Below are 265,270 nucleotides of genomic sequence, written 5' to 3' on the forward strand. Positions count from 1 at the left end.
GCCGTTCGAGGAGCGGATCAACCGGTGGGAACGCACGCTTAGCACAGTGTCTGACGTGTTGGACGAGTGGATCCAGGTGCAGCGTAGTTGGCTCTACCTCCAGCCCATCTTCGACTCGCCCGACATCAACAAGCAGCTCCCCACTGAAGGCAAGCGGTTTGCTACTGTGGACAAGAACTGGCGCCAGACGCTCGCTGCGGCCAAGCAGAAGCCCAGCGCCATCACGTTCTGCAATAATGACAAGCTACTGGACCGCTTCCAGGAGAGCAACCGGTTCCTGGAGCAGGTGCAGAAGGGATTGAGCGACTTCCTCGAGACGAAGCGCTCGGCCTTCAGTCGGTTTTACTTCCTGTCAAACGAGGAGCTGCTGTCGATCCTTTCCGAGAGTAAGGACGTCAAGTTAGTGCAGCCTCATCTGAAGAAGTGCTTTGAAGGCATCGTGTCGGTGGAGTTCCAGGAGGACCTGACGATCACGGCCATGATCTCGGCTGAAGGCGAGAAGGTGGCCATGTCGAAGCCCGTGAACCCCGTGGGCAAGAACGTCGAGCACTGGATGACGGAGGTGGAGGACATGATGCGAGTGTCGATCCGCGACGTCATGTACCAGGCCATCCAGGATTACACCAAAATCTCGCGGACCAAGTGGATCCAGAAGTGGCCCGGCATGTGCGTATTGAACGGCAGTCAGTTCCACTGGACGCGTGAGATGGAGGAGGAGATGGCCGCGTCGGGCAGTGACGGCGTGAAGCGGATGATGGAGCGACAGCTAGCGCAGCTCGCGGATATGGTGCAGATGGTGCGCGGCCATCTTGATAAACTGGCGCGCGTGAGTGTAGGAGCCTTGGCCGTGATTGACGTCCACGCTCGAGACGTGACGATGCGGCTCGTGAACAACAAAGTGAGCTCCAAGGACGACTTCATGTGGTCCAGCCAGCTACGGTACTACTGGGAAGACGATCTGTTTGCCGACATGGTGTCTGCCCGTCGGCCATACGGCTACGAGTATCTCGGCAACTCGTTCCGGTTGGTGATCACGCCGTTGACGGACAAGTGTTACATGACATTGATGGCAGCACTGCAGATGACGCTCGGTGGAGCTCCTGCCGGGCCGGCCGGAACAGGTAAGACCGAGACGACGAAGGATCTGGCCAAAGCTCTGGCTAAACAGTGCGTGGTGTTCAACTGCTCCGACGGACTGGACTACATCGCCATGGGCAAGTTCTTTAAGGGCCTAGCTGCGTGTGGTGCCTGGGCATGCTTCGACGAGTTCAACCGCATCAATATCGAGGTGTTGTCCGTGATCGGTCAGCAAGTTACGACGTTGCAGCTGGCCATCCGCGCAGGAGACAAACGCATCGTGTTTGAGGGCTCGGATATCGCAGTGAATCCTCAGTTTGGCGTGTTCATCACAATGAATCCAGGTTACGCGGGCCGCTCCGATCTGCCCGACTCGCTGGCCGCGCTGTTCCGGCCCGTGGCCATGATGGTGCCGGACTACGCCATGATCGGAGAGATCATGTTTTTCGCGTATGGCTACGAGAAGGCCAAACAGTGCGGCGCGAAGATGGTCACGACATTCAAACTGTGCTCGGAGATGCTGTCGTCCCAGTCTCACTACGACTACGGCATGCGCGCTGTCAAGACGGTCATCACTGCAGCTGGTAACTACAAGAGATCAGACCCAGATATGGACGAAGAGGTGTTGCTGCTACGTGCGCTGCAGGACGTGAATCTGCCCAAGTTCCTGGCCCACGACATTCCGTTGTTCGGCGGTATTATCAGTGACCTGTTCCCGGGGAAAAGCCGGCCACAGCTCAACCTTGGAGCGCTCATCCGCGTGATCAAGCTGACCATCGAGAAGCAGCACTTGCAGGTGCATCCGTTCTTCCTCATGAAGGTCGTGCAGCTATACGAGACGCTCTGTGTGCGTCACGGGCTTATGGTTGTCGGGTCTACAGGAGGCGGCAAATCCGCGAACTTGAACGTTCTAGCCGACGCTCTCACGGAGCTAAAGCAGCTTGGTGAGATCGGCCACGCGTATGAGCGGGTCATACGCTACCAGCTCAACCCAAAGTCGATCACCATGGGTCAGCTTTACGGCGAATTCGACGCTAACACACACGAGTGGCAGGACGGCGTCTTGTCCACTTTGTATCGTGAAGCGGCCAGCGACACCAAGTCGGACCGCAAGTGGGTGATCTTCGATGGCCCCGTGGACGCAATCTGGATCGAGAACATGAACACGGTGCTGGACGACAACAAGAAGCTGTGCCTGGCCAGCGGAGAGATCATCCAGATGTCCAACGAGATGACCATGATGTTCGAGGTGGAGGATCTGTCCGTGGCGTCTCCGGCCACCGTCAGTCGGACAGGTATGGTGTACATGGAGCCGAGCTCCTTGGGCTTCGACCCCCTCGTCATGAGCTGGCTCGAGAAACTTGTTCGAGAGATCGGCATAGGCAGTGCCCCACCCGTAGTTGAGCTGTGCTTACAACTGCATCATTTGCTCGACGTGTACTTGCGGCCAGCTCTGCAGTTCGTCACCAGCTACGTCAAGGAGTGGCTGCCTCAGATCCCGTCCAATCTGGTGCAGAGCTTGCTACGATTGCTCGACTGTTTCTTCTTCCCGATGCAAGGAGACGAAAAGAAGGAGGTGAAGCTGGAGAAAGTGACGTTCTACCTGAGGAACGTCGAGAGTCTCTTCCTCTTCTCGCTCATTTGGTCCGTTGGTGCAACGGGCAACGACGCAGGCCGCGACCGCTTCGACGTCTACCTCCGCGAAGAAATCATCGGCAACAACGTCAAGAAGCCCTTCCCAGCTGCGGGCCAAGTGTACGACTACTCGTTCGACCTGGCCAAAGAGACATGGGTGCCATGGCTGCAGACTATCCCCACGTTCACTATCGACGCCTCGGCTTCGTTCTCGGAGTTAGTGGTGCCTACCAGCGACTCCGTTCGCTCGACCTTCTTGATGAACTTGACGCTACCTCTGGGCGTGCACATGCTGATTGTGGGACCAACGGGGACGGGCAAGACCATCAACGTGAACCAGTTCCTGGTGAAGTCCAACCCGGACAAGTTCATCCCGTTGAACATGGCCTTCTCAGCTCAGAGCAGTGCCAACCAGACACAGGACTTCATTGATTCCAAGATGGAGAAGCGGAGGAAGGGCGTCTTTGGCCCCACCGCCGGCAAGAAGTTCATCATCTACGTGGACGACCTCAACATGCCCAAGCAGGAGGAGTACTTCGCCCAGCCGCCGATTGAGATCTTGCGCCAGTGGTTCGACCAAGGAGGCTGGTACGATCGCAAGCTGCTCACGTTCCGCACGATCATCGACGTCGTGTTCGTGTGCTCCATGGGCCCGCCCGGAGGTGGCCGCAACCCGATCACGCAGCGCTTCGTCCGCCACTTCAACATCGTCGGGTACACGGAGATGTCCAACGAGAGCAAGGCCATCGTGTTCGAGACGATCGTGGGCAACTTCTTCAGCCGTTTCTCAGAGGAGATCCGGCCCCCGCAGATAGCGAAGAAGCTGGTACAAGCGTCCATTGTCATCTACAACACCGTCATTGCGGAGCTGCTGCCTACGCCGGCCAAGTCTCACTACACGTTCAACTTGCGAGACCTGGCCAAGGTTTTCCAGGGGGTTCTCATGGGCGATTCGAAGCGTATCGCCAAGCTCGAGCAAATGCTGCGGCTCTGGGTCCACGAGAACATGCGCGTGTTCAAGGATCGCTTCACTACGCCGAGCGACCACCAGTGGTTCATCGATCTGCTCCAGACTCAGGTCGCTACAGTCTTCGGTGAGTCGCTGGGGATTCAGGGGGCGTCGACAGGCTCCGATGCTGCGAAGAAAGCGGCGTGGGACCTCGTGCACCCGACACCCACGCTGTTCTACGGCGACTACATGGTGCCAGGAGCAGACCCGAAGATCTACGAGGAGATCGCGGACGTTGAGAAGCTCCAAGCTCAGGTGGAAGAGTATCTGAACGACTACAACGCTGAGAGCAGCGCTCCGATGAACCTCGTGCTGTTCATGAACGCCATTGAGCACGTGTCACGCATCGCTCGAGTGATCCGACAGCCGCAGGGCAACGCCTTGCTACTGGGTGTGGGCGGCAGCGGTCGACAGTCACTGACTCGACTAGCTGCGTACATGGCGGAGTACGCGTGCACTCAGATCGAGATCTCGAAGGGCTACGGAGTGGCGGAATGGCGAGACGACCTCAAGAAATGTTTGATGAAGGCTGGTATCGATGAGAAGCCCCTCGTCTTCCTCTTCTCCGACGTGCAGATCGTACACGAAGCCATGCTGGAAGATATCAACAACGTACTGAACTCGGGTGATGTTCCGAACCTGTACGCGGCAGAAGATCTGGACCAGATCAGCCAGCACTGCCGCCCCTACTGCGTGAAGAAGAGGATCCCTCCAACCAAGCTGAACACGTTCGCTCAGTATATCCTTTTGGTGCGTCAGAACCTGCACCTCGTGCTCTGTATGAGTCCGCTGGGAAGCTTGTTCCGAGACCGCATTCGTATGTTCCCCTCGCTGGTGAACTGCTGCACCATTGACTGGTTCAGCGAGTGGCCGGCCGAGGCGCTGCAGTCCGTGGCTGCTAGCGCCCTATCCTCTGGGGACTTCCAACTATCAGGAGAGCCGACGACACCTGCGGCCGAGGAAGAATCAACGGAGGCCAAGGCGGCCAAAGCTGCAGCGGCGAAGTCTGTGGTCAGCATCTTCCAGACCATCCACCAGAGTGTTGAACGCGAGTCTGTGGAGTTCTTTGAGAAGCTGCGAAGGTATAACTATGTGACTCCCACGAGTTATCTGGAGTTGCTGCATACGTTCAAGACCGTGTTGCTGTTGAAACGGGAGGAGGTGCAGTCCAAGCGCTCACGCCTGCAGAATGGTGTGGACAAGATCATTGCCACGAAGGAGCAGGTGGCCGGCATGCAGGAGCAGCTCGTGGCCCTCAAGCCCCAGCTGGAGAAGACGCAGATCGAGGTGGAGGAGATGATGAAGCAGATCACGCTCGACAAGAAAGACGCCGACGAGACGAAGGCCGTCGTCGAGAAGGAAGAGCAGATCGCCAACAAAAAGGCCGCCGAGACCAAGGAGATCGCCGATGATGCACAACGCGATCTGGATGAGGCGTTGCCGGCTCTTGAAGCGGCTGTGCAGTGTCTGAACAAGCTCAAGAAGTCTGATATCGATGAGGTCAAGGCGCTGAAGAACCCGCCGCACGGTGTTAAGCTGACCATGGAGGCTGCGTGTATCATCTTCGGCATCAAACCTACCATGAAGGCCGACCCTGACAAGGCAGGCCAAAAGGTAAAGGACTACTGGGAGAGCGCGCAGAAGACCATTCTGGGTAACGCCAAGAAGCTGATGGAGGACATGGTCAAGTTCGACAAGGATAATATCGGCGACAAGATCATCCAGGAGCTGGACCGGTACATCGAGATGGAGGAGTTCTCCCCCGCAGCAGTGAGGAAGGCCAGTGTGGCCTGCGAGGCCATCTGCATGTGGGTGCGGGCCATGCACACGTACCACAACGTGGCCAAGATGGTGGAGCCCAAGAAGATCGTCCTCGCTGCGGCCCAAGCAGAACTGGACGTCACAATGCGGGTGCTGGCCGATGCCAAGGCGCGACTCCAAGCCGTTGTCGAGCGACTGGCGGAGCTCGAACGCAACTACAACAACGCAGTGGACAAGAAAGATCAGCTAGTACGGGACGTACGGCAGTGTGAGATCCGTCTCGAGTCCGCGCTGAAGCTCATTGGCCTGCTTGGTGGCGAGGAGAGTCGATGGGCGGCCACAATCCGCCAGTTGAATCTGGACTACACCAACTTGGTGGGCGATGTGGTGATCTCTGCGGCCACGATCAGCTATCTAGGCACCTTCACCAGTGAGTTCCGTGAATCTTGCGTGGCCACTTGGTACTCGGCATTGGAGAAGCTCCAGCTCCCACACACCCGAGGCTGCAACATCATCACAACGCTGGCCGACCCGGTGAAGGTGCGTGGGTGGCAGATCGCGGGCCTACCGTCGGACAACCTGTCAGTACAGAATGGCCTCATCATGGCCCGTGCAAGACGATGGTCGCTGCTGATTGATCCGCAAGGCCAGGCCAACAGATTCATCAAGAACTTGGGCAAGGACTCATCAGAAAACGGCCTGGACGTGGTCAAGTTGACGGATAAGGGGTTCTTAAAGACGCTGGAGAACGGCATTCGCTTTGGCAAATGGATTCTACTGGAGAATGTCGGAGAAAGTCTAGACGCGACGCTGGAGCCGGTGTTGCTCCAGAACAAGTTCCGTCAAGGCGGCCAAGTTGTCATGAAGCTAGGCGACTCGACCGTGCCCTACAATCCGGCTTTCCGCTTCTACATGACCACAAAGCTGCCCAACCCGCACTACCCACCGGAGACGTCAGTCAAAGTGACTCTACTCAACTTCACCATTACGCCTAAGGGACTAGAAGATCAAGCCTTGGGTGTTGTAGTGCAGGAAGAGATGCCGGAGCTGGCCGAGAAGAAAAACTCGCTCGTGGTGGCCAATGCGCGCATGAAGGCTGAACTGGTGGAGATTGAGAACAAGATTCTGTACATGCTGGCCAACTCAAAGGGGAACATTCTAGATGATACCGAGCTGATCGACACACTTGGGAAGGCCAAGGTGACGTCTGAGGATATCAACGAGAAGATGGCCGAGGCGGAGATCACCGAAAAAGCGATTGATGAGTCGCGCGAACGCTACCGAGGCGTGGCTTTCCGTGCGTCCTTGCTCTTCTTCTGCATTGCAGACCTGTCCCTGGTTGACCCCATGTACCAGTATTCGCTCCCGTGGTTCGTATCGCTGTTTATCAAGAGCATCCACAGCGCCACAGAGAGCGATCAGCTTGAGATGAGACTGGCCCACCTGAATGATTCGGCCACGTACTCACTCTACAGGAACATTTGTCGGTCACTCTTTGAAGAGCACAAGCTGCTGTTCTCCTTCTTGCTCACTATCAAGCTGCTGATGGGCTCTCGACGGATAGATCTACTCGAGTGGCGCTTCTTGATCTCTGGTTCGACCTCTAGCTCCATCGAGGCGCCCAACCCGGATACAAATTGGATTGAAGACCGAATGTGGCGAGAAGTGTGTGCACTGTCGTCGTTGCCAGCCTTCGAGACGCTGGCCACGTCGATGGCCAACAACACTCCGCAGTGGAGGAAGATCTTCGATTCTGCGGATCCGCAGGTTGAGCGGATACCGTTGGCGTTAGACCTGACGCTCAATTCGTTCCAGAAGCTCTGCGTTTTACGCTGCATACGACCCGACCGCATGACGGAGGCCATGCAGAACTTCGTGGCGGAGCATATCGGCCGTCGGTTTATCGAGCCACCGCCGTTCGACCTCGCAGGCTCGTTCGCTGACTCAACGGTGATCACGCCGATCATCTTCGTGCTGTCCACGGGTTCCGACCCGGCCAAGGAGCTACTCGTGTTCGCCGAGACGATGAAGATGAATCGGAAGCTCAACTCGATCTCGTTGGGCCAAGGCCAAGGTCCGCTGGCCTCCAAGATGATCGAGGAGGCCGTGACCAGCGGCAAGTGGGTGCTGCTACAGAACTGCCACTTGGCCATCAGTTGGATGCCGCAGCTCGAGCGCATCTGTGACGAGTTGAACCCTGACGCAACGCACCGCGACTTCCGCTTGTGGCTAACTAGCAAGCCCAGCACAGCGTTCCCCACCTCAGTGCTGCAGAACGGGGTGAAGATGACTAAGGAACCGCCCAAAGGCATCCGCGCCAACTTAAGGAACTCGTATATCAAGCTCACAAACGATACGCTGGACGCTACGTCCAAGCCCGATCAGTTCCGGAAGTTGCTGTTCGGGCTCAGCTTCTTCCACGCGGTTGTAATTGAGCGCAAGCGCTTCGGGCCGCTGGGCTGGAATATCCCGTACGCCTTCAACGACACAGACTACGACATCAGCCGAGCTCAGCTTGAGATGTTCCTGGACTTCTACGACGAAGTCCCGTACAAGGTTTTGTGCGTCATGACGTCGGTGGTCAACTACGGCGGGCGCGTGACGGACGACAAGGATATGCGGACGATCGACGTGATCCTCGAGGGCTTTTTCAACCCGCAGATCCTGGAAGACGGCTACAAGTTCTCGTCCAGTGGCTCGTACTTCTCGCTCACAGCGGACCCGGACGACCCGCTCTCAAGTTACCTCAGCTATATTGACGAGTTGCCGCTGAACCCGGAGCCTGAGGTCTTCGGGATGCACGACAACGCCAACATCACGTGCGCGCTGGCTGAAACATTCCATACGTTTGACATCATCTTGGCCCTGCAACCCCGCGCAGCCGCAGGTGCCGGCGGCCAGTCACGCGAAAGTCTCATCGAGCAGCAGGCCCAATCCATCATCGATCGACTGCCCCCGCTGTTCGAGGTCGAGCACATCAGCCTGCGATACCCTGTCATGTACGAGGAATCGATGAACACAGTGCTAGTGCAAGAGGTGCAGCGCTACAACGCACTGCTCCGGGTACTCCAGGTCTCTCTACCAAGTCTGCAACGTGCTTTACGAGGTCTCATCGTCATGTCACCGGAGCTCGAAGCGATGGCCACCTGCTTGTTCAACCAAAAGGTGCCGCCACAATGGGAGAAGAAGGCATACCCGTCGTTGAAGGCTCTGGGTGGCTGGGTGGACGATCTACTGGAGCGTCTGCGCTTCCTCACGACGTGGGTGGCCGACGGCATTCCTCCGGTCTTCTGGCTGTCGGGGTTCTTCTTCCCACAGGGTTTCCTGACGGGTATTCTCCAGAACCACGCGCGGCAGTTTGGCCTGGCCATCGACTCGTTGTCGTTCGACTTCCTCATGCACGACCAAGCGGCCGAGAGCATCAAACACAAGCCGTCCAAGGGAGGCTGCTACATGACGGGGCTCTTCCTGGAAGGAGCGCGCTGGGATAAGGCAGCGCACTCGCTCGTGGACCCACTACCGAAGGAGCTGTTCGCTCGAATGCCGGTAGTGCATTTGCTGCCGACCCAGGACCGACAAGCACCGCAGAGCGGCATCTATCGCTGCCCAGTCTACAAGATCCTTACGCGGACAGGAACGCTGTCAACAACGGGCCACTCGACCAACTTCGTCTTCTGGATCGAGATTCCGTCCGACAAACGGACAATCTTCCGGAACTCGCTGGTTTCGGAGACGAATCTGCAGCTACAGTTCGCTGACCAGGACTACTGGATCAAGGCCGGCGTGGCCTGCTTCCTCTCACTCATGTACTAGATACGGATAATGGATGAAATCAAAAGAAGTATATTTTCTCCTTAGTGGTTAGCCAAGTTTCATGACGTCTAGTTGCAGTAAATCCGACCATGCGAGGGTCTGGGGGTACACGAGCTGCGCAGTTTGGTTCACGCCTCCGTCGGCCAGAATCGTGTACACGTAGAGGTTTGTGAAGCGAGCCTTCGTGATCTTCATGACCAGGAGCGACATTATATCTTCCGTCGCGATGAGGAACTTGCGGTTCGCGATGAGGTACCCGTTGCCGTAGACCGCGTCGATGGAGGCGTAGCGCTTGTTGTCTCGATACACGTAGTTGTCGTAGCCCGAGATGACTCCGTAGCGCTTGCTCAACGCGGAGCCCGTGGCTGTCTCGAAGGAGGTCAATTGCTCTTCATCCTCTTCGACTTTAGCGGCCGCGTTGTAGCAGCTGGAGCGACGGTGTTTGGCTGCGCTTTTGCGTTGATAGCAGCGGAATACTTTCCTTGCGATCATGTACGCGACTAGGTATATCATCGTGCTGAAGATACAGACCACGGTGGCGATCACGACGGGTTTGCGGTCGACGGTGATCGGATGAATCGTCCAGAACTTCATCGGGGACAGCCTCGCCAGGAACGGACTCACGTTGATAAGGCCCAGCCAGTAGTCTTTCTCGGCGAAGTCCACCACAATATTTCGGAGTGCAGGTAGACCATCGACCAGCTCGACGCGATAGGTGAATCCAAACTCGAAGGCTGCAAACGCCAGCACCGGGTCGATCCGCTCGCGGAAGAGGTAGCTGAGGACGCTGGTCACGTTCATGAAGAACGTTAGGAGATCGGCGTGCGCCATCTCCGGTCGGTAGTGAACGTATTGGCGATTGCCGAGTTCGTTACCGATCGCTAGACACATCTCGGTGAGCGTCCAGTAGCCGTTGAAATGGTTGGACACGAAGATCACCACGCCGCGATACAGCAGCGAGTTGGAGATGGTGGCGAACGCGTCGCCAACCCAGAAGTGGCCGCTTCGGACACGTCGGTAGATAACGAACGTGAGCACCACTAGGTCGAACTGCACAACAAATACGAAGATTGCGTGAATAGTGTGCGTCCAGGCCCAGGAATCGTGCAACGAAGCGAAGGAATGCCACTCCCAGTTCCTCAGCTCGGTGGCTGGATCACTGGGTAAGTTCCAGATGACTATCTCAATGTTGGACTGCGCGATGGGGTCGTCCACGTAGCCGCCCGTCCGAAACGCTGTACGAACCTCCTTGGCCGGGTGAACGCTGTCGACTTGCGGCAAACTCTTGAAGATCCAGAAATTATCGGACGAGACGCCGAGTAACTCAGCGCTGGTGAAGTGCGGCTCGGACTCGTACGGGTAGTTGAAGGCCATGGCGAACGTGTGGGTCACTTCGGTCGCTCGCATGTCGGTGATAGGCGCGATGGTGGCCAACAGCGCGGCGCCGCTTTGGTACTGTTGGTCCACTTGGAAATCCTGCGTGGAGATTAAAGCCGAGAGCAGCATCGTCTCGCTCGTATTGGCCTTCTGACGCGCCAGGAAGTACATGCGCAGTTGAGTCACGGCCTCGTCGCTTGAGACCAACAGGTCGAAGGTGCAGTCAACCACTGGAGCGATCAACTCGAGCTCCTCGAGGTACGCGAGGTCATTCACCGCGTGCTTCTGCAGCGAATTGAAGAGGAACCGCGTGAAGTCGTTGCCGTACACGGAGCTGTCGTAGAATTCTACCGCCGTGCACTCCGTGAACGAGTGTGTCGAGTCGGTCACGAGATAAATGGTGTCGTTCCGAAGGTCGGTGGACCCTTTCAAGACCGTCTGCACCAGCGGACTCTCGCTGATGGTGGCCGTCCCCGCGTAGTCTGCAATGAGCGCGCACTCGTGGACGGTGGTCCCCAGATCCTTGGACTCGAAGCCGCGTAGTACCGTGACGGAGGCCACGGACGCCTTGGCCGAGATACTCACGTACCAAAGCGCGATGGCGAATACGATGACGCGGTGCAGCAGCTTGAAGAACTCGAGCTTCCCGGCAGCTTCCATGGCCTCGATGGAGCCGATCGAGTAGCGCGGGTCCTGGCGCGGCGGCATGGTGTCCGGCGTCTTCAAAAGTGCCTGAAACCGTTCTCCAGCCCTGGAATCGACCGGCCGCTTGAGACTTGTGCCATTCAAAGAGACGCCACGTTAGTGTTAGTCGTTGTGGAGTACTTTGTCGTTGAATATGATGAGCGGCAAGCGGGAGCCCGAGAGCCCCAAGAAAGGGCCGGACGTATCGAGGATCGCCAGCATGCCGCAGTCCCCGTTCATGGCCCGGCAGGCCGAGCGGGCCCACATGACGGGCCTCTCCCCCATCGAGGAGATGCGGCTGGCGCAGAACGAGCTGCGCGCAAAGGTGGCCGCTCGCCTCCCGCCACTGCCGCTGCCCCCGATGCTGCAGCCCAAACCAACGCCCAAGACGCCGCGTCGAATGAGTCTCCACGACCAGTTGACGCAGTCGAGCTTGATGCAGCTCGTGACGATGCGGAACATGATCCGCAAGGTCAAGAACCGAGCCAAAGTGGCGGCGGTGAAGCCTGCGGACGGCAAGATCAGCGAGTTCCAGGACCAAAGGCTCGAGCGAGATATGGACGAGCTCACGCCAGGTGCGTTGAAAGCCTACGATAGGGTGAACGTTGTTGCCGATCTAACGAGGCTTTCGTGTAGCCGAGGCGCTGGACTTTGTGGAGACCGTGTCCAAGAATGAGCTCATCATCAACAAGAAGAAGCAGAAAATCAACGAACTGGCAATGCCGAAGTACATCATTTCGCCAAACGGAAAGTTTCGCGTGCGGTGGGACCTCCTCTCGGTCACGCTCATTTGCTGTAAGGTGTTCGGGTCTCACTGCATATCCTCCACTTACGCGCTACTGACTATCTCATGTATGTGCGAATTCATGCTCAAGACAACTCTGTCAGCATTCCCGTAAGTTGATATTGAAATGGTACGACAAGGTGGAGTGCAAGTACAAACTAATGGCTTGATGCAGTTCCAGTTGTCGTTCGGAGCTTCTGTGGCAGAACCGATCTCGGCGATCGAATACATTCAACGAGTTATTGACTGCTTCTTCATCGCAGACATCGTGAGAGTTGTGAAGTGATTTTGTTGCCGACGTGAGAGGAAACTAATACCTTTTTCTATTGACAGTTCGTTAATTTCGTCTCTGCGTATGAAGAGCACGGCCAAATTGAAGTGAAGCTCCACAAAATCGCCAAAAAGTACTTCAATTCGTGGTTTCTGCTGGACTTCATCTCAGCCTTCCCGCTTTACTACATCCAGGGCTCGTACTTCCGCATTCCACAGCTTGCGCGATTGTTTCGACTCTTTCGTCTCTTTCGACTAGTTCGAATGCTGACCATCACGCGCATTCTCAACAGGTGGGCAGGGGCTTCATCTTGGTGTCGGCTTTGTATGGGTTCATTAACACTTTCAACGTTCAGGCTGGACTACGCGTTGCTCCTACGGTCCACTGTGAGCAGCATCTTTAAATTCGGCATGCTAGTATGCTTTACGTCACATTGGCTTAGGTAAAGCTTACGACTGCCTTGGTCACATCAGGTTTGTCTGGTGCTGGCTGACTGTGTTACAATTCCTTGCGTCTTTGAAGCTGCTTCTTCTTCCTGATCAGTTATGATCAAGAAGATGGTTGGGTCGCCACGATGGACCTCGAGGATAAAGGCATGTACGACAAGTACGTGACGTCGTTCTACTGGGCGATCATGACCATGTGCGTGGAAATTGATGCGGATAGTTGGGGATGGCACAAGCTTCTTCACACTCATGATAACTTGATCCATGATGCAGGACGACAGTAGGCTACGGAGATGTCCATCCGACCACGACACATGAACGTATCTTTGCCATTTTCGCGATGATCATCGGCGCGTGGATATTCGCGTACGGTATCACCAACGTCGTAGCCATGGTGACCAACTTGAACGGCCCGGACAGTCGCTTTCAGCTGCGGATGGATGAGCTGAACGACTACATGGAGGCCCGCGAGCTGCCAATGCAGCTACGGTACGAGATCCGCGAGTTCTACTTCAACGCGCGCATTTCGGCCGAGTCCAAGCTGGTCAACGAAGGCAAAATCCTCGCCGAGCTGTCAGCTCTGCTGCGGTCCAAGATTGCGTTTGCAATCAACGACAGTGTGCTGAACAAAATGCCCTTCTTCGCCGGAGCAGACCACAATTTCCTCATGGAGTTGGCGCTGAGCATGCGCATGGTGTGCTTCCCGCCGCTCGAAGAGGTCATCTTGGAGGGCGAGATCGGCGAGGAGATGTTCTTCATCTTCCGCGGCGTCGTGGAGATCGTCAAGGCCGGCGTGCAGCTCGGCCTGCTCGGCCAGAAGCAGTACTTCGGCGAAATGGCCATCCTGAACCAGAACTGCCTGCGAACAGCAACCGTGCGTACCTTGTGCTTCTGCGAGCTGCGCATGCTCACGCGCGAGAAGTTCCTCATCGCACTCACGCACTACCCGGCCATGAAGGAGCGCATCGCGCGCATCGTGGAGAAACGTTCCAAGACGACCCCGAAGAAACTGAGCACGACGGCGAGCTCCTCATCGGTGGAGACGTCGCTGACCGCCCTCGAGAAAATGGCGGCGTCCGCTTCGATCGATGACAAGACCGCCAAGCAACTGGCCACCCCCACGCCGGCCACGACTCTAAATCGTATCTCGCAGCTCAACTCGGACTTCTCCGGGTTCTTTCGCTCGCAAACTGCCGAGAGCGAGCTGGAGAAGATCCAGGCCAAGATCAGCGCCATGATCCAGCAACAGGACCGACTGGCCAAGCTTGTAGTGGACCTGGAAGAGCAGATGAATGAAGCCCGCCAAGCGTAGTCAAAAAGCCATTGAACAGCATGAGAATAAGGCAAAAAAAAGTCGCAGGCTTCGTTGAGATTGGACGCGGGCCGCGCTGTGTCTGGTACAGTCTAAGGCAGCAACTAGGTAGCTCCCGTTCCCCTTCTCTGTGTCCGTCTATGTTTCTATATGGGCCGCTGCTCTACATGAGGTTGTCGGCCTCGTCCGGGATGCGCACCGTCATGCCCTCCATCTCCTTGGTCACCGTGATCTGGCAGCCCAGCCGCGATGTGTCCGTGAGGCCCCAGGCCAGGTCCAGCATGTCCTCCTCCTCCTCGCTGATCTCCGGCAGGTCGTCGAAGATGCGCTTCTCGAACACCAAGTGGCATGTGGAGCAGGCCAGCTCTCCGCCGCACGCGCCCTCCAGCTCCACGTCGTTCTCGTGGGCCACGTCCAGCAGCGTCTGGCCCTCCTCGGCCGTCACGCTCGTGCTCTCGCCCTCACCGTCCACGAACGTGAACGTCACCTGCGCGAAGCCGCGGCTGGTCAGTGCGCCGGGTGCGCCGCGGCGAGGCGCGTGCACGGCCGAAAGCGCGGCCGCTGGCCGGCGAGTTGCCACGCGGGCCGCGCGGCGTAGCGCAGTCGACACTCGGGACGCGAACATGACCGTCGGTAGAGTGAGACCGTTGTGCTGAATGAGCGGCTGCCTTTGATGGATGGGACCTTTTAGTAAGTAAAACCCAATTTGGGTTTTAATCGACTTAACGTACCAAGTATTCGGTACATGTATTATTGTGCCTTTCACATATTTTGGCGGGTGAGCTGTTAAATCAGGCGGAATTAGATCCATAAAAGGACGAGCAACGCTTATTTAGTGTTAATTCCGCCTATGATTGTGAGTGCTTCCCCTAACCCACGCGATCAGCATTTGCGAGCCAATCGACGGAGATACGAGCAGAATGGCATGGATTGGCGGGTAGGAAACCGCCAATCGCTCTGTTTCCGACTAACTCAGGCTGGATTAGCTTATTCCGCCTTAACTCGGCCTCACCATCGCCGCTCTTAACCCTTCTAACCCCAACTCTTATTCTGTATCCTACAGAATAAGCATTAAACTTGATTAAAGTATACTTCAAAACCTGTCAAAGATTTGCTGTTGGAAGCCCTTTCGCATCCTGAGGTCAAGACCGGTCCGCATTGGTGGACAAATGTGAGATCGGGAAATGACTGCGGCCGGGCGAGTTCCGGCCGAGGTCTAACTGCCTTGAGCTTGCGAGAGATGGCTGACCGAGGGCTCTGATTGGTCGGTCACATTCCCCGCGCGTTAGTGCCCAGAAGATTGATAGAGACTACGGAGTGACAGAAGGGTCTCGGCGGGTCAAAATAAACCGCCTGCCGAGGCCTCCGAAGTTTCATAGTGGGTACACTTTATGCCCAGTAGGAGTTCGGATTTAGGACGAAGCTTCGTCCGATTGTAGGATCAGCTCGAAAGCTCGGTCCACACTTGATATTTGTATAGACCTTAGGGATTAGCTATAGGAGAGGCCTGACAGCCTCTAAATCATTAAACAGAGCAGAATTTCCCCCCCCAAGCCACACAAGGGTCAAGTCCGTCTACGGTAAGTCGCTAAGCTTAGCGTAGGGTCTGGATACACTCGGCTGCACGGGGTATGTCTGCCGGTGAGCATAAGGTGCATTGACCGAGTGTTCATCCTGGTAAGGCCAAGAGTGGGTAGGTGACCGAGTGTTGGGAGGTATTAGAGACCTCTGTGTACAGTTGTACGTTTGACTGGGTGTGAGGCAAGGACCCCCCAGTGTATTTGACTTCTAGCCGAGGCTTCGCCCCGGCGCCCCTGTAAGAGGCTTCGATTGGCCTGGTACCCTTCCTTTCTGAGGGACCACAGAGGTTTAGTGCGAAAGCACGTATTACACATTGCACCCTAGCCGTGGCTCATGGCTAAGGGTGCTCTTATATTTTAACGAAGGGTAAACCTACCTGACCCGCAACACACAGGGAGGCACATTCCAGCCCGTATAAGGGATCGGACCTGGTCTTCAGGTTTATTATCCCGACAATCTATCGCCGACTCTTCGGAGACGGCGTGTGTTGTTGGTAGGGCTCGTCCTAGAGACTTCGGTTGATAGGGCGAGGACTCGTAAACTCGTGTTTTCCTACACGACAACTGGTGCCGCGACCCGGGACTGGTGTGACCGATTGTGTGTTGTGGTCTGTGTAGGTTTTGCCCAACGAGCATTGAGGAGAGAAGAGAAGAAGAAACAAAAACAAGAACAAGAACAAGATGGCGAAAGGATCCAAGTCAGCGGTACCAGCTACGCCGGTGAAGTCGGGATGAGGATCGGCCGAAGGTTCGTCAACGATCGCGAGTGACTTAACGCCTCGGTTGTCGACGTTCTTCGAAAGGTCGGTCAGTTTCGAAGAGTCGGTCGACGAAGATTCGGACGCCAAGGATGACATGATGATGGACTATGATGACCTGGAGGAGAAGGCTCCAGCGACGACGCAGGAGTTCGGAGATGAAGAAGATGCGATGCTGCCCGCGGGACGTAGCGGAGGCTCGCGCTCCTTGTCCCGGAACCTCGTCGCGGAATTTGATGAAGTGGCGAAACCCGACCATGCGGATGACGACTTTGAGGATGGCACTGAGACCTCGGCTTCGAGGGCTCTGGTGCAGGTTACTAAGGGTCCTCAAGAATCCCGCGGAAGTCGGCCCGCTATGAACAGCAGCACTCCAGCTGCGAACAAGGTGCTCGGCAGAATGTTCGAGCAGATGGTGGAGTCGAGCGAGTGGATATGGCAGTTCAATCCCGAGATGACGCGTCAACCGACTTGGGCTGAGCTGAAGGAGGAGTTGCAACACCCTGTTGAGTCGACCTCAGTTACTCAGGTAGCCGAGGACACGGTGTCTCTCCTACGAGCGATGGGCTGCGAGCCAAGAACTCGTCCGTCCGAAGTCTCGATCAAGAGTTGGACGCCGGGTCTCACCGGCAAGGAGCTGCATAAGTGGAAGAGGAAGCTTCGCCTGAGCTTCGGGGAGTCGGACCTGACTCTGGGACGCCCCCCGAGTGCTCGCCCCGCGAGGGAGCAAGCTGATCCTTCGAAGATCCCACTGCCGCAGACACCCAAGAAGTCCGCCGAGCGGTCAAACCAAAGCCAAGCGACGGACGGAGTGTTCTCCGCCAAGACCGAAGGTTCGTCGTACTTCCAAGACTCGCACATGGTGACTCCTAGGTCGGCGAGTCGAGCCGACCGTATTGCGCGTGAGTCCGAAGGTTCGCGACGCGAGCGGAGCACGCAACGAAGCTCCACGCGACGCTCAAGCCGCCGGTTTACACCGCGCGATGACTCCTCGTCCAACGAGGACGACAATGACAACGTCAACTATGAAGATGGGTTTGACAACCCGAGCGATGAGTTGGCCCGTCAAGTGCGCGAAGTGAGTGAGATGGAGCGACTGAGTTCGACTCCTCGGCTCGAGATCGCCACACACCGGCCGCTTGCGCAGATCAAGAATTTCTCAGGAGCCCGCAATCGGAGTGAAAACTCTATGCAGTGGCTCCGAGCTTTCGTCTACGAGATGAAGGGAACGCACACTCCGCCTAACGAGTGGTGTATGGCTTTCGAGCTGAGCCTTCGGGACGGTGCTCTTCACTGGTACCGTCAACTCCCGAAGAGGACTAAGCGTCAGTGGAAGCGACTGAGCGATGCGTTTATCAAGTATTACTGCTCGCAGTTTAGCCAGTCTGCGAAGGCTCGCTACTACTCTGCGAAGCGCGAGTCCTCGGAACACCTTTGTGACTACCTCAACCGACTGAATGGTTACGCCCGTAATGCTGGCCTACAGTTCGAGAGTGGTGGTCGCGATGCGAAGGACCATGTACAGCGGTTCCTCGAGACGTGCGGTGGCCGAAGCCTCGAACGCCGGCTTTGCCACGTTCGGGTGAAGGACATTCACGAACTCGAGGACATGATCAACGACATCTTGAAGTCTGAAGAGCGTGGGCAGTCGCGCGAGACCTCGTCACACCACTCGCGCAGTCGAGACCAACCGCGTCGTCGTGATGACCGTCGCCACGAAGCTTCGCGTGACAGTACCGTCGCGACCGCGACCGTGGTTACGAACGTCGCCGCGAAGACTCTCGCCGCCGCGATGACTCGCCCCATGTTCCGCGCATTTCGCTAGCTGAAGCTTCGCTGTCAGACTTGGTCGCTGAACTGCAAGTCCGCGGTACCAAGGGTGGTAGAGCCGAGCGCTCGTCGCCACGCCGTACCCCGTACAGCGACAGCGAGAGTGACGCCAGTGATTATCATTACTCCGAGAGCGATCCGAGTGATGGTGGCTACAGTTAGCAGCTCTGGTGAGGAAGGAGCACACATCGCTGCTGCCAATGAGCGCGAGCGACGCCAAGCAGCTGAAGGAACGTACGCGCGCCCTGACCAACGTCAACGCAAGGGTGGTTAACCCGGCCGAGGACTCGACCGGAGTAACCGCCACTCCGGCCGAGACAACCGTGATGGTCGTCCGCGTCAGTACGGACCGTGCGCAGCTTGTGGTGGAGCCGGGCATTCGGCTCACTACTGCTACCGCCGCTGCCGACTGTGCCAGCAGGTGCATGACATCGGCAAATGCGAAGCACTTCAAGCCCTCACTTCGTTCATCAAAACGAAGGCTGAGAAGAAGGACCTCTCGCCAGAGCTCCAAAGCCTAGTCTTCGGTGGCAATTTAAACTAGGCAACCCGCCAACTGAAACTGGGTTGGTCCCAATCGGGCTGCCACAGTTAGCTGAGCCCGCGATTGATGCAGACTGTGTCTACGCATTCGTGGGCGAAAGTAAACGGCCGAACGACAAGGACAAGGAATGTGTGAAAACGACGGAAAATGAAAAGGAGAGAGGGGCAACCCTCGGTGGAGGTGTAACAAGTGAAATGAATGATGATGAAGATGATGAAGATGACACCGAGGCTTGGGTCTCAAGTGCGGTGCAAGAAGGACACCCTGGCCGAACGCCCAGTGGGGTGACGAAGTTACTCCAGGCGAGAGGCTGGGATGGTGGTCCGCGCAGAAGTTCGACAAGAGAGCTCGGATGAGAGCTCTGGTCAAGGGCGCGGTAAATGACACGCGAACGAGGATTCTATTGGACACTGGCGCGAATGTTAGTGTGATCTCCGAACGGTTCGCGAAGCAGTTGCGGTTGCGTGATATCCAAGGTCACAGCCGCTGTATGGAGGTTAAGGGTTTTACGAAAGGAACCATGACAACCGAGAGACGAACTCTCGTGAAAGTAACCCTCGGCTGGAGCAGAGTGTACGAATTCGAATTGTGGATTATGGATCATGGTGCTGGCGTGGATGTAGTCCTCGGCACCGACTTCATGATTCCTGCAGGAGTGCGCTTGGACTTGTTCCACGCGACCGCGAGGTTGCCGGACGAGGTGAGTATTCCACTCATTAAGACGCTGAACATGCTGAATGACCAAGGTGAAGGCCCGCACGTCAACGGTGGTCCGTCCGAGGACCTAACCATTGAGAGCCGAGAGTTCGCAGAGTACAGAGTACCGAGGCGTCAACCACCTCTGGATACACACGAGGTGTGGGTACGTCGCACGAAGTCTCTGTTGCCTACGGTAACGAAGTTTCGGCGAGGCAAGGTCGAGAGAGTGCGGTTGACGAACGTGTCGAAACGTTTTACGGTTTGCCGTGCTCACTCACCTATGCTAATGTGGGTACCGATCGGAGATCTCCCGAAGTCTGAAGGTTATGTTCGACTCAGTTCGGAACGATACGAGGACTGACAGAAGTTGGCGTATGACGGAAGTCGGGATGAAACGGTGTTCAAGCGTGAGTGTGATGCATATGCGGATTGGCTGGCCTCTCAGCCTTCGGATGTGGAGCGACCAGAGTATGCAGTGCCGGCCGGAGTGTTACCCCGGCCATCCGAAGCCTCCCAGACGCACGGCCGCCAGCTGAGTTGTGCCGAGCAGTGGGAACGTGAAATCGCTAAGCGTGAGGAGCAGGAGCAACTCGCCACCGACGGCTCACCAGTGCGTGATGATCCGGTGGCGCTCCCTCCCGTGCACGTGGAAGCCGATGACACTAGTACCGAAGGTTCAATCGAGTCTGAGAGTGAAGGAGCTTCGGATGCCAGCACCGATGACGACGCCTCGGACCTAGGGGTGATAGCGAGCCAAGTGCCAGCCGAACCCTCTGACGTAACGGAAGACCGTTCAGACTGGGGTGATAGAGAACAGTCCCCGGGGTCCGAAGACTCAGTCCAAGATGAGGACTCGGTAGCAGTGCTGACACGCAATTATCTGTCGGCCGCCGCCGTTGTCGACGTTGAGGATGGAGAAGCTGACGTCGAAGCTGGCAATGCCCGAGCCGAACACTTGCCGAATGAGATCAACTTGGAAGATTACGCTCATGAACTAGCTTTCCTGCCCGACCTTACAGAAGCCTCTGTCACGGAACTGGACTACTCGGCTGAGAATGTCCGGCACCCGGAACTGAGTAGAGGACGGCAGGATTGCTTAGTGAAGGTTCTGAAGAAACATGAGAAGGTCATGATCTCTAGTGGGAATGCTCTACCACCGCCTGCGTATGGTGTAGTGTGCGACATCGATGTACAGGGCCATGCGCCTATCAAGCAACGAGCACGGAGGATTCCCCTCCGACACCTCAAGAAGCTCTACGAGCTTTTGCGAGGTTTGCTCAAGGCCGGTCTGATCGCGTTCTCCAACAGCCCATGGTCGTCACCGATCGTGATTGTGCTGAGGAAGAATGGCGTAGATATCAGACTATGCATTGATTACAAGATGGTGAACGCAGTCACCGCTATCATGGAGTATGCAATGCCCCTTGTGGATGATCTGCTCACAGACCTGGAGAAATACCTGTGGTACTGCTCGCTTGATGCGGCGAGTGGGTTCTGGGCAATCATGATGACACAGAGGGCTCGTCAGATCTCTGCTTTTGTGTGTGCACTGGGTCATTTCGAGTGGCTCAGAATGCCCTTTGGGCTTAAAAATGTATCTATGATCTACCAACGAATGCTCGACAACGCTCTGTGGGGCTTTGTTCAACCGAAGGGTGGCTGGAAGCATTACGCGCGTCTGATGGCAGAAGCTGAAGCACGCGACCGTGAACTTGCCAACGCCTCGACCGAACAGTCACATGAAGAGTCGACCGACCCGGACCAGTCGCCTACGAAGTTTGAAGCGGGACGTGGACTCGGATCGCGCGAAAGATCGGTCTCGGAATTAATCAACAGTCCTATTGCGGACATGTTTGCGAATGGAGAGCCCGACGAGTCTTCGTTGGTGCCGGTTTTCGAACGGCGTTCGTTCGTTGACGATATTTGCTTTGGCGGCGAGTCTTTCGATGCATGTCTAGCGACGCTCGACCGACTCCTCGCCCGGTTCGAGGAATGTCGGATCAGCGTGAGTTTCACCAAGAGCATTTTCGTGCAGCCCAAGGTGGACTTCCTGTCTCACGAAGTGTCCCGGAGTGGTATTAGAGCGGACCCAAAGAAGTTGAAGGCTATCACCGAGCTGTCCTTCCCAAGGTCCAAGAAGGGAGTGCAAGCTTTCCTTGGCGCTCTGAACTACTACAGCCGCTTCATACAGGACTTTGCTGTCTACGGTGCCGCGCTATACCAGCTGCGAGACGAAGACTTCGCACCAGGGGGTGACCTCTCTGCAGCCAAGCGAAGCTTCGCGGCATTGCAACGAAAGGTCGGTGAGGCACCTGTCCTCCGACACTTCGACCGTGACCGAGAGGTCCATGTGACGCTGTTTGCAAATGAATGGGCAGTGAGCACCACGCACATGCAGGAGCACGATGGCCTGATGCACCCGGTGCGTTTCTGCGGCCGACTGCTAAAGGAGGCCGAGATGAACTACCACCCGGCGGAAAAGGAGGTACTGGCTTTGCTACAGCTGTTGAAGGTGTGTTACACCCAGCTGGCCGGTCGGACCATACATGTCTACACGCGGTTCTCGACGCTCGACTGGGTCCACAAGTCGAAGACGCTCTTCGGACGCGCAACGCAATTTGCCGTCTTACTGTCTCCGTGGAGTATAGTGGTGCAACGAGTCAAGGAAAAGGATTGCGCCTTCGCGCAGCTTTTACAGTCGATGATCGCAAGTTTCGTTGACCTCGAAGACTCGTTGGCACCTGTGACCCCTCGAGCCAAAGGCTCGCCGAGTGCTCGGATAGATCCGCATTTGCTTTATGCACGGTTGCCACGTACCTACAGTGGCTACGTACTTTCGTTTGATGGCTCGGCGAAGACCGAGAAGCATGGTGGATACGGCATTGCGCCTGGATACTATGGCGACTTCCGGAATGGAGTGTAGTGATCGCTGCGAGTGCGTATCTCGAGACCACGACTGTAAACCTCGCTGAGTACACCGGAATGAACAACGGGGTCTCTGCCGCCCTGGAACATGGGGCCGAGGACTTAGTCATCGTCGGGGACTCGAGACTCGCAATCCAGCAATCCCTAGGGGTGATCGCTTGCCGTAAGGAGTCGCTGATGGCACAACTGAATAAGCACAAGGAACTGACCGCGAGACTTCGGTCCGTGAAGTACCTACATGCTATCCGAGAGTTCAATGCAGCCGCAGACTCATTGGCGAGCGAAACCTTGGAGAAGAAGGTGTCGATGACGGTGAACGGCGAAGACCCAAAACGAGAGTTGATGGAATTGAATCGGATCCGAGAAGTGCTCTATGAACCGTCAGCCGAAGCCTCTGAAGCTTCTGGAGAAGTCGTAACGCGTCACGTGAACTCGATACGTGTGATGGATACGCGTGACAGGGACCGTAGTAAGATTTTTTTCGATTTTGTACGGGATACTGGACATGTAGCCGCGGTAACGAGGCAACAAGCCCGCACGCGTGCGAAACAAGTACGCTTTGCCGATGAAACTTCGGGTGATGAACCAGAAGAGAGAACAGAAGGAGACGAAGCTAACGACGCCAGCAACGAAGAGTCTAACGAACTTCCGGACCAACCGAGACCTGACGCAACGGTGGTCCATAAACCGAGTGCTGACGACATCGACCCGCTAGTTGTGCAGGAAGAACGGCGCAGGCGCATTGGCACAGCCCAGGATGAGGAGTTCCGGTGGTCAAACCTCAAGACGGTGCTAAAGGGAGACGAAGCGAAGCTTGCCTACAAAGCTGCACGCAAAGCCTGGAAGATGGCTGACAAGTTCGTGTTAAGCGAAGATGGCTTGCTGTATTTCCTTGGTGCGAACCGTCGGTGGGGTCGCGACCGGGCCGAGGAGACGACACTACGCCTAGTGGTGCCAACAACGATGGTTTAGGAGATCCTACAGAACTGTCATGACTCGTTGGAAGGCGGTCACCAAGGTATCGTCCGAACCTACCACCGAGTCAAGGCTGACTACCATTGGATTGGCTTGTTCGCCGATGTGGAGAAACACGTACGCTCGTGTCCAGACTGTAGCTCAAGCAAGAGTCGCCCGCAGCTACGTGGGTACTCCCCAGGCAACATTCTGGCCGAGCGTCCGCTACAAATTGTCTCGATGGATTTTGTGATACCCCTACCGAAGACTCGGCGGGGCAATTCCGCACTGCTACTGTTTCAGTGTGCGTTCACTGGATTCGTCATGGGCAAGGCGATGGCGGACACATCTGCACTCTGTGTAGCACAAGCATTCGAAGAGTGCGTGTACCGAAGGTTCGGAGCGCCGTCTCTGATCAGGCATGACCGAGACCCGCGCTTCATGAGCGAGGTCTTCCAAACCTTCGCCGAGATGATGCAGTCGAGATCTAGGGCTACGTTGAGCTATCGGCCGCAGGCTAACGGCCAGCAGAAACGCTCGGTCGAGACCGTAATGCAATCGGTGCGAGTGTACGCGGAGGACCCGCTGCAACAAGACTGGGATGAGATTGTGGAGAAGTTGATCTTTGCGCTTAACAACTCGCAGGACGCCACGAGGAAGGACACACCCTTTTACTTGGTGCACGGATGGGACGCAAGGTCCACCCTCCGAGCAATGTCCTCATCACTGAAGCGAGGTGTCGGGCGACAGTCCGATGCATTGGTGTGGCGCCGAGAGGTCAACAGGCAACAGGAGGTTGCGTTGGAAATGGCTAAAGAGTACCAAGCAGTCGAGAAAGCTCGGCGTGCCCAAAAGCATAACGAGGCTTTGAGCCGAGCGGAACGTGCTGCGCTTCCACCTTCCGCGACTGGTGAAACCTCGGAAGGTGATCCGACAGGTGCAGAGGGTGAGGGTGACTCACCAGACCCCGCACCGAAGTCTCTCTTCCAGCCTGGTGATCGTGCGTGGCTTTACATGGAACGCGTCAAGCCCGGGTTGACCAAGAAGTTGGCCCATCGATGGCATGGTCCCTTCCGCATCAAACAGAAGGTTGACGAGTATGCGTACGAATTGGATTTGCCTGCCAAGAGTGGTTATCGGTTCTACCCGGTATTGCATGTGTCTCGGTTGAAGGCGGTGAACGAGTTTGGCGATCGACGGAAGACTCGACTCGCCGCTGAGGTTACCGAAGAGATGCGACTAGACTTCGACGAGGAGTTACTCCCGGAGGATAGTTGGGAACCCGACCACCTGGCGGGCGAGTATGAGGTTGAAGCCATCTTGGATGACCGAATTCCCCTCTCGACGAGCACTGAGCGAGCCGTCCGAGAGTTCAAGGTGAAGTGGGTTGGCTACGACGAACCCTCGTGGGAGCCCGCGTCGAATCTGTCTTGTGGCGGACTGCTGTATGACTATCTACGCGAGAAACGACGTGATCGAAGGTTGCAAATGGTCCAAGTCGCTGACGAGGACTAGTTGCACCCCTCTCACAATGATGAACTGCCGGCAGGGCTACACAGCCTGCCCCAGCAGACGAAACATGTTACTGCGGAAAGAAGATTGTATATTTGTTTGTTGAAGTGGACAAGACTTTACGAAGTCGAGATCACGACTGGAGAAACTATGGAGAACAGCTGAAGAAGGACAAACGACTACTGAATTGCATGGGCGAGCTAGTTATACTACGAACGAACTGTCTGAATACCCTGATCTAGCTCGACCTAAACATGAAGGAACGATGGAGAACTGGAACGAGGCTTAGGCGTCCGAAGACGAGGCAACCTTGGCCAAAATCGCGGAGACGCGCAGCCGGAGAAACTTCGGCTTGCGCGGCAGATTGATCAGCAGCACTTGGAGGCGAACGTGGCGCGTCAGCCGGAGTCTCGCTGGCTGGGGCCTCCTCAACAGGGGCCTCCGAAGCCGCGACGCGATCTTGAACCGAGTCCTGCGTTGCTGTTGCTGCATTATGAGCTCCTAGCGCTTGTGTAGCTTCGCCCGAAATTTCTTGAGCATCCACGGCGCGGCGAGATTCGTCCTGAACCTCTTCCGAAGACTCTTCAGCAACCGGAGACTCGATCTCTTCGATCAGCTCCTCGACCTCCTCCGCTTCCGAGATTTCGTCTTCACCCGGCTGCCCGTCCTCCTGCAGACCGAAAGGAGACCCGTGAAAGTTCGTGAATTCACGCACCCACGGAGCCGTAGCACGGCGAGGGTCCAGCACTGGGTTGACCGTAATAGCTGTCGCGACTTCACGAACAGTCATGCCACGCGGGACGAGGGACCCTGGGGTTACACGGAGCGAAGGTTGTGTTGTACGGGTGCTCGGACGGCACATCGGTGACGCACCAAGCCGACCATCAGCTGAGCGAAGTTTGCGAAGCGTCATTCCGAATGTTCGCGGAGCTCTTCGACCTCAGCCTGCACCTCGTGGTGGACGATGTCTTCGACAGCGCACCACTGCGCAGAAGAACGCGGAGGAAGTCCCAAAGCCTCGTGCGCAGTTGCAGGCAGCGGGTCACCCGTGCGGCAGAAGTGTGCAGCATTTGACGAAGGCTCGTGCAGAGGACTGGAGTCGGGCGAGGACCTGAGGACCAGCTGAGTACACGCAGGGTCCGACGAAGCCCCGCTAGCGGACGGCAAAGCGGGAGTTGGCACCACCGAGGCCTCCGAGGCCGGCGCCAACGAGTCGATGACCTGCCCCGTGGGGCCACGCAATTGAGCGTCCTGCAGCAAGATGCAGCAAGTTGAAGACGGTTAGACGCGATGAAGAGATCAAGCACAGTACTCAGGCACCTCGCACGAAGACTCACCTGGACGACTGGACCGAGGTCCGGGAAGGTGAAGGGCGGCGCGCTGCCAGGACCGCCGGAGGACTGCATGGCGTCGGAGCGCAGAGAGGCACGAAGGTAACACGGCACTCACCACTTGGGACGGCTCGGGCCGAGTTGGGGGCCGCTGTGAGATCGGGAAATGACTGCGGCCGGGCGAGTTCCGGCCGAGGTCTAACTGCCTTGAGCTTGCGAGAGATGGCTGACCGAGGGCTCTGATTGGTCGGTCACATTCCCCGCGCGTTAGTGCCCAGAAGATTGATAGAGACTACGGAGTGACAGAAGGGTCTCGGCGGGTCAAAATAAACCGCCTGCCGAGGCCTCCGAAGTTTCATAGTGGGTACACTTTATGCCCAGTAGGAGTTCGGATTTAGGACGAAGCTTCGTCCGATTGTAGGATCAGCTCGAAAGCTCGGTCCACACTTGATATTTGTATAGACCTTAGGGATTAGCTATAGGAGAGGCCTGACAGCCTCTAAATCATTAAACAGAGCAGAATTTCCCCCCAAGCCACACAAGGGTCAAGTCCGTCTACGGTAAGTCGCTAAGCTTAGCGTAGGGTCTGGATACACTCGGCTGCACGGGGTATGTCTGCCGGTGAGCATAAGGTGCATTGACCGAGTGTTCATCCTGGTAAGGCCAAGAGTGGGTAGGTGGCCGAGTGTTGGGAGGTATTAGAGACCTCTGTGTACAGTTGTACGTTTGACTGGGTGTGAGGCAAGGACCCCCCAGTGTATTTGACTTCTAGCCGAGGCTTCGCCCCGGCGCCCCTGTAAGAGGCTTCGATTGGCCTGGTACCCTTCCTTTCTGAGGGACCACAGAGGTTTAGTGCGAAAGCACGTATTACACATTGCACCCTAGCCGTGGCTCATGGCTAAGGGTGCTCTTATATTTTAACGAAGGGTAAACCTACCTGACCCGCAACACACAGGGAGGCACATTCCAGCCCGTATAAGGGATCGGACCTGGTCTTCAGGTTTATTATCCCGACAATCTATCGCCGACTCTTCGGAGACGGCGTGTGTTGTTGGTAGGGCTCGTCCTAGAGACTTCGGTTGATAGGGCGAGGACTCGTAAACTCGTGTTTTCCTACACGACACATCGAAGCCTCTTACAGGGGCGCCGGGGCGAAGCCTCGGCTAGAAGTCAAATACACTGGGGGGGTCCTTGCCTCACACCCAGTCAAACGTACAACTGTACACAGAGGTCTCTAATACCTCCCAACACTCGGCCACCTACCCACTCTTGGCCTTACCAGGATGAACACTCGGTCAATGCACCTTATGCTCACCGGCAGACATACCCCGTGCAGCCGAGTGTATCCAGACCCTACGCTAAGCTTAGCGACTTACCGTAGACGGACTTGACCCTTGTGTGGCTTGGGGGGAAATTCTGCTCTGTTTAATGATTTAGAGGCTGTCAGGCCTCTCCTATAGCTAATCCCTAAGGTCTATACAAATATCAAGTGTGGACCGAGCTTTCGAGCTGATCCTACAATCGGACGAAGCTTCGTCCTAAATCCGAACTCCTACTGGGCATAAAGTGTACCCACTATGAAACTTCGGAGGCCTCGGCAGGCGGTTTATTTTGACCCGCCGAGACCCTCCTGTCACTCCGTAGTCTCTATCAATCTTCTGGGCACTAACGCGCGGGGAATGTGACCGACCAATCAGAGCCCTCGGTCAGCCATCTCTCGCAAGCTCAAGGCAGTTAGACCTCGGCCGGAACTCGCCCGGCCGCAGTCATTTCCCGATCTCACAATTTGTACTGCTTCGCGGTGGAGTAGAAGGTGTCCGTGTTTGCTAACGTGTGGTCTTGACGTGGGATTGGTACAGACACTCGTCCGCAGCGCCTAAAGCTGCGTGTGCAAGCGGCGCAAGTACTCAGCATGGGTAGGTGGCTTTTCTCCTCTTTCCTTGAGCACCCAGCAATGCACGATGTATCCATTGACGACAGCCATGTCGAGGAGGCACAGAAATAACTGCTTGTAGTACTTGCGCAGGGATATACACCGCTGGATGCTGTAACGCTGAAGTCGTAGCTGGTCGTGGACATCGACACCTCCCATGCCAAGGCCGTAGTCCACGACCAGCTGCGGACAAGGCACCGTGCTACGCGTTCCATCTTTCTCCGTCCTCAGCACGCTAGTCACGTGGGTGCTGCACCCCGTGGAGAGCATGTTCACCGGCTTAGAGCCCATCCAGCTCAGTGCAACCAGTTCAGGATAGTCGTGAGCTTGTGCAATACGGTAGGTACCTCTTGGCATCCGCTGCGGGCGTTTGCTTTGCGTGAAATGGATCGGGCACCAGCCCAAGCGATCGATTCTCGTGGTGCCAACGTGATACAAGCCCATGCGGAGCAGCTTCAAGCTCAGCAACACTGTGGAGTAGAAACTATCCGTCACAATCAAGCGCTTCATTGGCTGGTTGATCAGCGCTTTCGAGATGTTCCTCACGACAGCCTTTGGTCCCAGCCCCAATGTTTCTGTGGGCGCCTTCTTCTTTTTCTTCTTTGTCTTGTCTGCACCACAGTAAATCTCAACTCTGTATGCATACAGAATACCATAGATACAGATTAGTTTATTCTGTAGGATCCGGATTAGGGAATATAGAACAGGAAAACTCACCTAGAACAGTATGCAGTTTCAGGACAGCACGTCATGTAGAACTTCGTGCCGTACTTGCTGGGCCTGTCCGGCATAAAAATGCGCATGGGGTTGAACTTGCTGCGATTCGGCATCATTCCGTCGTCGAACGAGATGACCTTCCCCAGCCGATATCCACGACGAAACGTTTTCTCGACTGCTTGCAGCACCGGTCGAATTTTCCATGCCTTGTCAGCGTGGGCCCCGGCGTCCTCATTGTTGTTGAAGTGCAGGAACTTCATAATGTCTTCGAAGCGGCGGCGTTTCATGAAGCCTGAGAAGGTTCCGCGCGGAATAGCCCCATCCTCGTCAGTACACCAGTGGTGAGCTAGGCCATCCCGAATTGGCGCCACAACCCTAGCAAAGAGCAGCGCTAGGACGAGCACGATCTCATGCGCTTGAATGGGCTTGAACTTGTTCAAGTCTGCTTCAATATCCTCCACATTAGGCACACTCACGCGCGGATCCTTGGTTTGTCGGGCTAGCAACTTCTCTCGGCGAGAGATTGCCATTGCTGGGATATTCTGCAGTCGGTAGAGCTCTGTCTCTTCAGCGATATGAATCCAGAGTTCCTTGGTCAGAAAGTAGAAGAACATGCCCAACGGGAAATCCGCGTAGGCGATAGCAGAACGGGTGGGGCCATATTTCCCGTCGTAATAGTCCGTTGCGGTGTCGACTTGGAGATTTCCTGAATCATCATAAAGATGGATAATACAGAATTAACACAACTGTACATCCACATATTCTGTACCATCCGGCTTACCGCTGTGCTCCTCCTCGTAGGTTACCCAACCACTTTCCGCAATGGTCCGAAGATCGTCATCAGTCAAATCAAACGTCACAGTGTCGAGATCACCTTCATTCATTTCCACGTCGTCTACGTCTTCTACACCTTCTGGAGCTATGGCGTTGTCGGTCATAACATCCTCATCATCCGCATCGGACTCGCAGTCACTCAAATCAGCCGTCGCTACAACGTTCACGTCATCTTCAGCAGTCGGTCCAAACAGTCGTTCCTTGCGCAGCCCTTCCATGAAGTTGTCGCTGTCAAACACGTCCAGATCGATGAATGCTTTGCACTGGTTGGGGGGATTGTCGGTCTCACTCCTGGCTTCTTCATCGTCGAACGGCCTCGATCTGTCTTCGGTAGGATCCGGAATATCGCACCACCTTGCTCTGTAGGATCCGGAATGTGGTATAGCAGTACACACAAAATCGTCAGTTGTGCTAACTTGGCTACGAACACAACAACACACACACAACAATAGCCGAGCTGGTCGGCTTTGTTGGCCTGCGCCGGGTTGCCCCCGAGCGGTTCGGCCCAACCGGGACAGCGGGTGTCTCGCCTCTCGCCGAGACCTGCCAACCAAGATCACTCCTCCGGAGAACCGCCGAGTTCGACGGCCTCCGTTCACTCAACCCTGTGCCCTCCACCAAAGGATGGACGACGGCGCACGGAGCGCTTTTACAGGTCGCCGAGAGCAAAGGCTTCTCGACTCAGCAATCAGTGCCCGGGACGTACGGGAACACCGGCTCGCAGCGGTGGCGAGACTTTTCCTTCGCGCTTGGCGAAACACGCGCCCAACCCGGGCCGACCTTAATCTCTTGGCGCTACCAGTCAACACCCTACAAGCTATGCCTCTCGGGTGCTGACAGCAGACATAATCCGGCCCGTGCAGGGACTTACTGGAAGCGCGTGCACGTGTTGTGGACCTAGAAAATTCTGCTCTGTTGTTTGTTATCTCTGTCGGGCGCCCTGAAGGGGCACCTCCACTATTCCTAAGCTCCTATACAAATACCAAATGAAAGTGGGCGGTTTTGGATCTCGGCCGACTCTTCGCTGAGCTCGGCGACGCTTGAGCTCGGCTGGTCCGGATGAGCTACCCGGACAATTCTTCGAACTCGGCTGAGCCGGATAAGGTGTCCGGATAAGGTGGTGAACTCGGCTGAGCTCGGCTACCGGTACAGTGTACCACTCCAGCCGAGTTGGTCGCGCGAAATCTGGTGTTTCCTACACCACAACTGCCCCGGTCATGTTTCGAGCCGAGTTGGTGAGGGACCTGACCATCACTACTTGAGTCGAGTCCAATCTCGGACAAAACTCCAACGGCAGCGAACAAGTCTCCGCGCCATGTCGTCGTCCGGCGCTCCTGCCGCTCCTCCGGTACGTTCCTCGCCTCCGACGGCTCTATCCATTCTGCTGCTGACCCTTCTTCTACTGATCTTCACAGACTTCAGTTGCGTCGTCTTTGCAGTCTTCACATCTTCCCGCGCGAGATGAGGGGAAGTTCGCTGAGTTGGTCGTGTCGGCGTCCCGGGCTCGCGGGGTCAGCGATGGGCAGGAGCACCCTGTCATCGATCTGACAACTTCCCGTGGGTTCGACCGGGAGTCTGAGCCGGCATCTCGCACTTCTCCTCGCAGCTTGCCGAGTCCGCGTGGCGACACCACTTCAGACGCCGCCGACCTTGGTCGGTCGGACTCGGCTGGGCCGGTGAGTCTCGACTCTCTCGCTGCGCTGATCCATGCGCAGTCCGAGCAACGCCGCATCGAGAACACGGACTTGGCTCGGCTGTTGTCATTCGTGAGCACTCGTCCCGCGCCGGCGGCTGATAGAGAGGTCCGCCGAGCTGCCCTCGAGGCGACGTCCGTCAGCGAACTCGTGAGCCTCCTTCGCGGTCAGCACCAACCTTCAACTCAAGCTAGTGACGTCGCTGCACCGAGGGTCGAGCTGGAGTCTGCTCGGACTATTAACACTGACTTGACTCGGCGGCTGTATTCACAGGCGGCTGTGAAGGCCGACCTCGAGGAACGGTTGAAGACTGTCGAGGAGGAGCGTGACCGATGGAAAGCCGAGTCGAAGAAGTCGTCCCCTCTCCTGACCAGCTTCCGGAAGGCGATGGCCGAGTCTGAAGCTTCCTTGAAGTCGACCCGCAAGTCTCAGGATGATAAAGTGAAGTCGGCTCTCGCTCACGCTAAGGATCTCGGCAGGCAGCTCAGGGAACGCGACTCGGAGATTGAGCGTTTGACTCGGCTTCTTTCGGCTCGTGACACCGAGTACGCTGTGCTCAAGGAGATCTCGACCAAGCACTTCGAGCAACTGCAGGAGTCGGCTCGGCTACTCATTTCTGGAGACGCCCAGCCTCTCCGTGATGCCAAGGCTACCATCAAACACCAGCGTGAGGTCATCCTCCGACAGAAGCGTGTCATTTCTCGCATGGGTCTTTTACCCATGCATGATCCTCACATGGCTGCTGCAGCTGCAGCCGGGTTGGACGCGCCTGGGTTGAGCTCTGCTGACTTGCAGCTCAATGCTCGGTTATGCCGGATCTTGGCTCAACGTTTCCCGGAGGTGATGGACATCCTGGCTGGACAGACTCGTCGAGTCGAGTTGGCCATCCACCCGCGCACGGACGGCGCTGCTACTACTCTGCCAGCGCCCGTGAGCTCGGCTGGTTCTTTCCTTGGACAATCAACCCGGCTGACTGGGTCTGAGGCTCCGGCCCCTCCAAGCGAGTCTCCCGCATCATCTGCCGCCAATCCTGTGTCGGCTGGTGCAGTTTCGGCGCCTGTGTCCACTTCTGCTTCGCGCCGTCGCCACGGCAAGTCGGTCGACCAGGTTCACCGAGCTCGGCTGGATACTCTGACACCTGCTGAAAAATTACGTCGCTACTCAAACCCGAAGTCGGCGACGGCGGCTGGTTCTCAGCGCAAGCCTAAGAAGCCACTCGAGCAGCCGTACGCGTGTCCACTTCCTGGTGAGGTCGGCCACGAGGACGCGTTGGTCCGGCTTGAAAAGGCTGCCCAAGAGACTGACGCCGCATGCGACCTATCGCTCCGGTCGAGCTTGAACTTAACCGGGTTGACTGTCGACGATGTGAATGTGGAGGCCGGCGACGAGGTTCACTCGCTGGAAGAGGACCTCTCGTTCGAGTTCACCGAAGTGCCTGGTTCCGCCGAGCATCCGAGGGGGCCCGCCGGCCCGACCGTGAGTGTGCCGCCCGTGCAACTCGTGCCTTACTCTTCCTCCCCGGTGCAGACGCCTTCAAGCGGAGTGGCTGTTGTATCGTTGCCTGGATCTGCTGACCTTGCTGCAACTCCGTCCGCTTTTTCGCTTCCTGCCTCGGTTCCGTTCCCGACTCGTGTCCGGTGGGTTCCTCCCTCGACCAGCGTGCCGAGCGCGGCTGTGGTGACATCGACTGTCGGCGCCGGAGGACAACCGGGTTCCTCTGCTCCCGATCCGGCGCTTGCTACAACCCATGCTGTGATTGCGCCGAGCTCGACGGCTGGAGTCTCGGCTGCGGGTACAATTAACAGCTCCGCTGCGATTCCGCCTCGGGTTTCGCAGTCTTCTCCGGGTTCGGCCGCTCACCGGCTCTTGGCATGTACGCGTTCCCGGTTTGCCAATCAAGCCCAGAGTAGTCGTGGCCCGTCAGGGGTGGCGTCGACTGTAGTCACCCCAATGCCGAGCACTCCGTCGGTGGCCTCGACCCGGCCAGCGGTTCCTCCTAGCTCAGCTGGGATGACTTCTCCATCGGGTCGCCCTTTACGCTCCACTGCGGCTACTGCCCAGTGTTGAACGCTCACTGCTTGGATCTGTTAGAGACTCCTGACTATCTCGTCCTCCGGTCCGCTCGGCGTAGCTCTTCCTCTGGTTCGTCGGGCTCGGCTCTTGGATTGAATGCTCCTGGAACCTCAGCACATCCGTTGTCTGTGTCCGAGAGCTCTGAATCTGAGGCTGACGACCCTGGATCTGCTGACGAGCTCAGTTCGGCCGACCCTGACGCATCTCGCCGGGCTTCGTTAGCTTCTGCGCTCCCACCTCCGCACGGGAAGATCCAGAGCTACATGGCTGCTCGTCAATCGCCTCTCGTTCCGTCCAGCGAGTCAGGTGACTCAGACTCACAGCCGAGTTCCAAGATGTAGAGCGGTAAGGGCAAGCACAAGCTCAAGCACAAACACAAGCACAAACACAAGTCGAAGTCGAAGTCGGCAGGGTCAAAGAAGTCGAAGAGGTCTGCGTCTCCGGACTCGGCTAAGGACCCCCGCCCGTCCAAGCGTCAGCGAGGTTCGGCTGGGGACTCGGCTGTCGGTCCGGCTGAGGTTTCTGCCGCTTCCAGCTCGACTAACAACTCGGCTGGGAGCTCTGGCATCCCGTCGAGCTCGGCTGTTTCGCCGTCGCCTATTTCTGCTGGTCCAGCTTCAACCGTGTCGGTGCCTATCGTGACCGCTCATGACGCTGGCGCCCACGTTCTCCCTCAGTTGCCTGCAGCTTTACGCTATTCGCTCGCTCAGCTGCGCACTCGAGCTCGCCAGGCGGTCGGCCGAGATGCCCGGATCACTCCCCAGCTAGCTCAGCTGCGTGACATCCGCTTCGTTCATTACGGGTCTCGGCGGTGCTGGGAGGCTATCCTCAGCCATCAAACGGCCAAGGTCACTGTGGATGACGCGTCGGGGAAGGGTAGTGTGCCGGTTACGCTCTGTTCCTTCGCTGGGATTAAAGCGTTCGCGGACGTCTACCATCCGGATCACCCGGCTCAGCGGCTCCTTCGTCTGCTCCTATCTTCTTCTCCCCTCAAGTCCTCGACGATGCCAAGCGCCGGTTGACGAACTCGGTGAAGTCGGTGACCTTGATGGAGCGTCTCGCAGAAGTGTTCGTGAAGATCCGCGGAGAGGCTCCGAACTCGGTTTGTGACAAAGAGGGTCCTAAGAAGTTCTTCGTAGCACTGTTCGAGCGGTGGCACTGGATGGTCGAGTCGAGTGTGCTGATGGGGCTACATCCGGCTTTTCACACGGGGCTCCCGTATCACGTGATAGCCGAGATGTATAACACGTGGGTGTTGTACAAGTTGGCTCGCAAGCGTCGAGGCGATGCCCTCCGAAGTCTCATGACTATCCTGCCGGACGACCTGTTCACTGCAGTGATGAAGCTTCTCGGCGGGCTTGCTGCCCCGGAAATCGACGCGAAGCTCTTCTTCGAGCCGTCGGTCCCGTTGTACCCGCTGGTCAATCTTGCTTGGATTCCTGCGGGCAGAGACTGGTGTGCTGAAGCCGAGTCTATAGACGACTCCGAGCCTTGGCGAGCTTGGTGGTTGACCGACCCAGCGACGCACCCGTACAACACCTGCTTCCGGACGCGTAACTTGGAATTCATGGTTTTCGCTCCCGCTGATGTGGATCCGCGCCTAGTCGAGGATGCTGTCGATGAAGATGTGGACCTCGACGAGCCTGCGCCTCCCCAGATTTCGTCAAGTGCTCCGACTCCGGTCAACCGTGCAGGAATCCACATCTTCCAAGGTTGTGAAGCTGGTGAGCTGGGCTGGGCCGCTGGCGATGCGGATCCGGCGTCTCCTATGATCGGGTCGCCTAACGTGTGCGGCCCTTCTCCCACGGCTTCCCTCTTTGGTCCGGCGTCACCTGGGTCTCCAGCTGAGTCGAGCGCAGGATCGAGTGTCCCTCTGGCTAACAACTCGGCTATTCCGGTTTCAAGCTCAGCGGACTCGGCTGTGCAGACTGCGGGAGCAGCGGATAGCTCGGCCGGCTCAGCTACGAACACTGGAGGTTCGATTGGTCTCCTCGCTGCGGCTGCTGCTACCGTCGTGTCCTCTGTCGCGCATTCACAGGGTCCTTCGTCTCCGTAACGTGCGGCTCAGCCGCCGAGCTCTTCTTCCTTTCCCATCCTTCTTCGGTGTAATTCATGTAATGTATGCAATTTGACGCAGTAGCTTCCTTCGCCTCAACTCAGCCTGCTGTCTTCACTGAGTTGGCGGGTTCATCATTTTGGTGCAATAGCTTTAATCCTCGTCTGCAATTTGTACCATTTGCAGACGGTTTTCACGCTTCTTCTGCCGTAAGTAGTCCCCCACACGACAAATTCGACAGCGGCTCCCAGGTTGGCTCATCATAGCCGACCCACTTGACCTTGAACTTCCGCTGAGTTCTGGAGGTGCTCGTAGAGAGCGGCAACTCGTCGTCCAGGATGACTTCGACTTTGTATTCATCCATTGCTTCGTCGGGCTCCCAGCTATCTTCAGGAAGGAGTTCCTCGTCAAAGTCGAGACGATCCGACTCGGCTAAGTCGGCTACTAGCCTAGTTGTCGGCCGCTCGCCGAGTCCCGTGACCGCTTTCAGACGTGACACATGTATCACAGGGTAGAAACGGTATCCGCTCTTGTCCGGGAATACGAGCTCGTAGGCAAACTCCTCCACCTTCTCCTTCACTCGGAATGGCCCATGCCATCGATGTGCTAACTTCTTGGTCAAGCCAGGTCTGACTCGTTCCATGAACAACCAAACTTGGTCACCTTCCTTGAATAGTGACTTCCTCGACTCGGCTAACTCGTCACCTTCCTCAGTCGACTCGGCTGCTCCCTCGGGTGAGTTCGCTGGGGTATCCGTCCCTTCCTCCCCGGCTGGGACAGCTCTCTGCTCGACTCGGCTGAGTCCGTCATTATGTTCCTTCGCTCTCCGTTTCTTCTCCTTCAACTGGAACTCGGTCGCAAGCTTCAAAGCCACCTCTCTCTGTCGGTTTGCTTCCCTGTGCCATTCGGCTGCCCGCGTTGAGTTAGCTGAGTTGCCCCTGCCGAGCCTGACTGACTCGGTCATCGCCTTGAGTGTAGACCGAGCGTCCCATCCGTGTACCAGGTAGAACGGGGTCTCCCGCCGAGTCGAGTCTCTCGAATTGTTGATGGAGCTTCTCGGCTACATCATCCCAGTCGGCTTGGAGAGGGTCTTCCACGTACACACGCACAGTCTGGATCATGGTCTTCACTGAGCGTTCTTGCTGACCGTTGGCTTGTGGTCGGTAACTCAGCGTCACTCTTGACTTGGACTGCATCATCTCCGAGAACTTCTGGAACACTTCACTCATGAACCGGGGATCTCTGTCGTGGCGTACCAGTGATGGAGCTCCAAACCTCCGGAACACGTTCTCTTCGAAGGCCTTCGCTGCCTCAAGTGCCCCAGTCTCACTCATTGCCTTAGCAATCACGAACCCGGTGAAGTGGTCTTGAAACAACAGGAGTGCAGTGTTGCCCCGCCGAGTCTTCGGCAGTGGTATGACAAAGTCCATCGATACCTCGTGGAACGGTCGCTCAGACACTACGTTGCCAGGTGAATAGCCCTTCAGGTGTGGTTTGCTCTTACTGGTACTGCAGTCTTCGTACGCTTGGACATGTTTGACCACGTCTGCGTACAACCCAATCCAGTAGTAGTCGGCTCTGACCCTGTGGTATGTCCGCACAATCCCTTGGTGGCCTCCCTCGATGGAGTTGTGGCAGTTCTGCAGGACCTCGTCTATCATGGTCGTCGGAACCACCAGTCGAAGGGATAAGCCTAGTTCGCCGAGTTCGCCAGGTGGTCTGGCCTTGCCTTGTCGGTACAATAGCCCGTCTTCGCTGAGCACACACTCGTCGGCAACTTTCCCAGCGTTGTGAGCTCGGCGATGTGTGAGCTGCGCATAATCCCCTCTCAGGTAGGTCTTCAAGTCGGCCCATCGTTGTTCCTCGTCTTGAGCTCTTGCTATTCGCAGGCGGCGCTCAGCTTGGACCACTACCGGATCGATGTCCATGGCGTTGGGCTCCCGGGCTTCTCCGAGCTCGGCTACCAGCTCAGCTGCGTTAGCTGGTGGTGGTGCGCTACCGAACTCGGCTTCTCCCGTCACCCGCTGTCTAGCAGGCGGAGGTCGGCTATCTCGTTCAAAGTCATTACGTTCGGCTTCCTCATCCGTAGCTGGGTCCGGGACTGGGTGTTCTGCCGCTTCGTCTTCGAAACGGACTCGACGGACTTGACTCCTTGTCACGGCAGCCATCTCAACACCATCGGCCGGGGCTGCAGCCGAGTCCGTGTCCACGTACAGGACCTCAGAGATCCTGTTTAGGGTCTTCAACTCGGCTTTCCGTCCGGCGCTTAGCACGACCTTTCCTGCTTTGGTTTCCAGTGCTTCGGTCGCTAAAGACTCAGCAGCCGAGTTGTAGAGACGCACTACGTGGAGGTAGCGAACTGAATTCAGCTTGCTGACCAATTTCTTGTGGCGTGCTAACTCGACTTGCAATGCCTCCTTCTTACACGCGATCACCCCCATGGATTGCTGGATCGCAAGCCGGGAGTCGCCCACGATGATCAAATCCGTCACCCCGCGCTCAATGGCCGAGGTCACCCCATTGTTCATGCCGGTGTACTCGGCTATATTCACCGTGGTCGATGGGAGGTGCGCGCTCGCAGCGATCTCAATGTTCCAGTCTGGCAAACGCCACAGGATCCAAGAACAACTCCCGAACCCGCTGTGTTTAGCAGTCTGCGCCGATCCGTCAAACGACAGGACGTGTCCCTTGAAGTCTCGGGGCACATGCGCATACAGCAATTCTGGGTCCATGCGGACCACAGCCGAGTTCTTGGACGGTGGAGTGACATGCGTTAGTAGCTCGTCCAATCCCACTGCCGGCGTGATGGACGCTTGGAGCAACTGGGCGAAATCCGTGTCCCGTTCGCGGACCCGCTTGACCTTTAGGTGGAACGGTGATAGCAGTACCGCAAGCTGACTGCTCTGCCGTAGAGAGACTTCGACTGGAACACCCATTCGAAAGTCGAGTAGCAGGTGTAAACATGGATGGTCTTCCCGGCGAGCAACGTGTGGCACACCTTGATGAGCTGTAGCAAGGCGAGAACTTCTTTCTCGGCGGGATGGTAGCCGAGTTCATTATCCTTCAGGACTCGGCCGCAGAACCGCACTGGATGGAGCTTCCCGTCGTGGAGCTGCATCAGCGTGCTACTCAGAGCCCACTCATCGGCGAATAGCATAACGTGGATGTCCTCAGCCGAGTTGAAGTGGCGGAGTATGGGTGCGTCGACCACCTGCTGTTTTAACTCGGCGAACGCCGCTTTTGCGGCCGTCAGATCACCGCCGGGTCCGAAATCTTCGTCCTTCAGCTGATAGAGAACCGCCCCATATACAGCCAGGTTCTGGACGAACCGGCCGTAGTAGTTCAGCGCTCCTAAGAATGCTTGCATCCCCTTCTTCGTCGTCGGGAACGGTAGCCCGGCTATCGCCAGCATCTTTTTCTGGTCGGCTTGGATTCCAGCCGAGGTCACCCCATGTGACAGGAAGTCGACTTTAGGTTGGACGAAGATGCTTTTCGGGAAGCTGACGCTGATGCGGCATTCAGTGAAGCGTCGCAGCAATCGGTCAAGCGTCCCCAAGCAATCGTCGAACGTCCTCCCACCGAAGCAGATATCGTCCAAAAACGATCGCCGGTCGAAAACCGGGTGCAAGGCACGATTCATCAGGTTCATCCGTCCGGAACATGTCGGCTTCTGGACTGTTAATGAATTCTTCCAATGGGTCAAACTCAGCTTGAGCTCGGCGGTCGGCCTCAAACTTGGTCTGGCCACTGGCTTCAAAGTCGATGTCGGCTGCGAGCCGTTTCCGCTGAGCTTCTGAGGCGGCTTCCGCTTGGCGAACACCTTCCAGCCGCTCTTGGGTTGTACGTAACCCGACAAAGCGTTATCGATAAGGCGCTGGTAGATCATTGGGGCATTCTTTAATCCGAAGGGCATCCGCAGCCACTCGAAGTGGCCAAGCGCGCAAACAAAAGCCGAGATCCAACGCGCCCGTCGAGTCATCATAACCGCCCAGAAACCGCTAGCAGCATCCAAAGAGCAGAACCATAGGTACGCTTCCAACTCCGTGAGGAGATCGTCCACTAGCGGCATGGCATACTCCATGAGCAACGTAATCGCGTTTACCAGCTTGTAGTCGATACACAACCGAATGTCGACCCCATTCTTCTTTAGGACAATCACGATGGGTGATGCCCATGGGCTGTTCGAGAAGGCAATTAGCCGAGCCCGTAACAGCGCCTTGAGCAGCTCGTACAACTTGCCGAGATGCTTCAGCGGAACTCGGCGGGCTCGTTGGCGGATTGGCGGATGCCCCTGTACGTCGATGTCACACACTACGCCGTATGCTGGTGGAGGTAGGGCATTACCACTGGAGATCATGATCTTTTCATGGCTCTTCAATACTTCCACCAGCCGAGTAGACTGTGGCCGAGTGTGCGCCGAGCTCCGAACGTTTGGCGCTTCATAGTCGAGTGGCGTCGACACCGCTTCAGTCAGATCGGGCAGGAACGCCAACTCGCGAGCATAGTCTTCGAGCTCCAAGTTCGTTGCTTGGTGCTCGAACTCGGCTGAGTCTCCCGCCGAGTCGCCTCGGCCATCTGTCTCTTCCTCGTACTTGGCTGCCAGAAGGTAACGTAAGCGCAGGTCTTCCTCCGGGTCTGACGACATGGGCTCGTCGCTCACATCGACCTCATCTTCGAGCCTTGGACTCGGCGGCTTGGGCCCGGGGTCGTCGATGATCGTCCAGTCAGACAAATCGCTGGATTGCTCACTTTCACACTCATCTGCTGCACAGGCGTTTTGGCTGGGCGCTTCTTGACCAGCCGTCACTGTGATCTCTGCTCGACTAGGCGGGCCATTGACCCAGTAGCAGTAGGCTCCGCGCTCAATGCTAATTCCTCAGGCGCTAAGGTAGCGGTAGCCGATTTCGCTGGCTCTGTCAGAGTCAAGGGTGGACTATCGACTGCTTCTGCCTCGGCTCGCTCCTCCGACTCGGCTAACTTCTCCCATTGCTGGGCGCAAGTCAGTGCCGAATCCCGCTGCTTGGTAGACGGCTACGTAGTCACCCCTTTCGGTTCAAGGTAGTTTCTACGGTCCACAGCTGACGGCTGTCGAGCCAGCCACTCGGCGTACAGGTGTTGTTCTTTTTACAGCAGATCCTTATCCATAGCCGCTTCGTGGCCATGACTTGCCAATCTTTGTACTTCGCCGAGTGCAGCCTGACGTAACCATCGGGCGGTAACACCCCATGCGACGCCCAGGCAACCACTGGGAAATGTGCTGGGCACCACGTCCAAGTCGGCTTAAGGTTGGTCAGGCGAACTCGAGCCACTCGGTTACGCCGGTCGAATTCCACGGTCGGTACCCAGTCCTTAGTCCGGCGTACCCAGAAGTCATGTGTTTCACCACTCGGTTGATTCCTCATCAGCCTGAACTCGGCGGGAACTCGGCTCTCGAGATTCACCGGTTCGGTCGGGCCGTCTGTGATGTAGAGGCCGCCCTTCGGTTCATCCGCAAAGTTCTGGGACCTCACGAGAGGTAGGACAACTTCATCTGGCAACTTCGCCACCGAGTTGTACAGATTCAGGCGGATCCCAGCCGGAATCATGAAGTCCGTACCGAGAATCAACTCGACTCCCGCGTGGTGATCAAGGGTCCATACTTCAAATTCATACGTGACCTCCCAGCCGAGCGTCACCTTCACCATCGCTCGTGACATCGTCGCCACTTTGCCTTTCCGAATACCTTGAACGCCAATCTGTTGGTCCTGGCGTGTGAACCGCTTCAACCGCAGCCTCTTCGCGAACCCTTCGCTTATTGCCGACACATTCGCACCGGTGTCGAGCAATATCTTTGTACGCTGGTCGTTCACTGCTCCCAGAACGAGAGCTCTCATCCGAACTCGGCGGTCAAACTTTTGTGACGACCACCAGCCGAGTCGCTCCCCAAGGAGCAGCTTCATAACTCTGGTGGCTGTGGTTACATCCGTTGATCGTTGAGTCGCAACTGCATTGCACAATCTTGCTCGTCTTTCTTTTCCACTCTCGCCGAGCTCACCATCAAGTCCATCGCTTTCACAATCCAACACGTCGTCTTCTGCTCGGTTCTCGGGCCTTCCTGCCTCACCCACAAAGGCAAACACAAAGTTCGCCTCTACTGCTGGCTCAGCTGACTGTGGCAGCCCGGTATCATCCAACCCAGTCAGTGTTGGCGGGCCGCCGAGTTTAAATCACTCGGCGTGTAGAGGTCCTGGAGGTCTTCAGGTAACTTGGACTTGTCGACATTGGACTTGACAAATGCGGCGAGCTTCTCATAGCGCTGGAACAGCTCGCATTGACCGACATCATGCAATTGCTTGCAGAACTTGCAGCGACGGCGGCAGTAGTGAACGGAGTGGTTCGCACCACCGCAGGCAGCACAAGGTCCATACGAAGGGCGTTCACGGGAGTCACTGCGCCGCCGAGTCTGGTCACGCCGATCGTATCCTCGACTGGCGCGGTCAGCCGAGCTCGGCTGACCCTTTCGGTGATCACTCCTTGGTGTCCCAGCTGAGTTCCCTCGGTCCCCCGGTCTACGGTCGCGGTCGCTGGTGAACCCGGTGTCGATGTAATCGTCTTCCGAGTCTACAGCCGAGTCGGAGTAGCTCGGCTGGCTGCCGTCGCTCTGATCGCTGTCCGAGTCGTAGAGATTGGATCGCCGATTGGATTGGCGTCTCTCAGCCAGCTCATACGGGTCGTCCTCCAGCAGCGCTATCGCTAGTCGGCGGTCTCGACCATCGTCGCGTCGGCTTCGCCGGTCATCCCGGCGGGCATCTCTGCGTCGTTCCCGGCGGTCATCTCGGCGCGGCTCACTCCGCCGAGCTTCCGAGTGCCTTGGCGAATCGGTGCGCTTGGCATCTCGGCTGCGGCTTCCGATGAGACGGTCGCGCTGTTTCTTCCGGCGCTCCCCCAGGATCTTCTGGTTCATGATCTTCTTGACCTTCTTGATGTCGGTGAGCTGTTGCGGATAGAGCAGATCCATGATGTCATCATCTCCGCAGTGCAACAGGAAGTGTTCCACATGGTCAGCAGCATCCGCTCCACCGGCTTCGTACTGGATTTTCGCCGACTTCGCATATCCGTTGAGACGAACGAGGAAGTCACACACCAGCTCGTTGTCTTTGCGCTGAGCCGAGTAATAGCGAGCTCGTGCCGACTGGTCAAACTGCGAACAGTAGTAGTCGGCGAATGCCTTACTCAGCAGACTCCACTTCCATTGCGTTTTCTTCGGGAGCTGGCGATACCAGCTCTTCGCGCCTCGCTCCAGCTTCATCGAGAATGGCTCGTATCAGAGGTCTTGTGCCAGCCGAGTTCCTTTCATCTCGTAGATGAACCGCTTAAGCCACTGGAGAGAGTCATCCGGTCGGTAACGTTTGCCTTCGAACATAAGGATCTTGTCGAGGGACGCATGGGTGCGAACCTCCAAGTATTGCGTCCGATCACTTTCAGCGTCATCGAAACTAAGGTGCTTGATGACGTCCTTCACCGACTCTTCAGCCGAGTTCAGGTACTCGCGCCCATCGTCGCTGTCGCTGAGCTCGGCTGCGTCTGCAGCGTCAAACAACTCAGCGTAGCGTCCACTTGGCTGCTTGCCACGCGTTGGCGTCTTCATATGCGAATCTTCGAAATACGGCGTACCCTCAGTAGAGCGGAACACCTCGGCTCTCTTGCGTTCGGAAGTCTTCGGCAGGGGAATCCTGCTGGGGTCTTCGACGGTCTTCGGAGTATCAACCACTCGTTTCGCAACAGTCTGCCGAGTTCCGACGGTCCCCCGCTCGAGACCAAACGAGACTCTCAACCGACGCTTCCACTTGAGGATTTCGCGTGAAGCTCGGCTGGGGTCCCAATCGCCGAGTAGCAGGCTGTTGGGTCGGCTCGTGCACCGGAACCCCATCGCCTTGAGTAGCAGCACCGTGTCTTCGACCAGTTGGTTGATGTCGGTGCTGTTCACCGGCTGAGTCAGCTCGGGCCCTAGCACCGGCCATCTCGCCTGAGCCATCGCCACTGGGGCAAACATCATCATCCACTCACTCTGAGCTCGCATCTCCTCTCCGAGCCTGCCCAAACCCTGAAGGGGCACCTCCACTATTCCTAAGCTCCTATACAAATACCAAATGAAAGTGGGCGGTTTTGGATCTCGGCCGACTCTTCGCTGAGCTCGGCGACGCTTGAGCTCGGCTGGTCCGGATGAGCTATCCGGACAATTCTTCGAATTCGGCTGAGCCGGATAAGGTGTCCGGATAAGCTGGTGAACTCGGCTGAGCTCGGCTGAGCTCGGCTACCGGTACAGTGTACCACTCCAGCCGAGTTGGTCGCGCGAAATCTGGTTTTTCCTACACCACAGGAATAGCGTCGTGGGACGCACCACCTTGCTCTGTAGCATCCGGAGTAATGCCTTGTGCTGACGCCGTGTGATCGGTCATATCCAGAGTAGTAGCTTCCGCCCTACCAGCTTAGTAACACCATCAACTTGCTCAGTATCCGCAGGTGAAGCTGAACGACGCGCTGCATCCGGTTGGTTGGCATTAGCGGCCAAACGATGCCCCATGTCGGCTTGATCAGTAGCATCCGGAATAGCATCACCCACTCCATCACCCTGTTCTGTAGCATCCGTATTGGGGCCATCCACAGTCGATGGAGTCGCCATTGGTGTACATGCCGGGGCCAGCGAGACATGCGCAGTTGGAACAGCAGGGGTGGCTCGTGGAGTCGCAGCAGCAATCGACGCTGCATCCGTGTCCGTGCTCGTACTTCCAGCGGCTGGTTTAGGCGTCCGGGCAGCTGGCGATGGTGCTGGCTGACTAATAGCGGCGTACGACGCTTGCTTCCCAGCCGGGGCCCGGGTCGACTTTCGAGCGCTGGGCACAGCGGTAGCGGGGAGATCAAGCCGACCAGATCGTCGTGCAAACGCCATGAGAGCCTCCTCACCTGGGGAAATACATCTATCGTTAGCATACACGTAATTATATACAAAACGTATGGTTATCCACCCTCAAAGAAGTTGATTCCACGTTTTGCTCCGTCGAGACGACCCTTGATCCCTGGCTTCACATAGCGGTGATCCTTCGCCACGCCGGTGCGTGCCTTCCAATCTTCCTTGCATAACTCACGCCACAGCTGCTTGAACGTCTTTTCTCCAGGGCCGTTCATCGTTTCCGAAATGAGGGGATGGCGGACACTCGGCAGATATTGGCTTTCGTACGAATTGTCAAACCTTTAAGGGATTTATATTGGTCTTTCTATTCCCATCGCATAATCCCCATCTATCTACCCATCACCAATCTGAATGGAAGATGTGTAAAGTGTTGGCCATACAAAAAGATATATGCGACTTTTGAACTTGAAGCCAAGTTTGCAAGATATTTTGTCCTGTAATAATGCTTATTCTATAGGTTACAGAATACGGGGTTAGAGGGGTTAATTCGACCGCGGTGGAACGACCCGGAATTAACAAGGGAATTAGCTAACTCAGGGCATAATTAGAGCCGAGAAGGGATTAGAATTATGCCAGAATTATCACGGCAGAATAAGTGAAAGGCACAATAATACATCAACTTCAACTATCCTAACGGAAACGGTGGTACGGCCCACTTGGGAGCGAGCTCCTTCGCGTCTGCAGCGTGCCGTCGTCTTCGTCGTCGTCGTCGGTGGACGCGAACGTGATCATTTCACTGGACGAGCCCATGATCTTGGCGCTCTTCATGTCGGCCACGACGTAGGTCATGCGCGTGGAGGACACCTTGGCCTTCTCGGCGTCCTCCACGAGCTTCCGGCGTCGGCGAATGCTCATCGCAATGAACACGACGGTCGTGAGCAACACCACGATGTCCAGCACAATGAACGCCGCGTAGAGGGGCGGGCCATACGTGAACTCCGACGCGTCTTCGCCGTTGGCCGTCGTAGCGCCCAGCTGAAAGGTGCACCGCGGCCCACCCCAGAACTCGTTGATGCACTCGCATCGGTTCGTATCAGTGTTGCAAACGCCCGTGTGGAAAGTATATTGGACGCTGAACGAAATGGTGCAGTCCGTGTAGTCCCTGCAGGGGGCGCCGCCATGAATCTCGACGAGTTTGTTGTCTCCATCCACGTAGTCGGAGCGGTGGTCGAGAATCCATTGCCTGGTCGGATGTGAAGCAGGGTCGCACTCGTGCGCCATGGTAGAGCTCTCGCTCGTGTCTTGGTACAGTCGCACGTAGTCGATTTTCATGTACAGCGGGAACGAGTCGCAGATGTAGTTGGCCTTCTCGTCCTTGCCGTCGCCGCGGCACGGTTTGCCAGGGTTGGGTGGGTACGTCCCCCATGCTGCCGACAGCGCCACGTTGAGAATAATGTACGACGGTTCCTCGGGGAATGAGGGTCAGTCCGTGAGGATGACTAGTTTTCCGATAGGCGGTAAGAACCTAAGGCTGATGTAGCTATTAGTGGGGAGCCGGCGAATGCCGCAGTCTAGATCTCACTTTGAATTCTTTCTTGAGGTGCTGAAATAGCTTCTCAGCGGTTTTGGACGTGTCCCTTCAGTCGACTTCTCTTCGAGCAGCCCGTGCCTTTAGTCTCCAGCCATTGCATCTACGCCAGCGACCATGTCCCCGTATGCCGTTTCCGCCAACTCGCTCGCCTTCATTGGCCCCGCTCACGCTCCTACGCTCACCGAGTTCTGCTACGTTCGGGTGCTCCACCTTGAAGGAGATAGCGCGACGGTGTGCGTTGTGGGCCCTGATGCCGGGGAGGATGGCCACGAACTCCAGCTTCCAGTCGCTGCGATAGACCTCCGCGTCGTCGATGCCGCCGAGGCTGAACTCTGGCCCGGAGATTACGTGGGACAACCCGTCGCGTTCGTTCAACCCAGCGGTCCTTCAACAGGCCAGTGGGCATATGGAGTCGTGATCCGCTACGAGATGTTGGCGGCCGGCCCATCGCTCAGCGTGCTAGTCGGGCAGGAAGATACTACGGTACGACTGTGTGAACCCCTTCGCATCATCAAGGCCGACCCGATAACGTACGCCCTTCAAGTTGGGGCGACAGTGACAGACATGGTTCTCAACGCCAAGGAGCTTCTCGTGCAACGGAATGCAGTGATTATGGCCTGTCGCAGGCGTCGAGGAGAGCTACCAGCGTCGGTGCAGTCCATGCTGACAGTTCCCTTCATACCCGAGGAAATCGTGCCTCTCATCCGCCCCCACGATCTGGCAACGGTGCAAGTACGACGGCAGCATGTTCTCGATTGCCTCATGGGTCAGCGCAAAAAGAACGCTCTAGCCATTTACAACGACCCGCAACTGCCACGTGCCGATCGATCAGGCCCCGGAGCTGCACCACAGCGACCCATGTCATCTCACATGCCTGATGACCTACTGAGTATCACAAGCAAGGCAACGGATGATGATATCCAGGCGTTGCGCAATCAGAATCGTATGCTTGGTAAGAGATCAAGAGCCCCGGAACGGGATGGTGCATCGGCACACGACGATGTTCTTGACTATGGAGTTGGTTATGGTACCGAGGACGACGAGCCTAGCTCAAACGACGATGACAATGAGCCCAGTCGGGGTGCGTTTCGACCATCAGCGACCCAGCAGCGCGTAAGCCGGACAATTTTACACCCGTGATTTCGAGGTAAGTCGTGCAACTACATTTTCGAACGTATGCAGCAACGAGTCCACGCACCCTTCCTCGCCGTGCCACCCGTGTGCCGTGGCCTTCTCGACTTTGGATTTGGCGTCCATGGACTCTCACTGATGCACTGCCAACCGGCAGACTTGATGACTCGCGTAAATGCCCATGATTCGACTGTCAGCTTACGGACTTCTCGGAACGCAACACGCTGCGCCCAGCTCAAACGGCAAGGTCGCGCACCGATGTCAGCAGATCATTGCGGTCCCTTCGCAAATTTGCTGAGCATTTTTACACTCAGACGGTTGTGAACCGTGTTGACGATGCGATCAGCTTTATCGACTCTTACCAAGGCCTGTCCGACTCCGACAGTGTCGGCTGGAAGCTTATGGCGTTCTGGATCACGAGCAAGTTTAGCAAGTTTCGGAGTATGATTGTCTCGCGCGACGTTGACGCGGCCCGGAGTATCGGTAAGCAAGAGTTTACTCGAAAGGACGAGGATCTATTGGAACTGGAAGAGCTCCGACGAGCTCAGCGCGAGCTCAAGCATGCCCATCCGCGGGCCCGCCACGGTCAGGATGACACCCGCCGTGTCTACAGACAGCCCCGCACGTCATCGATCCCAGCTGCCGTGCTATCTGCACTACCGCGTCAAGGTGACAAGCGCCTGTGTATGAAGGCAATCTCGGTCGTCGGCTGCCCCGGCGATGGGAATGGGAACTGCTTTGACAGCAAGCGCGCGCACTTTCAACCCAAGCTCCTTCCTGAAATCGTGAAAGCCTACATCACCGAAAAGTACAAAGGAGTAGCAGAACAGTCGCAACAATGACTATCATCTGCTGTTCCAGTGATTGACGTCCGTGGTGCCCCGTGTTTGCGTGCTGTGCCCGCTTGTGCAGATCAAGCTGCATCAAGTATTGATGTTCGTGAAAAACCGCGCTCGTGTACAAGGACTCGAGATGTTCGAGATCTATCAAGTACTTTGCATCTACTACAACGCCTCGCTGATATTTCGGAGCGGGACAGACTCTCCAACCTGGCCGAATATGCATCCGCACTGGGGTTGACACCCCCTCCTACCAGTCATGTGGACGACAAGATTGATACAGACTCCGTCGAGTTCCTCACCATGTTGGCGTATCGGTCAAATCTGTCGCTGCCCATGTTCGTGCGTCTGATACGCGGGCAGACCAAGGAGGATGGTAGGCCCAACAAAGCCTTGTATGAGTTGTCCAACAAGTCAGCAGCAAACCCAGACCTATTTTGCCAGTGGGATGGCGTTGTCAGGGAAGGAGTATGTCCACGTTGGACGATGACGAAGCCGGATCGGCAAGTAATTCGGCCCTCCAATCACAAGAGCGCCACTGCTCATTCTGCCGAAGTCCTCAAACACATCAGGAAGGGTCAGCGAGATGGCCGCTATCTCGTACTCAACGCGAGTGTGGTCTGAGATACTCCTCAGCCCGGTTGGAGTGGTTGACAAGGCCGGCAACGAGACACGGATGATTAACGACTACTCATATCCTGATGGGGCATCGGTGAACGACTTTACGGATCGCTCCAACTTCCCGCCAGTCTCCTACAACCCTCCCCGCGATATTGCGCGCCGGATCCACGATTTACGCACGGCCCAGCCTGATGCTGACGTGTTATTGATGCTCGGAGACGTCTCCGGTGCCTTTCGTCACGTGCCTGTCCACGAGGATGCCGTGCACATGTTTGCTTTTGCCATCGACGACTACGTAGTCATCGATTTGGCCTGTGGCTTTGGCTGGTGTGGGTCGCCAGCCTTTTACTCTCTAGCGGGGTCTGCCATCAATTATATTTATGAGGGTTCGCACTCGTCGGACTCCTCGACCCACAATGCGTCCCCCTTTCGTGGGAATGTATGGTGTGATGATCACACGTGTGTTGAGATTGATGAGGGTCGAAGATGCCACGATGCCAATGTTGCGCTACGAGAAGCAATGGCCACTGTCTTAGGGCCGACAGCAATCAATGACCGGAAGTTTACCCCGTGGCGCTCCAAGAATGTTGCGCTTGGCTTAATGTGGGACGCCGCCGACGTCACCGTATCCATCCCAGCGGAAAAACTACAGAGGGCTACCACCAAAGTCGACCAAGTTCTCAATGCCGGACGTGCCTCCAAATCCGACCTCCAGAAGCTTCTCGGTGTGTTTCGCCACGTGGCCTCGTGCTTTCCATCCGCTAGGGCCTTTTACCAGAGGGTTCACACGGCAACCGTGGCAATGCTGCCTTACGGAGCCCGCGCCCTTGACACCGATACCATCGAAGATTTGCGGTGGTTAAGAGCGGTCATGCTCAACCAAGACCGGTTTAATGGGATTCCAGTATCACAGTTTGCTGCAACTACGCCCCCGTCCATAATCGTGGAGATGGATGCTTCCAACACAGGTCTGTGTGCTTTGGACACCAACCGGCGTGAGTATATCCGACTGCAATACAGTGACGAAGAATGCGCAGAGCTCCAGAGTGGGTCGTACCAGAATTCGATCAACGTACGCGAACTTCAGAGTGCTGTGCTCGCCGCACTCTTGTGGGGACCGCACTGGCAGAATGCATCTCCGACACAGCCCACCCACGTCCAGTTTCACATCGACAATATGAGCGCTGTTTCGTGGGCGAGTCGTCGGTACAGCCGCCACCCTACGGCGCAGCTCTACAATCGACTGATCTCTATGGTTGAGCTCAAGTATGGCCTATTCTTCACTGCCATCCACATTCCTAGCAAGCTTAACACAATGGCGGATGCGGGATCACGGGCGTGGACTGAATCTCATCCATTATGGGCAACGTGGTCTGATCTTTCTTGTGCGTGGACGCAGGTGAACGTCGTACCTCCCTTCGACAATCTCTCAAGCGTGTGGGAGCGATTCTGTGCAGCCACGCCCTGGCAAGATCGTCAAACATGAAATACAACGCAAACTGGAAGCAATGGCGCCGCTTTTGTAAACTGATGGGCTGGCACACCTGGCTACCAGACTCCGGTCGGGCAAGTTCCAACAAGCTGATTTATATCGCAATTTACCTCTGGAAATATGGTGGAAACAATGCACGCCGCGGCAACCAGCACAACACGATCCAGTCGGAGTTGTCCAGCGTCATCTGGTATCACTGTCGCTATTGTGGCCTTGCAGCTTCGTCGGTCGCCCCAAATGACCATCCTGCTCCAAGGCATCAAGAGGATGTCCGACCCAGTCCGCAAGAAACAACCCGTTACGCCCGCATTCCTCCGTCTGCTGCGGCGCTCTCTCAACTTCACGCAGCCGAGGGATCGCCTTTTGTGGGGCAGCGTCCTTATCGGGTATTTCTTTCTGTTGAGGAGATCTGAATATCTCGCCATCGGCAAGCGGCGATCATTCTATTGTCTCCAGACCAAAGATGTTTTATTCGCTGACTCGAATGGTAACCAAGTCACCGCGTCAAGCGCAAGCCCAATCACAATCGGCCTACGAGGAGCCAAGAACGACCAGTACGGGCGGGGATCATGGCGCACCATGCACCAATCTGGCGATCGATCACTATGCCCGGTCCGAGCCTTAAAACACATTCTCCGAGCGCGTCGTGACCTGAATGCTGTCCAACACAAGTATCTATGCGCGGAACTCGACACGAAAACAGTAGCAACAGCGATCAAGCGAACGGCACGAAAGGCTGGAGTACCCGAGTCCAACTACTCGACACACTCCTTGAGAAGTGGAGGAGCCAGCGCTCTGCTCGCTGGAAAAGCGGATGGCCTCGCGATCAAACTACTGGGCCGGTGGATGTCGCGGTGTTTCGAAGAGTATCCAGTGCAATCGGCCAAATCAACGAGGGACCTCGCCAAGCGAATGATCTAGCCTCGCCACCATTCCAGCGCGGACTCGCAAATCAAGGCATTGGGGCCGCTCGCCACGCCCTCGAATTCAAGTCAAGGCAAAATATATTCATTTGCCCCCCTTACGCCGGTGAGATGGACGCATGAGGAAAAGTCAGTCGCGGGTTGGGCTTACTTCCGCCTTGCGGCGTGTTGACGACGGCCTCGGCTGGGATCTCAAAGATAGGGTGGCCACCGAGCATCCAGCGAAGATAGCCATTGTCACCGGTGACCCACTCGAGCTGGTACGCCACGTAGTCGTAGTACGCGCCCATGTGAATGCCCCAGTTCGCTGAGAGAGCATCCATTTGGTAGTTGTACGGCTCCATCGTGTTGGTCTTCGGCGTTGAGTCATTGCGCGGCTCCGAGCAGCGGGTGTCCTAGTTGTCCGGGTCACACAAGAAGACACCTTGGTAGCCGTTCATCTCGGGGAAGCACGTGCCGTTGTAGTTGATGTTCCAGTGGCCCAGAGACTTGTCACCGTCGATGTAGCCCATGTCACCGTGAACGTGTGACGTGGACGTCCGTCTGCCAATGAGATGGCAGAGGACTCCCACGTCAAGTGCTGCTGCACAGCACTTCAGTTTACGCTGGACAGCGTAATACGGGGATGCATGGTTTATATTCATTATATGCTATCCTATTGGCTGGTGTCAAAAGTAAACTTGATTATGGGACGCGTAAACATGGACATTCGCGCGACCTCATTGGCTGTAAATCCTTGAGATGTGCAACAATCAAGTTTTCCAGCCGGACTTTTGATTATGGGACGCAAGTCACAAATTTTGGCCAAGCTACGAATAGGATTAGTAGTTTTTCATTGGTAGATAAGGATTAATCTAGGATTTGGTATTGATAGACTTTAGGATGGGACCTGGATATGTCCTGGCCGCCGAGAACTACTGGTTGCGCGGCGGCGGCGCACCGACGCTAAACTAACGGATCAATCAATCACTTTTCAACTTTCCAACTTCCTCTCAAGTGTTCTTCGAGCGCTCGCCACGGCGCTCATCAAGCTTCGGGTCTTCGCATCGGCTTGTGTGACATAGTAGCACTTGTCGTGTCAAGCTTCGGTTCAAGTTCAAGACTAGGTTGCTCGTGGGGATACCTTCCGAAGCGAGTTTACCTGTGACTATTGGAGCTAGCCACATAGTGGGGACGCTCTAGGTTGCGAACGTGCAGTTTTCTGTGGGAGCACACTTCGAAGAAGTGGGTACATCACGCCGTGGGCAGGTGGAAATACCACATTGCGCCTAGACCGTATAGTACCTAACCTTCGGGGTTGTGTTGGACTCTTACTAGAAGTCGGTTCAGTAACAGGGCGCCTGCTTTGTGTCTGCTAACGCGGAACATTGTAGAAGTATAACGGTCCCTGGTTACCCGGTAGTAGTCCCTTGCCTTTTTCGATCTTTGGAGTCGGTCCATGGCCCGGTACAAAAAGGGTCACAACCACAGCAGTAAGAGGAAGCACCAAAAAGCGCGTGACGTTAAAGTATCATCAACGTCTACGCCGGCTCCTCCTCCTGTTACGGCTATTGACACCGATCTCTTCTTCTCGCCGGTCAAGGCGGAGAAAATTGCGAAAGTGCAATCGGATCTTCTCAAGCAGGTCAAAACCGCTAAGAGGGTCCTGGTTAAGTCCGCAAAGAGATCTGGGGTATCAAGGACGACAGCGTTGAGGGTACGGTTGATCGGCAACTCAACTTAGCTCTTCTCGACCTTAAGAGCTGCGAGGACAACATTGCTGCGAAGATTAACCGGCTTATCCGCCTAAAACCTCAGAAACACTAAGCTTTAAACACACTTTTAGCTTCACTTCGTCTCCGTTTTATTGTACCGTTTTACGAATCACTCATCGAAAAGTCCATCTGCTCGAGACCTAATGCCTGTGACAAGGAGTAGGGCGGGTGAGGGTGAATCGCCTAACCCGCGGCAGCGTCAAGTGCCGCGGACGGCTCAAACGGAGGCGGCAACGCCACAAGAAGCGCAAAGTGAAGCCCCATCAGCGGGGACGACAACCCCTGCGCCTGAGTCAATGTCGATGCAGCAGTTGATGTTGTGGATTGCATAGCAGCAGCAAATGTATCAGAATCAGATGCAGACCCAGTTGCAGATGCAAATGCAACAGGCCAACAGTCGTTTTGAGCAACTACTGGTCTCGCAAGGTGAACGACGGAAGAAGGATCCTCCCACGTATGAAGGGAAATTTGGCGAAGACCTGGAACTTTGGATCTTTGCTACGGAGGAGTACTACGCTAACAAACGAGGAATAATGGAGGCCGATACGTCCGATTTTGTGACCATGATATCAAGCAGTTTAGGCAAGTCTGTGCTGAACTGGTATCGTGCCTTTTCGTCGGATTGTGATGCGGCGGGGATGCCGAAATCATGGCAACTGTTTAAGGCAAAGTTGCGCGAGCGCTTTCGCCCGAAAGACTTTGAATACAACCTGCGTGAGCGGTTGTTTCAACTGAAACAACACGGACCTATCCATGAATACGTGTCGTCGTCTCAGGATTTGATGTCTGGACATTTCGGAAATGGAGAAGCGTTTCTACTTCCAGAATGGGCTTCGTGCGGAGACGGCTAAGAAGGTGAAGGAACTCAGTCCAAGGTTCTTACATGAGGTCATTGAGATTGCAACGAACTTTGAGTTTGCTCACTATGGAGGGCTATCGGTAAAACCTGCAGTGAGTCATCAGCCTTCGTCGAAAGCAGTTTCGTCTGTGAAACCTGCGGCTAACAGTACGGCCAAGCCACAGGAACGAAAGCCACCTTCGAAGCGTGGGCCGAAAGAGGATTGGCGAAAGTCAGCCACTTGTAACAACTGTGGACAATCCGGCCACATCAAGCCACAATGTACGTCCACCAAGGAGATGAACCACTATGTTGGCGGATCATTCTATGCTATTTTGGAAGTAAGCGCTTTAGCCTTCAAGCAGGATGAGACCCCCGCAGAAGTTTCGATCTTCGTCGACAATGGCAGCAGCCTCAACGGTGTCACGGAAGCGTTCGCCGAGCGACTACAATTGGAAATCACGGAGCATCCCGACGACATGATGACAGTTCGTCTGGGATACAACCAAACCGTGCAAAGACCAAGACGTACCGCCGAAATGATGCTACAGATTCCGAATTTCCCCGTGACGTGCGAGACTTTTACGGTCATGCCTGTTCCAGAAGACAAGGACGTGCTCCTCGGAATGAAGTGGCTTCGGGAGAATAACCCTGACATCGACTGGGAACGCTTACTACTGCGTCCGCGTAATAGGACCGAGGGACCCCCGGCCCATCAGTTGGTGGTACCTAACCGACCTCCCGCACGTATGATTGGAGGCCGTCGTTTCAAGAATGTCAAGAATGCAAACCAGAACCGTGAAATATTCCATTACTACCGGCAGCATGGCCACACCGGTGCGTTCGGAGAAACGAAGCTGATCTCAACGAAGCAATTTATGATGGAACTTCGCAAAGGGAAGGGTATTGAAGCTGTTTTTGTTGTGAACCCGCACGACTCAGAAAAGGCTGAGCGTTTTAAGCAACAAAGATGGGAGGCGCTAGTGGACAATCCGGCATATGATGTTTTGCTCAAGTACCGCGATACTGTGTTTCGCACTGAGCTGCCGAGTACCACACCTCCTGTCCGCGAAGGGATTGAGCACGAAATTCAGCTTCAGCCGGGAACGCAACCGATTTCGGTGAAACAGTGGCGCCAAGTCCAGAGCAGCGCAAGGTCACCCAAGATTGGACGAAGGAGATGGTACAGGCTGGAATCATTCGCCCTAGCACCTCGGCATTCAGTGCCCCAACTTTTTGTGTCAAGAAACCCGTGGGTTGGCGTATTGTGCACGACTATCGCCAGCTCAACAGCTCTACCATTTTGCCAGCCATACCCATGCCGAGGAAGGAAGACACATTCGACGCAATGGGGGGTAGTTACTGGTTCTCCTGCATGGACCTCTTGTGGGGATATTACCAGGTTAAACTTCGTGAATCTGACATTCCATTTACTGCTTTTTCGACGCCCGATGGGCTGTTTGAGTATCTTGTCACCCCTATGGGTTTGAGCGGTAGTCCTGGCACTTTTAACCGGTTGTAACAGCGGGTGTTTAGCGACCTACGCGATGTCATGCGCATCTACTTTGATGACATCTATGTTTTCACTCAAGACACAGATGTTCGGACGCATGTCGAAGCGTTGGACAGAGTACTCCAACGCTGTCAAGAGCAGCAGCTGTATGTCAAGTTGTCAAAGTGCCAGTTTTGTGTCGAAGAGATCCCTTGTCTTGGTGATTTTGTGGGCCGCAATGGTGTTCGAATGGACCCTGACAAAGTGCGTGTGATTCGCGAGTGGCCGATTCCACGGGCAAAGAAGCAAATGTAAAGCTTCTTGGGTACTACGGTCTATGTCTCGCGCTTTTGCGCCGACTTCGCGCAATTTGCAGGACCATTGCATGAAAGTACTAAGGGTTTGCACCCAAAGGAAACGCTGCATTTGTCTGAGCACCAGTTGGAATGTTTTCATGAACTCAAGCGCCGTCTCTCCACCCCTCCCGTGTTGCAACTTCCTGATTTCGGAAAACCGTTCGGTATTCGTATGGATGCCTCGAACTTTGCCATAGGGGGAGTCTTGTTTCAAAACGAGGGAGGGCTCGAGCATTCGATCGCATTCACTGGTCGTAAAATGAAACCAGCGGAGCTAAACTACCCAGTGCGCGAACAGGAATTGCTGGCTATTATGCATGCGCTTCGGGTGTGGAGAGTCTACCTGCTCGATCGGCCATTTACGGTGGAGACAGACCACAAGAGGATTGAGACTATATTGACGCAGAAGACAACAAACCGTCGTGTGGCTCGCTGGTTTAATGAACTAGCCGAGTTCCAACCACAGTTCAAATGGATTCCAGGCGACAGTAACCAAGTGTCGGATGCAGTGTCTCGAACCCCACTCTTTGAGCACAAAGCCGCTCAGGTGAGCTCATTGAAGCGGCTCGAAACCGTGAAATTGTAGCTAGCGCCCAAACGACCAGTGCAACTGTGACGCACTCGGCCAAACAACTGTACTCTACAGACCGAAGAGTTCAGGAGCTGTTGCAGAGTATCGCTAGTGGTAAAGAGGTACCGCGCTACTCTGTGAAGAATGGACTGCTGTATTACCAAACGAGAGATGATGAAAATGCTCGACTGGTAATTCCGGACAATGAAGATCTGAAGAACCGTGTTATTTGTGAAAACCACGATGTGGTCACGGCAGGTCACCCCGGATACTTCAAGACATACTTAGGCGTCCAGAAGAAATATTACTGGCCCAAGATGTCGAAGTACATTCAGCGTTATGTGAACACGTGCGAGCTTTGTCAGCGAAACAAGGCACGCCAAACAAAGCCGCCGGGACTACTTCAACCGTTGGAGATTCCAGGAGGCAGATGGATTGATGTGACGATGGACTTCATGGTTGCACTACCGAAGACGGCAGCCGGAAAAGACGCCATTATGGTTATTGTGGACCGGTTGACGAAACGTGCTAAGTTCATTGCCACGAACACGGCTGCGACAGCAGAAGAGACTGCTGCGCTATTCATGGCCAATTATGTGAAAGACCATGGAGTGCCGAAGTCGATCGTCTCAGACCGTGACTCGAAATTCACATCAAAGTTCTGGCAGGAGGTGATTAAGACATTAGCGACGACTCATAACTTGTCGTCCGCCTTCCGCCCGCAAACGGATGGTCAGACCGAGCGTACTAATCGGTTTATTGAAGACTATCTACGAGGTGTCGTGAACCCATTCCAGAATGATTGGGATGAATACCTACATCTCGCCGAATTCGCGTACAACAGACGTGTCCATTCCTCGATCGGTATGTCACCGTTTGAGGCTGATCTGGGTTATGTGCCCTATATGCCAGATGAGGTGGCTGGGGACCCAGAGTTTGAGCAGTTGCAGAAGTCAGCACAAGATTTCCTGCTCAAGCAAGACGCAATTTTGAAAATGGCACAAGACGCGATGAGTGAGGCGCAAACTCGAATGAAGTCGTATTATGACAAGAACAGACTTGCTCAAGACTTCAAACCCGGGAATATGGTACTTTTGGATGGACGGAACTTGGACATTCGTCACAAGGGGTTTGCACAGGCGAAGAAACTTGCGCCAAGGTTTATTGGTCCTTACCCGGTCGTGAAGCAAGTCCATCATGACCCCTACGAGCTGAAGTTGTCGAAGGGGCTCAAGTTGCATCCCGTTTTCCACACTTCGTTGCTCAAGCCGTATCGCAGCGACGAATCACGCAGCCAAAATGTTAACAAGGTGATCTTGAATGATGGCTCAGAGGGACAACTTGTACGTGAAGTCATCGGCCACCGTCGCAGGAAGAAGAAGCTCCAATATCGGATTTGGTGGCTTGGTGAACCCCGAGAAGACGCTACATGGGAACCCGTAGAGAACCTGAATCAGATTCCAGGGCTCATTGACAAGTACTGGGACTCCAAGAAGAAGTAAAGTGCAGCGTCGAAGTAGTGGGGCCTCCTTGGAAGGGAGGTCATGTGACGTGGACGTCCGTCTGCCAATGAGATGGCAGAGGACTCCCACGTCAAGTGCTGCTGCACAGCACTTCAGTTTACGCTGGACAGCGTAATACGGGGATGCATGGTTCATATTCATTATATGCTATCCTATTGGCTGGTGTCAAAAGTAAACTTGATTATGGGTCGCGTAAACATGGACATTCGCGCGACCTCATTGGCTGTAAATCCTTGAGATGTACAACAATCAAGTTTTCCAGCCGGACTTTTGATTATGGGACGCAAGTCACAAATTTTGGCCAAGCTACGAATAGGATTAGTAGTTTTTCATTGGTAGATAAGGATTAATCTAGGATTTGGTATTGATAGACTTTAGGATGGGACCTGGATACTTGTTTGCGTGTCCTGGCCGCCAAGAACTACTGGTTGCGCGGCGGCGGCGCGCCGACGCTAAACTAACGGATCGATCAATCACTTTTCAACTTTCCAACTTCCTCTCAAGTGTTCTTCGAGCGCTCGCCACGGCGCTCATCAAGCTTCGGGTCTTCGCATCGGCTTGTGTGACAGAACGTCGTTCGAGGCCGGACAATACAGCAGCCCGCACTTATTCGCCGTGATATTCTTCATTCCAGCAGTGACAAGCGAATACGACTGCGTATCATTGCCGTCGACGACGCAGTAGTTGTTCGAGCCATATCGTAGACCTTGGTACCAACTCTGGTGATCACGCTCCTTGTAGTACTCTGTCTGGACGCCCGGCAAGTTGGCACCGATGGTAGCGCACTCCTGGCTGTACGTGCAGTAGCTCCAGTCGCCGAGGGTCTCGTTAATCGCCGCCCGACGGTAGTCTGCGGGCATTCCTGGTGCAATCAGGATCGAAGACGAAATAGCGACGCCGCCACCTTCCATTAGATCGATCTCGACAGCACCGCGGCCCTGGTATTGGTTCAATCCGTGACCGGGGTCGGGGTCACACGCACTGATACGCTGGTTGCTCGAGTTGAAGACGGTGTCGTTGCACTCATTGTACGAGAATGGCCACATGCGGGCTGTCGACGAAGAGAAGAGCGCGCGACCGAGGCTCCCCATTAACCAGATTCCAGGCCACGTCGGATAGAACTGCGTGTTATCCGCGCGCGCGTTGCTCCCCTTGCCAATGTCTAGGGTTACCGCTGTCATTGCCCAGAACGGCCGGCAGCTTCGCCCCACCTCCAGCATGCCACCTTGGAAGCAGAACTTATTCCACGTCTGGAGCATACCCGATCGATAGTACTGCTCGATAACAAGAATCACCGTAAGCAACCCAAAGTAGTCCTTTCAGAGCAATACAAAACTTACGAAGGTGGAATTCTGGCACGCCGGTGGGCGCAAGTAGCTGTTCCAGACTGTGATGTCGTCGACCTCGTCGATGGACTTGATCTGCAGGTAGTCGTCGCACTCAACCGACGTCATGTTATGTGAGTAAAGTTGCAGTGCGTCGTTGGTGCCGTCGGGCATCTCCATCGACGTCCACATGTGATCTCCCCCGGCCGAGAAGTTGCGGGTCACGTCCCCGAACTCGTCGCTCATAATGAGCTCCCAGGTGTCTCCGCGCGAAGACACGTACGTCCGCACGTCATCGGGCGTGTCCGGGTCCACCCACGGCCGGATGCCTGAGCGGGTCTCCAACTTGACCAAGCTGCGATCCGTGGCGGTGCTGCTGCCGCTTCCACTGGAGCTGCTGCCGCTGTCGCTCGAGCTGCTGCTGGCGTCGACTACTGCAATCGCTGTGATGCCCATCAAGAGTGAGCTGCGCCCCAGCCACGACGCCATCATATCGTTGACGCTGAGTGTATTGGCAGATCGAATGTGTATCCAGACTCTGGAACAGCGCTCCGTCGCCGATGTGCGTCAATCGAGTGAAATCCGCGAGTGGGTAGCGCGGCTCATGAGCGCGGCCCGAGGCTTTGTGTGTCAAGAGCGGAGCCGGTCCCACCACCCCCATCATGAAAGCGCGTGCTGTGGTGTCGTCGCGCGGGCGCCGAAGGGATAACTACTGTCGAAAAGTATGGAGATTGAACTGCGTCTCAGTGTTAGAAAACGATCGTGAAGGATCGAGTGGCGAGCTCCTCTATGCAGCCAGCCCCACCGGCTTCAGATCTCTACACTCCGGAGCGGCCAACACATATCACCGGCGGTGAAGATTCAGGCAATTCAGCGCACTCGAGTCTATTCTAGACGGCCTGCTATCCATAGTTCATGTACGAAGGGAGCCGAAGCACTTTTTGCTGGATGCCAGCGAGGTCTACTGCAAGAGGCCCTCGCTGCAAGAGACCCGCAGCTCTCGCTGACTCTTTGGAGAGCCCATGACGGGCACATTGCACAGCTCGGCGGCTCCGACCCAAGAAGCGTTTTGCAAGCGTCGATACTCGCTTTTCAAGCACGAGCAAACACCAATATTCAGCATCACTATGTTGTAGCGATCCCACAGCACGCCAGCATTCGACAAGGGCGGACGATTGAGAAGTAATCACGTGGTCGTGTTCCATGCAGCCCCTGACGATGCAGGAGATACCTGGAGTGGAGAGCAACCATGGCAGTTTGTGGAGTTGCTTCGGTGTTCTCAAATGGTCGGTGAGCACCGAACCGGAGTTCTGATCGGGCTTCAATGGCGGTGGCCCGCACGGCACCTGACCGTGAAGTTATGCGAGGTACAAGAAGTGTGCAACACGCTACGTGAGTCACAGACTCAGGGGGGGGGGGGGGGGTAGACTCAAAGGAGACGATCGGAAAATGTTTCTTCATGGATAAAATGCGGCGGGCTAGAGCTCTGCGAGGCTGTGGGGAGCCAAGCGCCGAAGACTCGAGAAAGGCTTCCCCTGAGGAGAGCTCGCAGTATTCACTCTCGAGTGCTTCCTTGCTTTCAATCCGCAGTTACCGGATACCGACTTCGAGAAAGGCAGCGGCATCAGCAGCGCCGAGGAGCGCTCATTCTTCGATTCGCCGACTGAGCAAGACAACGAGACCAGACACTTGCTTACCAGGACGACGCCATCATGTTCCTTGCTGAGCTGCGTGCCCAGGAAGCCGAGCGACAGTCGTACCGAGACAGCATCCGCAGAATGATCGGGGTACGATGTTATCCCTTGCTCGCAGCCTAACTGGCGCTCAATGGTGCTGACCTTGCTTGAACGAGACAGGATGGCGGCTCCAGTGATTCGAGTGAAGACGAGGAAGAGGGGGAAGTGGCAGGAAAGACCAAGAGCGAGGAGAATGCGAAGCAGGGGGTACGGCCTGCTAACGCAAGTAAAACTATGCGGGAGTGTCTTATGATTGTGTTCGGCTTGCCAGGACGACACACCGCAGGCAAAGCCCACCGGTTCGGCACCAGCGCTGGAGGATCAAGCGGTTGCGAAGGAAGACCCGTTTGAGCGCTTCAAGAAGATGCTCAAGTTCGGCATCCCTCGCGTGGCGGTGGAAGACAAAATGCGGATGGATGGCATCAACCCGGCTGGGCTGGACAGCCCCGTTCCTGAAGGACAAGTCTACGTCAAACCGCCGCCTGAGCCGGCCTCATCTGCTCCCCGGCCGTCGATATCGCGCAAGAGATGGCATTGGGCCCAAGTGCCAAACGAGAAACGCACTTCGCCACTAGAGGGAGGGTCTACTTGGACTCAACGCAGCGAGAAAGGAGCTGCGGAGCGCATCTCCGATGCCATGAAGACAGATATCCTGAGGCATTATACCAGTGTGATCGACCCCGTTGCGACCAACGCCGCCTGTGTCTCCCTGCCGTCGGCCAGTGGAGATGTGAGTCTCGCTTTGGGGACTCAGGCGCGCTCCCGAATCGTGAAAAGAGGGGGTGTGCGGATGATGAAGGGCCAGAAGAGCCTCAACTTCGAGCTGGCAGTTAGGAGAATCACAGTGCCGTTCGAGAAAGTCGCCGAAGACCTCGAAGACCTGACTGCAGTTTATATCAAGGTCGCCGACATCAAGACTATCCTGGCGATGTGGCCAAGCATGGCCGAGCAGCTCGTGCTGAACCAGTTGATAGCAGACAACGCAACGCTGGGACTAGTAAGTGATTTGAGTGGGAGGTTGTAGTTTCACGATATTGATGATCTTCTTTGTGCGTTTGAATGTCCTTCAGAGTGAGCGGTTCTTCGTGGCTGTCCGTGCAGTCCCAAGGGTGAAGGAGAAGCTCGAGTGCCTCCAGTTCAAGCTGGAGTTTTCGTCGCGGGTGTACGAACTGGAGTACGTACAGTATATATATTTTTCACGAACATGTTGAAAGCTGCAGCATCAATCTCACTTGCATGATTGATATTCGACTGTAGGCAACTGGCGCAACGTGTGACGAGGTCTCTGAACCAGCTTCACTCGAGCGACAAATTCCAGAGACTGATGTGGGCTCTGCGGGACTTCGGAAACTTCGTCAACGGACACGAGACGGAGGCTCAAAGCTTTTCGCTCGAGTCGCTGCTCTCGTTGATGACTACGAAGTCGTTCGTCGACCCAACTATATCGTTGCTTGATACGTTTGTGGAGTTCATTCAGGTACGAGTCGCCGGTGGCCATGCTATCAGTGAAAGTGTGCAGGTCTAACCAGTGCTCTCGTTGCTTGCAGCGGGATTATGGAGACAAGAATGACAAGGACAACTACCTCCCGGAGTTCTACGAGGAAATCAACCAGGTGCCTCTGTGCTGCAACGTGTCTGTCAGCGCAATGCAAGCCGAAATGAAGCAGCTCCGCGAGGGCCACCGACTCGCGGTATCGCTAGCTGAAGCGGCTTCAACGACGAGTACTGCCCCAGAGGCAGTCGAGGAAGCAGCTCGGTCGCAGACAGCCTTTGCAAGATTTGCTAGCGAAGTTGACAGTGATCTGGGCGCCGTCCAGAAGCTCCTCGACGAGCTGGAACACAGCGTAAGTTCGTACCATTGCTTCCAGCATAAGGTGTCCGATGCTAACGTGAAGTATGTTGTTGCTCTCTATCAGAAACAGCGCTTCAGTTGCAAGTACGAGGAGAACCAAGATTGTCCTCTCGAGCAGAACTTCAACACGATCGCTCGCTTCGTGTCCGAGTTCAAGGCCAGAGCCACCGCGCATGTAGCCACGTGCACGGTCATCGAAGATAAGCACTGAAACGAACTTCATACTGCATTGATACACTGCGGTGGGTGTCGACACCCGCATAAATCAACTGATAAGTTAACAGAACTAGCATGGTTGCACTTGCTCATTTAATGGAAGTCCTCAATCTGTCGATTACTAGCTTACAGCACCTGTTTGCATCGCATTCCTACCGCGAACACGTCAGGAAGCTACCGACGATGACTAAACTCCGTGTTTCTGCAAGATATCGCTCGTTCCGCGCTTATGCCTGCAGCTTGTCGGCGCGCCGGAACAGGTTGTCTACGATGTGTCCGACGTTCTCGATGACACCGAGGCCAGAGGTATATGTTTTCTAACGAAGCACAACACGAGCATGCAAGTGTCAGTCAGCCTCCAAACAATCGGACAGGAACAAGCTCGGCGAGAGTTGCACATACATCCTCAGTAGGGCTGTCGTAGACAATCAACTGGCCCTTGCCCTGGTCCAGAATGCCGTGGAACTTGTGGTCCAAGATCATTTGCGACAACCTACGAAAAAGCAAATGCACACAACCACGTCAATACGACTGCAGCCAAGCCAACTAACAGGTGCCAGGCGCTCTTACTTCAACTCAATCTGCGGGAGCGGCAGCTTGATCAGCTTGGCAACGTGTGCGATCTCGACGCACGAGAAGGGCTGGATAATCTTGATCAAGTTACTCTCCAGGAGCTGCTCGTACAGCTTGCCCAGGTGGTTCTTGATCAGCGCGTCCTCCACGAGCTCTGTGAAACAATAACGAATCCACAAGTCAGAATCATATTTAACTCACCACCGACCACCATTCACACGTACGAGGGGCGTATTTCTTCGTTGCCGCTTCAAACTGCTCGAGCGAGCGCTGCTCGTGGGCCTTGGCCACAGCCTGCATGGCCTCCAGATCGATGCCGATGAACTTCATGGCCTGCTTGCTGTTGATAATGAGGTTCACCTCGCTGGCACCGCCGCTGGCGATCTTGGCCAGCAGCATGTACTTGAGGCACTTGAGTCCCTCGGTCTCGTCCAGCGTCGCGAGCGCCTCGAACGCCTCGAAGAAGTACGAGTACGCCGTCTTGTAGTCGCGCTCCTCCGCGTGCAGGATGCCCGACATCTGGTCGATCTGCGCCTGCGTGCGCGGCACCACGTAGATCGTGTTCGAGATGCTGCGCGCCGCCGTGAGCGCGGCCTTGGCCTTGGGCACGTTGCGCAGCGCGTGGTGCAGCTTGCTCTCCACGAGATGGATCTCCACCAGCAGCTGCTTGTCGTCCAGCTTCTTGATCTCGTACAGCAGCTCGGTGATGAGGTCCAGCGCCGGCTGGAACTTTTGCTGCTGGAAGTAGATGGAGGCCAGGCGCGCCTCCACGCGCTGGCGCAGGAACGTGTGCTTCTCCTGCTTGCACCACTCGATCGAGTCCAGGCACAGGTCGGCCTGCAGCTGCAGCGCCTTGTCGGCGTCCAGCGTCTTCACCTTGGCCACCATGTCGATCACCGTGCGCACTGCCAGGCAGCAACAACAAATTAACAATAACAAAATAATCCGTCAGCACTTTGGTGGCCTTAGCCCTCTAAGCAGCAACCACAGCAGGCGGGCCGCACCGATCTTGCCGGTCTTGGCGCGGGCCAGCGTGGCGAAGAACGGCCGCAGCGACTGCAGCAGCGTGGCCAGCTCCTTCTCGCGGCCGAACTGGATGTACAGCTGCGCCAGCTTGTAGATCGAGTGCTCCTTCACGCGCTGCACCTGCTCCAGCGCCGCGTCCTCCCCGGCTGCCAGCCACAGCAGCAATAGCAAGTTAACAAATAGCTGCGCAGTGCCGTTTACTCTTCGCGGCCCGCTGTACCGTAGGAGATGATGCGCTGGAAGGCCTGGATGGCCGCGTCGGGCGCCGCGTTCGCCGTGAGCGCGGCCGCGACGTCCTCCGCGTCCTCGAACTGCGTCTGCAGCGGGTGCACCTGCTCGGGCTCGGCCATCTCCACGTCCTGCGTTGCCATGGCTGCTACAAGGTGGTTAGATCTCTCCCCCTCGGCGTAAAAGTGAAGAGAGGATCCTTGTGTGGAAAACGCCAGTCGGTGGCCCAGTCGGTACTCTGTGTACGCAGTTTAGTGATACAATCGTGTAGCGGTACCGAAATTTAGCATCGAATTTAGAACCGAATTTAACACGACAGACCCATGTGACAGTCTCACTTCAGTATCTTCCCCGCCTGTGGCCGAGATGCTGTCTTCCGTTCTGCGCGTGCGCGCCCAACGCGTGGCAACGTCGAGCCGCCTACTGGCCGCTGCCCGCCTGCCACCCGCGTGCGCGGCTCGCCACCTGAGCTCGGCGCCCAAGGAGCTGTCCCCGTACCAGAAGCTGCAGAAGTGGCTGCAGCCGTTCGTGGCCGGGTCCAAGGGCCTGTACCACGAGAACAAGGAGGCCTGGGCGCTGCGCCGCCGCGTCAAGGAGTCCGGCGGCCAGGCCAACCTCTCGCGCCGCGAGATGCTGCTGCTGCGTCAGGCGCACCGCGACCTGCTCAAGTCGCTGCCCATCCTGGCCTTCTTCTGCGTGCCCCTGCTGGGCTACGCGGCGCCGCTGCTCGGCTACCAGTTCCCGAAGCAGCTGCTGCCCTGGCAGTTCTGGAGGCCCGACCAGAAGACCCAGTTCTTCCGCGAGGACGTGCTGGCCCGGGCCAAGACGTACCCGGAGCTGGCCCAACTGCTGCAGCAGATCGACCACAAGGACGGCGCGCTCAAGGAGATGCTGGCGCTGGCCAAGGCGGCCGGCAGCGGTGGCCTGCGGCCCACGCAGGTGGCCGAGCTGGCGCCCTTCTTCGAGGGCCCGGCTGCACTCCCCGCGCTCTCGAGCAAGCACATCCACGTGCTGGCCGAAGGCTCGGCCCTGTTCCCGAGCTTCGCGGTGCTGAACAAGTTTCTGATGCAGTCGCAGCTGGAGAAGAGGCTCCAGCGGAGAATGGAGGAGCTGAGGGTGGACGACCAGCTACTGTTGAAGGAAGGCGTGGATGATCTTTCGCTCAGTGAACTGGAGTTCGCGTGTCAGGAGCGCGGAATTGTGACTCAGTACGGAGAGATCGAGGAGCTGCGCGTAGCGCTGAAGGAGTGGCTGAGCATGTATGACACAGACCACTTCGACCCGGACACGAATCCGCAGCAACTACCCCTATCGCTGCTGCTTCATGCACCGGCACTGTCTGATTTCGCCAAGCCGGAGGACGATGAAGAAGTGGACACGACGGTCTAAAGTGCAAGCAGATAATCGCAGGTTACAAAGGCCAAGTGGTAAAAGGCAGAAGCCCAGTGGTGTCATGGCCAGCATCGCATCTGCCCTGCCGTCTGAAACAATGATATCATACATGATGACGATGAATCGACTGGGTGTGTGTTGGACGTTTGTATTCAAAGGAGTTTGGCTGGAAATGTATGCTCAAGCGATATTGTGGCTGCCCTATCGATTCTGGTAGTTGAGGTATCGGAGTGCGAGCAGCGAAATCACGCGGATGGCGGCGATGTACAGGAAGACGTAGCCGAAGTTGCTCCAGATGTCGTCGTACTTGATCTTGAAGACGTCAGCGATGCAGTTCTTCACCGTCGTGTGGCCGATCGATAACGGGGCATTCTGCAGTGGTTGGCAACCAAGCTGGGAACCAACATTGATATACGTCTGCGTGGCTTCATCGTACGTCGGGTCTTCTGGACAATCACCGAATAGCAACGAAATTAAGATGGCAAACGTGTATCGCTGCGGGGTCAAGTAGTACACCCAGGTGTACCCGGTTGGAATGGAGTCGGCAGGCGGGTTGAAGCCGGCGAACAACAGGAAAGTCGCGTTGACGAACACGCCCACGATAGCGGCCACCTCCACTGTTGGTAGCGCGTAGATGGACATTTGGCCCAGATAAGTCTCGAGTAGCACGAACAACGAGCCGTTGATCCAGTAGAGCACGGCTTTGCCGAATGATCCAACCCCCATGAGCGGGAAGAAGATGACTGTGAAGATCAGACCACTCGTGAACACGAAATGAATCTCTGCTACGGTGGCCCCGACGAAATAGCAGAAGGCTGAATAAGTCTGGCTATCACGCTCCCGGTAGTACGATACACGCTCTCGAGCGGTGAATGGAAGACAGCCGACGTACGAGATGTAGCTCTGGTACAACGCTGTCATAAAGATGATGCCAATCGCCGAGTTCAGACCTAGGTACGTCGTGTAGTGGCCATCGATCAGGACCAGTCCAAACACCACAGCGAGTCCAAAAGAGATCATGAAGCGGGTCAAGTTGTACGACGGCGTACGCCAGTAGATGGTCATGAACCGGCTCATCAGCATCCGAAGCTGGGTCAGCGGACTCGCAGCACGCTTGCGCGTGAAGATCAGCTCTGGCAGGCGATCAGGAGCCAGCGTCGACACGCCCGGTTGGTTCAGACCTTCAACCAAAGCCTGTTGCTCGGTGCTCTGACGGAAGTGCTGCACGAAGTCAACATTTGCAGCGGTGTCCGTCATGGGTTTCTCGCCCGCCCCAGCCACTCCAGCACCAATGCACTCCAACATCCACGTGGCTGGGTTCTGACCCTCGGGCAAACGCGCCACCTCCGGGATCGCCTCGAAGTAGTCGATCAGGTGGCCGCACTCGCGGTCGTCGGGCTGCGCGTTGTCCAGCTCACCGAAGAACACCATCTCACCACCGCGTTTCAGCAGCAACAGACTGTCGAACAAGAAGAAGACGTCGGACGAGGGCTGGTGGATCGTGCACACCACGGTGCGGCCGCTGTCCGCCACATTTCGCACGCCGTCCATGATCACCTTGGCCGAGTGAGCGTCCATGCCGCTGGTGGGTTCGTCCAGGAACAGCACACTCGGTTGCGCCGCGAGTTCGACACCGATAGTGAGGCGCTTCATTTGCTCCTGCGATCGACCGCGGATGATCTGGTCGGCAATGGGGCGCAGATCCAGCAAGTCCAGACACTCCTCCACGGTCGTCAACTTGGCACGCTCCGATACACTACTGTCCTGGCGCAAGAAGGCGCTGAACGTGAGCGCCTCTCGGATGGTGGCCCCCTCCGAGTGGATGTCCTGCTGCTCGCAGTATCCTGTGCATCGTCGAATGGCCAGCTCAGTCGCGGGGTATCCGTTGAGAAGAATTTCGCCCTGGATGGTGCCTCCAGTCTTGCGGCCAGCGATCACGTCCATCAAGGTTGTTTTACCAGCACCCGACGACCCCATGAGGGCCGTCATGGTACCAGGTAGAGCGTATCCGCTGATGCCCTTGAGTAGGTCGATAGACTCGTGGGCAAAGGAACGGAGTACCAGAGGTCTTTGAACGCCAAAGCGACTGGTACAAACCTTGCCTGTTCCTCGTGCAGGTCTACCACGACCATGTCTGACGGCGCTTCTTCTTGTGCTGGTGGGCTTGAGGCAGCTCGTGGAGTGGCGACCATGACGTAGCTGGCTGTTCCGTCCGGACGGCTTGGCTGCTCTTGCTCTTCCGGAATGTCGTCCAGCTCGCTCTTTTCCTTGTCATCGACGAAGCTGGCGACAACTGCCACCGTGGCAGCAGGAACGTCGTACCGCTTGTGCTCGAGAATGTAGCTGCCGGCCACCACGAAGAACGCGATCGAGAACAGCAGGAACAACACGCCACCCCACACCCACGCCTTGTTTGACGGTACGTCGTACAGCGACAACGAATACTCGCCCATGGTCATGTTGTACTGAGAGCAGTAGTCTTCACCCGCGTACACGCAAACGTCAAACTTGGGCGAGCGATACTGGTTCACGGCAACTGCACGCAGACACCACGCGAGCGGGTTGAGCCAGTAGATCCACAGGAAGAAGGCCGGAAGCTGCGTCTTGGGCACCACGAACCCAGCAAAGACGACATAAAACGTAATGGAGAACGTCGAGCAGGGCTTGGCGATGTTGAAATTCGGGGCCATGGCCGTCAGCGTGAAGAACCACGCGCACAGCACCAGGTTGGTCAGGATCATGCAGAGCAGGAAGAGCAGGTAAGGGCCGGCTTCCGGGATGAAGCCACACATCAGTAAACAACCGTGCCGAAGACGACCGACTCCGCTGCAGCTGCAGGGAACAGCGCAGCGAGACTGGCAATTCCGAACGACAGCGAGCGGTAGAAGTTCGCACGTCGATGCTTGTAGTAGATATCGCGCGACGCGACGAAGACTGGCATTTGAGACGCCTGCCCCAGTGCGAGGAACATGGTGGTCTGGTACTGAACCCCCAGCGCCACCTGCGCGTTCGTTGGGTCAAAGTTGTAGAACGTGCTGCCGTACACAAGACTCATGACGAGGACCATGAAGGTGCGCACGCGGATAAATGCTGTGTTGCGAATTGCGACTGTCAAATGTCGGCGCGTCAATGTCAGCGCACTAGCCCACAAGGACTGGCGAAATTGCGGCATCTTGTCGCAGCTGTGCGTCACGCAACCGCTCGCTGCTCCATGGTGACTCCAGCGCCTGTACGACTTGCTGGTGAATAGCTGACCGTCGGAAGAGGTCTGCGAACTCACTGACCAATCGAGTGTCGGAGTTGCCATGGACGAATGACTGCCCACCTTCATCAACTCGTACTGGTACTGCTGGTCCGTGTCCAAGTCCATCAAGAAGTCGGCCGCATCACGGTCAGGCGGACAGACAAAGCCCAAGCTCTCGAAATACGACAGCGCATGTTCACGAGGCCCGTGGTACATCACTTCTCCGTCGTCCAGAAGCACAATGTTGTCGAAGAGCTCGAACACCTCCGGCGCAGGCTGCAGCAACGCCATCACCACCGTTATGTGCAGCTTCTTGGCGATGTCACGTTGAGTGCAGACAATGTCGAAGGTCGCGGCACTGTCGAGTCCGTTGGTGACTTCGTCCATGAAGGTTGCGTATTTCATACCGAACTCCGTCTCAGCCATGGTCACTCGACGGCGTTCACTACCTGACACGCCGCGCTTCAACGCGTTGCCAATCACCGTATCACGACAAGTCTGCGACCGAGTTGCTCAATGATCACATCAGGGTAGTTCTTGTAGAGCGATTCGGCAGCTCGCAGCGCCGTCTCGTTCTGCTCAGGCGTGCCACACGATAGCATCTCCTTTCCACGTCGAGACGTCACTTCCTCGGGGCAACATGCATGGGCGAACTCGAGCGTCTCCTGCACAGACAAGGTCGGAAAGTGCTTGTCGGTCTGCGGGACGTACGCGGCCAGTTGGGGCAGCTTTGGCAGCAATTCCTTCCATGGTCTCCCATTGTACGAGATGTCTCCGTCCACCGTGACGCTCTTCTGCATCGGGAACTGGCCGCTCAATATCTTCATGAGCCGGAACCTGGTTGTCCGAGAACCAGCGTAATGGTGCCCGGTTCGAACACAGCGTCCACGCAGTTGAGCACGTGTCGCTCCGTTAAGGTTCTGGTGGCAGTGAGTTTCCGGGCGCTGTGCTTGAGACTGTTGTAGACGGAGGGCAACTCCGGTGTGGTGGAGCTGGAAGACTGCTTGACTACCGGAACCTTGGCGATTATCGACAGGTTGTTGCAGCCCACCTCCATCTGAGGCAGCTCTCGACCCAGTGCCGGTTCAAGTTGCCGCGCGACGAAGTTGTGGAAAGCAGCTTCGCCTTGGGCCATTAGCGCATGGCCCGAGTCTAGCCCTAGTTGGGCTTTTGACTCGGGCTGGTCGGTTGTCGGTGGAGGACCATTTTCATGAACTGGTACGGTCATACCTCAAATTTGCGGTTGAGAGGCCAAGGTGCGGTGCGCTTGAAGGTCCGAGGTCCACGGCGCAAAACGAAGAATGCGGGGATTGCATCGAAGCTGCACCCAAGGTGAAGATGGTACATGGCGGCGACTACGTTGGATTGGTACGGTACACTCATCAGCATATCTCGAGGACGATTCAACGGGTTGGTGCTTGCGTACATGTATCGACGAAAACCGCTAGGTGGTCGGCGTGTGCCATACAAGTCGCTGCTTCCTTCCACCAACTCCACCGTCATTTTTATCAAGTTCCTTGAGAGTTGTGGTTGATGGTGGCCTTGCAATATACGGATAAATATGATATTTATCCGGCACCGTCACGATATTTAAAATATCGTGACGGTGCCGACACATATGATTTTATACTTAGCCAGTGTATGACTGTCATGATCCAATCAAATGTCGATGACCGATTATTATCGAATGAGAAGGGTGATAGACGGTATTTTATCCAATGATCAACGTGAGGGGTAGGTGTATGAGCTGCCGACACTCCTGCCGACGTATACAGACAACGATTTACAAAGCCGGCATGCTTAATGCCATCCTCCCATATAAAAACAACGATAAATTCCCTCCCGTCAAATCTGTAAAACTGTCATAAAACACACGGTGTGCTGCATAAAGTACACAAGAAAGCATATAAAGTACACAAAACCAGATGGTATACAACTATGAAGTCATTTGATTGAATCTGATTGGCTGGTTTGCTCATGTTAAGCTTTGCTTGACTTCGTCTGCCGGCTTTTTGTGTCTGCCGGCTTTGTAAGTCGTTGTCTGTAATGTAGGCAGGGCTGCCGAGATATGTTATCCACCTATAGTGAAGTTAAGTAATTAGGTGATTAAACACATATTTTGCACGGTGCCGACACTTCACTTGACTTTGTATTGCTTCTGTTTGCCTGTTCGAAGCGTTTTGTGTGGCGCTTTCACTTGCTCTACAAATTCAACCGAGTTTCTCGGCAACGCTATTTCCGAAGCAGCATTGTGTCATTTAGAAAGCTGCTTTGGGTGAGGCATTGTTGGTGACACTATGGCCACTGCCGCTAAGGTACCACCGTCAATACATGTAAGTGACTCCGCAGCAATTGAGAGTGGTACAAGAATTAGAAATATTCACTTATATACATTCTATTCGTGCAATACACTACAGCACTAAGCAACACCGCGCCTGAAGAAAGCGCCATCCCACCATGCAGCGGCGGCGGCACCAGCCGCGCCGCCAGTAGCAGCAGTACCCCCTCCGGAAGGAGCCCCCCCCCCAAGCTCGACATCAGCGAGCGTGCCCTCCGCCGCACCCGGCGATCGACAACTCGCAGCCGCCGCGCTGCTGCTTCGGGTGCTGCTGGTTATAATAGCGGTACTGGGACGAGGGCGGCTACTGCTGCGGGGGCGTGGTCCTGGGTTGGCTCTGCAGCTCCGCGTGCTGCTGCTGCTGTTGCTGCCTGCAGCGTGGCCGCCAGGCGCAGGCTTCTTATCGGGCGTCCCCCCTCCTCGTCTTCCTTCTCCTCCTCCTCCCACTCCTCGCTGTTGCCCTCCGCCGACCTCCACGCACTTGGTGCCTCTATCTTCCGCCGTGCCCTTGGTGGTCGCAGGCTTCGGGGCCTTCGGCTTGGAGGCAAGCGCCATGACGCGCGCCATCCGCGCGGGTGCGAGCACTGGCCCGACGCGTCCGTGGCCGGGTACGAGCACCGCGCGTCCGTGTGTGAGATGGCGGTGCACGTGCCAGCGGGGGAGGACTGTTGTCCTTCGTGCCCTTGGTCATCTCGCCGTCCTTCGTGCGAACTCGATCAGGGGCGCCGCCACCATGCCAGAGAAATGAAAATGCAAGAAGTGTTTAGATGGCCATTTAGACCAATCGTAGAAATTCAGTATTTTAACCAATGCTCGATAGTGTCGGCAGGTGTCGGACGCTATCGGCACCTCATGGTATGGAAGTAGAGTATAAATAGCGAATACGTCTTCGTGGTTGGGAGCGATGATTTCATGCAAATCATTAAGGCGATGCAAGATCCATGTATTCGATGCGGGTAATTCCCAAAATACGGAGTGCTGGGGAAACTTTTGACATTTTCAACCTTTTGCGACCAAACACGGAGTTGTGGGAAAACTTATTCCCAAGACCAGCCTATAGAATCGTAGAGGTAGCCTTCACTGCAGAAAACACCAGAGACTCAAGAGCCCACGTGCTGGTGCACGCCGCTCCGGACGCGCCGCTGGAGAAGACGCTGGACGGATTTCACCGCCTACGTTCTCTGTCCTCCACAGTCCCAAACAGATCGTCAAGAATCAACTGCTTGCCACGGTAGGCCTCCTTCAAAGGTATGTCCGCGCCCGATAGGGCCTTCACCTGATCCACAATCGTGCGCCCCGACACATTAGGGTCCGATGCCACCTATGTGCTTCAAACTCGATTCCTTCCAGGTGCTACATGGATCTAACGCGCAAGGCCCCATCGAACTTGTGCTGGACGAAGAACTAACCGTTAACAAGGACGATCTGCCCCCGAAACTGAATCAGAATCCTGGTCGCAACAAGCAGCGACGGTATCCTAGCAGTGGAGATACGACGCAGAGCGTTGGCAGGGCGAAGCGAAAAATGACCTGCACGAAGTGTAACCGGCAAGGACACAATAAGCGCACATGCGGTAAGTAGGCGTAGGCCGTCCGAGGAATGCAAACAAATCGAGTTCTCGGATAATACATTGCATATCAATTAGCCGTCATAATGCATCTCGTATTACACCCAACTACTCATGTGCAGTGGCGACTCGTCCGTGCCATCGATGTACCACAGCTCGGCCACGGGCGTCCCGCACTTCACGCGCTTGATGTACAGCAGCTTGACCGTGCCCTTGGTCTTCGGTAGCTCGTCCACGGGGGCCATGGTCTTCGGGTCCAGCAGCTCGGCCACGGTCGTCGGGTCCTGCACGCCCTTGGTCTTCGGCAGCTCGTCCACGGGGGCCATGGTCTTCGGGTCCAGCACGTCCTTGGTCTCCAGCAGCTCGCCTTCGGTGTCCAGCGTGCCTACAATGGCCACGGAAGTCGTCTTCACCACGCCCTTTGTCTCCTGCAGCCACCAGCGTCTTGGTGGCCAGCAGCTCGCCCAGGGAGGCCAGTCCAGCGAGATCAGCAGCTCGTCGGGCGCTGGTGGCCAGCAGCGAGCCATTGGTGGCCAGCAGCGAGCCATTGGTGGCCAGCAGCTCGCTCACAGTCGTCGGGCGCAGCGAGCCATTGGTGGCCAGTAGCTCGCCCAGGGAGGCCACGGTTGGCGAGTCCAGCGAGTCCCTGGTGTCAGTGTCAGGACCGAGGTTCGAGCGCACCACGCCCTCCTACTGCAGCAGCACGGTCGTGGACAGCAAGGCACCGGAGGGTGTGCCGTCCATGATGGCGGCGACTGCCAGCGTCTTCTCCAGCGGCGCGTCTTCTCCAGCGGCGCGTCCGGAGCGGCGTGCACCAGCACGTGGGCTCTTGAGTCTCTGGTGTTTTCTGCAGTGAAGGCTACCTCTACGATTCTATAGGCTGGTCTTGGGAATAAGTTTTCCCACAACTCCGTGTTTGGTCGCAAAAGGTTGAAAATGTCAAAAGTTTCCCCAGCACTCCGTATTTTGGGAATTACCCATTCGATGCGCTGCTGGTCGTCCGTCTCAAAGGGAAACTTCAGGTTGCGCAGGAGCGCATGAGCATGACGTCGAGTCAGGGCATTTGCAAGTACATTTACCAAGACGCGGGGATCTTGTGACAAATAACAATTATCACTCCCGCTGGCGTTGTCGCCGATATGGATAGCACTCCACCGTAAATTGCCTTGGAACTTCCAAAGCCCCCATCCACAGAGCGTTGAAGATCGCGCTTTGCCGGTTAAATCTGCGATCGGCGAGATGCACATCGTCCGGAAAGGGCGATGACTGATCGGTCGGTGTTCATCCCCGCAAAAGATTGGATGAACCTGCTGTGCATCAAGCGATGAACAGGGCCGTTACCGCCGCGACGGCACCGCAACGGCAACGCAAATTCTCCGTCGTGGGCCGCGGTCTTGCAGCCTGAAAACCTCTGCAAGAGATACATATACACCTGCAGCCGGAGAGGAGGCCTCTGCGACCAAGGCTTTCCTGCTTATCGCGCTGGTCGCAGCAGCAGCAAGTTCGCATAGTCGACCGACTTTGCGTCGCCCCGTCACAGGATCCCGCAAAATGCGACATGCTACAAACTTTAATAATCTATACTATGCATTACCGACGTATCATGTGTAAAAGGTTGACAAATAGCATTACTCCATACAATAGTCCTTATTCGGTAAAAGTGTCTTGATGCCACAAAACTATTATAAGGAGACTATTCTACATCCATATCGGCTCTCACAATGTAAAAAAATGGCTCGCAATCGCCATTTCGATATTGCGCGTTAGATGAGTGTGCACAGCTTTTGCCAAGTGCGTGGCCTTCGAGGGGCGATCTCCGTTCCCTCGCGCCATCAAAGCTCATTAGCGAATTCGCTTCGTGGTTCACACGCGCGCCCAATACCCTCGACAAAACCCCGTTCGATGGACTGCGGAACATCACGACCATGATCGCACCAAGCACCACAATCGACGTGCCGCCGACCACCGCAGGTCCCAAGCTGCAGCCAGGTCTCGAGTCCGGCCATGCGCTCATGGAGCACGGCGAGGCCGCCTTCTACGACTTCGTCGCTCAACAGCTCGAGCCCGCTCTGGGACGAACGCTGCCACAGATGGAGGTGCGGTGTAAGAACCTGTCCGTGGTGGCCGAAGTCTCCGTTGTCGAGCAGAAGCAGAGCGGGGCCACGTCCGAGCAGCCCTCCGTCTACAACAGCCTCAAGCACATCGTCCGCAAGCTCACTGCCACCCGACATGTTACGGAACGACACGTGCTCAACCGCGTGGACGCTGTGTTCGAACCGGGCACCATCACATTGGTCCTCGGACAGCCCGGGTCCGGTAAGTCGTCGCTCATGAAGATATTGAGCGGTCAGTTCCCGATGCAGAAGAATGTCACGGTGGACGGAGACATCTCGTACAATGGAAGCCCCTGGAAGGAGCTGCTGCCGAAGCTGCCACAATTGGCCGCGTACGTTCCGCAGACCGACAAGCACTTTCCGACCTTGTCTGTGCAGGAGACGCTCGAGTTCGCCCATGCATGTTGCCCCGAGGAAGTGACGTCTCGACGTGGAAAGGAGATGCTATCGTGTGGCACGCCTGAGCAGAACGAGACGGCGCTGCGAGCTGCCGAATCGCTCTACAAGAACTATCCGGACGTGATCGTGGAGCAGCTCGGTCTGCAGACTTGTCGTGATACAGTAATCGGCAACGCGTTGAAGCGCGGCGTGTCCGGCGGCGAGCGTCGGCGCGTGACAACCGGCGAGATGGAGTTCGGCATGAAGTACGCGACGTTCATGGACGAGATCAGCACGGGCCTGGACAGCGCGGCCACGTTCGACATCGTCTGCACGCAGCGTGATATCGCCAAGAAGCTGCACAAGACGGTGGCGATGGCGTTGCTGCAGCCTGCGCCGGAAGTGTTCGAGCTCTTCGACAACATTTTGCTGCTGAACGATGGCGAAGTTATGTACCACGGGCCTCGAGAGCACGTGGTGCCGTACTTCGAGAGCTTGGGCTTTGTCTGTCCGCCGGACCACGACGTGGCCGACTACCTGTTGGATCTGGGCACGGACCAGCAGTACCAGTACGAGGTGGCGAAGGCGAGCACCCACGCATCCTTCTCCGTTCAGTCTCCTCGACTGGCGAGTGAGTTTGCGGATCTGTTTCGCCAGTCGGAAATTCACCAGCAAATCATGCAAACTCTGGACGCGCCTTGGAGTGACGAGCGTGTGCGTGATGGCAAGGAGCATCTGATGAAGATGCCTGAGTTCCGACAGTCGTTTTGGGCCGGCACCCTGACTGTAATGCGCCGGCAGATGCTTCTGGCGCTTCGCAACACGGATTTCATGCGGGTTCGGGCGCTAATGGTGGTTGTCATGGGTCTCATCTACGGCAGCACGTTCTTCGGGTTTGACCCGACAAATGCTCAGGTGGCGTTGGGCGTACTGTACCAGACCACCATGTTCCTGGCCATGGGCCAGGCATCTCAAACCCCTGTGTTTATCGCAGCCCGCGAGATCTACTACAAGCACCGGCGGGCCAACTTCTACCGCACTTCGTCGTTCGCGATCGCGTGTCTGACGGCGCTGGTGCCATCGGCTTTTGCCGAGTGTCTGGTGTTCAGCTGCTTCGTGTACTGGATGTGCGGCTTCGTCGGTGGCGTGGGCTACTTCCTGTTCTTCCTGCTCTGCATGGTTCTCACCAACCTCGCACTGTGCGCGTGGTTCTTCACGCTGACGGCCATGGCCCCGAATTTCAACATCGCCAAGCCCTGCTCGACGTTCTCCATTACGTTTTATGTCGTCTTTGCTGGGTTCGTGGTGCCCAAGACGCAGCTTCCGGCCTTCTTCCTGTGGATCTACTGGCTCAACCCGCTCGCGTGGTGTCTGCGTGCAGTTGCCGTGAACCAGTATCGCTCGCCCAAGTTTGACGTTTGCGTGTACGCGGGTGAAGACTACTGCTCTCAGTACAACATGACCATGGGCGAGTATTCGTTGTCGCTGTACGACGTACCGTCAAACAAGGCGTGGGTGTGGGGTGGCGTGTTGTTCCTGCTGTTCTCGATCGCGTTCTTCGTGGTGGCCGGCAGCTACATTCTCGAGCACAAGCGGTACGACGTTCCTGCTGCCACGGTGGCAGTTGTCGCCAGCTTCGTCGATGACAAGGAAAAGAGCGAGCTGGACGACATTCCGGAAGAGCAAGAGCAGCCAAGCCGTCCGGACGGAACAGCCAGCTACGTCATGGTCGCCACTCCACGAGCTGCCTCAAGCTCACCAGCACAAGAAGAAGCGCCGTCAGACATGGTCGTGGTAGACCTGCACGAGGAACAGGCAAGGTTTGTACCAGTCGCTTTGGCGTTCAAAGACCTCTGGTACTCCGTTCCTTTGCCCCACCACAGACACGAGTCTATCGACCTACTCAAGGGCATCAGCGGATACGCTCTACCTGGTACCATGACGGCCCTCATGGGGTCGTCGGGTGCTGGTAAAACAACCTTGATGGACGTGATCGCTGGCCGCAAGACTGGAGGCACCATCCAGGGCGAAATTCTTCTCAACGGATACCCCGCGACTGAGCTGGCCATTCGACGATGCACAGGATACTGCGAGCAGCAGGACATCCACTCGGAGGGGGCCACCATCCGAGAGGCGCTCACGTTCAGCGCCTTCTTGCGCCAGGACAGTAGTGTATCGGAGCGTGCCAAGTTGACGACCGTGGAGGAGTGTCTGGACTTGCTGGATCTGCGCCCCATTACCGACCAGATCATCCGCGGTCGATCGCAGGAGCAAATGAAGCGCCTCACTATCGGTGTCGAACTCGCGGCGCAACCGAGTGTGCTGTTCCTGGACGAACCCATCAGCGGCATGGACGCTCACTCGGCCAAGGTGATCATGGACGGCGTGCGAAATGTGGCGGACAGCGGCCGCACCGTGGTGTGCACGATCCACCAGCCCTCGTCCGACGTCTTCTTCTTGTTCGACAGTCTGTTGCTGCTGAAGCGCGGCGGCGAGACGGTGTTCTTCGGTGAGCTAGACAACGCGCAGCCGGACGACCGCACCTGATCGACTACTTCGAGGCGATCCCGGAGGTGGCGCGTTTGCCCGAGGGTCAGAACCCAGCCACGTGGATGTTGGAGTGCATTGGTGCTGGAGTGGCTGGGGCGGGCGAGAAACCCATGACGGACACCGCTGCAAATGTTGACTTCGTGCAGCACTTCCGTCAGAGCACCGAGCAACAGGCTTTGGTTGAAGGTCTGAACCAACCGGGCGTGTCGATGCCGGCTCCTGATCGCCTGCCAGAGCTGATCTTCACGCGCAAGCGTGCTGCGAGTCCGCTGACCCAGCTTCGGATGCTGATGAGCCGGTTCATGACCATCTACTGGCGTACGCCGTCGTACAACTTGACTCGCTTCCTGATCGCGTTTGCTCTCGCGGTGGTGTTTGGATTGGTCCTGATCGATGGCCACTACACGACGTACCAAGGCCTGAACTCGGCGATTGGCATCATCTTCATGACGGCGCTGTACCAGGGCTACATCACGTACGTCGGCTGCCTGCCGTTCACGCTGCGCGAGCGCGCCTCGTACTATCGTGAGCGTGATAGCCAAACGTATAATGCGCTCTGGTACTTCGTCGGCGCCACGGTCGCCGAGATCCCGTACGTGTTCGGCAGCGGCCTCCTGTTCACGATCATCTTCTTCCCACTGATGGGCGTCGGATCGTTCGGAACGGCTGTGCTGTACTGGGTCAACGTGTCGCTGTTCGTGCTGATGCAGACGTATCTGGGCCAGCTCTTCATCTACGCCATGCCGAGCGTCGAGGTGGCGGCTATCGTGGGCGTGCTGATCAACGCCATCTTCCTGCTGTTCGCCGGCTTCAACCCGCCCTCCGGATCCATCCCGGACGGCTACATGTGGCTCTACCACATCACGCCCCAACGGTACTCGCTCTCCATCCTCGTGTCGATCCTGTTCGGCAACTGCCCCGAAGACCCGACGTTCGACGAAGCCACGCAGACGTACATCAACGTGCGGTCGGAGCTGGCGTGCCAGCCGCTGCAGAGCACGCCGCTGTCCGTCGGCCACACGACCGTGAAGGGCTACATCGCGGACGTGTACAACATGAAATACGACGAGGTGTGGAGCAACTTCGGGTGCGTCTTCATCTTCCTCTTTGTGTTCCGCTTCTTGTCGCTGTTGGCGCTCCGGTACATCAACCACCAGAAGCGGTAGATCGGTAGGAAGTAGGTATAGCAAAAATATAGTTTAGTTGAATTTTCACTCGAAGTTGAAGTGGTTAGAAGGACACCTCGATATACGGACATGGGCTCACTTATCAACACGACGACTGTGTTGAGTCGAATAGTGACGGACCACCTTCAGTGACGCTGCTGACAAGTCGAACTGAACTTGGGTCCGACTACTCGATGGGGACCGACATCACCAACAGCTCGTCCCCACACTGAGCATGGATGGACGGCGCATTCTCTCTCAGGAGCAGCAAGAGCTGGTCGCAATGTAAGGTTAAGTAAGAACTCGCCGCGTGGGCTGCTGAACCAAGTCACACGTGGCCGACGCCAAGTCGCACGTGGCCTTGCCTCCGCCACCTTGAAATCGTCAATGAGCCGGCATGTGTAGAACTTGCACTGCAAGCTATGGATAGCGACGACAAGGCACGCGGGCAGACGCGAATAAACGTTCTCAGAGCGATGGCTTCTATTGCTGAAACGCTCCTTCCCATGCACAAAATGTCTCGAGCGCCCAAGCTGCTGGTGCAAAATCGAGTCCATCAAACGGCACCGCCGCCCATGTGGGGCCATTCCACATTCCTCCCACCTTGTGTCAAATGCGGCGGCCGAATGCCTCGGGCCACGACGCGTCCTCCTCGTTCATCGGCGCGGACGGACGCATCGTCCTGACGCCCACGCGGCCCCAGGACGTGGGCGCGGCCTACGGCCAGGTGGCCACGCCGTCCTTCGGCCCGCACGGCTCGTTCCGCCGAGACCAGTCGCTGCGCCTGAACGCGTCCGGCCTGCACTCGCATCCCACGGCCGGCAGCCACCAAGTGCCGAGCGAGCGGCGGCCCGACCACAAACTGTCGCTGCGGGCGCTGGCCGTGCTGCGGACGGCGGCCGAGGTGCTGTTCGCGCTGTGCCTGATCGTGGCCGTGGGCGCGCGGGCCAACCTCGTGTCGCTGTATTATTTATTGGTGTTCTGCTACGGCACGGTGCAGTCGTTCCAGTCGCGGGCCGTGACCCTGCTGACACTGGCCGTAGCGCTCGTGGCCTGCGCCTGCCACGCGGCCATCAGGGGAATTTACGGAGACGACGACAGCTATGCGGGCGCGGACGTGGCCAAGCTCTTCGGCTTCCGGCCCATGCACAACTCGAAGGAGTATCTCCAGGGCGTCGGCGTGGACGTGCTGGTGCTAGTTTGCAGCGCGTTCCACTACTGGTACGTGCTGCGGAGACTCAACACGCGGTCCAAGGAGCAGCGCGAGCAGGAGCTGGCCCAGCAGCACTTCGACCTGTTCGAGATGGGCGAGCAGCTCATCAACCGCAGTGAGCCCAAGCGCGACCGGCGGCGGTCCATGCTGCGCGCAGTGGAGCTGTTCAGCGCCGTGCTGCTGTTCCTCACGTCCGTGTCCGTGCCGGCCTTCGCCACGGGCGTACTGTACGTGCTGCTGCTGCAGCGCTTGATCGGCTACACGGTGTTCGTGCGCAGGATGACGGTGCAGGAACTGCTCTCTCGCAAGTCGGGCGTCAAGTTCTCGAGCTACTTCCTCGGGCCAAAGACCACGAACGTCGTGCTGGGCTTGAGTCTCATCATCATCGTGGCATGGTACGTCTTCCAAGTGGACCAGCTGACCGACAACGACACAGTGCAGGAGGTCGGCAAGTACGCGGGCTTTGCAAACTTTCGGGACGGCGGAGTTCGGTGGCAGTACTACTTCTTCGCGGGCTTCCTCTTCCTGCTCTTTGTTAGCTGCGCCAAGCTGCACAACCTGCACGCGGAAGCGAAGGAGAGTGGCACGAGGAGCAGGTCGAGCATTGCATCTGGGTTCTCCAATGAAGAAGCCGCAACGGTCGACTTAGGTTCTGTGGATGCCGACGTGGCGCGGTCGCTGCTTGACCCGCTTGATGAAAGGCATCGGGCCCAGACTGCAGACATCAAAGACCTGCTGAGTCAACAGTCCATCGTAGTTCGAGCTTTCGCCCGCGACGGAGGTCTCCTGCTGGGCAGCGCGGCGGCCATTGTGTGGTGCGTATCGTACCCCTCCTACCTGTCGGCCGCGTTCTTAGGACTGGCGTTCGTGACCATCGCATCGTTCGGAGTCCTGTCGTCGTCGATCTTCATGTGGCTGCTGATCGCGTACGGCACGCTCATGGCGGTCGCAGAGTACACGAGCAACCTGACGATCAACTTCGTGCCGGATGGCTACACGACGTACGGCCTGCGCGTGTTCGACTACCCATTTCTCGATATTGGAGCGCACACGCTGTGCCTCGTGTTCATGTTTCTGGCCATCCGAACGCAGTGGCGGTATCAAGACGTCCTACGCGAGTCCAGAAAACGCCGAAACACGGCCAAGGTCTCTCGCGCCGCTGAGGACGGGGACCCCGTGGTCAATGGTGAAAGAGCAAGCTTTGCCAACTTCGTGCGCCTGGCGAAGATGCGCAGTGTAAGTGTGTTCTACGATGAGCAAGGAGTTGTACAGGGGCTTATGGTGGGTTATGGTTGTTGTGCATCATTGCAGGAAGTCCAATCAGGCTGGCAAGCAGCAGCGCGATTGTGGATTATCGACGCAAAGCGGGTTATCTTCACCCATTTGGACGCGCTGGTTCTTGCCACGATTTTAAGTAAGGCGTTTGCGGTGATCAGAGCTGGTGTTCATACGTGGTTTGTGCTGACACTGACTTGATGTTGCTTGTCTTTAGTTGTCGCGCTGAGCACCCACGTTTCATTCTTGCAGATCGGATACTTGGTTCTTGCTGCGATGCTCATGCTGTTTTTCGAGAAGCGACGGCGGTTTTGGCGCGTGCTACTGCTTTATGCCCTTGGGGCCTGCTTTGCCGTGTTTCTCCGCAATGTCGACTGCACGGAGAGCTCCGAGATGGAGCTTATCGGGCTGCAGTGCTATCACCCAGGGCTCTACACGTGGGGGTCGTTGTGGCCAACACTCTTTAGCGCACAGCTTCTGATCATCTTCCAGTTGGTCTTTCAGCTTGTGATCTATGTGGCCAACAGTGAAGCAATCGAGGAACGCATGAAAACGCGGGAACATGTCCGACAGAACCCCGTCTTCTTCGTCTCCAGACTTGCAGTAGAGATCGACAATTGGTTCCGCATCTGTGGAGTGCTACTTTGCTACACTGCGTTCATCGTCGTGGTGCTGCAGTTCGAGAGTGGGCCAAACAGCTTGAGCACGAATATGGTCGGGGGCGTGCAGTTGGCGTTGTTCCTGATCATCTTCGGTAATCATTTGGGCGGCTTCCAGTCGGCTCCGAGAACGTCGTTGCGCCTCCAGGTGCTGTGGTCGTTGGCGCTGCTGGTTGAAGTTGTGATCTTGGTGGCGAGATACATCTACCAGTTCGAGGAAGTGTCGACATACTTGGAGGAGCATTTCTTCACGTCCGCCTTCATTTCAGCGCAAGACTTCGGCCTCGAATACCACGCGTCCAACAGTGGAATCTCTGACGTCTTCCTGTACTTGCTCCCCACCGCGGTTATGATGGGGCTGTGCTTCTGGCAGCTCTCGTCCATGATGAAGGACGTCACGCCGTACGACTTTTTCACTGCTGGCCGAAGCCGCGCAGCCGATTGCATCCGCTTCGTGATGGAAACTGTGCAGCACCTGTTGATCTCGTTCAGCGCGACGACGCTGGTGATTGTGACCATGTGGGTTGCGCTAGACCAGATCAGCTTCGTGGGATGGCTCTACATTGTGCTTCTGATCGGAGGCCGAGCCTTGAGCGACTCGTGGAAGCAGCTGTGGTTTCCGCTTTTCTGGCTAGCGGCGCTGTCGATGTTGTTGAAATACCTGATCCAGTTGAGCACCTTCAACACGGAACAAAGTGGCAGTGACGTGCTGTTCAAGCCTGGCGACGACAGTGACTGGGTCGGCATGATTCGCCTGGACGAGCGCTACAAGGACAGTGTTGGCAAGCCGCAGCTGTGGGATTTGTTGTCCGGGGAGTTCTGGATCATCCTGATGTGCGCGCTTCAGCGTGTGGCGCAGTACTTCGACTCATCGTCGTCAGCTCGACGCCAAGCAGAGCTCGAGGAACTGACGGCTCGGTTCGAAGAGCAGTACGCGCTGTATGCAGCAAATAACCTGGACTCGTATCACCCCACCTCCTCTTGCGAAGTGGACGACGACGAAGATGATCTCAAAGACCGCGCTCGTGCTTTCACGTACGATGACGACGACATTGCGCTTGTGCGCTCGAAGAAGGCAAAGCCGACGTCGGAGAGTGAGCAGGACAGTAAACGGGGCCACACAACGTTGTCAGCCGTCTCCGCGGATGACAAGGATTTCTTTTCGTGCCTGCGCAGCTTCTGCACCACGTACGCCAGCAAGGCGTCCGTGAACGTGGTGATGCTCTTGCTCACAGTGTCGTGCTTTGTCCACCAAGACATCATCGCGATGATTTATCTGCTCATCGTGTACAGCATGATGTACGCATATCCTGCGACGGTGTGCAGACGATGGTGGGCGTTAGCGTGGATGTTGTCCTTGGTGATCGTGCTGGAGTACTCGGTGATCTTGTGGTTCCCTCCTTTCCTGGACATCAACATGGAGGAAACCTTCCCGTGGCGGTCCATCTCGGACACTTACGAGAAGTGGCTGGTGCTGAGCAACCAGCACAAGTGGGCGCTGATGGCGGACTTTGTGGCCCTGCTGAGTGTGTATCTCCTGCCGGATTCCAAGAGATTCGTTGAAGACGAGGAGGTGATCACGGTGGTCGATGAATCAGCAGCAACCCTGAAGCTAACCCACGACAGCGTACTGGTTGACGACAGCACTGGAGGCACGAGCAAAGTTCCTTTCGCAGTGTCCTCCGGGGAGGTCACGTACGTCTTGCTGATGCGCAAGTACGTCTGGCACTACCTGGAGTTTGTGTTCCTTGCGAACTGGTTGCCGCTGCTGCTGCTCTTAGTGTTCGTGTTCGGTGCGAAGCAAGGCGGTGCAGTCTCGATCGCGTATCTGCTGGGGGCGTTGGTGATGCTGTATCGACTGGACGAAGCGCGCGAGCCTTCCAACCCGTGGATCCAATACTTGCGCAAGTGGAACTGGGGCCACTTGTTCGTTATCACCCTCATCAATGCGCCCTACGTGTACTCTGCGCTGAGCAACTGCCTCATCGGAACAAGGTCGGGGGATGACGATAGCTGCATGTCCGTCGCCAACTTCCTCGGTGTGGAAGCCAACAAGGTCCCGTACGGCCTCATCGCTCTGTTTGTGCTGATCTCCATCCAGTGCGAGATTCTCATCGCGCCAACGTACCAGACCGTGCTCTCGATTCTCATCAGCGAGCAGAGCCGCGCGTCAATTCGTCGGGAGGAGATCGTGCGTGACTTCTATCGTCGGCGAACGGAGCAATGGTACGCTATGAAGAAGGACAAGAACGCAGCGATCCAGCGGCTCAAGATCATCGTCTCCAAGCTCGTGCATAAGGTCGAGGAGCTCATGGACATCGCCTTGGGTCTGCACCATAATCTGCCCCCGATGGCCCCGACCAAACCTGTTGCGGTTGAGCGCACGCAGAATTCGGCCACGATCTCGTGGGAAAAGCCCACGGGGAGCTACCACAAGATCCGCTACTACCGCATCTCGCGGCAACAGTTTCCGTCCATGACACTCCTCGGAGACTTTGGAGACATTGTCGAGATCTCTGGCGACCGCTGTGAGGCTCGAATCGAAGGCCTTCGCCCCGGAACCAGCTACCAGTTCAAAGTGTGCGCTGTCTCGCGAATGGGAGAAGGCCCGTTCAGTGCCGCCAGCGACCCCATCGCAACTTACCCTTTGAACCTGGATGGATCGACCACCGCTGGCTGGATGAAGTATCGCCGCGAGAAGCTGCCAGCGCCTCGCTTCGGCTTCCTGGTCGCGTGGATGAAGGCCAAGTATCTGCACCGCTACGTGGTCATCGACTCGAGTCACTTGGTGTTCTACCAAGACGAAGACAAGGCGCTCAGACACCGCAGTCGCAAACACAGGAAGCGCCTGAAAACGTCGTTCAAATGGCGCGACGTGATCTCGCTCAAGCTCAGTGACACCAAGGTGCAGTTCGACGACATGTCACCGTCATTGTACTGCTTCGAGATTGTCGTGCGCCACGCCGGCAGCCGCGGCGACGTCAAGTACGTGTTCCAGTCGGAGCTCACGAAGGAGTTCAACATGTTCCTCTCGGCGCTGGCGTTTGCTGTTCCGCGTGAAGCATTGGACGAAAGCATTATGGAGTGCCTCAAGGAGCGGAGCTTGCCGAACCCTCTCGACGTCGCTCCACCGTCTCGCAGTGGCGATGATGACCCGAACTACGACGAGAACAAGAGCGAATGGAGCAGTGTGACCGGTGACGAAAGTATGTTGGGCGACCCAGAGGACGAGGAGTTCGATGACAAGAGCGGCTTTGCCTGGCGTATCCCGCTGTACAGACTCCTGTACAACCTCCAGAACGCCGGGTTCAAGCTGGAGACCACGCAGTATGAAGAAGACGATCTGAATGAGCCTTCGGTTGCTGAGATCGGCCAGCTTGTCATCAACGGGGTGCGCAGCAAGAGCGCGAGTATCTGCTGCCTGGCCATGGTCATCTGCTTTACTGTACAGGTACGGTATTGCAGCCGATATGCACATATCTCGCAAACGCTGAGTACTTATGCGTTGTTGCTGCTGACCTTTGACAGGCGGACTTGCTGAACATGGTCTACGTAATGGCCGTCTTCGGCTTTTTGGTCGTCGAGAACCCTCGTCCGGCCCCGATGGTGTGGACGCACCTCCTGGCTTACGTAAGTATCGTTTGCACTTGAGTGGATCGTTCTCTTGACAACTAACTGACCTCTGTGTTGCTGCCTAACCAGACGTGCTGCATCACTGCGTTGCGGTATTTGTTCCAGCTCTCGATCTTCTGCACTGGAATGACCGACGTCGGCTACTTCTACCCGAGCTTTGAGCCGTACTGCACGGCAGCGAGCGACGCAGCGACCAACGCGAAATCCATCCAGCCGATGGTGCTGTTCGGGCTCTACAAGTTCGACGGGATCGCTATCAGCGACATCACGTCAGTGTACGACGGCTTGCAATGGGACTTTTACGTCATGCTGTTCCTGTTGTGGCACCAGCGAGAGCTTCGCCTTCAGGGCTTCTGGGCGGAAGCTCACAGTGGGGACTTGGTGGACGACCAGGCTTCGTCACGTTACAAGTCCGAGGTCATGCGCGGACTGCGAGCATCGTTCTCTTCGTCGCACGACTCCATTGACGACGCGTTCCTGTACGATGGTCCTGTTACCACCAAGAAGCTCGAGCGTACCAAGAGCGCGCGCTCGGTCTTCAGAGCGCAAGGGGCTCCGTCCTTCACCTCTCAGCGCAGCAGCAGGAACCTTCTGATAGTGGAGAGGGCAGCGACTAACGCGAGTGTTGTGAGCTTGGACAACGCAGACATCTGCAACGAGGTCGCAGCGCAGGTTCTACAAGAGATGCGTGAGCAGGAGAAGCAGGAAGCTGAGCAGAAGAAGGCGGAGGCAGCGATGGCTGCAGCTCAGAATGCGGCTGACAATGTGGCGCACTCTCCTTCGTCGCGCCGGTCTGCAGGCAACATGTCGCCCCGTTCTCCCCGTTCTCCAAGGGCAGGCGCAGACAACGTCGTCTCGAAGCAGGTTGACATGGACGCGGACGAGTCGGAGGTCGGGTTCCACGCGCGCGCCAAGGAATCATGGCTTCAGAAGAAGTACCCCAAGGCCTACGAGTACTTCCAGACGGTCATCTGCAAGCCGCCAGCTCAATGGGATAAGGACATCCAGGTGGCCATTACGGGGGAGAAACCCGGCCGTGACTTCTATACTGCGTCGCTGTCGGTGCTCCTCTTCTCGTCTATCTACGCCGTCATCTTCTATGAGGAGTTGGGCGAGGCAGACTCGAGCAGCACCTCAGTGGCGGACGCAAACAGCCGCGTGTCGTCGTCGTCGCTGCTGTCTGGGTACCTCGTGCTGCTGGTGTTGATCGAGCTGATCTTCATCATCTGGGACCGCGTGGCCTACGTCTGCTCGTCGCTGCAGTCCAAGGTCGTACTGCAGTACGCGTACACGTTCGCGCTGCACATGACTGTGTGGTACTTCCTTCCTAGCAACACCAACATCTACTTCCAGCAACGACCAGCGCTTGTGGCGTTCTACCTCTTCCAGTGCGTGTACCTCTGGCTCGGCGCGCTGCAGATCCGATACGGCTACCCGGCGTACCTCGGCAGCCGCTACAACTACACAGAGGAGACCAGGGTGACTGCGGTGAGCGAGATGCTCTTCGGGCTGATGATGCAGGCGCCGTTCTTGTTCGAGATGCGCGCCCTGCTGGACTACATCTGCACCAAGACGTCGCTGAGCTGGCAGCACTGGGTGCTGCTGGAAGACACTGCGGCCCACCTCTTCGGCGTCAAAGGCGAGATGAAAGGCCGAGTGGAGGAGGCCGAAATCCTCCAGGGCAAGAAGCGGCAGCCCATGAGGAAGAAGATGGCGTCGGCCGGCGTCATGCTGCTGTTCCTGCTCATCTGTCTCGTGGGTCCGCTGGCCATGTTCAGCTCCATCAACCCCAGCACGACGGCGAACGAGGTGACGCTGACTACGGTCGTGTTTGGCATCGTGGACGAGCAGGAGACCATGAACCAGCTATACTCCAACAGCGACAGCAACAGCCCATCCTGCAAGGTCGACCTCAACACGGACAGCGCGTCCGTGCAGTGCGTCGAGTTCGACGTCTTCTCGTACGACGTGTGGGCCTTATCCCCGCCTCGCATGGACCTCCTCGTGACGCAGCTGCAGTCCACGCAGGCGCTCAACTGGACCATCGAGTTCACGTTCACGCGGCCTGGCCCCACGGACGACGAGGTGATCTCGTCCAAGTATTCCGTCCGAATGACCGATGAGCACCGCAACGCGCTTATCCCGATGATCAAACAGACCGTGACGGAAGACGATGGCAGCTCGACGGTGGCTTCCATCCAGATAGACAACCTCTTCCCCGCCGTCTTGCAGCTGACGGCCAACAGCGGCGTCCTCCAGCGGTCGACCGAGATGCGCTCAGTGGCCGTCACCAAGCACGCGTCGGACGGCTCGACGTGGTGGACGATCACGCCGGTGATAGGGGAGTCGGGCACGAACTACTGCTCCGCGGCCTACCCGTTCTGCATCGTGGCCGTGTCGGACCGCATCGTGCAGGGTCTCACGACGCTCGGTATCAGCTCGTACGGACTCACCGCCGTGTACGTGTTCGTGGTGGTCACTGTGGGTAGCGCCGTCAAGGGGTTCTTCCGCGGCAAGCTGTTCCAGATCCAATACGAGGAGCTACCTGACCCGGAAGACGTGCTGGAGCTGGTGGAGGGCATCTACATCGCCCGACACGAGCATTACGTGGGGCACCTGAAGGACGAGGTGCGCATCTTCGAGACACTGGTGCGCGTGCTCCGCTCTCCTGAGACCCTCATCAAGGTCACGGGCACCAACGTCATCCACATCCCAACCGCCAAGGAGAAGCTCGACTAACGGGGCGGAGGCCCACAACAACTTAGACGCAAAACAGTTTTTGAGTGTTTATGAAATCTAACTTTTTGAGATGTAGCCCCAAACTCCATTTGGTCTCAGCGGACGTGAGGTAGGCAAAGAGGCTGCTGCATATCTGACTTTGTGCATTGTAGCTATCGTGTGTACATGTACTTAGGTGGAGTGATGCGACGTGGTGCAACTCGTCTCAGGCGTTCACCTCATCACGACGACCGACGGACGGATTTCGTCCACCTCATCATTGACGTGACGACCGTCGAAAGATGCGCCGGTTATGAACGCGCAAACGGAGACAAAGAGATTGCGAGCGTCCAGCGCTGGACGCTGTCAATGGCACTTGAGTCGAATGTGAGCGCTGCAGTTAGGCGAGCGAAGATCTGCGAGAACGGGATCATCGGTTGTTTGGGACGTTGTCAACGTGACCGAATGGGGCGTTTTGTGCTGCTACGGACCGTAGCCTACGGTACATTGCCTTTCGTTTGCTTTATTCAATCCGAGATCAACATGTGACATTCTTCAACCACGCTATGGCAAGTTACCACGGATTCGGAATGATCCCGACCAGATGAGTGTGCAAACCATTCGAAGCGGCTGAAGTGAGAACTGCAACTGGAAGCTCATTCTTCGTTTTACCTTGTCCAAGACCCATCACACCAGATGAACACTGGCAATCAAAACACGACCATGGTCGCTCCAACTGCACCGCAAGCTACAGCTACACCCAAGCTCCAGCCAAGCCTCGTGTCCGGCCAAGCACTCATGGCCAAGGGTGAGGCCGTCTTCTACGACTTCGTCGCACAACAACTCGAACCTGCGTTGGGACGCGCACTGCCGCAGATGGAGGTGCGCTGCAAAGACCTCTCGCTCGTCGTGGAGGTGCCCGTTGTTCGCCAAGAATCAAGCACCACTGCGTCCGAGCTGCCCTCCGTCTACAACAGCGTCAAGCGCGTCGTCCGCAAACTTGCCGCAACCAAGCACGTGACCCAGAGACACATACTCAATCGCGTGGACGCCGTGTTCGAACCGGGCACCATCACGCTCGTGCTTGGACAACCCGGATCCGGCACGTCGTCGCTCATGAAGGTGTTGAGCGGCCAGCTCCCCATGGAGAAAAACGTCGCCCTGCAAGGAGACCTCTCGTACAACGGGTGCACGTGGAAGGAGCTGCTGCCGAAGCTGCCCCAACTGGCCGCGTACGTCCCGCAGAGCGACAAACACTTTCCGACCTTGTCTGTGCAGGAGACGCTCGAGTTCGCCCATGCATGTTGCCCCCAGGAAGTGACGTCTCGACTTGGAAAGGAGATGCTATCGTGTGGCACGCCTGAGCAGAACGAGACGGCGCTGCGAGCTGCCGAATCGCTCTACAAGAACTATCCGGACGTGATCGTGGAGCAGCTCGGTCTGCAGACTTGTCGTGATACAGTAATCGGCAACGCGTTGAAGCGCGGCGTGTCCGGCGGCGAGCGTCGGCGCGTGACAACCGGCGAGATGGAGTTCGGCATGAAGTACGCGACGTTCATGGACGAGATCAGCACGGGCCTGGACAGCGCGGCCACGTTCGACATCGTCTGCACGCAGCGTGATATCGCCAAGAAGCTGCACAAGACGGTGGTGATGGCGTTGCTGCAGCCTGCGCCGGAAGTGTTCGAGCTCTTCGACAACATTTTGCTGCTGAACGATGGCGAAGTTATGTACCACGGGCCTCGAGAGCACGTGGTGCCGTACTTCGAGAGCTTGGGCTTTGTCTGTCCGCCGGACCACGACGTGGCCGACTACCTGTTGGATCTGGGCACGGACCAGCAGTACCAGTACGAGGTGGCGAAGGCGAGCACCCACGCATCCTTCTCCGTTCAGTCTCCTCGACTGGCGAGTGAGTTTGCGGATCTGTTTCGCCAGTCGGAAATTCACCAGCAAATCATGCAAACTCTGGACGCGCCTTGGAGTGACGAGCGTGTGCGTGATGGCAAGGAGCATCTGATGAAGATGCCTGAGTTCCGGCAGTCGTTTTGGGCCGGCACCCTGACTGTAATGCGCCGGCAGATGCTTCTGGAGCTTCGCAACACGGATTTCATGCGGGTTCGGGCGCTAATGGTGGTTGTCATGGGTCTCATCTACGGCAGCACGTTCTTCGGGTTTGACCCGACAAATGCTCAGGTGGCGTTGGGCGTACTGTACCAGACCACCATGTTCCTGGCCATGGGCCAGGCATCTCAAACCCCAGTGTTTATCGCAGCCCGCGAGATCTACTACAAGCACCGGCGGGCCAACTTCTACCGCACTTCGTCGTTCGCGATCGCGTGTCTGACGGCGCTGGTGCCATCGGCTTTTGCCGAGTGTCTGGTGTTCAGCTGCTTCGTGTACTGGATGTGCGGCTTCGTCGGTGGCGTGGGCTACTTCCTGTTCTTCCTGCTCTGCATGGTTCTCACCAACCTCGCACTGTGCGCGTGGTTCTTCACGCTGACGGCCATGGCCCCGAATTTCAACATCGCCAAGCCCTGCTCGACGTTCTCCATTACGTTTTATGTCGTCTTTGCTGGGTTCGTGGTGCCCAAGACGCAGCTTCCGGCCTTCTTCCTGTGGATCTACTGGCTCAACCCGCTCGCGTGGTGTCTGCGTGCAGTTGCCGTGAACCAGTATCGCTCGCCCAAGTTTGACGTTTGCGTGTACGCGGGTGAAGACTACTGCTCTCAGTACAACATGACCATGGGCGAGTATTCGTTGTCGCTGTACGACGTACCGTCAAACAAGGCGTGGGTGTGGGGTGGCGTGTTGTTCCTGCTGTTCTCGATCGCGTTCTTCGTGGTGGCCGGCAGCTACATTCTCCAGCACAAGCGGTACGACGTTCCTGCTGCCACGGTGGCAGTTGTCGCCAGCTTCGTCGATGACAAGGAAAAGAGCGAGCTGGACGACATTCCGGAAGAGCAAGAGCAGCCAAGCCGTCCGGACGGAACAGCCAGCTACGTCATGGTCGCCACTCCACGAGCTGCCTCAAGCTCACCAGCACAAGAAGAAGCGCCGTCAGACATGGTCGTGGTAGACCTGCACGAGGAACAGGCAAGGTTTGTACCAGTCGCTTTGGCGTTCAAAGACCTCTGGTACTCCGTTCCTTTGCCCCACCACAGACACGAGTCTATCGACCTACTCAAGGGCATCAGCGGATACGCTCTACCTGGTACCATGACGGCGCTCATGGGGTCGTCGGGTGCTGGTAAAACAACCTTGATGGACGTGATCGCTGGCCGCAAGACTGGAGGCACCATCCAGGGCGAAATTCTTCTCAACGGATACCCCGCGACTGAGCTGGCCATTCGACGATGCACAGGATACTGCGAGCAGCAGGACATCCACTCGGAGGGGGCCACCATCCGAGAGGCGCTCACGTTCAGCGCCTTCTTGCGCCAGGACAGTAGTGTATCGGAGCGTGCCAAGTTGACGACCGTGGAGGAGTGTCTGGACTCGCTGGATCTGCGCCCCATTGCCGACCAGATCATCCGCGGTCGATCGCAGGAGCAAATGAAGCGCCTCACTATCGGTGTCGAACTCGCGGCGCAACCGAGTGTGCTGTTCCTGGACGAACCCACCAGCGGCATGGACGCTCACTCGGCCAAGGTGATCATGGACGGCGTGCGAAATGTGGCGGACAGCGGCCGCACCGTGGTGTGCACGATCCACCAGCCCTCGTCCGACGTCTTCTTCTTGTTCGACAGTCTGTTGCTGCTGAAGCGCGGCGGCGAGATGGTGTTCTTCGGTGAGCTGGACAACGCGCAGCCCGACGACCGCGAGTGCGGCCACCTGATCGACTACTTCGAGGCGATCCCGGAGGTGGCGCGTTTGCCCGAGGGTCAGAACCCTGCGACATGGATGTTGGAGTGCATTGGTGCTGGAGTGGCTGGAGCAGGCGAGAAGTCAACAGCGGACGCTGCCACAAACGTGGACTTCGTGCAGCACTTCCGCGAGAGCGCCGAGCAGCAGGCTTTGCTCAGTGGACTGGATCGACCAGGGGTCACCTCGCCCTTATCAGATGTACCGGAGATGATTTTCAAGAGCAAGCGCGCCGCGAGCTCAGTTACGCAGCTGCGGATGCTCGTCGCTCGCTTTCTGACGATTTATTGGCGCACTCCATCGTACAACCTGACGCGTTTGATGATCTCGCTTTGCCTCGGCATTGTCTTCGGCTTGGTGCTGGTGAACGGGGAGTACAGAACATACCAGGGCCTCAATGCCGCGGTGGGTGTCATCTTCATGACGACGCAGTACAACGGTATCGCTGCCTATGTTGGAACGCTACCGTTCACGGGCCATGAACGTGAATCGTATTACAGGGAGCGCGCGTCGCAGACGTACGCAGCGCTCTGGTACTTCGTTGGCGCAACGCAGGCCGATCCCGTACATTTTCTTCAGTGGTTTCCTGTTCACCGCCCCCTTCTACCCGTTGATGAGCTTCACAACCTTCACGACGTGGCTGCTGTACTGGGTCAACCTGTCGCTCTTCGTGCTCATGCAGACGTACCTCGGCCAGCTCTTCATCTACGCGTTGCCGAGCGTCGAGGTGGCGGCTATCGTGGGCGTGCTGATCAACGCCATCTTCCTGCTGTTCGCCGGCTTCAACCCGCCCGCCGGATCCATCCCGAGCGGCTACATGTGGCTCTACCACATCACGCCCCAACGGTACTCGCTCTCCATCCTCGTGGCGCTGCTGTTTGGCAACTGCCCCGAAGACCCGACGTTCGACGAAGCCACGCAGACGTACATCAACGTGCGGTCGGAGCTGGCGTGCCAGCCGCTGCAGAGCACGCCGCTGTCCGTCGGCCACACGACCGTGAAGGGCTACATCGCGGACGTGTACAACATGAAATACGACGAGGTGTGGAGCAACTTCGGGTGCGTCTTCATCTTCCTCTTTGTGTTCCGCTTCTTGTCGCTGTTGGCGCTCCAGTACATCAACCACCAGAAGAGATAATTCACAATAAATTCCATGCTCGCCTTTCAACGTCAATTTCCTTTAGCTGGTCGAGTGCTCACACGATTGGACGGGTTCAGTTGACCGGCGCATCAAAGTAGATGCAGCCTGGCCGAGTTTGCCAGATTCTGCTTCCCGTGACATGTAGTAGGACGTACTACAGTAGAGCCAACATGTGAATCAGAGTCTCAAGTACATGTGCAACCCGGAGTTCGTTGCGAGCGGGACTGATTATCTCGTTTACAGAAAGACGTCAATCGCGATCCAAGTGACGTGATCGCACGATCCAACGCCCGTCTCAAATCGGATCTGGCCGAACTCTTTATGTGCCTTACTCAAAATGACACACCACCACTGACCGTGCACGTATCATCCCTGTCGGCTCGTTGGCAAGCCTATTCACGACGCCGCCTTCCGTTTCCAATGTGCAGGAAGAATCGCAGCCTTCAGATGCCCTTGCGAGATCAACCATCAGGGACTTTCTGTGCATTTCATCCAGGTTGACTTGCAGTCTGCCGGCCAAAACGAGTCGCGAGTGTGGCATGGTCTCGGTCTTCAACCACTTAACACGCTTGCCACAGATTATTATGATTGGCGTGATGAGTGTGGATCCTAACAGCTCGGCCAGGTTCATGCACCAAGGACGCACTCTTCTTTTTCCACCAACTCTGCAGCCCAAACAAAACCAGTTTCGCCCAGGGCGGTTGATTCCACAACCATCGTCCTCTCGACCTCCAACGAAACCACAGTCGGCTCCCACCCAGCGTCCAAGCTCCAGCCAAGCCTCGAGTCCGGCCAAGCACTCATGGCCAAGGGTGAGGCCGTCTTCTACGACTTCGTCGCACAACAACTCGAACCTGCGTTGGGACGCGCACTGCCGCAGATGGAGGTGCGCTGCAAAGACCTCTCGCTCGTCGTGGAGGTGCCCGTTGTTCGCCAAGAATCAAGCACCACTGCGTCCGAGCTGCTTAATTGGCGCACATCATCATATACGCTGACGCGTATCATGATCTCGCTCATTCTGGGCGTGTTTGGTGTTGTGCTGCTGAGGCGAGAGTACGCTTCATACCAGGGTCTCAATGCCGTTGTCGGAGTCGTGTTCATGACGACGCAGTACAATGGCGTTGTCGCGTTCGTCGGTACATTACCGTTCACGGGCCATGAGCGCGAGTCGTACTACCGCGAGCGCGCACCGGAATGGGCTTCACAACCTTCACGACGTGGGTGCTGTACTGGATCAACCTCTCGCTCTTCATTCTGGTGCAAACATACCTCGGCCAGTTCTGCATTTACGCGCTACCAAGCGTGGAAGTGGCCGCCATCGTGGGTGTGCTCATTAGCTCCGTATCCATGCTGTTCACCAGCTTTAACCCTCCCGCTGGATCCATCCCTGAAGGCTACAAGTGGCTCTACTACATCACGCCCCAACGGTATTCGCTCTCCATCCTCGTGTCGCTCCTGTTCGGCCACTGCTCTCACGACCCCACGTACGATGAAGAGACCCAGGCGTATATCAACGTTGGTTCTGAGCTTGGTTGCCAACCAGTGGAAAACGTGCCCCTGTCTGTTGGCCACACAACGGTGAAAGGATACATGGAGCAAGTCTACAACATCAGGTATGCAGACATCTGGAGCCACTTCGGATGCGTCTTCATCTTCATCCTTGTCTTCCGAGTCCTCTCCCTGCTGGCACTCCGGTACATCAACCACCAGAAGAGGTAAACGTAACACATTCCAAAGAAATACAAGTGCACAGTACCCACGCGTGTCGATCTAACAGCATCGCACTCTGCCCATTTATAGATATTTGGACATGTACGGCCCATCAATCTCGTAACCAAGCTTGCGGTAGTAATTGCGAGTGCCAACGCCAGCGATAACCACAAGTTTGTGCGAGCCGTGCTCTTCCAGTGCAATGCGCTCTGCCTCTTCCATCAGCAACGTTCCAAAGCCCTGGTGCTGGAACTTGGTCGGGTCTCGCGCGTGCAGCGGAACCGATGACCCGTACACGTGTAGCTCACGCACGATCGAACAACCCGGGGTAATCTCGTCACGGAATGAAGCGAGACTGGCCTGGCGTAGACGCAGCAGGCCGATCAAGATGTTCTGCTGCGGGTCCTCGTACGAAAGGAACGTCTCCCAGCCACCGTTGGCTACGTAGTCGCGGCGAACGAGCTCTACTTGGTCGGGAACACTCTGGTCATGAATGCCCTTGATTCCCACTTCACGCGTCCGTACATCGTTGCACACGAGTCCGAGATCGCGCATTCGCGCCAGCGCCAATTCACGTAAATTACCGTGCTCGACACCCGATGTCACGAGCGGCATGGGGATGTCTCGCTGAACTCGGTACACCCGGGTCCATGGCGGCACCAAAGCAAGCAGCCGCGCCATTAAATCCACCAAATCTTCGGGTGAGTAGTTCTTGTACGCGCCCGTCTTCCAGAGCTCGTACAGACCTGTGCCGCGGATCACAAGGGTCGGGTAAAGCTTGATGCCGTCACTTCGGAAGCGCGGGTTCTCAAAGTACTCGCGGAAGCCGGCGAGATCGCGTTCCATGCCCATGTTCGGCAAGTCGGGCATCAGATGAGCAACGATCTTGAATCCACAGTCCTTCGCCAGCTGGAAGCAGTGCGAGACAGCAGCCACCGTGTGTCCGCGGTTCGTGTCGCGGGCCACATCCTCATACACGCTCTGCACTCCGATCTCGATGCGCGTGCAGCCGTAGCGCAGCATATCGTGCAGGTGCGGCTTCAAGCAGTAGTCCGGTCTCGTCTCGATGGTAATGGCCGTGCACTTGGTCGAACTCTGCTCCGAGTACCTCACCGCCTCCTCCACGCTCGTGGACGAGTGGCCCGACAGCGCGTCGTGCAGACTGCGAATGAAATAGTCCCGGTAGCGCGCGTCCAGCGACAAGAAGGTGCCGCCCATGACGATGAACTCCACTTTGTCCACGGAGTGGCCGAGACGCTTCAACTGGGCAACGCGGTGCCGCGTCTGCAGCGCCGGATCGTAGCGAGCGCGGATGGCCCGCATGCTGGTGGGCTCGTAGCCCGTGTACGCCTGCGTCGAGTACTCAAAGTCCGAGTCGGGGCCTCCGGGGCAGTAGACGCAGATGTTGCCGGTCATGGCAATGTGCGGGCAGCGGTGGGGCTTGCACATAACGGCCTGCATCGTACATGTATAAGATGACAGCAAGAATGCGTCAGATATCTCTCCCATTGGCTCCAGAGCTCCGTTTTGAGCGGGAGAAGACGCAAACTGCGTGTCGAATTGCCGCGTACAACGACAGCGATACCCGACGCTGTGCGCACAGGTTTGGCCTTGAGGAAGGGCAGCAGCTTGTCCTTGTAGTCCTCGGGCACGGCCGAGATGATGTCAACGAGCTTGGGCATCGACGGCAGGCGGAACTGCTTGGCCACGTCGTTCTTCAGCCGCGTCATGTTCACGGGCTCTTGCTCCTCGTAGGCCGCGATCAGCGCGTTTACGATGCCGGCGATGGCCAGCACGTAGCCGCTCGCATTGGCGTCCGTCATGGCTCGGATCAGCAGTGGAGACCACCCAAACGTCTCCTGAGCGACATCAATATGTGTGCACCACATCATTGTTACTTCAGATGGTAAAGTTACCGAGTGCTCCACTTCAACAACGCCGCACCGCGCTACTCGCTGTCTGTGCTGGTGTCGATCCTGTACGGCGACTGCCCAGTGGAGCCCACGTACGACGAGGCCACGCAGTCGTTCATTAATGTCGGCCCGCAGCTCGGATGCCAGCCGCTGGAGGGAACGCCTATGTCCATCGGCCACACCACCGTCAAGGGCTACGTGGAGGAGGTCTTCAACATGAAGCACGACGAGATCTGGGCGAACTTCGGCTGCGTCTTCGTGTTCCTGGCCGTCTTCCGCGTGCTGTCGCTGCTGGCGATCCGATACGTCAACCACCAGAAGAGGTGAGGTGGCACCCACCGCATGAATCCAATATATATAAATACATTTTGGCAGTCTTTCAATACTACGAACGAAAGGGAAGTGTTGAAGTGTTGAAGTTTTTACGAAAGCACAGCAACAACCACAGGGCCCACGCAATGAAAGAAACAAAGTCAATTGATACGTAGTGAGCAGTGCCCAAGTCGTCTAGACCGAGGTAAGCCTTGTGCCAAACGATGAGGAAGACGCTTAGCTTAGTACCGGTACTCCGGGTACGGTCCGAACGAGCGGCCGGGGTGGTGGTAGCCGACCATGCCCAGGTAGGCGATGCCGCCGACGGCGCCGCCCAGGATCGGGGCCACGAGCGGGACCCAGAAGTAGTAGTGGCTGAGCGAGAACACGCGTGAACCGAAGCCGACCGTGAGCATCAAGAGGCGAGGGCCGAGGTCGCGGGCGGCGTTGATGGCCAGGCCCGTGTTCATGCCGAAGCCCATGGCGATGGCGCTGACGAGCACGCCGATGGCGGCGGGAACGGCGGCGCGGCCGATGGGGCGGTTGTGCTCGTCGAGCAGCGCCAGGAAGCCCACGACCAGCAGCGCCGCGGCGAAGAACTCGGTCAGGAAGCACGTGAAGTTGCCCACGTTCTCGTGTGGGTACGTGGCAAAGATGGCGTTGGTCGACGTGCGCTCGGGGTCCACGATGTTGAGCATGGGGCGGTACAGGATGTAGACGACCATCGCGGCCACGTAGGACGCGACAGTCTGCGCGAGGATGTAGAAGGGCACCTTCTTCCACGGCAGCATGCCGAGCAGCGCGAGCGCGACGGTCACGGTCGGGTTCAGGTTGGCGCCGGACACGCCTCCGCCGACTGTGATGCCGAGGAAGTAGGCGAAGCCCCACGCGAGCGCGACGGTCACGAAGCTGCCTGCAGTGCCCGAGCTCAGCGTGACCTGCGCTGTGCAGGCCAGCCCGACGACGACGCAGATGAAGGTGGCGAAGAACTCGGCCATCATCTGCCTGGCGAAGGCGCTCTTGACTTGGTACGGAACGTGGGTCACGCCGTTGAGCGAGCCCACGTCGGTGGAGAGTCCGTCGTGAGCCTCCAGGTTGATGTACTCGTCGCCGTGTTTGTCGTTGTAGGCGTCCGCTGACATGGTGCAGTCGAGGAAGGCGAAGAGGGCGGCGCGGAACCGATGAAGCTGTCGGGGGCTCTGCGAGGGAAGTTGAACAGTGAGCTGTCCTGGAGGTCCATTGCGGCGCCTACTGGCACCACTGCTGCCGCACTGGTCGGGAGCAACAGCGGCGCCGTTGTTGCTGACGCCTCCGGGTGTAGGTTGCCTCCCGGTTGCATTGGCACGCGGCACGGCGCGGCGAGCACAGCTTGCCGAGCAAGTCTGGATCACTGGAACGCAAGGCAGGGCTACAGGCCTATCCATACACAGATCCACACCGAAGTTGAAGTTGCCTTTCATGGTGACAAGCATATCGCTATGCTAAGCTTACAGTACCATGACCGCTAGAGGTGGGCGATTGGGGACCTGGGTGAACCAGAAAGTTTAGATGGCGGGGCACCCTCACACCTGCAGGGCTGGTATTACATGGGCGAGGAGGTGGTATTGACGGCAACGCCAATCGCCTCCCGCGGAGCATTTGCGTTTGGTCGCTGCAAATCGAATGGGGAGCTGAAGATGCTTACGCCATTGCAGTAGATCGTGGATCGGCGCGCTTGCGATGGCGACATTTGCGCTGCGTGTCTTGCCGCGCCGGGTTCGTCCGTGTTGGCGTTCCTCTTCATCGACACCAGCGACGCGCTGGGAGCGACATAACAAAAGAGACGAGACGCAAGATCGAAGATGAAATTTCGTGTGGTGCGGGGGAGGGAGGGGGGTACCTCGAATTTCCCTCAGAGTCTTATTCATGTCAACACGCATAACGCCATTTTAAAGAATGCTTGGGCTGGGAAAGTGTTCGTTGTCACATTCAATCAGACTTGCATCCAACTCGTTGTCAAATTCAAAGCCAAAACCATGGCAGTGGCCCGCATCAACCGCGAGCTCGCTGCGGTCGACTTGACCTGTGAGCGAGAGTCGCGTATCATAGCTGTCTGTGCGGCGTCAAAGGATGAGTGGCTGGCATATCTGGAAAGCGTCGACTTCACGCGCTGTGAATGGATTAACGGCACGGTGTACTACGCGAGGCCACCAAGGAAAGAAGACGAGCGCCTCGCCCATGAGTTTATGTATTTTTTGTGGAGCCAACCCGGATTTCGGGCGTATATGAAGAGCTTCACTTTCGAGACCACCACAAACCTGCCTGAGCTACCAGACTACGAACCCGACGGTCACTTTGGTCCTCGGGTGGCTACAGGAGCGATCTGCCCACTTGGAATTAAGTCCTATGCGTCGTGGTTCACGCTTATAGTGGAAGTCGGGAAATCTCGAGGGTGGGGAGACGAGAAAGGATTGCTCGACTGGAAGGCTCGGCAGTGGGCCACGATCCCCGGAGTGCGCTTCGTTCTGTGTATAGCGGTCACAGAGAGCTTGACGGTCGTGGAGTACAAGTTGCACAGGGTGGAGAGAGTCCCTACGACAAACCGAGCGCGCTCATTGCCCAATCTTGACCCCGTGCCTGTGGTTGGGCCTCACACAATGGTGTCGTTTGACTCGCGCGAGCTGCTGCTGGGGCAAGAATACCTCCAATCGAAGGTGAGCAGTTCCCGGATCGGACCATTGACATTGACCTTTATGAGGTTGTTGAAAGCGTGCGTAGGTAAACTTTACGTGAGACTGCAGCTAAGTACTGCATGGAACACGGATAAATGTTTACAGGAACGTAACAGCATGATACAAAAAATGAAAGCAAACCACACGTACTGCAATTCTCATTAACTAGGTATCTTTGTTCATCTTCGATCTTGCGTCTCGTCTCTTTTGTTATGTCGCTCCCAGCGCGTCGCTGGTGTCGATGAAGAGGAACGCCAACACGGACGAACCCGGCGCGGCAAGACACGCAGCGCAAATGTCGCCATCGCAAGCGCGCCGATCCACGATCTACTGCAATGGCGTAAGCATCTTCAGCTCCCCATTCGATTTGCAGCGACCAAACGCAAATGCTCCGCGGGAGGCGATTGGCGTTGCCGTCAATACCACCTCCTCGCCCATGTAATACCAGCCCTGCAGGTGTGAGGGTGCCCCGCCATCTAAACTTTCTGGTTCACCCAGGTCCCCAATCGCCCACCTCTAGCGGTCATGGTACTGTAAGCTTAGCATAGCGATATGCTTGTCACCATGAAAGGCAACTTCAACTTCGGTGTGGATCTGTGTATGGATAGGCCTGTAGCCCTGCCTTGCGTTCCAGTGATCCAGACTTGCTCGGCAAGCTGTGCTCGCCGCGCCGTGCCGCGTGCCAATGCAACCGGGAGGCAACCTACACCCGGAGGCGTCAGCAACAACGGCGCCGCTGTTGCTCCCGACCAGTGCGGCAGCAGTGGTGCCAGTAGGCGCCGCAATGGACCTCCAGGACAGCTCACTGTTCAACTTCCCTCGCAGAGCCCCCGACAGCTTCATCGGTTCCGCGCCGCCCTCTTCGCCTTCCTCGACTGCACCATGTCAGCGGACGCCTACAACGACAAACACGGCGACGAGTACATCAACCTGGAGGCTCACGACGGACTCTCCACCGACGTGGGCTCGCTCAACGGCGTGACCCACGTTCCGTACCAAGTCAAGAGCGCCTTCGCCAGGCAGATGATGGCCGAGTTCTTCGCCACCTTCATCTGCGTCGTCGTCGGGCTGGCCTGCACAGCGCAGGTCACGCTGAGCTCGGGCACTGCAGGCAGCTTCGTGACCGTCGCGCTCGCGTGGGGCTTCGCCTACTTCCTCGGCATCACAGTCGGCGGAGGCGTGTCCGGCGCCAACCTGAACCCGACCGTGACCGTCGCGCTCGCGCTGCTCGGCATGCTGCCGTGGAAGAAGGTGCCCTTCTACATCCTCGCGCAGACTGTCGCGTCCTACGTGGCCGCGATGGTCGTCTACATCCTGTACCGCCCCATGCTCAACATCGTGGACCCCGAGCGCACGTCGACCAACGCCATCTTTGCCACGTACCCACACGAGAACGTGGGCAACTTCACGTGCTTCCTGACCGAGTTCTTCGCCGCGGCGCTGCTGGTCGTGGGCTTCCTGGCGCTGCTCGACGAGCACAACCGCCCCATCGGCCGCGCCGCCGTTCCCGCCGCCATCGGCGTGCTCGTCAGCGCCATCGCCATGGGCTTCGGCATGAACACGGGCCTGGCCATCAACGCCGCCCGCGACCTCGGCCCTCGCCTCTTGATGCTCACGGTCGGCTTCGGTTCACGCGTGTTCTCGCTCAGCCACTACTACTTCTGGGTCCCGCTCGTGGCCCCGATCCTGGGCGGCGCCGTCGGCGGCATCGCCTACCTGGGCATGGTCGGCTACCACCACCCCGGCCGCTCGTTCGGACCGTACCCGGAGTACCGGTACTAAGCTAAGCGTCTTCCTCATCGTTTGGCACAAGGCTTACCTCGGCCCAGGGGCTCATATCAAGGCTGATACCTGTAATAAATATCGATACTGTATGGCCGGATACTTGTATCAGTATCACCTGATATTGGTGGTGGTGCTGTATTGAGATCCATTGATACTTCGGCATATAAATATCGATATCCTGCGACCTAGTGTTGATTTCACCAACCAGGTTATTTTCATGTGCGCTACCGCACATAGTTACTTGCATATAGCCACTTCTCCCAACAAGCCCACGGCAAGCACAAGTCTACTACTACCATCTCGGTTCGGTTGCGTGCGCGCTCTCTAGAGAATGGCCGACGAGGATACGTCGCCCAGTGATCGTGGCCGTAGAGATAAAGAAGGCGAAATTGGAGTCGAGTTGGTATTCCACTATCTGTGCGTCACTCAAACCAGAGCATGTTTGTTCTTGTCTGGGAGTTCATCCATGTACTTGCTACTCCGCTCTGCAATTCCCCTGGGAGAAGGAAGAAGGATTTGCCTCGAACGACCTACGGCAAGACAACGCTGCCACCAATGAACGGTGCTGAGGGCCCCCCTGGGGAACTCCGCCCCTCCAAGCCACCGGATCCCCCCGTCGGCCATGACCCTAGCGCCGAGCCCGCTGGGGCATCGCCGCCTGAGGGACCTCGACACGCTGCAGGACCACCTCTGCAACCAGCAGTTCCTAACCAGCCGGCTTGGTCGCCGGAAGGAGCGCGACGGCTCCGCCAGGACCTTGCGGAGCGCTCGGCGGGCAGCAGTAAGATGGCGCCAGAACTTCAACGGCTCTACGCAATCGCCACTGCAATGTACCCGCTGCATGCCGACACAGCCCTGCGCCCGATGACCGCTGACGAAGTTGCTGCAATGTCCGCGTATGTCAGCCGGAAGCTAGAGCTGCCCGCTCCACCAACCTTTTTAAGCTGCGCGGCTACTGGACTCAAGCGCGCTGCGATGCTGGCTTTCCACCACGAACATGTCGAAGCCACGCTCATTGCAGATGTACCGGCGAATGTGCGCCTCGGCAAGCATATTTCTCGACAATCCATCCTACGGGAACTAGTGGCGAGTAATGGAGGTGATGAGGCTGGCCGGCTTAAGATGAAGCGGTTCATCCGAGCGGCGCAACGCATCATGTTCGACGGAGAACATACCCTGTCGGTGTTTTGTATGTCGCATCGGGCGGCAGCAGCGTGGGATGGGGAATGCCTCCGGCTCCGTGGCCAAAACCTTCACTTGAACTTGGTGGAAGCTCAAGTGCCTGGCATCTGCCCACCTCCTCAACTTGCACGACATTATGCGGTTCGCGTTCTTGGCACGGAAGGGCACAACGCGGTGCAACTGCTGCACCTATTCGAAGATATCGCCCAAATGCCCGTACTTGATGTACGCCACCCCGGTCTGGGGGGGTATGTCGACAGCGGACAACGATTTCTGGGCAGTAATTTTCTCTTCGAGGGCATGCCTCGAGGCGTTACAAGGTGTTACGTCGCTGTTGCTGGGTGACAAGACCCTGACCCTCCACCACTTCCAACGGACGCAAACGCCACCATGCTGGCGCTGCCTGAATCCGCTCCACTTGCAATCTCGCTGCAAGGTCGCGGACGCGAGACTCCCTCATGTTCGTGCCTCTCGCCAGCGCGAGTACGTCGGCCACCGCGGGCTGGTTGCAGCGGCGCGCCTACCCGACTGCCGTGACATCGAGACGCTGAACCGATTTCTCGGCAGGCTGTCGGTGCCGGATTGGAGACCGGCAGATAGCTCCCGCAGTGAGTCGCTGCTTGCACTACGGCCGGTTGAGGTGAACGCACCAGCGGAGGAGTCCCACCCTGCTCCTACGCTGGCTGATCCAACAGGCATGACTGTAACTCGACGCCGCGGCAACCGCGGCGCACGCAGACGACAGAGCGACCGTGCAACGAGGACTGACGCGCCGAGCTCTTCCGCAGCGCCAAGTAGCTTTGCTGCGGCTCCAACCTCGACTATTGGCCAGGAAGTGGCCAGACAGCAGCGCGACAATGGCCACGCCCCCAATGGGTCCCGCCATCGCCGGGCCGCTACGACCACTACAGCGGCTCAGCGGTACAAGGATACTCTCGCAGCTTATCGCGAGTTGGCGGCTGACAGCGACTCGGAGTTGGAAGGTGACCCCCAGGCCAGTGCCGTAGATGCCCTGGTCCACGGGACCCCTGCTAGTGACGGACAGAATGCTGCTATCGACGTCCATCCACGGGCGGTCTCCCACTGTACGCCACTTGCCTCGCTTCAGGAGTCCAAGTCGGAAGCAAGCCCTCCGGCACCCTCGCAAGGTACTTCTGCCCCGCAAGACATTACTATGGACGATGCGGATGCTGACGCGGTGCCGGCTGACTGCTCTGAGAGCCCCGCTCACAGAGCTGACGAGGCGGCGATCGCCGACCGGAAGCCAGCTGCCGACTATCTCGGGAACACCGAGGCTCCATCTCCCTCGGAGGACGTCGAGATGGGAGAAGTCGACTCTGACCCCGCACGGAAGGACCAAGTGGAAGAGCTGGCTGACCCCTGACGTATTTCACGATGTGCATAGTCCATCATCTGAAACACAACCATCAGCTGACCCATATTGGCACCAGGCCTCGCCGGTGACGCCTCAGCCGTTGGACGCTGATGAGTTTGTCGGCGAGACGCTTACGTCACATCCCGAGTCCGACGATGACAGCGATGGGTTTGAATTCGAAAAGGTCGTTGCCTCCGACGAAGACCACCGCCGGAGCTATCTCGAATGGATAGGGAGCCTGCATGGTGTGCCCGTCTCCGTCCCTGCTAATGGACAGTGCTTGTTCCTCGCTCTCTACGCGACAGTCAAAAATACCCAGGCAGCGTCGCTCTCCATGACGCCTGAGGTGGTTGATGAAGCGAATCTCGTCAAGCAGAGAGTCATTGACCTAGTCCTCGCGAACCTACGCTACGATGTCCAATTGAATCTAGTCGACCCGCGCAGGGAGCTCCGCCGATTGTTTCCTGGCGAAGAGCTTCCACGCTCCGACAAAGCGGCGGCAGCAGCGCTATATGCTCATTACGCGAAAATGAGAGCCGTCTCGGTCGCCGACAAGATGCCCCAAGCATTTTGGGAGGGCCCTCACGTCCTTCGCGCCATGGCTGTCTACCTGCGCGAGCCCGTTTACGTGTGGGATGTTGCCCCCGACGACACAGCCCACGCCCAACAGTACACGTACAAACTGTTTGACATGAACAATGGTGACCGACACGAAACCGGGGTTGTTGAGGTACTCACCGATGACCGAATCCGAGATATCCTCGAGGAAAGCTTCAACCAGCGAGTCATACCCACCATGCTGCTACTCAAGCACACGGAAGGGCACTTCTACGGCGTCCAGCACTGCCCAACGTTCCATGCGTGGCATGCACAACGCGGCCCTGCCATGCGAGAACGCCTCGACACAGTTCACCGCCATGTTGGTCTTCCTGTCCTCAAGTCGGACGGCTACGACCCAGAGTCGATCACAGAAGAGGCCGCACTCGAGGAACAAGCACTGTTGGAGGAGATGGGGGTGGACTTCTACGCGAGTGGCTCGCAGGAAAGTGCGGTCCCGGAACTACCCACGGCTGGCACAGTCTGCAGGATCAACCCGGGACCCAACACTACAGTCCATCGCGACATTTATGAGCGCCTGTTGCGCACGGCGGATCTGAGCACCATGGACGCGATTGATGGACGTTTCGCAACGCGGCTTCATCGCGAAAACGACAGCGCTTTTGACACCTGGGTTATCACGGTGGGTCGACAGTACGGTGTTCCGCGGGCGGAGGAAGGGCAGCGTCCATGGCTGGGACAACTGGACTGGCTGTGTGAACATCCGAAGGCGCTCCACCATGTGCTTGCTTTCTTACCGTTCCCCGAGCGAGCGGCCCAAAGCTTCTCACAGGACCAACTCGCTCGCTGGGGTGAACGGGAAGTATACATGCACCAGATACTGACGCTGGAACGGATTTTGACGGAGGATGAAAGTGATGACAGAGCCCGCGAGCTATGCTCGGCTTGGCTGAAACGGTGTCGCCAAGCGGCTCCGCCGGATGCGTTTGAGCTCGCTAGCGATCGTTCCGACTGGGCGGCACTAGGAGAACTGGTGGATGCTTCGCTTTTACGGCTGCGCCCGCTGCATATTTCCCTGGAGCATTGGTTCATACTGCACGTGCTCCCCTACGCGATCACCGACAGGAAGGATACGCCCATGGGTAGAGCACCGACCAGTGCCATGGCGCTATGGTATACGGAGTACACGCAGATCCAACAACTATGCACGGATATTGCAGACAACCGCGATTGGAGCAAGGCGGTCATGCTCCCCATGGGAGCAACGCAGTCGGAGTCCTCCCCAGCAGCAGTCATCGAGACTGCCACTGGGCCTGACTCTGCTGCGCGCAGGAATTAAGGGCGGCCCGGCCGTCCAACCTCGTGGTGGTCTTGAGCAAACCACCATTGGGGATTATTACCCTGTTCAGACTCAGTCAGAACGGGACAGCTCGCTACGCAGGGAGTTCCTCCGACACCGGCGCCAACACTTGCACAGTCGCCACCAGGCGGGTACAAAACGGAGCCGGGGTCGCAGCAGCCCTCAGCACAATACCCTCCACGACGGCGAAGTCACCATCGGTCTGTTAAGTCAAAATGTGCGGGGGTTCGGACGTACATCGGACGATCGGTCGCTCTGGCTCTCGTCTTTCAAGCGTCGACATGATCACGGGCAGCTCGACGTAGTCTTCTGCAGGAAACACATGTGACCGAGGAGGAAGGCCCGAAGGTCGCTCGCGATCACGCTCAACAGTGGGGTTTCAGGGTTGGAGACGGGTGCCTGACGCTCTCGCTCTGGTCACCGGGATCTAGCTCTGCCGCGGGCGTGGGCATTCTCGTACACCCCAACAGTCGGCTTCAATAGGTCAAGCCACTCATGGAGCAGCTCTGGACACCGAATTTTATGGCTACGACTGCGACTTTGGACAGGGAGGAGGTTTACCTCTTCAACATCTATGCGCCGACAGCAGTGCCCCTGAGCGAGAAGTTTTACGAGTCCCTAGCTCAAATTACCATATCAGCCGGTACCCCGATCTTCGTAGGCGGGGACTTCAACTGCACGCAAAACGGAGTCCAAGATCGATCATACGAACCTACAGCAAACAGTCACTCCTCGGAGGCTTTTGCTACTCTGGTAAAGCGCTGGCGCCTACACGACAGCCTGGGCAACGCTCTTCCGGACCCGACAGATCCCACCGCTCTAGCCCGGTTTCGTGATGAGCAGCATACCCATCGATGCACCGTGCACGGAGGAAAGCCGGCCACCAGCCGCCTCGACCGCTGGTATGCCAACGATCTCGCTCGGCCCTGGATGACAGCAACTCAGGTCGACCAAGACGGACTCCACTCCGATCATAAAGGTGTTCTCCTTCATCTGAGGTCGCCGTCCAACCCTCTCCGCATCCACAAGGAGCGAAGAGTATTCCCTGTACCGGCCTACGCCCAGAAGAGGGCGGATGACGCGGTCCTCGCGGAGCTTGCGGCACTGCGGCGCACCTTGGACACGGGGGCGTTGACGGCTTTACAATCGGCGGAACTGTGGGATGCTGCCAAACATCGCATAGCCATCGCGCTGCTAAATGCAACGAAAGCGGCTCGGCGCAGCAAGAAAAACACGTATCGCAAAAAAATCAAGCGGCTGTACCGACAGTTTGATTGAGTCTCCGGTGCGGCTAGACTGTTCCATGGCGATGCAGGCGGTCAGCAAGCCATCCACGCCCGGTTGCAGCAGCTAACGGAGACGATTGCGCCTACTAAGCGTGACTGGGTTCGGACCAAGTCGCAACGTTTGTTCAGGTCGCACACGTGGCGAGAAGGGAAGACGACGAAGCAATTCTTCAAGCGGATATCCTGTAAATTTGGTGATAACATCATTCCGTCCCTACGCAGGTCCTCGGGGCAGCCAGTGACGGACCCACAGGGCAAAGCGGATACTCTGCCAGAGGCTTGGACCCCAATTATGCGTGGTGAAGAGACTGCAGCACTCGACGTGGAGAACGTGGCGCAATGGTTGGAGCCGGGTAACACTGCTGACACTGCCATTCTTGCTAACTCAGCGATGATCACAGAAGCAACTGTTGGTGCTGCCCTCCGGGAATGCAAGGCAGACAAAGCGTGTGGTCCTGACAAACTGGGCAATGACTGGTACCGTGCCTATGAGAGCGTTCTAGTGCCAATCCTGACGAGGCTCTACACGCAGTGGTACGACGCGGAAGTCTTCCCGGCCTCCTTCGTCGAGGCCAACATCTTTTGTCTGAAGAAGAGCGGAGATGGCGGCGATCCCCTGAACTACAGGCCGCTCGCCTTGCTGAATACGGATTATAAGATCCTTACCAGGCTGCTGACGACGCAAGTCCGGAAAACGCTCGCCGCAAGGATCAGCGTCTTTCAGACTGGTTTTGTGCCGGGGATATCTATACACACCACGATCGACTACCTTCGAGCGGCTCAGCGGATGGCCCATAGTTCCGAAGACGATCGTAACGCGTTGGCACTACTTCTCGATTTTGCGAAGGGCTATGACTCTCTGGACAGACGATTCTTGTACGCGATTCTAAGACGCCACGGATACCCACCACGCTTTGTTCAGGTGATCGAGAAACTACATACCGACACTACGGTGCAGTTTCTCGCCAATGGCACCCGCTCGCGCAAGGTGACGGTAACTAGGGGAATCCGGCAAGGCTGCCCGCTTGCGCCATTGCTGTTTATCCTCGCTCTTGAGCCGCTCTACCGCCGATTGGGTATCACCAGGGGTTCCTGCTCACCACGAAGACGACAAGGACGGCGCTACGCGTCGCTGGGTACGCTGATGACGCCGCCATTTATTTGAAGGGGCCGGAGGAACTGGAGGCGGCACTGGCCACAGTTCAGGAGCTTAGCGAAGCTTTTGGGCTTCGCCTAAATTGCAGCAAGACGGTCGCGATCGCGTTACACTCTGACGGGCTCAGCCCGGACGTCTCCTGGAATTCGGCCATCCAGCTGCTTGGAACAGACGCCTGCTGCCGATACCTGGGAATACAGGCTGGGAGCCGAGCCGAGGCCAACCACTCGTGGCAAGCCGCAGGCGCACAGCTCCTGACCCGTATCCGACTCGCATGCCACCGCACGCTCACGTTGGACCAACGATCCACGATTTCAGCCGCGGTTATCATCCCCAAGCTGCTGTTCATAGGGCGTCATGCCTGGCCAACCACGGACATGGTCAAGGTGTACTCGCAGTGTATACGGAACTTCGTACTACACGGTCAATTTACTGAGAGTGTGGAGGGCGCCACGTCGTGGCTCGCAGCGGCTATTACCCGCCTTCCCCGACGTGAAGGTGGGATCGCGATTCCCGACCTCAGAGCAGAACTGCTCTCTATGGCGACCACAACTGTCTCCGAGTGGGCGCTCTCTGGATCAGTTCTCGATCACATGCTAGGAGATATCCTGTACGCCAACATCGCGACAACACCCGCACAACCGATTTACACAACCCCAAGTGTCAACACTCAGTCTCTGCGGGGCTTTAGTGCCGGGCAGACAATGTGGAAGGCTGGTGCTGGAATGGTTCATCGCGCGGGCCTCCCTCAGCTGTCGCCTCGACACGAGGCCGCCGTGAAGGAGCTTTACGAAATCGTGGATGTGGCCTTGCCAGCCGTATTGAGCTGGGATGGTGATCAATGCGAGCTTAATGTGCTGAGTCTAGCGGGCGGGGACACGGCCAGTCCGCGCCACGCCATACGCAGTGCGGGGGGACAGCCTTGCCTCGAGTGGCTGCCCTACGCTGAGATCCGGCACCTATTCCAGGTGTCGCCTCCTGCTTCGCTGGGATATGGACCACTCGCCACCAGAACGACAATGCCTGGACGCCTACTACAGCATGTTGTCAGTTGGAGACACATCAGTGCGGGACGGCTAATACTGCGCAAGGATTTACGCGTCGAGGGAGACGAGATTCGTCGCTTACTACTGGACCTAATGGCGCATTATCCAGAGCTTGTCAACGCCTCAAGCTGCGCCCCCGAGCTGAGAGTAAGTGCGCTGCCCGTGCAACATCCCCTGGTTGTCCAGGCTCCCAGCAATCAGGACAATGGGATCACTGTGAGCATCGACGTGGCGAGCTCGGTGACTGGCCCGCTGTACACGATTGTTGCTGCTTCAAGACTGGACGCAACCCGGGCCCTTAATGACTTCGCCGGAAAAGAAGTGAACGTTCGCCATCTTCACCCACATCCCCAGCTGGACAGGATGGTATGTCTATGGGCGGGTCGGCGGAGCTGGAAACGAGCACGTCACGTCTACAAACTGGCCGTAACTGCTACGACCAGACGACATGGCAAACGCAATGTGTCAGGACGGAGCGCAGCGTGGCTCCAAGATCACCCTCAAATTGCTCAGGCGCTTGCTCACGTCACGTGGCGAGATATCCGACGCATCCCAGGGGCCACGGGCTGGGGCGAGCAGGTCCTGTACCGTCTAAAACTACAAGCTTTTACCTGGTGGGACTCGACGCGTAAGGTGCCTGGGTGTCCGGTCGAGGAATGCTTGCAACGGGACGTGAACACGTGCCACACTTTCTGGACGTGTGCAGGAGCTACTACACTCTGGGATGTGTTTTATGCCCCATGGACAGCCCTGGGGGTCGGAACAACGGGTGCCAGGATCTCGTCCACTTTTCGACTTCGACTCGAGACCGTACCACCCGGTATCTGGACGCTACTGGATGCCGTGTATCGTCATGAGCCCGAAGGCACGCGTGAAGCCATTCGGGGGCACATTTACACCATACTCAACCTCTGCTGGCGGCTTGGAGTGGTGACCACGTTGCAAGGGATTTGGCGGAGAAGGTGCTTATATCGCGACCCGAGGGAGGACGCGTCATTGAAACGGGCGGCTGCCGTCCTACATGGACGCCTTCGTTCCGCATACCTAACCGTTCGGATCCACTCTACGTCCACAACGGCTAGTCCGCACCAAGGGGCGGCTGCACGGATTTGCCATCTCGCGCTCACTTCGCCATCCCCGGAGACGCAGAGCCTGCCGCGCCCCGCTCCGACTTCACAGCACACCCTGCTCTACTTTGATGGCGGGGCTCGTGGAAACCCCGGCCCTGCTGGCGCGGGGACGGTGATCCTACAACTTGGCGGCGCAAGCCTCCAGCCCGCCGTCCTCTGGCTGGCCAGCGTTTCCTACGTGTCGAAGACCACGAACAACGTCGCTGAATATCGCGCTCTCCTTAACGGCCTGCGTTATGCGGTACGGCACTCAATGGTGGGATTGCATATTGTTGGCGACAGCAATCTCATCCTAACACAATTGCAGAAGCGACGGGTACCAAGGGCCGTCACTTACAAGGGCTTTACGGACAGTGCGGGTGCTGGCGGACCGACTGATGGTGTCTTCATGGTCACATCACCTGCGGCACTTCAACAAAACAGCGGACGGCCTAGCAAACATTGCTATGGACACCAAACAAAGCAAGCAGGCGACGGCGGAAGATATCTCCCGCTTACCGCCGCAGTGGACAACCGTACACGAGCCCCTCCAAGCGGATGTTGAGCACTGGATGGACACCAACCCGGATCGGGAGGGCATTGGCCGGGCCTCCCCTCGCACTGGCGCACCGTAACACGTGTGCATCTGCTGCCACCCTTTGGGCGTAGGCAGCACACCCTCCAACGATCCTTAAGTGCGGGAGGGCCGGGCATTTACTAGGTCGTTAGCTAGCCTAAATGACTGTAATGTACCTCAACTTAAAACGAAAGCGAATACTTGTTACTCCGATTCCTGACACAAAGAAGAAAAGCAGCTCGTTCACCCACATCTGTCTCGTGTGCGCAGCACACAAAAAAGCAAGGACCCGACCTCTTCTGGTCTTAATGCGGCAACAGACGACTGCTAACCCCAGGAAGCACATGCTTAGAGCTCACAAGGATCATCCCTTTTCGGTTGAAAATAAGCTTGAGAATCTGTCTCGCCAAACCCCTATCTACCGTGTGCCAAGAGCGATGTGTCAGTGTTAGTGGCTATGTGGAGAACGAGTTGCGAACCCAGCTTGATAACGACCGGGCGGAGACGATGTGCTTGATGAAGGCTAATTGGTCCGAGTACAAGGAAGTGCTGCAAAAGAATAGGAGACGGCGACATCAGCCAAATTACTGCAGGTACATGTACCATTTTTATCAATATATGTATCAATATATTGATATGATATTGATATTAGTATCAGTATCGCTGATATCAGCTTCGTCAGAAGGCCGAGATACCCGATACCAGCTAAACTCGAGCTGGTATGAACCCCTGCCTCGGCCTAGACGACTTGGGCACTGCTCACTACGTATCAATTGACTTTGTTTCTTTCATTGCGTGGGCCCTGTGGTTGTTGCTGTGCTTTCGTAAAAACTTCAAAACTTCAACACTTCCCTTTCGTTCGTAGTATTGAAAGACTGCCAAAATGTATTTATATATATTGGATTCATGCGGTGGGTGCCACCTCACCTCTTCTGGTGGTTGACGTATCGGATCGCCAGCAGCGACAGCACGCGGAAGACGGCCAGGAACACGAAGACGCAGCCGAAGTTCGCCCAGATCTCGTCGTGCTTCATGTTGAAGACCTCCTCCACGTAGCCCTTGACGGTGGTGTGGCCGATGGACATAGGCGTTCCCTCCAGCGGCTGGCATCCGAGCTGCGGGCCGACATTAATGAACGACTGCGTGGCCTCGTCGTACGTGGGCTCCACTGGGCAGTCGCCGTACAGGATCGACACCAGCACAGACAGCGAGTAGCGGTGCGGCGTGCAGTGGTAGAGCCACCGGTAGCCTGCCGGGATGGATCCGGCCGGTGGATTGAACCCGGAGAACAACAGGAACGTCGCGTTGACGAGGACGCCGACAATCACCGCGACCTCCACGCTTGGTAAGGCGTACACGAGCAGCTGGCCGAGGTACGTCTGCATGAGCACGAAGAGCGACAGGTTGATCCAGTAGAGCACCCCGGTGACGAACGACGTGAAACCTATCAGCGGGCAGAAGATGATCGTGAAGAGGAAGCCGCTGAAGAAGACGTACGGGATTTCCGCCACGGTGGCGCCAACGAAGAACCAGAGCGCTGCGTACGTCTGCGACGCGCGCTCTCTGAAATACGATTCACGTTCATGGCCCGTGAACGGTAGCGTTCCAACATAGGCAGCGATACCATTGTACTGCGTGGTCATGAAGATGACGCCCACCGCAGCGTTGAGACCTTGGTACGTCGTGTACTCCCCGTTCACCAAGACTAAGCCAAACACGGACCCCAGTCCAACAGCGACGATGAAGCGGGTCAAGTTGTACGACGGCGTGCGCCAGTACATGGTCAGGAACCGACCGACCAATACACGCAACTGTGTGGCGGCAGTAGCGGCTCGCTTCTTGCTAAACTTGAGTTCTCCATGTTGGCCGGGTACAGGGATAGCGACACCAGGTTGGCCCAGGCCACCAAGTAAAGCCTGCTGCTCAGGGCTCACACGGAAGTGTTGAACGAAGTCAACGCTCGCTGAAGGATTCAAAGTCGAGCGTTCAGTAGCAGCTGCGACACCAGCACCGATACACTCCAACATCCACGTCGCCGGGTTCTGGCCCTCGGGCAAACGCGCCACCTCCGGGATCGCCTCGAAGTAGTCGATCAGGTGGCCGCACTCGCGGTCGTCGGGCTGCGCGTTGTCCAGCTCACCGAAGAACACCGTCTCGCCGCCGCGCTTCAGCAGCAACAGGCTGTTGAACAGGAAGAAGACGTCGGACGAAGGCTGGTGGATCGTGCACACAACGGTGCGGCCGCTGTCCGCCACCTTCCGCACGCCGTCCATGATCACCTTGGCCGAGTGAGCGTCCAGGCCGCTGGTGGGTTCGTCCAGGAACAGCACGCTCGGTTGCGCCGCGAGTTCGACGCCGATGGTGAGTCGCTTCATTTGTTCCTGCGATCGACCGCGGATGATCTGGTCGGCAATGGGGCGCAGATCCAGCAAGTCCAGACACTCCTCCACGGTCGTCAACTTGGCACGCTCCGATACACTACTGTCCTGGCGCAAGAAGGCGCTGAACGTGAGCGCCTCTCGGATGGTGGCCCCCTCCGAGTGGATGTCCTGCTGCTCGCAGTATCCTGTGCATCGTCGAATGGCCAGCTCAGTCGCGGGGTATCCGTTGAGAAGAATTTCGCCCTGGATGGTGCCTCCAGTCTTGCGGCCAGCGATCACGTCCATCAAGGTTGTTTTACCAGCACCCGACGACCCCATGAGCGCCGTCATGGTACCAGGGAGAGCGTATCCGCTGATGCCCTTGAGCAGGTCAATCGATTCATCTTTGTTGCTCGGATTGGGGACCGAGTACCATAAATCTTTGAACGCCAAGGTGACGGGGACGAACATTTTGTCGTGCTCCTCGTGGAAGTCCAGGACGACGACTCCGCCTGAGCATTCGTCTGACGAGAATGCGTTGGATGCAGCTCTAGGAGTCGAGGCCAGCGCATAGCTCACTGCACTATCGTTCTGCTTCTCTTCATCCACCTTGGCGTTTTCGACGATGCTTGTAACCACTGCCACGGCCGCGACAGCAGCGTCGTAGCGTTTGTTCTCAAGCACGTAGCTCCCGAGACCCATGAAGAAGACGTACGCGAACATCAGAAACGCCACTCCGGCCCAGACCCACGCCCTATCCGACGGCACGTCGTACAGCGACAACGAATACTCGCCCATGGTCATGTTGTACTGAGAGCAGTAGTCTTCACCCGCGTACACGCAAACGTCAAACTTGGGCGAGCGATACTGGTTCACGGCAACTGCACGCAGACACCACGCGAGCGGGTTGAGCCAGTAGATCCACAGGAAGAAGCCGTGAAGGTGGCTCCTGGGCACCACAAAGCCAGCGAAGACGATGTAGAAGACGATGGAGAACGTGGACATGGGCTTGGCGATGTTGAAATTCGGGGCCATGGCCGTCACGCAGAAGAACCACGCGCAGAACACCAGGTTGGTCAAGATCATGGCCAGCATGAAGAACAGGAAGTAGCTCGCCTCCGCTATGAACCCGCACATCCAGTAGACGATAGAGCCGAAGACAATGCACTCGCCCATGGCCGTCGGAATCAGCGCCACAGAGCATCCGATCGCGAACGACGCGGTGCGGTAGAAGTTGGCGCGCCGCTGCTTGTAGTAGATCTCGCGGGCCGCGATGAATGACGGGATCTGCGACGCCTGTCCTAGCTGTAGGAACATGGTGCCTTGGAACAGCACCCCCAGCGACACTTGCACGTTGGTCGGGTCGACCTGGTAGAAGGTGGTAGCGTACACGAGCCCCATGAAGACCACCATGAAGGCTCGCACCCGTACGAATGCGGTGTTGCGCAGAGCGATGGTGGTCTGACGGTGGGTCAATGCCCAAGCGCTGGCCCAAAAGGACTGCCTGAACTCGGGCATCTTGTCAATGTGCTCCCTAGCGTCCTTCGCACGGTCAATACTCAAGGGTGCCTCCAGCGCGCGCATCGTCTCGTGATGGATGTGCGACTGTTGGAAGAGCTCCGCGAACTCACTCGCCAGTCGCGGGGCCAGACACTGCAGCGATGGGTGGTTCGCCGCCTTGACGATTTCGTACTGGTACTGCTCATCTGTTCCGAGATCCAACAAGTAGTCGGCGACGTCGCGGTCAGGCGGACACACGAAGCCCAGATTCTCAAAGTAGGGCAAAACTTGCTCGCGCGGGCCGTGATACATCACTTCACCGTCGTTCAGCAGCATGATGTTGTCAAAGAGCTCGAAAACTTCCGGCGCTGGCTGCAACAGCGCGATAACGACCGTCTTGTGCAGCTTCTTAGCGATATCGCGTTGAGTGGCGACGATGTCGAACGTGGCCGCGCTGTCCAGCCCCGTGCTGATCTCGTCCATGAACGTCGCGTACTTCATGCCGAACTCCATCTCACCCGTGGTCACGCGTCGACGCTCACCACCGGACACACCGCGTCGAAGTGCATCGCCTAGAACGGTATCGCTGCAGTTCTGAAGGCCCAATTGCTCCGTGATCACTGCTGGGTAGTGCTCATTCAGTGCTCTCACTGTTCGTTGAGCTGCCTTGTTGTCCTCAGTAGAACCTCGTGTAAAAAGCCCCTCGGCGCCTCTAAACGCAAGCTCCTCTGGACAGCATTTGTGGGCGAACTCAAGCGTCTCTTTCACCGATAGCGCGGCAAAGTGCTTGTCATGTTGCGGCACGTAGGCCGCAAGCTGCGGGAGTCGAGATAGAATGTCCTGCTGGCAGCGGCCATTGTACGTGATGTCGCCCTCAACGCTGATGTTCTTCTCCATGGGAAACTGGCCGCTTAGGAGTCTGAGCAGCGACGACTTGCCCGATCCCGGTTGGCCAAGCAACAGCGTGATGGTTCCAGGCTCGAAGACCGCGGTCACGCGATTGAGGATGTTCCGCTTGGTCACGTTCCGAGTGGCCGTAAGCTTCTGCACAACGTGCTTGACGCTGTTGTAGATGGTCGGCAGTTCAGACTTGACGCTGGCGGACCGCTCCACGACCGAGACCTCGGCGATGAGGGAGACTTCCTTGCACCGCACTTCCATCTGCGGGAGGCTGCGTCCCAATGCCGGCTCGATCTTCTTGGCGACGAACTCGTGGAACGCGGCCGGGCCCTGGGCCATAAGCGTCTGGCCCGAGTCAAGGCCGAGCTTGGGAGCGTCGCTCATCGCTGCCGCGGATCCGCAGGAAGTTGCCACGGAAGCTCGACCTGCCCTGTCGGAGGCGAATTCGGTTGTGCGCTTCGACCTGAGAGAGTCGCAGTGCTGACCGGATTAAAAAGCGCGTGCAAAACTCGAACAAACACGCCGAGCAATCGGCGGCGTTGGCGTTGGCGTTGGCTGGCGGGGAATCGGTGCGGCGTGTCCTATGCGGCGGCGCGTTTAGCACTATGCGACCTAGGATCCCATGGAGAACGATCTCGTGGTCGACAGGCTGTGAGCGCCGCGGCGCGCAAGGAATCGTGCGTACTGGCATTGACGTTGTTGTCGGTGAACGACAAGCGCCGCCGTCGAGAGTCGATCACTCTGCATTTATCGTAAGCTTACCAGGTGTCCTGAAGCAGTCAAACAGCAACTTCAGCTTTGACCAAGCACCAATTCCCGTGATAGAGATGGGCCGGATCATTCAAAAACGGACGACTGTGGCCTGCAGGCTCGCAGGCAAGACGTTGGCCCAGCTCAGCTCAATTTGCACTCGCGCTTCACCATCCCGACATCGCTATGCATCAGAAAAGTGCAGCTTCGGCCAGCACATTGCTGCGTTGTTGTCGGCCACTCGGATTCCTTTAATAATAGAAAAGAGCTTAACGGTAGCATCCCATTCATTCGTTGTCCATGGGATCAACAAGTTTTCAACTTCGTCCCATGGTCGGCAGTGTATCAAACTGCATGCTGTTCTTGTTGGGGGATTGTAGAGAGTGAGAGTGCAGGATTACCGAAAGACGAAACAAAGCACGCAATCTATTAAGCTGAGACCTAAGATCTAGAATCGGTACTCCGGGTACGGTCCGAACGAGCGTCCAGGGTGGTGGTAGCCCACCATGGCCTCGTACACGAATGCTCCGGCAGCGCCGCCCAGGATCGGAGCCACGAGCGGGACCCAGAAGTAATAATTACCGAGTGTGAACACGCGCGATCCCCAGCCTGCAGTAAGCATGAAGAGACGAGGACCCAGGTCGCGAGCAGCGTTGGCGGCCAGGCCTGTGTTCGTGGCAAAGCCCATAGCGATAGCGCTCACGAGCACGCCGATGGCCGGCGGGACCGCGTGACGGCCAATGGGGCGGTTGTGCTGGTCCAGCAGCGCCAGAATCCCAAGGATCAGCAGAGCTGCGGCGAGGAACTCGGTCAGGAAGCACGTGAAGTTGCCAACGTTTTCGTGCGGGAACGTCGCGAAGACTGTGTGGGTCGTGGTGCGGTCCGGGTCCACCTCATTAAACAGCGGACGATACACGATGTAGACCACCAGGGCCGAGACGTAGGCGGCGACAGTCTGAATGAGGATGTAGAACGGCACCTTCTTCCACGGCAGCATCTTGAGCAGAGCGAGCGTCACGGTCACCGTTGGGTTCAGGTGGGCGCCAGATACGCCGCCACCGATCGAGATGCCGATGAAGTAGGCGAACCCCCAGGCCAATGCGATGGTCACGAAGCTGCCGGCGCTTCCTCCGCTCAGAGTGACTTGGGCCATGCACGACAGGCCGAAGAGCATGCAGATGAAGGTGGCGAGGAACTCGGCCATCATCTCCTTGGCGAATTGGCTCTTGACTTGGTACGGAACAACGGCCACTTCCTCGAGGAGGACGTGCGTGCCCGTAGTGGTGGAGTGGCCATCGTGAGCTTCCAGGTCGACGTAGCCGAGCTCGTGCTTCTCGTTGAAGGCGTCCGAAGGCATCTTGGCTGCTGTAGCTTGTGGCTTGAACAGAGGATATTGGAAAGTGAGAGTTGCGATGGAGAGCGAGCGAGAACGACGAGAGGAGCGCGCTGAGCGCGGCAGCATTGGTATGCAGCGTGTCGACCGGTGAGCAGGGGCGGCGCAAGCCTGGATCGCTGGCCAAGACGCAAGCTGAAGGCTGTCTATCCGCACCAAGCAGACGTCGAAGTTGCCTTTTATGCAAGCGTGGGGACAAAGCGAAGGCGCTAACGTAGCAGCCCGCCAGCAAGATCACCGCTTTGATGGATGCATTGACTAAAACCCGCGGAGTAAGCATCCAAGGCCCAACTGTACATCGGCAAGGCCGCATCAAGACCACAAGCATACCGATCGCCTCCCGTAGAGCATTCGCGTTCGGACGCTTTGCAAATCAAACGGAAGCCTGGAAAAATGCTGCTGTATCGCTGGACAGTTTTGAGGGACAGTTTGCTCGTGGATCGGCGGCAATCGGTTTGCATGTCTTGGTGCCCGGAGCGCTCAATCGTGCCGCATGGTTTTACGTTTCTTGGCGCACCTTTCATGACGGCCACCGCCGCCACCAATTGCCAGCCCAAGAGACAAGACGAACTCAGCATCGGTCTGATAATCACCACATAAAGCACACGAGGCCAAGTGAAAGCTGAGGGTTTTTGTTTTTGTATGGACAACTCGGCGCAATGGACTAGCCGCACAACACGTCACGAGTCAAAACATGGGATCTGGTCTATCGGAGCGGGGAAGTCTACTTTTTCGGAGTCTTGTTCGAAGTCGCGGCCTCGGGCATCAGCTCTTTCCCCACCTCTAGCAATTCCGCCACCGTTTCCTGGCGAAATCATGACATGACCGTGAAGATTAATTAGTACGGATCTAGTGTGCAACCTCTCGCGAGAAGTGAAGTGCGCACGTACCATATTCTTCTCCAGCATGTGAATCAGCACGCGCTGGTGGTGCTTCTCCATATCCACGTAAAACACCTTCTTGATCATAACCACGGTAAACACGACAATTGGGAAGAACCGGTGGCCCCACAGCAAATACTCGCGCGGAGTTGTGAACGGAGCGATTTCAGTGATGACCGGGTCGTAGCGGGTCAACCGCACCGTCATCTCGATGGCAAGAAGCTACCAGGCAAACAGAAAGCGTTAGACTATAGACATATATGGTCATCGAATGCTGAATTGCCACCTACAGCCATGAGTGCCACGAAAGAAATCTTGCTCGCAGCTTGGGCCGCCTTCGGCGTCGTGACAGCATAGCTTTGGGTCCAACCCCAAATCAGCAGCAACACAAGTTAGCGTCAAGCGTAACACCATGTCGACTGTAGCTCGACCACACCGCTCTGAACGTACATGATGGCGATCCAGAGCACGTAGAAGAGTCCGACGTTGATTTGCGTCTCGTACACCGACATTTCCTCCTGGCCGGGGCCCCAGAAGTCGTACAGGAAGCGCGATTTCTCGTTGTAAATGTTCTGTCCAGCCGTCAACGAAAAAACCCAATTGGCCCCATCAACACTAATTTGTACAACTCGGACTAAACCAGTGAGCAACGTACGTCGTAGGCCGTGTCGATCGTGTTCCAGGCCTCGGCCGACATGTGGCCCGCCTGGAAATGCTTCCGGAAGAAGGCGTACTTCTGCGACCACTGGTACCGCGACTCTGCTCGACTCATCTGGGCGTCGGCAAGGTGGCACAGCATTTGCAATAATTACTTAGTACACGCCAGTCAATCAAGTGCATCGACAAGCCTAGACAGACGCACCTGCAACATCCTGTAGACGTTGTTCTCCTCGGGCCAATACCACTGCAGCACCCGTCAATACACGCGCGTGAGACCTCCAACCTTACCGCAATACTGAGCCAATCGTACGCGTACTTACGTAGGGAAACAGCACTGCGAGCGTCGGCACCGCCAGCGACACAAGGTAGACCTGCAGGGGCGTCGTGCTCTTGCCGCGGTACAGCAGCAGACGCGACGCCAGCGCCGTCAGCGGTGCCACGACCAGCAGCGCGTAGGCCGCGGCATGCGAGTCGCGCAGCGCGTCCGGGTACAGGCGGAAGAGCTCCGCTGGAAGAGGTGACGCGTCCGCCATCGGGGATGATAGTGCAGTTGTGATGGGGTCACGTACGCCGACTACCAACACTCATTAGCAACGTTTTCGCTACGTTGCTTACCCGCAACGTTTTCGCAACTTATCACGATGAGGGCAACTTTTCATGCAACTTTAGAAACAGGGGGAGGTCTTGGAGGCTCATTCCAGAGAAGGTCAAGGCGGCGGAACAAGGCGAAGGCGGCGCAAACGATGGCCGAGCAGACCAAGCAGCGCTCCGTGACGGGCGTCTTCTTCTACGTGCCCAACCTCATCGGCTACACGCGCGTAGTGCTGTCGCTCTACAGCCTGGCGGTGGCGCTCACGGACTACAAGGCCAGCGTGCTGTGTTACGCGCTGAGCTTCACGTGCGACTACTTCGACGGCTTCTTCGCGCGGCTCTGCGACCAATGTGTGTCCCGTTCTACCAGTAACGAGGTAGAATGCTCTACCCTCTGACTCTGCGTGTGTGCTACTGCTGCTGCTATTCGCAGGCTCGACGTTCGGTGCTGTGCTGGACATGGTCACGGACCGCTGCTCGACGGCGGGGCTGCTCGTGGTGCTGTCCCACCTGTACCCGCAGTACATGGTGGCCTTCATGTACCTGCTGATCCTCGACTTCTCCAGCCACTGGTACCACATGTACTCGTCGCGCGGCCACCACAAGATTGTGGCCGCCGAGCGCAACTTCCTGCTGCGCTTCTACTACGGCTGCTACCCGTTCTTCGGCTTCTGCTGCGTGGGCACCGAGCTGTTCTACATCCTGCTCTACGTGCTCTACTTCGACCCCACGCTGCTCATCCCGTACATCAACGTGCCCGTCATGCAGGTGCGGACTCTCTGCTCTTATTGGGGGCTTTTTTGTTGCGGGTGCTGACCCATCGACTCATCGTGTGTTGTTGTCGATTCGTGCAGCTGTGCTACTACGTGTGCCTACCCGCCTGCGTGTGCAAGAACTTCATCAACGTTGCGCAGCTGTGCAGCGCGGCGCACTCCGTGGCGGCCGAGGACGTGGCGATCGCCAACAAGACCAAGTAGAGCCTTTGCAGTTCCAGATGCATCTCGTCTATGAGTGAGAGAAATATGAGGCAGAGATGCAACAAAAACGGCTATAGTGTGCAGCTCCCGTCGTGTGGCATTAGGACGCCTTCTCCTGCTCTGCTCCAGCCTCCCTCGGGTACAGAATGTCGTAGTGTCCAGGCCGATACAGCAGCGTGATCGGTACGGGCTCCTGTTGCTCCGTCGCCGGCACTGTCGGTGAGCACACGTAGCTCTGCAGATCCTGGCCCGGGCCAGCACTTCCGTCCAGGTACTCGATCTTGACGCCCACCTGCAGCGCCTCCGTGAGCGCCGCAATCTGCGGCTGGTCGCACTCCTTCCCCATCGGCTCCACCTAGCAACCAGCAATAGCAACAGCGTATCAGCTCTCCTCCCAGCTCTCATAAGACCACTAGCCCCTCTCACCTCGGCGGCGCAGAACTGCGCGACCGTCTGGCCCGGGTAGAGCCCGTCGATGAAGGGCTGGAAGGTCTCTGCGTGCTGCTTCATGTAGCCCGCCGTGAGCAGGCGCATGTACCAGACGAGGTACTCGGACTCGCCCCCCTCCGTCTGGAAGTCCTGCACCAGCTCGGCGTGCGTGCGCGTCTCCATGGCGGCCAGGTAGTCCACGAACGTCTCCCAGAAGGCGTCGATGGCCACGTCGCTGTAGCCGATGGCCACGAGCTCGCTCTTGCTCTGCTGGATCTTGTGCTGGATGCGTCCGCGCAGCGCCGCGTTGGCGTCTTCGCCCCCGGAATCGGACGGCAGCAGCCGCTCGCACAGCGCGAAGATGAAGCCCCGGAAGAAGCAGTTGCCGTCCCCGCGCACGCGCCGCAGCGCCTCGTAGCGCGCGTTCAGCGACTCGATGCCGTGCATGAAGTTGGCGTTGACGTTGCCCACGTACTCGGCCTTGAGGCACAGCGGCGACATGCGGTCCGTGAGCAGCGGGCCTACATGCTCGACCTCCTCCTGCGCGTCCGCCATGCTATCGTATCTACCTCCGAACAAGTCCATCCAAAATTGGTATATTTTGTGCAAGTATATTTTTGAATATATTTTGCTGCGGGTATCAAATCAACTTCAACTACTGTAGACCAAGCAGAATCTGCTTTACGTGTTGAGCCAGTCGACTTCGCGTGGGGATGTGTCTTCTTCCGCGAGTATGAAGTCGCTGTCGTCGTCAAAGTGTTCTGCCAGGAGAGATTGAGGATTCTCGTCACTAATGCTTTGAATTTGGTGGCGGTGTTGGAGGTGGCGCTCACTTTCATGGTAGTTGTGCCATCCCTGAGAGCTGAAGTCGTTCCAGAGCAGTGGGTCCTTCATAAGCTCCGGTCGTAGATACTCGACGAGCTCATCGATGCTGGCGAGTGGGTAGCTCAATGCTTTCAGGAGGCGAGTGATACGGGCTATCGTGGCTTCTGTCTGCTCCGAGTTCGATAAAGTTTGCACCCGGAGCAGTGTCCTTTGGAATTCGGGGAAGTAGCTGTCCAACAAACTGTGGATGTTCATAAGACACATGCCCATGAGCTCGCAGTCGACGTCAGATTTTGGCTCGCTAGGGTCGTAAGAGCTGGCGACTATTGAAGACCAAGAAATAGTCTCCAGCACCTCCTTGTACTTGCGTTGGCATGCAGCAATTGCCTCGACCTCTGCTGAAAATGTGCCAAGCAGACTATCAGTGCTGTAGCTTCGAGATCGGGTGTCGTCCATATTGCCACAAGTTCTCCATTCATCGGCGAATTCTGCTATTCGAACTGCCATCATACGCATTGCTTTCTCCTGCTCGAACGAAGGGTGCAATCCAGGCACGCACTCTCGTGGGAATAGCAACGCTGGACCTATGAAGTGGTTGAAGAAGACGAGGTGCACCGCATCCAACTCCATTTCACGGTTTTGGTTGTCGTCTTCTCCACTACACAACTTGGCACACGCTCGACACAAGATCACGATCTCAACAGGCAGTGCTGCAATGTGTTGGGTGAGCTTGTCGAGCTGAGCCTCAAGCTCAGAGACTGGATCTACCGAACAGCTTTTTCTTGCATCACCGCGCGATAATAATTCCGACATCCACTTGCTACCAGCCAGTTGACAGAAGCAAGCAAGCGCCATACTAGCCGCACTATGCCGCACTAAAAACTTTCGGCGCTGGAAGATCGATCCACTCCCTTTGGAGCTTGCGATTCCTTCAGAGTATTCCGTAGCCATGAGCTTGAAGACAAATCGAGTTCCCTGACGCTCACTCTCCAACAAAGGCAGCTGGCTTCGCAAGATAAATGCTTGCATCAGAACTTCTGTTTCCTTCACACGGTCAGTGGATCTCACACAACTCTTTAACAAGCATAGGCTGACTAGCAAGTCTGGTTGCAAGATCAAATCCGCCAGACTCATGAGCAGCACCGAGTATTCATAATCATTCTGCGCGACTTGGTCTCGAAAACGCCGTTGCTCTTGCTCAAATTTCCGTCTCCTCTTCTTCCGTGCGCGGCTGCAACAGCAGCAGCAAAATTCAAATGAAACGCACGAGCCAATGGACAACACTAGCCAGGCTGCTAGTAGGAAAAGCAGCGTCGAGACGTATCGCTCTAGCTGGGAATTCAAAGCCGGCACCATATTCTCGCTAGAGGACGAAACACTGGTAGCATCGCCCGGAAACTTGATAGTGAATATGGCTATTGTCGGGGTCGCACCTTCATCCCCAGCACCAATACGCTTGACCCACAGTTTGAATCCCGATGTATGCTCGACGTTTGAAGAAATCCCGGACAGGTCTCGGAATGCAAGAGCGGCAAGTTCCTTGCTCAGTACAGCCATCGTCCCGGTCAGCTCGATATGTGATGGGTCGTATAGCTGTGTAGTGATGCGGAAACTCAGTTCCGAGTCTCGAGTGCTGTTTGAGCTGGTGTTCAAGCGAGTTCCATTCGTGCTCCAGATGAGTACGCACGGGCGTTCATACGGACATCCCACCATAACATCTTCGTCTGTAACGACAACGCCAAGCGTTAACTCAGATATGCCATCGGTAGCTTCGAGATTCACTTGATACAGTTGGTCAGAGTTGATGCTGTCGACGTCTTTGAAAGTTACGGGGGCCGGCACGGTGTCGAGACTTGGAGAGTTTGCACTGAATGCGAACGGCGGTAGCACAATCAAGCCATCAGGTACGTTGACAGCAACCAGCTTCACTCTCCGTGCCACCGATCCATTGCTGAAAAGTGCCGCGGGCGACTTTCCCTGAACCACTAGCGAATCGTTGTTTGCTGGAGTGTTAAGCACTTTGTATTCGAAGAATTCGCCGTCATCGTCTCGCGCAAAAGAAACTCGTGGATCTATACTAGAATAATCGAGTTTGGGTACGTAGATAATTCGACCAAGTGGGTCGGAAACGATAGTGCCTGTAGGCTTGATGCGTGCTCCAATGCTCTCGAGTGGCACGCTTCCGGTCGCATTTTCTGGTGTTGCTGCTGTGTCACTTTCGTTGACGTCATTAAACTGAAAAATGTTGCCATGACGAGGAAGAACAGTCAATTCAAACCGTGTCCTGGAGTTGAAGAATGGTGCTAGCGGGTCCAATTTACCAAGATCCAATAATCGAATCGAGTCTTCGTTCATGCGAATAGTTGCAAGCACATTGTCGTCGGAAGCGCTCGTTTCACTCGCCAACACAAACTTGACGACACCAACGTCGGAAAAGATACCAGGATCTCCATCGGATAATCTGTACCATAGTTCATCAACCACCAAGCCAGTCGCGTTCTTCCCAAGATCCCCCTGCCCCCATCCGTGATAAATGTACGCCAACGTGGTAGAATGAGTGGCAGCGTCGATGTCTACGCTGTTTCGATAAACGCGAGTAGACTCGATGCCATCATCGCCAGCAAACTTCATCGTCTCGCAAGTTGTATTGCAATCGAACAGTTTCCCGAACTTCGGCATTCGTACAATTTTCAGCAATTGGTGGCCCATCGAGGTGTTTGTGGCGTTCGTGAAAGCAAAGCTCGACAAGAGCCCGCTTGCATCACTAATCTCTTCATCCGATGATGAGGCTGTAGGGGTTCCATCGATATCGTCACCTTCCAGATTCAGAATAACAGGAATGCCAACTCTAACTGAAACTTCCAACTCATCGTTTCGAGTGCGCGGTGCGTCGTTCACAGCATCCACAAAAATGTCAATTCTCCCATCCAAGCTCCTGTTCACAACTCGCCCTGCCAAGCTATCAGCAATGCCAAACCGCACGGTAGCATACGGTTGCAGTCTCCGAGAGAACGCGACAGGGTTCGGAAGCGGGAGATTTCCGTTGTTTTGGTCTGGTTCAGGTCGGAAAAATATGCGGTGCTGATATTCCAGTGGCAGTTCTCGAAACGCATTCATATTTTCTGCTGTCACGAGAGTTTGGTTCGGGAAGAGCAGCAAGTGACCGAATTCGGGCAATCCACGCAGCTCCAGACGCAAATCATCAAAAACTCCGTGCAACATGGTGAGGTTCAGCAGAACTGTTGAGTCCTCGGGGATTCGCACTGTTTGCTGGTTGGACGGGAACTGGCGGGAGGGCAATAGCAATTGCCTTGTGATGGAGTTGCCCTGCTCCTCCGTCACTACTCGACGATAAATGGCGAAGTGGAAGAGATCAAATGTCGCCCCACCTGCACCTTGATACAGCGCGGATCTGGAGAACGTACTACCTTCGTCAATACTCTGACCAGTCGATGTCAGGATATCTCCATTACGTTGCCCAACCACGGACTTGCTCGCTTTCTTCTGCACTAAATTCACCAAGTAGTCGACGATCTGGTCGCCGTATTGCTCCTTGAAATCTGCAAGTTTGCTTCGCAGATAAGCAAGTGGCGTGTCCTCATTCAACGGAGAGAAAGTGGTCCCCAGGATGTGCAGCGAGAGTGAATTGTCACCAAAAATGCGCATCGCTTTAGGCAATCGTGGCCCGCTGATGCTCGTCAGCTTCTGTTTAAGCATCGCACGCAGCCGTTCCGTAGCGTTCAAGCTGGTTGAGTTCCCCACGAGTTGAAATTCACGAACAGCAGCCAACCGCTTCCGTTTCCGCGCTGAACTAACGTTGCGCCGACTGTTGCCCAAGTACAACTGGTACCGACCTTCAATGAGTTTGTTCAGCACCTGCGAGTTGGGCGGATGTTGCTCGTCATGCACCGCACAGTCAACTCTCTCCATCGTATCCGCGTCTGTGTAGCTCATGTAGAAGCTGGTTTCCCAATGACCCCTTTCGCTTGAGGGGTCTAGCGTGACAGCGATCTGTACGGCCGGAGTACGCTCCACCGGCTCAACAAGGGGCGGTAGCTGGCACGCGGCCGAAGTGTCTACGGAAAAGAGTCGCTGCTCGTAGCAGGCTTCCACTCCCGCTTCACCCCCTTCCTCCAGTACAGGGACGAAGTAGATGAACGCTAGCACTTGGTGCTCGTTCAAATCCAGACGAAAGCCAGAGTCCACGCAGTCGTCATACTCGTTGGCGATGGAGAACAGCGTCATGCCCCGGTTGGTCTTCGCGCGACGTCGTATCACCATCTCGAACGTCACGCCTGACCCGCTAACGGAGTCGTTCCTTACAGCCGCCATCGTGAAGAACTCACGGGCCGAGACGGAGCTGATCGATGAAAGCTGCACGCGCGTGGTGGCGTTATTCGGATCCTCGGCCAGGTGAACTCCGAGCTGCCAGAAAGAAGCGGCGGAGTTCAAGCTTGACACGAGATCGTTGTCGGGCTGCAGGGCTTCGAACGGACACGCACCGCCGGGCACTCGGTTCGCGATGATGTTACTGCTGCTGCCGATGTCTGGGTCAGCGAAGGTGTAGAGGCACATGGGCTGCCAGGTCCCCCGCTCTCGAAGGAAGCTGGTGATGGCAGCGTCTTGCCCGGTAACATTGAGGCCCGCTCCAGTGCCGCCTCCTGCAAGGGAAAGCGCCATCAACAGGAGCAGCAGAGTCGTCGGCATTATCTTGTCTGCTGCAGATTTGACAAGCCCGGTTTCTTATTTGATCGGAAGCGAGTCAAAGTCATGCACGTCTTGTACGAAGCAAAGCCTTCAAGTTGAAGCTGCATGTACCGTAAGCTTCCGTCAAAAGCAATCCATCCGCGCGCGCGGCCGACCTGAGTTTGGGCCCAGCGTGTTCCGTTCACCGGAGGCTCTAGCACCGACACGTTCGTCCACAGGCTCTTGATCGCCGCACGCTCGCCGAACGATCTTCGACGCCAAGCAATAACGGCTCAAGCGCCTGTTATCACGCTCTGATGTGGGGTTTGGCACCGTCTAAGCTGTGAAAAGCACACAGCACAATTGACTGGAAGCACGCCGTCTTCCTTAGCGCCGGGCTCCGTTGTGAAGAGCCGTCTTCACGCCAGCTACGACGTCAAGCAAGACTCGCCCATGATTGCTCCACCACTAGCGCGCAGGTCGCGGGAATCTCGCACCGAGATGGCTTCACGACCGACCCATGTTGAAGCGCGCCGACGACCAGACGACAGACAAGCTCTCGCCGAGAGCCACGCGGTGAGCCCAAGAACGACGACAGCGCGCACGAAGCAGCCTCATCAGTGACGCGGAGCCACGAATCGCGGGCCACGGCTTTCTCGGCGACAGAGACACCGGTGTCGGCGCGGCTCGGAGATGCCAGCTCGGCCGTTAAATGCCCGTTCGGCACCGACGACATGATGAACCTTAAAGCTCTAGATATAACGGCGCGATCTTCGAACCCTGCTGCGAACTCAGGTCGGCTCCGTCCAAAGGAGCTCATGGTCTTGCTTGTGCTTGCCCTCGATCAGTGGGTGGTACTGGCTCTTTCGGATGGTGCACTTGTTGGTCCGTACGGCCTGGAGCCACCACTAGTAGTGAATGGCTGAGCCTCCCAGCTCTTACCACTACTCTCGGGCTTGAGCCCGTTTCTCATGCAACGACGCGCAGCTCTCAGCTCTGCTAATTTTCTCAGGTACCTAGTCTCAGCTTTCGCCCGGGTCTCAACTCTGACCAACAGGCTCGGCATCAATGGCTAGCGCGAGTTGCCGTCATGACGCGGTCGACTCGGGCCAGCCAGAGGTATTGTGCACCACCGCGCGGTTACTTTGAGGGGCGCGCTGTTTCCACTACGAGCGTTCGTGTGCCATCACCTCCTCCATCTCCATCGTTACTTGCGCTGCTGATTTCTAGTGAACAGTCCTGGAAACGAATGAATGGAGCGCCGGGTTCTACTTTTCCCCGTTTCGTAGACTGCGCCGAGGAGAGCTGACAGCTCTGGTTCACTTTCCGTTTTGCCTGCTTCGAGTCACGATGGCGCCCACGCTCTCACTAACTCGCGGCTTCAGCGAGCGCGCGTCCATTCTCGCCTACGCCGAAGACGACTTCGACGACTGGTGCGACCAGCCCAGTCGCTCAGCGTCGCGGTGGCGAAACTCGTGCCCAGACAAGAAGTCGATGACCGGCACGAGTCGCTGGGGCCCGCGGCTTACGTCGCTGTCGACGGGTCTAATCGGCGCGGGTACTGCGCTGACCACGCGTGCCAAGCAACTTTGCGTCGGCGAGTCGACCCACCGGGCGATCAACCAGCTACGCAGGTCCATGGTGGAGGTTTCGTCGGCTCGGACGGTAAAGACATCGACGCCGGCCCAGCACCGATTCAGCGAGTCCGATATCGACTGCTTCAACGACGTGGAGACCCAACCGGAAGCCGAGAAGGCTGGAGACGACGAGTGCGAGCATGGCAAAGAGTGTGACTTGCCATCACGTGGCAATAAGCTGAAAAGGCTTCAGCCGTCACGCTCGTGGACCCAAGGGTGCGCATAGAGGAGAGAAATGAAGAAATACGTTGTGGATAGCTTTACTACCGAGAATTTTTTTTCAATAGAACGAGAAGTGCCGATGTATGCCTCGAATGAGGAGCTGCAGGTGTTAATCCCTGAGTTGCACAATAGTGAGTGCAGCCGCAATGTTCAGAGCGCTACCGACAGCCACAGTCAGCACGTCATTCTTCTTCAGGTGCGAGCTGCGAACGCAGGAAGCACTGCAGGGCTGCCCCGCAATGGGAACTGCACGGTCGCGGCGGATACCTTGCCCATTAAGCTGCAGTTCAATCAAGCCCCACGTCGTCGTGGGCGTCAAAAACACTGCTAGACTCAAAACGTACCACCCGTTCACAAGGCAGCGTATCTCGAAGTTCCCCTCCGAGAGCTCGAAACCATTTGCATCGATCATACTCCAACAGATCTGACCCTTGCGGTTCATTCCAGCGTTCTCGCTTGAGGTGCACTCCAGGTATATCATTCCATTACCAGTCTCCTGCGTTGAACGCACTCGAGCCGCCTTCAGCTCATCTTCAGCATTACGCAGTCGCGCCTCCAGAGCGCGAATGCGCTCGACCGAAATATGCTCCAGCTGAAACACGTAAGACACCGTCCAGGTTGCCTGAAGTACTGTGAATTCACCGAGAGCTCTAGCTCTAAGCCGCCGTTCTCCTGAGGCGTCAACTTGCGAATGAATTGAGCAGATCGAGCTTGACTTGCATCGAACTCATCGCTTGAGCCGCTGCTTGATCCAGATTCATCCGAGCTGCCGGGATCGATACTTGAAGCGTCTGAATAATCGCCCGTCTGGTCAATCGAATTCCCCAATACCTCATCGACAAGCTGGTAGCCAATAAAACGCTGCTTGAGAATCGCTTGAAAGGAGGAAGAAACAAGTAAGGCGCAAGTTACCCTTAGTACCTTGGCATAGTCTTCAGTGGATGCATCCTGGATGCTGTTTCTCGGTGTTGTGTACTCTTCCATGGACAAGTATCCCGTGCTCCTGACGATGCAACGCCAATAATCAACACCCAACGAAATGCCAGGGGGGCATGCTTCTCTCATCTTACCATTGCCTCTTGCTCATCCGATCCTTCAGCAAAATACTCATCTTCCCCGCCTTGCACGAAATGACGAAGTGATACGACAAGTCCGCGAATGTCGTCACGCCTCGCAGAATCGTTTCGTCCGCCTTCATCTTGAATACAAAACTCTGTGCGAAGTTTCGACTCAGCGAGAAGGTCCTGTCAACATCCGTCATAGCCCAACTTCCAGTCAGTAAACACAGGGAATCAGGTTTTGAATAATCGCCATAATGTCATTAAATCCACTGTATTGACCCCAAATCCCCTCGCCGCCTCATTGGTCCGCGCGACGGATGGCTCATAGCTTCATCACAACCTCAACTGCTAGCAGAGACTTGACAGCCATGGCGGAGGAAGTGCTCAAGTGCGCGCGCTTCGGAGACGACGAGGAGCTTAAGACGCTGCTGCAGTCGGTGGACGGCGCCGAGAGAGATGCGTCCGTGAACTTCGTGCAGCCGGAGACGCTCAACACGCCGCTGCACATGGGTGCGTGCGTCAATGAACAACACTTGACACACCCTAATACATTGGTTAGACACTGACACTGTTGCAATTGATCGGGCTTTATCTATTGCATTGCTGCAGCTTGTGCGAATGGCTACGTGGAGTGCGTGCGCGAACTGCTGAACAACGGCGCGCGCCACGTGGCCAACGCCAGCGGGAACCTGCCTCTGCGTACGTGAGATGCAGCTAGATGCAGGCAGATGATGGTCATTTGAAGCTGATTTCATTGCTGTTGTTTTATTGCAGACTGGGCCGTGCAGAACAAGCACCGCGAGGTGGTGAAGCTGCTGGTGGACGGCGTGAAGGACCTGGACGTGCTGGCGCGCAACAACTTCGGCCGTGGATGTGTCACGGAGGCGTTCCAGTGCGAGGACACGGAGATCTGTACGTTGTATATTACGTTAGACTTTTGTGGTGGTGGAGGTGTTGAAGCTCACCCATGGAATGTGTTTGTTCGTGCAGTGGCCATGCTGCTGGAGCACAGCTCGGCGTCGGAGGAGCGTCTGGCGGAGGGCACGGGCATGGGCAAGGACGCCATCAAGGAGGAGGTGGAGGAGGACGGAGACGAGTCGGACAGTAACTCGCCCAAGGTCCTGCAGGAGACCGTGCTGGAGTTCAACTTCGCCCCTGGTCTGCCGACGCTGCGCGCCAGGGAGCTGGCGCTGGAGTGGAGCAAGGACGCGTTCGGCTCGACTGCCGAGGAGGACATCACGGGCGTGTCCATCTGGTCTGCGGCGCTCATCTTGAGTCGCTGGGTGATCGACCACCGTGACATCTTCAACGGCAAGCAGGTGTGCGAGCTGGGCTCGGGCTGCGGCGTCAGCGGCCTCGCTGTGCACAAGTACACGAACGCTGCGCGCGTCGTGCTGTCCGACTTGTTCGCGCACACCATTCAGAACCTCGAGCACAACATTGAGCTGAACAAGAAGTCTGCAGACAAAAAGGCCGGAGCGGACGATGAGGATAAGCAGGAGGCCCCCGTGCTCGACTGCTGCGGCCGGTGTGGCGCGGTTCAGCGTTTTACTCCGGACAACCCGGAGGGCAAGCTGATGACGTGCGGCGGCTGCAGGTCGGTCGCCTACTGCTCTCGCGAGTGCCAGAAGAAGGCGTGGAAGAAGCACAAGCCCGACTGCAAGGCCATTCGTGCGCAGCGCGAGCAGGCGGAGGCTCTCAAGGAGAGCAAGGCGAGCGAGGAGGGCATCGTTCAGGTCGAGGCTATCGACTGGGCTCAGCGCGAGACCTGGCCGATCAGCTGCGACAGCGACAAGTTCGACGTGCTCTTCGGCTCCGACCTCGTGTATCACCAGGAGATCGTGCCGGTGCTTGTCAACGTGGTGGACGGTATGCTGGCCACCGAAGGTCGGTTCGTGCACGTTGCTTCCCAGGCTCGGCACTCGCTTGTGGAGTTCAAGGAGGCGATGGAGGCTCGCGGCTTCACCTGCGAAGTTGAGGAGGTCCCCGAGGACTACAAGACGAACCCGCTCGTGGGCAACGACGCCGTGGCTGAACTGTTCGCTCTGCACTTCAACGAGATGAGCGACGTGTACTGCATCTACACCTTCACCCGCACCAGCCAGCCTTAGATTATCTGGCACCTGTCTAATGGATCCATAAACGTGTATCGCTCAATTGCACTTCATTAGTTATACCGTGGCGTCAGGAGAACGAGATCCTGCGGTGATAGCGGGTTTTACCCTGCCAGCGGCGCGCTGCTTCCTCTTGTTGAGAGTTCGCGGGTTCGGCGGAAGGCGCGTGCTCGGCATGAGCGACATAAGCTTGTAGTTGCACCGGCCGAAGACTAGCTCCCAATTGCCGTGTATGCTGCCAGTTGTATACGGGCTGACCCCTTTTCCGCCATGGAGGCGGCGATTGCGCGGGTGGCGATTGATCTGCAACTCCACCGAGGTCTAAGCAACAAAAAAGTACTGTTCAGCATCCAGATAAAATACTATCAGCGCATAAACGAATATCTCACCTGTGCTGTAGCAATGAGATAGATGTGCCACGTTGCGAGGATGCTCACAGCCAAGCCTGCGGCGCCAGACATCGCGAAGGCGAACTGAAGCGTGTTTGAGGCCGAAATGTGAAGAGAATTCACTTGAGCGAGCACGAGCATCTATAGACAGTTCCCCAAACATTAGTCTAGGGGGAACCCATAAAAGGAAAGGGCCATCGACTTACCTTGGCATATTGTTCGCGGCTCAGGTCCGTGTAGGCCGCCCTGTAGCTCATGTAGGCTGCGTAGTAGCATCCCACCGCCAGCCACACCAGAAAGGTGAAGAAATACTACACAACAACAATCCAACCAGGTAAGATCACCGCCGCCTCAGTAAAAATGTTCAACGGCTTTCACTCTTCGTACCCGGTAGTTGTCGCGTCCGATGCAGTTGTTGACCCACGGGCAGTGGTGGTCCAAGTGAGCGATGCACCGGTCGCACACCGAACAGTGGTGAGCTCGAGGCGGTCGAAAATGGCGACACCTCCTGCAGAAGGTGATTCCATCCCCAGCGTTCGGGTAGCGGCCTCTCTGTCTTGCGACACTCTGCGGGTCCACAAGCTGCACCCGCGGCAACTGCACCCGACCCCCTCCTTTCTTGCCGTCAGGAGTCAACACACTCGGTCGGATCCTCGGAAGCAGCTCCGTCTCGGCGCTTTCCTCTTCACTTCCATCTTCTCCCTGCTCCAGATCACTTTCCTCGTCTTCTTCTCCTTCTTCTCCCTCGTTGTTGCCGTTCTCCGCCTCAACGTCCCAGAAATCCGCCTCGTCCTTCCACTTGGCCGTAATAACCCCCTGAACAAACATAGGTAGAGTGAGTAGAACGCATCCACCACCTCACCAATATTGCAACTCTAATTGTTACCGGGTCCGTGGCGATACACAGCGCGTAGTTAAAGTAGATGTTAAAGAGCAGCACCATCGCCACCGCCAAGTGGCATACCAACTGAATCGACAAAAACACGGTAAACACCAACATCCTTGCCATAGCCCACACACCCAATTCCACCCCGTTCTACCTGCAGCGTCGTCTCCGTCAAAATGGGGATGATTGCGTGCATGAACACGCCCCCGACCAGGAAAATCAGCGCTACAATTGAGAAAATTGGCATTGGACACCTCGTCAACCAGAAATTTCATATTTGTTTACAGCCGAGAGACACGCTGAGCGCGCGCACCCATGCCGACAGCGACGCAGACGACCCCCGCGTAGCGCATGAAGCAGCTGATGGCGCGCACGAACGACGCCGCGCACACAAAGACCCACTGCATCGGGTCGCGCCACTGCGGAGGCAGCATGTCCAGCATCGAGACGAAAAACGTAGTGACCAAATTTGTGTGCCATACATATATATATATATATATTTCGGTAGTCGACTACATGGATACACGTACAAGTTAATATGATATAGCTCAACTGCAACAGGCAATGTTAGACGACCGCTATTAGCGAGTTGTATTGAGCCAAGCTTAATGTTAGCGCACTTCTTCCATGTTCCTGTAGTTGGTAGCGGCGGGGGAGCTGAGGTCCGAGATGTTGAGGCCGACGTAGGTTTGCTGGCCATTGCCCGTTGTTGTGGTCTCGGTGGTGGCGTTGCTGCTGCGCTTGTAGTGCGCCTGCCACTCGGCCGGCAAATGAGCTTGATAGTTGCGGCCAGATTTACCGGAACGCGAGGCACCGCAGGTTCCTAGTCGCCGGGCGATGCGGAAGCACAGGAACACTGCGGACCCGAAGAAGCGCACGACGTTGAAGACGGCCACGACGTACGAGATGAACTTGAGGTAGCACGAGCTCGACACGAAGTACGTCATGCAGTACATCCACACGGCGTTGGTCACGAGCCAGAAGAGCAGCAGCGACGACCGGAAGGCCCGGAAGCTGTTGTCCACGTCCTCCTTCTCCTGGGCCGCGCGCTGCTTCTCGGCCTCGATGCGCTTCTGCTGCGCGACGATCTCCTTCAGGTTGCCATTGCCCTGAGCCACTTTTGCTGCGCCGTGGCCTGCTGTCTCCAGCCCCTTCGTGCCCCAGCTGAGGTCGTGCAAGTTGCTGTAAGCGTAGATGCCCAGGATGTTCTGCAGCGACAAACAACGAAAGGGTAAAAGTTAACAACAAATTCACAACAAAGGTTAGCAGAGGCAGCAGACCGTACCACGAACGTAGGCAGCATGAAGTAGTACTGAAGCGTGCTGAGCAGTACCGAGAACTCGCCGTGGATGAAGGCGGAAGCGAAGACCAGGCCGATGGCCGTGACGACTCCCCCCACCAACTCAAAGTTCGAGACGCTGCACGACGCGAGGTCGTCCCGCGGATCCGTGACGCTAACGTCCGCAACCAGGCCGTAGATGGAGATGACCGAGACCACGAGCATGACGAGACCCATGAACACGTAGCTGAACGAGTAGAAGGCTGCAGTGCGCTTCTCAGGGCGATTACCGAGAGCAAACACCACGATTCCACCCACGATAGCAAGATAAATACCCAATACGATAGCCAACAACGCGGGATACTTGCTGTACAGCGTCAATGTCAGCACGTAGTAGAACGTGAGGAACAGGTTGCTCAGCAGGAACCAACTCAGCACGTTCTGCACGCTCAAATAAATAAACTGCAGCGTGAGGACGATCTTGCGCGATAAACTGTGGCCGCTCTCCTTCCAGACGCGACTGAAGTTGCTGATCGCGAACAATCCCGCGAAGAAGCTCCCATTGAGCCACCTTCGTCGCTGCTTGATCAAATCCACCAACGTTTCAGGGACGTCGGTGCGTGCAATAGCGTCCTTCACGTAGTGCATCGTCCAGTTCCGACCACGCCTCGCCAACAGTTCGAAACACAAAATGCGGTCTTCTGCGAGGTACATGTTGCCCTTGAACGGCCCCAGGTCCCGCGTCGAAGTCGTGAGGCTCTTGAAGTACTCAGGCAACGGCCCCACTCCTTTCTCCGCGCGGATGGCCTCGTACCGGTAGGCCGAAAACGCACCAGGCAGTACACTGATGAAGCCTAGCACGGACTCGAGAGATTTATCCATGATGTTGGAGATCTTGTACTCAAAGTGCTGCGCCGCGATGACTGGATTGAAGTAGTTCGGGTGGTCGACGGCGATTTCTCCAGCGACGCCACCGATCTGCGGGTTGCGGTCCATGCTGCGAATGAGTTTGAAGATGGAGGTAGGCCCGGGGATTGTCCCGACGTCCACGAGCACCGTGTACGTCGGCAGTAGCTGCTCCGAGAAGGCGTTGAAGAACCACAGATGGGAGTTCAGCTTGCCTGCATTGTTCTCTTTAAGCGCGTAGATGAGCTGGATCGGCGGATAGAACGACTCGAAGTTGTCGTCACGGACAAGCTGCACCGTGGCTTCGAACAAATGCAGCTGCACATCGACACCCATGCTCGTGACCGTCATGATCTCCTCGTCGAACGCCCCCAACCCCGCCAAGAAGTCCAAGCAGGACGCGCTGGCCTTCGTCCGACCGTCCGACACCACCGCAACAGCGACGCTTTCCCACGCGCGATCGCCCCACTGCTCCGCCATGAACTCCAGGTTCCTCGCAATGCCTTTCAGCGTCCCCTGCAGCTCGCTGCCTTCTTCGTTGTACATAGTGATGGTGATAAACACGCGGATCTTCTTGCCGGCCTCCTCAACGCGCAGTTGGAAGCCGTCGTCCGAGAACTTGACGGGGTCCTTCGTCGACACGGCAGTGTAGCGCATGTGCGTGAACTCCGGCGCTTGACTCAGCGTCGGCTTGCGTCCCTGCCACGCCTCCTGCACTCTTGGCACCTGAGTCCTCTGGATCTGCAGCTGTGGGGGCAGCGCCGCCTTGCGCGCGCTCTCCTGCACCGAATAGTACCATTCGTCCAGCTCCTCGGCGCGCTTCATGATCTCATTAGCCTTCTGCCGGATGCCCTGCTTCAGCAGCGGGTCCGGTTCCCTCTTGCCCACTTTGATGAGCACGTCCCCCGCGTCCGTGTAGAGCTGGATGGCCTGCAGGGGGCTGCCGCTGCGCTCCGCGTCCGCGGCCAATTGGATGAGGCGGAAGGCTGCCTCGTACGTCTCCTCCGCGGCCGGGTTGAGGCCTGGCTGGCGATACGAGAGCTGCCGCTCGATGGGCTGGTTGGCGTGCGGTTCGTCCACGTACGAGTGGCTGGTGGGCCTCGTGTCCCGCCAGACGTCGGGGCCGTCAGGAGTTGGCAGTCCGGACGACGGTGCGGCGTCGTACTCCTCGGCGTTGCTGCTGACGTAGCCGCCTCCGTCCTGTTCCATCATCGACTGCAGCTCCTCGAGCTCGTCCAGCTGGAACGTGTCGCCCCAGTCCCGAACTGGTTCTTGTGGCGACTGTCGCGACGCGCGCAGAGACTGCAGACGCGCGCGCAGGTCCTCGGTGCTGCGTCCGCTGCTCATGCTCAAGGCACTGACGTTGGTGTGCGCGGCACTTGGCGAATTGACAAGTGAGACCAAGGGCGACCGCAGTGATTGGCCGCAGAAAGGATGCGGTGGGATTGACGCGCTGGAACTAGACACCGGCGGAGGACAAGATGGACGTGGTTACACTACAACAGACAGCAATTGATACTAGTGTCCGCAATGATAATGTTGCTGTTGTTGCTGGGCTGTGCTGTGCTGGGCGATGCTACTTGTGTAGTTGAAGTTGTTCAAATCCTTGCTGAAAGCTCGCGGCGCGTAGTGAAATTCAGCAGTCGGCAGTCGAGGAACGCAATGCACGAGGAGCTCGCAATGCACTAATGGGTACAGCTCCGTAGGACACCAGCGCGGTGCTTCTGGGTATGGTGTGAGAGCGGCGCTCTAGCGCCACGTAGCTAGAGCGCAGTAGGAATTGGCGGACTCGCATCTAGTTGCAGCGACAGCGACTCAACTTCAACGTTCAGGCTGTAGACGAACGAGTGATCTGGTCCCACGGACGGACGGCTGAATTTTAATCGGATGGTTGCAGTCCACTAGTTAAATGCAGCAATGGCCCACCTACAGCGAGGACTTGTTCTCCAGCGTCGGGTAGTCTGTGTATCCGAGCGAGAGCGGTCCGCTCGCAGGCATGTAGAACGTTTTGCGGTCCCAGGGGTTCCACGGCGCGCCGACTTCAAGACGGCGCACAAAGTCCGGGTTGGAGATGAAGGGCCGGCCGTATGCCACGCAGTCTGCGGCGCCGCTCTCCGTCACCTTAATGCTCTCCGCGCGGTCGAATCCAGACGACGTCATGAGCACGCCGTTGTAGCGCGGGCGGCAGAACGGCGTTGTGCCGTCCTTGGGCACGCGCGGCCCTCTAAAGTGGAAACCGCGAGGCTCCACGATGTGCACGTAGGCCAAGTCCCGCCCGCTGAGCTTCTCCAGGACGTAGCCGTACGTCTCCTCGGGCGTCGAGTCCGTGCAGCCAAAGGTGACGCCAAACGGCGACAAGCGGATGGCCACCTGGCTCGAGTCCAGACTCGACAGCACGGCGTCCAGCGCCTCGAGCATCAACCTGGCCCGGTTCTCAATGCTGCCGCCGTATCTGTCGGTGCGCTTGTTCACGCCGTCACACAGGAACTGCTCCAGCAGGTACCCGTTTGCACCGTGCAGCTCGACGCCGTCAAATCCCGCGGCAATCGCATTCTCGGCTGCGCGCTTGTAGTCGGCGACGACGCCCGGGATCTCGTGGGTCTCCAGCGCGCGGGGCGTGACGTACTTGCGTCTCCCCTCTCGCGTGACGGCCGACGTCTTGATGTCGCCCAGTCCGACAGCAGACGACGACACGGGAAGCTCTTCGTTCGGCTGGTTCAACGGGTGACCCACGCGCCCCGTGTGCCAGAGCTGCACGAAGATCTTGCCGCCTTTGGCGTGCACCGCGCGCGTCACCTTCTTCCAGCCCTCGACCTGCTCAGCAGTGAACAATCCCGGAGCGCCGAAGTAGCCGCGCGCGGTGGGGCTGATGTTGGTGGCTTCTGCGATGATCAGGCCGCCGGGGGTGCTGCGCTGCGCGTAGTATTCGGCCACGAGATCCTTGGGCACACCCTCCTCCCCCGTGCGCAGGCGAGTGAGCGGCGCCATGACCACGCGGTGCTGCAACTGCACGGGGTTCTTCTTGCCGCCAAGCGTCAGCGGAGTGAATAGCTTCGGGGTTGATGGGGACATGGCTGCTTGGAGATGGTCACTTGCGGAGGAGACTGCAACTTGGGAACTGAAGCGAGGGCAGCACATCCAAGCAGCTGTGCGTGTTGACGTCAACGTCTTCATGCTGGTCAAGCCAAGAGCTCCGATAACCAAGCAACATGTCGAATATGCGCACATGGACGTTATTACTTGTGCATTAGCTAGACGGCACCACTACGTAGACTTCGATCGGTGGGTTTCCAGTTTCCCCGAGTTATCAAAGACGCGCCTTCAGCTCGAGCGCCGGGTAGTCGGTGTAGCCCGCGGACTCCGGCAGCGTCGGATTCGGGTAGAACGTCTGGTAGTCGTAGTCGTTCCAAGGCGCGTCGAGCTCCAGTCGGCGCACGAGGTCCGGGTTCGAGATGAACGAGCGGCCGAACGCCACGCAGTCGGCCAGGCCGCTCTCCGTGACCTTCACACCTTCGGCGCGGTCGTAGCCCGACGACGTCATGAGAACGCCGTCGTACAGCGCGCGGGTGAACGTCGTAGTGCCGCCCTCAGGCACATTCTGCACCGTAGGATGGAGACCGCGCGGCTCCACAATGTGCAGGTAGGCCAGGTCGAGCGGCTTCAACTGCTTGATCAGGTAGCTGTACGTCTCTGCGGGGGTCGAGTCCGTGCAGCCGAACGTGTTACCGAAGGGAGACACGCGGATGGCCACTTGGCTCGAGTCCAGACTCGACAGCACGGCCTGGAGCGTCTCGAGCGTCAGTCGCGCGCGGTTCTCGATGCTGCCGCCGTACGCGTCCGTGCGGTTGTTGACGCTGTCGCACAGGAACTGCTCCAGCAGGTATCCGTTGGCGCCGTGCAGCTCCACCCCGTCAAAGCCCGCCTCGATGGCGTACTCCGCCGCGCGCTTGTAGTCGGCCACGATGCCCGAGATCTCGTGCGTCTCGAGGGCGCGCGGGACGCTGTACGAGCGTCTCACGCCGTCACGCGTAACAGGAGACGACACGCCGTCGTCCAGCTGAATCGTAGATGACGACACGGGGTGCTCCCCGTTCGGCTGGTTCATACTGTGGCCCACACGGCCCGAGTGCCAGAGCTGCACGAAGATCTTGCCCTCCTTGGCGTGCACGGCGTCCGTGACCTTCCTCCAGCCTTGCACTTGCTCGCGGGTGTACAGTCCAGGGGATCCGTAGTAGCCGCGAGCCGTGGGGCTGATGTTGGTGGCCTCTGCGATGAGCAGGCCGCCGGGCGTGGTGCGCTGCGAGTAGTACTCGGTCACGAGGTCAGTGGGGACGCCCTGCTCGCCCGTGCGCAGTCGCGTGAGCGGCGCCATGATCACGCGGTGCTGCAGCTGGATCGGGCTCCTCTTGCCGCCGAGCGTGAGCGGGGAGAAGAGCTTGAGCATCTTGGACGCCATGGTTGCCGGTAGAGCGTGCACTTGAGCGGGGCGCTGCGACTTGGATTGTGGAGAGCGCGGAAGCTGAAGCGCCTCAGCTCAGCTCATGGGCGAGGGATGGAGGGAAGACCGCAGTGCAGTGCTGGTGTCATCAACTCATCGAACGCAGCGCCCTCTGACTTGGAACGAATTGATGCTGCGAGACTTCTCTGCTTCGGGAAGTTGCGGCGGTCACGGCGCACAGAGCTGGTCAGAGTGCGATCGTTGCCCACGCAGCAATGATGAAGACTGGCGAGTCTCGCGTAGCAGACTACTAGCAGTGCCACGTACTTGAGCTCTTCGAGTGTAGCCATGCCGGATGATACTCGGTAACTTTGCTGCCGCTCTGTAACTTTTGGTAGTTGAGATCGCTGTCAACGACGATCGTGTGTGGCGCAGAATGTGGACTGTGCGCATGCAGGCTGCCGGTCGCTGCGCGCGCCGGTGCTCGGTGCCGTCGCCTGCATTAGCTACCAGAGGCGCTGCAGCTTCTATACTGTCAAAGCGCGCGTCGGAATCCGCTCGCGCGCTCTCGACGTCACCGTCGAATGGCAACGATTCGTTCCCCAACACTTCCATCCACCCTTCCGCGAAGGTTTGACACACTCTTGCTCGTCTAAGGCAGTCACAGCAATGGATTTTGGGCCACTAACCAGTCTGCTGCATATTTGCGTGTGTGGCTTGCGATACTGTCGTTATAATAGATCGGCAAACGCTGTCGCATTGGCGCGTTCACCACGGTCGGGGAGGGCGTGGTCATCGGGGACGACACCACTATTGGCGCCAACGTGACGCTGCAGAACTGCACCATTGGCAGCAAAGTGGTGGTTCACCCGGGCGTTCGCATCGGTCAGGACGGCTTCGGGTTCATGCTGGACGCCAGTGGCGAGCACGCCAAGAAGCCCCAGGAGCTGAGCGTTGAGATTCACGACCACGTCGAAATCGGGTGCGCACGGTGACGTTGAATGCTGAACCGAGGAGAGAGAGAGGGCTAACCGGAGTGTATCGGTTGCTACGGTTGATAGTGCGAACTGCGCGGTTGATCGCGGGAGCTGGCGCAACACGGTGATCGGCAAAGGCTGCAAGCTCGACAACCTGGTCAGAGCAAATACTGTGCTCTCACGCTAATGCCGTCTCTCTCTAACGGTGTCTTGATGAACAGATTCAAATCGGCCACAATGTCCAGCTCGGAACAGGCTGCGTCATTGCGGCCCAGACGGGCATCGCTGGTAGCACCACGCTGGGCAACAACGTCTACATTGGCGGACAGGTTGGCGTGGCGCAGCACCTCCAGATCGGCGACAACGTTCGTATCGCTGCGAAGAGCGGCGTGATGAACCACCTCAAGTCGGACGCCACCTATGGTACGATAATGCCATTGCGCGATAGTTTTAGAGCGGGGCTGACCGTTGTTGTTCTGGTTGTACAGGCGGGAGCCCGGCCGTTCCTATCATGGAGTATCGCCGGCAAATGGCCTACTTGAGACACCTCGGCAAGAAGCCTGTCGACTAGAGCAAATGCTAGAATCTGCGGCTTAAGGAACTGCTGCTTGTTTCAGGGATAAGTTAGAACAAATGCGTGCGCTAATAAAGTGCAAGAGGGATACTTTCCCTTCATCTCGCTTCCGCGCCTCGCCGTGTCTGTCTTATCTTGATGCGTTTCCCTGGATGTTGGAATTGTACTTGGTCATCAAATACGTTGCCTCAGCTGCCATGTTGATCTGCATGAGTCGCTCCATGAGGTTTTCCTGGTCACTTGAGCCGTTTGACGAAGTTGTCGTGCCAGCAGAGCCCGCTACGCCACAATCGTTAGAGCGAAAAGAGTTGATGTACTTGAGCTTGTCCTCCTCGAACACGTCGACCGGCTCGGGCTCAACAGACGGGTCGCTGCTGGAGTATGAATCTCGGTTGATCTCGGCCACGCTGCCTTCATCGACGTCGTAAATGTTAACGGGTTGCCGCCTCCGGTTGCTGTAGCTTGTGACTTGCACGTCCTCTTCATCCGATGAATCTTCGCTCATATCGCTGTCATCGCTCATAAATCCACGGCCGCGGTAGGTCTCTCCGCCTTCGACATCGTACATGCTGTCAATGGATTGATTCCCCGTGTAAATACCGCCGCTGGAAGATTGACTGGCCGGGAGAGCCATAATGTGTTGAGCTGGCATTCGACTGCTCGAGTAAGCTCTGGATGCTGCATTGCGACGAAGCGTATCGCTCCCGGAGCGCTGGATCTTGAACGGACTTGCAGCGGCGCGGTTCTCGACTGACCGGCCTGATGGTCGGCTCGACGGTGGCTGGTAAACTCTCACACTCTGAGCACCAGTAGAGCTGCTGATTTTGTCGTTTATGTGGCCAATTCCATTTCCATTCATCGAAGACGCGCTGTAGACAGACATCGACGGGTCTGACGAGGTCGTAGCAAGGGCATTGTAGTAGCTACTAGAGCTGCTGCGTGGGCTTAACGGTCGACCTCCTCGAGCTCTGAATGGTGGCATTGTAGCCAACCCAACCTGGTCACGCGACGGCGCTCGCTGACGATGCCCCGGGGTGGGGTCAGATGACGACGACATCATTGAGAGTCCCGGTCGGCCAGTCGATGGAGCGCGCGCGTAGCGTGGTGACCCGGAGCGATTCGACCCTGACCGACCCGACGAATCTTCCGAGTGGAAACTCACGCGCGTGGCACCGCGGCCGTATAGCTTTTCCTTCGCATCGTTCAGACACGGCTTGCAGAAGAAGTAGCTGCACGGGAAGTTCCCCGTGTTGCGCGACGGGTAGATGAACTTGGTCATCCGACAGCGGTCGCACACGTTCTTGCCGCAGATCTTGCAGTTGTGGTTGCTCTTGAGCATCTTGAGCTTCGAGTCGCAGATATCGCACATTTTGCTCCTATAAAAGCGACAACAATCTCATTAGCTCAAGGTGCATCACGCATTGCCAACATCTACGAGAATGAGACCACGTACTGTGCGCTGGTGACGAACATCTCCTTGCCGCTCACGAGCTTCGACAGTCGCTTGGCCTTGGTGCATTCCAACGCACTAGCGACGCCAAGCCAAAGCTCCGCCATGATGGAGTCTGCGCTCCAGGCCCTTGACTTGCCTCCGACCGCGTGCTGGCCCTTCATGTAGACCGCCACGAGGTTGTTAGGGAGCGGGCGGAAGATGTAGCACACCGAAGCGGTGGACCTGGTGAGTCCCTGCTGCTCGAACGGCGGACACTCGTCCACCCTCACCGACTGCATGACCAGATAGCCCACCTCGTCCCCGTTGGCGTCTTGCGTGCGTCCGAGCTCCTCGTGCCAGCACAGGTCCCGCTTGTGCACCAGCTTGCCCGTGGGGGCGCAGGCGAGCCACTTGAGCCCCGCGAAGCGGAAGGAGAAGCCCGTGTCGTCCTCACTGTGCGGATCCTCCTCCAGCACGTGCAGCACGGCCGCGTCCAGGAAGTCGCCGTGCATGATGGCGCGCTGCGTCTTGAGCGCGCCGTTGGTGGCGGCGTAGAGCCCCAGCAGCACGTCCTCCAGGCTGCCGGGCATCTGGCCCAGCGCGTTCACCCGCACGGCATTTCCCTTAGCGAAGCCGCGCTCGCGGTAGAGCTGCAGGCCGTTGCGGTCGCCGACGAGCTTCCACTGGTCCGGCTGCTGGCTCGGGTGGAAGCGCGTCACGGGCGACTCGGCCTGCAGCGTCTGCGCCAGCAGCCGCGACGCAGTGAGCTGCAGGTCGGCGGCCAGCTGCGCGGACGGCGCCATCTCCGGGAAGAAGTCGTCGGGGAAGGGCAGCTTCACCTCCTTCAGCACGCGGCCCAGCATGGCGACGGGAGGAGGCAGCGAACTGCGGGCGGTGGAGGATATCGGAGACTGGCGCACGTCTAGCGGTCATGACCAGGATGACGAGTGATCACACAAGGTTTCTACAATCCCGCCAAAGGTGTTGCGCGTATGAGGGAGGGTATGTGATGGTGGAGGTGTTGGGGAAACGGGTTTGTATCGTTAGGCTGAATTATCAGGGTATTGATTGTGAGCTGTGGCGAGTGGTGAAATGTGCGTCAGAGTTGCAAATCGCAGTCGAGCTCGCCTCGACTTGGTGATCTTCTCGGCTTTCTTTCGGGTGGCTGCACTTGCCTCGAGAGTCTTCACACTCGCTGCCGCGCTTTTCCAACGGTGGGTGGAAAGGCTCGCTCTGCATGAATCACCGTGCCAGCGTCTTATCAGCAGCAGCAACAGCAGCAGCACCAACCTCCGCGGTGGAGTCTGGCGATGGATGAAAGGCAAGGTGGCGAGCGAGCACGCCACTTCGGGGAGACGCACGCCTGGCGCACGTCGTCCCGCGGTTGGCCGTCATGCTACGCTTGGATGATGCAGGCACCGGTTGATGCGGTGACGGCGTTGAAACAGGCTTCCGGTCACTGGAGTGGCTGGCGTGCGAGACGGCTCCGGTCCGTAGCAACCACTCGACACCACTGCTCGCAGTCTACGAGTGGTAGAGTACGGGACGAGAGGTGCCCCACCGCCGCAACCAAAGGGTGTGTCGTCGCAGCGCGATGGCCAGCCGAAGTGATCCCTTCCTGCCGCGAGTCGATGCAAACCTGAAGGTGTCCGCACCAAAATGGCCAACGACGGCGTTTGCACCAGTCGCGCAGCCTCTCCGCAGTCGCACGTAGCACCGCGTTACTGCTGGTCTGTTCAAGTCAACGCGCCCCTCAACCATTATTCGTACTTTAACGGAAATGCATACGTCAAGGTCTCTCCTTGAAGCTCGCGTCACAATCGGACTCGACGGACACCCGCCTGGACGATGGAGACGCTCGCGCACGGGATCGCCGGCAGCGCGGTGCGTGCGCCGCTTGCTGCGTCTACTGTTCCTGCGTGTCTGCCTGCTGACCTGTGTGCTTACTGCGCTACCTACTGCAGGGCGGCATGCTGGCCATGGCGCTGCTGTACCCGCTGGACCAGATCAAGACCATCATGCAGGGTACGCAGTGCTGGACTCCAGGCTCCACAGGACTGGGCTACGATGCAGGAATTGACACCGGGTTGTTATGTGACTGGCAGTGGAGGCCAACGAGCTGGAGGAGGAGCCGGAGCAGGAGCAGGACAAGAAGCTGGAGGCCAAGCCGCCAGTGAAGCGAGCCCCCAAGAACTTCTGGGCGCAGGCGCTGCTGATCCTCAGGAGGAAGAAGTGGCAGGTGTACCAGGGTCACGTGTCCACACAGGTCGCGCTTGGGGGATCGAACTTCATTTACTTCTTCTGGTGCGTTAAGCTGGGTGGTTTTCTGGTGTGTGGGTTTTATTCCATGCTGACCGTTGTGGTGCAGCTACAACGGACTCAAGACGCAGCTCTTGAAGCGGCTGCAGCAGCCGAATCGACAGATGAGCGGCAATGTCACGCCTGTGCAGAATCTCGCGCTGTCCTGCCTCGCCGGCGTTATCAACGTCTACATTTGTGCGCCGTTGTGGGTCGCCAACATGCGGCTCAAGTCCAAGGACGCCGCCAAGTACTCCGGTGTCATTGGTGCGTGTCTTCCATGGGTATTCTTGTGAGTTTAGCTTGCTGGTTAGCTGACTCGAACGTGTATGATGTAGACTGTTTGCGCAAGGTCACCGCGAACGAAGGATTCCTCTCGCTATGGAACGGCGCGCTGGCGTCGCTGGTGCTCGTGTCCAACCCGGTGATCCACTACGTCAGCTACGAGCGCATGAAGATTGCGCTTCAAAAGAAGCGTCACGCCGCTGGCCCGGCAGGGGCAGCGCTTTCTGCTTTGGATATCTTCGTGCTCGGAGCGTTGGCCAAGTCGTTCACGACCGTGGTCACGTACCCGCTGCAGGTCGCGCAGTCGCTGATGCGAGTGCAGCATAAGTCGCCGCAAGAAAACCCCGCTCGGTCCTCCAGCTTGGCTGGGTGTCTCGCCCAGATTTACGCCGACAGAGGCGTGGCCGGCTACTTTGCCGGCCTGCAGGCCAAGCTGCTGCAAACCGTGCTCACCGCCGCGATCTCCCTGGTCACGTACGAGAAACTGCTGGCGCTGATCTTGCTCATGATGCGGCAGCCGGCGAAACCAATCGCCCAGAAGGCGGCAGCGTAGAAAGCGGAGGCGCACTCATCCAGGCATGTGTGCCGATAAATTTTGCTATGGAGAACCGGATACCATGTGTGATTGAACTCAACGTTAGCGAGCAGCAAGGGAACGATGCCATCGTCCCCACGATAGGTGCCGGCATGTTATGATGGCACAAACCCGCTTATCAAAACACAACGTGTTGCAGTGTGGCAACTCGCGGTGCTGACAAACCCTTTTAGTCTGTGGACTCGCGCCGTGTCCGAGTTGCAGCAGATGTCAACAGCTGTGCTTGCATTCACGATGGAGTGGTATTCATCCGGCGTGTTTACCATGGAAAGTCAACTTCTAGTCAAAGCGCGAGGACATTAACTTAGCCCAGCAAAACCTCCACATCAAGTCGAGCTGTGGACTCGAGACTTCCAGCCATGTATGTCATGAAGTGGAAAATTACACGAACACTTCGTGGGGACGAATTCACCCCCCCCCCCCCCCCCCGAAATGCCCGCCGTCACGATTCGTTATCCTTGCACGGCAACCAGATCGCGAGCGTGCTCGAGTCGTTCCATCGAAATGCCACCGCCAGCATGTTCACGGCCAGCGCCCCATTTCTGAAGGATGCCGCACGGGCAAAGCCTTCCTGGCCGCCTCTGGCCTTGAGCCCTTGAGCCTCGGGCCCTCAAGCATCGAGCGCGCACGATGGGGGCAGCGCCGTAGGTTCACAGCTCGGGAGCGTTCTCCTGCTGCAAATCGTGGAGGCCAGCGCTCGGGCCAGACGCGAGCGCATTACATTGCGTAGCTCGCCGCGAGCTCTGCGGGCCGCGGCCTGCCTCGTGTGGACGCGAAAGAAGGAGCCGGTCGGGCCCTCGAAGTTGCCTTTTTCGGCAGCGCCACATTGCGCTCAAGGGTAGGGACCTTCCATCTGCAGCTGTTGCAGATGTTCCCTATGTCAGCGAGATTACGAGAAGCGACGGCCCTCTCCGCCGCCGCACGCCATAAGCCGCCGCCCACTGCGCTTTCCGCGTCACTAGGCAACAGGTAGAGGGACTCGATACAGGGATGAAGGCGCTGGCGCATCGGCTGCGCGGCCGCCGCGCAAGCCGAATGGCCGACGACGGCCCGGGGGACGACGTCGCCGAGCGCAGCTTCCGTGTCGACGAGGCTCACCAGGACGAGCCCGCGCGCAGGCGGGACGACGCGCCGGCGCCGGCCGCCGACGCGCGCCGCCACGGCCAGGACGACTTTCCGAAGAAGAGCAGGGGCCTCAACAGCAAGACCGGCAGCCTCAACGCGCTGGCCGCGCTGGCCACGGCCTCCGCGCAGGCGGAAGAGGCCGCGGACGTCGTGGCGGCGCTGCGCGCGCACCCCAAGGTTATGCCGCAGGGCCGCGCGGCCAGCGCGCCCAACGTGAACAAGCCGGAGAGCCCGCGGGCCCAGCAGAGGATGCTAACCAGAGCGCACTCCAACTCCCGGGCCAACAGCTCCACGGCCGCGGCCGCCGCGGCGCTGCGGCCCAACAACCACCACAATCACCACCATCACAGCAGCAGCGGACACGCGGACGACCGGGCCATCTGCATGTCCGGCTCGTCCTCCAGCAGCCACAGCCAAGGCAGCTCCAGCAGCGCCGGCCGACGCACCCGCTCAAGACGCACGGGCTCTATGAGCTCCAACGCGAGCTTCATGTCGGTCAGCAACCAGCGGCCCGAGGCGGCCGTGGACGTCAGGTTCAGCGGCTACCTGTCCATCAAGCGCGGACTGCTCAAGGTGGCGGACAAGCGCTACTACTTCATAGCGCGCCGCAGCCCGGAGCTGTATTCCTGTAAGGACGAGACCTCCTTCAACTTGTGGTTGGCCTCAGGTCACGCGCTGGACCCGCACGGCGGTGACTCCGTCGCCAAGGCGAGTGGCCTGAGCCCTGTGCTGGTGGGAACCGTGTTGCGCGCCGATGCTTCGTCCGAGGAAGGCGGCGGGGGAGGGGACAAGGTGTTCTCGGTCATGATCGGATCTGCGTCCAAGTGCATCACGCTGCGGCTCGGCGCAGAGAGCGGGGAGAAGGCAGTGCAGTGGATCGAGGCGCTGCGAGAGGTGCAGGTGACCAAGCGCCACGACGGGCGTCAGCCTGGCAAATTGGCCTCGGCCTCGGACAAGCGGCTGCTACTGCCGCTGAACGAGCACGATGCGCTTCGGGCGGCGGACTCAATTGCCAGTTCAGGGAAGTCTGCGAGCGAGCGCGGAGATGACGACAGAGCGCCTGGAGACGTTGTGCTGCTGATTGATGAGACTAGTGAGCCAGTCCCAACGAAACCCGCAAGTGCCAAGATGCCTCGAGTGTATGCAGGCGGGAAGCTGCAGAGCAAGCCTCGCGTGGCCGACGACGACGAGGCCACTGCAGTGTCAACACCCACTTCGTACACCGAAAGCTCGCCCACATCAGCTTCAGAGAAGGAGGTTCCTGCACAGTCGAGGCCGACGTCGCGCCTGAATCGAATGGACTCGTGCTCGTCCACAGCGTCGGGCCAGTCGCAAGGAAGCAATGCTGCTGGGAACGTGCTGCTGTTTGTGCCTGTAGCAGGGTCCGCGCTCACCGCGTCGGCGTCCAGGATGGCGAAGGCGCAGCAGGAGCTGGACGCGTTGGTAGCGAAGGGCGCCAAGCTGCCATCTCGTATCAAGAAGGAACCAGCGAACGGAGAAGCCATCGAGTGGCGATATGGTGCTCCAGAGTACGTTCTAATGGACTTGGCGTATGTGAAAGGCCGGATGCGCGAGCCAGACGCCACTCCTCTCGCCTCGTACGTGGAAGAGTGCTGCCAGACGTTCATTATGGAGGCTACGCACAAGGCGCGCTACGATCAGTGGCACAGCGTGCGGCATGACACCTTCTACATGCAGGTGAACGATGGCGCGCGAATCCCCGGCTCGTCGATCCTCGAAAACGACATGCTGGGGATGCTGTATCTAGGCGACATTGAGAGAAGTCCAGGTGCAGACCAGGGAGACAGCGACGAAAGTCAGGACCCGCGCGCGGAGCTGGCCGAAGCATTCCCGGACGGGTTCCCCATGGAGGTCCTGGATGTGTTTACCCAGCCGCCGCAATGCTATTTCTCGTGGCGCCATTGGGGCCCGTTCACGGGCAAGTTCCGAGGTGTTAAGGGCGATGGATCCAAGGTGGAAGTGCGAGGCTTTGGCGAGATGGCAGTGGACGCGAGCCGCATGCGGAGCCTTCGCCTCTTTTTCAAGGAGAAGGACCTGTTCGCTGGTCTCCGGCAAGTCACCGATCGCGTCACGCGGGTACGACGAGATACTGCCACGATGAATGCCGTTCCGGTGCGGACAGCACGAGCCACTTCTGCTGCGGTGGCGCCGGTCACTTGCAAAGGATCCGCGCCGAACGCCAAAACCTGCGATATCATTGAAGGACTGGCAAACTTCACACTAGAGGCAAAGGAGCAGCACAGGAAGCAGACGCGGTAACGCGCATATAGTGGACTGTATGCACGGATTTCTCGTCGTCCGCCACGGAGTGTTTGGTGTGAAATGTAGTACGATAGCGTGGACTATTTAGTGAATGAAGACATCAAGATGCTGTTGCTCTCGAAATATAGCAGGCGGTTGGACTGGCATTTTGGGACGAACTGTACTGAAGTTCCAAGCCCGTTCGTTCACTTAGGGATCTTGCTGTGCCAATGGAGGTGGAGAGCACTCGTGTACACGTTCGCCCGGATGGCAAGAAGCTGATCGACGTCACGCTGCGGCGTCAAGGGGTGCCTTCTCAGCAGGTTCGTTGTCTACTGGAGCGATCGCCACTATGCTGAATCCGCAACTTACCGGGTCTTGTCATAGGCCCCGCTAGTCGTCCCTCGATTCGATGACGAAGACGACAGCAGCAGCTCCGACTCGGACGATGAAGAACCAGCGATCAAGTCGACAGCATCGCTGAACAAAAGGCACTATAGCATTCCCAGTAACAACAATAACGAAGACGACCATGGCGGGGCTACTGTTAGCAGTGGCAAACTGGACCAAGGACAAACTTTCCAGGGGGAAGTGCAATGGGATCACGTACAAGAGCTCCAGGAACTCACTAACGCCAACGCGACGTTGACTTCCGAAGCGCGCGACCTTCGTCAACAGGTCAAAGCGTACGTTGGTGGGACTTGTGCAATGTAGATAGGGCTTCACATCGGCTGAGCTTGTTGTGTTTAATTCCGGTCTATAGCCTGCAGATTCAGTTGGAGGCGCAGGCCCCAGTCCCAGGGCTGGACGCTGACGCGGTTCAGGACATTCTGCTGGAGAAGGACATCCTTGAGCACGTAAGCAACACAATGACTATAGTTCACTTCCTATTCAGCCTCTTGTTGCTAAACGCCGCTCGTTACTGCTTGAATTGGCTTTCAGGACGTCCGCGACGTGAAAATCGTGCACCAGGCCAAGACATTGCGTACACTGAAGCGCTCGTTGCAGCACGAGAAGCAAATAGCTGCTGATGCAGTCAAGCAGTGCAAAACCTTCGAGGCTGCCAACAAGAAGCTCGAAGATGAAGTCGACACGCTCAAGCTGAAGCTCCAGCGCTTTCAGGCTCGAGCGGCTGCTGATAAAGTGAGCGCAAATGGTCATCATGCTGCCAACCAACCACAGGAGCCAGAAGAGCATGCGTCCTCCAGTGTTGCCGGCGTCGATTCTGGCGCCTTGAAGAAGCTGTGCGAGGAGTTGAAGTCGAAGAGCACTTCACTACAGCAGGAACTCAAGAAGACCCAGCGTGCCTTGGTCCGAGAAGTTGGCGACGACGTGCCTCTAGAGGACATCATCGGTAACACGGACAACACTGCGAGTGGAGCAAGCCGTCGAGGCCGCGCCCAGCACATCATCATGTTGAAAGCCAAGGTGAAGAAGCTACAGGCTCAGCTGGCCTCTGTAAAGCCTGGTACTACCTCAGTCGCCTCCCAGGACTCAGCGGATACGACGACAGTATTGGACGTTGATCAACGAGCGCAACAAGATCTATCGGGCCAGCAGATCCACCGACAGAAGCTCCTGGACCAACTCACGAGCCAGCGAGATGAATTGCAGGAGCGAATCCACCGCCTAACTCGCAAATATGACGCGTTGAAGGCGCGCGCGCAGATCCTGGACAGAGAGAAGCAGGAGACGCGCAACAAGTTTCAAGTTCTCGTGGAAAAGTCTCGCACTGACGACGCCTTGGTGGACGCGTTGCAGCGTCAGCTCGAGGCTTGGAAGGCGAAACTGCACGAGGCGAGACGTGCGCGAACTGCAGACGGGATGAAGGCTAGTGCTAACGCCGATGAACGCGCTGAGCTGGAGCGACTTCGTAAAATTGTCGCTGAGCACAAAAGTCGAGGTGGGGACCGGGCAACGGTGCAGTCGAACACGATGATGCCTCAACCAAGTGAAGCTTCGCAGTACCGCGCGATGGCAGTACGTGGTTTCATCACTTTAGTTCGTAGCATTGATGATAAAGCTCACCCTAACGTGTTTCTTGTGGTGGGAATGATAGGCGGAGAAGGAGCGCTTAGCGGAGGTTGTTCGCGGCTTGAAAGCCCAACTCGAAGAGAAGGACAAACAGTTGCGAAGTGTGCAGGACGAATCCGCAACACTGCTGCCTACTTCGACCCAACCAACTCCGCCGTCTCCTGTGCTACCCCCGATCGGGGACGAAAGCGTATCACGCATCCCTGTGAGCCGAGCGCACAGCACACACAGTGTACATTAGTTTTTGTCACGGCTAATTATTATGTTGAACGTGTTGTTTTTGCTGCTAGAGGAGACCTGGAAGCAAGGTTCCCAAGCCAGGAGGGAAGAGCGCGAGAGGCAACAGCGCAACTGAAGTAGGGCCACCTGCACCTGCGGCGATCATGATAGAGCAACAGCAACAGCAACTCAAACACGAAATGGAGACGCTGCGTAGAACTTTTCGCGAAAGCATGCGCGAGAAGGACGAGCGAATCGCTGAGCTCGAGCGGCTACAGCATAGTTCAGCGCAGTCTGTCATGGATGATAGCACCAACGCAATGACCCAGGAGTTGTTGGATCTACAGGAGGAAAACGACTTCCTGCGGCAAGAGTTTGACAAACTCAAGACGCGCTACGAGGCACTCGTCAAACCATCCAGCGCTGGCAGCAGGAAGAAGCAGAGCAAGTGAGCGTGATAACTTTAAGATCTCCTCACTTCACGCTTCAAACGCGCGTACTTTATCCATTAGGGTGCTGTTTTGCATGAGCTCAGCCCACGGATCTATCGGTTTTGCTGTCGAATTTTGATCGTCTGCGCAGCCATGCAGCAGCTTTTGAACGCTCAGCAGCTCTCGTCTCAGCTTCTGGACGTCCTTAGATGACTCACTAGCACGTACTTGGTTGTCAGTCAGAAGCTCGCGCATGCGACTCAACTCGATGCGATACCGACGTTCTTGATTCGCTCGCTGCTCCTGCTCCTGAGCCTTCTTCACCTTAGTCAGCCGCTCATTCTCACCTCTTTGGAAGGCTTCAACCTGCCTCTGCGCGCTATCCAGTCCCAGTCCCTGTGTGGCTTGTCGTAACTCAGTCCGCAGTCCTTTCAGCTCAACTCGACAGCTTTCGATCTCATCATTCCGCTGCACGAGTTCTTCTCGAGTGTCAGCCAGCTCGCTCTGGAGGTGGTCCACCTCCCGAGTCAATACCGTCACGCGCTTGGCAAGCTGCTTCTTGACTTTCTTGACCTGAACGAGTTCATCTGCGTGCGTTTCATGCTCAACACGCTGGCTGTCGATGATATCCGTGAGGTGAGCGCCGTCGCGTTTCACGTTGGCGAGTTGTTTGCGCAGTGCGTCGTTGTCTGCCTGAACCTGCGCGAGCTGCTTCTTGCTGGCCCGCACAGCTGAACGTTGCCCCTCTAACTCTTCACTCAGCGCTCGAAGTTTCGCTGCACGAGCCATGAGCTCCTTCTTGTGCTTGCTCTTCTCCTGCTCTTTTGCATCAGCTTCATGTGCTCGAAGTGACTCAATCTCGCTCTCTAACCGCCTCACTGACTCTTGAGACTCTGCCCGCTGGTCATCAGCTTCAGCGAGTTGCGCTCTCAGCCGCTCGATCTCCTCTGCACAGCTCTCTTCTTGCTGCTCGAGTCGATTCTCCGTGGCCTTGAGCAGCTCCGCCGCTGTGCCGAGCTGTCGGTGCACGTGCTCCGAGTACTCTCGGTCCTGCGTCGCCGCGTCGCGTTGCGCCTCCAGTGCCTGCTGAGCCTCCGCCACCTGCGCTTCGAGCGCGATCTTGTCGGTCTGCAGGTCGGCGATCGAGGCCTGGAGAGCGGCCACGTCCGCCTCGTGGCGCTGCAGCTGCAGGCCGATCTGCGCGTTGAGCTCGCCCAGCTGGCCGCACAGCAGCTCGTAGTTGGTCTTGTACTTGCGCAAGGCGCGCACCTGCAGCTGCAGTGTGGCGATAGCCGCCTCCGCCTCCTCCCGCTCCATTGCAACTGCATCGTCGTCCGAGCATTCGTCCTCATAGCGTGGCGAGCTTACAGCGAGTGCCGATGCATCGTCTTCCTCTTTGCATTCGTCTAACTCGAGGCAAAAGTCGTGGTGGCTGGTCTCATTGTCACTAAGAGAGTACCGTGAGCTTAGTGATGCAGAATGCGATCGTCGCGGGGCGCTATGCAGCGAGCAGGAGCACATGGGCAGCGGCATACCGTGCAAGTGCATGAAGTGTAGCCATTTTGGTTCGCGTCTAACGGTCTCCCTTCTCAAAATATAGTCCACCACAAAGTGGTCACAAAAGATGGCACTATAAGCAAGTTTAAATTGTGTGTAAGATTGCGCCAAAATGATGTAAATGGTGTAGCTACTACGAGACCACCCATCCGTCACATTCCATTTAGGCGAGCAGTCTCCCCGACACTTTAGCATCTACCATGGGCGGCGGCAACGGACAGAAGTCTGCGACCAAGCGCGAGCGCAACAACCTCAAGAAGATGAAGGACGCCAAGCAGAAAAACCACGCCGAGTCCAAGGCCAAGATGGAGGCCGACAAGAACGGCATCAAGTGCAAGATCTGCATGACCACGTTCCTCATCACGGCCAGCGTACGCCCGCCCCCTGTCGCTTTAACACCACCTAACCGTTTAGCACTAGACTAACTGCCCGCCTGTGTGTGTTTACGTGAGCAGAAGTCGCAGCTGAACGACCACTACGAGAGCAAGCACTCGGCCAAGGGCTTCACGATCGAGCAGTGCTTCCCCGGCAAGGTCTAACCAGTCTCCCAAGCCACCGACAGGTCATCCCTCCGCAAATTATGGCAACACACTAACCAGAGATTCTGTGAATCTACGCTCCTATCACTCCGTACATACATTTATCAGCACAACGCGCAGCTGTTGGATCCTCTGTAGCGAGACCTCCACACAGTACGGCGAGAAGAGTTAGGTGAAACTTGCCTCTTGTGTGCTGTAGCTCCTTAACCATAAACAAAGAGAGAACGCGTCTTTTGCTGTCTTCGTCCATCGCAGTTGCAATTGCCTTGTGAGGCTTTCATCCCGTTCTTGCCGCCACTTGCTTGCTTGCATTTGCATTGGCCAGTGACCCTGAGCAGGTTTATGCAGCGGTTCCCACGCACGCGTACGTGGCCGCGTGGTGGGTATCTCTGCGACGTGCAGGCTTTGGTCCCTGTATCACTCATTCCCCAAGTCGCCTCGCAGCGCGCAAGTCTCACAGCAACCACAGCAGAGCACAGCAGCAATGGGCGGCGGCAACGGCCAGAAGTCGGCGGCTAAGCGCGACCGCAACAACGCCAAGAAGATGAAGGAGGCGAAGCACAAGAACCACGCCGAGTCCAAGGCCAAGATGGAGGCGGACCGCACCGGGCTCAAGTGCAAGATCTGCATGACCACGTTCCTCATCACGGCCAGCGTACGTCGAGTGCTGCTCAACTCCATTGCTGCACTTCAACCTGCTCCATATTCACCTCCTTGTTGCCTTGTTGCCTTGATGCCCAACAGAAGACGCAGCTGAACGACCACTTTGAGAGCAAGCACGCGGCCAAGGGCTTCACCCTTGAGCAGTGCTTCCCCGGCCACGCCTAACTGTCAAGCAACGCCAAGTGGGGGCAATAGACAAAAGTGCGTGTATGTGTGTGGATGGTGTGCGTGGCTCTATCTATCTGGTTGTTGCCTACTTCTTGCCCTTGAAGCGGCGAGGCGTGAAGTGGCCCTTCTTCTGCTTTCTGGTCAGATTCGCCTTCTTGCTGCTCTTCGAGTCCGACGAGGCGGCTGGTGCTGACGTAGCCGCGGCCTTGGGCTCCTGGCGCTGCTTGCCGTACAACACGCTGCTCGTGCGCTGCTGGAACTTCTTGCGCTTCTCGAACGGGTTCTCCTTGTTGCCGCGCAGCAGCAGGCGGGCTGGCACGCCCACCATGTCGAACTCCTCGCGCAGCTGGGACAGCAAGAACCGTTGGTACGCCTCGGGCACGTCGGACGGCTTGCTGACGAACACGGCGAACGTGGGCGGGCGGGACTTGACCTGCGTCGCATACTTGACGTTCAGCGTCTTGCCCTTGACCGTCGGCGGCGGGTGGTGGCGCGCCATGGCCTTCAACCACCGGTTCAGGCGGCCGGTGGTCACGCGGAGGTCCCACTTCTCGTACGCCTTGAGCACCTCCGGCACCAGCTTCTTGATGCCATTGCCCGTGAGCGCCGAAATAGGCACCACGGGCACGCCACGCACCTGCGCGAGCGAGTCCTGCAACTCGTCCTGGATACGCTGCATCTCGAGCTCAACGTTAGCACCAGCCAGATCGCTCTTGTTGGCTGCGAGCACCAGTGCACGGCCTTCTTCGATCACGCGCTGAGCGATGGTCAGATCCATGTGGATGAGCTTGGGCTCGCTCATGTCAACCACCACAACCACAACTTGAGCCGAGTCGATCGCGCGGAAGGCGTCGCGCACCGACAGGTTCTCGATCTGGTCATCGTGGTCGCGCTTGCTGTATCGTCGGATGCCCGCCGTGTCCACAAGCTTGATGGGTCGTCCGTGGAACGTCCACGGCACCTCCACCGAGTCACGCGTCACACCAGGCCTGGCAACAACACAGCACGATCACCATTGTCAGCTAGCGATATCCACAGTGTCTAGCCAAACTAACTGCTCGACGTACTCGGGGCCCGTGAGCACGCGGTCGTTGCGTACGATCTTGTTGAGCAGCGTCGACTTGCCAACATTCGGGCGGCCGACAATCGCCAGCTTGATCGTGCGCGGCTACAATAGCAAACAGTAGCAATAACACAACAGTTGTATCAGCACCGATCCAATTGCTCGAGTCAATATACTCGCACAGCAACAACTCACATCATCGTCCTCCTCCTCCTCTTGCTGCTGCTCTCCCTCCTCCTGCTTCAGCTGCGCCTCCTTCATCTCCTTGAGCTTCTCGAACTTCTCGTACTCGGGGATGATCTCGTCCAGCAGCAGCGTGAGGCCTTCGCCGTGCTCCGCGGACAGCGGGATGGCGCCGCCCATGCCGAGCTGGTAGCAGTCGTTGAGCTCGCTCTCCCAGCGCGCGGGGTCGCCCTCCAGCTTGTTGGCCACGAGGTGCACGGGCGCCTTGGTGTTCTCTCTGCGCAGCCAGCGCGCGAAGTGCGTGTCCACGTGGGTCACGCCCTGGCGGCCGTCCACCAGGAAGAAGACGAGGTCGGCCTCGTGCACGGCGCGCCGCGTCTGCTCCAGCATGCCCTGCTCCAGCGTCCCGGACGGCGCGTCGGCCAGGCCGCCGGTGTCCACCACGTCCAGCTCCAGCCCCGCCAGCGTCGCGCGCGCGTAGCGGCGGTCGCGCGTCGTGCCCGGCACGTTGTGCACGATGGCGGAGCGCGTCTTGGTCAGGCGGTTGAAGAGCGTGCTCTTGCCCACGTTGGTGCGGCCCACGAGCGCGATGCGCAGCCGCGGGTGGTCCTCCAGGAAGCGCCGCGGCTCCGCGTCGTCCGCCAGCGACGAGAAGCAGCGCGCGGGGCGCAGCAGTCCCCGGCCCGAGCACGGCGAGCGTCGCAGCAGGCTCCGCAGCATGGTTAACAGCGATTGACGCAGCAAAGTGTGGTGGAGGCGCGAGCGATCTTAGATCAGTACATTACCGGTACCAACTGCGCAGAACCGGTTGCGGCTCCCCGACGTGGAGTGCCTCCACTGCCGCGACAAGGTCAACAATGCGCGCCCCATCAACCTCATGCGCCACGTGCTGCGCTGTCCGGACATCCCCGAGGAGGTGGTCACCCGGCTGACCAGCGGGATGCGGCAGCAGAGGCAGTACCCCGCGCCGCAGTACACCGTCTCGGGGATGGAGGCGGGAATGGCCAGCCAGGCGGAGCCGAGTGGAAGTGAGCAGGGGTCGGAGACGAATGCGGCGCCGTTGACGTCGACGATAACGCCGACCGAGAGGCGCCCGGTGCTGGGCAAGCGGCCGCGCGCTCCTGCCTCTGCCTCTGCTCCTGTCCCCGCCCCCGTCGCCATTGATGCTGGCGGCAACTACCGCCTGGAGCAGGTGTTGACGTCCATCCGAGACGTGTTGGAGCAGACGCTGGAGTACAAGCAGCAGGAGCTGCAGCTCAGGAGAGAGGAGCTCGAGTTCCAGCGGGAGGCGCTGGACACCAAGATGGAGGACAGACGCCAGGCCAGGGAGGAGGAGAGGAGGGACAGACGCGAGCAGCGCGAGGCGGACAGACAAGAGAAGCTGGAGCTCGCCCGCATCGAGAACGAGAAGAACCTGGCCTTCCTCAAGGCGGTGATGGAGTCATCGCAACAGGCGCGGCGCTCAGGATGAAGCGGTAATGTAGCCCGGGGGTGGATCGATCGCTTTTAGTGTCTAAAAGACGGCAAGTGTTCATGTTTTCTAACTCGACAGAGTACATACTTGCATTTACAACGCTCGGCTACCACTTCTAGCGCTCGTACTTCTGCTACAGGTGGGCAAAGTGCTCATCAAAGCGGCCTGCAAGGAACGCATGTGGGGTTTAGAGTGCAGGCCAAGGTGTTGAGCACAACACTCCACGGTCTTACCGATGATGGGCCCATCTTTGTGGATGACGAGGTTCTCGGCGTTGCCAACGACGGCCTGCCGACTCCAGTTGAAGGAACCTGCAGCAGCATCCGTCAGAGTCACAGGAATATGGTTGACAAAATGCACGGCCAGCGCACTTACCATTCAGCAAGATTTTCTTGTCGATGACGCAGAACTAGACCGCAACGACATCAGTTAGCGTAAGTGAGAGCAACCATATCAAACTTACACAGCCACCTCACCTTGTGGTGCATGTAGGTGCGCGCGTTGTCGTCGCGCACGGGGATCCCCTGTTTCAGCAGCACAACAGTCAGACGTCAAGGTATGCTGTAGTTTCCCACTCCTCTTCAAGACCACGCACAGCGTCAATGAACTTCTGGATGTCGGAGCCTTTGCCCTTGGCCTGTCCGTCGTCCGTGATGACCCGCACCTTGACACCTCGAGCGTGCGCGTCCAGCACGGCCTCCGCGATCTACAGTAAAAGGCAACACTTGTCAGCTCGCCTCACATAGCCTCCGCTTAGTACGGGCACTGCAACGGCCACGTACTTCGTCGCATGTGATGGTGAAGACGCAGATGTCCATGGTCTTGTTCGCGCCCTTGAGGTACCCGATCATGGTGAGCAGCGAGCTGCCCTGGTCGTGGATGGACTTGCAGTTCTTGCGAGTGCAGCCCTTGGCCGAGTGGAAGTTCTTGCAGGGCATGCCGGGGTCCGGGAAGAACAGCACGTCCACGAACGAGTCGCCCGACGCGGTGCTGGTGGCGGCGGTGGTCTCCACTCCGAGGCAGTTGCTCATGCTGCTTGCTGGTGCTTGCTGGGCGTCCTGCTGGAAGTGCGGCAGATGAGAAAGTGATCGCTGTGTATCGGCGCGTGGTTAATGAATGATGCACTCGCAGCCATCACCCACCAATCAGCGCCCGGCACCAACATGTCGGCTGTCACTGGCTCGAGCCAACGTCTACGGGAGCATGTAGCCGTCCGAGTATGTCGGGCAGAGCTTGAGACCGTCCTAGGACTGTTGCACCGGACCAAGTTGAAGTGGGCGGTCTCCTCATTGGCGGATCCCGGCCGCCCTCTCGTCCAATGGGCGCGGTCACCCGACCGACCGTCGTATCCTCCCTGAAGCAGCAGCATGCGCGAGCCTCTGCAGCGCGAGGGCGCGCTCTCGGCCGCCGCCATGCTGGTGTCGGGCACCTTCAGCACCGTCATCATGAAGACCGAGTACGCCGTGCGCTCGCACGGCACCGCCACGTGCGTGGACCCGGCCTCGGGCGCGCAGACGACGCTGTGCCCCTTCGACAAGCCCTGGTTCGGCGTGCTGCAGATGAAGGTGGCCATGACGCTGTGCCTGGCCTTCCTGTACGTGCGCAAGTGCTCGCAGCACCGTCGGTACCTGGAGACGCCCGTGCTGCGGATGCACAAGGGCGGACGAAGGTACGTGGCCACCGCGCCGACCGAAGAGGAGATGGCGGCCATCAAGCGCAAGTACGCGGCCCACGCGGGCGCCGAGAACAAGGTGGACGCGCTCAAGCGCAAGTACCGACCGTCGCACAACCACCACAGCAATGCGGACGCCAACGAGCAGTCACCGCTGCTGGCGCCTCGCCTGCTCGGAGGAGAGGAAGACCAGCAGGGACGCGTGTCGCTGCGCACCATGGCGGCCATCGCACTGCCGTCGCTGCTGGACCTGCTGCAGACTGTGCTGTCCAACGTCGGGCTGCTGTGGATCTCGTCGTCCGTGTATCAGATGGCGAGGGGCTCGATCATCATCTTCAGCGCCTTCTTCTCGGTCCGACTCATGGGCAAGAAGCTCTACGGCTACCACTACGCCTGCATCTGGATCGTCATGCTGGCGGTGGCCCTTGTGGGATATGCCGGTGTAGGGCACCACTCGAACGCTACAGCTGCGGACGATGCCGAGTCAACGAACGCGGTGCTGGGGCTGTTTTTCATCATCGCGGCGCAGATCCTGTGCGCGCTGCAGATTGTCGTCGAGGAGCACATGATGCTGGCGCTGAACGTGAGTCCGATGCTGTTAGTCGGCTTTGAGGGGCTCTGGGGACTGGTCTTCTACATCATTTTAGTACCGATCCTGACGCTGACGCCTGCAACGGGGTCGGCTTTCGCTCGCACATGGCACGAGGACTTTGTCGACTCGTTCGTGCAGGTCAAGAACTCGCCCACACTCATTATGGTCATTCTGGCCTACATCGTTGCGGTGGGCACGCTCAACGTCACGGGCAACTACGTGACCAAGCACCTGTCAGCCGTCATGCGCAGCATTGCCGAGGTTCGCTCCAAAATGTTGTTTAACTGTTGTTGTCACTTTCCTCATCGGTTAATGATTTCTTCTGTTTGCAGACATTGCGCACACTCGGTGTCTGGATGCTCAGTCTCTTTGTTTACTACGTAGTGCAGTGGCAAGGCGTGGCATCTCCCGGGGAGCAATGGACTGCGTACAGTTGGTAGGCTTTACGCTTATTTCTTGTTGTGGATGCAGACTACAATCGTGGTTATTCATTCTGACTGGAATCGGTTGGTGTGGCTGCTGTGGTGCAGGCTAGAGCTGCTGGGCTTCGTCTTGATGGTTTACGGCACTCTCGCGGTATGTTCTGACTCAGTGTATTATTGATGAGCTCTTTTGACGAACGCCTTCTTTCCCCCTGCGCAGTACAAGCAGCTGATCCATCTACCGGTGTCGAAGCTCTACGAGGCCGAGCAGCGTGACCAGCGTCGGGGCCGCGGCGACGACATCAAGTCTCCCTTCATGGGCAACATGCACAAGTAGAGCCTGGAGTCGAATTCAATAAGCAAGTTGCTTTACAATGATCATGGTGTTGTCTTGCAAGTCGATGTGCATAGCGTTGGGTTTTAGTTCAAAGCGAGTGTGTGCTCTACAACTGCAGGCTCCTAGCTCTTCTGGTCGAGTCTTACCGATTAGTAGCCACAGTGCCTAGTTGAAATACATTTACTAGTCTGCAGAAGATCGTTTCTTCTCTTATCTTGGCTGTTATTCATCGCGAATTCCGTTCGGAGGCATCGTCCTTCCTCCTCAGAGATCCGAATGTACGATACGTCTCGTCTTCTGCTTGACATCTGCCGTAGAGCCAATTTGCCACTTCTGTTTGCAGACGCAGCGACGCTGCCAGCGTACATGTACAGCCTTGTAGTGCCATATTCCGGTGGGTAGAGGACCTTCTCGTCCTTCCTGCCGCTACTATTGCTGCAGCTTTCAATCGTGGCTTCCTATTCGGAGCAATCTGCTTGTGACGGCAGCGGTGGAGGCTGGAGCTGCTCGACTGCATCTTGATGGTCTTCAGGACGCTTGCGGTAACGTTCTAGCAGCAGAATTCCTTGAGCCGAGAGATCGGCGTTCGTACATGATGAGTCCTCTCGCTTTTGAATGGCTTCACATACAGTATTTCCTCTTCGTGTGCGAAGCTGGTGATCGATCTGCAAATGTCCTCAAAGGCCGAGCAGCGTCGCAGTGGTGGCAAGTCTCCCTCCACGGGATCTACGGGCAGCCTGCCCGTAGATCGCGGAGCAGTGCAGAGTCAATGCGAGGAGCAACTCGCTGTCACCAGGTCTCCGTCAGTGACCGCGGTCCTTGTCTCACAAGTCGCTTTGCCGCGGGACAACGTGGCGAGATCAGCGCCAGCACCTTTACACCGGGGGAACGGCGCTGCTACCGTACAGTCGTGTCGTACCGGCCGGGTTTCGCCGCCGTGATAACACGACCGCCACCGCCCGCGTCAACGCGAGCGAGCGTGCGGTGCTCGGGCTGCTGCGGGCTGCACTGCAGCCTGCAGCGCGCGGGGGTCAGACCTCGGCCAGCTGCGGCCGCGTCTCCGCCTCGGTCCTTATCTCCTGATGGCGCGCGTCAAGCGTGGCGCACTGTCTCTGCACTGATGGCGATGCGAGCAGAGACAGAGCTGATTGGCTGTCGTCAGGCCGAGCGGCTTTTACGAGTATTCATTCTCAAGGACGGCTCCAAACAAGGCTAATGTGTCCGATATAGCGTATTCGATATAGAGTTGTAACAGGTTTCGTTGTAACGACGGCACCGCGTTGGGATAGGTTTCGGGAATCTAGGCCTCTTTGTTTGACCTTACTTTATGGTCCCACATGCAGTGACCGCTCGTTCGCCCCGGTAGCTGCAGACTGACCGCTTGTTGTCCTTTGGGCTGCGCACTAAGCTGCCAATGGTGGGCCTACTGCCTTCTTCGGCGCCAGCAATCCTCGCCCGCTAAATCCGGTCGGTACCAAGTTGGTCCTCGAGGAGCTACCCGCTCATCATTGGTCCAATATCGGCCATTATCCGCCAATGCTCGCCTTGGCGCGCACAGCCGGGCCGCTCGGACCTCGGCCCACCGGCTGGCTCTTTCTTCGAGCGACCGACTCCCCCTATGCCACTTGCCGACCGCAGCCAGCGCGGCCACACTCGATCTCCCAGCACCCAGGCAGGCACGCCGGCCGTCGCACGTAACAGGAGGAGAAGCGGCCCCCTCGCGTCTACAGGCACCCGCAGCAGACAGCAGACAGCGCAGCATGAGCAACGGCGTGGGCTTCACCGTGTTCCAAGTGCCGGGCGCCAAGTCGACCAAGCGCTCGACGGGCGCGCGGCTCGGCGGCGGGCCCGTGCTCTCGAGCGCCAGCAGCTCGCACAACCTCGGCGAGCCGTACGCCGCCTCCCCGCACGTGAGCAACGCGTCCCTGTCCAGCGCCGGCTTGAGCTCGTCCCTGCTGGCGCAGCAGCGCGGCCAGCGCAACAGCGCCACGACGTTCGCGGCCTTCCAGCCGCCCGGCGGCCTGCAGCCGCTCTCGTCGCAGAGCTCGGGCATCTCCACGACCATCGGCGCGCCCTACGCCGGCACCTCCGGTAGCATGGGCAGCCACAGCTCCACCAGCAGCAACTCGGGTCTGGCCGTGCCCATGGGGGTCGGCATCGGCTTCAAGTCCGGCGTCGGGGGCGACGAGGAGCAGCCGCGCGGCGGCACCAGCTGGATGCGCACGGGCCGCGTGATCCGCGTCAAGGACTCGGGCGACAGCTTCCGCTTCCCGCTGGACAACGAGCACCTGCCGACCACCAACGTGTCGGCCGAGCAGTTCGAGGCGCTCAAGACCAAGCTGCAGGCCGTCGCCGAGACGCAGGTCAACTCGCCGGCCACGTGGCTGGACAACCCGAGCCTGAGCCCGCAGTACCGCAACCAGAGCTGGAAGCCGCACCTCGAGAAGAAGAACTGCGTCATCTACCGCCAGAAGGAGGCGGCCGACGCCAGCAACCTCCAGCGCAAGTCCATCCTGCGCGCCAAGCTCGACACGTCGCTCGAGGAGCTCGAGTACGCCGTCAACTGCGCCACCACGGAGGACGAGCGCGCCTACATGTCGCACTGCTACCAGGACAGCTTCCTGGACTCGGCCGTGCTGCAGGTGCACGAGAAGGCGTCGAGCGACGACCCGTTCCAGTTCATGGGCATCAAGTGGCTCGCGTTCCAGAGCTCCGTGGACTCGGTCTTTAGCTGCCGCGACACGCTCGTGGTCGAGTTCTCCAAGACGATGGAGGACGCCAAGGGACAGAAAGTGCTGGTCAAGGTCCAGCAGAGCGTCTCCATGGCCGACTGCGACGGCCATGAGCGCAACTTTGGTTTCTCGCGCACCACGGGCATGTGGGTCTGGCTCTTCCGCAGCATGGACACGTCCAGCGGCAAGGTCGACATGTCAGTCTTCTCCGAGGACCGCTTCGACAGCAACCGCAACACGCCGAGCTGGTTCGCGAACCGCGTGGTCTCGACGCTCTACACGGTGGCCATCCACCACGCCACGGCCGCGGACGCCAAGTTCCTGGTGCGCAGCCGTATGATCACAGACAAGGCGTGGGTGCCCAATAACGAGCGCCCGGCCTGCTCCGTGTGCTTCAAGAGCTTCAACCTGCTGCGCTCACGCCACCACTGCCGCGTGTGCGCCGAGATCATGTGCGGGGCCTGCACCATCGAGCTCGGCATCCAGGCCAGCAAGCTGCCCACCGGTATGCTGCCCGAGACGGGCAACAGCTTCATCGTCAGCGTAGAAAAGTTCTGCCTCAAGTGTATAAACAAGGCCCGACAGGAGCGCCGCAGTGCACTCGCAGCCAAGAGCGCCGGTGTCGACCTGGCGGACGAGGGCCTCGACGACAACGTGCCCTCGGCGTACGCGTCTCGTGCTAGTGAAGTGTTCTACGGCCAGATGCCTCCTGCTCGCGGCTCGCTGTCGGACCACTCGGCCGATAGGGATCTGACCTCGCAGCAGAACCACTCGTTCGCGTCCTCGTCCTCGTCTACGAGCTCATTAGGGGGAACCAGCGGCACCAGCGGCGACAAGTCGGGCATTTCGTACGCTGGTTGGAGTACCAAGGTCCTGTCTGCTATCAACCGGGAGAAGCCTGCAGATGGAGCCAAGGAGCAGTCGCTGGTAACACTTACGTCGGCCGGCAGCAGCAGGACTCTGGATATCGGCGCCGCGCGCAACGGACGGCAAACATCAGGGGACCGACGGCGGCACAACTCCGACGCATCGGGCGCGTCCACTAGCATCAGTTCGCAGAGCGACCGTGGCAGCAACTCGGTGTCGGACGTCAAGAGCCGCAAGGAGCCGACAGACGCCGTCGTGCTGCTGGAGGAGCCCGACCAGGTGCAGAACATAACGCCGCTGCCGACGTCGTTCACCAAGATGGAGGAGCAGATCGCAGCACAGCAGGCGCTGCTCCGGTCCATGTTTATTGAGGGCAAGAAGATCATGGAGCAGCAGCAAGCGTACGCCGGACAGGTGCACCCGGCGCAGCAGCAGCGTTACATCAACCAGATGCAGCCCCCCGAGAGCGTGGAGAGCAAGGCACCACTCGCCCTGCCACCTTCCTCGAGTTCTATCGAGTACATTGACTGAGCAAGCTGTACGAATCCCACCCATCGTTAGTTGGTTGCTGTCGTGACTCTGTTAGCTCAGTTCTCTGCATTTTGCATCGCTACGATACCGTGCGTCCCGTGTTCAAAGTGCCATCCCTGTAATAAACATTTCCGTCTAAACCACTACAAACTGCAACGCATGTGACTGTCTAAGCATGCAAAACTCGTGTGCATTAGAATCCTTCCCTTGCTAAGCGTCTGTACTTAGCACGCGATGCATCCACAGAAGAGCTTTTGCTTGGGGGCGCCTCCAGAGTTCGCACCTGCTCCTGACCTGCTACCCGACGCACCACCGCATAGTCCAGCATGGAGACTCGCTAGTGTTGTGCCCTCTCCATACAGCAACTCCTCCTCGACATGCACCTGATACTTCTGTGCGATCACGCCTTGAAGCTGCGTCAGTGCCATCGAGTCCAGACCGAGCTCCTGCAGCGGCGTGTTGTTGTTGATTTGAGATGGTTCGACGCCAAGCGTATGGGCAAGTTCGTTCACCAAGAACGCGTGCACTTGGTCAGGAGGGACCCCCGTGATCACTGACGGCAGGTTTGACTTCGGAGCGCCCCCGTCAGTAGGGGCAACACGCGGGCCGTTGACATTTCGGTCCATCGTCTCGCCAGCCACAGCTTCATCGCCTCCGTCGTCCTCGACCGGGACGTCGGCAATCATATCTTCATTGCGGTAGAGCTCTTCCAGTGCCTTGTCTTCCAGTGCCTTTTTGCACCGAGATCGCGAGATCTTGCCGCTTGTCGTCTTCGGGATTGTACGAGGCGCCAGCAGCACGACCAGAGTCACCTTGACGCCGTGTTCTCGTGCAATAGCAGTGCGAATCTTGCCGCACAGACTGGCCTTGCTCGTCATCGCAGGGTCACGCAGCTCCGCCACCACAGCCAGCTTTTCTTCCTCGTCGTTGCCACCATTTGAGTACGAGAACGCGGCGCAGCATCCTGGTCGCAGCTCCTCGTGAGTCTCTGCTGTGGCCTCCAGGTCCTGAGGGTAGTGGTTACGGCCGCGAATGATCACCAGGTCCTTCATTCGGCCGCAGATGAAGAGCTCGTCGTTGTATATCACACCCAGGTCGCCAGTTCTCAAGTACGTTTTGCCGTCCTCGTCGCCAGCAACTTTAGCCTGGAATGCCTCAGCGGAGAACTCACCCATCTCATCACCGTAGTAACCTTGCGCCTTGGAAGCACTCGAGATCCACACCTCGCCGGTCTCGCCTTCGGGCTTCTCCTGTCCTGACTCCGCGTCGACAATACGAACATCAATACCGTAGTCCTTCCGCGAAGGCACACCGCAGCCGATCATCTCCTTTACGAGCCCCGCTGCGCTAGTCTTCTCAACGACTCGGAAGATGCGGTCACTCTCCAACGCTTGCTTGTCCACCCACAGCCGCTGCTTCCCCCCGCCACAGACGTACACAGTGTGCTCTGCAAGGCCGTACGTCGGCTTCACGACCCCCTCAGGCAGTCCGAAGGGCGAGAAGGCACGGTGGAAGTTGTCCATGGCCTCGCCTTGAATAGGCTCCGCGCCATTGATTATATGCCTTACGCTGGAGAGATCCACAGTCTCCCCGCTACTGAGCCCAGCGGTAAGGCGGTCGGATTTCCTCGCAAGAAGCGAGTACGCGAAGTTAGGCGCTTGCAGGTGCGTGGCGCAGTGCTTGGAAACCAGGCGAAGCCACAAGCAGGGGTCACGGATAAAGCTGAACGGAGACAAGTACACTCCTGTTCCGCCGTTGAAGATGGTGCCCAGGTAAGCGCCAATGAGACCCATGTCGTGATACTGCGGCAGCCACGACACTACCACCGTGTCTCGTCCGGCGTGAAGCGCCGAGCTGATAGTGCGCAGGTTGTGATTCAAGTTGCCATGCGAGAGCACCACTCCCTTGGGGGCCGACGTGGAACCCGAAGTGTACTGCAAGAACGCCGTGCTGTTAGCAGACGGAGACTGCGTAAGCCAGTGCTTGGCTGGGTCGATCCCCTTGGCGTCCACCAAATCGTCCGTAACGACCCAGGACAAGTGCTCGGGCCACTGCGCCGCGCCCGAGAACGTGAACTTCTCTTTGATAGCCGAGATCTTCTTGACGTTGTAGTACATCGAGCACGTCAGCGCCGTCTTGGCCTGGCAGTTCTGCGTCACGGTCACGAACATGCTGATGTCCTTCTTCATCTTGCGCGGGTCAGGCGGGTACACGGGCACCGCCACGACTCCAGCCCTGAGACAGGCCAAGAAGGTCACGATGAAGTCCAGTCCTGGGGGGTACACCAGCAGCACTCGGTCTCCCTGCTTCAGCCCCAACCTAAAAAGATAAAATGTCAGTTTTCCAGTCTCTAGTGACTAAAAGAGCAGCGGCCAGCACCAACCCTTTGCTGTGCTGCTGTGTGGAGGCGACGAGGAGCCCCGCGAGGTTCTGCACGCGCTTGTTAAGCTCCTAAAGGTGGCGAGTAACAGCGAAAGTATCAGATAACAAGCCCCAAAGTCGTTGCTCGGCTTCTAGCAAGCTCTAGACGACGAGAAGGACCGCATACCGCGCAGGTAAGTGATGCCGTGACGACGCCCTTGTCGTCCGCGAACGACAGCATTATCTGCAGCAGCCAAACCCACGAGTACAATGCGTTAGAGCCGATTGCCAATGGAAAATCAGATCACTGGCGCTCTAGACGCGATTGCTGTGGCTGCAGAGCAGCTCTGGGCATCGCGCCTTCGCACAGAGGTGGCCACGCGTCCTGGCTACGTGGTGAGGTGTCATGCAGCGGCAACGGACCTTCGTGGGCGTCTCGGCCGCCCATTTCTCCACGCGCTCGAGCAGCTCCGACGACATCGTTGCGCGGTATTACAAAGTCGCCACCTTTATAGGGTTTGAGGAGCCAGTGTGTATTTTATTTCGCAGGTATTATATTGGGTTACAGAGGTAACGCCGCTTCAACTTTGCTGGCCAATCAGCGACGAGAAATCAAAACCGCCGCGTCGCTTCGTGCGCACTGCCGCTACCGCTACTATTGATCATGCGAGCTGACCCCGCGGTCTCCCAGCGACTGCAGCAGGCCGCGGAGCAGCTCCAGGCCGCCATCCAAAGCGCCAGGAAGAGGAGGCACCCTCGCTATGGCGTGGGCCAGAGTCCCGGCGGGAAGTCATGGCGTTTGGCGCCCACGGTGATGCTGGCGCCCGAGCATGTGGAGCGCGAAGATGATAATAAGGAAGAGGAGGGCGTCGATTGGGAGGAGGAGCCGCCGCCGCAGCAGCAGAGCTCGGATGGTGAAGAAAATTCCGTTGGGACGTCGCTCGCGTCAGGCTCGACGCCCCAGACACGTACGAATTTCGTGCGAACAGCTGAATCGTCGGGCTGGTATTGACGCTGTCTGTGTGTGTTTTTTGGTTGGTGCAGCAGCAAAGGGGGAGTCCGAAGTAAGAGATGCTGAAGTCTTGGAAAAGATCAAGCCGGAAATGGACTCGGTGGAGCAAGATATGCGCAAGGCGCTGGATTGGATGCAGCGCGACGTGGAGCGGCAGGCTCGAGAGAACCGTGCGGTTCGAGAGACCCTTGCCCGAACAATCCTTGATGTTACAGACGTCATCGCCGACTTTGTGTCTCCTGACTCGGCGAGTTTGCTGCTGCGCACAGCTGCAGCTGCAACTGGGACGTCGCCAGAAGAGGAGGATAACAACAACGCGGCCACGCCCCAACTGATACCGGACAAGGTGGACGAATTGCTAGTCCAGTGGGAAGACGCGTTGGTTTCTTGGCGGGAACAGAGTCTCGTCGCGAAGCAAGATCTTATGGAGGCGTTCACCACTTTTGAGGAGGAATGCATGGCCCGAATGCAAGCTGACGAGGTCGCGCACAGGTTGGAGCGAGAGCAACTGGCACACGACTCCAATGCACAGCAGAGTAAGTCTTACAAAAACTTGCGCTTCTTTTGATCAGTTTGACGCTGACTTTTATTCGCACTTTGTCCAGTGATCTACGAAGACTGCATGAGCAGCTTCTCGCTGAAGCTCGAAAGGACTCAGCGCGATGTTTATTCGCTTCGAATGCAAGTGTCGGAGCTTTCAGCTCTGTTAGCTGCAGCAGATGTTCAAACGCAGTCCTGCGACGCAGCCACAGACACGGAAGAAATCCAAGTCCAAGATGAAAAGCTGCAGCAGCAAGTCTTGGATCTGTCCGCACGTGTGAAGTCGACCGAGCTGTACGCCTTGCAATGCGAAGCTTTGTTGAGGGAGCAAACCCAACGTGCAGATGAAGCGGAGAGCCGATTGGATATGCTGCTCGAAGAGAACCAAGCACAGGAAATGCAGGCAAGTCCCGCCCCCACAAGTGCGGTGCCCAACGATGCATTGCAGTCCTATCAACAAAAGCTGGAATTACTCGAAGGCCGCATGCAGGACGTTCTGCAACAAGTGGCGTGCGATCACGAGCAGTTCGAGTACGAGCAAGCCAAATGGGCGCTCGAGAAGCGGCATCACCGCGAGAAGTACGACGAAGTGCTGGACGCCAGCGTCAAAGTGCTCAAGGTGCTGATCATCCGCGAAAAGCTCATGAAGAAGCAAGAGCGAGCACAGAAGCGGCAGAGCGAAGAGTCTCAAGAAAAACAGCTCGAGCTCGCGTGTCACGCTGCGTCGTTGCAGGGCATGGCTAACGAGCTGATGCAGCTGAGCGCGATGGTGCTGCTGGTCTTGCAGCAGCTCGCGGTGCTGAAAGCGAATGCAAGTCAGCTCCAAGACAGAGCCCCTAGCTGGACGTTGCCAGCCAAACCTGTGCAGATGAAGTCGATGATCAAGCGCTTGAAGAAGATTGAAGCTGCGCTCGGTCGGCGCGATTGGGCGGCTGCAACGCCTTCGACCGTGAAAGTCTGTCCGTACCCAGCTTAACACGCTGATTTTGACACGCACGGGTCCCAAGTTTTTTGCGCCACCTCTTCCAAATTGATGGACTCAGACAGCATCTATCATGGAAAAAGCAACGAAAAGTTACTTGTTTTCTTGGGCTCGCCTCTTCACTCATTCCCGAATTTCCACAACGCGAACACCAGCAGCCAAGAATGAGCGGGCGAGTTATTGTAGCGCTGTTTTTTGTCGCGCTACCAGCGGTTGCTAATGCAGCCGAGTGCAGCACGAAGCGCTGCACACTTGCCTGTGCACCCGGAGAGATCTGTGTGCTGGAAACGGTGACCTGCATTCGTGCCCCGTGTCCGCCGATCCAGACGTGCGTCGCTGGACCCAAGACTTCGTCGAAGTGTACCAAGGAGTGCGGCGACTTCCAAGAGTGCCGAATCTACGAGCCTGACAAGAGCGAATACTGCGCAGACGTGTGCGTCGAGGGCCGCTGCCCCGAAGGCTCCACGTGCGAGCTTCGAGAGGTGCAATGCATCATAGCTCCGTGCCCGCCGGTGGCGTCGTGCGCCAACGCGGCAACAACTCTGGACAGCGACTAGCATGCAGGTAGAAAGGTGAACCCGTTTCTAAGCAATACACGTGGGCTGCGTTGATCCACCGACGGTAAAGGCTGCAGCCTTCTGGTTGAAGAGGTCGGGGCGCATATGAGCGACACTTCTTATCGGCTGGGCGGTTTTGCTGTTTGCACGGATGTGAGCAGGTGGGTTCGCTCTTGCGGCGCGGCAGGGACGCTTCACTTTCCAATTCTCCGTGCCCAAGCGAAGACCCCCCCCCTCTCAATACGACCCAAGATGCGCGGACTCGGAAGCTTCGCCGTGCTGCTGATCGCCGTTGCCGCCGCTACGGCCAATGCCACGCAGGAGGGCGGTGTGTGCAACATCGACTGTGTCCACGGCAAGAAGTGCGTCGTCGCGAATGGAACTGCCAAGTGCGTCCCCGCCGAGCCCGTTTGCACCAAGAAGTGCCCCAAGAACGAGAAGTGCCAGATCGACTCGGCCGACAACTCCCAGTACTGCCTCAGTCCATGCGCAACGGTGCGCTGCATGTCGGGCTACACTTGCCAAGTCGAGCAAGTGCAGTGCATCCGCGCGCCGTGTCCTCCTGTCGCCGTCTGCAAGCCTGAACCGGTCAAGAAGGGCTACGGTCTGAGGGCCCTGAACGAGCAAGAGTAGAGGAAGATTGTTGTTCATAACTTTCAATGGAATGTAGCCATTGTGCCGTTTTCAAGCCCTCGTTTAGCACAAAATCCTTGCCGAACGGAGCGATGTTGTACTCCAGGTTGGTTTTTTGAGAAGAGGAGTGAAATTGAGTGCCTGCGCGTATCGGCGTAAAACACACCAAATGATAGTAGCCCCCTGCTCATACTTAAGTACCTGGTACATTTCCATTACTCGGATACACGCCAAGTCTGCTGTATTTGCTTACTACTCGAATTGTGTCTGTTTATGTAAACTCTTACTCTAGGTGCCGGCGATTTTCAAATTTCTCGCAGCAACGCCGGGATTTACTTGAGATTAAGCCGCAACTTCGTTAAAGTCTGTCCGCAAAGCGAAGTGATGCATGCATCCATTACCAGCACGCACGGGTGCAAAATGCGACGAACGCAGCACGTCTGGAAAAAGCTAACAAACCTGGGTGCAGTCGACTCATTCACTGCAGTGAGAAGCGTTTGCTTTTGGTAACAGTGCTGCCAGCGGTTGCTAATGCAGCACGAATAGGCGTACGCTTGAGGGAGAAGAAATCTGCAACGACGACCTACATTCGAACCCGCCGATACCAAGTAGTTCGTTTCAGTGTACCAACAACGAATACGGGGACTTCCAAAGGTGTCGAAAAGGATACCGGTCGCAATTAGTTGATTTTTTATCAGCAGCTCTGTCTGGACACACACAGCGCGAGCGAAAGTTCTTGCCGGACCGTTTTGCTGTTCGGACGAATGCGAGCAGTGAGTTCGGGTCTCGCTTCCCTTTTCCATGCCTGTCGGTGAGGCACTCCATTTCCCAATTCTCCGTGACCAAGCGAAGACCCCCCTCCCTCCCTCAACTCTCAACTCAGGATGCGTGGACTCGGAAGCTTCGCCGTGCTGCTGATCGCCTTTGCCGCCGCTACGGCCAACGCCACGCAAGACGCTGCGGTGTGCAACCTCCTCTGTGTCCAGGGCAAGAAGTGCGTGGTGGAGAAGGGTGTTGCCAAGTGTATCCCTATTGACTGTGAGCACAAGTGCACCAAGAAGTGCTCCAAGAACGAGGTCTGCGAGATCAACTCGGCCGACAACTCCCAGTACTGCTACAACCCGTGCGCGGCGGTGCTCTGCTTGTCGGGCACTACCTGCCAGCTCGAGCAAGTGCAGTGCATCCGCGCGCCGTGTCCCCCTGTCGCGGTCTGCAAGCCTATCAAGAGGGGCTACGGCCTGCGGGCCCTCAACGAAGAAGAATAGGGAGGAGAGGGTGCATTTCCGTGCCGTTCGATTCGCTTGACTGATAACAACTTCAATGTTAAGGTAAGGTGCCAGTTGCGTGCCTACAACCAGTTCCGTGCCTACTTGTTTTAGCCAATTAGCATCTTCTCCTTGTTAAACTCTCGTAGTCTATTGGTAGATTTTTCCAGCGTCACATGCAATTTCCGGTGATGAGCCTCCTAGGATTTGCATAGCATACAAAAATGCTATCAAAAAGAGGCAGGAAACTGGCAGCTCACTCCAAATCAACAAGCTTTTCAAAACAATAACAAGAAGTTCTGCAAAATTTACACGGACCAGCGTGAAGTACATAAATTCAGCCCAATCGCGCAGATTTAGCGGGTGCAATCAGATTTCAGAATGGACAATTCAATGAAAAGTTATGCCACAGCAAGTTCGCAAGTTCGAAGGACGGCACGAAACTGGCAGAAGACCTTATGTGAACTTCATGCTGTAAGTATAAGTAACAAGTTCCGCAGTAAGCTGACACGCTTTGGTTGTGTTGAAAGCGCCGTACCTCGCTGTCGATTCGAGAGGGTCGAATACACGCACAGCCAAGAAGGGGATACTTCGGCTGTCGTCGAGCAAGTCCTGTAGCAGCAGTAGAGACTGATGGGGCAAGGCGTTGCCGCCTCCGGAGAACGTCCGGTCCGATGTTGTTGTTCGCTCGCCAGGGCCCTGGGATTTGCCGCCGGGTCTCTATCGGCACACACGAAAGCTGGCTTTGGCGAACGGCTTCATGCGGCTGGTCGGGGCTCGCCAACAGCAATCTCTTGGATAGAGACGTTGGGGCACATTTCATCGGATGGGGACGGAGAGGCGTGCTTGTGGGTCCTGAGCCGCTGAAGGTGGACCTTCAGCGCGCGTGAGCAATGGCGGCGGGGCATTTGACAATCTGCTCGCTGCGACGCACCCCCACTCACCCTCGAGTAGCAACATGGTCCTCTCCTCGGCCATCGTCGGCATGGCGGCGCTCGCCTCCGCCTACCTCGCGGCCCCCGCCGCCGCTGCGGACCAGCCGCTGCCCTGGGACGGCCGCGGATACGACCTGACCGTCGACACGCTGACGGACAAGTACCTGACCCACATCCTGACCATGCGCAACAGCGGCACGGACGGCAAGGTGTCGGACTACGTGTCGATCGCCAAGGACGGCCGCAAGCCGGCCTACAACGGCGACACGGGCGTGATCGACATCTCCGTGGACTCGAAGGCCATCTTCAAGACGCAGAACAACTTCCGTCGCTCCGAGCTGGTGCAGAACATTGCCGGCAACAAGGAGGGCTCGACGTTCTTCCGCGCCAGTGTCATGAAGGAGGAGGCGTTCCTGAACCCGTACGCGTGGCAGATGATCTTCCCCGAGTCGCACATCTTCGAGATCCGCGTGGACGCGACGGCCAGCCCGGCCAAGATCATCTACCTGAACAACGGCACGTGGGACGCCAAGTGGGAGACGGAGTTCGTGCCTGGCACGTGGTACAACTTCGGCATCGGCATTTCGGCCGCCAAATCGGGCAACGGCTCGGTGCTCGACTTCTATACCAGCCAGGGCGACAAGGAGCTCGAGCTGGAGGCGACGCACAAGACCGTGACGGAGTTCCCGTCGACGTACGAGTTCCACTACGGCCTGTTGACGCTGTCGGACGACGGCAGTGACCCGAAGATGAACGCCAAGCCGGACACGGTGTCTTACAACGGCGTGTCGGTGGAGGCCAGGGGATCGAAGCCCCCGACGTCTGTTGTGGGTCCGGCGACCAAGGCCAAGAAGACCTCCCCTGGTTCCAACTCCTTCACGTTTTCGCAGTAAAGCTAGGGTGGCTAGTCGAAGTCAGCCAGAGCTACCCGTTCGCTGAAATAAAGTACCCGTTGTTTCGTTGTTTCGACAGCATTTCCTTGCTTAGTGTTAGTTTGATCTCATTCGACTGATCAGTGCCTACGAAGCAAGTGGCATCCAACCTGAAATTTGTGCCGTTGCTCAACCGTCGAGGTTAGCCTCGATAGCTGCAGTGCCCAACACCGGCTAAACAAGAGCAGTTCGTCCGTGCGATATCCGAGTCAGCCACAACGTATTAGTATATGCGACTGGAGAAGGAGGAAAGAGAGCAGCTTGCCGCGTCGACAAACTCAATTGCTTGGTCACGGCATTGCAAACGCAGGTGCAAATGCCTTGCACCTGCACCTGCAAAGGTCGCTTGGCGGCTCGATTAGTACGGACGATGATTACGGTAGATTTGTCGCAGCTTTGTGGTCGTCGCGTTGAAGGACGGCATCATTGCGATGGTCACGGTCACACCTTCACCTCCGGCCTCCTCTACAGTACATGTACCTTGGGAAGGGCAATCCGCAGCCATGCCACTCGAAATCTTGATCTGCTGTTGTTTCCTCTACGAAACTCTTTGAGGGGAAGTACAGCAGTACTATAGTCTAAGTAGAGGCATTGCTGCTGCACGAAGGCTTGCTTCACCTTCACCACAAACGGGCAGTATTTCCGCCTCCTTCAAAAAGCGTGCGCCCTTTGTGGCAGCAGTCGAGGTACAGTATATTGTAAACATTCGTTGATAAACTACAAGAAGTCACTGATCAGAGCCCATGACAACCTCGACGTTTGGACAGTCAACTGTCCTGGGAGCTGCAATGCAAAGGCCTCGCAAACAAGCGCTTCAGCATTCTGGCACCAACCGTAAAGCGTTCGCGCCCAACCCTCCTGTTGCAAAGCTTCGGTGGGTATCGCGTTACGTGGGGAAGCTTTAGCCCTCTTCTCCATATTCTCCATTTGCGTGATCCCCTCATGTACCGCCGGATAGCCTGGCGGAATTTGGTCGTCGCGGGCGCGATCGCACGGTAAAAGGCAAGCACCCCACGAGCTGAGCAGGAGCGCTGCTCGCGTGAAAGAGCGCGAGCAGCAAAAAGCCTGCGAGCGCGCTCGTTGGGATTTGGGCGCTCTTCCGTGATCCGATTTGACAGGGGAGCACAACGAGCGCGCTCGAATACAACAAGATTTCACTGGCTAAAAAACAGCGCAAATATACGGAACACACAAAAAATCAGCAGCAAGCAGGAGGAAGCCCCCACCGCCGCGTGCCGCCCGCAGACGTCGCCAAGAGACCCGAGTGCTACTCCGCCGTCCCATGCAGGAGAAGGTGGAGCAGCAGCGGCAGGAGCAGCGTGATGTGGTGTAGGAAACACCAGATTTCGCGCGACCAACTGGGCTGGAGTGGTACACTGTACCGGTAGCCGAGCTCAGCCGAGCTCAGCCGAGTTCACCAGCTTATCCGGACACCTTATTCGGCTCAGCCGAGTTCGAAGAATTGTCCGGATAGCTCATCCGGACCAGCCTAGCTCAGGCGTCGCCAAGCTCAGCGAAGAGTCGGCCGAGATCCAAAACCGCCCACTTTCATTTGGTATTTGTATTGGAGCTTAGGAATAGTGGAGGTGCCCCTTCAGGGCGCCCGACAGAGATAACAAACAACAGAGCAGAATTTTCTAGGCCTAAAGCATGTGTACACGTTCCGGTAAGTCCCTGCACGGGGCCGGATTATGTCTGCTGCCGGTACCCGAGAGGCATAGCTTGTAGGGTACTCGGCTGGCAGCACCAAGAGATTAAGGTCGGCCCGGGTTGGGCGCGAGTCTTGCCAAGCGCGAAGGAAAGTCTCGCCACCGCTGCGAGCCGGTGTTCCCGTACGTCCCGGGCACTGATTGCTGAGTCGAGAAACCTTTGCTCTCGGCGACCTGTAAAAGCGCTCCGTACGCCGTCGTCCATCCTTTGGTGGAGGGCTCAGGGTTGAGTGAACGGAGGCCGTCGAACTCGGCGGTTCTCCGGAGGAGTGATCTTGGTTGGCAGATCTCGGCGAGAGGCGAGACACCCGCTGTCCCGGTTGGGCCGAACCGCTCGGGGGCAACCTGGCGCAGGCCAACAAAGCCGACCAGCTCGGCTATTGTTGTGTTTGTAGTCAAGTTACCACAACTGACGATTTTGTGTGTACTGCTATACCACAACTGGTGCCGCGACCCGGGAACAGGGGCGTGCTTGTGTTTCGTAGGTACCAGCTAACCAAGGTTTGAGAAGAAGAGAAGAGAAGAGAGTGTGAAGATGGTCAAGGGAATTGTTACGCCGAGTCCAGCGACGGTTGGAAGTAACTCGGCTGGACTGACCAACTCGGCGGACTCGGCGAATGCGATGATCACGGACGCGACGGCGGACGAGGCGCGCACCGTCCAGTTCGATGAGGAGGATGCCCAAGACCAAGAAAGTGAGGAAGATGTTGAGGATGATTATGAGGAGAAAGCCGAGCTACTTGGCGAAGTCGACGAGTTGTCGCTGCAAGTCGGACGAATGGGTACCCCACGTCCTGTTGTGTGCAACCTGGCGGCCGAGCTCGGCAATGATACGGACGACGAAGATCAAGCCGCCGCTCAAGGGGAACGTCCGCCCCTGATCCCGCGAGCGACGAGGAATGCGGATACGCCAAGTGCGAACAAGGTTCTGGGCAGGCTCGGAGAGGAGATGCGAGCTCAGAGCGAGTGGATGATGATGTTTGCCCCAGTGGCGATGGCTCAGGCGAGATGGCCGGTGCTAGGGCCCGAGCTGACTCAGCCGGTGAACAGCACCGACATCAACCAACTGGTCGAAGACACGGTGCTGCTACTCAAGGCGATGGGGCTCCGGTGCACGAGCCGACCCAACAGCCTGCTACTCGGCGATTGGGACCCCAGCCGAGCTTCACGCGAAATCCTCAAGTGGAAGCGTCGGTTGAGAGTCTCGTTTGGTCTCGAGCGGGGGGCCGTCGGAACTCGGCAGACTATTGCGAAACGAGTGGCTGATACTCCGAAGACCGTCGAAGACCCCAGCAGGATTCCCCTGCCGAAGACTCCCGAACGCAGGAGAGCCGAGGTGTTCCGCTCTACTGAGGGTACGCCGTATTTCGAAGATTCGCATATGAAGACGCCAGCGCGTGACAAGCAGCCAAGTGGACGCTACGCTGAGTTGTTTGACGCTGCAGACGCAGCCGAGCTCAGCGACAGCGACGATGGGCGCGAGTACCTGAACTCGGCTGAAGAGTCGGTGAAGGACGTCATCAAGCACCTTAGCTTCGATGACGCCGAAAGTGATCGGACGCAATACTTGGAGGTTCGCACCCATGCGTCCCTCGACAAGATCCCTATGTTCGAAGGCAAACGTTACCGACCGGATGACTCTCTCCAGTGGCTTAAGCGGTTCATCTACGAGATGAAAGGAACTCGGCTGGCACAAGACCTCTGGTACGAGCCATTCTCGCTGAAGCTGGAGCGAGGCGCGAAGAGCTGGTATCGCCAGCTCCCGAAGAAAACGCAACGGAAGTGGAGTCTGCTGAGTGAGGCATTCGCCGACTACTACTGTTCGCAGTTTGACCAGTCGGCACGAGCTCGCTATTACTCGGCTCAGCGCAAAGACAACGAGCTGGTGTGTGACTTCCTCGTTCGTCTCAACGGATATGCGGAGTCGGCGAAAATCCAGTACGAGGCCGGTGGAGCGGATGCTGCTGACCATGTGGAACACTTCCTGTTGCACTGCGGAGATGATGACATCATGGATCTGCTCTATCCGCAACAGCTCACCGACATCAAGAAGGTCGAGAAGATCATCAACCAGAAGATCCTGGGGGAGCGCCGGAAGAAACAGCGCGACCGTCTCATCGGAAGCCGCAGCCGAGATGCCAAGCGTACCGATTCGCCAAGGCACTCGGAAGCTCGCGGAGTGAGCCGCGCCGAGATGACCGCCGAGACGACCGCCGGGAAAGACGCAGAGATGACCGCCGGGATGATCGGCGAAGCCGACGCGACGATGGTCGAGACCGTCGACTAGCGACAGCGCTGCTGGAGGACGACCCGTATGAGCTGGCTGAGAGACGCCAATCCAATCGGCGATCCAACCTCTACGACTCGGACAGCGACCAGAGCGACGGCAGCCAGCCGAGCTACTCCGACTCGGCTGTAGACTCGGAAGACGATTACATCGACACCGGGTTCACCAGCGACCGCGACCGTAGATCGGGGGACCGAGGGAACTCAGCTGGGACACCAAGGAGTGATTACCGAAGGGGTCAGCCGAGCTCGGCTGACCGCGCCAGTCGAGGATACGATCGGCGTGACCAGACTGGGCGGCGCAGTGACTCCCGTGAACGCCCTTCGTATGGACCTTGTGCTGCCTGCGGTGGTGCGAACCACTCCGTTCACTACTGCCGCCGTCACTGCAAGTTCTGCAAGCAATTGCACGATGTCGGTCAATGCGAGCTGTTCCAGCGCTATGAGAAGCTCGCCGCATTTGTCAAGTCCAATGTCGACAAGTCCAAGTTACCTGAAGACCTCCAGGACCTCTACACGCCGAGTGATTTAAACTCGGCGGCCCGCCAACACTGACTGGGTTGGATGATACCGGGCTGCCACAGTCTGCTGAGCCAGCAGTAGAGGCGAACTTTGTGTTTGCCTTTGTGGGTGAGGCAGGAAGGCCCGAGGACCGAGGAGAAGACGACGTATTGGATTGTGAAAGCGATGGACTTGATGGTGAGCTCGGCAAGAGTGGAGAAGAAAGCCGAGCAAGATTGTACAGTGCAGTTGCGACTCAGCGATCGACGGATGTGACCACAGCCACCAGAGTTATGAAGCTGCTCCCTGGGGAGCGACTCGGCTGGTGGTCGTCACAAAAGTTTGACCGCCGAGTTCGGATGAGAGCTCTTGTTATGGGAGCAGTGAACGACCAGCGTACAAAGATATTGCTCGACACCGGTGCGAATGTGTCGGCAACAAGCGAAGGGTTCGCGAAGAGGCTACGGTTGAAGCGGTTCACACGCCAGGACCAACAGATTGGCGTTCAAGGTATTGGGAAAGGCAAAGTGGCGACGATGTCACGAGCGATGGTGAAGGTGACGCTCGGCTGGGAGGTCACGTATGAATTTGAAGTATGGATCCTCGATCACCACGCGGGAGTCGAGTTGATTCTCGGTACGGACTTCATGATTCCGGCTGGGATCCGCCTGGATCTGTACAACTCGGTGGCGAAGTTGCCAGATGAAGTTGTCCTACCTCTCGTGAGGTCCCAGAACTCAGCGGATGAACCGAAGGGCGGCCTCTACATCACAGACGGCCCGGCCGAACCGGTGAATCTCGAGAGCCGAGTTCCCGCCGAGTTCAGGCTGATGAGGAATCAACCGAGTAATGAAACACATCACTTCTGGGTACGCCGGACTAAGGCCTGGGTACCGACCGTGGTATTCGACCGGCGTAACCGAGTGGCTCGAGTTCGCCTGACCAACCTTAAGCCGACTTGGACGTGGTGCCCAGCACATTTCCCAGTGGTTGCCTGGGCGCCGCATGGGGTGTTACCGCCCGATGGTTACGTCAGGCTGCACTCGGCGAAGTACAAAGATTGGCAAGTCATGGCCTACGAAGCGGCTATGGATAAGGATCTGCTGCAAAAGGAACAACACCTGTACGCCGAGTGGCTGGCTCGACAGCCGTCAGCTGTGGACCGTAGAAACTACCCTGAACCGAAAGGGGTGACTACGTGGCCGTCTACCAAGCAGCGGGATTCGGCACTGACTTGCGCCCAGCAATGGGAGAAGTTAGCTGAGTCGGAGGAGCGAGTCGAGGCAGAAGCAGTCGATAGTCCACCCTCGACTCTGACAGAGCCAGCAAACTCGGCTACCGCTACCCTAGCGCCTGAGGAATTAGAATTGAGCGCGGAGCCTACTGCTGACTTGGTCAATGGCCCGCCTAGTCGAGCAGAGATCACAGTGGCGGCTGGCCAAGAAGCGCCCAGCCAAAACACCGAGGCTTTGGTTCGCCACGACGACCAACGACGCTGGGAAGACGATCTGGCTACCAGACGACGACGATGCTGCTGATAAATTGGACTGTGCAGCAGATGAATGTGAAAGTGAGCAATCCAGCGATTTGTCTGACTGGACGATCATAGACGACCCCGGGCCCAAGCCGCCGAGTCCAAGGCTCGAAGATGAGGTCGATGTGAGCGACGAGCCTATGTCGTCAGACCCGGAGGAAGACCTGCGCTTACGTTACCTTCTGGCAGTCAAGTACGAGGAAGAGACAGATGGCCGAGGCGACTCGGCGGGAGACTCAGCCGAGTTCGAGCACCAAGCAACGAACTTGGAGCTCGAAGACTATGCTCGCGAGTTGGCGTTCCTGCCCGATCTGACTGAAGCGGTGTCGACGCCACTCGACTATGAAGCACCAAACGTTCGGAGCTCGGCGCACACTCGGCCACAGTCTACTCGGCTGGTGGAAGTATTGAAGAGCCATGAAAAGATCATGATCTCCAGTGGTAATGCCCTACCTCCACCAGCATACGGCGTAGTGTGCGACATCGACGTACAGGGGCATCCGCCAATCCGCCAACGAGCCCGCCGAGTTCCGCTGAAGCATCTCGGCAAGTTGTACGAGCTGCTCAAGGCGCTGTTACGAGCACTGCTAATCGCCTTCTCGAACAGCCCATGGGCATCGCCCATCGTGATTGGCCTAAAGAAGAATGTCGGTTGTGTATCGTCTACAAGCTGGTAAACGCGATTACGTTGCTCATGGAATACGCCATGCCGCTAGTGGACGATCTCCTCACGGAGTTGGAAGCGTACCTACGGTTCTGCTCTTTGGATACTGCCAGCGGTTTCTGGGCGGTCATGATGACTCGGCGTGCGCGTTGGATCTCGGCTTTTGTCTGTGCGCTTGGCCACTTTGAGTGGCTGCGGATGTCCTTCGGATTAAAGAATGCCCCAATGATCTACCAGCGCCTTATTGATAACGCTCTGTGGGGTTACGTACAACCCAAGGGCGGCTGGAAGGTGTTCGCCAAGCGCATCCAACAAGCGCAAGCCGCCTCAGAAGCTCAGCGGAAACGGCTCGCAGCCGACATCGACTTTGAAGCCAGTGGCCAGACCAAGTTTGAGGCCGACCGCCGAGCTCAAGCTGAGTTTGACCCATTGGAAGAATTCATTAACAGCCCAGAAGCCGACATGTTCCGGACGGGTGAACCTGATGAATCGTGCCTTGCACCGGTTTTCGACCGGCGATCGTTTGTGGACGATATCTGCTTCGGTGGGAGGACGTTTGACGATTGCTTGGGGACGCTTGACCGATTGCTGCAACGCTTCACTGAATGCCGCATCAGCGTCAGCTTCCCGAAAAGCATCTTCGTCCAACCTAAAGTCGACTTCCTGTCACATGGGGTGACCTCGGCTGGAATCCAAGCCGACCAGAAAAAGATGCTGGCGATAGCCGGGCTACCGTTCCCGACGACGAAGAAGGGGATGCAAACATTCTTAGGAGCGCTGAACTACTATGGCCGGTTCGTCCAGAACCTGGCTGTATATGGGGCGGTTCTCTATCAGCTGAAGGACGAAGATTTCGGACCCGGCGGTGATCTGACGGCCGCAAAAGCGGCGTTCGCCGAGTTAAATCAGCAGGTGGTCGACGCACCCATACTCCGCCACTTCAACTCGGCTGAGGACGTCCACGTTATGCTATTCGCCAATGAGTGGGCTCTGAGTAGCACGCTGATGCAGCTCCACGACGGGAAGCTCCATCCAGTGCGGTTCTGCGGCCGAGTCCTCAAGGATAATGAACTCGGCTACAATCCCGCCGAGAAAGAAGTTCTCGCCTTGCTACAGCTCATCAAGGTGTGCCACACGTTGCTCGCCGGGAAGACCATCCATATTTACACCCGCTACTCGACTCTCGAATGGGTGTTCCAGTCGAAGTCTCTCTACGGCAGAGCAGTCAGCTTTGCGGTACTGCTATCACCGTTCCACCTAAAGGTCAAGCGGGTCCGCGAACGGGACACGGATTTTGCCCAGTTGCTCCAAGCGTCCATCACGCCGGCAGTGGGATTGGACGAGCTACTAACGCATGTCACTCCACCGTCCAAGAACTGGGCTGTGGTCCGCATGGACCCAGAATTGCTGTATGCGCATGTGCCCCGAGACTTCAAGGGACACGTCTTGTCGTTTGACGGATCGGCGAAGACTGCTAAACACGGCGGGTTCGGGAGTTGTTCTTGGATCCTATGGCGTTTGCCAGACTGGAACAGTGAGATCGCTGCGAGCGCGCACCTCCCATCGACCACGGTGAATATAGCCGAGTACACCGGCATGAACAATGGGGTGACCTCGGCCATTGAGCGCGGGGTGACGGATTTGATCATCGTGGGCGACTCCCGGCTTGCGATCCAGCAATCCATGGGGGTGATCGCGTGTAAGAAGGAGGCATTGCAAGTCGAGTTAGCACGCCACAAGAAATTGGTCAGCAAGCTGAATTCAGTTCGCTACCTTCACGTAGTGCGTCTCTACAACTCGGCAGCTGAGTCTTTAGCGACCGAAGCACTGGAAACCAAAGCAGGAAAGGTCGTGCTAAGCGCCGGACGGAAAGCCGAGTTGAAGACCCTAAACAGGATCTCTGAGGTCCTGTACGTGGACACGGACTCGGCTGCAGCCCCGGCCGAGGGTGTTGAGATGGCTGCCGTGACAAGGAGTCAAGTCCGCCGAGTCCGTTTCGAAGACGAAGCGGCAGAACACCCAGTCCCGGATCCAGCTACGGATGAGGAAGCCGAACGTAATGACTATGAACGAGATAGCCGACCTCCGCCTGCTAGACAGCGGGTGACGGGAGAAGCCGAGTTCGGTAGCGCAGCACCACCAGCTAACCCAGCTGAGCTGGTAGCCGAGCTCGGAGAAGCCTGGGAGCCCAACGCCATGGACATCGATCCGGTAGTAGTCCAAGCTGAGCGCCGCCTGCGAATAGCGAGAGCTCAAGACGAGGAACAACGATGGGCCGACTTGAAGACCTACCTGAGATGGGATTATGCGCAGCTCACACATCGCCGAGCTCACAACGCTGGGAAAGTTGCCGACGAGTTTGTGCTCAGCGAAGACGGGCTATTGTACCGACAAGGCAAGGCCAGACCACCTGGCGAACTCGGCGAACTAGGCTTATCCCTTCGACTGGTGGTTCCGACGACCATGATAGACGAGGTCCTGCAGAACTGCCACAACTCCATCGAGGGAGGCCACCAAGGGATTGTGCGGACATACCACAGGGTCAGAGCCGACTACTACTGGATTGGGTCGTACGCAGACGTGGTCAAACATGTCCAAGCGTGTGAAGACTGCAGTACCAGTAAGAGCAAACCACACCTGAAGGGCTATTCACCTGGCAACGTAGTGTCTGAGCGACCGTTCCACGAGGTATCGATGGACTTTGTCATACCACTGCCGAACACTCGGCGGGGCAACACTGCACTCCTATTGTTTCAAGACCACTTCACCGGGTTCGCAATTGCTAAGGCAATGAGTGAGACTGGGGCACTTGAGGTAGCGAAGGCCTTCGAAGAGAACGTGTTCCGGAGGTTTGGAGCTCCATCACTGGTACGCCACGACAGAGATCCCCGGTTCATGAGTGAAGTGTTCCAGAAGTTCTCGGAGATGATGCAGTCCAAGTCGAGAGCGACGCTGAGTTACCGAACCCAAGCCAACGGTCAGCAAGAACGCTCAGTGAAGACCATGATCCAGACTGTGCGTGTGTACGTGGAAGACCCTCTCCAAGCCGACTGGGATGATGTAGCCGAGAAGCTCGTCCATGCCATCAACAATTCGAGAGGCTCGACTCGGCGGGAGACCCCGTTCTACCTGGTACACGGATGGGACGCTCGGTATACACTCAAGGCGATGACCGAGTCGGTCAGGCTCGGCAGGGGCAACTCAGCTGACTCAACGGGGGCAGCCGAATGCCGCAGGGAAGCAAACCGACAGAGAGAGGTGGCTTTGAAGCTTGCGGCCGAGTTCCAGTTGAAGGAGAAGAAACGGAGAGCGAAGGGACACAATGACGGACTCAGCCGAGTCGAGCAGAGAGCTGTCCCAGCTGGGGAGGAAGGGACGGATACCCCAGCGAACTCACCCGAGGGAGCAGCCGAGTCGACTGAGGAAGGTGACGAGTTAGCCGAGTCGAGGAAGTCACTATTCAAGGAAGGTGACCAAGTTTGGTTGTTCATGGAACGAGTCAGACCTGGCTTGACCAAGAAGTTAGCACATCGATGGCATGAGTGAAGAAGAAGGTGGAGGAGTTTGCCTACGAGCTCGAACTCCCGGACAAGAGCAGAGCGGATACCGTTTCTACCCTGTGATACATGTGTCACGTCTGAAAGCGGTCACGGGACTCGGCGAGCGGCCGACAACTAGGCTAGTAGCCGACTTAGCCGAGTCGGATCGTCTCGACTTTGACGAGGAACTCCTTCCTGAAGATAGCTGGGAGCCTGACGAAGCAATGAATGAATACGAAGTCGAAGCCATCCTGGACGACGAGTTGCCGCTCTCTACGAGCACCTCCAGAACTCAGCGGAAGTTCAAGGTCAAGTGGGTCGGCTATGATGAGCCAACCTGGGAGCCGCTGTCGAGTTTGTCGTGTGGGGGATTATTGTTCGACTACTTACGGCAGAAGAAGCGTGAAAACCGCCTGCAAATGGTGCAAGTTGCAGACGAGGATTAAAGCTATTGCACCAAAATGATGAACCCGCCAACTTAGTGAAGACAGCAGGCTGAGTTGAGGCGAAGGAAGCTACTGCGTCAAATTGCATACATTACATGAATTACACCGAAGAATGATGGGAAAGGAAGTAGAGCTCGGCGGCTGAGCCGCACGTTACGGAGACAAAGGACCCTGTGAATGCGCGACAGAGGACACGACGGTAGCAGCAGCCGCTGCGAGGAGACCAATCGAACCTCCAGTGTTCGTAGCTGAGCCGGCTGAGCTATCCGCTGCTCCCGCAGTCTGCACAGCCGAGTCCGCTGAGCTTGAAGCCGGAATAGCCGAGTTGTTAGCCAGAGGGACACTCGATCCTGCGCTCGACTCAGCTGGAGACCCAGGTGACGCCGGACCAAAGAGGGAAGCCGTGGGAGAAGGGCCGCACACGTTAGGCGACCCGATCAACGGAGACGCCGGATCCGCATCGCCACCGGCCCAGCCGAGCTCACCAGCTTCACAATGTTGGAAGATGTGGATTCCTGCACGGTTGACCGGAGTCGGAGCAATTGACGAAATCTGGGGAGGCGCAGGCTCGTCGAGGTCCACATCTTCATCGACAGTATCCTCGACTAGGCGTGGATCCACACCAGCGGGAGCGAAAACCATGAATTCCAAGTTACGCGTCCGGAAGCAGGTGTTGTACGGGTGCGTCGCTGGGTCGGTCAACCACCAAGCTCGCCAAGGCTCGGAGTCGTCTATAGACTCGGCTTCAGCACACCAGTCTCTGCCCGCAGGAATCCAAGCAAGATTGATCAGCGGATACAACGGGACCGACGGCTCGAAGAAGAGCTCCGCGTCGATTTCCGGGGCAGCAAGCCCGCCGAGAAGCTTCATCACTGCAGTGAACAGGTCGTCCGGCAGGATAGTCATGAGACTTCGGAGGGCATCGCCTCGACGCTTGCGAGCCAACTTGTACAACACCCATGTGTCATACATCTCGGCTATCACGTGATATGGGAGCCCCGTGAGAAAAGCCGGATGTAGCCCCATCAGCACACTCGACTCGACCATCCAGTGACACCTCTCGGACAGTGCTACGAAGAGCTTGGTAGGACCCTCTTTGTCACAAACCGAGTTCGGAGCCTCTCCGCGGATCTTCACGAACACTTCTGCGAGACGTCCATCAAGGTCACCGGCTTCACCGAGTTCGTCAACCGGCGCTTGACATCGTCAAGGACTTGAGGGGAGAAGAAGATAGGAGTCTTGGGAAGCAGACGAAGGAGCCGCTGAGCCGGGTGATCCGGATGGTAGACGTCCGCGAACGCTTTAATCCCAGCGAGGGAACAGAGCGTAACCGGCACACTACCCTTCCCCGACGCGTCATCCACAGTTACCTTGGCCGTTTGATGGCTGAGGATAGCCTCCCAGCACCGCCGAGACCCGTAATGAACGAAGCGGACGTCACGCAGCTGAGCTAGCTGGGGAGTTATCCGGGCATCTCGGCCGACCGCCTGGCGAGCTCGAGTGCGCAGCTGAGCGAGCGAATAGCGTAAAGCTGCAGGCAACTGAGGGAGAACGTGGGCGCCAGCGTCATGAGCGGTCACGATAGGCACCGACAGGGTTGAAGCTGGACCAGCAGAAATAGGCGACGGCGAAACAGCTGAGCTCGATGGGATGCCAGAGCTCCCAGCCGAGTTGTTAGTCGAGCTGGAAGCGGCGGAAACCTCAGCCGGACCGACGGCCGAGTCCCCAGCCGAACCTCGCTGACGCTTGGACGGGCGGGGGTCCTTAGCCGAGTCCGGAGACGCAGACCTCTTCGACTTCTTTGACCCTGCCGACTTCGACTTCGACTTGTGCTTGTGCTTGTGCTCGTGCTTGTGCTTGAGCTTGTGCTCGCGCCTCCGCTTGCGCTTGGCCTTACCGCTCTGCTTCTTGGAACTCGGCTGTGAGTCTGAGTCACCTGACTCGCTGGACAGAACGAGAGGCGATTGACGAGCAGCCATGTAGCTCTGGATCTTCCCGTGCGGAGGTGGGAGCGCAGAAGCTAACGAAGCCCGGCGAGATGCGTCAGGGTCGGCCGAACTGAGCTCGTCATCAGATCCAGGGTCGTCAGCCTCAGATTCAGAGCTCTCGGACACAGACAACGGATGTGCTGAGGTTCCAGGAGCATTCAATCCAAGAGCCGAGCCCGACGAACCAGAGGAAGAGCTACGCCGAGCGGACCGGAGGACGAGATAGTCAGGAGTCTCTAACAGATCCAAGCAGTGAGCGTTCAACACTCGGGCAGTAGCCGCAGTGGAGCGTAAAGGGCGACGCGATGGAGAAGTCATCCCAGCTGAGCTAGGAGGAACCGCTGGCCGGGTCGAGGCCACCGACGGAGTGCTCGGCATTGCGGTGACTACAGTCGACGCCACCCCTGACGGGCCACGACGACTCTGGGCTTGATTGGCAAACCGGGAACGAGTACATGCCAAGAGCCGGTGAGCGGCCGAACCCGAAGAAGACTGCGAAACCCTAGGCGGAATCGCAGCGGAGCTGTTAGTTGTACCCGCAGCCGAGACTCCAGCCGTCGAGCTCGGCGCAATCACAGCATGCGTTGTAGCAAGCGCCGGATCGGGAGCAGAGGAACCCGGTTGTCCTCCGGCGCCGACAGTCGATGTCACCACAGCCGCGCTCGCCACGCTGGTCGAGGAAGGAACCCACCGGACACAAGTCGGGAACGGAATCGAGGCAGGAAGCGAAAAAGCGGACGGAGTTGCAACAAGGTCAGCAGATCCAGGCAACGATACAACAGCCACTCCGCTTGAAGGCGTCTGCACCGGGGAGGAAGAGTAAGGCACGAGTTGCACGGGCGGCAAACTCACGGCCGGGACGGCGGGCCCCCTCAGGAGCTCTGTGGAACCAGGCACTTCTGTGAACTCGAACGAGAGGTCCACTTCCAGCGAGTGAACCTCGTCGCCGGCCTCCACATTCACATCGTCGACAGTCAACCCGGTTAAGTTCAAGCTCGACCGGAGGGATAGGTCGCATGCGGCGTCAGTCTCTTGGGCAGCCTTTTCAAGCTGGACCAACGCGTCCTCATGGCCGACCTCACCAGGAAGTGGACACGCGTCCGGCTGCTCGAGTGGCTTCTTGGGCTTGCGCTGAGAACCAGCCGCCGTCGCTGACTTCGGGTTTGAGTAGCGAAGTAATTTTTCGGCGGGTGTCAGAGTATCCAGCCGAGCTCGGTGAACCTGGTCGACCGACTTGCTGCGGCGACGGCGCGAAGCAGAAGTGGACACGGGCGTAGAAACCGCACCAGCCGACACAGGATTGGCGGCAGATGATGCGGGAGACACGCTTGGAAGGGCCGGAGCCTCAGACCCAGTCAGCCGGGTTGATTGTCCAAGCAAAGAACCAGCCGAGCTCACGGGCGCTGGCAGAGTAGTAGCAGCGCCGTCCGCTCGCGGGTGGATGGTCAACTCGACTCGACGAGTCTCTCCAGCCGGGATGTCCATCTCCTCCGGGAAACGTTGAGCCAAGATCCGGCATAACCGAGCATTGAGCTGCAAGTCAGCAGGGCTCAACCCAGTCACGTCCAACCCGGCTGCAGCTGCAGCAGCCATGTGAGGATCATGCATGGGTAAAAGGCCCATGCGAGAAATGACACGCTTCTGTCGGAGGATGACCTCACGCTGGTGTTTGATAGTAGCCTTGGCATCACGGAGAGGCTGGGCGGCTCCAGAAATGAGTAGCCGAGCCGACTCCTGCAGTTGCTCGAAGTGCTTGGTCGAGATCCCCTGGAGCACAGCGTACTCGGCGTCACGAGCCGATAGAAGCTGAGTCAAACGCTCAATCTCCGAGTCGCGTTCCCTGAGCTGCCTGCCGAGATCCTTAGCGTGAGCGAGAGCCGACTTCACATTATCATCCTGAGACTTGCGGGTCGACTTCAAGGAAGTTTCAGACTCGGCCATCGCCTTCTGGAAGCTGGTCAGGAGAGGGGACGACTTCTTCGACTCGGCTTTCCATCGGTCACGCTCCTCCTCGACAGTCTTCAACCGTTCCTCGAGGTCGGCCTTCACAGCCGCCTGTAAATCCAGCCGCCGAGTCAAGTCAGCGTTAATAGTCCGAGCAGACTCCAGCTCGACCCTCAGTGCAGCGACGTCACTAGCTTGACTTGAAGGTTGGTGCTGACCGCGAAGGAGGCTCACGAGTTCGCTGACGGACGTCGCCTCGAGGGCAGCTCGGCGGACCTCTCTATCAGCTGCCGGCGCGGGACGAGTGATCACGAATGACAACAGCCGAGCCAAGTCCGCGTTCTCGATGCGGCGTTGCTCGGACTGCGCATGGATCAGCGCAGCGAGAGAGTCGAGACTCACCGGCCCAGCCGAGTCCGACCGACCAAGGTCGGCGGCGTCCGAAGTGGTGTTGCCACGCGGACTCGGCAAGCGGCGAGGAGAAGTGCGAGATGCCGGCTCGGACGCCCGGTCGAACCCACGGGAAGTTGTCAGATCGATGCCAGGGTGCTCCTGCCCATCGCTGACCCCGCGAGCCCGGGACGCCGAGTCGACCAACTCAGCGAACTTCCCCTCATCTCGCGCGGGAAGATGTGAAGACTACAAAGACGGCGCAACTGAAGTCTGTGAAGATCAGTAGAAGAAGGGTCAGCAGCAGAATGGATGGAGCCGTCGGAGGCGAGGAACGTACTGGAGGAGCGGCGGGAGCGCCGGACGACGACATGGCGCGGAGAATTGTTCGCTGCCGTCGGAGTTTTGGCTGAGATTGGACTCGACTCAAGGAGTGATGGTCAGGTCCCTCACCAACTCGGCTCGGAACATGACCGGGGCAGTTGTGGTGTAGGAAACACCAGATTTCGCGCGACCAACTCGGCTAGAGTGGTACACTGTACCGGTAGCCGAGCTCAGCCGAGATCACCAGCTTATCCGGACACCTTATCCGGCTCAGCCGAGTTCAAGGGGTTATCCGGACACCTTATCCGGCTCAGCCGAGTTCGAAGAATTGTCCGGATAGCTCATCCGGACCAGCCTAGCTCAGGCGTCGCCAAGCTCAGCGAAGAGTCGGCCGAGATCCAAAACCGCCCACTTTCATTTGGTATTTGTATTGGAGCTTAGGAATAGTGGAGGTGCCCCTTCAGGGCGCCCGACAGAGATAACAAACAACAGAGCAGAATTTTCTAGGCCTAAAGCATGTGTACACGTTCCGGTAAGTCCCTGCACGGGGCCGGATTATGTCTGCTGCCGGTACCCGAGAGGCATAGCTTGTAGGGTACTCGGCTGGCAGCGCCAAGAGATTAAGGTCGGCCCGGGTTGGGCGCGAGTCTCGCCAAGCGCGAAGGAAAGTCTCGCCACCACTGCGAGCCGGTGTTCCCGTACGTCCCGGGCACTGATTGCTGAGTCGAGAAGCCTTTGCTCTCGGCGACCTGTAAAAGCGCTCCGTACGCCGTCGTCCATCCTTTGGTGGAGGGCTCAGGGTTGAGTGAACGGAGGCCGTCGAACTCGGCGGTTCTCTGGAGGAGTGATCTTGGTTGGCAGGTCTCGCGAGAGGCGAGACACCTGCTGTCCCGGTTGGGCCGAACCGCTCGGGGGCAACCTGGCGCAGGCCAACAAAGCCGACCAGCTCGGCTATTGTTGTGTTTGTAGCCAAGTTACCACATCTGACGATTTTGTGTGTACTGCTATACCACAGTGAGCACAAGGAGTACGAGCAGCCGCCCGCAGTGCGAGGCCACCACCGAGAGCTACCTGCAGTAGGAGGAGCCCCCCACCGCCGCGCGCCGCGCACAGACGTATTGGTAAGCGACTTGGGTTTGCGAATTGGCGTGTAAGCTTGTTAGTACGACGAGCGAAAATGGTCATGACCCGTTCACAAGCTAGAGCTACCGCAGCTGCTGAATATCGGGGCGATGACACAACTAATCAAGAAATAGTTGTTGCTACGAGAAGGATGGGTGGGTTTGACGATGGCGAACGCGCGCAGCAGCTACTGGCCATTGATGGACAGCACAAGTTGCGCAACAGCACGACCGCCGTGGCAACTGGCATGCTGAGATCAAGACGGAGCTGGAGGCCTTAAAGACAAGGCTGGGTAGGGTGGAGAAGCAGGCCGAAACCGACAGCGAAAAGAAGTGTGCAGCATGTGAGCAGCAGCTAGACACGTACCGCCTGTCACCTAAGCTTATAACAGCGCGTGCTGACGGTGTGCCAGCTCGAGAAGATGGCGAAGCTCGACCTGAGCGTTCATGGTTGCGCAGCATGTTGAAGAGTATGTTTGCAGAAGCGAAAGCAGAAATGTTTCCTACAAAATCTTCGCAGCCAACTCTAAAAGAAACCCTACCCGAGGGCAGTGATCAATACGCATATGTAGCCCCCCATAAGCAAAGGCAGTCGACAGCCGTGGCAAAACGTAAACTCTCTGCGAGATGCGCTCTCACCGCAGTGATCGCGGAGGTGCAGCGTGAGGTGCAGATGCGTGCTGAAGCAAGGGCGGCAATCATTGAACTCAAAGTAAGTGTATATGAATTTTACTGTTATGATGTAACATGCTAACGATAATCTCTTACACCGGTAGGTATCGTCGCGAATGAAAACCGTTAAGAAGCGAGGGAGAACACCCCGGGCTTCTACGACGAAACATCATTGAAGTCAAACAGTTCTGACAGACTTGTGCTAGACATCATCTCCACCAGCACGTCGTCTCCGAATCCATCGGGCACACACTCAATCGGGTAGGACATGCTTGAGGGGACATGAGATGCCAGTTTCTCGCTGGGAATTTCCTCGCATTGAGTAAGATCAACAAAGGTCCGGTTGCGGTTTAGGAAGATGCCCATGTCGACATTGCGCTGAGTGATCCGCGTGCGTTGTGGGGTCACCATACTACCAGCGACGCTAAAATCTCTCTCGATATGAGCGGACGATGTAGGAACTGCGAACAATAATTTTGCTGCTCGTGGTAGTATCTGATATTTTTTTTCTTGCTCCATCCGACGCCAAAATTCCAAAACACTTTCTTCTTCGCCGTCCGCGTTGACTCCAATTGGAGTTTCATCAAAATTCCACCGATTCAATTCATCATCAACTCGCGATCTTGGTAGGTCCTGAGTTTCAGTATGCCTACTTGTACACGAAAACTCTGCTTCTATCTCTTCCAGAAAGTCCGATCTCGGGCGCGATGCGAAATTAGAACTTGCATACTCAAAAATAGTACGGTCCTCGGCTACTGCTGTCAAAATTTCCCGAAACTTTTCTTTAATTTTTTCGCTGACATACTCCAATCGAACCTCTGTGTCTCTCGCGCGGTGACCATTGTCGATACAGCATAGCTTTACCACACGGTTTAAGGATTTATCAGGCCTTTTGTATGTCGGGTGAAGCCGAGATTGCATCTCAAACACAAATGCAGCTGATTGAGTCCCACTCGTCTTGTAATATCTCGAAAAAAATCGTGAATCGAGCGTCTTTCGAAGGCGTTCTCGAGTAAATTGAGCCAGGTCCGTCAACTCATTTTTGGCAATAAATTTCGGGTTTTGTTTGGTCGACATGTAGTGTTTGAGAGGCTTGTCTAGATCAAGCGTGTTTAACCTTATCAAATAAAGTGCATGCAGCACATTTACTTGGTTTGGTTCTTCAGCTTGACACATACGCTTAACACCCGCAACCGGCCGTAGCAATGAGAGTAGATGAACCAAATCTAGCTGATCGTCTTGTAGTGGAAAAGTAGGGGGGACTTGGTTTTCGCGAAGTGCTTTTCGTGCCCTTTCATCATACCAGGCAACTATCGCAGTCCATTTATCCAGAATCCTTCTAGTTGCTGTCGCCAGACTCAAAAATCGGTCTGGATTGTAATCAAGAAGTTGGATTGTTCCAGTTTCAGTTTGTGTTCTACACAGCTCTTGAAATAAATTGCCAGTAGTTTCCACGGTGCGAACCTGGTAAATAGTCTTCTTAATCCGTGAAATCAACTTAGTCATGCCCGGATTCAGCGACTTACATGCATCATTTCTCATTCCACATGCTTCCTTTGTCGCTGCATGGGGCATGTGCGCAACACACCATTCCCACCTGCATTTCAATTTGTTGACCAGCAAGTTTTTGACATCAGGCCCAGCGTCGCTCGTGGCAGCAAAAACAAAATCTTTCCGAAGTCTGAAATCCTCCAGAATTTATTCCAGCCACGCCGAAAATGGACCTTGAATTCCAACGTCGCGGTCTCCATACGATGGGCTAAATTTTTGCGTTCCAAGCATCACCGATCGCATTTGCCAAAACTCATCCACGAGATAAAGCCGCAACCCTAAATATTTCCCATGAGTTGTACGACAAGTCCAAAAGTCTGTCATGATCACAAAATTCGCGCAATCGGAGCGATTACGTTCTAAGAAGTCAATTAACTCCGCTTTGGTCGAGCTGTAGAGCTCGACAATTGCCTTCGCAATTCGCTCTGCATTTATCGTAGTCTGCATCTCTTCTCTCACCACCACCTGCCGGATTACTCGGGATTCTTCGTACTCGCCGCTACAGAAAGGCAAGTTATTGTTCATGATACGAAGGGTTTCCAGCAGCAAATGAAGGCGTTGAGGGTTTGTTCGCTACAAATTCGACGAGAGCAGCCGTTCAACCGTTTCATCTCGCTTTCGTTTTCCTTCAACTGCAGCCGCAGTTATCTTCGACGAGATTCGATGCACCTTTCGTAAATGCTCTGTTGCTCTAGATGTTCTTGCTCGTGACAACACCAACTTCACACCTGCCTGTCGACACGCCTCGTCGGCAAGACATACCCAGCCAGTTTTCACGTCATCATTGTCGATATACTCTACACGTACACCCCACTCAAAAATGAATGAATTCTCCGTGACAGTAGGTGGTTTAAGCGTGTAGCCCGCAAAGGGATGATAGACTTGAACCGCCTCACGAACTGCAACAGGTGGTCGAACCATAACAACGAGCACTCGGTTACCACCCACCACCGTTCTTCGTGTCTTCTCCTGCACGACACGTTAAAATGCTCGCGATTCTCTTGGCGACGTCTGCGGGCAGCACGCGGCGGTGGTGGCCTCCTCCTACTGCAGGTAGCTCTTGGTGGTGGCCTCGCACTGCGGGCGGCTGCTCGTACTCCTTGTGCTCGCGCTGGCGCTGCTGCTACTGCTCCGCCTTCTCCTGCACGGGACGGCGGAGTAGCACTCAGGTATCTTGGCTACGTCTGCGGGCGGCGGTGGAGGGCTCCTCCTACTGCAGGTAGCTCTCGGTGGTGGCCTCGCACTGCGGGCGGCTGCTCGTACTCCTTGTGCTCGCGCTGGCTCTGCTGCTCCTGCCGCTGCTGCTCCGCCTTTCCTGCACGGGACGGCAGGGTAGCACTCGGGTGTGGTGTAGTGGCACGCACAAAATCGTCAGATGTGGCACCCTAGCTACACACAACAACAACAGCCGAGCTAGTCGGCCCTTGTTGGCCTTCGCTGAGATGTCCCCCAGCGGTTCGGCCCTTCCGGGACAGTGATGTCTCGTCCTCGCCGAGACCAAGTACCCCAAGCCAGTCAATCACGGAAGCCAGCTGAGTTACCTGACTTCGGAATTAGAAATCCCGTGCCCTCCGCCAAAGGACGGACGACGGCCCTCGCGGGCTTTTACGGATCGCCGAGAGCAAAGGCTTCTCGACTCAGCAATCAGTGCCCGGGACGTACGGGAACACCGGGTCGCAGTGGTGGCGAGACTTTTCCTTCGCGCTTGGCGAGACACGTGCCCAACCCGGGCCGACCTTAATATCTTGGCGCTACCAGTCAGCACCCTACAAGCTATGCCTCTTGGGTGCTGACAGCAGACATAATCCGGCCCGTGCAGGGGCTTATTAGAAGAGCGTGCACGTGTTGTGGACCTAGAAAATTCTGCTCTGTTGTTTGTTATCTCTGTCGGGCGCCCTAAAGGGGCGCCTCCACTATTCCTAAGCTCCTATACAAATACCAAATGAAAGTGGGCGGTTTTGGATCTCGGCCGACTCTTCACCGAGCTCGGCGACGCTTGAGCTCGGCTAAGCCGGATAACCTGTCCGGATAACCCCTTGATCTCGGCTGAGCCGGATAACCTGTCCGGATAACCCCTTGAACTCGGCTGAGCCGGATAAGGTGCCGGATAACCCAGTGAACTCGGCGGAGCGACCCGCGAACTACTCGTGAACTCGGCAGAGCGACCCGTGAACTCGACTGCGCAACTCCCGGACTCAATTGAGCCTGGTTACCGTATCGGACGGTACATGGTACCGTTTAGCCTGAGCTCGGCGGCTTGAACCCCCCATGATCTCGGCTGAGCGTGTCCAGTGCCTTCCTGAAATCGGCTGGGTCTTCATCACTGGGTCTGCCACGTGTCACCAGGTCGGGGCCGGTGTGCCTTGAGTTTCTGACACCATCAGCCGAGTTCAGCGGTCCATCAGCACATTCTTGCCCACTGAGCTCGGCGGACGGTCATCCCGCCGAGTAGAACTTGGCTCCTGGTACGTTGTTCCACTGCGGCCTTGGAGTGTGACACAAAACTTGATGTTCCATATACCACAACTGCCCCGGCCATGCTACGAGCCGGAGTGGTGAGTGGTCTGGCCAACCGGATGTGTCGCACGCTTGATTTCGTCCAATCAGATCTGTCACAAACACTCTGAGTTCACATTTCCCGAATTCGAGTGGCGAGAAACGCCCGCAACGCCAGCTCGACGCCCTCGTTCCGTGAAGGTGAGACTTGCTTGAGCCTTGATCTTTGGTATAGGCCTTGTCTGATGCGTGGGCTCCGCGCCTCATGGGTCTGTACACATGTAGATGCCCCTATCGCTCGCACCAAACCCCGTCGTCGGATCACTTCAGCAGCGAATCAGCCTGGATGGTGGCAGCCGGTAGCAGGAACTGAACCATACGAAGTCAGCTGGTGCCCCTGTCGAAGCTCGGAGTACTAGCGGTGATGTTGTGCCTGCCGCAGCAAAGCGAGTAGGTGATGCAGGTGTCGGGAAAGTGCTCGATTGGCTGCAATACCGACGAAGCCGAGCATCGCTGTCTCCATCAAAATGAGCAGCCATGGATGCTGCCAGCGACTCGGCTGACCAGGTAAGCACGTGCCTCTCGTTTCGGTGCGTCGAGTGGAGCCTGATGGTTGTCTTGGCATGCTACAAGGCACCGGGAACTCGGCGGGTCAAGAAACGCTTCCCCGATCGGGCCGCGCTGAGCTCGAAATCCAACCCAGCTGAGCTTATTGGCAAGAAGTGCAGCAGCAAGTTGAACTCAGCTGTGTTCGAACTCGGCTGTCCTGACGACTAGCTGCTATCCGCTGACCTTGAACTCGGCTGGACTTGAACACAGCCTCCGCTTCATCGACTCAACTAGCCTGGTAAGTGTTTGCCCCACTCACTTTGGTGCGTTGAGTTAGCTCTCACCGTTGCTGTGTCATTTTATAAACGAACAAGGCGATCCCGATGCGTTTGATGCTCCAGTCGAGTTGTCCTGACCGGGCCGAGTTGGGTTCATTGGTCAACGGACCTTGACTTCGGCATGTCTCCCGCTCTGTTAGACCAGCTTACCCCGACTGGGTTCAGCTTGGTTGGGAAGGTGGTGGGCAAGCTCGACTGGAACAGCACTTCATTCGGTCACATTCCAACTCGGCTCGCCGCGAGCTCGGCTGCGTTCAAACTCAGTTTGAATTCGGTATCTTCGGTTCAGCTGTGAAGCGTGTTCAGACTCAGCTCGGCTACACCTCGAACTCGGCATGAGCGCTCTCCAATCGGAACATGGTGCGGTGGCCTCCTCCTACTGCAGGTAGCTCTCGGTGGTGGCCTCGCACTGCGGGCGGCTGCTCGTACTCCTTGTGCTCGCGCTGGCGCTGCCGCTGCTGCTCCGCCTTCTCCTGCACGAGACGGCGGGGAAGCACTCGGGTCTCTTGGCGACGTCTGCGGGCGGCACGCGGCGGTGGGGGCCTCCTCCTACTTTTTGCCTAATAAGGGGGATCCGTAACGAGCGCTGCTCGCGGGGGGCTCGCGGGTGCTCGTTGTGTTCGTATTTAAATGGGAGAGCCGAAAAACCTCATAAATCGTGCTCGCTCGGCAGGCACGAGCTCGTAGATTGGGGTTTTAGTGCTCTCTTTCCCCTCTGCTGGTGGGATGCTTGGTAAAAGGCGACTAAGGAGTGAGGCTTTACGAGAGTTGAAGGTGTCACGCTCGCTTCTCCGTCCCCATCCGATGCTGAAGGCGCTCTCGCCGCTTGAAACGGTGCCCACCCATACATGCGGCATGGCGTGCTCTGCCAACGTCTCCAGCCAACTGATTGCTTCAAGCGTCCTCCCGACCAGTGTATCCTTTCTGCGAGACATGAGATGTGCACGAGACTTTCGTCAACTCGTTCTTGGCGTTCGCCTGACTTGACGTGAGTGAGTGACTCCAATTCGCTGTCAGTCTCATCGACAATCGCTTCACGAAAGCCGTAAAGGTTACTGTGAAGTCTGAGAGCGATGGACGCCAAGATGGCAGCGCCACCTTTTGGCCCGAAGTGCGGGGGCACGGAGCGACGACTCCAGCTCCGAGGGACTCACCCACCCACTCGCTTCGTGGTTCTTCGTGCAAGAAGCTTTCGGTGCTCTACGTCTGGCTCTGGCCACTCGCCAGTGGGGAGCTCGCGCGCACTCAGATGGAGATTGGCGAAAGTCGAGAGAACCGGCGGCGCGAGGCTCTCGGCGAATGAGCGGCGGCGCAAATCCCCGACCATTCGCCCTTGACAAACCCAGCCTGCTTTGTCGGAAGCGTCCACGGCCCCAACCTTTTCCTGGAGGTGACAGCGCCACCGCCCGAACAGCTTGGTGGTCATTCTCCAATCTTCTCGCTGCGACGCACACAAACTCAGCGAACCCTCGCACTCAACCAGCACCATGGTCTTCTCCTCGACGATCTTCGGCATGGCGGCGCTCGCCTCCGCCTACCTCGCGGCCCCCGCCGCCGCCGCGGACCAGCCGCTGCCCTGGGACGGCCGCGGATACGACCTGACCGTCGACACGCTGACGGACAAGTACCTGACCCACATCCTGACCATGCGCAACAACGGCACGGACGGCAAGGTGTCGGACTACGTGTCGATCGCCAAGGACGGCCGCAAGACGGCCTACAACGGCGACACGGGCGTGATCGACATCTCCGTGGACTCGAAGGCCATCTTCAAGACGCAGAACAACTTCCGTCGCTCCGAGCTGGTGCAGAACATCGCCGGCAACAAGGAGGGCACGACGTTCTTCCGCGCCAGTGTCATGAAGGAGGAGGCGTTCCTGAACCCGTACGCGTGGCAGATGATCTTCCCCGAGTCGCACATCTTCGAGATCCGCGTGGACGCGACGGCCAGCCCGGCCAAGATCATCTACCTGAACAACGGCACGTGGGACGCCAAGTGGGAGACGGAGTTCGTGCCTGGCACGTGGTACAACTTCGGCATCGGCATTTCGGCCGCCAAGTCGGGCAACGGCTCGGTGCTTGAGTTCTACACGAGCGAAGGTGACAAGGACCTGGCGCTTGAGGCCACCCACGAGACGGTGACGGAGTTCCCGTCGTCGTACGAGTTCCACTACGGCCTGCTGACGCTGTCGGACGATGGCAGTGACCCGAAGATGAACGCCAAGCCGGACACGGTGTCTTACAACGGCGTGTCGGTGGAGGCTAAGGTGGCGACCTCTGCGTCTGCCGGCGCTTCCTCCGCTACCGGCTCCACTGCTTCGTCGGTCGGAGCTGAGTCCTCGTCCACTGCATCGGCGTCTGCTGCTTCGGCTGAGACTGAGACCACGGAGGCCCCCGCTACCCAGAACGAGACCCCTGCCGCCCAGAACGAGACTCCTTCCACCGCTACGAAGCAGGGCATTGTGCAGAACTCCGGGGAGGGCTGCGCCCGTAAGTAAGTTAGTGCGCAATGGGCACGGTTATCTCCATTTGGCGGAAGTGATGTGCAAAGCTGGTTAGAAAACTGCATACATGTACTTTTTGCTGAAATAAATGTTAACTGTTCGATCGCGTTTTGATGTTCGTACCCAGTGTTTGTTTGCTGATCGCTTTCATTGTTCGTCAATAATGGTGCGGTGCTTACAAAGTCGAAATTATACTAATAATAACTATTATTACCGTTTGCAGATATTTTGGCCAACGCATGCTTATTATCTCGTTAATAATCTCGATTTTAATCCAGCCAGCTCTTAATTAAGACCTAGGTCTGATTTATATATCTCGCCAGTACGGTCTAAGATCCGAGCTTGGGGCTCTGTTTTCTCGACCAAGGCGCTTTTCTACGACTTGGAAACGCAGAAATGCCATTTTAGACGGGCCAAACCGAGTTTCTGGGCCTAAAAGCGGCCCCCAGCAAAGCATAAAGCTAAATCAGCCCTCGCCTATCTCGTGTCCACTCATATTAAGAGACAGGCGTGGTCTCTTTTAGAGGTCTATTTTAGAGGGCAAAGTATTTGCAAGCGGCAATATTATAATAGAAACTATATGTAAAACTGTAAGCGCGGCTGGCGCAATGGATAGCGTATCAGACTTCGAATCTGGGGGTTGCGGGTTCGAGTCCCGCGTCGCGTACACTTTTCTTGAGGTGGAAAAAGGACTTTGTGTCTAAAGATGCCGACTTCATCCAAGAAAAATAACATCGACCTTACAGTAGGTCGGTTCTCCCACAACGGGTTATTCACTACCAGGCCGATTTTTGATCGGCGAATGAAATCTCACGCTTCCGATAAACATAGGATAGATAGTGGTCAAATTTTTTTATTCAGTGCAGATTCAGAAACACGAAAATGTATTGCACCGTAAGCCTGGCTTCGCATCCGGTTCAGCTCAGCTTAGTCAGCAAGAAAGCAACGCATGTTAGTCTTGACAGGCACTGCCACATTGGTTGAATACATGGCGCGATCCGATACCAATTGGACTCTCGATCGGATTCCCTTTGCTGATCTTCCATGCCTCTAGGTCTTCGGATTGCGTGAGTTGCCGCCTGCTAGGTTCACCCCCGCTTCAACTTCTCTTGTGTCCGTAGTGCTGGTTCCAATAGAAATGAAAGCAGTCCACGGTTTCGTATCAAAGCTGACGACAAGATCAATGCTGGATGGGATGAGCTCTCGGTCCATAAGACATCTCACGCAATCGAGGACTGCGAGGACCAAATTATGCCTATCTCAGAGCCTGATGAAGGTCTCCACCTTTGCGGCTACCAAGGTCTAGCCCTCTCTGCAGTCGCTTCACTCTGCAATTTGCTCCCAACTGCCCAACTTCCACGTCACTTCACTATGCGCGTTCCTTCCGTGATCATCGGCTTGACAGCGCTCCTTTCGCTTTCGTCCTTCGCTGCTGCTGACGAGGCCCTCCCTTGGGACGGACGCGTGCAAGATTTAGAGGTGAACACGCTCGCGAACAAGTACCTCGCGGACGTTCTCTTTGGGCACGCGAATCCGACCAGCTACGTCAACGTCACGCAGACTGGCCGCTCTCCTGCTTACAACGGCGACACCGGCATCATCACCCTCGGCGTCGATGCGAAGGCCGTCTACAAGGGCGAAACCAGCACCCGCCGCTCGGACCTCATGCAAACTGTCGCCGCCAACTCCGAGGGCACCACCTTCTTCCGCACGAGTGTCATGAAGGACAAGGCGTTCCTCAACCCGTACGTTTGGCAGTTGGTCTTCCCTGGCTCCTACCTCTTCGAGATCCGCGTGGATGCAGCGGCAAACCCTCCGATGATCTCGTACGTGAACGATGGCAAGACCGATGCCAAGTGGAAGAGCGAGTTCGTTTCCGGTACTTGGTACAACTTCGGCGTCGGCGTGACCAAGTCGCAGAGCGGCAGCGGTACGGTGCTCGCGTTTTACACGAGTCAAGGCGATAAGGACCTCGTTCTTGAAGGCACCCACGAAATTGCGCCTGCGCTCCCTGCGTCGTTCGAGTATCACATCGGGCTTCTGACGCAGTCTGCCGATGGTAGTGACCCTGTCATGAACGCGGAGATGGAGACGATGTTGTTCAATGGGGTCTCGATCGAAACCAGCGTCGTCACGGCAGCGGCTGGAGCGGCTAATACCCCAGCGCCATCCTCCGCGATCAACAGCGAGGCGCGTACATTCGCGTTCATCGACTAGTCTCGCAGATTCAGTCGAGACCCACGTCTTCCAACTGAAGCATGAAACCCGCAGAGTGAATTGTCGGTCAAAGAAATTTTCCAATTGCCGATGTACGATCTGTTTCTTTGTCCTCATACTGTGAGGCTCACAGTGTCGGAACTTCAGTTTGACGTAGGTCATAATGAATCGCTGTTCGGCAAAAAGTCAAAAGCACTCGGTGACGAATTCGAAACATGAGATGTTCGAGTTTACCAGCTACTTGTACAGCATTGCTGCCGGAATGAATTTCAGCAGCCTAGAACAGTTGAATGAATACGATGGCATTTGCATACTGACAAGTTCAATATGTGCGACTCGGATTCAGATACTTAGTAATCAACTTGACTCGGATTCAGAGCAAACACTCGGAGGGGTGGGAGCGCCGATCTCGCTCCAACTCCCATCTGCCCGCGAGAAGGTATCAACAGTGACGGAGTGAAGCTCAATTGTCAGCGACGAATCAATACATTGACCCAGCACATGTAGCGTGATCAAAGAATGCGAAAGTCGAGGGCACCCACTGTGGGTCCCACAGGCTTCTGCTCGACGCTCCAGCAACTTTTCATTCTGGAACTCGCTTCTCACCGCGCAATTTCTACCCCCCCTTCAACAATGCACCTCTCCACCGCGCTTCTCGGTCTCGCCTCGTTGGTGTCGCCGTCGCTTGCTGTTATGTCGGACTATGACGGGCTGCCTTGGGATGGTCGTGCGTTCAACGTGACCATTGACACGCTCTCCAACAAGGACAGATTCAACAAAATGGCGGCAGCAACGGCAATTTGGCCGACTACGTCACGGTCCAGCACCAAGGTCGACCCGAAGGCTACAACGACGACGGTGGCGTCCTCGCGATCGGCGTGGACGACAAGGCCATCTTCAGCACGAGCACTAACGCCCGCCGCTCGGACCTGTTCCGAATCATCGAGGGGGACTCCGGCAGCACCACGTTCTACCGTGCCAGCTTCATGAAGGGCGAGGCGTTCCTCAACTCCTACGACTGGCAGCTCATCTTTGTGGGCTCGGGCGTCTTCGAGATCGGCGTGAACGCATCCAAGACACCCGCCCAGGTGTACTGCCGCAACAAGGGCACGGACGCCGCGAAGTGGTCGACCGAGTTCGTGCCTGGCACGTGGTACAACTTCGGCGCTGGCGTGGAGAAGGCGGCAGATGGCACCAACACTGCGGTGGAGTTCTGCACCAGTACGGGCCAGGACGAGCTCAAGTTCAACATGAAAACCCAAGTGGAGGGGTCGCTCCTCGCGCGCGACGAGTTCCACATCGGTCCCGCTACTGCACTTTCGAGTGGAAGTAGCGCAATGAACGCGCAGCAGGACGTCGTCTCCTTCAACGGCATTTCGGCCGAGTCCACTCCGATTGGCGCCGGCGCTCCCACCCCGGCACCCTCCCAGGACGCTGAGCCAATTCCTGGGAGCACTGCTGGCGAGGCTCGATCGTTCAGTTTCAATGGCCGCAAGTAAGAGGAACTTGCTTCGGTTTCGAGGCTAGTTGAACAATTCACTTCCTGTGAGTGTACGTGCTGAAATGATTCTTAGTTCACTCAAGAGATAAAGTACTTACTTCTTTTGAAGAAATGTCACGCTGGCTTTCAACTTCTTGCTGCGAGTGGACTCCGCTGCGGAGCATGCTGCAACATCTCGACGTCAGCGTCTTGAGCAAAGCTGAGGATAGTCTCCAATCTGGCTCGGTGCCTCATCTATCATCGCCAAACCTCCACCGCGTAACCAGCACGGAGTGCAACCGTGTTGTAAATCTTGCTTTTACTAGCCTCACTGTTAATTCATTTGCGAGTCCCCTCGTAAGCATGATCGGAGCTTTGAATTGAGATGATATACCCCCGTCAGCAAAGTAGCAGGCCACGCCGCAAGGCGGAAGCGATGCAATTTGGCCCAAAGGATTCACGCATACAGTATTATCTTTAAGCAGTGAAGAGCTTTTTGGACCAAACGCTTCGTTTATTCACTCAAAACGATGACCTTTACAAATAGTTGTGGATCTTCCGACCCCCTTAAGTAGGGGCACGCACTGTAAACGAAAATCTACCGGGTGTGAAGGAGCTTTCACCTTGTTTTCGCGTAACAAAGTCTCCACATCCTTGCCACTTGACCATCGGGAAGAACCAAAACTTCCCCAGTACATGTGTATCCATCACCGACGAAACCAGCTTACCAGATCACGCTCACATTTCCACCAATTTCGCGGGTTGTGTTCACTTGGAATCCACAGCAAAGCGTACGCAGATATATTTGAAGAAGAACACTATGCAGCATAATTTGGAAGTGGCGTTGGAGCGTACAGTAGTTGCTTACGACTATTGAGTCTCGACAGATTTGCACGGGGCAACGAGGCAAAACCATCCCAACGTGACCCCAGTTTCGATTTCGTCCTCAACCGCGTAACTCCAGCATCTCCAAGCTCCAACACTCGGCGTATACGATGCAGATTTTCTCCGCGATTCTAGGTCTTGTTGCACTCACTTCGTCGACGCTGGTAGACGCCGCTAGCCCTGGCTATCGATCACTGCCGTGGGACGGCCGCACGTTCAACTTGACCGTCGACACGATCAACGACAAGTACCTCACGCCTATCCTGATGCAACGGAACGGAGGCCAAGACGGCAACCCCGTCGACTACGTTTCAGTCCAGTACCAAGCTCGCCCATTCGGGTACAACGGTGACAGCGGCCAGCTCTCCATTGGCGTGGACGCGAACGCTATCTACAGCACGGACAAGGACGTCCGGCGCACGGATCTGTTCTAGAACATCGAGGGGGCTTCGGACGGCACGACGTTCTTCCGCGCCAGCGCCATGAAAGCCGAGGCGTTCCTCAACGCGTACGACTGGAGACTCATCTTCCTGGGGTCGGACCTGTTCCGCATCGGCGTCGACGCGTCAGCTAACCCGCCCATTGTGTACTACCGGATCAACGGCAACGAGCGAGGCCAAGTGGTCGACCGACTTCGCACCTGGCACCTGGTACAACTTTGGCATTGGTCTGGAGAAGTCGGCGGGCGGCAACAACATGGTGCTGGAGTTCTACACGAGCACGGGCCAGGACGAGCTGGCGCTGAATGTGACGAGCGAACTACCCGGCCAGCTCCGCGTCCTCCACGACTTCCACATCGGTCTCTTCACGCAATCTTCAGTTGGCAGCGCACCAGCGATGAACGCCCAGCAGGATGTGGTTTCGTTTAGCGGTGTGTCGGTAGAGGCCACGGCTATTGATGCTGGAGCTCCGACTCCTGCCCCCTCGATGGCCGTGACGAGCGCCTCCTAGACAGCCGGGGATGGTGAGTACGGCACTTCATTTACCTTCGATGGCCGGAAGTAGGAATGAGGGCACGAACGTGGTCGAACTGCACAGTTTCCAGTAAATCAAACACTTTAAAACCTGCACAGGAAGCGTCCGACGTCACGTTTTGCTTGGCGGAAGTGTTTCAGAATTGGGAACCCGGGTGGTGGACCCGGAGGGTTTCGCAGTTCGAAGCTAGCTTGTGCGGATATCCTTACAGGGAAACGATGTACTCGGGCATCCCCTGCGCCTGCTTCGCAGTCGCAGCATCTGCCTAATCTACCACGGTACAACCAAGTGTACAAAGTTTGATCGCTTTTTTTCAAAGGCATTGCCAGTTCATATACATGTATCGTCACTCCAACGAATTGGTACTTCAACGATTGGGTTTGGCAACCCCACCGCGATGATTCTACCTCCTCCTGCTCGTCGAATGAGGGCTCCACGGATTTAGTTTTAACCTTAGTTCTTTGTAGTTAGTAGAACGGTTATCAACAGCGAGGTAATCAACGTAATTTCCTTCCTTCCTGCTACTGAAATGTGCGCTGATGCCCAGGCAGAATCCTTTATTGATTAGATTGCAGTGTTGTGCTCGGAAACTTACAGGTGACGATAAAACAAGAAAAAAAACGTGCATTCGAATAATTAGTGCTGCCAGGATAACTGCTCAACCAAACTTGCAGGATACCCCGATGAAGCCAGCAATTTGTTTCAAGTTTGATGAGTTAAAACTGAGGTCTAGCAGATTTCGATCGCGTGTAGGAGTAGGATACACCGGGTGTTCGTCCTTCGCTTTGACGATGTCCGCCCGGTGCTTCCTCTCGCACAGGATGCGCTGCGTACAGCGACAACGTAGGAGCATTCAAACTCTGTTTGATAAAACATGGTGCAGCCGCACACATATTTTGTCCAGGTCGCCTGAAGATCTAACAACAAAAAAAAACTGTCAGCTTCGATTCGTCCAAGTGTGATATTGCCATTTATCAAGTATTAATCTGAAGGTACTGTATGCATGTAGCATTAGGATGATCTGAACTAATGCGCGTCCTGGAGATGACGCTGCCTGTTCACGTTATTGGTAACAATGTACTTTGAACTTGTTTTGACAAGAGCAGGATCAAGTAGTAGATCATTCTACACCACCAGTTCGGTGGATCTCTGCGGTTCGTATTGTAGTCTCACACAAGACAATAAATCATCCTAGTCTTCATAGATAAATGCCTAAGCTAGTGCAGCTAGCCTTTAGACTTTTTTCCGGAGAAGACGTACCACCAGGTGCAGCTCTTTTTGAGTCTCCGCTGAATGAATTCGTTCATCTCCGTATAGGACGTCACCGCATTGCCGGCGGATAGAGTTGGGTTCGGATTAAAAAAAATGTTGAACGAAAAAAAATCGAGCTATACTTCCTATCTTGGATCGCACAACCTAGGACTTTAAGTAGTTTTTTGCAATGTTTTAGTGGAATGTTTTATATAATCCATCCGGATTAATTCCAGTGAGTGTGGGGATTCATACAAAATCAGCCCGCCGACAGTTTATGTCACGGCAAACCCAGCTGACCACACGATTTTCAATATCTCTCTCTGAGAAACTATGCATGCAGAAGAAAATCTGTGTCTGAAAGAGGAGGGTATAAGTTATGACTCATAACAGATCGAATCGATAATTTTACCGCTAATGGAATGAGTAAGTACTATGTTGAGAGCTTTGAAGCTGCATGTACAGTAGTATGATACGATGCAGTGATGTGGCGGCACCAAGGTTAGCATCATTAGCACCGATGCCTCATATTGATGGAAAGAATACAATGCTTGCTAGTACACAATTTATTGTTCGTCGTAGTAGTCCGCTAATACACAATACGTTGTTCGTCGTAGTAGTAGATGGAGCCCCACTTCCTCTGATGGCATCTGACATCAATCTACAGTAGAAGGAAAAAAAAGAATAGGCATCCATCAAAACCTGTAAGTGTCATTCGATCGATTGCTGTATGATGTTGTGTGAATGTTGTTTGATGTCATCCGCACGGGGGTGAAGTGACGAATGTAGCGTGAATGTCGTTCGATGCCATCCAAAAACCTTCCCCAATCGACAGTTCTTCGAACTGCGAATTATCTTCTCCGAACGAGTCATCCCCATTTCCGAACGGTGTTGCGATTCCAGGAGAGAGCCGCACCATCGACGCGCCTCGAAATTCGACAAGAACACGCGCGTTGTCCGGCGGTGTACAGACGATCCTCTTTGTAGTGATAGCCTCAGACCATTTTTTATCACTATGCAGAGGCATCACTATCTAGATCTGTACCATATTGGCGGTACATTATCGTTCAAGGTACTAATGAGTACTTGCAGTGATAATGCCACCATTCACTTGGTAGTGCACTCGATACGTGGTCAAAGCACTAGATGCAAGTAGTTGTTGCGCTGAACATTATAATATCTACTACTATGGCGCGAGGAGTGGTGAGACACTGGGCACTATTCAGATGGAACTGGGAGGACTGCACAGGTAGCTACAACGCGAAATCTAGTCTAGCGCCCAGGCCAAAACGATAATTGCACGTTCCAGAATCACATCAAGCAAAACTTTTAAGTTTATTGAAATAATATGTCTGCGAACTCGGAGAATCCAAGTCCATTCAAGGTCGCAAGCGACCACGTTGTGGTTGAACTTTGCCGGACATGCTTTACGAAATGGACATTCTCATAGTTAACGGTCTCTTGATAGTGATAAAGGCCAATCTCGTATCAGTAAGCACTATCCGGAGATTGGAGGATGTTTTGACTTGAATTTGTATGTCGTCGGGCCTCCGTTAGTGCTAACCAGAGGGTATCTCTATTCGTAATATCACTTCAAAGAGGATTGTCTGTACACGACTTCCTCTTGCCGGAGCTCTCGATAACTATCGGGGGGGGGCTGTGGCATGTCAACGACGCCTGTTCACTTCTTCACAGTCAGTACACAAACTTACTACACAACAACCGAAGCTGCTGCTGGCTTCGTGCAAGACCTGCCGAACTCTTCTGTTTGCAGCATAGCTCGGTTCACCTGGTCAGCTCAGCTTCGGCCACGCCTGGGTTCGGGCATCCCAGCCTGATCCCAATCATCGGCCAGCCATTTTTCTGCGAAAGTCCTTGGATGTCGAAGTTCTCCACTTCCGTCTGTAGATTCGCTAGTCGCAAACAGACAATCCTCCTTGGTAGTGGTATAAATCCCAAATAGTGTTACTTTCGGAACTTATCACTATCAAGCGGTCGGTAACTATCCCAGGAATGGCAATATAATAAGAGGTTAACCACAACACTTCGATATTGTACCATCATTATGGTACAACTTGAAAAAAAGCCTCTAGATAGTGGTAAATTGTGAAAGATATCACTACAGAGAAGATCGCTGTACCTCGCCTTCCACCAGCTGCTTCCTGCATCACGAAGGACTTTACGCGCGAAGACAAGCTTACATGTACCCAACCTGGTCGGGCATCTTCGGCTTCGTCGGCCGGTGCCCTCACTTCCTCTCTCGCGGCCCCCCGCCCAATGGCCCGTATCCACTCGATCCTCGCGTCCGGCGTGGCGCTGTTGGCCGCGCTGCTGGCCCCGGCCGCCGACGCCGCCGACGACCAGGCGCTGCCCTGGGACGGCCGCTTCCAGGACCTGACGGTGGACACGCTGACCGACAAGTACCTGACGCACATCCTGACCATGCGCCAGAACGGCACCGTGAGCCCCGACCAGTGGGTCACCGTCACCCAGAAGGGCCGGTCGCCCGCCTTCAACGGCGACGCGGGCGTGGCCACGCTGGCCGTGGACTCGGAGGCCATCTTCGGCGGCCAGACCAACTTCCGGCGCTCCGAGCTCGTGCAGGACGTGGCCGGCGACACGGCCGGCACCACCTTCTTCCGCGTGAGCCTCATGAAGGAGGAGGCGTACGTGAACCTCTACTCGTGGCAGGTCGTCTTCCCGGAGTCGCACCTGTTCGAGATCCGCATCGACGCGTCCGTGGACCCCGTGCAGCTCGTCTGGTACACGGGCGGCAGCACCGAGACCCGCTGGTCCACCGAGTTCCAGACCGAGACGTGGTACAACTTCGGCATCGCCGTGTCCTCGGGCGAGCTGGCGCTCTACTTCAGCGAGGGCGACGACGCGCTCGCGCTGACCAAGACGGAGACCTACAGCGGCTCCGTGCCCACCGACTACGAGTTCCACTTCGGCCAGCTCACGCTCTCCAACGACGGCAGCGCCGTCAAGATGGTGGACGGCAAGCAGGACGTGCTGTCCTTCAACGGCGTCTCGGTCGAGAGCGGCATCCCCAGCGGCCTCGGCTCCAGCACCGGCAGCTCCACGTCCAGCTCGACAACCACTTCAGCCCCTGCTGCGACAACGGTCGCGCCTTCCACCGAGACAACCGCTGCCAGCGAAGCCGATGCGGCCAGTGAAGCGGCCGATGATGAGACTACGGAGGAGTCGGCCTCCACCACCGACGACAGCGCTGACGAGGACACCGCGACTGAGGCACCGGCAACGGATGCTCCTACCACGGACGCCCCACTCACAGAAGCTCCAACGACGGATGCACCGGCCACGGACGCGCCGACCATCAGCACTTCTGGCTGCAAGGTTCGTCGTCGCGACTAGGCAGAACGACCAAAGCGGGCGGCACTTGTGTGGTCTATGTGGACGTACGATAGTTTTGTGAATTGGTGTGGGCCGACGCCCGCTTTCCTTGTATTTCCACGATAATAAACTTGCTCCCTCTAGAGTCTCACTTGTCACCGCGCGTAGAGCGCAACGTCGTTGAGGTAGACCACCTCCTGGCCTGGCCCGGTAGAGTCGTAGCCCCATATATCGCCTCGGATCCAGAGCGCCGTGGCAGTGGCCAGCACGGCCTGGAACTCGTCGCTCGATAGCGACGCGGCGGTCGGCTCCGTGATCCAGCCAAAGTCTTCGCGCAGCACGATCGAGTAGTACGTCCAGCGAGAGGCCGACGGCAGGTCGAAGGACCCCAGCGCGACCGAAACTTGAGTCGCGACCCCGTCACTATCAAAGCCGAAGATGGACACTTGGCCTCGACGAGGACGCGGAGACCCGTTGAAGCTCGGAGCCAGTAGTCGGAACTGCAGGCGGCCACCGTACGCGCTGGCGAGCTTGCCGGTGAACGCCGCAGGGGCCGAAAAGTGCCAAACGTTGGAGAACACGGGGCCGCACGGGAAGGCGGCGTCGAGTCGAGGAACAGCACCATGGAGCAGGCAGCTACCGACACTGTCGGTGCCGGTACTGTTCGTCCCAGATGAAGTCGACGCCAACTGCAGCGTGGAAGTGTTCCCAGTGCTGCAGTGAAGCACGCCGAGGTTCTTCTGCTCCTGGCCCTGCATCGACAGGTCGTTCACCACTCGGCCCTGCAGTAGCAAGAAGGACGAGTCGAAATTCCACCCCAAGACGAGGCCGTTGCTGACAACCCGAAGCGGCCAGGCCAATTCCCCGAGAAGCTCCGACCGCGCGAGTACTCGTGACCAAACGTGGACGTGCTGGATCTGGCCCTTGAACCCGGTGCCTGCCACCACGTCGCAGCTAACGTCCTCTGTGGTTGATGTGAGCGAGACTGGGTTACCACCGGCACCGAAGCTGGCGCTTTGGGCTGAGACTTCAGCTCCTGCAACACAAGGTGGCCTCAACGCACTCGAGAGCACCAGCTGACCGGCCACGAAGAAGCCGTTCGGCTCGATCGTCTTCCCTTGTCGGTACGGCCCACCGTCAAATACCAGCATGCCGTTGTCGAAAACGCGCACCCGACCATCCTCCGTGTTCCAAGTCACAGCAAGGAAGTGCCACGTATTGTCACTAACGTTCACGAAGGTGGACAGCCCACTCGCGTCGCTTTCGGCGTTGATGAATAGCTGCACGTTAGAGGGATTGCAGAGTGCCAAGGGTACGGCCGAAGCCGTCACGGAAGAGACTGCGTACGAATAGAAACAAGCGCCCGGGCCCGTTTGCGACGTCTTCACCCAAAGCGATACCGTGAATGCCTAGCACGAACAATGCACAACAATTGTTAGCGTCCTGGAAGGGATAGCAAAACGTAGTAGGTCTCTCGTACCTCGGACGGGAAGGAGCTGATGCCGTCCATACTCGCAGCAAAGTCGTCTCCATCCAGAACCAGCGTGTTGTAGGAGGAGTCCAATCCGTCCGTCGTAGTCAGTCCACCCCCAAGCTCGCAGGCGTAGCTGCACACGCCGGTGGGTGCTGCGAGGTCGCACTTTTGGTTGTACTCGGCTTCACCGAACACGTCGTCGACAGCAAAGACGGCGTTGGCATCGATACGCAGCGGGCTCGCTCCATTGGCGACGACCTGCCAGCCTTGAAGAGGTTCACGCTGCTCGCTCATATCCGTAGCATCAAGAGAGAAGCTCGATCTTACCAGTGGGGCGCCATCGTCATAGTCGTAGATCCGAACGACGGTCTCTTTCGTCGAGCCAAGCGATGCCCCAGTCGTCTGAGGAGCAAGCAGAGCTAGCGACAGCGTCTTGAAATGCGCTTCTTTCACATTGTTGTCCAGGAGGTCCAGCTCAATCGTCTGCAAGACGTCGCCGATGTCAAAGCGTAAATGGATCAGCTTGAGAGTACTGTCGAACGTAGCGGACGTTGAGAAAGCGTAGTCTTTATCCAGTATCGCCGACGTCCCTGCCGATTGAATCTGTACAGTGATAGAGACAACGGACGTCGCTCCTTGGAGACGGAGAACGGGGATTACCAGCCTCGAGGATTTCTCCGTGACGCTGTAAATGCTCCTCACGAACGAGAAGAGGCCGTTGGATTGGTATCCCAGCGCTTGAATGGCCATCGACGAGGTGGCCGGAGCTGGGAGGGACGATAAGGTAACACTTAGCGCTGTTGCGGGGTTCTTCACGGCCACAGTGTTGCTCGTGAGTAAGGCGCTGCCCGAATCCATGAGCTGGGCGTGGAGATCTTGCAGCGCCTCGGTCACGGACGGATCGGCGGCGTTGTCGGAGGACAGGAGCTGGAAGTTGACGATCACCGAACCGGCCACGAGCCCTGTGATCTGGATCCGAGACGCGTCGATGCCCAGCGAAGTCGCCAGCGTCGCAGTGAAGGAGGCCTTGAACGCGGCTTCAGCGTTAGAGCCAGCTGGGATCTCGCTGATGTCTTTGTCAAGCGTGAGCGAGACCGTGGCGACGTCTCGGCTAGCGGTGAAGTGGTCGCTGGCTGCAGCTGCTGCCTCCTCGTCGTAGCTGCTCGTGACAGCACCGCTAATACTCTGACCGATGCTGGTCGTCGATGCAGCAGAGCTCTGGATCGGGATGTTGGTGTAGAGCTTGAACGCGTGACCCAAGAACTTGTAGCACAGCGCCATGGCTGAACTTTGTTCAGCGAATGTGAAGCTCGCACGGGAGTTGACGATGTCGCTGGTCCTACTGCCTCCAATTGCCGGCAACAAGTTGCAGTCTGCATCGGTGGACGCAGCAGTCGCGTCCACCCACTTGGCTGAATCAAAGTCCTGCATGCCAACGCCGTCGAACTCGAACTTCATCACAGCTCCAGTGCTGGTAGGTTCCATGCTGAGCAGCTGAACATGGACGATATTCAGCACTGTGCACAAGACGTTGCCGAACATGAGGAAGCTTGGCGTGGTGCCGAACCGGTAGCACAACTTCCAACTGGAGAAGCTGTCCGTAGCGGTCACGCCGCTGTCGCTGCTCGGAGCGACGTACTTCGCGCTAAACGCAGCGCCACCGGCACGCGGCACGATCGTCTGCGACTTGGTAGCACTCTTCACGGACGTCTGCATAATGTTCGCGTACTTGGCGACGGTATCGTCGGAGCAGTCAACAGCATCCGACGGCACCCACGCGATTTGATCCGTGCCTTGAGTGACCCCGAACGTACCCGACACGTCGAGCTCTGTCGTTTGGTCGGCGATGATCGACACTGTCTGCGGCGTCCAGATCTCCGCCTTGACGACTGAGAGCGTCACTGTCTTGAAGATATCAAACGGCTGGCGATTGAAGCTGTAGCAGAAGTACAACTGCGAGAAACTCTCGGAGAACTGGACGACCGCTTTCGCCCCCGACACATCAGTACGCCCAAGCATCGAGCTGCAGTTCGTCGTGCTTGTCGTCCACCCCATTTCATCCGTATCCGAGACTCGAAAGCCGCTGATTTGGGCCACAGTAGACGCACTAACCAGCACAACGCTGCGGTCCAAGCCGGTGATTCCGTACGTTGTCAACGTGAAGTCGCGGACGTAAGTGAAAGGTTCATCCTGGAATTGGTAGCACAAGTGATACACGTCCGTGGTCGACGCTGGGAAGGCCGAGATGATACCGGAGAAGATCAACTTGGCCCCAACAGTCATGACCGACGTCCCGACAGCGATGTTGGCGTCGGCCACGCCACAATCGGCACTCGCCGTCACACTCTGGGGCACGATCTTGACGACGTCACCTGCCATAATTCCTGACCCGACAGGCTTCCACTGCTTCCGATGGCCGATAGTAGCAACACTGCCCAGCCCGGCAATGTCTTGGAAGGTGTCGTCCAGTAGCGCGGTGATTTCTTTCACCGCTATAGTCACGGTAGGGTACAGCCGGTACGGCTCGTCGTCGAACTTGTAGCATAATGTCCAAGTTCCCCCGTTCGAACCAGAGTCAAAGGGTAGCCATACCGTCAAGTCGGCGGAGACTAGGGGTTGCTTACCGGTCTGTCCTTGTGCCGGGAGATCATTACAGTCAGAGTCGCTGCCGTCGCTGGTCGCGTTCACGAACTTTAGCGAGTCCTTGACGCCTATCCCGACCCCGTCAATGGTCATGCGCTTGGGCTCGTTCACCACCACTACATCGTCTTGGCCCCCTGCGTTCGTGTCGAACTGGTTTAGTGCCCAAATGGTCTTCACGTCGACGCGGAAGTTGTCGTAAAAGACGAAAGGCTCGACCCCAAAGCGGTAACAGAGAGCTCGGTCAAGCCCCGCAGATCTACTGTCAGAGCTCACTTGGAAACTCCCAGTGGTGGTGACGCCCGAGATCTCGTACAGGTACATGGCCATTTCGTCGTAGTCGTCGTACTCCTTGATAACATTGAGGAGCGTCACTCCAGGGGTTGTGCAGTCCGAGCTGTTACTCGACACGAACTTGGCAAAGTCCCCCGTGGCCACGCCGTCCCCATCGAACAGAAACGTCTTGAGTGCACCGGCGACAGCGACGTTGGGACTTGCAACCAGAGCGCGCATGTTCGTGATGCTCTTCACGTCCAAGTAGAGCCTAGTGAACAGCTTGAAAGGCTCCTGGCCGTAGCCATAGCACAGGTACACGCGCTTCCCCGAACTTAGCGTAGACAACGCGACACCAAATGTGTTGGAGTCCGTCATGTACGATAGATAATCGTTGTCCGTGTTCAACGGATTGGGCACCAGTAAGCTCAGGTTCGTGCACGGAGTAGGCGAGTCGATGACGGTGGTCCAGCCAACGCGGTCCCCCTCCGCCATATTTGTCCCCAGAACTGTAAAATTCTTGCGCGACGTGGCCACTGCAACTTCCTTGGCCCCTGTGAGAGGGGATTTGCCTCGAATCGTTCCGATCGCTATGGAAATACTCGGGTACAATTTGAAGTTCTCCTCGCCAAACTTGTAGCATAGCAAAGGGTTAAAGTCACTCTGCGTGGTCGTGAAGTTGAACAGCGCCGCGCTGTTCTTGTCCAGTGTAATGGTGTCAATAACCTCCAGTGTGGCGGGCTCCATCATCGAAGCGAGGCTGCTCTCGCAGTCTTCTTCGCCGTGTAAAATCCACCGGACTTGATCCCCGTCGTCCAGTCCGTACCCAAGGAACGTCAGCGGTTCGGCCACTTCGGCCACAGCGAGTTGGGGGGATCCGAGCGTCCCGGTATACCGCGTGACCATCTTGACGGTCAGTCGGATGTCTTGATACAGCTGGTGTGGCTCCATTCTGAACTGATAGCACGGCACTACGATCATCCCAGCAGCGGCGGCGTCGAAATTGACCTCAGTTACAAGATTCGCGTCTATGAAGAGCGTGCCTTGCTCCTGGTCGTTGATCATGTGCGTGAGCTGCAGCGACGTGTCGTTGTTGCTTTCGGCGCAGGAAGACACGCTGCCTAACTGGACAAAGTACAGTCGGTCGTTCAAAAACACACCGTCTCCAGAGAAAGCGAAAGACTTGGGTGCGTTCACCACCGCGACCGTATCACTCCCAGTAGATTGAGCCGCGACGGAGCGAAGATGGTTCACTTGAACTTTAATTGAGGGGTAGACGGTGAACGGCTCGTTGCCAAACTTGTAGCACAAGCAGTAGGTCTTCCTACTGCTTTCCACTGAGAAGGCAAAGGAGGAGCCCAGACCCGCCTGAATCACTCGCGTGTAGTCATCTTCTGGAGCGCTTAAAGTCCCAGAATCCGGGGGCGCCAGCTTCGCGAGCGTCGAGGTGTCGAGACAGTCGGGGGGATTCAGAATGTACGCTGCGCTCTTGGCCACGTCCAGGTCGATCCACCGCACCTGATCCCCGGCCATAATTCCATTGCCACCGAAGCTCCAGGTCTTGACAAAGTCGGCCACTGCGATGTCTGGGAATCCCACATCAGTCGTCACAGACTTCACCTCTTTGACCGTGAGACTCAGCGCCGAGTACAGCTTGAACGGGTTATCGCCGAACTTGTAGCAAATCGCAAACGGTTTCCCATCGGGCGACGACTGTGTGAACTTGACGGCGACGTCGAGGTCAGCGCTTAAATACTTGACGCCGACGCCTCCCACGTCCGACTGGCCGGTGGTCGACGTCCCGCAGTTGGCGTCACTCGTAGTGCTTGCGTCTACAAATTTGACGACGTCGTTCTCGGCCGTCGCAGAACCTTCAAACCGAAATGTCTTGGCAACACCAACCACCGCTACGAGGTGGTCCCCTGAGTTCGTGATCCCGGTCACAGCAGACGTGATGGCGCCCGTAATGATACTATTGGTTACGTCGATCTCTCCTCCATCAGCAGCAAGAGTCCGAGCCGATGCGACTCCTTCAGGCATCACGAGGGAGGGATTGTAGACCCCTGCGAATGAAATGTTCAGGTCTGTCGCCTCGACGAGAGGGTCCGACAACAGGATGCTGATGTTGTTCTGACTGCAGGAAGCTGTACCAAGCACCGACGGATGAATGAAGTTTGCTTGGCATGTTGACGCCAGGACCCACTCGAACGGAAGCTCCACCTGGATGAATCCTCCCGCTGCGATTTGCCCCCTTGTCTTAAGCGCCAGGTTCGCGGAGGTCCTTAAACCCGCCACTGGGCCAGGGCTATAAACCACTGTCTGCCATGTTAGCGGGCCAGTCAACATCCCTGCGGTGATTGCATTGATGCGAACGAAACCGGTATTCACACTTCCTCCAAGGTGGCTCTCAATTAGCAGAGACGCCATCCTCTCAGGACGAACCGATTCAGGAGACAGAATGTCAGTCAAGGCGATATTCACATCCGTTTCTTGGTCGATGGCCACGGCAGTCTGCATGCAAAAGGTGCCCGTAGTCTTGTCAACTGTGAGGGTCAACGAAGAGGTCTGCGTACTCCCAGCCAAGGTAAGTGTGGCGATAGTCGAAGCCATACGCGTCCACGTGTCCTCCATTGTGATGCAGAACGCTGCTCCAGGCTCTAACTTCCCGCCGGTTGTGAACATGAGTGTCTGCGACGACAGAACCCCTGGCGTAGCAATGGCTGACGCCCACGAGCCATTCGTCGGTAATTGCTCGCTCACTATCGCGTTCACGACGACGTCTTTGGATTCGTCTACTACCCCCGAGTCTGCTAGCATCGTCAATACCGTGCATACACCCGGATCTGCATTGGAATACGGGTTCATCATGCCCGCCACTAGGAGTTCCACTGATGTTCCCTCGCTGAGACTGCCGGCAGTGACGATACACAGTTCATAGCTGTCCGCAGACCAAACGGCCGACTGAACAGTTGCTCCCGACGCTGGGAGTGAGAACGACACCGCCACTGACGCGCTATTGATCATTCGCCAACCGCCCGGAGGTAGAGTAGTTACGATAATACTGCCGCTAGGCAGGGCCCCACTCAGTGTGAAGCTCAGTAGCTGGTCGCTTTGCATGCTGGCGCTTGCGGTCGTCACCGAAGTCCACGACTTTGCCCCTGTCAGTGCCCCTCGAGATATCGTCAATACTGAAATGGTATCGGGTCCATCAATGATGCTGCCGTCAGCTGCTCTGGTCGTGAGGTAGGCGTTGTTGATCCACGTCTCCTTCGGCGGATTCGTCACGTCTTGAATGACCAGAGTCACCCCAGTGTAAGCCGGCAGCGACACCGTGCCGGTCAACGTCACGGTCATCATCAGCGTGGGCTCATCCCACACAACCGAGCCAACGGCCCCAAGATTTGGAGAAGTAAACGTTGCAAGGCCCGTCGCGGCCATATTCCACTGCGTATCGGGTAGCGTGAATTCAAACGTCCCGCCAGGATCCATCTTGCCACTGATAAAGAACTCGATCGTCTGGTCGCTGGTCACTCCGGCCACCGCATTCACTGCCGTCCAGATGCGGCTCCCCAGTATGTAGCCCGCAGTGATCGCGTCCAGTTGAAGAGTACTCGGGCCGTCGATCTCGATTCCCAGTGGGTCGAACGTCGTCAAAGTGGCTGGCAACCGCGAAGCAAGGCGAACGGATCCTGGTGTGTCAAGCTTCACGATCTTCACTTGCACGCCCGCTTTGTACGCCGGAATCGAGTCATTTGCGATGAAGATATCGAGAGATGCTGTTGTGGCATTCCACGATGCGGCACCGACAACACTGCTGGGAGATTTGAAGACGACCAAGGGTAAATTTCCTGCTGAGCTCGCGGAAAAGTCGGACGATGGCAACGATAGCGAAATTGTGCCGCCTACTGGGATCATACCGTTTGTTTTGAGCGTAACCAGCACGTTGGACGTAATGCCTGGATTTGGCGTCTCCGTGGCCCACGTACAGGGGAGGCCCTGAACAGCGGTAATTGCACTCAGCGTTATTGAACTCACGTCATCCAGTTGAAGCCCTTTGGCGTTCCAGCTCGCTATCATTCCAGAAGAGGATGCTGCGCGGACAGATTGGGGCAAGTCAAGCGCTGTAACTTGAAAATTCACTGCAGCCCCATGAGGAATCATCGTCGAGCTGGTCAGTAGGATCAGGATAGTTGAGGTCGTACTGTTCCACGAAGCGGTAGCAGTCAAACTTGAAGGCGCTGCTACCTCAACCGAGATGACTGAGACAGCAGCATCATATTCGCCTGCAGGTAAGTAAATCGCTAGAAGGCTGTCCTTTGCCAGCCCCGCTGATGCGGTGAAAGAGATGTCAACTCGAGAAGCAATGCCCGGGTGAGGCAACTGCGGGGTGAGCACTGCGTCGGTAATAGACCCTGGTACAATCACAACACCTCCACAGCTTGCGCTCTCCAGAATGAATCCGTCTGCATCGGTCGTAGACACTGTGAAGGCTCCGGTAGTAGATGCTCCTGGCCCACGCAAAGTAGCAATTTACAAAATGAGAAATGCAGTTAGCAACGCCTAAAGCCAGAAGTGGTTACCTGGGTTCTGAAGAAACTTCACTTGAACACTATGCTGCCCCGCGGTGTAACCTGACAAGGCTTGAAACTTAACGGATTGGCCACTGATTTCTCCACTCCACGTTGACGATAACAGTGGGTCCTCCAATACAATACTTCCAGAAAGTGCATAATCGCTTGATGCCTCAAAGACAACGTATCCATTCGTCGGTACATCAACATTCATCTCGAAAACCACATTGTAAATCGAATCCACGCCAGCAATTGCGTTATCCGCTCTGAACGATAATCCAATTAGGGATGTCTTCACGATGGTCACCGCACTGATCGCCGTGGCCTGCTCGAAGATGTTGGACGAGCTGTCCAAGGTCGCCAGCGCGAACGTGCCGGTCGTCTTCGCTCCGGGGTTCGTCACGCCGTCCAGCTTGAACGACACGCTCGCCCCCGCCGCCACCGCGCTGCCTGCAACCGTGACGCTCACCACCGAGCCTGCCGCCGCCACCGAACTGGAGCTGCCGATGTTCGTCGCAGAAGACAGCGTCGCGGACGCCACCGTGAAGTCGCTCGGGAACGTCACCTTGACCACGCTGCCGATCGGCAGACCCACGGCACTCGTGAACGCGACGGTGGCCGTCCCCGCCACGCCCGCGTTCAGGCTGTCGGGTGCCACGGCAGCGCCGGCCAGCGTCGTCTTCACGATGGTCACCGCACTGATCGCCGTGGCCTGCTCGAAGATGTTGGACGAGCTGTCCAAGGTCGCCAGCGCGAACGTGCCGGTCGTCTTCGCTCCGGGGTTCGTCACGCCGTCCAGCTTGAACGACACGCTCGCCCCCGCCGCCACCGCGCTGCCTGCAACCGTGACGCTCACCACCGAGCCTGCCGCCGCCACCGAACTGGAGCTGCCGATGTTCGTCGCAGAAGACAGCGTCGCGGACGCCACCGTGAAGTCGCTCGGGAACGTCACCTTGACCACGCTGCCGATCGGCAGACCCACGGCACTCGTGAACGCGACGGTGGCCGTCCCCGCCACGCCCGCGTTCAGGCTGTCGGGTGCCACGGCAGCGCCGGCCAGCGTCGTCTTCACGATGGTCACCGCACTGATCGCCGTGGCCTGCTCGAAGATGTTGGACGAGCTGTCCAAGGTCGCCAGCGCGAACGTACCGGTCGTCTTCGCTCCGGGGTTCGTCACGCCGTCCAGCTTGAACGACACGCTCGCCCCCGCCGCCACCGCGCTGCCTGCAACCGTGACGCTCACCACCGAGCCTGCCGCCGCCACCGAACTGGAGCTGCCGATGTTCGTCGCAGAAGACAGCGTCGCGGACGCCACCGTGAAGTCGCTCGGGAACGTCACCTTGACCACGCTGCCGATCGGCAGACCCACGGCACTCGTGAACGCGACGGTGGCCGTCCCCGCCACGCCCGCGTTCAGGCTGTCGGGTGCCACGGCAGCGCCGGCCAGCGTCGTCTTCACGATGGTCACCGCACTGATCGCCGTGGCCTGCTCGAAGATGTTGGACGAGCTGTCCAAGGTCGCCAGCGCGAACGTGCCGGTCGTCTTCGCTCCGGGGTTCGTCACGCCGTCCAGCTTGAACGACACGCTCGCCCCCGCCGCCACCGCGCTGCCTGCAACCGTGACGCTCACCACCGAGCCTGCCGCCGCCACCGAACTGGAGCTGCCGATGTTCGTCGCAGAAGACAGCGTCGCGGACGCCACCGTGAAGTCGCTCGGGAACGTCACCTTGACCACGCTGCCGATCGGCAGACCCACGGCACTCGTGAACGCGACGGTGGCCGTCCCCGCCACGCCCGCGTTCAGGCTGTCGGGTGCCACGGCAGCGCCGGCCAGCGTCGTCTTCACGATGGTCACCGCACTGATCGCCGTGGCCTGCTCGAAGATGTTGGACGAGCTGTCCAAGGTCGCCAGCGCGAACGTGCCGGTCGTCTTCGCTCCGGGGTTCGTCACGCCGTCCAGCTTGAACGACACGCTCGCCCCCGCCGCCACCGCGCTGCCTGCAACCGTGACGCTCACCACCGAGCCTGCCGCCGCCACCGAACTGGAGCTGCCGATGTTCGTCGCAGAAGACAGCGTCGCGGACGCCACCGTGAAGTCGCTCGGGAACGTCACCTTGACCACGCTGCCGATCGGCAGACCCACGGCACTCGTGAACGCGACGGTGGCCGTCCCCGCCACGCCCGCGTTCAGGCTGTCGGGTGCCACGGCAGCGCCGGCCAGCGTCGTCTTCACGATGGTCACCGCACTGATCGCCGTGGCCTGCTCGAAGATGTTGGACGAGCTGTCCAAGGTCGCCAGCGCGAACGTGCCGGTCGTCTTCGCTCCGGGGTTCGTCACGCCGTCCAGCTTGAACGACACGCTCGCCCCCGCCGCCACCGCGCTGCCTGCAACCGTGACGCTCACCACCGAGCCTGCCGCCGCCACCGAACTGGAGCTGCCGATGTTCGTCGCAGAAGACAGCGTCGCGGACGCCACCGTGAAGTCGCTCGGGAACGTCACCTTGACCACGCTGCCGATCGGCAGACCCACGGCACTCGTGAACACGACGGTGGCCGTCCCCGCCACGCCCGCGTTCAGGCTGTCGGGTGCCACGGCAGCGCCGGCCAGCGTCGTCTTCACGATGGTCACCGCACTGATCGCCGTGGCCTGCTCGAAGATGTTGGACGAGCTGTCCAAGGTCGCCAGCGCGAACGTGCCGGTCGTCTTCGCTCCGGGGTTCGTCACGCCGTCCAGCTTGAACGACACGCTCGCCCCCGCCGCCACCGCGCTGCCTGCAACCGTGACGCTCACCACCGAGCCTGCCGCCGCCACCGAACTGGAGCTGCCGATGTTCGTCGCAGAAGACAGCGTCGCGGACGCCACCGTGAAGTCGCTCGGGAACGTCACCTTGACCACGCTGCCGATCGGCAGACCCACGGCACTCGTGAACGCGACGGTGGCCGTCCCCGCCACGCCCGCGTTCAGGCTGTCGGGTGCCACGGCAGCGCCGGCCAGCGTCGTCTTTACGATGGTCACCGCTGGCACAGCAGTATTCGTCTCTAGCTCAGCGTTGGTGGCGTCAAAGGTGGTGATTGTAAAGTCTTTCGTCGTCTGAGCTCCTGGGTTGGTGACGTCTCCAATTAAGAACTGGAATTCAACGCCTGCCGAGATCTTGGCAGCCCCGACTTGCACCCATAACGGCGTTGTCGAGACAGATGACACTGACAACGTGGTGGCGCTTCCTGAAGTCAGTACGGATACTGTAGTGGCGCTGGAAATCTGGAACCCTGTTGTGAATTGGACCAGCACGGAGCCGCCCACATCGACGTCCACCCCGCTCGTGAACGTGACAGTGACGTCGCTAACCTCACCCGCACTCAGCGACGCAGGTGACACCCTCGCACTTGTGATGGCAGCATGGACAACAGGGCGGATCCACGTCAGGAGCAGTGACAGAAGCAGCAGCAACAACAGCGCCCGCGTCGAGCGCCGCATATCCTCTTCCAGCTCGAGAATCTATTATCGGGCGGTCGTCGGCCCAAAAGGCGCGAGGTCGATCCATCTCGGTGCGCGAATCAAACGGAGGTCTCGTCAATTCGTTTTGGTTGGCCGGTACCAGCACGCAAGGGCTGAAGCTAGCACGCGGCTTGCGCAGTGTTTGGTGCCGGTCGTCTCCATTCAGAATAGGCCTTTGGCTCAAAAAGGCTATCGCAACTTGCGATTGCGATTCGCAAGTTCATACGATGCTTCACGCTCTGGATAAACATTGATATTTTGATTAGGAGATTTGCTCTGCTGAAACAATTGCGTGCAACCCCGCACCCAACACTTAACATGACTAGGGCTACGCATAGGCTGGGATAGCAAATTTACGGGCAGCCAGAACTTTCACCACAGCAGTAGTATTACGACGACTATCAAGGCGTGCGAGCACAACCTCAAAGCTTAACTACTCGTCGCCTCTCTTGCCTAGCAAGTGAGAGGAAGAACTATCAGCTTCATGGGCGATCTTTATGAGAAACCTGGAGCATTGAATATATTGTATCATAGTTAACGTTGCGTTTTGTTTTCTTTTGCATTGTTTGTACCCTGAAAATTATCTGTAGACCACGACTTCTAGCGCCAAGATGCGCGCCGTATACCCCCCCCCCCCCCCAGCTGCAATATCGCCGCACGTAGCGGTCGTGGGGCCATTAACGTAGTCGTAAGCTTTGAAATTTAAGGATTTCTAAAAAAAATAGTCTGCTCAATGTCAAAGTTTGATATAATTGAGGGCTATACTACAGACATAGAGTAAGTGTCTCCTGCGGTCACACATTCGGTCTTGTAGCTACTGCATTTGTACTTCGTAGTTAAAACTCGTGTTGTCCTCATACCGCTCCAAACTTACTAGACAGTATCTACTTTCAGATCGCATTACCAGGTAGATGCTGCGGCTGCGAAGCAGGCGCAGGAGACGCCAATGGGTAATGATAAAAAGCCTGCTATAAACTAAAAACAAAACAACTACAGATACGGTCAAAAGACCCCTATCCTAGCCATTGCGGGGCCCTAGTGCGGTGGCTAGGTACGTAGGCCGGCTGCTTGGTTTAGTGGTAGAATGTGAAATTGCACAATAGCTGTAGTCCCATGGCGCCTATCAGCGAGACCGAGGTAGACACGGCCTGCGACGTCAACTACAACAGTCAGCCGAAACCACGTCTCGAGTTCAGCGTCGTAGTGAACCTGATAGTGGCGAATTATGGCGAAAAACGCGCGACCATGTTAGTGTAGGGAACTTGTGGCTGTACTGAGCAATAGTTCGCGAGATAAAGGAAAAGCAGGGGGATAGGTACGTACGTAGGTGCCGGTTGCTTTAGAATGCGAATGGCTGAAGTCAAGTGACTCGAGATCGGACTCAGTTACCAGCTCCAGTTACCGGGTCACCAGGAGAAAGACAGCCAGTGACAAAGGACCACGATACCGGCCTCAGTTTACTGGCTTCAGTTACCGAGGCGCGAATTAACCCGATTTGGGCTGCCTAGCAGCATGACCTATCGGCCACTGCTATCCCAGTATAAATACAACACTAAGCCCCACAAGTTTCACCTTGCTGCCAGCTTAGTACCTTGCGCTACTCACAAAGAAAATAAAACCGTAGGAGCAATAGCAAATACATCATACAAATGTTCTGCACTCTGTGCTCTCTACTCACCCTCAACTTGTATAAATGTACTCGCAAGAATCCGCGGCGGCGCCTTCTTTGTGGTGGTTCTTAACCATGCCAAAGCCGCCTAGCGGTCTCCGTTGCTCGCGGTCCAGAACGTAGCACGAGTGCAGGAATTTATGCGTGCAGCGCGTTGGTGGCAACCTTGACCTCATTCTACTTCTATTAAACACACGCTCGTGCCGACAAATGCTGGAGATGTTAGAGTGTCTTCAAAGTTGTGCTCGGTAGCCCTCTCAGCACGCGAAGCAGGGTTCGTCTGGCAGATTATGATGTTAGGCACGCTTACGACAGCTCAGCGGTACATGTAGTCGGGCAGCTCCTCTCGCTCGATGTTGAAAAGACTAGTTGCCAGTTCGAAGTTACTTGCTCAGGGCTGCTCATTCCTTCCCTGTCGACAGCAAGCTACTGCTGCTCGGGTCGTCTTGCTTCTGGCGTGCTGCAGTAGTGCGCTGATCCCCGCGCCTATGAAACCTCTTATCTTTCATCCACTTCAACTTGTAGTCGGTTTCGCAGGTCTGCTCGTGTCTTTGTGAACCTCCTATCGGATTGGACGCAATTCCAGCCAATCGGAGCGAGGGCGGTTGGCAGCCGCTCGATTAGCCGCACTCACAAGCCCCCGCGGAATCGATCCCCTCGACCTCCTTCGTCTCCCCACCGCCTTCGCCATGTCCGTTGCTCGCGTGACTCACCTCGCCAAGGAGCTCGTCGGCCTCGGTGCGTGCTGCCAACTGATTCCTCCATCTCTGCTGCCTCTCCTCTCAATGTTCTGACCTCTTGTTCTTTGTGTTGCAGCCCCGTGGGGCGCCCCCGGAGCTCTGCTGGTCGGCTGGATGGCCTGGCCCGCCCTCACGCCCGCCTTCAAGGAGGAGACGCTGGGCCTCAAGCCCGCCACGCTGCCGACGGCCCCCGCGGCTGCTGGTGGCAAGAACGTGTTCCGCGCCGGCGGCAAGTACAAGTTCGTCAAGGGCGAGATCGGCGAGGCCCCCACGCTCGAGGAGGACTAGACGACCGCACTTGCCCTCGCACGCGCGTAGACAGCAAGAAACTCAATGAAAATCCAGCAGAAAAATGTACGACGACGTCGACTCTTACTACTTATATGGGTTCACGCAGAGAGATGGAGGGAGGTGGTTGTGTTTATGGTGCTACAGGCTCGTACAGGTGCATTACGTTGAGTTGAGTTGGGTTGAGCTGGGGGAGAGGAAAGCTGACGCACCCAGCGCAGCTACAAGGAGGAAGAGACACACACGCGGGAGGGACATTGGACGCTCAGGCCTCCGTCTGGCGCAGCACGTAGTCCAGCAGACAGCGCGGCTTTTTGGCGTTCGTGCGGTTGGGTTTCCAGTGGCGCTTGCGCATGTTGGCAAACCAGTTGCGCACCTGCTGCTCGGCCAGCCCGGTCTTCTCGGCGATCTCCGTGCGCTCCTCCGACGACGGGTACGGGTTGTCCTTGTGCGCGAGGAACCAGGCCACGAGGAACTCGTTCGAGCGCTTGGTGATGCGCGACCGCTTGGCCAGGCCGGGGCCCGACAGCACCATGCCCTGCGACAGCGCGTCCGAGCACCGGTCCTCGAACGAGGGCGAGATGGAGGGGGCCTCGCGCTTCTGCAGCAGACTCGTCCACTGCTTGGGCTCTTGTCGGGGCTGCGTTTGCGGCTGCTGCTGCTGCATCGCCGTATCCTCGATGCGGGCCACGGCGTCCACGCACAGGATGCACACGTACTGCCACAGCCGCCAGTAGTACAGCGCCGCCTTGAGCAGCATCACGTCGGTCGGCCCCAGCTCGTACCGATCCGGTTCCTCCACGATGCCGCACCACGCGTCGTCGAGGCCGCGCAGCTCCGCGTGCTGGTAGGCCGTGGCCCGCAGCCAGAAGGTCTGCTTGGACGTGCGCTCGCCGCAGTCGGCCACCAGCGCTGCAAGGAGCTTGGCCGGCTGCGCGATCATGGCCATGAGCTTGTGCGTGAGCTGCAGCAGCGCGTGGCCCTGCATGACCGAGGTCGAGGACGGGGAGAATAGCGCCGCGGACTCGAGCTTGGCCTCGACGACTGGTGTCTCATGGCGCAATGCGGCGAAAGGCGCGTCAACGGGGGCGTCCCGAGCCGTCAGCTCCGCGTCCGCTTGCTGGGATTTCTCTCGAGACCGCAGGCGGTAGCTGGAGGTGCGAATCGGGAGAGTCATTTTCGCTACTGAAGGACGCGGACTGAAGCAACGGGAGCTGAGGGCAAGTTGCAGTGCCTCGTCACCTGCGCGCTGATTGGCCAGCGCCCGAAAATCTGCGACGCTGCGCACAATGAGCGCAATGAGGACAACGCGAGAGACTTTCATGGATGGCTCCGGACACTTGATGGCCAATTGCCCCGATAACTGCCATCTAGTCTCTCGGCACCTGAAGAAATCAAGTGGCTCTCTGCTTGGTGCTTGGGTAGTGCGTGGCAAAGTGGCTGCAAAAATAGAGGACGGACTGCAGGTGCAGTTTTGGTCTGTGTCAATCTGCTGCCAGTTGACTCATTGAGGGCCAAGGCGATGGAGTGGCTGGAGGCTCACGCTCGGCTGGAGCAGAAGCGGAAGGCGGCGGTGAGGCGGCAGCAGCGCGAGCTCCAGCGCAAGAAGCGCGAGGCGGAGGCACGCGAGCGGGAGCTGCAGAAGCTGGCCGCGCGATGTCGAGAGATGGAGGAGGAGGAGAAGCTCTCAGTCACGATGGAGGCCTGGTATCGGGACAAAGAAGAGCGAAAGAGGCTGGAGGCTCAGCGGCTGGAGGACTTGAAGCTGTACGCGACCATCTCCAGGACGAGGAAGAAGATGCTGGAGCTCGGTCTCTCGCTGTCGACTCCGGGCGCTGCTGGACTCCAGCGACTGCGACTGCTTGAAGCTCGAATAGCGGAGAAGGAGCTGGCGCTGAAGAAGTCCCACGAGGCGAAAATCCGACTGAACGCGCTCCCCGCGAAGCGGAACAAGCTCTCGCAACTGATGCACTCGTTCTTCGCGTCAAGTGTGAGGAAGAAGGTGGAGCATGCAGTCTACCACCAGCATTGGGACCGACTCGTGCCTCTCTTCGACCCGGCCACTGCGTCATCAGGAAATCGATCCCCGGAGCTATTGAACCACGAGAGCGAGAACGGATTCACGCCTGTACTGGTCGCGATCTTTAAGGGAAAGTTGCGCGTGTTGCGCCAATTGCTGGAGCTAGGCGCATCTCCGAATACAGAGACCAAAGGCGGCATCACACCTCTGCTGGCTGTCGTCATGACGGGGGACATCGTTGCTTTGAGTATTCTGGTCGAGTTTAAGGTAGACCTAAATCATGAGACGAAGAACAACATCAACGCCGTCCTATTAGCTGCTGATAAAGGTCGCGAGGAGATACTCAGAGCCTTACTGGAGCATGGAGCGAATGTCGACGGGGTGAACGCTGTTGGCAGGTCGACGCTCATTCAGGCCGCAATCTCGGGAAACGTCGACTTGTTCCGGATTCTGTCGGCCTACGGAGCGAGTAAAGAGCTTCGGGATCGCGACGGGAAAGCGGCACTTGACTGGGCCATTCAGCTACGAAACTCGGCCATTGTGTCGATTCTGAATAGCTCTATCGCCAGCGCGAACCTGCTGGCACAGCTCAAAGCTGAAGACGAAGAGGAGGACGGCGAAGTACTAAGCTCCTTGTCAACGAACCGAGTGCTTCGGCAGAAACGAAGGGCGGAAATGCACAAGGTAATGCACAATATTGATCTGGTCAGGATTCGAGAACTCTTGTCGAGTGAAGATTTCCAGCTCAGTCCGAACTACGAAGACGCCAAGGGGAACACGCCTCTGTTAGTTGTCTGCAGTAGCGGAACGTATGCCGACGTCGTATTTTGCCTCAAGAGCCACTGCATTGCAACCCACCAGAACCGCGAAGGAATCAACGCCTTGATGATTGCTTGCAAACGCGGCGATGTCGCCATGATGGAGTTGTTAATGAAGTCTGGCTGCAGCCTGTCGACTCGGGACTTTTCAGGTCATGATGCGTTTTACTATCTGAATTCCTATGACCACCCGGACCTTGCCATCGAATACACAATGAAGCACCGTGCTCGTGGTAATAGCGACAACAACAGTATCCCTGCGCTAGCGCTAGGAAATATCGCCCCTTCCATGAGCTTCCTGAAATCCGAGTACTCTATTTCGTTGGCACAAGCGGACATCTCACTGAGTCTCGAAGGTGCAAGTGATGACAGCAGCCGCTCCGTTGATGAGACGGCAAGTGTACAGCTTGACCAAGACGAAGATGAAAGTGAGGAGCAAGGCAACAACGATCCAGCTATTCGGAAGTGGGGGATTCGTCAGGAAACGCTGAAGAGAGACAAACATCGGCTGAAATTGTACGAGAAGGAACGAGCGCGCATTCTGGCTGCAAGAGTCCGAGGCCGCCGGAACGGACTGATTGCTCCATTACCATCGGATCCAGCCGGTCGACTGAAGTTCCCTACTTGTGACAACTGCCAACAGAGTCGAGGGCGGAAGCATTGTCCTTCCTGTGACCAGGTGCTGTGTGATAAATGCAATGCGCGCCTGCATGAGCTAGCTCATCGACGGCATCATCAGTACGAAGAGCTGACTCCGGAGCTGTATGTAGGGCACGAACGCCTAGTAGTGGCCCAAACGAACCAGGAGAACTCCCTTCAGTACGCCGTCGTGAAGAGTGTTGACTGCGTCGCTGAAATGCGGAGCTTAATACTCGGGGATGATCCTGTTCCCTATACGGTTGTGTCACCGAGTTCAGTTGACCCGGAGGTGGAGAAGTACCAGCGGAAACAGCGGATCGCGAAGGAGAAAGCCATCTCGCAGATGCAAATTAACGTTCCAGTCGCCGCCGCGAAGCATGCAGCTCAAGCAGGAGAAGAGACAGTGTACTCGCAGCCTGCTGAGCTCGAACTCGCAGCACTTTATACTACACAAAAGAAGTATGACAAGGCTCGAGAGCTTCTGGCACAGGTGAATAAACTAGTCACAGACTCGTTAGGCATTCTTCACCCTACCATGCTGAAGGTCGCAATCGGCAAGGCTCGCATCCTTCAGGTACGGCGCACATGTGTGGCGAGAAGTATTGCCAACTAAATTTCTGGCACTCTTTCATTCCCTACAACAGCAGACAACTCAGCACGACCAGTGCATCACCACGATGCAAGAAGCACTTTCACTGTTTGAAAGCGTGCTACCCCTTGATCACAAGGACACCCTCATGGCTACTGTAATGCTACTTCAAAGCCTCGTAAGCGTGGTTCATGTAGTCAATGTTGGTAGAGATACACCCTTGACAAGCGGAGTTGTATGTATTGTATTGTAGGACGCGATGGAGCGCTATCACGAGGCAGTTCAAGCGTGCCGCCACGTGCACAGCCTTCGTGTACGAGCACTTCCGACCTCGCACAAACTTCTGAAAGAAATCCGAGAGCAGTTGGACGAGTTCATTTCGAAGCGGGAGATGGCCGACATGGGCAAGGAGGACCTTGTCACACTGGAGAAGATGGAGCAGGAGAGGAGGCGTCTTGAACAACTGGCCAACGAAAGCGAAAAGTACGTTAACTGGCTGAATCGGGGGGGGGGGGGGGGTACGACCACAAAATCTAATGCTGCTTATTGTCCACTCTAGGCACTTGGAGAGCTTTCGACGCCTCATGATGAAAGACCCCGAGGGCTTAGCCACCTTCTTAGCGTTTGCAAGACAGGAATTCGCTGAAGACCTTGTGACGTTTTGGATTTCGATCGAGGAATTCAAAGAGGTAGGCCGCTGAGAAGCTGGAATTCTTTCCGATTAATCTCTCTTAATGACGCCACGATATGTTTGATGTACACAGGATGGACTCGATAGCAAAACCCTTCGCTCACGCGCTGTGGCAACGTACCTCACCTACATCAAGTCGCGCCGCATTAAAGTCATTACAGCGGCACAGCGCAAGAAAATCAAGAAGGCCATCACGACCCCCGGCAAGAAACTGCAGCAAACAATCTACGACGACGTCCAGGCGCAGATATTCGAGCTCGTGTACAAGGGCGTGTACGTGCGGTACCTCGCACAAACCACCAAGTGATAAGTGATTGGGCTGGTTCGCGTACGTTACCGGCGCCTGGAAGCGGCACGTCGTTTCATGGTTTCCAGTCGACTGGTTGGGGACTTTAGTAGGTAAGTCCCAGCTCGGTTTGGGGTAAGAGGGACGGACGGCCAGGATGCCTACGAGCTGGACCACGTCCCCACGTCGGCACCTTCACCGGTACCCACAAGAAGCAGACTTTGATGTTTCTTCCTCTCCGCCTTCATCCGAGTCGTCGTCGAACGATGAAGGCGCAGCAGCGTACCGCAGAGGGGCAGCAGCCCGAGTTCACCCAATGCAGCGACAGAAGACCGCAGGAAAGGTACGCTCTCATTGCTTCAGCTAGTGTAATACCTTGTCGTTAGTATTTATCGTACTGGGTTGTTGGTAGGTGTACGGTCGTCAGCCTGAAAGAGCGAGGAACCCGATGCCAGCGGGTGCATACCGCGACTTCACCGTGAGAGTCTCTACTGTAGACTGCAACCCTAAGCGTTACTGATAGTTTGCTGCCTTTGTTGAGTCTAGCCCTCGCGTTCGACCTCCAAGCGATCCCTCCTTCGGCCACAGGTACCAGGCGAACGATTGTCGCCACCAAGAGCTGAGGAATCCGAAGAAGTGTACGTGACGACAATGGACGAGGACGATCAGCAGATGTTCATTGCCTTGTTCTACTGGAGGAGGAAAGTGATCGAGTCGCACTTCTCGGCGTGGAAGTGGGTGGTCTTCGCCCTTCGTCGGTCAGCGAAGCAGATCCACCGCCATTCTCGACCAAGCAAACCGCTTCGCGCTAGTTACGACATGGAAGGGTTGCCCCCGCCACGACGAAACCTGATCCTGAAGCGCCATACAGGTCGGTCGAGTGCTGAGGAGACAGAGAACAGTCGGAACTACAACCGAAGTTCGCCCGAGTATTCCAAAGCAAGTGCAATGACCAAGATGACACAGGATGGCATTGATGAGCCAGGCTTAAAGAAGAGCAAGGATTTTACTGCAACGAAAGAGGTTTTGGTCGCCGCACGCTCCGAGGAAAGGCGTCGCCAATTTAGAACAGAGCTGCGCTCGATCTACTCGTGCTTCAGCCAGTGGAAAGGTAGCGTGGATCGGTCACGAAAGAAACGCGTGCACCAACTCGTACGAGCCACGGATTTCCGTCGCCAGAAGCAGCTACAGAGCTTCATCCGAGCGTGGAAACGCGGCAGTGACATCTGCAAGTCGCAACGAAAGCGACTCGAAGATGCCGATCGGTTCCACTGGGCCTCCGTCAAACAACGGGTGTTCTATGACTGGAAACGCCATTGCAGAGTTGAACGCGAGATCCGTCGGCGACAAGACGCCAGATCAGCTCAACTAAAGGCTAGTGGCTTTCAGCACTGGCATCAATGCGTTTTACAGACGCAGAAGTGCTGTGAGTTCACAGCGAAGAGGTATCGAAGGCATTTGCGTCTGGTGCTCCGATCTTTTGAGGAGGGGACATGTTATGCCCAACGAGAACGATGGAGAAGTGCCGATGCCATTGCACACTACCGTAGCAACGTACAGCTCTCGGTGCTTCGCAAGTGGAGAGACGCTGTTTTTGAGGACCCACTTTATCTTCTGTCAATTGACCACGAGAAGCGAATCGGTTTATCCGGTGGACTGAGGAGATGGAGGCGATTTATGGCGCGAAGGGAAGAATGCTCACGCCACGTTTTACTAGCAGACTTTTTCCGGTATCGAATATCTCTACGGCGCGCGGTTAGAGCCTGGATTCAGTTTCTAGAGTGGAGGAGAGATCGGAAGCATGTACTGGACGAAGCTCGTCGATATTATGAATTAAACGTGAAAAGGATCGGGGTTCAAGCATTTCGATCTGCTGTTAAGGTTAACCAAAGTCGACGAGGCCAAGTGAGGACAGCAACGCGGTGGCATCAACGCAAACTAACGGCCAGAGCGTTTGAACTGTGGCTCACCATTGGGCAGAAAAGCGCAAGACTGAAAACCTTTCAGCGTTCAGTTGATACGAGAATATTGAGCGGAGTTGTTCGTAGTTGGCGGGAGCAAGCAGCGAGGTCCAAACACCTTCATTCCGTACAAATTGTCGTGTCAAAGCGTTGGAATACTCTCCTACTGCAAGGTCTCGTGACTCATTGGATGCGGTGGTTGCACGTCAAAGCGATGGCGTCGTCATGCGAGCTGAAGCGCAGGAATACGACCATTGCCAACCATTTCCAAGCTTGGCACGAATGGAGCAGAACCAAGGTGTCGCGAAGGAATATTGTGGACCAGCAACGCCTTCGACATGAAGCCGCTCTGCTCCATCGCGTGGTAAGTAAGTGGCTCGGAGTTACTCTGCGAATGCGCTGCTTCAAGCGGCTGGTGAAGCTTTTCCGAAAGAAACAGTCTCGACATCGAGTCAAGTCTCTCTTCAGGCTGTGGATGGTTCATGTTCGTGTTTGCAAGTCCACTCGCAAGTTGGATCAAGAGCTGACTCGACTGTCACTAGTGGAATGGAAGCGCGTGTGTCGAGAGCGTAAAGAAGAGAGGGGTATCATGAGTGTGTCGACTCAGTACTATCGTGAACGTCGATACGCCATGGCGGTAGAACTGTGGTCTTCTTTCTCGCATCGAAGAGCTAGAGCTCGGAGAGCAGACAGCAAGGCACTGTCACACTACTTTCGTCGGATATCGACCAGGGCCTTGCAGTGCTGGTACATGGCAGCAAGAGAGCGCCGACGTCAATCAGAACTCTTCCGCTATAGACAGCACGTTCGTGAAAAGAGGGCAATGGCACGCTATCTGCACGCTTGGTATATGGTTGTGCGGCGGAGGGCGGACGATCGAGCGAGGGAGTGGGGCGCACTTCAGTTTCACATGAAGACTCTGCAGCGTCGCTCGCTTTACGCCTGGTTTGAATTTCTACAAGCCCGTCGGGCGTCAAATGAGAAGAAATACTTGGCTATCACCGCGTATAAGGACTCTTTGCTGGTGAAAGTTCTCCAAACCTGGAATCGAGAGACACGAAGTTCAGCCCAGCGTAGGCTCAACACGTCTCGGTTGCGAAACACGCTCATGCAAAGACGCCTCCAAGCTCGAGTCACGCAGTGGTCAGACTTTTGTCATGAACGTCGGCGTCGTCGGCAACAAGTCGCTACCGCGAACAAATTCTACAACGGATATCTTCTGTGTCTAGCGATGTTCCACTGGCAAAGTTTGTGGCTCAAAACATCCGCATTGCGACACAAAGAAGCACACGCTGTCAGGCAGATCAACTCGCGACGACTCTCAAAGGCGGTGTGTCAATGGTATGAGAACTATCAGCACTTATCCAGTAATCGATTGATGAAGGTGCAGGCTTCTCGCTTTCGCTCTAAACGATTGTTGACTCGGTGTTTCCGCGCATGGAAGGGCTACAACGACGCCGTTCGCCACAAAGTATCCAAGAGGAGGTTTGCAACTCGACTACGACAGCGAAAAGTGCTGTCACGGATGTTCCAGAGATGGCAAAAGTTTGCAGAGCTCCGTGCATTTGAGAGACGGCAGCTCAATCTCGCACTTGAGCACAGATCACGAGTTGTTCGTCGCCTAGTGTTTCAAAACTGGAAGAGCTATCGGAGCAAGCGCACGCTCTACATCGTCGCGTACACGTTTCGTAGGAAGCTGCTTCTCCAGAAAGTCTGGATTCGCTGGAATCAACACCGCGCGTACGTTGTGAAGGCTCGGCGCAACATTCTAGTGACCAGACAACTACTGCGGAGCAACCTCTTCCGATCCACCTTCCTTCAATGGAAAGCGTACATTGCACAGCGCCATGATCACCAGACCCAACTGCGTCGTGCAGACGATCACCATGCCGCATACCTGTGTAAACGGGCTGTTGTTCGCCTAAACAAGCAGGTGAAATTCCATCAGGCTGTCGTGAGAGCGGCGATGTTCGGTCGGATCAATGGAGTGAGATTTCTGTGGAGACGGTGGAAACACTTCGTCGGTATCAAACGCAAGCAGAGACACCGGCGATTGTTGGCGATCCAACTGCATGACACCAATCACCAACGACGACACTTTTCAGCGTGGAGGTCGCATACAAAGCGATGCGTTCAAGGACGGCAGAACAAGAGTGACACCTTGTATCGGGTCTCGTGTTTGCGGATGATTTGGTCTCGCTGGTGTCGTGTGGTCGGTTGGCGTAGACGCATCACGGAAATGGGCTACCGACGGCTCGAGTACTCGCAGGCGGCTTTGTTGCGTCGATGGTATCATAATGTAAGAGAACGCGTTGAACAGAGAGCCAAGGTTGCAAGAGCGATTGAATTCCAAGCGTCTAACCTGCGAGAAAAGACCTGGAAAGCCTGGCAGATGTACGTCGCGTGCCGGCACGAAAAAGAGAAGCAGCTCGTGTGGATTCTGGGCTACTACTCGGTTGAAGTTCTTCTCCGAAAGTCTCTTGGTTCGTGGAAGAAGCTGGTCTCGATTGAACAAGAGAAGAGAGATAACAAAGAACTGGCAGAATCTTGCAATTTGCATCGCCTCGCGCACATGGGGTTCCGCCAATGGAAAGCTTTCATGGAGCTCAGGAAACTACAGTTAATTCGACAGGAAGCTCAGCTACGAAAGTCTGGAGTGCTCGTGCTGTCTCGTACTATCCGAAAGTGGAGAAAGCGAGCTGTAGCGTGGAGTCAGCAACACCACAACGAAGTCAAAGCCACGGAGTTTTATAGCAGGAGACGTCTGGTGCGTGGTCTCGACAAGCTTCTTTACTGGCGAGATGCGCAGAAGATAGCTCGTGAGTGTATTGTTCGTGCGGAGAGGTTTAGAGATGACAAGGCGCTGGCCGCGAGCTTCCAGCGCTGGCGAGACTACCATCTGTGGCGAGCAAGATACGCCCATTTGACGCGAGTGTTTCAGCAGAATCAAAAGGAAGACGCGTTTGGTCGGTGGAAAACGTTCTGGCAGCAGCGGCAGTCCATGAACGAGAAGCGGCTACAGGCGAGGGTTTTTCACTGCGTTCATTTGGAACAAAGGTCATTGAACGCTTGGAGAATATCCGTGCGTGACCGGAAGCAGAGCAAGATGGCTCGAGCGTTCAACACCGCCAAAGTACTTCGCACGATGTGCACCTTGTGGAAGCGAAAGGTTCACGTGCTGCGCCAGGTGAGAAGAATGTTTCTCTACCAGGAAAATTTCCAAGCGCAGACGCACTTTGACGCTTGGAAGCGCTATGCGACGACTAGGAAGCAGCTGAACGACAGACTGCGTGGGGCGATGAAGTTCAGAGCCAACCTCGTCAAAGTGGACGTGTGGCAGAAGTGGAAGACTTGGGTGACCATGCAGCAACAAGAGCGCGACACGATCTTACTGGCTGTTGACTTCCGTGACCGCTTCTCTACAAGAAAGAGTTTTGCGTTCTGGAAAGGAAGATGTCGGTACTGGAGACGCAAGCGCGCTCTTGTGCGCCAAGCGCTACTCCATTACCACAGAACGCTATTGCATCGGTGCTTCCAGGCGCTTGCCAACCGACGACAATCCACGCAGCAGTTAATCCAGCTTCAATCTCATCTAAAAGCTCAGCTCGTCCAAAGACGCAAGCACCGCGTAGTCGCCACGCTGCGATCTCTATGTACCGAGAGCAACCGCAAACGCAGTCTGATCAAGTGCGCATGCAGTCACTGGCAGCTGTGCCACCAGCAGAAGTACTGGGGTCGTGTTATGCAGTGGTTTGACGTCGCCAAGTACCGCAAGCTCCAGCGCATACAGGCGGATGGCTTTGCTCGAACGCACCTCTTGAGACGCTGCATCGGCGCTCTCCGAGTCCACATCACGCACAGGAAGCAACTGAAGATCAAGGTCGAGACGTTCCGCTGTCGGTACTTCCGCAGCGTCGCGGACGAGTGCTTCTACCAGTGGAGGGCGTTCACCGCGTTCAAGCAGAAGCTGCGCGTCTTGAGTCAGAAGACTCTGCAGTCTCAGCGGCGTCAACGACTCCACCAGTGGCGTCGAATAGCAGTCGAGCAAGCGCGAAGACGAGCTGGCGTGCAGGTTATCGCCACCAAACGCCGGCATCGCGATCTCATGGCGTGGTTCAGCCACTGGGAGAGCGTGTGTACGGACCAGTGGCTCAAGAAGGAACTGGTGGCCCACCACCGACGTCACGCGCACAGGCAGCGGCTGCTCCGCTCCGGCATCACGGCGCTTCAGGCCCAACTACCAGCCCGCCGTCAGCGCCTCAAGTGCAAAACCTTCTTCCTGCGGCGCCACAGGGCGTTCCTCGCCCAAGTGCTGCAGAGCTGGCGTCAAGCGACCATCAAAAAGGCAACTTCAACATGTGACGTGTGAACACTGCAATCATCGTCTAAATCGGTACACTGTACCAATTGGCCATAAACATGAATCCCCGTATCTGAAAGATAGTCTCCTTCACTGATCAAAGATGTTCTCAGCTGAGGCGGACTACGAGGCGCTGCTGCCGGTGGACGCGCCCAGGGCGCCCCCCGCAAGGGCGCGCCGCCGTGTGCAGCGCATGGACGTGGCGCTGCTGGCCGTCGTGCTCTTCGTCGCCTGCTTCGTGGGCGTGCGGCCGCCCGCTCTGCGCGTGTCGAACCCGCTGCTGCTGCCCAAGGCCCAGGCCGAGGCGCAGTTCATGACGTACGAGGACATCGACGCGGCCAAGCGCCAGGCCGGATACAGCGTCTCGTACTCGGCGCGCGGCTTTGAGATCGACGGCCGGCGCACGCTGCTGCTGGGCGGCTCCATCCACTACCCGCGCAGCTCGGAGGGGGAGTGGGAGACGCTGCTGCGCGCGGCCAAGAGGGACGGACTCAACCATATCGAAATGTGTATGTAGGCCGGGGAGAGTGCTCTACTTTGCCTGCGGTAGTATAGTCACTGATGGTGTTCTATTCTGTTCTGTATTGATTGCTACGGTACAGACGTATTCTGGAACCTGCACGAGCAGGAGCGCGGCGTGTTCAACTTCGCGGGGAACGCCAACGCCACGAGGTTCTACGAGCTGGCGGCGGAGGTGGGGCTCTTCCTGCACGTGCGCTTCGGCCCCTACGTGTGCGCAGAGTGGAGTAATGGGGGCCTGCCGCTGTGGTTGAACTGGATCCCAGGGATGAAAGTCAGGTCGAGCAACGCACCCTGGCAGTGGGAGATGGAGAGGTTCGTGACGTACATGGTGGAGCTCTCCAGGCCCTTCCTGGCCAAGAATGGAGGGCCGATCATCATGGCGCAGATCGAGAACGAGTTCGCGATGCACGACCCCGAGTATGTCGAGTGGTGTGGAGATCTGGTCAAGAGGCTCGACACGTCGATCCCCTGGGTCATGTAAGTCCCAGCGAATTGTTATTCACGATGTCGGTGATCACTGATAAACTGTTGTTGGGCTGGGGTGCGCAGGTGCTACGCGAATGCAGCCGAGAACACCATCTTGTCGTGTAATGGCAACGACTGTGTCGACTTTGCAGTCAAACACGTGAAGGAACGCCCCTCTGACCCACTTGTATGGACGGAGGATGAGGGCTGGTTCCAGACTTGGGCGAAGGATAAGAAGAACCCCTTGCCGAATGATCAACGCACTGCCGAAGACATGGCATACGCTGTCGCTCGATGGTTCGCGGTTGGTGGTGCCGCACACAATTACTATGTGCGTACTATTCGTTTTCTAGTTACAATGGAGTTTGGTGGTGGCCTGACTTGTGTGACTCCGATGTGTCGCTTCAGATGTATCATGGAGGCAACAATTTTGGCAGAGCAGCATCAGCAGGAGTGACTACCAAGTATGCTGACGGTGTCAATCTCCATTCCGATGGTCTCAGCAACGAACCCAAGCGATCTCACTTGCGCAAGCTTCATGAAGCGTTGATTGATTGCAACGATATATTAATGCGCAATGACCGCCAACTACTGCACCCTCACGAATTGGCACCGACACACGGAGAAACAGCAGAAGCTTCGTCACTCCAGCAGCGTGCCTTTATCTATGGCGCGGAAGATGGACCAAACCAAGTTGCATTCTTGGAGAATCAGGCCGACAAAAAGGTGACGGTTGTGTTCAGGGACAACAAATACGAGTTGGCGCCTACCTCGATGATGATCATCAAGGATGGAGCTCTTCTCTTCAACACAGCGGATGTACGTAAGTCGTTTCCGGGTACAGTGCATCGGGCGTACACGCCAATTGTGCAGGCAGCTACCCTTCAATGGGAAACTTGGAGTGAGTTGAATGTGTCGTCGCTTACACCCAGGAGGCGCGTCGTTGCCGAACGACCGGTGGAGCAGCTTCGATTGACGGCGGACCGATCGGACTACCTGACGTACGAAACCACGTTTACTGTGGACCCTGCCGACACTCCGATTGACATCGACAGTGACGCATCCACGGTGAAAGTGACCTCGTGTGAGGCGTCCAGTATTATTGCTTTTGTCGACGGCTGGCTGATTGGTGAGAGAAACCTAGCGTATCCGGGAGGCAATTGCTCGAAAGAGTTCAGGTTTTCCCTACCGACCAATATCGACGTCACTCGCCAGCACAGCCTGAAGCTCGTATCGGTCAGTTTGGGGATCTACTCGCTCGGCAGCAACCACACGAAAGGGCTGACCGGTAAGGTTCGAGTTGGACGCAAGAACTTGGCAAAGGGCCACCAGTGGGAGATGTACCCGACCCTTGTTGGCGAGCAGTTGGAGATTTATCGACCAGAATGGCTGTCGTCAGTGCCGTGGACCCCAGTTCCCCGTGTGGTTGCTAGCGGACGGCAGCTCATGAGCTGGTACTGGACGTCGTTCTCCTACCCAGCGTTTGAGCTGCCAGCAGAGGCAGATCCCGTCAGTGAGCCATTTTCGATCCTGCTCGACTGCATTGGGCTCACGCGTGGCCGCGCTTATATCAACGGCCACGATCTCGGACGCTACTGGCTCGTCAACGACGAGGGCGAATTCGTGCAGCGATACTATCACGTTCCGCGGGACTGGCTGGTCAAGGACCAGGCGAACGTGCTGGTGGTGTTCGACGAGCTCGGAGGGTCGGTGGCCGACGTAAGGCTGGTGTCGTCTTCGATGGTGCCTGATGCAGTGGGTGACGCTGCAGCCGCCAAGTTCTTAGAGAAAAGCAGCCCCACCGCTGGTGAAGTTGTATATGTGGCTCGCGAGTGATGAGAGACCGTGGTGGGGCAGGCGGGTGGAGAGTTCTATCTAAGCGAATTATAAGCAGGGAAAAGTATACAGGTGGAGGGGCATTAGAGCTTCGGGCTGCGTTTCAGTATTCGTGCATTGAACGTGAACGTGACTCAGCTCAACTCGTCTGGACTGCAGACAAGCCACTGACAACAGAAAGAGAGCGGCGGAAGCCGCACCGCCTCCATTGCTCCGCTGTTTGCACCCTGATGGCGATGTAGTGGCCAAGGTGCGGTCGGCTAGCTTTGATCTGGAGCACAAGGGCCTCTTTGCCGCTGCCGCCGCCTCCGCCGATGCTCGTCAACGGGACCACTTCAACGTAAGGGACGCGTCGCGTCCACGGCGTTCGATTTTTCAGCCAATCAGCGATATAGCGCATGTCGCATGCCGTAATATCTGAAGTGCGGCGCTTCTTCGGACACCGACCGACAGCATCATGCCATGATTCATGGGGCCGGCGGTGGCGAAACGCTCTGTGATCGAGCCCCACACAATTATACCCCCAACGGCTCCAGGCGTCAGAGATGGGGTCAGACGGCAAAGCACGACGAGTGCGGGTCTGTCTCACAGCCAGCCGGTGCAAGCTGGATATCGTGTACCGGTCCCCACTTCCTGCGCCATACACAGAACAAGTCAAACGTGAACTTCAGATGCCCCGGTCTTGCGCATGGGACACAATCCACCGGACAGCGGGGCCAAATACAGTTCCCTCGCACAACCCGAATTTAGCTCGAGGGCTTCCTGCCGCTTGGTCTGCACTTCCTCCTCGCCTCCATCGCCTCCGCCCGCCCGCCATGAGCTACATGTCGGCCGACTCGCCCAAGATGGGCGAGGCCGAGCACTACAACGCGCTGGTGCAGGAGACGTCCAAGGCCGTGGGCCAGTTCAACCAGGTCACGCGCACCATCGCGCAGAAGATGACGCTCTTCGGCACGCCGCAGGACTCGCGCGCCAACCACCAGCAGCTCACGGAGCTCACGGACCGCGGCAACAAGCTCGTGGCCAAGATCAACCGCCGCCTGCACGAGCTGGACAAGGGCGCCAAGGCCGCGGGTGGCCGCGCGCGCAAGACGCAGGTGGCCAAGCTGTCGACGGACTACAAGAACCAGCTCAAGTGCTTCGAGGACACGTGCCAGAAGCTGCTGGCGGCCGAGCGGGCCGCCGTCTCCAACCTGCGGCAGTCGTCGCTCTCCTTCCGCTCCGACGACGACGACAAGCCGGCGGGCTTCGACGGGTACAACGAGGACCAGATCTACTCCCAGGCCAACGTCACAACCTACAACGAAGACGGTGCGTACAGACCCAGCCGCAGTCGCGGCACTTGAGAACTTATCGGTTTTGTGCTTGTTATTAATGATGGCAGACCTGGCGCGACGAGAAGAGGACATTATCAAGATCAACCAGCAGCTGCACGAGGTGAACGCGGCTTACCAGGAGGTCGACGGGTTAGTGCAGGACCAGGGCGAGATCGTCGGTGCGTGATGCTGTTTTGCTTTGTTAATAGCTGTGCCGAGGGAGATTTGAGCTGACGTTCGATGCTCTCGGTGCGTTGTGCTGTGCAGTGGACATTGAGGACAACACGACCGCCGCGCAGGAGAACACGGAGGGCGCGCTGCGCAACGTTCGGGAGGCCAACCTCAAGCGCGGCTTCTGCAAGTGCTCCAAGACGAAGCTGATCTGCATCGGCATCTTCGCGCTGCTGGTGGTCGTGGCTATTATCGCGATCCTCATGGCGGTCAAATAGGACAGCCAAGTTTTGAAACGCTAGGGTGGACTGCTGGGTTATTCTCGCAAATATATAACATTTTGATGCATTTAGCGGTCCATTTTCATATGCGTTGTGGTGAAGCCGAGGACACTTTGCGTTGTGAAGCCGAGCCGGATATTGCAGTGGATTCTTTCGCTTGTCCGGGAAGTTGCCCTTTGACAGATGGCTACGTGTAGGACCGACCTTCACTCGCGCATTCTAGGTTTGCGAGTGCTGGTAACGACCGGTGGATTTTTCTCCGCACGTTCCCTACGGTACGAGGCAAAAGGACGTGGCGCCAGCGTGGGTTGACCTGGCAGCAAGGCTTCATTTCCAAAGATGCTGACTGCTACCACGACTGCGATGCCCTCGAGACTCCAAGTGTTAAGCCACACCACCGCAATTCCTGCGAGCGCCGAGGCAGCGCGCGGCCCGGGGAGCCGCTGCTGCCCCGCTCTGCAGACGAGCGCCAAGTTGGACGTCGTCGCCGAGTCTTGTTGCCGCCGGCAGCTGTGAGCGCAGAGCCCCAAGCCGCCTCACGACGCTTCGCCGGCACTGAACGAAGCAGCAAGCCTCTCGCCCGACGACAGAGGACGTTAGAACAAGCGCCGCAGACCGCTCTGCGGCGCGTCAGTGTATTGGTCGGTGGGTCGATCGCCGGCGGTCGGCGCAGCGCGCGGGGGCTTCCCCCTCCTTTTCTACCAGCCCAGAATGACGGAATTCTGACCTCAGTCTCCCCGTGCTGGCGCCGCCCGCCTCTCAGAAGAACCCCTCTCCGCCCAACTTGGTTCCGCCATATTTAATCCAGCTTGTATCGGTCTCCAGCCCGCCCGCGCGTGCGCCGCGCGCTCCGCCCGACAACACCCCTCCCTGGCCGAGGGCGCCGCAAGAGCAAAAGGCTTGCGTCCTGAAGGCGCGGAGACGCCGCACGAGCCCGGGCCAGAGCCCGACGCAAGCGACATAAACACAATCGTTCAACCAAGACCCCAAAGCTAGCTACTGGTAGTAATAACTACTACCAACAAATACATGCACGTGCATACACCTTTACCAAGTCTATACTTCGTTCTCCTCATTTCTCTCGTTTGCGTCTCTTAAAGATCTCTGCTTTTGTGTGTACTACACCAAATAACAACCATGTCACTAAAGTGAATCCACCAATCGCATCCCAGCTTCTTGCCTGTCATCGTCTCTCACTTCATCAGCGTATCCATCACCGAGCACCGAGCACCGAGCACCGAGCATGGAGGTCGCAGCGCAGCACACCAAGGAGCTCATCGAGCGCGAGCTTTCGTCGCCGTCGACGGCGCCGCAGACCTCGAGCGACGCCGCCGCGTTCGACCCCGTGGAGCTCGGACTCGAGTCGGACTTCGTGCTCACCAACTTCAGCGCGCTCAAGGGCTGCGGCTGCAAGCTGCCCCAGGCCAAGCTGCTCGGCTACCTGGACAACCTGGCCAACGACCTCAAGCCCAACGAGACGCCGGGCATGGACTCGAGCGTGGTCAAGATCTCGCACGGCCAGGACCTGTACCTCGTGTCCACCACCGACTTCTTCTTCCCCAGCGTCGAGGACCCGTACGTGCAGGGCAAGATCGCCTGCGCCAACGTGCTGTCGGACGTCTACGCCATGGGCGTCACCGAGGTGGACACCATGCTCATGATCCTCGGCGTGTGCCGCGACATGAGCGAGAAGCAGCGCGACGTCGTCACCACGCAGATGATCCGCGGCTTCAACGACCTGGCCAGGCGCGCGCAGACCAACGTCACGGGCGGCCAGACGGTCATGAACCCGTGGCCCATTGTCGGCGGCGTCGCCATGAGCGTGCGCAGCGGTAGGTGCTCTAGGTCGCAGTAGAAGTCGGTGGCAAGTCTGCAGTACTCATGTTGACTGGCTGTTTGTTGAGCAGAGAGTCAAATTATCCGCCCGGAGAACGCCGTGGTCGGGGACGTGATCATCCTCACGAAGCCGCTCGGCACGCAGGTGGCTGTAAACCTCTTCCAGTGGAAGAAGAAGCCTGAGCGCTGGCACCGCGTGGACAAGGTCGTGACCCCGGAGGACGCCGATGTTGCGTTCCGAATGGCGTCCGAGTCCATGAGCCGTCTCAACCTGAACGCTGCCAAGATGATGCACAAGGTTTGTTGGAGGGATTAGTCGATCAGTTGATATGAGACGATGCTAAACTAAAACTCTCTCTGCTCGTACAGTACGGCGCCCACTCAGCGACTGACGTGACGGGCTTTGGCATCCTTGCCCACGCGCGCAACCAAGCCAAGTCGCAGCTGGGCGACGTGTCGTTCGAGCTCCACACGCTCCCAATCATCAAGAACATGGTCAAGGTGAACGAGACCATCGGCAACTCGTTCAAGCTGCTGGACGGCTTCGCCGCGGAGACGTCTGGCGGTCTGTTGCTGTGTCTGCCGGCAGAGAACGCGGACGCTTTCATCAAGGAACTGCGTGAGCTGGATGGCATGCCTGCGTGGGTAGTCGGCCGCGTGGTTGCAGGCTCAAAGGATGCTCACATTGTGCCGAACCCCACCATCCTCGAGATCTCGCCAGAAGACTAGACACGTCGCGCGCGATGACTAGTACGGGTTGGGAGTGAAGTAAAGCAGCAATGGTAGCGCCTAGGCATTTTGAAGTGAAGGAGGCGCAGGCGTTTCCGATTCCATCGCTGTGGACTAAATGGTATCTTTTGGGCGTCGCCTGCAACTGCAACTTGACCAGTTCAACCACGCTGTTTTTCGAGCTTATGCGATGGTGAGCAAGTTGCTCAGAGCAACTGCTTGGGCAGGATTCCCTGCCCATTAGACAAGGCTGCTTGCTGTCGCGAGAGAGCTTGGTGGTTACTTCGTACGAGGCTTCGCCCAAAGCCGCCAATGCTGGAATTTCCAGCCTGGGACTCCCAGGCTGGGAGTGGCAACTGTTGTGAGTATGAACCTTTGGAGCTTGCTTGCGTTTCTACCACTAAGAGGCAAACCGATTGCGAAGACATGTGTGCTGTGCAACATCGACCAGTGAGATCTTGCCGATCTCGCTGATAACTTCAACTTCACCTTGCCAGTCGCGATGGTCCAGAAGGCAATCGCCAATATTTTGACAGCGGGCACTGTTTGAGAAGTCATGCCATATAGAGCGCGCTGCTACTTGGATAACTTACCAAGCTGCCGGGCCATCCGACGATAAGGAAGCCAGCAACAACAACAGCGGCGGTGGCGATATCAGTCACTACTTATTAATACCACTACACAGACCAGATATCCATCTACTGGGCTCGGATGCAAATGATCAGCGAGCCGAAACTTCAGCTGCAGCAATGGCCTCACTTAGCGCAACCAAAAATCGAGCTAGCTAGCCATGAGTTGTATTCGCGCCTTGGATGTTGCGCGCGGCCCAGAAGTGGGGTCGTGTGCAACCTCGCCCGTCCGAGCCAAAACGCACGCCTGGTTTCTTGCTGCCCGTTGTTGGCCGCCTGCTGTGGTTGATATGCCGGCCGGCGGGATGCAGCTCAACGGCCATTTCAGGGCTATCTGGTGATAGGTGCTCGAAGGCTCTCGAAGGCAAAGCTGGAGAGAGTAGGTAAAGACTCTGCTGCAAATGAGGGGATACTCAAGCCGCTGTAACGGACGGCCAAAGATGATGATACGGTGTAGAAGAATTGGGCGGGGCCTTGGAGCATCGATCGATCGATCGAGCGGGCAAGCAGCGAGCACTTCCCGATCCGCCTCCGAGCCCACAAGCGCGCCGCAGCGTCTGATTTCCATTCGCCAGACGCCCCCAACACGCGTTTTGATTCAGCCGAATCACCGCCGCTCGCCTTGAACACGCAGAGCGCGCCAGCTGGGGCTCGCCTACCGACGACAGCCCTTTCTCGACTGCGCCAAGCAGCAGCAACAGCAGCGGCGGCATCTGGAGCGCCCTGAGTAGCCGAAGCTGCAGTACTCGCTCGCAGTCGCAGAGTTCCTTGCTTGTTGGCCGACGGTCGTCGCCCACACCTCGTTACAGTTGGACGAGGGCGATCATTTGAGTTCGGTCGGCCGACGGTCTCACCTCCTCACTCCTCGCATTCGGTCACTCTTCAACACGCGAGCTGGACGCGTCCATTAGCCGCGGACAAGTAGACAGGCACCGGCACCGACACCGACACCGACATGGGCACGAGCCGCTACGAGACGGAGGCGTCGCTGCGCGCGGCCATCTTCGGCGAGATCCTGCTGTGCCGCGACCGCCTCACGCACGAGCGCGTGGTCGTCAAGACCGTGGACCTGCAGCTGGCGCTCCAGCACAAGTCGCGCTCGCAGGAGCTCGTGCAGGAGAACGTGCTGCACGAGGTGGAGGTGCTGGACCGCGTGCGCGCGCTGGGCGGGCACCCGAACGTCATCAACATGCACAGCTACTTCGTGGCCAGGGGCGGCGGCGTGCTGCACATGGTGCTCGACTACTGCGAGGGCGGCGACCTGCTGGACGCGTGCGTGCAGCCCGTCACGGCGGACGAGGACAAGAGCGGCAGTAGCGTTGGCAGTGACAGCGACGGCCAGGGCAATCAAAAAGAAGACGCAGTAGCGGCCGCGACACTAGCAACTCTAGAGGAGCCGATCCCGGAGGACAGCGGCGGCCCATTCCTCAACGGCGTGGATGGGTCCAAGCGCCTGCACGAGAGCGTGGCGCACCGGTACCTGGTGGACGTGCTGTCGGGCCTGCGCTTCCTGCACAGCCACGGCATCGCGCACCGAGACGTGAGCCTCGAGAACATTCTGCTGCGTGACGGGCGCGCGGTGATCGCGGACTTTGGCCTGTGCGTGCAGGACCCGTCGGCGGTGGGCGGCAGTCCAGCTGGCAGTCCGACGAGCGGCGGCGACGGCAACGGAAGCAGCAGTGGTGGTGGTGGCTTCCGCTGTGACGAGACGGTGGGCAAGAACTACTACATGGCGCCGGAGATCGTGGCGCGCGAGCACTACGACCCGCGGCGGGCCGACATCTGGTCGGCGGGCATCGCCTTCTTCATCCTGCTGACGTCGTCGCCGCCGTTCGAGCGCGCGGAGCCGTCGGACCCGGGCTTCCGGTACGTGGCCAAGCGCGGTATCAAGGCGGTGTTCACGGCGTGGGGGCTGGGCCAGGAGGTGTCGGAGCCTATGCAGGACCTGCTGGCGCGCATGCTGAGCGTGGACCCGACAGAGCGCATCACGATGGAGGAGATCTGGCAGCACCCGGTGCTGCATCGGCCCCGGGACGGCGCGGCGTCCGCGTTGGCCTGCAACCAAGCGAGCTAAGCGGGCGGGCAGGCGAGGTGGCGTGGGTCGTCGTGTATTGTACTGTAGATGTATCGAGCTGGCAACGCGCGCGTGCGTACATGCATGCATGCATGGATGGAGTCTGTCTACAGCAGTGGCAGGGCACGGAGCTGCTGCTGCTGCAGTGCAGGACGGATGCAATGCAGAGTCGTCGGCCGAGTCGTATAAGGCAGAATTAGCTATTAGTGGACTAGGGATTGTGCGAATAATGGAGTATTTTAACTGGCACCTCAATGTCAACCATCGCTGTTCAATGGGACACCGACAGACGCAATTGGGAGCGTCTCAATGGCGATTTGCCAGATGGCTAACTAGGCTTTAGTGGCGTTTGGCGCCACTCGAATTCAAATACTCACTCGAGCTCGAACCAATGACGGCGACGGTACGAGCGAGTGGGGCGCCGGCCGAAGTAGCGAAGGTGGAGCTGGTGGTCGTGACCAAGAAGACGAAAGCGGAGTGGCTCGCGCAGGCCGTGCGTCTGGAGAAAAAGTGCGGTGATAATAACAGCTACTAGCGGGCGGCAGCGCCATTTGCAGGTGTCGGCTCGACCCGACTCGACGGTGCCGATGGAGTTGGCGGCTCTCTCCGGCTTAGCTGTGTCTCCGCGCCCTCTTGCGCCCCATCCTCTTCCTCACGACGCTCCCGTCTGCCTATTGTTCTTGCCTGTGTGCGTTGCCGCAGGAGCTTCTCCAAGAGCGACAGCCTCGGCCAGCGCTTGGTGGAGGAGGCCATGAAGCCGTAGGATACAACACGGCGCCGCACGCCACACACTGTGTGTCACACGAGCGAGGGGCTGGTCGCTGACGGGCTGCTATTGTTCTTGGTGCAGACACAACACCCTGGTGCTGGCGGTCGACGGCGGCGGCGTGCACGGGTACATCCTGTTTCGGCGCAACGGCGTACGTCCGAAGAAGAGGAAGCGGTAACAGCGCGTGCCGTCCGTCCGTCGCTCATCGCTGCTTTTGCTTTGCTTTGCCTCCTGATGTGTGCAGACCGAGGGACACATCGACCGCATCGCCGTGGCCGAGTCCCAGCGGCGGCGCGGCTTGGGTCGGCGCCTGCTGCAGCTCGCCATCGCGACCCTGCGGACGAATCGGTGCGTGTCCTCCGCACAAAACGCTACGTGACGGAGGATCGGGTCGCTCATGCTGATGTGTTTTTCGAACTCTGGTGTGTCCATCTTATTCGTGCCGCTTGCTCGCTCACTCGCTGCTGCAGCGCGGCCATGCTGCTGCTGGAGGCGGACACGGCCAACGTGGGCGCCATCGCGCTGTACGAGTCGCAGGGCTTCGCGCGCACCGCCATCCGAGCCGACTACTACAAGCCCGGCCGCGACGCGCTGCTCATGGAGCTCAAGCTGTAGGGGTCGGCGATCTTGGAGCGCGGCACGCGCGCTGCTTCAGAAGCGCTCCGAAGCACGCGCCGAGGGCCGGTAGCGTGCTGCTCGTCCAGCCATGGCGTGCGTCCCGGGCGAATTTTTTCACGAGTGTGGTTGTGACGCGGCGACGGCTTAACGTTGAAGCCGAGTTTGGGTGCTGTGGGTTTCGAGCCTACGTTTGGCGTTTTTGTAAGACCCGATCCGATCTGGGTAGTGTTCTCTATTTACCTGTAAGTTGATCTTAGTTCCCGCTTACTTCCCGGAAGTGAGGTAAATTTACAGGTAACTGAGTAAGTGTCGATTACTAGGTCGTCCGTGCGCACACCATCGGAAAGCTAGGCCCTTTGGCTTTCTGTTGCACTTGCGATCACGCCGATAGAACGAGATGAACAAGAGTATTGGCTGCTCAGAAAATCCACATATTTTCACGCGCGGCTTCCGACAACCGAACCATTTTGCCGCCCCAAAACATGTAACAACAGTGTTTCGCCTGACATTGCTTAAGTGCTAACAAATGCTCCGTGGTGATACTGGTAGTGAGGCTAGATAGCTTTTCTCGTGACTGCGGCGTAGTCTTCGCTAGCAGCACAGCAACTTTCGCGTATCAGCTACAATACGCGTTTGCGGAACTCGCCCAAGCTGACCTGGGTAAACCGAACGAAGTTAACACCGACGCGGGAGGTTGTGCTTCGAGTTTGTTGCCGCCGTGGAAAGTCCACGCAGTTGATGTATGTCAGCACGTTCACGAGGCTGGCGTTGCCGGACGATACGAAAACGGTGCCGATGCATTTGCCCAGCGGTGTGCGCACAGGATAACCGTGGCGCCACAAACTCAGGGGCTTGTCGGTTGGGCGTCGAAGGTGAACTTAGCTTGCCGATCGGTGTGAGCATCTCCTTCATGAAGAGTACGCCAATCGCAATGCTTTTGTCGATCCCGACGCAAGGCCTAGACACGCAGGGCCATAGGTGTGGGTGAGAGTAGTGGGCCCGATTCATTGGCAATAGAGAGGCATCGTCCGTCCGCTGATTGTCATAATGCTTTCGAAGAAGAAGCCGGTGGTGCACCCCACATGAAGATGCTGAAAGGTCTGGAAGTCTTGCGGCCGCCGAGGTCGGATGAGAAGTGCGGGCTCACTGTGAATCAGACAACGAGTGGGTAGACGACTACTGCGGAAAGAGGGCAGCAAACCGCGGACAGGGCGCGAGGACGCGGAGATCTAGCATCTTGAAGAGCTCGCTGAAGCGTGGTTATTTTTATCAGCTGATACGCGTGGCAAATTGGTTCCCTCGGCAAATTGGTTCCCTCGGCAAATTGGTGCCCTGTACCCTAACTCAATCGCGCATTACAATAAATCGCTCAGATGCATAAGTTGTCCGTGCGTGGCAGAATTGTTGCTAAAGAGGCTTTGCCTTTTTTAGTTAAAGTTGAATTCGGTCCAGCGACGCGGAGGACAAGTTACTCTTTCCTCGGCTTTCAGAAGTATTTAGTTTTTTAAGTATTAGTAGTAGATCCGCCTACAAAAAGCCTTCGTACATGTGTGACTGATGGAGCATGCATACACCACAAACTCGGATAGATCGCTGGTATTGCGATCTACAAGATCTAAACGCTGTTTTACGACCATTGGAATTTTGGTGAGCAACGAAGTCCACGCTGGGAGCTAGTCACTTGGTCGTTGACAGCATCGGTCAGCCCAAACAATTCTAACTCCAAGCGCACGGAGTGTTGATGCCAACACGTCCATGACTATCTGCTGATAGCCCCAGATCTAGTGTTCGCACTTACCCTTACCACCCCGGTTAATTTACGGAAGTAAGCGGGAACTTTTTTTTGGTTACCGGTGATTGGAGTTAGAGATAGGAATAGCGGAATAGCGAAGCGTGTGCCCTTCAACCCTCCGTCCGAGCGGTTTGCTCTCTCACTCCTCGTTTTTCGTCTTCCAGTTAAGACATCGCAGCCCAATGTAGAACTTCTCTTCAAGACATACTCATCCGAACGACTCGACCACCATGCGCGTCTGCGTCCCTGCAGGAAAAACGCGTTCTTTCTTGGCGAAACCGAGTACCCCCGTCTAACGCGCATTGCTACTCTCATTTTCACTGTTCCGATCTCTTTTGCTGCCGCTGAGAGAGTGTCGAGCTTCTTTTCGTTTGTATGGTTGAAGCGCCGCAACCGTTTAGCCACAGACAAGGTCGAGAAGCTTGTCTTCTTTACACTAACTTTTCTCTGCTGGATTCAATGGACGACAAACACTACGTGCGGCGCCTCGTTGAGGGTGATAGTGTAAATGAGGAGGAGGACCACAAAGAGATAGAGGTTGCTGAAGTATGACGTAGCTGAGACCGTCGCCAACAATGATCAGTCCACACAAGTTGATAAAGCTTTGCATGTTTCATATTACTGGGAACACCCGAAGAATGAGGGAGTGGACAGCTCCCAACGGATTAATACTGGGAATACCCGAAGAATGGGGTGGACAGCTCCCAACGGATTAATTGGACGCGTAAGCGTAACTTGGCGCAACCTTCGCGGCACAGTTCGAATAGTGAATGTTGACCCAGCAACTTCAACGACTTCAACGGCAATGACAAGATATGATTGAATTGAATAGACCTGATTGACTCCTGACAGTTTGCCTATTGATCTCAAGGCGGAATATTGTCTAAGGTTACTAGCTGCGCCGTCCCTGGCGAAGGCAGGCGAGTGCCGAATACTATCGAAGCGCTTTCAACTGCGAGCAGTATTGATTCCGGCGAAGTAGTGGCGTCGGAAAGGAAACGCGAGCGTAATAACGCTAAGCAATCAGCTGCTGAAGAGCTGCTCAACAGAAGGAAGCAGAAGCGGCCCCTTTACATGCGGGATTACCGTGCCAGACACAAGCGAATAAAGATCGCAACGCGTTCGGGTGGTGGTTTGGCAGAAACGACCGTGGGTAGCAGCGACCAGGGTCCTCTCGAGTCACGGCAAGTAGCTGCGAGCGGCGCGAGTGCGATATTGACGGCAACGTATCAACAGAAGAAGCTACTAAAACGAAGAGCGCTGAAACATCAGCTGGAGTGGCGGTGCAAGATAAAAGCGCAAGCAGGCTCTTTACATGCGCAATTACCGCGCGAAGCGCAAGAAGACTCTCGCTAGTAGCCGAGAGGGTGTAGCAGATCGTGGTTCTAGCGATATGGCACCTGCAGAGATGGCTACAAAGCAAAAAAGTTGAAGCGGCCTGCAGATACTTTGCGAGCATCCCGGGCTACGCAGAAGAAAAGAAAAGGTATCATGGTATTGTTTCGAAACGATGCTATATTCTAGTCTCTGGTGGATTGGTTGTTGTATTTTTTGCAGAAAAAGAGTCGCGGCAACGAGGTCAAGATGAACGTCTACAGGACTTAGCAGATTCTATCTTGCTGTAAAACAGCATAACTGATGACGAAATCGCTTTGATGGAGAGTGGACAGAAGTGTACGACCGATCCGAGATTAGCTTTGGCTTACTATTACTGCTGTGGAGGTCATCCAGATGCATTCGTTTTCAATGACGAGCACGTTCGTGAAAGTGAACCAGTGCGGGAACGGTTGATGAGAGTATTGGATTCTCCCCCAGGCGTAGCTGAATACGCACGCTGCCAAGAATCAGCGGCAGCTGCAGATCCGTCATTGAGTGGGATTTTTGCGTGTGCTTCTTGCTGCGAATTTCTGGTGGGATCTCAGTGTGGACACGTATGCATCCCGCTTTCTCGTCTACCAGAAACATTTCAAGTATCAAGCGATGAGTATAAGATGCGATATAGTCATCTATCTGACGACAAGGTGAAAAAGTATGCTGTGGAGTGGGCGTCACGTGCTTGGGACGGAGTTACGCAGGATACTATCAGGAATTGTTGGAGGCATCCGGGGATAGTAAGCTCAATGATGCACATGCGCCGCATCCTCAACTAAGCTCAAGTTGTAGTAATTCAGTACGTTTGCATCTATGTGAAGCGTGCATGAATTTTACAACCTTCCACTCTCTATTGGTCCCACCCTGCCGAATCTGACAGGCTGTCTGTTTATCAATTACTATATAGTGCTTTGGACTTCATCTTAATCGCGAAAGACCTAAACACGGAAAAGCACTTCAACTTGACACTGCAACATCTACCACTGCCAAATACAGCACTTCTTCTCATAAGTGTTCCCAGCTAAGTCGCAGACGACCTAGTAATCGACACTTACTCAGTTACCTGTAAATTTACCTCACTTCCGGGAAGTAAGCGGGTGTAGCTAGCGCCAACCTCCCTGCCCCATCCATTACAGGTCGTCAGCCAGCCGTCATCGATTGCAGACCTCTGCACCTAGGTAGCGGGTTAGCCGCGGTGGCATCAGCACGAGGCAGTTCTTACAGTGGTCAACCAGACAGCTACTGGCCGCCACCTCGTGACGGATAGAGATGACTGGGAGGAAGCGTTATCGGCACCGACGGTCGGGTAGCCCCGCCGGCTGCTCCCCGCAACTAGCCCGGTTACATGCAACGGACGCAGGTGTCCTTCACCCGTAGGTACACGTGGACCCTTTGTCCCTCGGTCGAGGCGCTCCGCCACAACCCCCGTGGTCTCTCTCCACGGTCCCGTCGCTCTACTTGTCCACTGCCCTCATCATGTGCGAGCTCTACCTCAGCCTACCCCCCCCTTACTGCTCGACTCCTCGTCCGCCGCAGTACGAAGGTCAGCAACCCGTGCTTCCGGCGCAGATCAATGTATTAGTCTCAACTCGCTGCACGTCCCGCAACAAATCTTAACTGAGGGTCGAGTCGACACGGCCGCCACTCGCCTCCCTCCTATCTACCGTAGCCCCTCCGACGCCTATACTAACTCTAGCTACAGCGCCCTTCCTATCCTACTTGGACCTCTCCCCCTTCTTGTCGACTCGACACTTCTTGTCCTCACCTTCGCTCCGCTGGCGTCGCCTCGCCTCCTGGCATGCTTCCACCTTGACTCGCCTTCACACGCCGTCCCTCCTGCGATCTTCGGCAGTCACGCTGCTTCAACTTCAATCGCCCACTTCCAGCGTTGGTCGGTGGCTCCAGCCCGCTGACTTGCCCCCGTCACCGGCCGCATCTAGCCGTACATCGTCGTCACCGACACCGCCATGGTGTGCCACATCACGTCCGTCGTCAACTCCTGCACGTCCAGAAGCTCGGACACGCGGCTGTTGGTCGTGTGACGGGCCACACAACTACACGCCATCCCCGGCTGGAATATCGCCCTCGATCTTTCCGGCATCGAGCAGCTTCTCGAACTCGTCCGCCGTGAGCCACCTCCTGCCTGTCGGTCCGCCCGGCCTGACGCCGTACTCCACATCGTGCTCCAGCTCGTAGCGACCAGCCCTGTTCCGCACACGCCGCCTTGCCCTCTCCACGATGTGTCCTGCCGTGGCCACTTGGAGGAGCTCCGGCATTGGTGCTGGTCGTGCTCGTCGTCCTCGTCCACGCAGCATCTGCACCTCGCCGCCTTCTTGCGTCGTGGCTGCCGCTCCATCTGCTCCATCGCCACCTTGCGTGGCTGCTGCCGCTGCTTGACCTTCACTAGCCGCTTGCCGGCCGAGCCGCCGTGCTTCGCGCGCTTCATTCGCTTCCCGCTGGTGCCGGCGCTTGAGCGCGTCCTCGCCCCCAGTTTCTGCATCTGCTTCCGCTCGTCGTTTCCGCTGCTAGTTGCGTAGTGATGGTGTTGCTCTTCCTCTCGCAGCACCAGATCTCGACGCTCGTGCATCCGTCGCCGCTATTCCTGGCGTCTGAGCGGGCATCTCCGCCACCGCAACGTCCTCGGTGGAGGCGTTACGCGACCGCTCAACGGCCACGCTACCACTCGTCCTCTCATCCATCACTGCCGCCATCCCATCCGCCGTCGGCATCTGGTCCGCCGTGGCCACGGTGGCTTCCTCGCCGCCCCGCACCACTGCCTCCTCGTTCTGGTCGGGCTCCTCTGCGTCTGACCCCACGTCGTTGTCCTCCTCCGCCATCTCCCTCAGTATGCGTTCTGCCACACTGCTGAGCGAGTCACTCGGGCAGTGGCAGGAAACCAGGAAACTGCAGTGCACGATCAGGTGCTCGCCCGTGTCTTCTCGCTCCACCTTCCAGTTGTCGAAGCCCGCGCCGACAACGATGTGTACCGGCCCCAGCCACTGATGCGTCAACTTTGTGAGTCCTTTTCCGCGTGGTGGGCGCAGCACCCACACGCGATCACCAACATCAAACTCGGCGTGCTGACGCACACGCCTGTCGTAGTACTTGACTCGTCGGCGCTGGTCTTTCGCGAGCGCCGCCTTCGCCGCCTCGGTTGCTCTCTGCATGCTGTCCACCAACGCCCGATGGTAGTCGGCGAACGGCCCGACTTGCGTTACCCCGCTGCTCCTCAGCAGCTCGTTCGGTGCCCTCAGGCGCCGCCCCATCATCAGCTCATTGGGGCTGAAGCCCGTGCCAGAATGGCGTGCCCCATTGTATGCGTAGGTGGCGCACGGAAGCCAGCGGTCCCAGTCGTTCTGTGCTTCCGTGACGAACAGCGCCACCATGTCCTTCCAGGTTCTGTGGAAGCGCTCTACGAGTCCAAGGAGCGCTGGTCGGTAAGGCACCGGCGTCGCTTGACGCGCCTGCAGTGTGCTTACCAACGCCTCGACGATCGCTTCGTTCAGCTCGGGCGCTCCGTCCATCACAATCTCCCGCATAGGCCCGTAGACCAGAATCAACTTGTCCATGATGAACTGGGCTATGTCCTCGGCAGTGTGGCTCGGCACCGCCACTGTTACTGCATATCTCGTACTATAGTCCACTGCCGCCACGACATAGCGGTTTCCGCCTTCAGTCACTGGCAAAGGCCCAGCCACATCCAGGGCCCATCTGTCACCTACATCGCCCACCCCTTGGCTGCGTAGCGGAGGTATCACCTCCTTTGCTTTCGACTTCCTCGTGCCACAGTCACGGCACGACCTGACCCAGCGTCTGATGTGAGCCCTCATGTCCGCCCACCAATACTTCGCTGCGATTCTTGCGTACGTCTGCGGCACCCGCAGATGGCACGCAAAGATAGAGTCGTGATTCTATCGCAGTACGTCGGCCCATAGTGCCGCTGGCAACACAACGCGCAGACTGCCGTCGTCCTCGCGAATGTGCACCAACTCGCCGACCACCACGACATCTCGTCCAGCGTAGCGTCCCTTCCGCCTCAGCTTCTTTACCGTCTTGTCCTCTGCTCGACGCTCACGGATCAGAGCGGCCGTCACTTGCCCTTCTCCGCCCTGCGCTGCCGCCTCTGCACTTTGCTCTCCTCCAGGTCCTTGACCAGCTGCCGTCACCGCGTGCACCGGCGCGCGTGACAGTGCGTCGGCGACCACGTTACTCGCCCCTGGTCGATACACAACCTCGAAATCGTATTCCTCCAACTGCAGCGACCATCTGTGTAGCCGCCCCGTGAGATCCTTCGAAGTCATGAGCCACTTTAGAGCGGCATGATCCGTTACCAGCTCGAACTTACGCCCATAGAGGTGGCAGCGCCACTCACACGGCTGCTGCGGAAGGATGCCGTGTGGCGATGGGCAGAGCTACAGCAGGAGGCGTTCGAGCAGACGCAGGACCAAGGGCAGGGCGAGCAACCGGTGGCGTACGCCTCAAAGGTCAACTCACCCACGGTCGCAAAGTACAGCATCACGGACTTGGAGTGCGCGGCCGTGGTGTGGGCTGTGAAGCTGTTTAGGCCCTACGCTCGCAAAACCAGGCACGAACCGCCTGTAGTAGCCCGCCATGTGGACGAACCGCTTCACCTCCTTGGCATCAGTCGGCGCCGGAAACTTGCGCACACTATCAACCAGACTCTCCATCGGGCGCACCCCCGAGGCGTCCAACTCGTGCCCTAAGTACTCTAGCTTCTCGTTCGCAAATGAGCACTTGCTGGCCTTCAGCGATAGACCCCCCTGTGCCAGCCTCTCCATCACCATCGCCAGTTCTACGACGTGTCGCGTCATGTTCCCCTTCGAGAAGACGATGACGTCGTCCAAGTACACCAGACAGCTCCCCCAGGCAAGCCCTCTCAACACTGCGTCCATCATTCTCTGGAAAGTACCAGGTGCATTCGCTAACCCAAACGGCATTCTTACGAATCTGAACAGGCCTTGCCTCGTCACGAAGCCGGTCTTATCGCGATCTGCCGCCGCCACCGGGACTTGCCAATACCCCGCGTGAAGGTCCAGGCTCGTGAATCGCCGAACCCCATGTAGATTGTCAAGGGTATCATCTATCCGTGGTAGTGGGTAGACGTCCCGCTTAGTGATGGCATTAAGAAGTCTGTAGTCGATGCAAAACCGCACCGACCCATCCTTCTTCTTTTCCAACACTACCGGAAAGCCACAAGCACCACTACTGGGCTCGATCACGCCGTCCTGCAGCATGTTCGTCACCTCCTTATCAATGGCCTCCTGCTCACTGCGCGCATACCTTCTCGGTCGCACCTTGATCGGGGCCTCATTGCCAGTGTGGATGGCGTGCTCCACCCCCAAAGTCGTCATTGGTGGACAGCCTTTCCTCGGCTCTAGTAGCACAGGGTAGTTCCTAAGAACTCGTAATAGCAACTCTTTGTCCTCTGCGCTTATGTCCCCGATGTCAAGTTCGCCCTCATTGCATAACGGCTCGGGGTTGGCGCCCAGCTCACGCTCCAGCCACTCCTTCACCTTGACTCTGCTCAAAGCACCGCCCAGCTCCATCACGTCAAGGACGTCGCTGCTCGATGCGCATGTGCCAAGCACCTCACCGCGTTGGTAGCTTCGCCCTTCGTCCTACCAGGTTGAGTATCGGGGCTACGATCTTGCCACCTCGGACTGTCGTCAACGTTGGAGCCAACAACAGGTGTAGCTCTTTGCGCGGGGCGGACATGAAGACGCCCGTAGTGCCCTCCGGCGCTGCCACTGCCAGCTCCACGTTGGACAGGTCCGAGTGCCGATCTTCGCCCGACGCACCAGTCTCACCCGAATCGCCCGCTCGTCCTGTGGCCCTTCACGGTTGCAGGAGAACGGCACGATCTTCTTGATGTCCCCGCTGTACCACTTCATCTCGCAAGCGGTGAAGTCGATCTTCACCCCGTTGTCCAGCATCCAATCTTCTCCTAGCAGGAACCCGTCAGCAGCGCCCTCGACCACCAGCGCCTTCACGGACATTGTCTGCCCGTACTACGTCTCCATCTTGAACTGCCACACTCCGAGCACTCTGGCAACGGTGCCCGTGAACCCCTCGACGAAGTCCACTGGCTGCAGCTCGTCCTGCTGTATGCCTAAGCGCTTCCACGACTCGCCGGTCACGGTGTATTGCGCACCCGTGTCCAGCTTGATGTCGCACCACTGCTCTCGCATCATCACTCGTGCCGTCGGCAACGTGTCCGTCGCCGGTGCACGGACTGCCCGTAGTCTCCCCACTCGTACTGGCCGCGTCCCTTCGGCGATCCAGCCAATGCTTGGCTGCCGGTAGACGCTGCCACTATGGTAGCGGTACTGCTTCATGGGCTTCTTGCCCCTGATCGCTTGCTTCATCTCCTCGGTGGCGCGTGGCAGCGCAAAGCCACTCGCGTGTGCCTCCGCCACCGACAGTAACCTCGGTGCATCACCTCCGCGTCGTCCAAACGCGGCGTAGCCGCCCTCTGTCTTCGCTCGCGCGGCCAACCACTCACGGATCCGGCGCTGCTCTCGCTTCTCGAATTTGCGCCTCGTTCTTGAGACGCGGATTGTCGCTTCCACGGGCCGCGTCCATTCGTCGGGCTCCACTGCGTCCAGACCCGCTGCCGCCATGATCACTTGCTTGGCCGCACCGTCACGGATGTCCACCTCGCTCACGATGCTTCCACCGGCAATTTCCTCTTGGCGGTTCTCCTCCGCCACTGCCAGTTTCGCCAGGCCGTCCAGCAGGACGTCCTTCCGACCACGAACTTCGCCGAGCGCTTGCGCTGCTCGTGCGCTCCACCTCAGCGCCTCCTTGAACTCCTCACTCGGCTCGGGCATCTGGAACGGTGCCTCTGCCGGCACTCCTCTCGCGAGTTCGCCCTTGGTCTCGCTCCCGTCGGACTCCTTGGGCATGGAGTCCGTCAGCATCAAGCTGCCCACCGCCATGTCCGCTGTGAGCTGCTCACGTTCGAGTCGCTTCTGCCGACGCGCCCTATCGCGTGCTAGCCGCTTCTCTCGCTTCCGCAATCGTCGCGCTTCCTCTTCCTTCTCGGCCGCCACCACACTCGCTGCAGCAACGCGTTTCCGTAGTGCCTTGGCCTTCGTCAAGTCGTGGCGTCTTTGCTCTGCAGTCAGCGCAGTTGCCAGCGCCGCTGGTGATGCCTCCACCTTGGTTGGGGCGTCCTTCGTCTGCGCGTCACCGTCCTTGGCCATCTCCGTCAACCACGCGTCCAGTTGCCTGGCGATGCGGTCACGCCGTTCGTCATCCGCAAGTCCTCCTGAGAGTTGGCCGAGGTCGACAACTACTCGGCTGGGTCCGCCGTGCGGCTCGCCCGTCCGGTCCTCCATGCTGTCCACGCCACCCTCTCTGTCACCGACCACGACATTACCGTCGCTGGGCTTCGCCGTGGTGCTACGCCCCGTCTCGACGCTACTTTTCGCATCGGCGTCGCCTTCCGCCGCCGTGTCCACTGCGCTTGTCTTCTCCCCGGTGACCAACGTGCCGGCACCGTCCGCGTCGCCCTGGAATCGCACACGCCGTTGTACGGACTCGCCACCTTCGAGCACCGACCGTACTCGTCGAACGGCGCCATCCCCAGCCCATGATACCGCAATGCTCGTCCTTGCCGCCGTGGCTTCTTGCTCAGCCTGGGTAGGCACGCGCACTGGCCGCACGGCGCCATCCCCAGACTGACCTCCCGCTTCCCCTAGCACCACTCCTCCCGAAACAGCCTCGTCCTCCGCCTTCGTCCTCGCGACGTCTTCCGTCTTCGGCCTCTCGACGTCCCCCGTCTTGCCCAACCGAACCTGGGTCAGACGTTCTCGCCCACCGTCGCCGACCGCGTCGGTGTCGTCCTCGTTTCTTCTCCTTCTTGCCCGGGTCAGAACGAGCGAGCGATAAGGCCGGGGCCCTTATGCTCGCTGCTCGTTTCCCGCATCACCATCCTCGGCACTCGCGTTCTGTGTGCCGCGTCCTGATGCAGCCAAGTCCGCCGTCTTCAGGTCGCAGTCCCTCACGAAGTGGCCCGACTGGCCGCAGTAGAAGCGGAACGTCCCCGTGCGGGGCGTGAATGGTGTTCGCTGCGCCCGCCGTTCCAGGTACCGCTCATGGCTCCTGAGTCGGCCCTCGCGCGTCGCAAGGGCTGGGTCTGGTGTATCGGTTCTTGCCCCAAACGTCCCTCTTCCGTTGAGCCCGCCTCCGCCGTTGCCGCCACCGGCAACAGCTGCGCCTTCGACCTAGAACGTCTTACTCGGACGCTTCGAGAGCTGTTCGCCCCCTGGACGTTTGTTGGGCGCACCAATCTGTGGCTCAGGGGCGCCACGCGTTTGAAAATTCGAATTCGCCAACCCGCTGGTGTCCGGTACCAACCGGTATCCCGGCGGTATGGCCGTCCACCACTCATCAGTCCCAGTCTTACCGGTACCTACCAATCGTCCCTCGGTATCATACCTCGGTGGGTTGGAGGCAGTCCCCCACATTGGTCCATACCCCGTCACCACTCCGGCCGAGTTTCCCCCAAGTCCCGACTGCTCTTGACCCGACGTCGCTCTCGCCGAGGCCCCGCGGCCTTTGGACGCCTGGCGTGCATCCCACGCGCTCGCTGCCGCCTCCAGTCCTGCACCGTACCCTTCTCCGTAGTCGCCGACGTGTGGGATCGCCAAGTTGACCGCCTCATCCAGCGTCCTTGGACGGTGTCCACGCACGTGGGTCGCACCCATCGGGCTGCTCATGCCCTTCAGGAACGCGCTCACCAGCCAGTCCTCGCTGATAGCGCCCTGCTTCGCGATCTCGCGCAGCGATTGCGCGTACTCCAGCAACCTCTCACCCCGCATCTGTCGACACGCGTTAAGCAGATCGACGACCTCCGGCGTCGTGCGTCTCGTCATGTACTTCGCCCTCAGCATGGACGCCAAGGTGTCGATGTTCTCGTCGCCCGGCGCGACCGTCTCCATCACCGTCGCCAACCAGCGCTGCGCTTCGCCGTCCAAATATGCCGCCACCTCGTGGTAAAGCTGCGCTTCGGTCCACTGGACGCCCATCGTCGCCGCCTGTCTGCGCACTTCCGCTCTCACTGTCTTCAGCCACTTCGTCACAGGCATACTGTCGTCGAGTCCCTTGAACTTGGACAGTTTGAGGGACTTGGCTTTCTCACGGACGACCAGCGGTGGTGGTGGTGCTTGCATTCGTACTGGACCACCTGCCGGTGCCATCCCCACTCCTGTTCCTCGTGCTGGTGGTGGCGGTGGAGGCGCTTGGCTCTGCCTCGCACTGCCCCGTCCGCCATCACCTCCAATGTTCATCAGGTCCACAATTGCGACGCTGTATCCCGCGACGTCCACGCTCGGCCCAGGTTGCGTTACGCTGTCGCTGCTCGGGCTTCCGCTGCCGCCCGATGAGCCAGTATCGCCGGATGGACGACCACGGCCCTCGACGTCACCGCTTCCAGCCGGCGCGCGTCTTCCTCCTGGTTGTCCACTGCCGTTGTCGCTTCCTGCAGTACGTCCTCCGGCGCCGTCACCGCCGCTCGTGCCCAGCGGTGTATCACCCGCGCTTCGGAGCTCCGCCGTCCCCAGCGTCACGGAGACCTGCGTGCCTCCTTCGTCCGTCTCGACCGTCATCCCTCCACTTGGCTTCTGCCGTTTCGCTGCAGCGGCCGCCGCTTCAGCAGCCGTCCGTTCAGCCGAAGCAGCGCGCCGTTGCGCGCGCTCATCGCGTGCCACTGTTGTAGCCATCTCCGTAAAACTGCAATAACCAACATCCATACTTATCAGTATCCCATCTTATTCTCATTCCTCGTTTGTCTCGCTGCGGGGATTGCCCACAATGACTCAGCTCGCAACGTCTTCCTCTTTAAGACGTGCCCAGAGAGCCACTGCTATGACCACCATGTAGCTAGCGCCAACCTCCCTGCCCCATCCATTACAGGTCGTCAGCCAGCCGTCATCGATTGCAGACCTCTGCACCTAGGTAGCGGGTTAGCCGCGGTGGCATCAGCACGAGGCAGTTCTTACAGTGGTCAACCAGACAGCTACTGGCCGCCACCTCGTGACGGATAGAGATGACTGGGAGGAAGCGTTATCGGCACCGACGGTCGGGTAGCCCCGCCGGCTGCTCCCCGCAACTAGCCCGGTTACATGCAACGGACGCAGGTGTCCTTCACCCGTAGGTACACGTGGACCCTTTGTCCCTCGGTCGAGGCGCTCCGCCACAACCCCCGTGGTCTCTCTCCACGGTCCCGTCGCTCTACTTGTCCACTGCCCTCATCATGTGCGAGCTCTACCTCAGCCTACCCCCCCCCCTTACTGCTCGACTCCTCGTCCGCCGCAGTACGAAGGTCAGCAACCCGTGCTTCCGGCGCAGATCAATGTATTAGTCTCAACTCGCTGCACGTCCCGCAACAAATCTTAACTGAGGGTCGAGTCGACACGGCCGCCACTCGCCTCCCTCCTATCTACCGTAGCCCCTCCGACGCCTATACTAACTCTAGCTACAGCGCCCTTCCTATCCTACTTGGACCTCTCCCCCTTCTTGTCGACTCGACACTTCTTGTCCTCACCTTCGCTCCGCTGGCGTCGCCTCGCCTCCTGGCATGCTTCCACCTTGACTCGCCTTCACACGCCGTCCCTCCTGCGATCTTCGGCAGTCACGCTGCTTCAACTTCAATCGCCCACTTCCAGCGTTGGTCGGTGGCTCCAGCCCGCTGACTTACCCCTGTCACCGGCCGCATCTAGCCGTACATCGTCGTCACCGACACCGCCATGGTGTGCCACATCACGTCCGTCGTCAACTCCTGCACGTCCAGAAGCTCGGACACGCGGCTATTGGTCGTGTGACGGGCCACACAACTACAGGGGAACTAAGATCAACTTACAGGTAAATAGAGAACACTACCCAGATCGGATCGGGTCTTACAAAAACGCCAAACGTAGGCTCGAAACCCACAGCACCCAAACTCGGCTTCAACGTTAAGCTGTCGCCGCGTCACAACCACACTCGTGAAAAAATTCGCCCGGGACGCACGCCATGGCTGGACGAGCAGCACGCTACCGGCCCTCGGCGCGTGCTTCGGAGCGCTTCTGAAGCAGCGCGCGTGCCGCGCTCCAAGATCGCCGACCCCTACAGCTTGAGCTCCATGAGCAGCGCGTCGCGGCCGGGCTTGTAGTAGTCGGCTCGGATGGCGGTGCGCGCGAAGCCCTGCGACTCGTACAGCGCGATGGCGCCCACGTTGGCCGTGTCCGCCTCCAGCAGCAGCATGGCCGCGCTGCAGCAGCGAGTGAGCGAGCAAGCGGCACGAATAAGATGGACACACCAGAGTTCGAAAAACACATCAGCATGAGCGACCCGATCCTCCGTCACGTAGCGTTTTGTGCGGAGGACACGCACCGATTCGTCCGCAGGGTCGCGATGGCGAGCTGCAGCAGGCGCCGACCCAAGCCGCGCCGCCGCTGGGACTCGGCCACGGCGATGCGGTCGATGTGTCCCTCGGTCTGCACACATCAGGAGGCAAAGCAAAGCAAAAGCAGCGATGAGCGACGGACGGACGGCACGCGCTGTTACCGCTTCCTCTTCTTCGGACGTACGCCGTTGCGCCGAAACAGGATGTACCCGTGCACGCCGCCGCCGTCGACCGCCAGCACCAGGGTGTTGTGTCTGCACCAAGAACAATAGCAGCCCGTCAGCGACCAGCCCCTCGCTCGTGTGACACACAGTGTGTGGCGTGCGGCGCCGTGTTGTATCCTACGGCTTCATGGCCTCCTCCACCAAGCGCTGGCCGAGGCTGTCGCTCTTGGAGAAGCTCCTGCGGCAACGCACACAGGCAAGAACAATAGGCAGACGGGAGCGTCGTGAGGAAGAGGATGGGGCGCAAGAGGGCGCGGAGACACAGCTAAGCCGGAGAGAGCCGCCAACTCCATCGGCACCGTCGAGTCGGGTCGAGCCGACACCTGCAAATGGCGCTGCCGCCCGCTAGTAGCTGTTATTATCACCGCACTTTTTCTCCAGACGCACGGCCTGCGCGAGCCACTCCGCTTTCGTCTTCTTGGTCACGACCACCAGCTCCACCTTCGCTACTTCGGCCGGCGCCCCACTCGCTCGTACCGTCGCCGTCATTGGTTCGAGCTCGAGTGAGTATTTGAATTCGAGTGGCGCCAAACGCCACTAAAGCCTAGTTAGCCATCTGGCAAATCGCCATTGAGACGCTCCCAATTGCGTCTGTCGGTGTCCCATTGAACAGCGATGGTTGACATTGAGGTGCCAGTTAAAATACTCCATTATTCGCACAATCCCTAGTCCACTAATAGCTAATTCTGCCTTATACGACTCGGCCGACGACTCTGCATTGCATCCGTCCTGCACTGCAGCAGCAGCAGCTCCGTGCCCTGCCACTGCTGTAGACAGACTCCATCCATGCATGCATGCATGTACGCACGCGCGCGTTGCCAGCTCGATACATCTACAGTACAATACACGACGACCCACGCCACCTCGCCTGCCCGCCCGCTTAGCTCGCTTGGTTGCAGGCCAACGCGGACGCCGCGCCGTCCCGGGGCCGATGCAGCACCGGGTGCTGCCAGATCTCCTCCATCGTGATGCGCTCTGTCGGGTCCACGCTCAGCATGCGCGCCAGCAGGTCCTGCATAGGCTCCGACACCTCCTGGCCCAGCCCCCACGCCGTGAACACCGCCTTGATACCGCGCTTGGCCACGTACCGGAAGCCCGGGTCCGACGGCTCCGCGCGCTCGAACGGCGGCGACGACGTCAGCAGGATGAAGAAGGCGATGCCCGCCGACCAGATGTCGGCCCGCCGCGGGTCGTAGTGCTCGCGCGCCACGATCTCCGGCGCCATGTAGTAGTTCTTGCCCACCGTCTCGTCACAGCGGAAGCCACCACCACCACTGCTGCTTCCGTTGCCGTCGCCGCCGCTCGTCGGACTGCCAGCTGGACTGCCGCCCACCGCCGACGGGTCCTGCACGCACAGGCCAAAGTCCGCGATCACCGCGCGCCCGTCACGCAGCAGAATGTTCTCGAGGCTCACGTCTCGGTGCGCGATGCCGTGGCTGTGCAGGAAGCGCAGGCCCGACAGCACGTCCACCAGGTACCGGTGCGCCACGCTCTCGTGCAGGCGCTTGGACCCATCCACGCCGTTGAGGAATGGGCCGCCGCTGTCCTCCGGGATCGGCTCCTCTAGAGTTGCTAGTGTCGCGGCCGCTACTGCGTCTTCTTTTTGATTGCCCTGGCCGTCGCTGTCACTGCCAACGCTACTGCCGCTCTTGTCCTCGTCCGCCGTGACGGGCTGCACGCACGCGTCCAGCAGGTCGCCGCCCTCGCAGTAGTCGAGCACCATGTGCAGCACGCCGCCGCCCCTGGCCACGAAGTAGCTGTGCATGTTGATGACGTTCGGGTGCCCGCCCAGCGCGCGCACGCGGTCCAGCACCTCCACCTCGTGCAGCACGTTCTCCTGCACGAGCTCCTGCGAGCGCGACTTGTGCTGGAGCGCCAGCTGCAGGTCCACGGTCTTGACGACCACGCGCTCGTGCGTGAGGCGGTCGCGGCACAGCAGGATCTCGCCGAAGATGGCCGCGCGCAGCGACGCCTCCATCTCGTAGCGGCTCGTGCCCATGTCGGTGTCGGTGTCGGTGCCGGTGCCTGTCTACTTGTCCGCGGCTAATGGACGCGTCCAGCTCGCGTGTTGAAGAGTGACCGAATGCGAGGAGTGAGGAGGTGAGACCGTCGGCCGACCGAACTCAAATGATCGCCCTCGTCCAACTGTAACGAGGTGTGGGCGACGACCGTCGGCCAACAAGCAAGGAACTCTGCGACTGCGAGCGAGTACTGCAGCTTCGGCTACTCAGGGCGCTCCAGATGCCGCCGCTGCTGTTGCTGCTGCTTGGCGCAGTCGAGAAAGGGCTGTCGTCGGTAGGCGAGCCCCAGCTGGCGCGCTCTGCGTGTTCAAGGCGAGCGGCGGTGATTCGGCTGAATCAAAACGCGTGTTGGGGGCGTCTGGCGAATGGAAATCAGACGCTGCGGCGCGCTTGTGGGCTCGGAGGCGGATCGGGAAGTGCTCGCTGCTTGCCCGCTCGATCGATCGATCGATCCCGCCCAATTCTTCTACACCGTATCATCATCTTTGGCCGTCCGTTACAGCGGCTTGAGTATCCCCTCATTTGCAGCAGAATCTTTACCTACTCTCTCCAGCTTTGCCTTCGAGAGCCTTCGAGCACCTATCACCAGATAGCCCTGAAATGGCCGTTGAGCTGCATCCCGCCGGCCGGCATATCAACCACAGCAGGCGGCCAACAACGGGTAGCAAGAAACCAGGCGTGCGTTTTGGCTCGGACGGGCGAGGTTGCACACGACCCCACTTCTGGGCCGCGCGCAACATCCAAGGCGCGAATACAACTCATGGCTAGCTAGCTCGATTTTTGGTTGCGCTAAGTGAGGCCATTGCTGCAGCTGAAGTTTCGGCTCGCTGATCCCTTGCATCCGAGTCCAGTAGATGGATATCTGCGTCGTCGCATGGCTTCGATGTCTGCGAAACACGACGGGCGCGAAATCGCGCCAGCGGAG

The 265,270-nt window shown here is 57.3% G+C and overlaps 89 protein-coding genes and 1 non-coding gene across 90 annotated transcripts in view; 53 read left to right on the plus strand and 37 right to left on the minus strand.

The window, feature by feature from the left end:
- Window positions 1-9,295, plus strand: part of PHYSODRAFT_467999 (hypothetical protein) — a gene marked incomplete at both ends in the record, with an annotated part of 12,399 nt that extends 3,104 nt beyond the window's left edge. The window contains one exon of the mRNA XM_009516132.1: window positions 1-9,295. This exon is cut by the window's left edge and continues 1,556 nt beyond it. Within this exon, the coding sequence (XP_009514427.1) occupies window positions 1-9,295 (9,295 nt within the window).
- A 48-nt stretch (window positions 9,296-9,343) lies between these two features.
- On the minus strand, window positions 9,344-11,332 carry PHYSODRAFT_472012 (hypothetical protein; the record flags this gene model as incomplete). The annotated part of the gene is made up of 1 exon (XM_009516133.1): window positions 9,344-11,332. One exon carries the CDS (start codon window positions 11,330-11,332, stop codon window positions 9,344-9,346), a length of 1,989 nt encoding a protein of 662 aa, XP_009514428.1.
- Window positions 11,333-11,510: 178 nt separating this feature from the next.
- On the plus strand, window positions 11,511-14,169 carry PHYSODRAFT_471666 (hypothetical protein; the record flags this gene model as incomplete). The annotated part of the gene is made up of 8 exons (XM_009516134.1): window positions 11,511-11,931; window positions 11,993-12,151; window positions 12,232-12,251; window positions 12,316-12,408; window positions 12,474-12,703; window positions 12,767-12,853; window positions 12,934-13,053; window positions 13,131-14,169. The coding sequence occupies 8 exons, from the start codon at window positions 11,511-11,513 to the stop codon at window positions 14,167-14,169; spliced, it is 2,169 nt and encodes a 722-aa protein (XP_009514429.1).
- A 163-nt stretch (window positions 14,170-14,332) lies between these two features.
- On the minus strand, window positions 14,333-15,184 carry PHYSODRAFT_308575 (hypothetical protein; the record flags this gene model as incomplete). The annotated part of the gene is made up of 2 exons (XM_009516135.1): window positions 14,333-14,656; window positions 15,182-15,184. The coding sequence occupies 2 exons, from the start codon at window positions 15,182-15,184 to the stop codon at window positions 14,333-14,335; spliced, it is 327 nt and encodes a 108-aa protein (XP_009514430.1).
- Window positions 15,185-16,430: 1,246 nt separating this feature from the next.
- PHYSODRAFT_321001 (hypothetical protein) lies at window positions 16,431-18,332 on the plus strand (the record flags this gene model as incomplete). The annotated part of the gene is made up of 2 exons (XM_009516136.1): window positions 16,431-16,474; window positions 16,553-18,332. The coding sequence occupies 2 exons, from the start codon at window positions 16,431-16,433 to the stop codon at window positions 18,330-18,332; spliced, it is 1,824 nt and encodes a 607-aa protein (XP_009514431.1).
- A 6,877-nt stretch (window positions 18,333-25,209) lies between these two features.
- On the minus strand, window positions 25,210-26,377 carry PHYSODRAFT_257340 (hypothetical protein; the record flags this gene model as incomplete). The annotated part of the gene is made up of 3 exons (XM_009516137.1): window positions 25,210-25,781; window positions 26,018-26,222; window positions 26,309-26,377. The coding sequence occupies 3 exons, from the start codon at window positions 26,375-26,377 to the stop codon at window positions 25,210-25,212; spliced, it is 846 nt and encodes a 281-aa protein (XP_009514432.1).
- Window positions 26,378-28,948: 2,571 nt separating this feature from the next.
- Window positions 28,949-30,004, minus strand: PHYSODRAFT_469163 (hypothetical protein; the record flags this gene model as incomplete). Its single annotated transcript, XM_009516138.1, has 2 exons — window positions 28,949-29,658; window positions 29,734-30,004. The coding sequence occupies 2 exons, from the start codon at window positions 30,002-30,004 to the stop codon at window positions 28,949-28,951; spliced, it is 981 nt and encodes a 326-aa protein (XP_009514433.1).
- A 1,097-nt stretch (window positions 30,005-31,101) lies between these two features.
- On the plus strand, window positions 31,102-43,119 carry PHYSODRAFT_257661 (hypothetical protein; the record flags this gene model as incomplete). The annotated part of the gene is made up of 4 exons (XM_009516139.1): window positions 31,102-31,134; window positions 31,202-31,462; window positions 31,502-32,025; window positions 43,110-43,119. Coding segments are annotated over 4 exons (828 nt in total), but the record flags the coding sequence as incomplete, so codon positions are not given.
- Window positions 43,120-44,606: 1,487 nt separating this feature from the next.
- Window positions 44,607-44,774, minus strand: PHYSODRAFT_473177 (hypothetical protein; the record flags this gene model as incomplete). The annotated part of the gene is made up of 1 exon (XM_009516140.1): window positions 44,607-44,774. One exon carries the CDS (start codon window positions 44,772-44,774, stop codon window positions 44,607-44,609), a length of 168 nt encoding a protein of 55 aa, XP_009514435.1.
- Window positions 44,775-45,639: 865 nt separating this feature from the next.
- On the minus strand, window positions 45,640-45,837 carry PHYSODRAFT_379617 (hypothetical protein; the record flags this gene model as incomplete). The annotated part of the gene is made up of 1 exon (XM_009516141.1): window positions 45,640-45,837. A coding segment is annotated over one exon (198 nt), but the record flags the coding sequence as incomplete, so codon positions are not given.
- A 367-nt stretch (window positions 45,838-46,204) lies between these two features.
- On the plus strand, window positions 46,205-46,687 carry PHYSODRAFT_476571 (hypothetical protein; the record flags this gene model as incomplete). Its single annotated transcript, XM_009516142.1, has 1 exon — window positions 46,205-46,687. A coding segment is annotated over one exon (483 nt), but the record flags the coding sequence as incomplete, so codon positions are not given.
- Window positions 46,688-47,850: 1,163 nt separating this feature from the next.
- PHYSODRAFT_437065 (hypothetical protein) lies at window positions 47,851-48,057 on the plus strand (the record flags this gene model as incomplete). The annotated part of the gene is made up of 1 exon (XM_009516143.1): window positions 47,851-48,057. A coding segment is annotated over one exon (207 nt), but the record flags the coding sequence as incomplete, so codon positions are not given.
- A 589-nt stretch (window positions 48,058-48,646) lies between these two features.
- Window positions 48,647-50,167, plus strand: PHYSODRAFT_321009 (hypothetical protein; the record flags this gene model as incomplete). Its single annotated transcript, XM_009516144.1, has 1 exon — window positions 48,647-50,167. One exon carries the CDS (start codon window positions 48,647-48,649, stop codon window positions 50,165-50,167), a length of 1,521 nt encoding a protein of 506 aa, XP_009514439.1.
- A 1,027-nt stretch (window positions 50,168-51,194) lies between these two features.
- On the minus strand, window positions 51,195-51,608 carry PHYSODRAFT_257484 (hypothetical protein; the record flags this gene model as incomplete). The annotated part of the gene is made up of 2 exons (XM_009516145.1): window positions 51,195-51,491; window positions 51,519-51,608. The coding sequence occupies 2 exons, from the start codon at window positions 51,606-51,608 to the stop codon at window positions 51,195-51,197; spliced, it is 387 nt and encodes a 128-aa protein (XP_009514440.1).
- Window positions 51,609-58,163: 6,555 nt separating this feature from the next.
- Window positions 58,164-59,411, minus strand: PHYSODRAFT_321012 (hypothetical protein; the record flags this gene model as incomplete). The annotated part of the gene is made up of 2 exons (XM_009516146.1): window positions 58,164-58,904; window positions 58,971-59,411. The coding sequence occupies 2 exons, from the start codon at window positions 59,409-59,411 to the stop codon at window positions 58,164-58,166; spliced, it is 1,182 nt and encodes a 393-aa protein (XP_009514441.1).
- Window positions 59,412-61,028: 1,617 nt separating this feature from the next.
- Window positions 61,029-62,754, plus strand: PHYSODRAFT_472971 (hypothetical protein; the record flags this gene model as incomplete). The annotated part of the gene is made up of 5 exons (XM_009516147.1): window positions 61,029-61,688; window positions 61,762-61,865; window positions 61,949-62,168; window positions 62,257-62,535; window positions 62,608-62,754. Coding segments are annotated over 5 exons (1,410 nt in total), but the record flags the coding sequence as incomplete, so codon positions are not given.
- A 232-nt stretch (window positions 62,755-62,986) lies between these two features.
- On the minus strand, window positions 62,987-64,761 carry PHYSODRAFT_348875 (hypothetical protein; the record flags this gene model as incomplete). Its single annotated transcript, XM_009516148.1, has 6 exons — window positions 64,579-64,761; window positions 64,337-64,504; window positions 63,557-64,237; window positions 63,330-63,486; window positions 63,162-63,252; window positions 62,987-63,076 (listed from the first exon to the last, which is right to left on the minus strand). Exons 1-6 carry the CDS (start codon window positions 64,727-64,729, stop codon window positions 62,987-62,989), a joined length of 1,338 nt encoding a protein of 445 aa, XP_009514443.1. The 5' UTR covers window positions 64,730-64,761.
- Window positions 64,762-64,952: 191 nt separating this feature from the next.
- On the plus strand, window positions 64,953-65,975 carry PHYSODRAFT_257483 (hypothetical protein; the record flags this gene model as incomplete). The annotated part of the gene is made up of 1 exon (XM_009516149.1): window positions 64,953-65,975. The coding sequence occupies one exon, from the start codon at window positions 64,953-64,955 to the stop codon at window positions 65,973-65,975; it is 1,023 nt and encodes a 340-aa protein (XP_009514444.1).
- A 6,678-nt stretch (window positions 65,976-72,653) lies between these two features.
- On the plus strand, window positions 72,654-73,212 carry PHYSODRAFT_353378 (hypothetical protein). The gene has a single exon (XM_009516150.1). The coding sequence runs from the start codon at window positions 72,875-72,877 to the stop codon at window positions 73,139-73,141; it is 267 nt and encodes an 88-aa protein (XP_009514445.1). The 5' UTR covers window positions 72,654-72,874; the 3' UTR covers window positions 73,142-73,212.
- A 61-nt stretch (window positions 73,213-73,273) lies between these two features.
- On the minus strand, window positions 73,274-73,962 carry PHYSODRAFT_284062 (hypothetical protein; the record flags this gene model as incomplete). The annotated part of the gene is given in 3 exon segments (XM_009516151.1): window positions 73,274-73,600; window positions 73,748-73,903; window positions 73,921-73,962. Coding segments are annotated over 2 exon segments (355 nt in total), but the record flags the coding sequence as incomplete, so codon positions are not given.
- Window positions 73,963-75,052: 1,090 nt separating this feature from the next.
- PHYSODRAFT_257671 (pleiotropic drug resistance protein ABC superfamily) lies at window positions 75,053-79,335 on the plus strand (the record flags this gene model as incomplete). The annotated part of the gene is made up of 3 exons (XM_009516152.1): window positions 75,053-77,439; window positions 77,503-78,128; window positions 78,149-79,335. The coding sequence occupies 3 exons, from the start codon at window positions 75,053-75,055 to the stop codon at window positions 79,333-79,335; spliced, it is 4,200 nt and encodes a 1,399-aa protein (XP_009514447.1).
- Window positions 79,336-79,948: 613 nt separating this feature from the next.
- Window positions 79,949-88,854, plus strand: PHYSODRAFT_471398 (hypothetical protein; the record flags this gene model as incomplete). The annotated part of the gene is made up of 9 exons (XM_009516153.1): window positions 79,949-81,128; window positions 81,198-81,790; window positions 81,860-81,962; window positions 82,041-83,517; window positions 83,590-85,933; window positions 86,011-86,112; window positions 86,185-86,629; window positions 86,666-86,897; window positions 86,949-88,854. The coding sequence occupies 9 exons, from the start codon at window positions 79,949-79,951 to the stop codon at window positions 88,852-88,854; spliced, it is 8,382 nt and encodes a 2,793-aa protein (XP_009514448.1).
- Window positions 88,855-89,631: 777 nt separating this feature from the next.
- PHYSODRAFT_257374 (pleiotropic drug resistance protein ABC superfamily) lies at window positions 89,632-93,832 on the plus strand (the record flags this gene model as incomplete). The annotated part of the gene is made up of 2 exons (XM_009516154.1): window positions 89,632-93,227; window positions 93,250-93,832. The coding sequence occupies 2 exons, from the start codon at window positions 89,632-89,634 to the stop codon at window positions 93,830-93,832; spliced, it is 4,179 nt and encodes a 1,392-aa protein (XP_009514449.1).
- Window positions 93,833-94,637: 805 nt separating this feature from the next.
- PHYSODRAFT_321021 (hypothetical protein) lies at window positions 94,638-95,554 on the plus strand (the record flags this gene model as incomplete). The annotated part of the gene is made up of 2 exons (XM_009516155.1): window positions 94,638-94,971; window positions 95,019-95,554. 2 exons carry the CDS (start codon window positions 94,638-94,640, stop codon window positions 95,552-95,554), a joined length of 870 nt encoding a protein of 289 aa, XP_009514450.1.
- Window positions 95,555-95,629: 75 nt separating this feature from the next.
- Window positions 95,630-97,368, minus strand: PHYSODRAFT_321022 (hypothetical protein; the record flags this gene model as incomplete). Its single annotated transcript, XM_009516156.1, has 2 exons — window positions 95,630-97,000; window positions 97,117-97,368. The coding sequence occupies 2 exons, from the start codon at window positions 97,366-97,368 to the stop codon at window positions 95,630-95,632; spliced, it is 1,623 nt and encodes a 540-aa protein (XP_009514451.1).
- Window positions 97,369-97,448: 80 nt separating this feature from the next.
- PHYSODRAFT_321023 (hypothetical protein) lies at window positions 97,449-97,785 on the plus strand (the record flags this gene model as incomplete). The annotated part of the gene is made up of 2 exons (XM_009516157.1): window positions 97,449-97,464; window positions 97,541-97,785. 2 exons carry the CDS (start codon window positions 97,449-97,451, stop codon window positions 97,783-97,785), a joined length of 261 nt encoding a protein of 86 aa, XP_009514452.1.
- Window positions 97,786-98,012: 227 nt separating this feature from the next.
- Window positions 98,013-98,912, minus strand: PHYSODRAFT_477070 (hypothetical protein; the record flags this gene model as incomplete). Its single annotated transcript, XM_009516158.1, has 1 exon — window positions 98,013-98,912. The coding sequence occupies one exon, from the start codon at window positions 98,910-98,912 to the stop codon at window positions 98,013-98,015; it is 900 nt and encodes a 299-aa protein (XP_009514453.1).
- An 873-nt stretch (window positions 98,913-99,785) lies between these two features.
- Window positions 99,786-100,646, plus strand: PHYSODRAFT_474560 (hypothetical protein; the record flags this gene model as incomplete). The annotated part of the gene is made up of 1 exon (XM_009516159.1): window positions 99,786-100,646. One exon carries the CDS (start codon window positions 99,786-99,788, stop codon window positions 100,644-100,646), a length of 861 nt encoding a protein of 286 aa, XP_009514454.1.
- Window positions 100,647-101,363: 717 nt separating this feature from the next.
- PHYSODRAFT_469742 (hypothetical protein) lies at window positions 101,364-102,263 on the plus strand (the record flags this gene model as incomplete). The annotated part of the gene is made up of 1 exon (XM_009516160.1): window positions 101,364-102,263. One exon carries the CDS (start codon window positions 101,364-101,366, stop codon window positions 102,261-102,263), a length of 900 nt encoding a protein of 299 aa, XP_009514455.1.
- An 831-nt stretch (window positions 102,264-103,094) lies between these two features.
- Window positions 103,095-105,394, plus strand: PHYSODRAFT_473726 (hypothetical protein; the record flags this gene model as incomplete). The annotated part of the gene is made up of 2 exons (XM_009516161.1): window positions 103,095-103,622; window positions 104,816-105,394. Coding segments are annotated over 2 exons (1,107 nt in total), but the record flags the coding sequence as incomplete, so codon positions are not given.
- A 1,833-nt stretch (window positions 105,395-107,227) lies between these two features.
- Window positions 107,228-108,019, plus strand: PHYSODRAFT_470948 (hypothetical protein; the record flags this gene model as incomplete). The annotated part of the gene is made up of 1 exon (XM_009516162.1): window positions 107,228-108,019. A coding segment is annotated over one exon (792 nt), but the record flags the coding sequence as incomplete, so codon positions are not given.
- Window positions 108,020-111,174: 3,155 nt separating this feature from the next.
- On the plus strand, window positions 111,175-111,639 carry PHYSODRAFT_452388 (hypothetical protein; the record flags this gene model as incomplete). Its single annotated transcript, XM_009516163.1, has 1 exon — window positions 111,175-111,639. A coding segment is annotated over one exon (465 nt), but the record flags the coding sequence as incomplete, so codon positions are not given.
- A 441-nt stretch (window positions 111,640-112,080) lies between these two features.
- Window positions 112,081-115,125, minus strand: PHYSODRAFT_284063 (hypothetical protein). The gene has a single exon (XM_009516164.1). The coding sequence runs from the start codon at window positions 115,077-115,079 to the stop codon at window positions 112,839-112,841; it is 2,241 nt and encodes a 746-aa protein (XP_009514459.1). The 5' UTR covers window positions 115,080-115,125; the 3' UTR covers window positions 112,081-112,838.
- A 2,748-nt stretch (window positions 115,126-117,873) lies between these two features.
- Window positions 117,874-118,782, minus strand: PHYSODRAFT_468333 (hypothetical protein; the record flags this gene model as incomplete). The annotated part of the gene is made up of 1 exon (XM_009516165.1): window positions 117,874-118,782. One exon carries the CDS (start codon window positions 118,780-118,782, stop codon window positions 117,874-117,876), a length of 909 nt encoding a protein of 302 aa, XP_009514460.1.
- Window positions 118,783-119,542: 760 nt separating this feature from the next.
- PHYSODRAFT_468493 (hypothetical protein) lies at window positions 119,543-120,606 on the minus strand (the record flags this gene model as incomplete). The annotated part of the gene is made up of 6 exons (XM_009516166.1): window positions 119,543-119,623; window positions 119,709-119,921; window positions 119,990-120,056; window positions 120,150-120,271; window positions 120,355-120,471; window positions 120,562-120,606. Coding segments are annotated over 6 exons (645 nt in total), but the record flags the coding sequence as incomplete, so codon positions are not given.
- Window positions 120,607-121,102: 496 nt separating this feature from the next.
- On the plus strand, window positions 121,103-121,927 carry PHYSODRAFT_293212 (CDP-diacylglycerol-inositol 3-phosphatidyltransferase; the record flags this gene model as incomplete). The annotated part of the gene is made up of 3 exons (XM_009516167.1): window positions 121,103-121,301; window positions 121,384-121,718; window positions 121,805-121,927. The coding sequence occupies 3 exons, from the start codon at window positions 121,103-121,105 to the stop codon at window positions 121,925-121,927; spliced, it is 657 nt and encodes a 218-aa protein (XP_009514462.1).
- A 334-nt stretch (window positions 121,928-122,261) lies between these two features.
- Window positions 122,262-122,881, minus strand: PHYSODRAFT_463707 (hypothetical protein; the record flags this gene model as incomplete). Its single annotated transcript, XM_009516168.1, has 2 exons — window positions 122,262-122,282; window positions 122,354-122,881. Coding segments are annotated over 2 exons (549 nt in total), but the record flags the coding sequence as incomplete, so codon positions are not given.
- Window positions 122,882-123,322: 441 nt separating this feature from the next.
- On the minus strand, window positions 123,323-124,501 carry PHYSODRAFT_465511 (hypothetical protein; the record flags this gene model as incomplete). Its single annotated transcript, XM_009516169.1, has 3 exons — window positions 123,323-123,568; window positions 123,737-123,945; window positions 124,018-124,501. Coding segments are annotated over 3 exons (939 nt in total), but the record flags the coding sequence as incomplete, so codon positions are not given.
- Window positions 124,502-126,157: 1,656 nt separating this feature from the next.
- PHYSODRAFT_445523 (hypothetical protein) lies at window positions 126,158-127,756 on the minus strand (the record flags this gene model as incomplete). The annotated part of the gene is made up of 3 exons (XM_009516170.1): window positions 126,158-126,262; window positions 126,314-126,593; window positions 126,672-127,756. Coding segments are annotated over 3 exons (1,470 nt in total), but the record flags the coding sequence as incomplete, so codon positions are not given.
- Window positions 127,757-129,205: 1,449 nt separating this feature from the next.
- On the plus strand, window positions 129,206-129,730 carry PHYSODRAFT_469311 (hypothetical protein; the record flags this gene model as incomplete). The annotated part of the gene is made up of 1 exon (XM_009516171.1): window positions 129,206-129,730. A coding segment is annotated over one exon (525 nt), but the record flags the coding sequence as incomplete, so codon positions are not given.
- A 105-nt stretch (window positions 129,731-129,835) lies between these two features.
- Window positions 129,836-130,924, minus strand: PHYSODRAFT_467285 (hypothetical protein; the record flags this gene model as incomplete). Its single annotated transcript, XM_009516172.1, has 3 exons — window positions 129,836-130,441; window positions 130,567-130,729; window positions 130,797-130,924. 3 exons carry the CDS (start codon window positions 130,922-130,924, stop codon window positions 129,836-129,838), a joined length of 897 nt encoding a protein of 298 aa, XP_009514467.1.
- A 231-nt stretch (window positions 130,925-131,155) lies between these two features.
- On the plus strand, window positions 131,156-132,898 carry PHYSODRAFT_468296 (hypothetical protein; the record flags this gene model as incomplete). Its single annotated transcript, XM_009516173.1, has 5 exons — window positions 131,156-131,297; window positions 131,397-131,486; window positions 131,562-131,699; window positions 131,778-131,905; window positions 132,104-132,898. 5 exons carry the CDS (start codon window positions 131,156-131,158, stop codon window positions 132,896-132,898), a joined length of 1,293 nt encoding a protein of 430 aa, XP_009514468.1.
- A 60-nt stretch (window positions 132,899-132,958) lies between these two features.
- On the minus strand, window positions 132,959-134,619 carry PHYSODRAFT_467739 (hypothetical protein; the record flags this gene model as incomplete). Its single annotated transcript, XM_009516174.1, has 8 exons — window positions 132,959-133,222; window positions 133,291-133,431; window positions 133,497-133,601; window positions 133,678-133,971; window positions 134,062-134,106; window positions 134,177-134,257; window positions 134,331-134,401; window positions 134,490-134,619. The coding sequence occupies 8 exons, from the start codon at window positions 134,617-134,619 to the stop codon at window positions 132,959-132,961; spliced, it is 1,131 nt and encodes a 376-aa protein (XP_009514469.1).
- A 168-nt stretch (window positions 134,620-134,787) lies between these two features.
- On the minus strand, window positions 134,788-137,570 carry PHYSODRAFT_470234 (hypothetical protein; the record flags this gene model as incomplete). The annotated part of the gene is made up of 2 exons (XM_009516175.1): window positions 134,788-135,384; window positions 135,462-137,570. The coding sequence occupies 2 exons, from the start codon at window positions 137,568-137,570 to the stop codon at window positions 134,788-134,790; spliced, it is 2,706 nt and encodes a 901-aa protein (XP_009514470.1).
- A 717-nt stretch (window positions 137,571-138,287) lies between these two features.
- PHYSODRAFT_471412 (hypothetical protein) lies at window positions 138,288-139,433 on the minus strand (the record flags this gene model as incomplete). The annotated part of the gene is made up of 1 exon (XM_009516176.1): window positions 138,288-139,433. One exon carries the CDS (start codon window positions 139,431-139,433, stop codon window positions 138,288-138,290), a length of 1,146 nt encoding a protein of 381 aa, XP_009514471.1.
- A 235-nt stretch (window positions 139,434-139,668) lies between these two features.
- On the minus strand, window positions 139,669-140,817 carry PHYSODRAFT_477095 (hypothetical protein; the record flags this gene model as incomplete). Its single annotated transcript, XM_009516177.1, has 1 exon — window positions 139,669-140,817. The coding sequence occupies one exon, from the start codon at window positions 140,815-140,817 to the stop codon at window positions 139,669-139,671; it is 1,149 nt and encodes a 382-aa protein (XP_009514472.1).
- A 651-nt stretch (window positions 140,818-141,468) lies between these two features.
- Window positions 141,469-142,347, plus strand: PHYSODRAFT_257513 (hypothetical protein; the record flags this gene model as incomplete). Its single annotated transcript, XM_009516178.1, has 5 exons — window positions 141,469-141,507; window positions 141,540-141,781; window positions 141,861-141,933; window positions 141,998-142,199; window positions 142,265-142,347. 5 exons carry the CDS (start codon window positions 141,469-141,471, stop codon window positions 142,345-142,347), a joined length of 639 nt encoding a protein of 212 aa, XP_009514473.1.
- A 1,246-nt stretch (window positions 142,348-143,593) lies between these two features.
- On the minus strand, window positions 143,594-144,585 carry PHYSODRAFT_472975 (hypothetical protein; the record flags this gene model as incomplete). The annotated part of the gene is made up of 2 exons (XM_009516179.1): window positions 143,594-143,726; window positions 143,804-144,585. Coding segments are annotated over 2 exons (915 nt in total), but the record flags the coding sequence as incomplete, so codon positions are not given.
- A 1,027-nt stretch (window positions 144,586-145,612) lies between these two features.
- PHYSODRAFT_348878 (hypothetical protein) lies at window positions 145,613-146,918 on the plus strand (the record flags this gene model as incomplete). Its single annotated transcript, XM_009516180.1, has 5 exons — window positions 145,613-145,666; window positions 145,747-145,807; window positions 145,888-146,086; window positions 146,151-146,347; window positions 146,419-146,918. Exons 1-5 carry the CDS (start codon window positions 145,631-145,633, stop codon window positions 146,916-146,918), a joined length of 993 nt encoding a protein of 330 aa, XP_009514475.1. The 5' UTR covers window positions 145,613-145,630.
- A 1,656-nt stretch (window positions 146,919-148,574) lies between these two features.
- Window positions 148,575-150,365, plus strand: PHYSODRAFT_474254 (hypothetical protein; the record flags this gene model as incomplete). Its single annotated transcript, XM_009516181.1, has 2 exons — window positions 148,575-149,100; window positions 149,188-150,365. 2 exons carry the CDS (start codon window positions 148,575-148,577, stop codon window positions 150,363-150,365), a joined length of 1,704 nt encoding a protein of 567 aa, XP_009514476.1.
- A 212-nt stretch (window positions 150,366-150,577) lies between these two features.
- Window positions 150,578-152,741, plus strand: PHYSODRAFT_472559 (hypothetical protein; the record flags this gene model as incomplete). The annotated part of the gene is made up of 5 exons (XM_009516182.1): window positions 150,578-150,670; window positions 150,735-151,033; window positions 151,111-151,204; window positions 151,290-151,490; window positions 151,587-152,741. 5 exons carry the CDS (start codon window positions 150,578-150,580, stop codon window positions 152,739-152,741), a joined length of 1,842 nt encoding a protein of 613 aa, XP_009514477.1.
- Window positions 152,742-152,764: 23 nt separating this feature from the next.
- On the plus strand, window positions 152,765-153,052 carry PHYSODRAFT_473647 (hypothetical protein; the record flags this gene model as incomplete). The annotated part of the gene is made up of 1 exon (XM_009516183.1): window positions 152,765-153,052. One exon carries the CDS (start codon window positions 152,765-152,767, stop codon window positions 153,050-153,052), a length of 288 nt encoding a protein of 95 aa, XP_009514478.1.
- A 63-nt stretch (window positions 153,053-153,115) lies between these two features.
- Window positions 153,116-154,315, minus strand: PHYSODRAFT_438408 (hypothetical protein; the record flags this gene model as incomplete). The annotated part of the gene is made up of 2 exons (XM_009516184.1): window positions 153,116-153,380; window positions 153,447-154,315. Coding segments are annotated over 2 exons (1,134 nt in total), but the record flags the coding sequence as incomplete, so codon positions are not given.
- Window positions 154,316-154,762: 447 nt separating this feature from the next.
- On the plus strand, window positions 154,763-155,370 carry PHYSODRAFT_353379 (hypothetical protein). Its single transcript, XM_009516185.1, has 2 exons — window positions 154,763-154,959; window positions 155,044-155,370. The coding sequence occupies exons 1-2, from the start codon at window positions 154,789-154,791 to the stop codon at window positions 155,125-155,127; spliced, it is 255 nt and encodes an 84-aa protein (XP_009514480.1). The 5' UTR covers window positions 154,763-154,788; the 3' UTR covers window positions 155,128-155,370.
- A 198-nt stretch (window positions 155,371-155,568) lies between these two features.
- PHYSODRAFT_284069 (hypothetical protein) lies at window positions 155,569-156,007 on the plus strand. The gene is made up of 2 exons (XM_009516186.1): window positions 155,569-155,782; window positions 155,872-156,007. Exons 1-2 carry the CDS (start codon window positions 155,612-155,614, stop codon window positions 155,953-155,955), a joined length of 255 nt encoding a protein of 84 aa, XP_009514481.1. The 5' UTR covers window positions 155,569-155,611; the 3' UTR covers window positions 155,956-156,007.
- A 36-nt stretch (window positions 156,008-156,043) lies between these two features.
- PHYSODRAFT_308593 (hypothetical protein) lies at window positions 156,044-157,924 on the minus strand (the record flags this gene model as incomplete). The annotated part of the gene is made up of 4 exons (XM_009516187.1): window positions 156,044-156,112; window positions 156,197-156,919; window positions 157,022-157,126; window positions 157,217-157,924. 4 exons carry the CDS (start codon window positions 157,922-157,924, stop codon window positions 156,044-156,046), a joined length of 1,605 nt encoding a protein of 534 aa, XP_009514482.1.
- A 157-nt stretch (window positions 157,925-158,081) lies between these two features.
- On the plus strand, window positions 158,082-158,675 carry PHYSODRAFT_343543 (hypothetical protein; the record flags this gene model as incomplete). Its single annotated transcript, XM_009516188.1, has 1 exon — window positions 158,082-158,675. One exon carries the CDS (start codon window positions 158,082-158,084, stop codon window positions 158,673-158,675), a length of 594 nt encoding a protein of 197 aa, XP_009514483.1.
- A 136-nt stretch (window positions 158,676-158,811) lies between these two features.
- PHYSODRAFT_308595 (hypothetical protein) lies at window positions 158,812-159,616 on the minus strand (the record flags this gene model as incomplete). The annotated part of the gene is made up of 5 exons (XM_009516189.1): window positions 158,812-158,843; window positions 158,912-158,989; window positions 159,054-159,087; window positions 159,274-159,384; window positions 159,461-159,616. The coding sequence occupies 5 exons, from the start codon at window positions 159,614-159,616 to the stop codon at window positions 158,812-158,814; spliced, it is 411 nt and encodes a 136-aa protein (XP_009514484.1).
- Window positions 159,617-160,045: 429 nt separating this feature from the next.
- PHYSODRAFT_308596 (hypothetical protein) lies at window positions 160,046-161,701 on the plus strand (the record flags this gene model as incomplete). The annotated part of the gene is made up of 4 exons (XM_009516190.1): window positions 160,046-161,203; window positions 161,275-161,378; window positions 161,473-161,518; window positions 161,585-161,701. The coding sequence occupies 4 exons, from the start codon at window positions 160,046-160,048 to the stop codon at window positions 161,699-161,701; spliced, it is 1,425 nt and encodes a 474-aa protein (XP_009514485.1).
- A 1,760-nt stretch (window positions 161,702-163,461) lies between these two features.
- PHYSODRAFT_538841 (hypothetical protein) lies at window positions 163,462-165,968 on the plus strand (the record flags this gene model as incomplete). The annotated part of the gene is made up of 1 exon (XM_009516191.1): window positions 163,462-165,968. The coding sequence occupies one exon, from the start codon at window positions 163,462-163,464 to the stop codon at window positions 165,829-165,831; it is 2,370 nt and encodes a 789-aa protein (XP_009514486.1). The 3' UTR covers window positions 165,832-165,968.
- Window positions 165,969-166,055: 87 nt separating this feature from the next.
- Window positions 166,056-168,672, minus strand: PHYSODRAFT_469747 (hypothetical protein; the record flags this gene model as incomplete). Its single annotated transcript, XM_009516192.1, has 3 exons — window positions 166,056-168,150; window positions 168,215-168,282; window positions 168,616-168,672. The coding sequence occupies 3 exons, from the start codon at window positions 168,670-168,672 to the stop codon at window positions 166,056-166,058; spliced, it is 2,220 nt and encodes a 739-aa protein (XP_009514487.1).
- Window positions 168,673-169,295: 623 nt separating this feature from the next.
- Window positions 169,296-170,720, plus strand: PHYSODRAFT_476923 (hypothetical protein; the record flags this gene model as incomplete). The annotated part of the gene is made up of 2 exons (XM_009516193.1): window positions 169,296-169,740; window positions 169,810-170,720. The coding sequence occupies 2 exons, from the start codon at window positions 169,296-169,298 to the stop codon at window positions 170,718-170,720; spliced, it is 1,356 nt and encodes a 451-aa protein (XP_009514488.1).
- Window positions 170,721-170,890: 170 nt separating this feature from the next.
- Window positions 170,891-171,916, plus strand: PHYSODRAFT_553851 (hypothetical protein; the record flags this gene model as incomplete). The annotated part of the gene is made up of 2 exons (XM_009516194.1): window positions 170,891-171,058; window positions 171,674-171,916. The coding sequence occupies 2 exons, from the start codon at window positions 170,891-170,893 to the stop codon at window positions 171,914-171,916; spliced, it is 411 nt and encodes a 136-aa protein (XP_009514489.1).
- Window positions 171,917-172,800: 884 nt separating this feature from the next.
- PHYSODRAFT_321055 (hypothetical protein) lies at window positions 172,801-173,181 on the plus strand (the record flags this gene model as incomplete). The annotated part of the gene is made up of 1 exon (XM_009516195.1): window positions 172,801-173,181. One exon carries the CDS (start codon window positions 172,801-172,803, stop codon window positions 173,179-173,181), a length of 381 nt encoding a protein of 126 aa, XP_009514490.1.
- Window positions 173,182-174,139: 958 nt separating this feature from the next.
- PHYSODRAFT_476002 (hypothetical protein) lies at window positions 174,140-175,009 on the plus strand (the record flags this gene model as incomplete). Its single annotated transcript, XM_009516196.1, has 1 exon — window positions 174,140-175,009. One exon carries the CDS (start codon window positions 174,140-174,142, stop codon window positions 175,007-175,009), a length of 870 nt encoding a protein of 289 aa, XP_009514491.1.
- Window positions 175,010-177,292: 2,283 nt separating this feature from the next.
- Window positions 177,293-179,044, plus strand: PHYSODRAFT_257469 (hypothetical protein; the record flags this gene model as incomplete). The annotated part of the gene is made up of 1 exon (XM_009516197.1): window positions 177,293-179,044. The coding sequence occupies one exon, from the start codon at window positions 177,293-177,295 to the stop codon at window positions 179,042-179,044; it is 1,752 nt and encodes a 583-aa protein (XP_009514492.1).
- Window positions 179,045-189,146: 10,102 nt separating this feature from the next.
- Window positions 189,147-190,100, minus strand: PHYSODRAFT_427942 (hypothetical protein; the record flags this gene model as incomplete). Its single annotated transcript, XM_009516198.1, has 1 exon — window positions 189,147-190,100. A coding segment is annotated over one exon (954 nt), but the record flags the coding sequence as incomplete, so codon positions are not given.
- Window positions 190,101-192,418: 2,318 nt separating this feature from the next.
- On the minus strand, window positions 192,419-193,654 carry PHYSODRAFT_419234 (hypothetical protein; the record flags this gene model as incomplete). Its single annotated transcript, XM_009516199.1, has 3 exons — window positions 192,419-192,834; window positions 192,910-193,345; window positions 193,478-193,654. Coding segments are annotated over 3 exons (1,029 nt in total), but the record flags the coding sequence as incomplete, so codon positions are not given.
- A 4,960-nt stretch (window positions 193,655-198,614) lies between these two features.
- Window positions 198,615-199,598, plus strand: PHYSODRAFT_293234 (hypothetical protein; the record flags this gene model as incomplete). The annotated part of the gene is made up of 1 exon (XM_009516200.1): window positions 198,615-199,598. One exon carries the CDS (start codon window positions 198,615-198,617, stop codon window positions 199,596-199,598), a length of 984 nt encoding a protein of 327 aa, XP_009514495.1.
- Window positions 199,599-200,198: 600 nt separating this feature from the next.
- On the plus strand, window positions 200,199-200,271 carry PHYSODRAFT_t4. The gene has a single exon. It is a non-coding gene; the product is annotated as a tRNA-Arg (tRNA).
- A 722-nt stretch (window positions 200,272-200,993) lies between these two features.
- PHYSODRAFT_439445 (hypothetical protein) lies at window positions 200,994-201,770 on the plus strand (the record flags this gene model as incomplete). Its single annotated transcript, XM_009516201.1, has 1 exon — window positions 200,994-201,770. A coding segment is annotated over one exon (777 nt), but the record flags the coding sequence as incomplete, so codon positions are not given.
- A 684-nt stretch (window positions 201,771-202,454) lies between these two features.
- On the plus strand, window positions 202,455-203,320 carry PHYSODRAFT_257490 (hypothetical protein; the record flags this gene model as incomplete). The annotated part of the gene is made up of 2 exons (XM_009516202.1): window positions 202,455-202,548; window positions 202,587-203,320. 2 exons carry the CDS (start codon window positions 202,455-202,457, stop codon window positions 203,318-203,320), a joined length of 828 nt encoding a protein of 275 aa, XP_009514497.1.
- Window positions 203,321-204,296: 976 nt separating this feature from the next.
- On the plus strand, window positions 204,297-205,137 carry PHYSODRAFT_293237 (hypothetical protein; the record flags this gene model as incomplete). Its single annotated transcript, XM_009516203.1, has 3 exons — window positions 204,297-204,596; window positions 204,621-204,836; window positions 204,862-205,137. The coding sequence occupies 3 exons, from the start codon at window positions 204,297-204,299 to the stop codon at window positions 205,135-205,137; spliced, it is 792 nt and encodes a 263-aa protein (XP_009514498.1).
- A 3,552-nt stretch (window positions 205,138-208,689) lies between these two features.
- On the plus strand, window positions 208,690-209,787 carry PHYSODRAFT_293238 (hypothetical protein; the record flags this gene model as incomplete). Its single annotated transcript, XM_009516204.1, has 1 exon — window positions 208,690-209,787. The coding sequence occupies one exon, from the start codon at window positions 208,690-208,692 to the stop codon at window positions 209,785-209,787; it is 1,098 nt and encodes a 365-aa protein (XP_009514499.1).
- A 134-nt stretch (window positions 209,788-209,921) lies between these two features.
- On the minus strand, window positions 209,922-218,938 carry PHYSODRAFT_473655 (hypothetical protein; the record flags this gene model as incomplete). Its single annotated transcript, XM_009516205.1, has 3 exons — window positions 209,922-211,175; window positions 211,247-218,661; window positions 218,734-218,938. The coding sequence occupies 3 exons, from the start codon at window positions 218,936-218,938 to the stop codon at window positions 209,922-209,924; spliced, it is 8,874 nt and encodes a 2,957-aa protein (XP_009514500.1).
- A 324-nt stretch (window positions 218,939-219,262) lies between these two features.
- PHYSODRAFT_440828 (hypothetical protein) lies at window positions 219,263-220,636 on the minus strand (the record flags this gene model as incomplete). The annotated part of the gene is made up of 1 exon (XM_009516206.1): window positions 219,263-220,636. A coding segment is annotated over one exon (1,374 nt), but the record flags the coding sequence as incomplete, so codon positions are not given.
- Window positions 220,637-224,532: 3,896 nt separating this feature from the next.
- PHYSODRAFT_284072 (hypothetical protein) lies at window positions 224,533-225,010 on the plus strand. The gene is made up of 2 exons (XM_009516207.1): window positions 224,533-224,627; window positions 224,706-225,010. The coding sequence occupies exons 1-2, from the start codon at window positions 224,579-224,581 to the stop codon at window positions 224,915-224,917; spliced, it is 261 nt and encodes an 86-aa protein (XP_009514502.1). The 5' UTR covers window positions 224,533-224,578; the 3' UTR covers window positions 224,918-225,010.
- Window positions 225,011-225,182: 172 nt separating this feature from the next.
- PHYSODRAFT_308607 (homebox and aldo/keto reductase domain-containing protein) lies at window positions 225,183-226,094 on the minus strand (the record flags this gene model as incomplete). Its single annotated transcript, XM_009516208.1, has 1 exon — window positions 225,183-226,094. One exon carries the CDS (start codon window positions 226,092-226,094, stop codon window positions 225,183-225,185), a length of 912 nt encoding a protein of 303 aa, XP_009514503.1.
- Window positions 226,095-226,439: 345 nt separating this feature from the next.
- PHYSODRAFT_308616 (hypothetical protein) lies at window positions 226,440-229,981 on the plus strand (the record flags this gene model as incomplete). Its single annotated transcript, XM_009516209.1, has 6 exons — window positions 226,440-228,968; window positions 229,060-229,161; window positions 229,237-229,281; window positions 229,345-229,466; window positions 229,543-229,672; window positions 229,748-229,981. 6 exons carry the CDS (start codon window positions 226,440-226,442, stop codon window positions 229,979-229,981), a joined length of 3,162 nt encoding a protein of 1,053 aa, XP_009514504.1.
- Window positions 229,982-233,029: 3,048 nt separating this feature from the next.
- On the plus strand, window positions 233,030-235,342 carry PHYSODRAFT_469938 (hypothetical protein; the record flags this gene model as incomplete). The annotated part of the gene is made up of 3 exons (XM_009516210.1): window positions 233,030-233,661; window positions 234,148-234,421; window positions 234,866-235,342. Coding segments are annotated over 3 exons (1,383 nt in total), but the record flags the coding sequence as incomplete, so codon positions are not given.
- A 1,042-nt stretch (window positions 235,343-236,384) lies between these two features.
- On the plus strand, window positions 236,385-239,201 carry PHYSODRAFT_553859 (hypothetical protein; the record flags this gene model as incomplete). The annotated part of the gene is made up of 4 exons (XM_009516211.1): window positions 236,385-236,790; window positions 236,884-237,280; window positions 237,353-237,599; window positions 237,677-239,201. 4 exons carry the CDS (start codon window positions 236,385-236,387, stop codon window positions 239,102-239,104), a joined length of 2,478 nt encoding a protein of 825 aa, XP_009514506.1. The 3' UTR covers window positions 239,105-239,201.
- A 718-nt stretch (window positions 239,202-239,919) lies between these two features.
- On the plus strand, window positions 239,920-240,607 carry PHYSODRAFT_471172 (hypothetical protein; the record flags this gene model as incomplete). The annotated part of the gene is made up of 2 exons (XM_009516212.1): window positions 239,920-240,415; window positions 240,504-240,607. The coding sequence occupies 2 exons, from the start codon at window positions 239,920-239,922 to the stop codon at window positions 240,605-240,607; spliced, it is 600 nt and encodes a 199-aa protein (XP_009514507.1).
- A 1,508-nt stretch (window positions 240,608-242,115) lies between these two features.
- PHYSODRAFT_321069 (hypothetical protein) lies at window positions 242,116-243,437 on the plus strand (the record flags this gene model as incomplete). The annotated part of the gene is made up of 3 exons (XM_009516213.1): window positions 242,116-242,704; window positions 242,780-243,006; window positions 243,078-243,437. 3 exons carry the CDS (start codon window positions 242,116-242,118, stop codon window positions 243,435-243,437), a joined length of 1,176 nt encoding a protein of 391 aa, XP_009514508.1.
- A 1,584-nt stretch (window positions 243,438-245,021) lies between these two features.
- On the plus strand, window positions 245,022-246,403 carry PHYSODRAFT_343551 (hypothetical protein; the record flags this gene model as incomplete). The annotated part of the gene is made up of 1 exon (XM_009516214.1): window positions 245,022-246,403. One exon carries the CDS (start codon window positions 245,022-245,024, stop codon window positions 246,138-246,140), a length of 1,119 nt encoding a protein of 372 aa, XP_009514509.1. The 3' UTR covers window positions 246,141-246,403.
- A 176-nt stretch (window positions 246,404-246,579) lies between these two features.
- Window positions 246,580-247,521, plus strand: PHYSODRAFT_413046 (hypothetical protein; the record flags this gene model as incomplete). The annotated part of the gene is made up of 4 exons (XM_009516215.1): window positions 246,580-246,650; window positions 246,991-247,060; window positions 247,154-247,263; window positions 247,380-247,521. Coding segments are annotated over 4 exons (393 nt in total), but the record flags the coding sequence as incomplete, so codon positions are not given.
- Window positions 247,522-249,593: 2,072 nt separating this feature from the next.
- On the plus strand, window positions 249,594-249,764 carry PHYSODRAFT_420054 (hypothetical protein; the record flags this gene model as incomplete). Its single annotated transcript, XM_009516216.1, has 1 exon — window positions 249,594-249,764. A coding segment is annotated over one exon (171 nt), but the record flags the coding sequence as incomplete, so codon positions are not given.
- A 3,451-nt stretch (window positions 249,765-253,215) lies between these two features.
- PHYSODRAFT_471543 (hypothetical protein) lies at window positions 253,216-253,857 on the minus strand (the record flags this gene model as incomplete). The annotated part of the gene is made up of 1 exon (XM_009516217.1): window positions 253,216-253,857. One exon carries the CDS (start codon window positions 253,855-253,857, stop codon window positions 253,216-253,218), a length of 642 nt encoding a protein of 213 aa, XP_009514512.1.
- A 5,478-nt stretch (window positions 253,858-259,335) lies between these two features.
- On the minus strand, window positions 259,336-259,719 carry PHYSODRAFT_414297 (hypothetical protein; the record flags this gene model as incomplete). Its single annotated transcript, XM_009516218.1, has 1 exon — window positions 259,336-259,719. A coding segment is annotated over one exon (384 nt), but the record flags the coding sequence as incomplete, so codon positions are not given.
- Window positions 259,720-261,823: 2,104 nt separating this feature from the next.
- Window positions 261,824-262,765, minus strand: PHYSODRAFT_420829 (hypothetical protein; the record flags this gene model as incomplete). Its single annotated transcript, XM_009516219.1, has 4 exons — window positions 261,824-261,965; window positions 262,082-262,191; window positions 262,285-262,354; window positions 262,695-262,765. Coding segments are annotated over 4 exons (393 nt in total), but the record flags the coding sequence as incomplete, so codon positions are not given.
- Window positions 262,766-262,941: 176 nt separating this feature from the next.
- On the minus strand, window positions 262,942-264,323 carry PHYSODRAFT_553865 (hypothetical protein; the record flags this gene model as incomplete). The annotated part of the gene is made up of 1 exon (XM_009516220.1): window positions 262,942-264,323. One exon carries the CDS (start codon window positions 264,321-264,323, stop codon window positions 263,205-263,207), a length of 1,119 nt encoding a protein of 372 aa, XP_009514515.1. The 3' UTR covers window positions 262,942-263,204.
- Between the last annotated feature and the right edge of the window lie 947 nt (window positions 264,324-265,270).

The sequence above is a fragment of the Phytophthora sojae genome, assembly GCF_000149755.1.
Source record: "Phytophthora sojae unplaced genomic scaffold PHYSOscaffold_1, whole genome shotgun sequence".
Classification (NCBI taxonomy): Eukaryota; Oomycota; class Peronosporomycetes; order Peronosporales; family Peronosporaceae; genus Phytophthora; species Phytophthora sojae.

Excerpts from the sequence above, each read along its gene's own strand:
- PHYSODRAFT_353378 (XM_009516150.1), top strand. The coding sequence starts at position 72,875 with ATGCCACCTATGTGCTTCAAACTCGATTCCTTCCAGGTGCTACATGGA.
- PHYSODRAFT_284063 (XM_009516164.1), bottom strand. The coding sequence starts at position 115,079 with ATGACCATGGGCGAGTATTCGTTGTCGCTGTACGACGTGCCGTCGGAT.
- PHYSODRAFT_353379 (XM_009516185.1), top strand. The coding sequence starts at position 154,789 with ATGGGCGGCGGCAACGGACAGAAGTCTGCGACCAAGCGCGAGCGCAAC. Across the intron at positions 154,960-155,043 it reads CGTTCCTCATCACGGCCAGC|AAGTCGCAGCTGAACGACCA; the intron begins GTACGCCCGCCC and ends TTACGTGAGCAG.
- PHYSODRAFT_284069 (XM_009516186.1), top strand. The coding sequence starts at position 155,612 with ATGGGCGGCGGCAACGGCCAGAAGTCGGCGGCTAAGCGCGACCGCAAC. Across the intron at positions 155,783-155,871 it reads CGTTCCTCATCACGGCCAGC|AAGACGCAGCTGAACGACCA; the intron begins GTACGTCGAGTG and ends GATGCCCAACAG.
- PHYSODRAFT_284072 (XM_009516207.1), top strand. The coding sequence starts at position 224,579 with ATGTCCGTTGCTCGCGTGACTCACCTCGCCAAGGAGCTCGTCGGCCTC. Across the intron at positions 224,628-224,705 it reads CAAGGAGCTCGTCGGCCTCG|CCCCGTGGGGCGCCCCCGGA; the intron begins GTGCGTGCTGCC and ends TTTGTGTTGCAG.